The sequence below is a fragment of the Pinus tabuliformis genome, chromosome 2_1 (assembly GCF_031772625.1).
Source record: "Pinus tabuliformis cultivar Carrire ecotype Pingquan chromosome 2_1, CPIR1, whole genome shotgun sequence".
Classification (NCBI taxonomy): Eukaryota; Viridiplantae; Streptophyta; class Pinopsida; order Pinales; family Pinaceae; genus Pinus; species Pinus tabuliformis.
Genome location: NC_142299.1, coordinates 509579246 through 509867603, shown reverse-complemented (window position 1 = coordinate 509867603; position 288358 = coordinate 509579246).

The following is a 288358-nucleotide window of genomic DNA, read 5'->3' as shown; positions in this document are numbered from 1 at the left end:
TTTGAGCAAAAACTGAATGTTGTTCTATAATGGGAGTTCAGTTTATTGGAATATCATCAGAATGTAAAAAGGTGGTTTGTTTTTGAGACTTTTCCTTTGATGATAAGATGTCTCTTTCTCAAAGAGGTCATCTCTTTTAGACTCCTACATAACAACGAATGGTGACTTTTTTTCCAATACTCTACCATATATAAGTTGACATTGTTTAGATCTAATGCAGTTATCATGTAAGTTTGGAAATTATGTCTTTCCATGTTGTAAACAGGCTGTGAATTTTTATTATTTGGATCTGGAAGTGGCTAAGCAGGTAGTTGGTTTAGCTTTTCTGGAAATGGTAGTGAAAGTGAAGGGTTTGGATTTTGTGGTTGAGAGGGTTGAACAAGCTGAGGAAAATATTGCGGTGGACAAACACGGCAAGGTTGTGGATATTGAGGATATTGAGGGTATTTTCCATTACGATTTTTCCATTCTTATGCCCAAGGTTGAGGCCAAGGTTGCCAAGGCACGAGTGCAGTCCAATTACTTTGTGATGGTTGTCCATATGTTTGAGTGTTGAAACCTTGGTCATATTCAATTTTGGATTTTTCCATTGTCTCTTCAAAATGAAACAAAGAGTTTCTACTTGATTTGGCATTACTTCCTCTTAAGAGACAACTTTAAGACCCTATATTGAAGGACATTCCTTTTCATCTTTTTTTTTTTCTGCACATATGACATAGGTTTATACACCTTTTAAGTCAAGAGGGAATTCTCTCAAGGCATGCTTACTTCTACTTGGACAATAGATAGATAATGCAACATTTTCAACTTTTTTCTTGCTTTGTACTTTAAGGGTATATATTTGTTCACTAAGTCTCCCCAAAATATCAATCTTAAAGTTGTCAAGCAAATTGCCTATTTCATCTGTACTTACTATCCCAGCTATAGATTTATTAATCCTAGCCATAACAGGATCCGTTCGATTTTTCGAGTTCTTGCCTTTCCTCTTGAAAACTGTATGCATAACTCACAAATATCTTCGAATGATAACTAAGAAATATCTCCTTTGCCCATCAGATTGAGAAGGTATATCCACTCATCTCTGATACATTTTACTAAGATAGATTTCAATTCTTCATCTACATTATGCATTTTATCCATTTTTACAATATAAGCAAGTATTTCAATGAGATATTCAAGATTTTCTTCTTCATTTTGCATCATTTTAAATATTTCATATTTAAGATTATGAGGCATACAATAATCCTTGTATTTTTTTAAGAATGTAGTTTTCATTTCCTCCCATGTTCTTATAGAATGTACTCCTAAGCCCATAAACTATTTTAATGTTGTGTCCTTAAGAGTGGTTGGAAACAATTTCAACTTTTGAGTATCAAGCAAGTAGTCATGAGATCTACACTAAACTTCAAACTGAAAGAGAAATGTTTTAGGATGCTCATTTCATAATCCATGAAAATTAGGAAGGATAGAGGGTGAGATATTTTTCATTGTGGTTGTGGTATCTTCATTGAGGATGGGAAATCCAAATTGTTCTTGAGCTCCTCCACCACCTCCTCTTCCTCTTCCTCCACCTCTTCTACCTCCTCGTCCACCTCCAATCCTACGTTGTTCACCATTTACGTTATGTACTTCCCCTCCTCCTTCTCCTACCATTGTAGGTACTTCAGAACTAATGTAAGGTTCCAAAATTAGATTTTCTAGTTACTCTTCTAGCTCTTATAGTTCTTCAATCAATGGAATGTTAAAATAGGTTTCTTCATCTTCCTCTTCACTAGGGATTTCTAGTTCGTGTATTTGAAGTTTTTCTCGAGTCGAATATGGAAAAATTAGTCCTTCAGTTGGGGATCTAGGATCTTCTTCTTCTATTACTGTTAATTTTAGGTATGCTCTATGTTAGAGAAATTTATTTCAATTTCTTTTCCACATTAGCAATCACATCAGTATAAAGTAAACCACAGATAGAACATAAATATAAATCGTAGAATACAAGCCAAGACAAGAGGACACAAGATGTGGTACTAGCTAGGGACAAAACCCAATGTGGGGAAACCCTTGATCAATTCTTCTTTTATGTTCTTCAAATTTCAGCAAAGAAAGTGAGAGAGATAACACATTTACAATATAAGTCAATCATTTTGACTTTTGATATCGACATGCGATCAGTTGAAGACATATTTCTTCAACTAATTCTCTCAAGTGATTCGTTCACCTATCATAGCACTGCATCTCATCCATTTGTTGCACATTACCATGTGACACCTTACTGTACTATCACATGTGTTGAACCTTGATGACTGAGATGCTCTCATCTTCATGCTACTCATCATGCTGCATCTTCCATGGTCTTATTCATCATCAAGCTGCCCATGCTCATGATCTCATTCATCATTATGTTGCCCATGCTCATACCATCATGCATCATTATGCTGCCCATGCTCATATCATCATGCTACTTATTATGCTACCCATGATCTCATACATCATGTTGCCTTCCTTCGGAGACAGATGCTCTGGCTGTTTCGATAGTTCCCTGTAGTTTTGGCTTTTCTGGCAGTTCCGACATTTCCGACAGATCCGACAATTTCAACATTTCCAGCTTTTTCGGTTTTTCTGGCTTTCCTAGCGTTTCCAATATTTCCAGCTTTTCTAGTGTTTCTGGCTTTTCCGGTAGTTCCAATTTTTCCAGCAGTTCTGGAAGTTCTGAAAGTTCCAACTTTTCTGGCTTTTCTAGCTTTTCTTGTAGTTTCGGCTTTTCCGACTTTTCTAGGAGTTCCAAATTTTGCAGCTTTTCCGGCTATTCTGGCTATTACGGCAATTCTGGCTTTTCCAGTAGTTCCGGCTTTTCCAGTTTTTTTGGCTTTTCCTTAGGATCTCTCTTCCTACTAAAACCCAAAGACAAGTAGAGAGATGAAGAGATTCAAGTGTGTGTAGAGATGACTTGAAATCCTCTTCTATTGATACTAAAACATAGAGTTTGAATAGACATGACTGTTGGGATTGTGAGCCTACATAAATTGCTGGCCGACTTAACAATTTGTCCATAACATAAATAAATTCATAACTCCATAAATACCTATCGGAATCAGATGATCTTTACATCAATCCTACACCTCTCAATGACATCGATCCAATAAAAATATTAGCTACGATAAATAATATGACCCACATGGAGTTTGGCCCTAGTTTCCAATTTTAACACTCCCTCTCAACTAGGGATAACTCCATTGTCTGATCCATATGTCCAACTGTACTATCTCTATTATCAGTGCCCTGCACTACTCTGCTCATCTCTGCTCAGCTCTACTAGCTCTGCTCAGCTCTACTAGCTCTGCTTAGCCCTGCTGGCTCTGCTCAGCTCTGCTGGCTCTGTTTTGCTCTGCTCTACTCAGCTTTGCTGGCTCTGCTCTGCTCTGCCCAGCTCTACTGGCTCTGCTATGCTCTGCTTAGCCTTGCTCAACATAGCTCTCTTGAACCATGAAGAAGAAGAATTGATCGAGAATGTGTCATACCATTCTCCACTGACCTAAAGTCAGTCTCAGAGTGTGTACCACTAGTCCCAGACCAGTCCTCAACCGACTCAAAGTTAGTGTCATAGTAGATAAAACTCCTACAACTAGTCTGAGACTAGTACTCTACTAACTTGAAGTCAGTCTCAGAGTATGTACCACTAGTCCCAAACCAGCCCTCAACCGACACGAAGTCAGTGTCATAGTGGGTACAACTCCTACCACTGGTCCCACACCAGTATCATTTCTTGTAGATCAATGAAGGTCATCCTACCATAGGGAGTATGGTACATACAATGATGCTTACATCGGTACTACTATGGTCCCTATCCTCATTTCCCTGCTCATTGATCAGATGAGAGGTACTTCCCATGAGTCCCAGACTACATGGGTAGGATGCCTCGATAAGAGAACTTAATCAATCCTATCCTCATAGGAAAACTAATCATCCTGCTACACAATTGCCATGGAGAACACATCATCCAAGCCTCACAGGAGAACTAATCATCCTGCTACACAATCTTCATGGAGAACACATCATCTAGACCTCACAGGAGAACTAATCATCCTACTACACAATCGTCATGGAGAACACATAATCCATACCTCATAGGAGAATTAATCATCCTGCTACACAATCTTCATGGAGAACACATCATCTAGACCTCACGGGAGAATTAATCATCCTGCTACACAATCATCATGGAGAACACATCATCCAGGCCTCACAGGAGAATAAATCATCCTGCTACATAGGAGAGTGAATCATCATGTCCCACAAGAGATCAAATCATCTAGTCCCACAAGAGAGCGAATCATCTTGTTCACAGGAGAATGAAGCATCCTATCAACAAGAAAGCAAATCATCCTCTCCCAGTGCGCACCACCAAGGGAGGGTGAGTCACCCTGTGGTGATATGTTGCTCCAGTAACAGCCGTCATATATTACTCCAGTAAGAGCCACAAGCCCCTAGAGCTCCCAGAGCTCAATGTATACAACATGCAGGACCCTTACATAAGGGGCTCTTGATGACTCCAAGTCATTCAGGAAAATCACAGATTTGATCTTTCCCTTGGGACTTAGACAAAGTGCAGCGACCTGTAGATCATCTGATAGTGATGGAGCTTCCTTGCTCATAGACTTACCATATCTCAGATAAGGTAGTATATGATGTCTATCTGCTGGAGCAATCATCGAATACGAGATTCCTCAATAATCGAATACCACCTCTGGTTGTCACAGAGAATCATAGTGGTACAAATAGCTCACTTGAAGAGCTTCCCCAACTAGGTAGCTTCATACGAGATCATACTCATAGATATGTATCTAGTCTCAATGGCACTTATAACAACTAACTTCTGCTTCCTGCTCATCCATGATATGGAAGAAGAATCCAAAAAGAAACAGCACTAAGAAATTCTCTAGTGATCCTGCACACTTCTTTCCCAATCAACATTCGAATAATCATGCAATTTCATATTTCTAGTAGTGTATCTCAATCCATGAGAGATTGTATGCCAAAGACATCTTAGAAGATTCTTGGCACCAATCTAGTGAGGTTCAACCAAATATGAGCTCACCATGCTAACTGCAAAACATATGTGCGGACAAAAGTTCACCAAGAACATCAACGCGAATGATTTTATGAGATTCAGAGGCATTTCCCAAATTTGGTCCAACATCACTACCATATAGCCTCTGAAAGTTAAGATCCTCGATGTAGTGACAGGCTTGCAGTTCACCATTCCACATCTGGAATCCAACTTCCTCTTACTTCTGCAAATGAGAGGGTCTACACATGTTAGAAGTAGGTCATCCTCATAAGGTGCTGGTATGAGAGGTCTATCATCCACAACCTTCGGATGGTTTGGATCTGTTTCACTCCTAGTGAATCTCAACTTTATTAGACAACTATCGATCCTCTCATACTATGCCAGGGTTGTTTGCTTCAAGCCATAGAGGGATTTCTTCCACCTGCATATGCGAGATTCCTGATTATCAATTTGAGACCCCTTGGGCTGTTCCAGACCTGTGGACCTGCTACATGAGGGGAATGGTCACCTTGTAATATTATCCTTTGGTATATCTCAGACATGTACTTTCAGACATGTACTCACAGACTTAGGGTGCTACGTGACAATGGACATGGTCCCTAGTGGACTTCCGGCAATTTGATACAACCATGAACTCAAAAACATATTTGAAAATTCTATTTCCAAGCACGTATCTTTCCATCGATGAGTGCCACCTTGAAACCTTTCACTTCCATTTCTAAGATGGACACCAGGTTCTTCTTGCGATCAGGTACATAAAAGTGATTCAGGGTTGCTTGCTTTCTTTGAAGAGTCGACCATTTCCTTGATGACCTGCATTACCTTCGGACACTCCTTCGCATAATGGCTGAAAATATTGCAACCAAGGCATCCGCCTTTCCTTCCACACTTAGATCCGAACTTCCCAATGAAGTGATCTTTAGATGGGCCATCAGAAACTTCTCCTACGCCATTCTAATAATATGTTCTGCTTCGACTTCACCCTTTGTGAACTTAGAAGAGAGATGTGGAACCCATTGATCCTTTTGTCTTGTCCCTATTGTCTTTGGTGATTGCTCTTTCACTCTTTCTTGGTCATTGTCTTCACCTTAGCTCTGATTCCATCTTAATTTTAGGTATGTTCTATGCTAGAGCAATTTATTTCAATTTCTTTTCCACATTAGCAATCGCATCAGCATAAAGTAAACTACAGATAGAACATAAATATAAATTTCATAAGACAAGCGAAGACAACAGGACACAAGATGTGGCGCTAGCCAAGGACAAACCCCAATGTGGGGAAACCCTTGATCAATTCTTCTTTTATGTTCTTCAAATTTCAGCAAAGAAAGTGAGATAGATAGTACATTTATAATAGAAGTCAATCACTTTGACTTTTGATATCGACATGAGATGAATTGAAGACATATTGCTTCAACTGATTCTCTAAGGTGACTCGTTCACCTATCATAGCATTGTATCTCATCTATTTGTTGCACATTACCATGTGACACCTTGTCGTACTGTCACATGTGTTGAATCTTGATGATTGAGCTACTGTCGTCCTCATGCTACTCATCATGCTACATCTTCCATGGTCTTATTGATCATCAAGCTTCCCATGCTCATATCATCATGCATCATTATGCCACCCATCCTCATATCATCATGTTTCTTATTATGCTACCCATGATATCATATATCATGATGCTTTCCTCCAAAGAAAGATGCTTTGGCTGTTTCGGCAGTTCTCAGTAGTTCTCGCTTTTCCAGCAGTTACGGATTTTCTAGTAGTTCCAACAGTTATAGCATTTCTAGCATTTCCGGCTTTTCTGAATTTTCTAGATTTTCCTGTATTCTCAGCTTTTCAGGCGTTTCCAGCTTTTCTAGCAGTTCCGGCGTTTCCAACAGTTCTGACTTTTTCAGCAGTTCCGACAGTTCCAGCTTCTTTGTCTTTTCCGGCTTTTCTGGATTTTCCGACTTTTATGGATTTTCCAGTATTTTTCAATTTTTCAGCATTTCTGGATTTTCCAGCAATTCCGGCTTTTCTGGAAATTCTGGCTTTTCAGGCTTTTCTGGCATTTCCAGCTTTTCCAGCTTTTTTGGCTATTCTGGCTTTTCTGACAGTTCCAGCTTTTCTGGCTTTTCTAGTTTTTCCAGCAGTTCCAGCTTTTCCAGCTTTTCCAACTTTTCCTTAGGATACCTCCTCCTACTAAAACTTAAAGACAAGTAGAGAGGGGAAGAGATCCAAGTGTGTGTAGAAATGATTTGAAGTCCTCTTCTATTTATACTAAAATGTAGCGGTTGAATAGACATGACTGTTGGGCTTATGAGCCTACATAAGTTGCTGGCTGACTTAACAATTTGTCCATAACATAAATAAATTCATAACTTCATAAATGCTTATCGGAATTGGATGATCTTTAGATCAATCCTACACCACTTAATGAGAGGGATCCAACAAAAATATCAGCTACCATAAATAATATGACCAACATGGAGTTTGGCCCTAGTTTCCAATTTTCACACTCCCTCTCAACTAGGGAGAACTTCATCCGCTGATCCATATGTCCAACTGTACTATCTCTGCTATCAGTGCCCTACACTACTTTGCTCAGCTCTGCTCAGCTCTGCTAGCACTGCTCAGCTTTGCTGGCTCTACTCAGCTCTGTTGGCTTTGTCGAGCGCTACTGGCTTTGCTCTGCTCTGCTCAGCCCTACTAGCTCTGTTGGCTCTACTCTACTCTGCTTAGCTATCCTTCACTCCACTGGCCCTACTCTACTATGCTCAGCTCTACTCAGTTCTGTTGGCTCTGCTCTGCTCTGCTCAGCACTACTTAGCTCTGCTGGCTCTGCTCTGCTCAGCTCTGCTGGCTCTGCTCTACTCTTTTCAGCTCTGTTGGCTCTGCTCCGCTCTGCTCAGCACTGCTAGCTTTTCTCTGCTCTGCTCAGCTCTGTTGGCTCAGCTCTGCTCAACTTATCTCTGTTGAACCATGAAGAAGAATAATTAATCGAGAATGTGTCATACCATTCTCCACTGACCCACAGTCAGTCTCAGAGTGTGTACCATTGGCCCCAGACTAATCCTCAACCGACCTAAAGTTAGTGTCATAGTAGGTACAACTCCTACAACTAGTCCCAGACCAGTACTCTACTGACTTGAAGTCAGTCTCAATGTATGTACCACTGGTCCTAGACCAATCCTCAACCAAGTTGAAGTTAGTTTCATAGTGGGTACAACTCCTACCACTGGTCCCACACCAGTATCATTGATCCCAGATCAATGAAGGTCATCCTAGCATATGGAGGAAGATAGATACAATGATGCATCAATTGGTACTACTATGCTCCCTATCCTCATTTCCCTGCTCATTAATCAAATGAGAGGTACTTCCCATGAGTCCCAGACTCCATGGGTAGGATGCCATGACAGGAGAACTTAATCAATCCTGTCCTCATAGGAGAACTAATCATACTACTACACAATCACCATGGAGAACACATCATCTAGGCCTCACAGGAGAACTAATCATCCTACTACACAATCATCGTGGAGAGCACATCATCCAGACCTCACAGGAGAACTAATCATCATGCTACACAATCGTCATGGACAACACATCGTCCAGACCTCACAGGAGAATTAATCATCATGCTACACAATCATCATGGAGAACACATCATCCAAACCTCACAGGAGAATTGATCATCCTGCTACACAATCCTCATGGAGAACACGTCATCCAGACTCACCAGAGAATCAATCATTCTGCTACACTAGAGAACAAATCATCTTGTCCCACAAGAGAGCTAATCATCTTGTCTCACAAGAGAGCGAATCATGTTGTTCACAGGAGAGCAAATCATTCTATCCATAGGAAAGTGAATCATCCTGTCCCAGTGCGCACCACCAGGGGAGGGTGAGTCACCCTGTGGTCATATGTTACTCCAGTAAGAACCACAAGCCCCCATAGCTCTCAGAGCTCAATGTATACAACATGCAGGACCCTTGTAAAAGGGCCTCTTCATGACTACAAGTCGTTCGGGAAAATCACAGATTTGATATTTCCCCCAAGGCTTAGACAAAGTGTACCAACCTATACATCATCTCGTAGCGATGGAGATTCCTTGCTCATAGACATACTATATCCCACATAAGATAGTATCTTATGTCTATCTGCTGGAGCAATCATCGAATACGAGATTCCTCAATAATCAAATCCCACCTCTAGTTGTCACAGAGAATCACAGTGGTACAAACAGCTCACTTGAAGAGCTTCCCCAACTAGGCAGCTTCATAATATATCATACTCGTAGATATGTATATGGTCTCAGCAGTGCTTATAACCACCGAATTCTTCTTCCTACTCATCCATGATATCGAAGCAAAATCCAAGGAGAAACAACACTAAGAAGTGCTATAGTGATCCTCCACAGTGCCTACCCAATCAGCATTCGAATAATCATGCAGTTTCATATTTCTGGAAGTGTATCTCAATCCATGAGAGATTGTGCCCCGAAGACGTCTCAAAAGATTCTTGTCACCGATCCATGAGGTTCAAATAAATATGAGCTCACCATGCTAACTGCAAAACATATGTCTGGACAAAATTTCACCAAGAACATCAACACGAATGAGGTTATGAGATTCAGAGGCATTTCCCAAATCTGGTCTGACATGACTACCATATAACTTCTGAAAGTTAAGATCCTCAAGGTAGTAACAAGCTTGCAGTTAACCATTCCACATCTAGAATCCAACTCCATCTTGCTTCTACAAATGAGAGGGTCTACACCTATTAGAAGTAGGTTGTCCTCATAAGGTGATGGTATGAGAGGTATATCATCCACAACCTTTGGATGGTTTGGATCTGTTTCACTCCTAGTGAATCTCAGCTTTATTAGACAGCTATCGATCCTCTCATACTATGCCCGGGGTGTTTTTCTTCAAGCCGTAGAGGGCTTCCTTCCACCTGCATATGCGAGATTCCTGATTATCAATCTGAGACTCCTTCGGTTGTTCCAAACCTGTAGACCTGCTACATGAGGGGAATGGTCCCCTTGTAAGATTTTCCTTCGGTAAATCTCAGACATGTACTTTCATGCTCCTTTTGAATTCAAGCATGCCTGTCACCATCTGACTCACAGACCTTCTGTGCTACATGACAATGGACATGGTCCCTAGTGGACTTCTTGCAATTTGATACAACCCTAAACTCAAAAACATCTTTGAAAATTCTATTTCCAAACATGTACCTTTCCATCCATGAGTGCCACCCTAAAACCTTTAACTTCCATTTCCGAGATGGACACTAGGTTCGTCTTATGATCAGGTACATAAAAGTGATTCAGGGTTCCTTGTTTTCTTTGAAGAGTCGACCATTTCTTTGATGACCTGCAATAACTTCGGACACTCCTTCGCATAATGGCCAAACTTATTGCAACCAAGGCATCCACCTTTCCTTCCACCCTTAGATCTGAACTTCCCAATGAAGTGATATTTAGATGGGCCATCAGAAACTTTTGCTATGCCATTATCATAATATTTTCTACTTCTACTTCACCCTTTGTGAACTTAGAAGAGAGATGTGGAACCCATCGATCCTTTTGTCTTATCCCTATTGTCTCTGGTGATTACTCTTTCACTCTTGCTTTGGCATTGTCTTCACCTCAGCTCTGATTCCATGTTAATTTTAGGTTAGCTCTATGCTAGAGCAATTTATTTCAATTTCATTTCCACATTAGCAATCACATCAGCATAAAGTAAACTGCAGATAGAACATAAATATAAATAGCAGAAGACAAGCAAAGACAACAGGACACGAGATGTGGCGCTAGCCAGGGACAAACCCCAATGTGGGGAACCCTTAATCAATTCTTCTTTCATGTTCTTCAAAGCTTAAAAGAGAAAGTGAGAGAGATATTACATTTACAATAGAAGTCAATCACGTTGACTTTTGATATCGGCATGAGATCAATTGAAGACATATTGCTTCAACTGATTCTCTAAGGTGACTCGTTCACCTATCATAGCGTTGCATCCCATCTATTCGCTACACATTACCATATGACACCTTGTTGTACTGTCACATGTGTTGAACCTTGATGACTAAGCTACTCTCATCTTCATGCTACTCATCATGCTGCATCTTCCATGGTCTTATTCATCATCAAGCTGCCCATGCTCATGATCTCATTCATCATTATGCTGCCCATGCTCATATCATCATGCATCATTATGCTACCAATCCTCATATCATCATGCTGCTTATTATGCTGGCCATGATATCGTACATCATGCTACCTTCCTCCGGAGATGGATGCTCCGGCTGTTTCGGCAATTCCTGGTAGTTCTGGCTTTTCCGGTAGTTTTGGCTTTTCCGGCAGTTCCGGCTTTTCGTGCAGTTCCGGCATTTCTAGCTTTCTCGGATTTTGTGGCTTTTCTAGCTTTTCCAGCTTTCCCAGTATTTCTGGATTTTCTGGCATTTCTGGCTTTTCCAGCAGTTCCAACTTTTCCGGCAGTTCCAGTTTTTCTGGCAGTTCCAGCTTTTTCGACTTTTTTGGCTTTTCTAGATTTTCCAGTATTTCTCACTTTTCTGGCTTTTCTAACAGTTCTAGCTTTTCTGGCTATTATGGCTTTTCCGGCATGTCCATATTTTCCGGCTCTTCCAACTTTTCCGACTTTTCCTTAGGATCTCTCCTCCTACTAAAACACAAAGACATGTAGAGAGAGGAAGAGATCCATGTGTGTGTATAAATGGCTTGAAGTCCTCTTATATTTATACTAAAACGTAGAGGTTGAATAGACATGATTGTTGGGCTTCTGAGCCTACATAAGTTGATGGCCGACTTAATGATTTGTCCATAACATAAATAAATTCATAACTTCATAAATACTTATCGGAATCAGATGATATTTCGATCAATCCTTCACCTCTCAATGATAGGGATCCGATAAAAATATCAGATGTCGTAGATAATATGACCAACATGGAGTTTGTCCCTAGTTGCCAATTTCAACAATTACAACTTTAATTAGAAGTTGGTGAATATTTAGGCTATCTTCGAGGTTGTTCTCTAGTTGAAGATGGAAAAATTACTCCTTTAGTTGGGGATGTAGGATCTTCTTCTTCTATTACAACTTCAATTCAAGAAGTTGGTAAATATTTAGGCTGGATTTCAGATATAAGTACCTCAGGAAATCTATGTCTGCCTGCAATTGATGGAATATGAATTTGGGTGGATGGTGTGGCACTACGAGGTTGTGGTGCAGTGAATGATGATGCTGGAATCGAAGTCTTACCTCTACCTACAAATCTACCTCTAGAATCTCTTTCCCTATGCATATCATTTTTATTAATTTTTTTTTTAAGAAAAAGAAAAACACTTCTATATATACTTCCCTGGCAACATCCCCAAATTGTTTGGTAATTTAATTAATGTGAAATTACTTACATTAATTATCAACCAGGGCCAGTAAACTGATGAAATGTGTGTGCACTGTATGTGTTAGGAGTCTTTGTCACTCACACAAATCCTAAGTCAATTTGAGATATCAAAATGCACATGTTTCTCTAGAGTTATGTCAGTAAATAAATGACTCATGGAAATGGAATCAGTTCTATTTCATTTGCTTAAAAGAAATATCACACTCTTCTGGAAATAAAATTTAAACTTGCTTTACACTTAAAAATAAAATCACACTCACACTTTGCATGAAATAAAATCTCGCACACACTTTCTTTAAAATGAAATGACTCTTGCCTATAAATAAAATCACACTTTCTTGAATGGAAATCACACTTGCAATAAAATCACACTATAAATAAATCCACTTTAACAAAAATAAATATTAACTCTACAAAGAAATATCCTATTTATATCACTGCAATGTAAAGATATTCTTCTAATCTATGTTAACTTCTACTCTGTCCATGTGCACAAGATGTCTCGATTCAATCAACAATAAAATGTTTAGATGAACCTGCTGCAAAGAAATCTGAAATTTATGTACAAAAATGAAAACTTCAGTGATTAAATGAACTAACAAAAATCCTACAGGAAACACAGAATAAAATACTAATTGCAAATAAAAGAAAACATTACTGTCCTAAGGGGGGCCTCATATGAGAGGAAAACAACACTATAATGCCTTCGCTAGATGATTAATCACACATCGAGATTGCATAAGACAAGAAATGGAATGAAAACAAAGCTTGTATTAAAACATAGTGTTTATAACATAAAATTACAAGTATCTGTTTTCTATGCCGAGAGACATATTTATAAAACTCCTCACATTAAATGTTTCAGAGTATTATTTCGAATTATTTATTGACGTTAGCTATAATTAACTTTGAAATATAAGATATCATGATCTACTCATGATTTTCTATCAATGCAGCAAATCATGAGGCTGAAAATATGCATCTCGCTCACCTGGTTCGCCTTCTACGATGTTTGAATTTTGCTTTGAATGAGATGCTAGGGTGTTTTATTTGTTGATCCAAGCTATGAAATTAGGAACAAATTGTAGTACCAACTAATTTCCATCTTCCCTTATGCCCCATTCTTTGGTTGAAGCTTTGCAACCCATCAAACGTTGGGCCTAACTGGAGAAACATACATTAGCTGCAGAATCATTGTAATTCAATAGCTTAGGTAAATATTGTATTAAATAATAATAAAAGACGATATTTATGAAATATAATATGATTTTGTACCTGCTATGCTATCAACCTTGTAAACTGATATGAAAAATGGAGTTATGAAGGTAAAAAAGGGAGGAATGGAGTAAAAAGGAGTTGTAAAAAGGAAGCAATTTTGGGGTTCAACAGGCAGGTTATACAGTGAAAACTAGAGTGACATTCATATTGCAAAGAACTCGACATTTTGTACCAAGAATAAACATATATAACTCAAGTACCATTTCATACGGTCAGTGTTGGAAGATGGAAAGTTGAAATTGGAAAACATACACACTAGTGAGAATCCAATGGACATGTTAACAAAAGTTGTAATCAGGGAGAAATTGATATCATGCTTAGTTTCAATTCATCTTCAAGTATCATGATGAAGATTAGAGACAACCAGGTCTAAAGTAGAATCCTTGTCCAACAGATGAAGAAGTGGTGGAGTTTCTATAATTAGTCTCCAAGTGGGAGATTATTGGGTGTGGAGCCTAATAATCTTCTTTATCCAGAGGTCTTAGACATGTTTGGAGCCTAGTTCCTAACTGGGGTGGTAATGCTTCCCATATGATAGCTATCAGGGGGATCTAGGGGGTGGGTGAAAACTAGTTTTAAAGAGCCCCCGCTCGCGGGGATTAAGTTGTAGTGCCTTCGAAGCTAAAAATAGATGATAAATTGCCTTGTGAAAAATTGTAATTTTGTAGTCAGTCTAGGTCATTCATTAGGAAAATGATCTGAGGGTAGAATTACGTTAATTTAGGGTTTTTTTCCCTATAATTCAACCCTCTATTTATATGAGGAAATTATATACTAGTTGTGTACGATTATTCTGAGAGAGAGAGAGAGAGAGAGAGAGAGAGAGAGAGAGACTATGTGAGAGCGAAGAGGAAATTACAAAGGATCTGACGTAGGTTGTATATCTTCATGTTTTTGGATAATATAAAATGAAGGACTAGCTATTTCTCCATGGACGTAGCCCAAATTAGGTGAACCACGTATATTCATATCTCTCTTGTTTTATGTGTTTATATATTTGTGTTTCCAAATATTTTATGTGTTATGTTAGTGTCAGTATTTTCATACTGCCATCAGTGATCAAAACTCCTCTTTTCATATTCATATTAGGGTCTCACTCAGAAATTTTTGTCATTCCACCTAGGTTCTCATTCAAAAATTTACTCACTAATGGTAGCCCTAGTAAAAAAAACCTCACTCACCTACCACTCTAACCCCCTTCTGAAAACTACTTACCACATTCTAGCTTACCACTCTCCCTTCCCACCATATTTTCCACTCACTCCTGGTTATGTTACCCTTCACTCCCTGACTGCCATGTCACCTCCCTCATCCACGTCATTCATCTGTCGCATGATCAGTTGAAACTATGCTTTTTCCTACACTCCACATTGATTTAAAACATGGATTCTAAACCAATGAGGGTGAATTTTCAGAAACTAAAAAAGGTTCTTTCTTTCAACATCTTTGTGTACAAAAGCCTCTCTCAGTTTTCTAACAACTATTATGGTTTGGGATATACATTTTAAGCTTTGCAGACATATTTTCCCAAATTTTCCTATTTAGTCATACTTTTGCAGAACATATTGTTGCCAATAAGAGATGAATACTGAGAAAATGGAGGTTTCTGTTCTTAAGATACCAAAGTACAATAACCTACCTCATAGTTTACACAAATATTATAGAATGAGAGATACGTTTACGTCTTTATAGCCTAATTTTCGGACTCTGTAATGTCTTGTTTCAAGTACCTTTGTGAAGACAATATTGGGAACCACTGGAGCTGAATTTTGGGTAACTGAGAGAGGTTTATCTCGTGAACATATTTATCTACAATAGACCCTCTCAATTTTTACATATCTATCATGGATTGAGATATACAAAGGGATGATTGGACCCTATTTTGTAGGATTTCGGGAGGAAAATGTTCAAAGACAATTAGCCACCTATTCAACTAACAGTTGCAATCAAATTTGAATTTCTCTTCTTTGTCAACATAAATCAATAATGATAGTATGAAATAGATACATTAGTTTTGAATGTCCCACATTTCATTTCTATTTGTGTAAAATAGTTTAGGATATTTGTAAAAAGATCTTGAGATTTTTATCAAGATATTTTAGTTTAGAATTTGTATAAATACTTCATAATTTGAAGTAATAGATGTTGGGATTTGTAATGAGAAAGACTACCATTCATTGTAAAGTTGTTCACTGAGTTCAAGTGACCTTTTGCAGTAATACAAGACAAGTTGTTTCAGGATTCATGTGTCATATCTATTGGTGAAGTGCATCTACTGTTCTTTGTTTATTTTCTTTGTCTATCATGCTTATGTATTCTCTATTCTGAATTAATCAACAGAAGTTGTGATAAATAGGATTTGTTACCTAGAGCACCCTATTTTGGTTATTGTTAATTCTACATGTTTTCCTCTGATATCAAGTTAAATAATTCTTAATTTCTCTTTAGCTTCAATTGAATCTATTTCCCTCCTTCTACTTCCTTGCATTTAAATCTAAAAGATCCAATAGTATGCCTAGCTTGCCCTATTTCACTTAGGCTTGATACATATGCAAATTGAAAACCCTAAGCTCCTCTAAATCCATTGCCTAATGGCCTCCCCTTGCTATTCCAGCCAAACCAATTCAAAATCCAAACTCTGAGCCCAATAATTAGCCTACAATTCCCAGTAAACAAAGGTAAATCTCACAGAGAGATCCCTCTCTGAGTTTAGGAGGGCTAGATCCTAAACTCGAGAGCTGTTTTGATATTGTCTCCATGGTTTTTTCTTCAGCCTTGAAATTATAGAACGCTAACATGTTCAATTACTCTGTAATATATAATTTTCTAACAATAGCTGAGACTCATCTATTCTTGAAATACTGTGGAAGAACGACTATGAGATATTTCGACTTCTAAGAGTCAATGGAAACATCTTATCCTTGCTTTTTTCAACCTTTGATATCAGTCTTCTATTGGGTTGTTTTTCATAGATATTACATGTGTTGATTTGATATACTACATCATAACCATGTTCCATCAGCTGACCTACACAAATGAGGTTATGCTTCAAATGTGGAACATAATAAACTCCAAGTATGTATTTCTGCTAATTCTGTTTAGGAAGAACAAGGACAATACCTTTCGCTTCAGCTTTAATACGCGAATCATGAAAACAAGAAAGTATATTTTTGTTACTTCTCATATGATTGTTGCATCTACTATCCAACAACCAAACGTCCTCGCTGTGACTCTCTTCAAATAAACATTATTTTAGAGGATATTCCTTCATTGTTAGAGATATGGACATTGCCTCTTTATTAATCTGGTTGTTTATTTCTCCATTCATGTTCATAATGCCCAAATTTCTTGTAGCAATAACATTGGACATTAAATTTTCTCCATGTTATTCTTCTCTGTGTTTGGTTTTGTGAAGGTATCAACTGCTCTGCTACACGACGATGTTCTGATATGCCTTTGCATTAGTTGTTGCCTCCTCTATATCCACTGCCTTTGCCTTTACCAAGAGATAGTTGTGCTTTGGAAGCTTGTTCCATGGAATATTCTGCCTAGTTAAGTCTTGTTTTGTGCGCCAGAGGTGATCCAATCAACTGTTCTACTAAGAAAGTTATAAAATCTTTGGATTCTAGAATGGTTGTTACAACCATGTCATATTTCTTGGGAAAATTTCGAGGGACTTTTTTAGCAATCTTTTGATCTGTAATGGTTTCGCCATTATGTTTGATATCATTAATTGTTCACATGACTCTAGTCATGAATTGATCCACATTCTCTATGTCATTCATCTTCAATGTTTCAAACTTAACTCTCAATGTCGGAAATTTAACAGTATTAATTGTATCATTTCCTTGATACACAACTTTCAAAATATCCCAAGCTTCTTTTATTGTTGATGTGTTGGTTATCTTTTCGAACATAGAGCCATCGACTGAGTTTTATATCCAAAATTTGGTTATGTGTTCTTTCTTTCTTAGTTTTTTAGTGACATTCCTTAGATTATGGTTCATGTTTGTTAATTTTTCTTAAGTCGACTCTACATAACCATTTACAAGGTATCCCAACAATCACAGGCTTGCAAAATTATCTTCATTCCTAAAGAGAAAAGCTCATAATTTTTTCCAAACAAAATCATAGTTTATGGTAAAACACGTGAAAAACCCATTTTTTTTAATGCATATGCATACACCCTTTTACAATCATCTTTTGAAGACATAAAAAAGATATCCCTTCAAAAGAAATATATCGCCCACTTCTTTTAAAAACTTTAATAGAAGTCTTTTTTTTGCAATAACCAAATCTTCATTAAAATGTAATAGCGGCTCCTAATTTTTTTTTTATTGAAAACACTTTCTTAAACCCTTTTTTTTATAAATCAAGTGTCAAAAAATAAGCTGAGTAGAGAAAGCTCCTTTTAAAATTAGACCCTTTATAAAAAGGAGCATCCTCCTTTTGTATATAAAAAGCAACGTTTTATACCAAAGGAGAAGAGCTTTCTTTAAAAGATTAATCACCTTGTTTTTTTTTAAATTATTCTTTTTAAAAGATAATGCACGTGACCTTTTAAAGCCCCTTTGAAATTTGTAAGACTCTTTAAACTTGTAGAATTGAGGCTTTTGTGATCCATATCAAGTTTATGAGAGATTTTTCGACGTAAATCACATGATATTTCATTTGTCGACGCGTTTCGAACCAACCAGTGTGGTTCATCACCAGGACAAATTGAAGAATCAAATCAAGCTTTGCATATTAAATAGTCAGAGTAGAACCTCCGATGGCTATAATTCTAGACCAGGCAACAACTATATTGACTAACGACTAAATTTGACTAGGAAACAGTTAGTTGGACTAGACTAGGGGCATAAAAATAAGTTAATTTAATTGATTATTAAATTGATAGTTAGTTATATTATTATTAAATTAAAAGTCAAAGGGACATATGAATTTACCTAGAGGTTTTAACTATTACTATATATATATATATATATATATATATATATATTAAAATAAATTAATTTTAAATCTTTATTAAATTAATAGTTAGTTATAAAAATTATTTATAAATATATATAAAAATATAAATATAGAATAAGTGAAGTGTTAGAAAGAATAAAACTATAATATTTTAAATATTTAATAATTGCTTCTCTAATTGTTAAATTGACATATTATCATATAACGATTTCAATATTAAAGTAATTATAATTCCTTTTTCCTTTTATCAATTACAATTATTAGCATATAACTACCAACCAAAAAAAACCACATAAATCAATGAATAAAGAACAAAGGCCAAAGGATCCGGGATAACAAGAACAAGCAAAAAGGGAGGGAGGGGAGGAAGGGAAGAAAACTATTAGGAAGAGAGTGCTGGGACCCAACAACTACTGATCTTCCAGCCATCCTCTCTATTGAGATTGTTCAGACTTTTTCCAATCTCAAGGCTTCCCTAAATTTCCAATGATGGAACTGCGAAACTCTAGCAATAACGCTAGCCTCAATACAAACATGATGTTTGGTTTTCTCCGCATGTTCAGCTAAAGCGTCACGTTCTCACTAATCCTTTGATTAATGGAGCGACTAGTCTCACCAATATAAGGGGTCCCACAAGAACAAGGGATAATATATACCCCTTTCATATCCTTAGAGTCGATAGGATCCTTCACTAATCTCAAGGACTTATAAATGGCTTAATCATTTCATGACGAATAAAAGAAACTTTGTACAATCTTTGAATTTAATATTCATTCTTTGTGCTTCGAGCTTCGTGGAAAGTTGACGCTGGCGAAGTTTTACGACTACCTTTAAAAAAATTGACTTGGCCAAGTATGCAGCACAACAGATTTAACGTTGAAACGTAGATGAGACTTGTTGTGAGGACACTTCACGATGCCTATTGGTTGCGTTGTATCGCTATTTCCGCGAGTTTGTTAAGTATCCCGTGGTGAGCTCACTTATGCAAAGTGAGCAAGTCTGTTGGCCACTCATTATTTTTTTTATTTTATTTTTTAAATCTAGCTAGCTTGCAGTGGCTTCACTTTGAGTTATGTTTCCTTTTGAAGTGTCTTCCTCGACTCTTCATCCTCGAGCTCCTCTCGAAGTCTATATTCAAACAAAAAAAATTCAAATATTGTTTTTTTTGGGAGTCTTATGTAAACGAAGGCTATGATAGCATGACAAAGAATATAGAGATAGGAATATATGGAAAATGAACTCAAAGCTAGAATGGAATGGAGTTAACAACTCTTTTTAATATTTAAAATAAGTTAAATAGAATTATATTGGAGACATAAAAAATAAATGGCCTCAATGAGACTGAATTACAGCTCAACTAATCTCACAGATAGTCAGATTAATATCTTAACAGGATCAAAGTGGTATCAAAGCTTTAAGCTCTATAGAATTTTCCAACGGATAAAAAAAAATTGAAGGAGTGTTGTTGAAAGTATACCATTGAGAAGAGGAGGCCAATTAAAGACTAGAATAGACAAGGACCTGAGTTTTTAGGTAAGGCATATCCAGGAAAGACTAGAAGTCATGGAGACATCCAAGAGATGAAAAAATGATGTGGAATACATGAGTGAGAGTGAGGATACAAGTTGTGAAGAAGAGGTGGAAAAAACGCTTGGAGAAAAATGCAAAGAGTACAAGGAGACAATAATTAGAAAAATGTAGCTAACTATAAAGGACTGCATCAACAAAGAACATTAGTGCAAACAACAAAACAAAGAACGGTATCCTAGTAGGGAAAGGATAGCACAAGGACAATAACATGGATGGGAAAATAATCATCAACAACAACACAAAATCTGAGATAGTGGAGGATTAAACGGTCAAAGCGCATGACCATGAGATCATGCAAAATTTCAAACTTCGGTTGTGTAATGCAAAAGAATAATGTTTTTAGAACCCAAGAAGGCCATGGAATTCCCAAAGGAAAAGAATTCCCCACAATTGTAATTTGTATAATTTTGGAATAAGTAGATTTTAGCGTTAATAAAAGTTTCAGTTGATAGTTGTTTTGTCGAGCTGGCATTATTAGACAAAAGGGCCTTGGAAAAAAATGATAAGAGCCTAAGTGAGATGTGAGGTAGTTTTAGGCTAATCGACATATGTCTCATTTGGTCTTATTCTGTTAATATAGTATTTTAGTCAATAGTTTAAACTATTATATGTATTTATAGTGCTGAGACCAAAGGGTAGAGAGCTTGACAAATAAATAGTAGATTTAAGGGCAAAAACTCAAATGAGGTTGAGGGAAATAAGATGGTCATCCGATTGTAATCTATCTGTAGTATTGTATCTTGGATTATAATAAAATACGGTTTTCAACCATTTTTTGTATTTTTAATTCATTTTCCTAAATGTATATCGGAGTCGTATAAATGGGAGATAACTGCCATGTTAAGTTTAGTTATTTTTTGTGTGAGTTTTGATTTAACATTCAAGCCTATATGTAGCATAACGAGCAAAGGGGGGATTCCTACACTACTCGTTAATGGTTATGATCACATAGTAGGGTTCCCATGGTTCAATGGACAAGGGGTAAAACCTATGCAAACATAATGGAAATATTGATAGCCACGAGTCATCCATATAGGTGAACTAGATTAGTGCACGGTCATTTCTAGCTTGTTTTTGAAATCATAGAAATAATCCCCGTGGGACTTTGGTCGAAGGGGTTCAAGAAATATGAGTGATCATAGTTTTATCATGCTTGCATATTCTTCATTAAAATAATCACTGTAGACAAATAAATTTGAAATGAGGCGTGATCAGAATAAAGAACCTTCAAATCATGGTGGTTGGGTGGAGTGACACCACTCTATCGAAGTTATAAGCATTTGCATTAGGCATTGATGTTTAGGGTCGAGTCCTTTTTTATTAAAATAGAAAAATCGACGTTCATTCGAGCATTCGTTAGGAGGAATGAGAACAGAGTGAAGTCCCTATTGTTTGATATAACTGATCCCCTTCCACCATTAGTTCGCAATTGTGGATATTTAGTCGTAGATCCTCCAATAACATATCATGATCCTTGAGCCTCAACCATCACAGGCCATCGAGCGTGAGAGGAAGGGTTTCTCGAGACCTAGTTACGTACATGATAGTGCTCCAAGTTCCACATCCTTAAACCAATCACAGCCCATCGAGCCAGGAGATGGTTGGTCAAGCTTGAGTTTCGGTTTGAATGGGACAGAACCACAATTGTCGATCTTGTCATGTGATCATGATTGATGATCGCTAGGATCATGTGACATAGATTTTGGTTACAAGCGAGCATGGGACTGTCGTTTAATGAAGGTCGGTTAACCCCTGAACATGGATATGAGTATATCTAATAGGGAATGTACGTATGGCTCGAGATTTGGTGGGTTTTAATGCCATTGTAGAGCCACGAAAATAGATGTAAATGAGTGGCATGAGACCTTGGCTGAGAGTGTTCGTATATAGTGAGTGAGCCTGAGATTTGAAGTCATATCTAGAACTGTTGGGGAAAAGAATGAAATTAGTTGCATTGAAGGATGGATTTAAGAGGGCAGCTAGAAGCGCTACGTCAATTTGTAATTTACCTCACCTTTAGTATTGTTATTTACTATAATTTAGCACTATTAGTGACATTGCATTCAAATAATCTAATAAAAAACAACTCTTATTGAAACTTACTTAGGAATTAACAATCCATCACTCACAAGGATTGATTTTGGATAAAACTATTATTAATTTTCGATAGAAGTAGAGAAAATGTATGATGTTTACTAAATAGTTTGAATTAAATATTTGAATGGTTTACAATTTCAACCTCCCTTTTTGTATGATCCATATGAAAACAAGACAAAACTAATAAGTGTGACAATAAGAACAATAGGAGAAAATAGTTTGATATTGATCACAATGAAGGCTATTTGTAATTGCTTACATTCTTATTATGTACACTTTCTCTCATTCAATGTTGTTACATTGTCACTTTCCATCAAACTTTTTATTCCATCATTTTTCATTATTCAATTTATTAATGATCTCTATCATCTCAACAAACTAAGGAAACTAAGAAAATTTAAAATCCAAATGACCTTATTAATTTTAGATATATCTAACGTACTACTAAAACTGTCAGGGCTTCGAGTGATGGTGCGACGGACGCCAGGCACGGGCGCACGATGGGCGCGCGCGACAGCCAAGATTGCGATGAGCTGCGATGGAGCATGACACGATTACGACGAGCTGCGGTAGGACTTGCGACGAAACCTGCGACGTTAGTAAAACTCACGAAAATTGGCTAAGTGTTATCACACGTGAACGCATATATTATGAGAGCGTGCAAGGAGTTTATATGCATGGCACGTGGGCATAAGACTTTTAACCAACCCGACATGCTAAAACAAGCTTGAAGGCATTCATAATATGATTTAGGAGGTCGGCCTAAAAGGTTAGACGCAAGTTGAGATGCGTATAAATAGAGATGGCTGCTCCTCATTTGGGACAACCAACCTCGCACCATTCAAATGTACAAGGGGTAAAACGACCTGCGCAGAGGTAAGAGAAGAATACGCATGGGTTATGCGTAGTTCTTCCATTGTGCAGAGTTGCAGTTTTGATCCAGGTTGAAAGGTGAAGGTTCGATAACGTGTGCAGGGCTTGGCAAAGTAAGATAGGTGGCTCAGGTGAGCGTTCTTCTTTGTGCAAGAGTGCACATGAATTATAAAAGGTTGTTCTATGCCTTGTTGTAAAAATATTTTAAGTGTTGGCTTGAAGTCTGTCAAGCACACTTGTATTGTAAATTTGAAGAAGTTGATATAATATATCATTGGGCAGACTTTCTGGGAGTTGCCCCTCCCTTTGTACTTGATCGTTGTTGATGTTCTCGGTTTATGATATATGGTTAATGATTGAGAATGTTCTTTGTTAAAGCATCAAGGATAAGACTTTACTCGGTTATAAGAACACAAGTTAAGTATGTTCATGTTGGAATAGGCGTAGCCCATAAACGTTAGTATTGTTAAAAAGAAAGCGTTCGGTGATGCCGCACCTCACTACAAGCGGTTGGAAGATCACCGCAAGTGTAGGGGTGTGACAAAAACCATCCTAGATCCATCCTAACTATAGATCTACCAAGTGCCTAGAGGGATAAAATCTCTTAAGGTACAAACATTTCGTCAAATTTTACACTAAAAAAAATATTTGCAACTCAAAATATTCAATCCCTTTAACATTTGATAAATCCAAAATTATGCTAAATCTAAAATAGTATAAATACAATGATATATATCATTTTTTTTTTACTGTGCTTAATAAGTCATTACTAAATATATACCTATTATATTGTATGTTTGATATTATTATTGGGTAAATATTTTACCATATCACTATAGATATTCCTTACTACCAATGTCATGCACCTTTCTATAAAGCATTTAATGTCATATTTGGATATATATCATCATATATATTTTTATATCTAAATTGAATATAGCATAGAGTCAAACATAAATATATTTTACCAATATATAATTCATACCCATGTATTAAATGCTATATAAATTGGGAAAATATATTAGGTCTCAATATAAATATTGAGGCAAATATACGCAAGGACGTATATTCAAAGATCTAAATCTACCGAATATATTATAATATGTAATTCATGGCACAGTATTAAATGTTATATAAATTAAAATATATATATCAGACATAAATGTTGTATCGAAATACATCATGTATATATATTTAAACACCGTGCTTAATACATTACTATTTAGTGCGTTCATATTGTACAGTATATTCAATGATGTTTTTCTGTGTACAGCTTACAGTATTTAACACGACTGCTGAGCATATATTTTGTGCAGATTCATTAAGTCGAGCCTTATGCACTCTGCTAAATAACATGTAATGTTGCTGTTGATAATAGATAGGCGGCCATATTTGAAATGGCTTCAAACCTGAAAAAGGTGGTAAAGAAAGCAGTAAATTTGAAAGGTTCTGAAATTTGATAAAATATATACTACCATGCAAGGTGGACAATGACTGTAATAAGTAAACTTGTAAAAATAATGGTTCTACTTTGACCCGATGCCGATTACTGTTCTCGCTGCTTATTATTGCACTGCAAAAGAGAAAATAACATATGGCCCTGCAAACGAAAGGAGTATGAGTGAGACGTGATGAAGAATAAATTGGTGCCGTGGCTTTGGACTATGTTGCATTTATCGTAGCAGAACCATAGTTCCCGCTGAAGGCGGTTCACATGCCCGTAACGGCCCCTGCATTAATAATATTACACTAAAACATGCAAAATAAGTATCGATATTCACAATATCTTTATGCGCCCTGTTTCTTTTAAAGGTTTTTTTAGCTGGGGAGGTTTTGATGGAGTTAAACTATGGGGATCTGGCTGGGATGGAGACTTATAATTTTTTTTAGAAAATTGAAAGGTCCATTCTTGAGTGGAAGTTCAGTAGGTTGGATTATATTACAGGTCGCATCTATGACTGGAGAAGCAGTCCTTGAATCAAGTTATGTTCTCTCTCTTTTTCAAACAAATGCTTTCTTTGGGGATTTGATACTCGTCCTATTTAAAAACCATGCTGATTATAGTAAAAAATATTGAATATACATATCCATTAATTTTAGATAAAAACTAAACCATCAATAATAGAAAACGTAGTTTAAAAATATGTATAATTATCATTATTTTTATTATAATTAAAAAAAACTAATATACAGTTGAAATGAATTACTTGAATATTTATATTAATTAAGTTATTTTATTATCAATTTCATATTTATATACAAGGATAAAAAAAATAACTATATATACTTAAATATAAGTGTTTGTTTTTTTTTGGCGCATGGGGCTTTGGATCGATGGTGAATGGGTGCACTGTTAAGACACTCGTTGTGAGGTGGTGGGTACTTACCTACCAAAAAAAATATAAGTGTTTTTTTAGACTTTACAAATGAAATTAAACAAAATTAATTTCTTCAAATAAGAATTAAAGAAGAATGAGTGATTCGTTTATATCTTAATATAAAATTGATATGTATCACTTAGAAAATATTATTAATAATAAAAAATTCAATGTAGGTTATAAATAAAATATTTTAATATACAAAATTAGCTTAATATTGAAATCAAGTCCTTTTGACAATATATTAATAAAAAAAATACAAATTACTATGAACAATACAATCCATAAATAACATATTTCAACACGAACTATTTATATATTACAAATGTTTAGAAGTTCTAAGCATATAAATGTGTAACTCTAAGAATAAATTCTTATGTTGAAACATTTCAAGAACTCACCTTATTGTTCATTTTGGATACTTCATGTTATATTTTTTTTGGCTCATTTTTGCTTCAAATCCTTGAATCAATTTAGTATAAATTAATTTGTACATTCAAAAATGTGTAAATTAATTTATACATTTTTTTTGTAAATTAAGATATTTATATTGCTTCAAGAAATCAAAGTATATCTTAGATATCCTAGCAGCTAGAGCGAGGAAGAGTGTGTTTTAACCTCTACCGCGAAATATTAACTACCACTAAAAATTGTTCCCATACATATAATTGTCTATCCACCATAGACATGTATACAATTTCTACATTGACAAAATAAACAAAATATTTGAAGCCATGCTGATAGCCAAAGCTCCAGGCGTAACATAGCCGAGACAAAAGGAGCATAGATATTTAGTTCAAATGCTAAGCCAAAATGACAAACTTTCTATGCAAGGTAAGAATTATAAGCCAACAAAAAAAAATGTTCTTTCACCCAAAGCCTCCCACCAACAACTATACCTCATCAATTCACTGCTTTAAAGACAAAGATCATCCAAAACTTTGAGACCCACGACTGCGAACCTATTAAGTTGAAATAAGAAATGAATAGAAGAACTGTCACAAAACTCATTCATCTAGCAAGGAAATCCTAGAGACAACCCACCACCTTTCACCTGAGGTAGTCATTCCTTGAAGAAGAGATGTTGGTCGGATCCTAAATACGGGAACCACGGGGATACAATTGTTACCCTCCTTCAGAGTCACAAGGAATGCAAATTTCCACATGCATCAAACGGGTCACTATATTGTCCTCTCATAACCTCCTATTTCTTAACATTCCCTTCACATCTTCGATAAAGGAGAAAACATTATATTTTTTAACTTTCTTATCTCTTAATATCAACTCCAACAATTTTTTCATCTACCAGTGTAGCAACACTTAATTCAACTACTGTTTACTCCTTCCCCTGGTATTTCTAGGGTTTAGAACCCATCTTGACATATCATCCAATAATTCCAAATATGAGAAAGACAATCTCTCTTCACCAAATTTAATTTCCAGCTCATGGATCACTTGATGTGTCTTTGGATGAATGTAGGACAACACAAAGTCATGAGAAAACAATTTCGCACCACGTTGGCCCATTTGGGCTCTATCTCCTCCTCCACTCCTACTTCTCCCTCTATGTCTGGGTGACATTGTGGGCACACATGAGAGTTGTTCTGCTTCCTTGAAGAGGGTGCTTCCTCCTTATATACACTCGACTACTAGAAAATAATTCCGTCACAAAAATGCTTGCCACAAAAATTGACCTCTAAGAGAGACTCACTAAGCAAGGAGATGGACAACTCCTTGTCACCCAAAGACTTAGCCCCCTTTATCATTGAACATGCCAAAAGACACCTTAGGACCCTTATACTAAAGAATTCAAAACCCCGATGAGTAATAACTAGACCTCACCCACAACACAAGGCAATCTTTGTAAATGTAGGCAACCACACCACCTTAAGACTCAAAATCTCACCATGAACTTTTTCTAGAGGGCACAAACAAAACCACTAGAACTTGACCACAGGTAAATTTAAATTTATAATTCAGAAAAATAATTTAAACAATAAAAAATTATAAATAGTTTGTATATAAAAATAGTATAGATCCATCTTAATCACATATTTATCTATCACCAAAAACCTAAATCTCTTCAGATACAATATCTTTTTCAAGATTTACAATCTCAAAATAAATTTTATTTCATAAAATATAATCACTCTCTAACATTTCTAAATCTATAATTGAAATGAATCTAATACTAACACTTACCAAACTAAAACCTCCTTAATTATAATGATTAATTATATTAAAATATAATCACTCTCTAATATTTCTAAATCTATAATTGAAATGAATCTAATGCTAACACTTACCAAACTAAAACCTCCTTAATTATAATGATTAATTATAGTGCTTATGTATGGCTTATTTTATGATTGTCTATTGTTTATTTCATTTTTTAATTCGCTCCAGTGACACAGGCTGATAGCCTTTGGACAACTCTAGAAAGCGAAGCTTTCGGTCCTCGTAATAGTTGGAAATTTTTGCATGAATACTACCTTTTCAATTTCATAGCGTTTCTTTGTATGAAATATTTGAGTCCTTTCTATGTGATTTGAACTTTATGCTAAATTAATTTATATTTCTATTAGTATTATATATATATATATATAATTTTATTATATAGGAAAATAAAATTGGGAAATCAGATTATTATTCCATATTACTGATATGAATCCATCAACCTTATTTTTCTATTCCAGCTATTCCGCTAATATAAAGTAAAAAGCTTAATTTACTCTGACTAGTGGATACGGACAAACAAAAAAAAATGCTACTATTAATAATAGTGAAGGAAAAGGAAAATGCAAAAGCACCTGCCATTGATCCCAATTCAAGTCTCAAACGTTTAGTTGTTATCTATGATTTTAAAGAAATCGATAATTAAAAATTTTAACTTTATGCTGATATGACTGGGCTAAAAGAAAAATGTCTCGCATTATTATTATTATATAGATGGCATGTGAATATGTTAATATAGATTTCTCTTAAGTAAAAATTTACTTAATATAAATGGAGAGATTGATTTTTTTGGGATAAAAACTTATTTTAAAGTGGAAAAAATTAATGTGTAATTTTTAATTATTTAAATTGTATTATTGAATGTTAGATATTTTTAAAGATATATCAATATGAATTTATATTAAAATATTTTATTCATAATTTATATGGTATATTTTATTATATACAACATTAAAATATATTTTTCTAATATTTTTTATTTATAAATATAAATGAAGTTGATATTCACATAGATGGATCTAGAAAATATTTTATTTTTATGTTAATAGGAACAAGTGTCAACTCTAAGATGACGAAGGACATAGTTACACATCTCCTCCATATTGGGCTATACTGGACTATAGAATATCCTTCTCAACTCAATAACTAAAGTGAAAAGGATATTCAATTTAATTTTCACTTGTTGTAAAAATGGAAATATGTAAAAACAAAATAAAATTTTTAGATTGAGAGAGGAGATGTGTAGGTTCAATGTAAGAAAGTAAAGGGAAATGTATAGGTATAGTGGAAGAAAGTAAGTAAGCATTTTTGCATATTTGCTTAACATGTTGACTTTACATTAGTTTAATTTACATTACTCAACATATTTGTAAACATTTACATGTAGTCTCGATTAAATAATAATAAAAGGTTAAAAAGAATATAGAGTCTTGTCCTTAAAAAATAAAAGTAATAAGGAGAGCCCATGTTGAGTAGTAGAGATGCTGAGATGGCATCCCATCCACATGTGTTCAACTTCTAGGTGGCACGGCCCATATAGAAGTATAACCTGAGCAATCTGGGCTCCATGTAATTCTAATAAAATAAAATTTGTTATATTGTAATTTTCCTTTTTATTAATAAAATTAGAAATAATGTTTTATATAAAAGAAGATAAAAATATAAAATTCACATTAAATATTTAACATACTATAGTTATAAGTTAAGATCCATTTTAACTTATGTATTTAAATTTGATTAATGAGCTCATAAAAACTTTAATACTTACAATATAACAATATTTTTAACCATGGATATTCACTTGTAAAGAGGTTTTGATGCAATATGGTATGCCAATACCACGGCTCATGATAACACATGCCCAAAACCATCTCTCATTTTACAATCAAAATATTTATAAATATTTTATTTGAATTTAATTTTATAACGTTTTTTAACTAAATCTAAAAGGAAAAAGATTATAATTACTTTTTTGATATATAAAAGATAAATAATAGCTATAAATTAAGATTAATTTTACCATATAAATTAAAATAATAGTTTTAAACTATATTTTACTTTCATTAATGAGCACATCAAAATTTAGTATTTTCAGTGTAGCAATATTTTTAATCATGGATATTTACTCCCACTTTACCATAGATATTATTATTTTTCAAATAGACATTGTTACACTACCATGGCTCATTAATGCCACATGCCCATAAATCATCTCTCATTTCACAATAAAAATATTTTATAATTTTTTTTTTATAAAGTTTTTTCCACAGAGTATTAAAGAGATATTGTAATGTCATGTTATGATATGTTATCCAAAAAAATTTACTCCTTCAAATTACATATATATATATATATATATATATATATATATATATATATATATATATATATATATATATATATATATATATATATAGATAGATATATAATTATAATTATAATTATTAACCAAAAAATTACTGAGTGAAATTACATAAAATAAAAATTTCATTATTTTCTTATTAATTGTTAATAATTAAATAATCATAAATCCTTAAGTTTTACACTCAAAATAATGTAATGTGAGAAATTTGATTCTTCTAATAGATCAGAAATTAAAATAGAATATATGCTAATTTTTCTGACACAAATAGACGATGCAAAAACAAAGCTACTTGCCCATATCATAACATTAGGAGAAGGAGAGATGAAGGAAAAGTTACTATAAACTTTTCTAAGCACAATGCACAAAGATCAGGGGAGCAGTAGCAAGACTGCCTCTAAAACTGAACCAAAGGCATTATTCATTGATGCCTCATTTGAAAGAAATACAAGACCTTTCTAGAAAAGCCAACAACAATCTAAGACTAGGTCCCTCACATTAGGAGAAGTCAGCCAAGAGATTCATCATCTCAAAAAATAATTTGTCTCTCTAAAAGCACACGTCTCTGAGTTAGAAAAAGGGAAGAAAACTCAGGATGCATATGATGAATACTTCATCAACCCAAATATTGAAATATTTGAAGGAAAAAAGGATGATACTATAGATTTCACCGACATGAGAGTAATGGCTATCTAGTACTAGTAACATCATGTTATGCTAGAAATCTGTATAAATGGTGAAATATTTTCCCTCAAAACACTTACTAACTCTGCGATAGATGTCAATATTCTGAGTTCAAAATTGTACCTGCAAAGTACTGGGTAAAATCCTTTAGACAAGTGATTGGGTTAGGAAACAAAGATTTCTTGTATGAAGTCCCTCAGCCTTCTATTTTCTTTAAAGAGCACCGCATCAAATTAAAATTTGTTGTTGCAGACATTCATATTGATTGTATTTTGGGGAATGTATTTTTAGCAGCTGTAGAGCCACATGGGTCAGTGATATTGAAAGATGCTAAGGCTGGTTATTTTATGCACGTATGAAGCTTAGATGCAAAATTACAAAGAATCAAGTAATTGTTTGTCTCTACTCCCAGAGGGTCCACCATGGTACAAGAAATGTAGAAGATCAAAAAAGCAAAAAATTAAATTGAAGAGCTCAAAGTGTTGAAGACCACTATAAAGATAGGAGATTATCTTCAGACTCCTATAATTAAACAAAGGAACTCAAGATTGAGACCACAGATAGAGAAAGAATGTTGTTCTGAAGAACCAAATGTGTTTTGGCATATAAAATAACACTATGTAGAATTTCCCTACGAACATGAGTATGAGGGAAAACCCTGCAAGAGTAGAGAAATCCCTATGAACAATGAATATAGAGATCTTTGTCAAAAAGTGATAGAAAGCCTCCCGAAAAGGAGATTGATCAGAGAATCTAGCAGTCCTTGGAACTGCTATGGTTTTTATGTTAATAAAGATTCATAATAGTCAAGAAGGATCCCAAGATTGGTTATAAACTATAAACCTCTGAATAATGTCCTCTCAGATGATACTTACCCCATTCCTCACAAAGGAAATCTTCTAGCAAGAATAGCAGGGGCTAAAGTATTTTCTAAATTTGATATGAAGTCAGGGTTTTGGCAGGTGACAATCAATGAACATGATAAATTTCAGACAACTTTCAGTGTCCCAATAGGACACTATGAATGGAATGTTATACCTTTCAGACTAAAGCATGCCCCCTCCAAATTCTAGAAGGTTATGGATAATATTTTCAAGCCATATTTTGATTGGTTAGTAGTATACATTGATGATATATAGTTTATATTTTCTAAAAACATCCATGATCACTTCAAACATATCCATAAATTTGTACAACTTGTCAAAACTAATGGATTGGTTCTTAGTAAGAAAAAGATTGAATTATTTCAGAAAAGTATCAAGTTTCTTGGCCATACAATTAAATATGGTCATGTCACCCTGCAAAAACATGCTCTGGAATTTGCTAATAAATTTCGAGATATTATCACTAAAAAACTCAATTACAAAGATTCTCGAGATGCTTAAACTATGTAAGAAAATTTTACAAAGATTTCACCAAAGATAGATCATTAATCAATAGAAGACTATAAAAACATATATAACCTTGGTCTCAGGCCCACACTGAAGCTGTCAAGAGAATTAAAAGGAAGGTAAAAGCTCTTCCTATTCTTCATATTGTAGATGAAGATTATTTAAAAATTGTTGAAACATATGCTAGCAATGAAGGGTGGGGAGGAATTTTGAAGCAAAGGAAAGAAGGAGAAGAACAAATAGTTCAATTTGCCTCAGGGAATTGGAGCCCACCTCAGAAAAAATATTATACTATAGAAAAAGAGGTCAAAGCAACATGGAACTACATTGATGAATTTGATATCCACATTATTCACAAAAAAATTCTCTTAAGAACGGATGCCACTGCACTAAAGAAAGTCCTTAGTAATGCTATAAAGAAAGCGGGAGAAGCTAAGTTCGCAAGGTGCAAGTTTTATTTGCAAATTTTGACTTTGAAGTTGAGCACATCAGAGGCGAAAGGAATTGTCTGCCTGAATTCCTAAGAAGAGAATATTTAGATCAGAAAGCCACTGCCATGGTGATAGTAACATAATGGGACCCTTCCCAACATACAAAGACTCTGAGAAGTATATTTGAAATGCGGAACTGGGAAGGATACTGTTCCAAATGGAAGCCAACATGGCAACTAAGAAACACAAAAGTTCTCGATGCAAACTTGCAACCTCATTTAGATATTCAACACTTAGTACCTGAAAGGAAATTCTATCCCAAAGGTAGCAAATGGATACAAAACATGGTGTGTCAGAGGAGTATGATGGCCGCACATTTGGCTGAAGAATCCCTAAGCCAAAATTTTAGAGATATCAATATGATATGGACATAACGAAGCAACTAGAGGAGAATCTTGAACGAATATCTTGCCATAAATCAGACTAGATGATCGGGATGGTACGACATGCCAGAAATGTGCCCGTAGAGTAATCCAAGAATTATCTTCCTGGATACCATTTACAACTTTTAAGACTACAAAAAGTTGTGGTAGGGCATCATAAAAAATATCAAATCAAATTTATGAGACCAAATTTCTCCAAAAAAAAATAATTATATGTAATTTTTGTGGAAAATGTACATTAACAAATACATAGAGCACTTATGATTCACTTGAAAAATACAACATACATAGCGAATTTTACAAAATATTATACCATATAGCTCTTTATCACATGTCAATGCATAGTCATAAAGTATAATATTCCATCTATATTAGACCATGTAAATTTAAGAAAAAGTCAACTATGCACACATCTACATCAATACTCTTACCCTTAAAAACAATGCGAAGTTGTTTGGAGCTCTTCCTTATATAATTCTTCATACAAAATGTAATTCATTTTTAATATTTGAAAATAATGGAAAGAATAATGCTACCTTGACAATCTTGGGAATGTATACCCTTGCTATCCTTATGTATATAGACAAAAAAATATTTATACTGTTTTCTGCAAGGTATTTGGAAATATTTCTTTAGTGATTTCCATTTCTCTTTCCCAATTGGAATTTGCTTCCTAGGAAAATTGTTGTTTTCATCAACCATTTCTAACCACACAATGTTACTCTCCATTCTCCACCTCCCTTATTTTTTTAATTACCTTACTTATAACTTTTCATTCATTAAGTTTATGTGCTTATTGAAAATTAAATACACCTAAAATATTTTTCTCAAATATCTATTCTATTTCTACTTTAACTTTGCTTAAAAAATATTTCTTTTCAATAATGTTACTCTTCATTCTCCACCTTCCATATTTTTTTAATAATCTTACTTTCAAATTTTCATTTCATTAAGTTTATGAGCTTATTGAACATTAAATACACCTAAAATATTTTTATCACATATCTATTCCATTTCTACTTCAAACTTCTCTTGAAAATCTTTCTTTTCACTATGAGATTTTCTTATTAATGGGGCCATTTTTCCATTAAGTTCGAGGAGTCATCTAAATGAAAAAATTTTGAGGCTTTTTTTATACTAGATCAAATTGTATCTATTCAATTTAACCGTTTCCTTCGATTTTTCATCCTTGGCTAAGGTTGATTGAATTCAAAATAGATTCAAAATAAATAAGTATCATTTCCTTCTTTAAATCCAGCTATAAGGCTATGGAATTATGATAGAAAAACCCACCATTTCCATCATATATTTTTAAACTAAGATATTATAATAGGTGTTTAAAAATTTGAAAATGTTCATGTGTTTTCTTTATCATTTCCTTCTTTTATCTTTTTCTTCTCCAAATAGGCTTCAGAGGGAATTCTTCTACGTTCTCTATACCTACCATTTCTATTTTCATTTCTATTTTCTATATGAAATAGTTTGCAAGTCTATGGAGATTTGGGCCTTGATGTCACCATGAGGACAACATTTTTTTAGTATAAGAAAATAATTCCTTCCTCATATACACTAGATTGAACAAAACCTAGCCCTAAAACTTTAGGTATATTTTTTAAAAATTCTTGATGAGATGCTTCACCTCAAAAAAGTCAAATTCACTTTTTTATAGATTCCAAGATTAGAGAAACATTCCTTAGGTGGACAATTTTCTTTCATTTGTTAAGAGCCTTACTTCCTTTTTTACTTTTCTAGGTTCCTCATATGACGTTCTTTCTTAATTTGTAATGAATTTTTCTATATAATTATTTGTAGGGACTTGAAGTGGACTGTTCATTTAATAACACCTTAAATTATGTGCATTTGTGTCACTCCTAAATTAATGCTTGTATAAGTTTTAGAATAATAGTATATGTGATTTTCCAACAAAATATTTCAATAATATGACCTTTCGTGCCTCCTTAAATTCATTCTCATACTCTTACATCAAATCTTGACTAGATTATAGTTTGAAAGACGTCAATGTATTAGAGTTTGTTTCTTGAACCTTTTATTATGCCCCATCATTTCCCACATTTATTTTCCTTCTCCATGAATTTCTTATAAAAGGAGTGAGGTTATCTTGAATAACATGCCCTTAAAGGAGCCATATTGTCCATCCAAAGGTGAAATTGTGATATTTAAATATTTCTTAGGCATTGAGATCCTAATAAAATATCAAGGATATTAATAAAAACCTCACTAACATCTATATCCATGAACAATTCTATCAATAAATGGTAAGCATGATATTTTATAAAGTAGCAACTAAGATTATTATCTTGAATAGATTCTATATTTCACTAATTAAGTTTTCATGCCTATTGATGATGCTAGACCTACCAACATTCATGTGACCTCCCTGATATGAAGTCCTAACTAGACCTCACATTATTTAGTGTAGGAATCCATTCTAGTATAAATGCCTATTTGTCAAATCCTTAAAGATTTTACTTGGCTCTAATTGATGACAAGAGAGAGGGATGCAATGGTGTCCTCTGAAATCAAGAAGATGTGTCTAGTGAATGTTCAGTTGTAAATGTATCCAGGTTCTTCTACTACAGAGAGGGGAGAAAAGTGAGCCTCTAAGTGAGAGGTAGTATTACCACCCAAGAAGAGACACATGTGAACTGAAAGTATATGTCTAACATATAGTGGAATAGTCCACATAGGATGCGGTGGTCATTACAACCAACAAATAAAGAAATATATGTCTAATATCCTATAGAATAGTCCACAAGGATGGGACAACAATGACAACCATTACAGGACATTCTCAATAAGATCATTACTAAAAAAATTGTAATATTTCAACTATCTTACCACATTTGAAAGAAAACATGAAATACAACATCCGTATAATAGTATTATAAACATTCATAATCCATTCATGAAGAACATGTTGGCCTTTAAGGCTTCTGTTATTAAGTAAAATGTCTAAGAAACATGTTTATAATGTACATCGTTAGCCCCAATAGTGGAACAATGGAGCCACCCTTGCTCCTCAAAGAACTGATATTTCTCTCTAATGCCTTACGGGAGGATCTAAGGTGAAAAGTCCTTTGCTCATACAATGAGGGAGTATATATAACCAAGGGAAACTATTTGACTACTCTCATGACTATTTTACTTCCTATGAATTTATTCACATGAATCTTTACATTCCATGTGTATCTTTTTGACTTCAATGTTACAATACATTTTGAATACAATATACATGATCCACAATGGTGATGTGGGATATGACAACTTATGGAATGACATGAAATAACAGTATTGACATGGACTTATTGATGATGTGGAAATGTCAAGACTACTGCTGCTAAGTGATGGGTGTATTCTTGAAGATTCTTTCTCTTCACCTTTGCATGGCTTGGAGATAAGGAATCCTAAATGATCTCAAGCCTTGGATATTGGTTGCAAAATAGTGTCCCTTCACTTTCTCTTGATCAATCAACTTGTAAGTTCAACTACAAGAGACTCTTTGAGCATGATTCCCTCCTTCCTCTCCTCCTCCATCATCTTTCCACGACATGATAAGGCACCTATTCATACAATTCACTCATTATGAGATGACATCTATCCTAAAATCCCATAGTCTAAGATGTTGCATTCTGATCCATCTACTAAGTCTAGAACAAGTGATAGGATTGGAAGAGGGACTTAATGAATATGCAGTGTGCAGTTCTAACAACCAGTGGAAAATATTGATCTCTAAGACTGAAGAGTGCACATTGTAGGTAGTTCTAAGGGATGATACTACGCAATTTCCTAATCTAGTGGGAGAGGTTGTGGGAATGGGTGTTCGGAGAGCTAACTACATAGTTTTGGGAGCCAAGGAATGTGGGAAAATTATGTAGGTATGCAATTTGAGGGCTCAAGGGATGAGGTTGAGGCTTGAGGATGAAAATTGTTCAGTTTAAGGCAGGTTAGGGACATGGCTGCAAAATTCTGGAGGTCAAGGTCAAGGCTGGCATTGAAATTGTGCAATGCAGCATTTGTGGGAGGAAGGAACTGTGCATTCTACAGTTCCAAGAAGAAAGGTCACAAGTAGACAATTGATACTGCATAGTATGTAGCTCAAGAAAGGGTCAGTGAAGCTAAGTTGCTCCATCAGGAAGTGTTTCTGGAAATGGGTAAGTGTGGGATAGGTGAAATTAGAGTGAATGGTGATGAACTTTGACTATGATCACATAGTTAAAATATTACTGTGATGTGATAACATATATCATTTTAATACATGAACAAATAATTTCCCTCTATGCGACAACTTTACGATAAATTACAACAAATGCGACACTTAAGATAGACTTTGAGACGATCATGATGACACTTGTGCGACAGTGTTCAAAATTTTGTGAATGAGTGTGCTAGATGTTTTCATACTTATAAAACTTTATATACAAAAATATAAACCCTTGAAACCATCATAATAGGCTTGCACACATTGTGTGATAGACAAACATGCAAAAATATGATATTTTACTCCACATGCAAAAGGGAAAAAAATACTTTGAGAAAGTTCAAGAAATAAGCTTCGGTTTTTGTGACATAATTGTACAAGACTGAGGAAGGCTATGAAATTGAGTGTAAGAAAAAATTTTGGAGGGTGTTGTAGCATCTAGAACAATACCATAATCTGATCTTCAATCCTAGCATTTTTACCCTACCCAATATTTGGAAATCCCTTCTAACTTATGGGGGAAACATTTGTTACATTGTTTTAGATACATGAATGATATGCATTAGAACTAAGAATATCTTAGGTTAGTCACTACATAGCTTTAAGAGTCAAATTTCAAATTCGCATCTTGGAAAGAATTAGGAAATAAGGACAATAACTAATCACTAGCACCCATGCTCTCTACATCCTTGAATTTAATCTACACTCAGAAATGTATCCATTATAATTTTCCTCTTGCAATGTTAACGACATACTTAAGATCCTCTACATGGAGATTCTTGTTTATGACCATCCTATGGTATATCCTTTCCATTTTACCACCTAACTCTTATTCTTAATGTTATTCACCTTCAATTTACTTTTATATTAGATGGAGATTTCCATCCATGATAAAAGTAATAAAAGTTCAAACTAGGTTCCAATTAAAACTTCACGTGTATCTAAATTAGTGTGTTCCCACTTAATCTACTAGTAAGGTGAAAGAATGTGGAGCAATGTCAGATCTTACTAAAAAAGTGTTTCCAAAGATTTACGAACAATGATAATGATATGGAGATTAGTTTGAATCAAAAATCATATCAAAATGTTCACTGATTTCTCCTTGAATGTTGCTTCCTTTTGAGACATAATCCTTTTCGAAAAACTTTTGAAAACCATCTAGGTTTAATATCCACTGTATTTTGTTCATTTAAAAGAATGACATGATTTGTGACGACATAGTCCAATATCAAACAAAATTGTTTTTGACACTAAATTTTATTTTCCATGAAAATATATCTTTACATCATTGTGCCATTAAACAATAGGAAGACGTCAGTGTGTGATGCAATTAAGTGTTTGAAAAAATCTAAACTCTCTAGTGGATCATCTAACTAATAAACTTGTACCTTTTCCATTCTTAAAATTTTATCCAAGGGCATCTAACTATCCTTAAAAAAGTTATTAGATCACATCCATATTCATAGATAGTATTGGAGTAGAGATTTGATAAAAAAATCACACATGAGCAATCTTGGAGATTTTAGATGGTACAAATCGAGAGTTTTTTGGATCCTTATCTAGTAATAGCTTCATAATGGAAATAAACATAAGAAAATTACTCAAGCCATACAATGTTTAATGCTCCACCACAGCTAAAACATATGTGGCATGTTGCACTCAATATTTTTTCAACACTCATATACTTCTCCCACTGTCATCTATTATGTCCTTGATGTGCATCAAATAAACAACCAATGAAAAAGTATACTACAAAGTCGTCACTGAAGAAAAATTGAAGGTTTATGTCATGATATCGTCAAAGAGATGATTTAAATACCCAATTTTGATCACCACTCTCATTGCACCAATAATCTGTTTAAACTTTCATATGGCATTGTGTAATGTTCCAACCCAGATTAATTATGAATGCACTGAATCTAGTATTACTTATATCAACTATTATACTAATCCATATGACCAAAATAATATGTTACCATGAATACATAGTTGAATAGTGGCATACAATTTAATACTAGAAAGATAGAATCTTGGAATTATATTGAGCTATATGATACCCTACCAAGCAGTTAGTTATGTGAAACTAGTCACCAATGGACAAAAAATGACATATGTATCTCTATCCATAAAGCATATCATTTTCAATCATTACAAATATATAACTCATTTTTTAATGAATAACAATATATAATGGATGGAAAGTAAAATAGAGACTATTTATTCCATCGAAATAACTTGTAGATAAAGTCATCATAGTGTGTTAAGGGTTGTTCTATTAGAACATAGACACATGCATAAACATGTAAATGCATGCCCCACACACACAACAATGATACTATTATTATTCACCACACTCATAAATATTTATTTAATAGCCAAATAGATATTTCCTAAGACATGGATGGACAATCTTATTTTTCAAACTCTTAATAGCATCAACAAAAGAAAACACTCAAATTAAATGACTATTATTAAAAAAATCTTATAGATAAGTTTTTGCATTAACACTAGAGGGGAATATTAGGTTTTTGTTGAAAATTAAATATAAGAGGTATAATTAGTAGATTACATTTCAATTTATCTAGTTAACTTTAAGAAAATTAATTATCTTAATATTATAACTTAACAATGTTGAAATGACAATTTAATTCTTCTCTGGCATATTATGTACATAATATATTTTGACATTGTTCCTAACATCAAAGTGTGGAATATGATAAAATATTTTGAGTGAATTATTAGTTTGATGTTTATGCGAAAGAACCATTTTGGGTGTATTAGTGTGAAGAAGTTTTTACAATAATTCAAGTGCAATACCATATCAATCAAGGGTGTAATCTAACTCTAGCTATTTCTTCTATTTACCTTGGCATGTTAGATAAAATCATAATCAAGGGTGTAACCCAACTCCAAATAATTTTACTATTTAACATGACATGTTAGAGAAAAAATTAAATGAAGTAGATTTTCTACCAATGAATATAATATGATTTATCATCTTCATCCATTTATATTGTGTAACAATCCTTCCCACCTCCTACTACCTCAAGTTATGGAAGGTGTTATATGTTGAAATGGCCCAATCTCCAAGGTATGTTATGAAGCCAGGGCCACAAAATATTATTTTACCAAATTCTTCAAATCTCAAAAGTAAGACCTCCATTGTGTTCATCTCATTGAGAACTTTTCAGAAATGTAAAATCTATCTCAATCTCATTCTTAGATGAAATTGTATGGCCATTTGAAGTTCATTCAATCATATTAAAACACATTAGCATTAGGTTTCCACCTGGCATCTACGTGGAATCCTTGTATATCCTGCATGGTACTTCCATGCCAACTTGACATGGTTTCACCTAATCATAAGTTCCATGTCATCTTAGGTGCAAGTCACTAAGAGTCCAACCTTGATGTGTTTGCTAGGCTTTCCCCACTATATTTATTTTTTAGAAAGCCTTGTCTATATGGGGTCCATAGGCCCATGTCATGTTGCACTGGCCATATCATCATTGGTATCTCATTCCATTTTTTAACAAGCTCAATGGTCATGGAAATGGGAAGTAATATTGTTTCTATGTGAAACCACAACTAAATCGACCAAGCATCATTGATTTGTTCATGATGTTTTTCATCTTTGTAAAGGTTTGAATGACAAGTAGTGGGCGGTAGGTACTGACATGGCACTACCACCTCAACCTAGTGTATTACCTCATGGGCCCTTTCCCCTTTGTGAATTGCAATGTTTTCTTGTTATATATAACTCATGGGCCACTAGCTGCCACTGCAAAGGTAAACATTTTAATACTCTCAAACCCTCGAGTTCCTAAATATCACACCACAAATCAAATTAATCTAGCCCCATCAATTATCCAACCATCACAAGAGTGCATATGCTTGTTTCATCCCCAAATACTCAATTCCATAGATCCAACATTCTCTAAGGTAATCCAAATTCTAGCCATATTCAGCCTTGCCTTTATAACGTCAATCTACATCCATTTCTCGATTTTCATATATTGTGTAGGGCCTAGTATATGAAATTTGATTCATCATAAATATGGCTTGGCATAGGTGTATACACCCCTTTTCCATATAGATCCCAATTATATTGGATATAGTCGATAAGAAGGGGTATCCAGATCCATAACTTATCTAGGTTGTTACCAAAATGGCCTTGCTTTACCAATCCTTGAGACTAGATGCCCAAATATACACAAGTAAATAAAGTGTTGAAATGTGTAGCTTGGGAGGTACTCCCACAACCCCTAGGGTATTTTGTTTGTGAGGATTTGATCCGTGATTTTTTTTTTTTGTGGGAAATGTACACAAGCGGTGGTATTTAGAGCCAAAGGGGTGGCCTAAACAACAAAATAAAGTAATTCATATAATGTGAAGAAAACAACCTATAAAACCACATATCCTTAAGGATATAAGTACCAAGGAAAAATAAACATCGTATCATAGAACCTTTGAAGGAGCTAGTTGGGGTTGCTACATCTTCAGGTGAGATGGATGAAATCTCAAGAATGTTGGAGGAGGACTTTGCTATGGTTCTCATTTCTCTGAGGGTACCTTCAATGAGGTTTCATTGTATGCAGGTAGTGGAGCATTGATGCATATGATAGGTTCATGTGAATCTTTTGAGAATATTACAGAATGGGACTTAGAATCATGCCTGAAGGATGATGATAAGAGTCAGAAGAATGTGAAAGGGTCATGTGTTGTGCCATTTAGGATTTAGTTAGGTGGATTTTTATGAGTTCAAGATGTATTATGGGTACTGAAGATCAATTTCATTATGTTTTCTATCTTAGTTGTCAAGGTGAAGGATTTTGAGGTGATATTCTGAGATGTAAAAGTGAAACTTAGGTCCAGAGGACCTAACTTTGCTGCAACAATAATTGGAGTTAAGGAGAGTGGCCTATACAGGTTGACAGGAAAGCCTGAGAATTATAGTGAGTGACGTTTGAGTGGTAATTTGTAGCTTCATATGGACACTATTGAGGATAGTTTGGTTCATTGTACAAGGTATGCTATATTGTTAGATGCCAAGGATTGGGCTAGTGTCACTAATTAGTTTCTTCTAAGTAGTGGAAGTAACCCCCTAACTACAAGGGAGTGTTGAAATCTGTAGCTTTGGGTGTACTCCCACAACCCATGGGGTACTGGGTTTCTGAGGAGTTGAGCCATGAAAAATATTTTTTATGCGAAATGTACCCAAGTGGTGCATTTTAGACCCAAAGGATGGGCTAGACACCTAAATAAAGTAATTGTTTATTTCATTTGTTTTATGAGGGCATCTTTGATAGAATAAAAGAGGCCCCATGTTAATACATGAGAGGATGTAAATATTATAGGCCTATGGGAAGGTATAACACATCAACTTCAGTTCATCTAATGTGAATAAAAGATCCTAAGAATATCATAAATCCTTAAGGAGTTGAGTTGGAGTTGAAGGAAGAGGGTCGAATACACTCTTTCTTGTGTTCTAGTGCAACCCTAGTTTAGGAAGACTACTCAAGCTATTTTTTTATGGTTCTAGCCATATAGAACATGGCATGTGTCTATGAATAGGACACATTTAATTTTGTTGAATTAATGTAGGTTTATACCTCTGTTTCTATTGCATAGTTAAGTTTTGAGGCTAGTGGAGGTGTTGGAATGAGGTTTGACATCCCTTAAGTTATGCAGAATAGTTTTAGGGCCAAAAAATGTGACGCATATCTATTGTATAGAATTCTAAGGTGTCCACTATTACGGTTCATTTTGAGGTAGACAGAAGAGCCTTAAGAGGGCTAAGAAACCTTTCAAATTTGTGTGCACACGGTCGAATATTCTTAGATCTAGGCATAGGTTATTTGGGAAGGTATGTGGCATTTCTTTCATGTATATGATTTATGAAGTGTATGCATGAAGGTTTGTCTAGTAGAGGTGTCGGGAAAAAATTCTTTCGTAAGTACACTAATCTGAGTAGATTCATTCGGTTGAAGACCCTATTTTTTAGCCTACAATTATTCTCCTTTTTATGTATCCAAATAAAAAATAGTACACAAACATAAGAAAAGATAGATCAATGACTAGATAATAATCCACTTCGAGGGGGAAATCTCCCTTTACATCACATAAATAGATAATTCTTGCATGATTCAAATGAGAATACCTCCTTGGTATATATGGGAGTCTAAAGGGTCAAAATATAGTTAGGGCCTACATAAAAATAACATTATAAGGGAACAATAATAACAACAATTGTCTTCTATGGAGGCCTAGGAAGTAGATATACAAGGCATGTCTTTGATTTCATTTTATTATTCATTTGATTAGATATCCCTTGATCTTATTCATTGCAACCACTATTGGTTAGACAAAATTCAATAATAATGATTTGTGTTTATAGTGATTTCCATGTATAGATCTGAAATGATCCAAGCTACTAAATGTTTGCAGAGGTTTGATTCCTTTTTTTAATTTGCTTATGATGGAAAGAAGACATTATTTCTTGGATGATGACATTATCTATGGTTAATACCTTGAAGGAAGAAAAATATTCCTAGAAACAAAAGTCAAGTATACATACAAAGATCTATGATAGTGTGCAAAATATGTGTGTATGAAATGGATGGAATATTCACCTCTTTTTCTTAACTTAAATGGCATAGATTTGTGTATTGTTTGGGATTAGTATTTTGAAATGAAAAATGTGATTACAATTGATTAGTTTTGTATTATTTTCTACTAATTGTTAAGGATGTATTAATCATGATAGTTTGTGTTTGACAATGTTAATTGGTGATTAGTTATTGACTAGTGACTTGCCTTGGTATGGAATGACAATATTGACAATGTTATTGAGTGATTGGTCTACTTCAATGACTCAATTGATATTGAATTTTCTATGATTCAGTTCTCAGTGTCTCATAAAATTCAACATTTTTTGATTTGATATTTATATGCAGGTTTTCTTCTTAATAGTTTCATTAATATGTGAATATGATTCACAATAGTTGCATATATATTCTAAGATAATTTTCCCTTATATTTTTGTTTGATATGGGTTGCTTTTAATAGATGTTTGGACCCCGATTGATTTGATGAAGTCTATATTATTTGTTTTTATTTGTCAATGATGTCATGATCACTGTGGTTTGTATATGGAAGTGTTGATTGGATTGATTTGGTTATGGCCTAGTATATTAATCATTGAATGAGTTTTGAGTGATTCAGTATTGGTATATATGTGATTGGTTTTTGTAGTGATTTAGTACTTTTATTTAAAAATCTATGATTGATTAAGTGATTTGTGATTATTTTCAAGCTTAATGATTAAGTGGTTCAATGATTCATTATGCCAATATTTAGTACTTAGTGAATTGAGATCTTTACACATTTTTTATGTAGAATAAGAACATATATATGCATATATGCTTCAGATAAGTCACATATATATCTTGGAGTCAATTTGATCAGGGTTTTCAATGATTTCACATTCGTTATGTGATGATTGTATGGTATCTAAGAATATTATTAATTAGTGAATGGTTGAATATTATCTTGATTGGTTGGTTGGTCTTGATTTGATTAATTATTGTTTAATTGGTAACTTTGGCTGGTTCAGTTTTCAATGATTCGATTTCTTCCATGATTCAACTTATTAGTGATTGGTATTCAATGATGATTAAGTGATTCAGTATTTAGTTTGGTATATATTTTGGGCTTAACAATGGTGTTGTTCTAGTGTGAAAATATATATGAAAGTTGATCTACATGTTTCAATATGTATTTAAGGTAGGTGGATCCAGTATGAAATGTTATGAAACATGGTCCATAATGGGTGCTAAGGGTTGTAGCCTTTAATGAGGGATTCGAAACTTCCTTCCAATTGTAGTTGTTAAATGTGTTTAGGGGGTAGGTCCTCCCTTCCTATAGGAGCCAATAAATGATGTTAAGAGGTTGTAGCTCCCTTCTAGTGGGTGCTAGAGAATGAGTGGATGTTTTAGCCTCATGCAAGTAATATCCTGCATGCTCGTAAGAGTTTACACTAGTACAAGATGTAATGAGTATTTTCTTTATCATGAAAGAAGAAGACAAACATGAAAACAACGATGATCTTCTCCCACATTTGGTTTCAACCTAAAATTCATGTGTTCTTATGTGTTGATGTGTTCCTTATGTGTTATGATTTATTTTATATTTACTATATATGCAATTACTAATGAATTAATAATGAATTGGTAAAGATTAAAATATGATGGAAATTATAAAAAAAAGTATTAAGGATATATGTCATTTTAATTCACTTAGCGTCCACACGTGGTTTGTTTGAGTAACCATAGTGTACATAATTTAGAATTTAAAATTGAAGGATAAACTGAACTAAAACCCATATTCCCCCCTCCCTTCCGTATTATTTTTCCGAATAATTAGTTTCAGAACGATCTCTCCAGTAGATCCTGATTGCTTGAGTGTGGACCAAGGCCAATGGGAAGGAAGCATAAGAAGAAGGCAACATAAAGGAAGAAACCAAGTATTGAAAGAAATGACAATGATGTATTCCATGGTGTGGAAATATATGCATTCATAAATGAGGAACAATATACAACAAATCAATCTAAGTAATAAAATATCGACAAAAAAGGTATGATTGTACTTAATGATATTAATTATTAGGATTTGAAAGAAAAGGTGAGGATAATGTTACTTGAATATGATGTTTGGCATTTAGTCTCTAATGGATATACTAAAACTCCACCATTATGACAAGAAATATGAAAGAATGGTCAAGCATTAGATGCAATTTTTTGTAGCATATGTGACTCTATATTAAGGCAGATCGTGCACTATGAAATTGCAAAGTGAGTATGGGATAATTTGTACGACATGTACAAAGGAGAAGGAGAAATTGTAAAGAAGGAAGTTTTTTCATCATAAAAATCAATATGTAATCTTATTTCTGCAGCATTAAATGAATCTAAAGAAAATTATTTTCTATCAAAAGATGAGAGTGAGCGTGAAATATCATATGAAGTGACTTACTCGGAATACAATAAGTAAGAAGAAGCTCCTAATATTGGAAGAAAACTCACTTCTTGTTTGAAAAGGATTAGCAATCCCAAGAATAAGTTGCAAACACATGAGAACACAGATCGTAATAAATTAGTAAATACTACAACAAAATATAAACAATATTATGAAGGATATGAAGCTGAGATTGTCTCTCTAAGATTAGACGTTGAAAAGAAAAACAAGAAAAATAATGAGCTACTCTAAATTTTGGAAGAACAAGTGAATGGGCTTAAGGAAGATATTATCGAGTTAAAAAAGAAAATGGATGAAGGAAGAAATATTGAAAAAGGAATGAGGAATCATTATATGGAAAAAGAAAGTGTGTGTCAAAGACTAGAAGTTGAGTTAAGTATTCTAAAAGTTAAATTAACAGAAAAAGAGAAGGATTTGAAGTTTTAGGATAGTACCATGAAATTGGATAATCTTCTTAAATATTAAAGATCCCATTCACCAAATCAGACATTGGCTATCATTAAACTATTAAAGGAGAATCTAGTTAACGTGCTTGTGCAAGTAACTCTAAGAATAACAAAGAAAATGATGAAAAACATGGTAAAGAATTAAGAATTCAACCAAACTAGAAAGTGACGAAAGTGAAATTTCAAAAGAAATAAATTGCTCCTGATATTAGAAGTAACAATCCATTCTCTCCTTTGAACAATTATATTGAATGTTTTATCTATCATAACTATGGATGCAATACAAATATTTGTAGAAATAAGTTGTTTAGACCTCAAGCATACAATTTCTCCACAAGAATATTATCAATTTTAAGGTACTCAACTTTCTTTCAGGGTTATTGTTTTACATGCAATATATTTGGTCACAAAGCTATTGTTTGTAATAAGAGAAATTTGAAGCAAAAATATTATGTTTCCCCCTTCTCTAGTCATGTAAGATGTTACACATGCAATACTTTTAGACATACAACAAAAGAATGCATAAACAAGTCAATAAGACAACAATCATATTTCATACAAATAAAACAATGAGAGAAGAATATTGTCATCCAAATACGTAAGAAGTATGGATCCACCAAAACTCCTCATATTTAGCAGAAAGAAGGAGAACAAGTAATGTGTGGCCTTGCTCTGTTCTCATTTAGAGAAGAAGATGAATGGTACATAGATAATAGAGGCTCTTATCACATGCCTAGGTATAAGAATAAGTTAGTGTCTCCCAAGAAAAAAAAATGTTAAAGTTATATTTCGAAATAGCGTACCGAAAAAAGTTCTACGAAATGGTAGAGTGAAACTTGATATTCATACCAGAGTAGTTGATGAATTATTAGTTCAAGGAATAAATAAAATTATCTTATGTGTAGTCCTAATAGATGATAAAGGACACACAATTCTATTTACATAAACTAAATGAAAGGTTATAGATGAAGACACTAGAAAGGTGATAACAAAAGGATTCATAAATGCACATAAATTATATGTTCTAAAAAGGAATCCATGCAAAAGTAAGAGGTCTAGTTCTTCTTCTTTAGATTTAGAGTAAAGGAATATTTCTCCTAATAGTCTATTGGACTAATTTCATACTTGTGAGAGTCAGTGCAAAATTTAATGTGAGGTACATAGCCTCATGAGGAACAATTAATGATTATCATGTCCATAGGACAAATGGTCTACGATCTCGAGGGGGGATATGCATGTGTAACTTTATGATGATTTTGTATCTTTTATGATATTATTTTGGTGATATTTATCTTATTGATGTTTCATTTGATGAAGTGACTATGATCAGGAATAGACATGACTTGTTCAGGGGGAGTTGTTAATAGGAAACATTACCATTTCATATTCTATATGCATTTCTTAAGAAGAATAGTCACATATGGTTCTCCGTGGTGATTAAGAAGTGGCATAGATTAATGGGGAGATTCTTGTTAGCTTCCATCAATTCATTATTGGCATTCTAGATTTCATATTTGAATTATGGCTTTGTTAATGATGTCCATGATATGATGCTTAGGAATGGTGTTGGTTCATGATGAGTCTTTGATTTTTTGCAAAATCATAGATTGATTTTGCTATTGGTATGGCTCTTTGATGCATTTATTATTGCTAAGAAAGATATAATTTGATCGTAATTTATGATGAAACATCGGAATAGGTTCAAGGGGAGCATCTTCTATGTTCCTAATATTTCATTATTGGCATTATGGTCTCTTGAGCACTCCTTGTTGCATGATTTTGTTTATGATGAGTTCATCGTTATTGCTATTGTCAGCAATGTTATTTCATTTCTCACTACTAGAAAATATATGTACTACCGTGACTATGCCATGGGTTATCAATGATGCTTAGATTGCATGTGTTGAAGTTATGGATGGTTCTTTATTATTGATTATTTTGTATAAATAGTTTTTATGATGCACTTCATGAGGAAGATGTGTATGGTATGCTTATTGTTGATGTTGATTGGTAATTAATATGTTGTTGATCGTTTCTATTCTACTTAATGGCTTGTGATGTTAGAGGTACTCTTGGTTTTCACATATGTTGTTGGTGCATGGAGAGAATATGTATATGATTCCTATAGTGTTTTATAGATTGATATGATTCAAATGCATGAGGATTGTCAGTGTTCCTATATATGGAGGAATTTTCTTGATGTTGATGACATTAAATGAAGGGAATGAGTGGATAACAAGGCCTTATTGCAAAATATTATGTTACTGCTATAATTTCTTAGTATTACTTGGGTATATTTCAATTTGGCCACCTGATGATGCTACACTAATCTTCTTGATATCTTCTTGATGATGAGGATGTTTATGCTGATTTAATTATGTAATTTATGTTGCTGATGTTACATGATTACATTATAGATACCTATATGGTGAATGTTGGAAACATTAGTCATGTATGGGCTATTGGATCAAGAAATGTCATATATGTGACCCCATTATTTTTGTAGTTCTTGTAAACATGGGATCATAGATTCATTGATTTTAGGAGAGGTTATATTTGTTAATGGATAGACATGTGTCTAAGTCATAAGTCCTTGTACTTATATTGCATATCTCTAAAAGGTCCATCATATGCTCAGGCGAAGTGTGGTTAGTATAAAAGGTCATTATGGTGTAGATGAGTTATTTGTTTCATATCCACAAGGAAGATTTGCAATGTTGAGCTTTACAGGGGGAGTAATTCTATTGAAATGGTTCCACCATTTTCACATGATATCAAAGGGGTAAAGAAGACCTTGTCTTTACAGAAGGTTTCCATGAAGTCCAAAGGGGGAGATTTTTTCCATCATGGCTAATATGTTGTCCTTGATGGTAACCTACACATCAATTATGACCTTGATGTCAAACCAGATATTATATGATCCTAAATCTAATGTCAAATGTGTTTTCCTTGACGTCAAATTTTCATATGATGTCACAGTCTTGTTATTTACTGCTAATCTATGAATGAATGATCACTACAAAGGTTTTTTGATCCATTTAAAATTATATGAATGCTTGTATAGGTGTTGTAGAATATGAGGAAGAGATTTGGTAGCTTAGTGATTTGCTAAATTTGAAATAGATTGAATAATCTAAAGTTTTACAGATATACACCATTATCCTTTAGTAAAGTTTCATACATATGCAACTTTAATTCATAAAGTCATGTATACCTAATAAAAGTGAAATTCTCAATATGTGCATGTGGGTTGGTTTGATAGGGTCAACAATTGCCTTTTTGGTTTTTCCTTTAGTATTGGAAATTACTTGGTACTGACATGTGGTAATTAGGAGATGAAATTCTTTATATGGATGATAGATTAGAAGCCATTTGCCTATGCAATTGATGGAGTCTCTATGATGGCCTTTTGGAGGTGCGCATTAGTGGTGGATTAGAGCTCAGATATTAAGGAGGTTTGAATGAATTATATCAAGAGAAATGGAGTCGTAAAAATCATATCCACATGACATATTTCTATGAGTACTTTTTATTTTTCATTTTCTTAGATCTTTCTTGATGTTATTTATTACAGCTACTATTGGATAGACAAAGTTTAGTAACAACAATTAGTGTTTACAATGATTTAAATGCATAGATCTGAAATGATTGAAGCTACTAAATGTTTGTAGAGGTTAGATGTTTCTTTTAATTTGCATATGATGGAAATAAGTCCTTCTTTCTTGGTTGATGACATTATATATGGTTAATACATTTAAGGAAAAGACATATACCTAATAAGAACAAAGGTCTATGATACATGCATAGATCCATGACAATATGCAAAATATGTGTGTATGCAAGGGGTAACATATTGACCACTTTTCTTAAATTACATGGAAAAAATTTGTGCATTAGCTAGGATTAGTATTTGGTGTTCGAAACAATGTTAATACCGATAGGGTGGGTGAATCCATAGTAAGGTTAATCTAAAGTTTTATGCAAATTTATCTTTACTCAGTCAAACTTGGAATCCATTACATGAGACAAACCATTAACTAACCATAAAAACACTCATATCTATCAACAAAATCACACACATAATGAGAAACATGCATATGACACAAATATTTAACTCTGTTCTCTCTGCATCAACATACTATATTCAACCTTGTTCTCTCAACAACACACACTCAACTCTTGGCCCCTTATATTCCATTGCCTCTCTCTACCTCTCACAGTAGCCCTGTCATACTCTAGGGCTCTTTCCTTTGCATGGGCATTCTCAAAATATCTCTACAACATAGGCACACTTGGCCTAATCTCATCAGCACTCACACACATAGCTCTCTTTCAGCAATAGTTCTCTCCCCACATTTCTCAATTGCAATCCTAGGTGTTGTTTCACTGACACAAAATGATTGGTGTTTTCTTTGTTAGCCATCACTCTGTCATTCACATTATCAAAGTGTATCTCTACATGGCTTCTCCATCCTGTTCTTGAGTGTCATTTCTTAAATTTTTCTCCTGCAACATTAAATCAAAGAATGGGCTTCGTTCACTCACCAACTGTAGTTGTAGTACAATTAATGCAATGAATTTCCACCTGAGTGTATTTCAACATTCTAAGAAATAAATTGTTGTCACATTATAGACTCAATGATATCTTCCACTAAATTAAAGTTTTACTAACAGTATCACTCTTTAATGCTCAGGACATACTTCAGAATTTCCTCCCAGAGACTAACACGTACCTTAGGCACGGCTTACCTTCATGTAATCAGATATTTTGTTATGAGGCTTTTTCCTTCATTTAATACCTTGTAGCATGCACAATAGGTCATAGGTGGCTTATTTCTTCTCAGGTAGGCTTTTTAAATCATCCTATGCAATCGTGGTCCTTGCTTCCTTGACTCAATGATCTCTATAGTTGCCATTACTCCAGTGACACCAACCTTACTACGCACATTTACTTATCTTCTCCAACCTTGTTATTCCAACTAAAGACATGGAAAATTTGGCACAAAATGCACAAGAGTTCCAAACAATACATCCTTTGAGTGCATACCTAACTCTGTTATGGAAAATAGTGAATTTGGCATAACCGCTGAATATGAAGTATTTCTCTCCAAGGTTGACGACTCATCAATTACTTTAAACATACGCCCATGGTGACATTTTATTTCTCTTTCGCCCATTGGCCTATGGTCACCAAAATATGTAAAACTGTTACAAAATGGTGTCCTAGGCACACCTTCCTACGTTGCTCGGGAGGTAATGAGTCGGCCTAATCTTCCTGGTTGTGTGCCTATATTACCCTTGATCCCTGATTTTTCCATAGACCCAACTAGGGACCTTTCCTACTATTTTGGCTTATTTTGTTCAATCAATGTTGATGACTAAATACATGGGAAATACCTCACAAAAAAAATCCTTGACACAAACTTCAAGGTCCTACAACATCACCAATTTATGTCATGATGGCATCATCTAGGCAATGTGGATCTTTCTGTCAAGACACAACCATGAGCCAATCACATTTTGTGTAACACCCTCCTCCCACATCTACCTAGGAAATAGGCCATCTGGGGTAAGCATCCGATGGGAGGCCACTATAATATGATTCAACCTCCTAAGTCATGTTAAGGAAGTGGAACCGAGGAAAACACACCATACATACATTAATCATCAGCTATGGGATCCTGAAGAACCAATCTGATACTTTAGACAACTTGCCTTGGGGTCCTACTGAGATTTTAGACAATTTAAGGCTTATTCACTCCCATGTTAAAGGCATGAGTGTGAACAACAACCCAAAGTTACTCTCACAAGATTGCTTGCTAGTGACTAGAGACCAAAACTGTAAGTGCTATGCCAACGACCCTAGGATTTGAGCCACTTTTCAGGCCCACAGCCTAGGTCACTACCCATAATTGAAACATGTCTTAAGATGAGTATAATAACATGGAAATGACTTTACTAAATAAAATACTTTTTCAATGCCATGACTGGACCCCTACTAGCCATGAGAGGAATTTCCTCAAACATATTGCAAATGTGTAATCTACAAGTGTAATTAATACTTCTAAGCATAAGGGTCTCATACCTAGTTGAGAACCGCTAGGAACCATTGATGGCTCAACACATCAACTAGAATTCCATCCATTAGATCATCGATACATTGATCATTAAAATACAGGTAAAAATATGACGAAACTCATATATGGCAGTTGTCTAAAAACATATACAAAATCAACATAATAGGGACATAATACTCATGAAAGCATATCCATATAAATCACATAAAATCCATCAAAATGATCATAGAAATATAAGGATAAATAACCTTTCATTAATGATGCAAAAGCCAAACCCGAGATGGGACTTCCACATTCCACCCAACTGTAGAATGGCCAAGACAAATATCTCTTCAACCATTCACGCCCATGCCACATTCCAAGCATGAATGTGGGATCTCATAGATCACATCAATCAAACTCATTTAAGGCTTCCAGAGACTATCCACCTTAACCCATCAAACAGTGATTCCCCCTCATGGTCAGACATCACCAAAACCATCATCTGATTAGGCTCTATACCAGCCATCCAGGGCTCGAGATCATTTGTTCCAACCAAGACTCCAACACTAGTAACTCAACCGAGACTTTCCACCGGGCTCCACAATGTTTGTCCAACCAAGGCTCAAGGACTAATAACTCAACCACCCAAGTGCTCCATAGTGTTTGTCAAACCAAGGTTATGAGGCTAATAACTCAACCCAAGCTGTTACAAGGGTCCATAGTGTTTGTCAAACCAAGGCTCAAGGAACTAGTAACTCAACCCAAGCTAAGGAGACATGAGAGCCAACCAAAAAAAAGAATGAATGAAAACCCATAATTACCATGCCTATCTAATAAATGGCAAGTATAGGTAATTCACTATCAATCCAGGCAACCCTCCATGCGAAGGCAGATCACACCAACAAACCACATGCATATGCCATGCATGCCAAAACTAGTGAAGGAAACATTTATGCAACTCGGTACCTACAAGAAAATCTAATGCAGTTGTTGATCCCGATGTTCTCTCATGTTTTCTAGCTCTTCCTTTACCTTCTTGCTCTAAAAATCCAAGTATGCCACACCCTCCAAGAGTGCTCTGAGAAAACTCTAGTTATCCAAGAATATGAGAGAGAAAGAGAATAGAAGAGAGATCCAACGGTGAATTGACAAAAGGTTACAAACTGATCCTCAAAAGCCTTTTCATGAATGAGGCCTCTACTTTATTTATTTTCCATTATTTCCCTTCATTTTCCTCCTCACATGAAACATGTGGCCTTTCACCTCAGTTTTCTCCTAATTTTCGTTATTTTCGTAAATAAATGTGCCGAAAATGACATTTTTCCTTTCCAACACCTTAGCCATTGCCTTTTCCAATTCGTGAGACATAAACAATCAAGAGTGATCCACGTCACTAGGATTCAGCTAACATTCATCTTGGAACAAGTGTCATATCATCCGTGGTTATTATTTTACCTTTATTTACTTCTATTACATTCAATTTTCAACAGGGTTGTTACAGGACCCTCCCCCTTGGGGGAACACTGTCCTCAATGTTCAACAATGCCTATAACCACAAAACTACTGTAAGAAAAATATATATTTTTGATGGAGCTTTATAACTTATCTCCATTCAGTATTTTCAATGATCATCATGCTGAAAGAAAATCAACATAACAACATAATAACATGGCATCATAACAACATACCACATAGTGGAGCTTTATAACATAGCTCATGGGGGTATTTACATCTATATACACATGTAAATAAACCAACATCATAAAAACATATGCCAAAACATATACCAAAGCATATACCAAAATCACACCAAAACAAAAAGCCAAAACTGCCTTTCCACAACCAGAAAACAAGGAAGGATAAATAACCCACATCTGATCTGCCATCTCCCATGTAGCTTCATTGAGCTTCCATTACACTTTAAATTGCTCAATTTCTTGGCTTTGGAACATGAGCACATTTTTCTACAATATACATTAAGGCTCCGACTGGAATTCTTGATCTGGTTCCACCTACAATACAGACCAATCAATCACATGATCAACATCCTTAACATGCTTCTTAAGAAATGACACATGGAAAACATCACAAACTTTCACTGTCAGAGGCAGTGCAAGTTGATAGGCTACTCACCCAATCCTCTCAACAATAATGAAGGGTCCACAAAACCATGGTGCCAACTTGGAACAAGATCCAATACACAAGGATATCTTCTTCAATTTGATGTGCAAGAACACTTGTTCCCTACCCTGGAACTCCTTAAAGAACCAGTTCCTATCTGCATAACTATTCTACCTATCCTTTGCTACCTTAAGATTCTTCTTGATCCCCTGCATTTCCTATTCCATGTCTACCACCATATATGGTCCAATCAATACCTTGCTAACAAAATCACTCCAGCTGATGGGAGTGTTACAACTCCGCCCATACAAAGCCTCAAATGGACTCATCCTCAATGACTCTTGATAAACATTGTTTTATGCAAACTCTACCAACAGGAGATTCTCTTCCCATTTCTTCTGTTGATGCATCACATACATCCTCAACATGTCCTCCAATATCCTGTTGGCCCTCTCTATTTATCCATATGTCTACAGATGATAAGTTTTGCTGAAGGCCAACTTCGTGCCCAAACGTGCAAATAAATCCTTCCAAAATTTGGAAGTGAACTTCACATCCCTGTCTAGCACAATCTTGTTTACAACACCATAAAATCTAACCATCTCACTGATGAATACTTGCATTACATTGCTCACTAAGAATGTATATTTAATCGGAGTGAAGTGTGCAAACTTTGTAATATGTACACAATGACCATAATGGAATCATGTTATATCATTGCCTTTGGAAATCCTATAATGAATTCCATGGAAATGACCTCCCGTTTCCACTCTGGAATCGCGATCAGTTGTAGTAGTCCACCTAGATGCTTACATTCTTCTTTCACTCGCTGACAATCAAAACATCTAAACATGAACTCTGCTACATCTCTCTTCAGATTTGGCCAATAATAAAATTTCTTGGCTAAAGTAAATGTCTTCTAATAACCTGGGTGGCATGAATAAGGCTTCACATGAAACTCCCTCAATATCACCTTCTTGATCTCACTATTATCTGGTACATATATCCTGTCTTGAAACCCGACCAACCCATCTATTGTAAGACAATAATCCATACCTTGTGCACCTGCAGCTGTACTTGTACTTCCACCTATACCATTACCTATACCTGTACTTGCACCTTTGCCTATGCCAACACCCTACTACAACTTGTGCACAATCTCCATATACCTAACATCCAACTGATCTTCCTGTAAGATCCTATCCTGTAAGTTCGTCCCATAGGATCTCATAGCTTCCAAGTGACTTTCCTGTACCCATCTATTGAGAGCATCTTCCACCCCGTTCTCTTTACCTTTGATGTACCTGACCTTAAAATAAAACTTGTTGATCGTGGCCAACCATCTAGCCCACTTTACATTCAGCTTCAGCTAGTGAAACAAATACCTCAACCCAGTGTGATCACTCATAAGTACAAATCTCTTGCCAAGAAGATAGTGTCTCCATGTCTTTAATGCATGTATGATTGTTTCTAACTGCAAATCACGTGTTGGGTACTTCTTCTCATGCTCGTTCAGTTTTCGAGACTCATAGCATACCACTTGTACATCCTGCATAATGACTCCACCAAGCCCTCTCTTCCAAGCATCTGTGCATACAATAAACTCTTTGTCCGGATGTGTAATCTGTAGCACCGGTGCATGTGTTAACAACTACTTGACTTGCTCAAAGCTAGCCTCACACTTCACAGTCCATTCGAACTTGTTACCTTTCCTCTCCAATGATGTGATAGGATAAGTAATTTGTGATAATTTCCTGATGAACCTCCTATAATAGCCTTCCAAACCCATGAAATATCTCACCTCATCTACATTGTTAGGAGCTACCCACTCCATCATGGCTCTTATCTTTTCTGGATCTACTACAATTCCCTCCTCTAAGACAACATGTCCCAAGTACTGTACCTCAGTCTAAAATAAACTACACTTTTTGAGCCTAGCATACAAATGATGCTCTCTCAACAACCTCAACATTGCTGCTAAATGTTCCACATGCTCTTCCTCATTTTTAGAATATACCAGTATATCATCAATGAACACAATCACAAACTTATCCAAATATGGACACAACATACTATTCATCAAACATATAAATGTATTTGGAGCATTAGTTAAGCCAAACGGAACAAGAACAAACTGATAATGCCCATACCTGGCCTTGAACGCAATCTTGTAAATGTGCTCCTCTTTAATGTGTACTTGATGGTGTCAAGATCTCAGATTGATCTTCAAGAATAGCACTGCTCCATTTAGCTAATTGAACAAGTCATCAATCCTCAACAAAGTATACCTATTCTTGATAGTCACTTTGTTCATCTGTTTGTAGTCAATGCATAATTTGAGTGTTCCATCCTTGTTCTTTACGAACAATACCGATGCACCCCACAGTGACACACTTGGCCTAATGTATCTCTTGTCCAATATTTCCTTCAACTTCAACTTTAACTCAACCAACACAGGTGTGCTCATCCTGTAAGGTTATTTTTATGATGGAGTTTCACTTGGCACTAACTCAATAGAAAATTCTACCTCCTTATGAGGTGGAAACCCTGTAATGTCCTTAGGAAACACATTCTTGAACTTCTATAGAACTGGATGCATGTTCAACACATCCATATCCTTAACTTCCTCACCCTTATCACCAGAAATGTGCACAATGAATAACTTACACACTTTACTTGCATAGTTTTCACCATCCTAGATGATGTAGCTTTCTTCTTTCCTTGTAAGACTCTTGGTTCCCCATTTTCATCAACACACTCAATGTTTTTGTCATAACAGTCTAATTTCGTTATGTGAAGATACAACCAGTCCATGCATGACAACATATCATATGAACCCAATGGTAATACATTCAAATGTGATACGATAGGCATACCATTCAATTCAAATGCACAATATCTTACCAAATGATGAACTTGTTTCTTATTACCTCTAGCGAACTGCACTAACTAAGACTCTACATGCAATTCCTTACTCAAACCATACGTATCCACCAAGTTAAGACTAACATAACTATAATTATATCCAAGGTCAATCAAAATAGAAATAACTTGATCACAAAGCTTACCCTCAATTTCAATGATAGATGATTAATGCACGTATTGTTTGTTATCCAATGTTGCAGAGATACGTGGAATACTCTGACCAACATCTACAATAGTGTGTGCCTCATGCGCAATGTATATCTTATGCCTACCACTCTGGTGTTGTGAGCAGTCTCTCCTGTGATGATCTCCTCCATAAGTCCAGCACTGCATGGGCTCCTTATTATGTTCCTCATATCAACATCCTTGTCCTTTGCCTAATGCATTGAACCTCTTAGTTTGTGTGATATTCTCCTTGTCACCTATATCCTAAGGCCTTTCTCTCTTTCTATCCCATTTTCCTTTGTTCTTTGCATTACATCTCTACTTTGGCTTAGTCTCGGTTTTGTGCTTCGATTGTTGATGGAAATGCCTTAGCTTCAAAATGGAATCCTCCAATGATATAGGCTCATTGAACTCAATTCTATCTTTAAATGCAACTGGTAAGCCACTAATGAACCTTTGAATCTTGGTCTTTTCCTCTATGAGATAAGGGAAATACCTCAACAACTCCAAGAACCTACTAGTGTACTCATCATTTATCATAGATCGCATCTTTAGCTCATAAAATTCCTTCAGCCTGTCATCAAAGTATCTTTCTGACAAATACTTCTTCTTGAATAAGCGGTCGAAGTCACTCCATGTCAAACCTTCCTCATGAATAAATCTGATATTCTTAACATCTTCCCACTAAATGTCTACCTTACCTTTGAAATTTAATGTAGCCACTCTAGCTTTCATGTTCTCTAAATAGTCATGCAACCTGAAGAATTTCCTCATGCCAAGCAACCATGCCTCTGCATCCTGTGGTTTCTTAATCTCTCAATAAAATGTTGGTGGCTTTTCTTTCTTAAACTCATCTAGTAAATATCCCTTATCACTCCTCATGTAAGGATGATAACAATGACGATCTTGATGACTGTCTAAATCAGAACTAGAATCATACCTCTGTCTATGCCCTCTCCTATCCAGAGTATCCAACAATCTGTCATCTCTAATTATGTCATCTCTATCTGATTTGTCACTACCATATGACCAACTACCATATTCCCTATTAGTTCTACCCTCCTTCTTATAGCTAATCCAACATGGTCGGTGTCGCTACAAATCTAACAAACTCTGAACTATTACTGCATTTACCTCTGCTTGTTTCTCCTACGCTTATATGGTTCTTTAATTATCTTCCTTACAACTCCTTATTTCTTCCTTTAATCTTCTCAGTGTAACTACCAAATCAGATGGATTCCCAGCAACATACTACTGTTTGGATTCATAGGGAGAGTCTTTTTAGTAAACCATCTTGTTATCCATTTGACATTTCTTCTTGCAAGGTGTATCATGTCATCAAAACCAAATCACAATAAACCAACGTACCTTAGCATATCTCGGGGAGGATACCTTGTCTGCAATATCAAAAAATCAATGCGATACATGTATAACATAATCATGACAACATATAGAAACATAAAACATAAGCATATGACCATGGAAACACCATTCTAGCTAGGGTCCAGTCATCAATGCATGACCTCAATGACAACACACACCATGACCTCATGTGTGAAAACCACCATCATTACTTCACTATACAATTGACCAAATGAATGAAAATGAACATGCATAAGTGATGCATAACTATCCACACATATTCATAGACACATATGACCAAGCACGAATGAACAATACTTGAAACCAAACCTACAAGAATGATACATGCAACCAAGAACACAAGAATGTAACCAAACATATTGTAATGATACATGTAAGGGACATAAATCGACATGTAACTAGTTATACACTCACAATGATGTATTCCACAATCACACCTCAAATTTCACACGATGACATCACTACAACCATGAACAACATCATGAAAATGCAACAAGAACACAGAATGAAAGGGTGAGAGACACACATGCAACCTACATGCATTCATGACCAACACATTGCCCATCTAGTCCAAGGGGTGAACCATGCTCTGATACGACTATGTAAAACCCTCCTCCCGCATCTACCCAATCAAATAGCCAACTGGGGTAAACATGTGATGAGAGGCCACTATGATATGATTCAACCTCCTAAGTCACATTAAGGAAGTGGAACCGACAAAACCACACCATACATACATTAATCATTAGTGACAAGACTCTTAGGAGCCAATCCAATACTTTAGACAACTTGCCTTGGGGTCCCACTGAGCTTTTGGACAACTTAAAGCTTAGTCGCTCGCATGTTGTAGGCATGACTATGACCACCAACCCAAATTCACTCCCACATGCTTGCCTACCACTGACTTGAGACCTAAATGGTAAGTGTTATGCCAATGAACCCAAGTTTTGAGCCACCTTTTAAGGCCCACAGACCAGGTCCTTTTCCATAATTGAACCATCTCTTCAAATGAGTAGTATAACATGGAAATGACATTATTAGAGAAAATACTTATTCAAGACCTTAACTCGGCCCCTACTATCCATGACTGGCATTTCGTCAAACATATTGAAAATGTGTGATCTATAGGTGTAATTAACAGTTCTTAGCATAGGGGTCTCTTACTTAGCCGAGAATCACTAAGAGCCATTGATGCCTCAACACACCAATTGTCTTTCGATACATTGATCATTCAATTACGAGTAAAAACATGAGGAAATCCATATATGGTTTCTATGATAAAACACATACATAAACACATAAAAGATGAATTCAAAATTCATAATTTGTAGAATAATGAAGACAATACCACCATAACAGTAAACACAAAAAAATCACAAGTGATGAAGGAGCTCACCCCTCCTAGGATACGTCTCCTAGTCTAGCTTCCAGTGCTTGGGCCTATATCACTATGCTCATAAACATAGTGATTAGATAAAGTTTTAGAGCTAAAATGGCTTCAATAATAGCTCCAATGGCTTCATAGCCATCAAAAAACCCTGTCTATCCTCTTTCCTCTCCCAAAATCACCAAAATCTCAATAAGTTATGAGCTCCCCAAGTTTTGCTGCTAGTCGACCTAAAAATTTGCCAAGTCCAGCTAAGCATCCTAAAAATCCACCCCCTTTCTCACTAGCATGGCCACAAATTGGCAAACCATTGGCACAAATTGTGGGATCATTAATTTTCTTAATGAACCCTATGCACGTGCTGATGGTCAAATGACTCCCATGTGACTGGGGGATGGTGCCTAGTGTCTGGACCCATCCGACGCGCCCTTGCTTTCGGGCTCCGTGGTCCCATGGAGTGCTTTAAAGCTGGCTGGGGGGAGGAGCAGGACTAAGTCCTGACCTCTAGTACCTTGTTTGTGTGGGTGCAGTGACTGGGGTTGGGTCTATCCCTCGACCCTTTTAGCATACCTCTACCTCATTTAAGTTTAAATGCATATTTCGTGGCCCCTTTTAACAAGGACTACCCATGGCTTAAAAGGTAATGATGGTAATTGGTTGGAGATAAGTTCAAGGTTCGAACCCTACAGAGTGTTAATCATACCTGTCAAAATTTTTTAGTGGCCATTGAGGTTCCACGTGGCAGCCTCGAGTTGGTCGACATCACCAACTCAAAATTGACCAATAAGACACTTCCAACTTAGCACCAATACAAGCTTGACAATTAGCACAATGTCTTTGGCTATTTTTGAAGCCCAAACATTTTACAAATCAACAAGCCCATTTAGCGAGCCATGTTAGCAGTATGGACTCCTGACTGGGTAGCCCTGCACACAATTTTCCTTGTTTTTCAAATCGATCAGAACTCATTTTCAGGAGCATGCAATGTTCATTTTAAACAAATCAAATTGCATTGGATTCAAAATGACGAGATCTATCCAGTCATTCCATTTTATAGCCATTCCAACAACTTTCATTTTTGAGCATATTTTTGATCCAATGGATCACTCCTCCCCACTACAAGGATTTGGTCCCCAAAATCTCTTTATTACTAAAAAAATAGATGAGGGTAAAAGTCCTTCAGCCTTCTAGTCTCAACACACTAGAATTTTGTTGAATTCAAAAATTTATGTTTTTCATGAAATCTGATATTCTTCCTTGATTCTGGAAACCCTGTCTTGCTATTGTGGACACCATATTGCTATAAATTCCAAGAATTTGCAAAGCAAACTATCCTTGAAGGGAAAAAACATATTCCTTCCTCAATCATCAATTAAAGGAAACTTAATCAACTTGGAATTATTCTTACCTTGAACACTATCAACATGACGATGTTTAGCTTGTATTGCCTTGTACTTCACTCGGATCTTGACCAAGTGTTTTTTCCATTGTCATGCACCATTTTGAAACCCCCAAGAAGAAATTGTGGAACCTATGCCTTCTTTCTCAGATTTCTATTTGACCTTTCCACTCTTTAGCACCGACATCTTGTTCCCATCACTGTTCAACAATTATGTATGCTATTGCAATTTTTCCTCATCTTGTTTACCTCTTGTTTTTCCTCAAACTCATCGCTGCAATATTGGTATCATATCCTAAATATGAACCTAAGTCATGTTCTATAATTGTAGTTGTTTTCTCCTTCTCTTTTTTTTTTAAGTTTTTTCATTTTCAACTTTGGATGGAGTTTCCAACAATGGTCTTCATTATGGCCATTTTTGAAACAATGTTTTCATGTGAGTTTTGTTTTTCCATTTTAATAGAAGCATTCTTTTTCCCTTGTCCCTTAAACTTACCTTTTCATTTTTATCCAAACTCAAGGGAACTCTCACTTGCTTCTAGATGTCTGGCTTGAACATAAACGTCATCTAAATTTGCGGGATTGAACATGAGAATAGTATACCTAAGGTAACTATCTAAACATTCAATATACTTTAACAAAGTTTCTTGAGTTGTGAAATCTACAACCAATATTACTTCTCTTCTCCTAAAATCTTGAGTATAGTTTTGAACACTTTGTCCTTTTAATTGCCTAAAATTAATCCAATCCATAATATCTTTTTGCATATAAGCTAATGGATAGAATTGTCTTCTAAGTGCAGCAAGAAAAGAAATCCAAGAGGTTGACACCTTACCATCATTTTTCATATTCTCTTATGTTTCGACTTCCCACCAAATCAAGGCATCACTCTCCAACCTTAATGAAGCCACCTAAATCTATGTTTCATCATCCTTTATCTTTTGAATCCTACAATATACTTCAAGTTGAAGAACCCAATTATCTAGTCTTTCAATATTAACCTCACCATCATACATAGGAAATTCAAATTTAATATCAAGTTTCAATAAGGGAGTTTTACCATGTCCCTTTGGAAAATGTGGAGGTGTTTGTGAAGGGGTAGTTGTGGAAGAGGATGAATATGATTTTTAAGATGAAGATGAAGGTGGAGAAGGTGTTGGTTTACCTCCATTCCCTTTTGAATAACCTTCTCGCTTTGAAGTCTTGGAGCTCTCTCCTTGAAATATTGTGTTTCTCTCTTCATAGAGAATTTTCACCATATTGTCATGTCAAAGAATGTTTTTTTGAAATAATTCTCATCATCTGGAATGTTATCAACTCTTCCTTCATCGGACATGCTTATTGAAGCTTCAAGAACAACTTGAGGTGAAATTTGTGGTGGATATTGTTGCAAATGTGCTCTCCTTCTCCTTGTCCCAACTTGAGAACCTGCACCCACAAGCTTTCCTTCTCCTCTCTTGAGCTTCAACCTTGTAAGTGTCAGAACAATTGCAAACAATTAAATCCTCATAGAAACAAAGAACCTAATCTTTGATACCTAACTTGATCTATATATGAAACTCCTTGAGCTTTATGTAAATTGCAAGTGATTAAATTTGAGTTTTCAGGTTCTTCTGTTAAATTCATAAACACATAAAACGTGAATTTAAAATTCATAATTTGCAGAAAAATGTAGACAATACCACCATAACAATAAACACAAAACATCAAGTGATGAAGGAGTTCACCCGGCGTGGGCTACGTCTCCGAGTGGAGGTTCTAATGTTTGGGCCTATATAATTATGCTCATAAAAATAATTATTGTGTGAAGTTATAGTGCTAAAATCACTTCACTAACAACTACAATGGCTTCAAAGCTATCAAAAACCCCTGTCTAGCCTCTTTGTGCTCCCAAAAAGACCAAAAGCTCAGTAGGTTATGAGTTGCCCAAGTTTTGCTGCTAGCGACCTACAAATTCACCAAGTCTGGATAATCATCCTACAAATACGCCCCTTTTTCCAATAACTGGGAAACAAATTGGTGAACCGATGAAACAAATTATGGGATCATCAATTTTCCTAATGACCCCTCTACGCGCGCAGGTGGTTACATAACCGCCATGTGACTGGGAGCTACTGCCTAGAGTCTGGCCCCCTCCAATGCGCCCCTCGTTCCAGGCTCCCTAGTCGCATGGAGTGATTTAAAATTGGAGGGGTAGGGCTAAGTCATAGCCCCTAGTCTCGCCCCTCGTTCATGTGGGAGTGGTCACCAGGGCTGGGGCTAGCCCTCAGCCCTTTTACCATAACTCCACCTCATTTAAGTTTAAATTCATATTTCGTGGGCCCTTTTAACAATGTCTACCCATGGCTTAACGACAAAAATGATATTTGCTTAGAGATAGGTTCAGGGTTCAAACCTTGCAAAGTGTTAACGCAAACTACAAAAAAATTTTAGTGCCCACCGAGGTACCACATGGAAGCCTCTGGCTGGGCCACATGGCGGTCTCTGGTTGGTCCACATCACCAACTCCAAATTGACCAATATGAAATTGCCAACTCGAGACCACTACAAACTTGGCAAGTGGCATGATGTCATTAGATATCTTTATAGCCTAATCACTTTCCAAATTAGAAGACCCAGTTAGTGTGCCACATCACCAGTATGAACTACTAATTAGGAAACCCTGCATAAAAGTTTCAATGTTTGCCAAATCGATCATAACACATTTTTGGGAGCATATGGTGTCTGTTTTTCATGAAACAAATTCTGTCAGATTCAAAATGACGATATCTATCCATTCGTTCATTTTTTAACCATTCTGACAACTCTCATTTTTGAGCATATTTTTTATCCAACAGATCACTATCTTAGCCATCCAAGGCTCTAGAGTGTTTATTTCAACTAACACTCTAGGACTAGTAACTCAACCCACAATTGTCTCCAGGCTCTACAGTGTTTACCAAACAAGGCTTGAGGACTAGTAATTGAACCCACCAAGGTCTCCGGAGCGTTTGTCCAGCCAAGGCCACGGGACTAGTAACTCAACACAAGCTATTACAAGGCTCCAGAGAATTTGTCCAAACAAGGTTCCAAGAACTAGCAACTCAACCCAAGCTAAGGAAACATCAAAAACAACCAATAACAAACAATGAAAGTAAACCCACAAGCACCATGGCTATCCAAGAAATGAAAAGGCTAGGCAATCCACTGTCATTCCAGGCAACCCTCCATGCCAATGACAAATCACAACCAAGAAACCACATGCATGTTCCATGCATGTGCCATGCATGCCAAAAAATAGTGAAGGAAACATACATGCAACTTAGTACCTGCAAGCAAATCTGACGTAGCCGTTGATCTCATTGTCCTCTTGCACTTTCCTGCTCTCCCTTTACCTTCTTGCTACAAAAATACAATTATGCCACACCCTCCAAGAGTGGTCCAATAAACATCTAAGTCTCCAAGAGTATGAGAGAGAGAGAGAGAATAGATGGGAGCTCCAACACTTAACTAACAAAAGGTTATCAACTAATCTTCAGAAGCCTTTTTATGAATGAGACCTCTATTTTCTTCATTTTTGTCCTCACATGCAACCTGTGACCTTTCAGCTCCCTTTTCTCCTAGTTTTCATTATTTTCATAAATAAATGTGCCAAAAAAGCCATTTCACCTTTCCAAAGCCTTAGCCATTGCCTTTGCCAATTTCCTTAGCCATAAGAAATCATAAGTGATCCCTAATCACAAGGATTATGCATCACATTCAGCTTGGAATAAGTATCCCATCATCCATGGTTATTATCTTTCCTTTATTTACTTTTATTACATGGAATTTTCACTAGGGCTGCTACATTCTGCCATTTGTTTTTTTTTACAGGGTCCCACATAGGTCACGAGTAGGGAGTCAAGGATTTTTCTCTTCCTAGACTTTGCTACATCACCCAACCTCTGAATGGTCCCAACTCAACCTCTCTCATGACTTAACTAACTACAAACTAATCCACATGAATGACTAGGATTTGTTCCCACAAAGGTCAGGATTGAAGGTCCAGACTTTGTTCTCTTGCTAACTCTGCCATGCAGACTGACCTCCGACTAGGCCTAAATCACCTAAGTCCTACCTTAGTTAAAAAACGACCTATGTCCTTAATGAATGAGCTCTTCTATCTACAAACATAAACCAACTGAATCTACTGATCCATAATGCCCTTTCCTAACTTCAACATACCATTGGAAAGATCTTCTAGAACACTATATAACTATGCCATTTTAAGGAGAAACTAATTTTATCTCTTGATACATAATCTCCTCCAAAGACTTGTAATTCCAACCATCACAATCAACTTCTTATGATTTCTCCACCAAGCCTGTTACTATGATGATTGTCTACAAAAAACTGCAGCAACCATGGGACTCACCCTTAACAACATGCTCATTAATGCTAACATATGTTTCATCTGACCTCAATGCTATTGGAATTGATTCCAATACAAACACAATGGGACTCCCCTTGAGCTTGACACATCAAGCACATCAATTCTAGCCCAGTTACTATCATAGCTAGGCTAGTTGATATCACAACCAACATCCACTCCCAAAAACATCCATGCTAGTATGGTTGATATCAATGCCAACACTCTTTCCAACTATGAGATAATCTTGACTGCCTAACACAATTCCCAGCATGACTATTCACATTAATGCCAAAACACTTGTTGTTGCTATCCATCCAGACAATTCAAACTGTCCAATAATTTTCCCCTTTGGCATTGATGGCAACACCTCATCACATCTCCACTTTGATGTCTAATGCTTATGTTGCTTCCATAATTCACCTAGCATGAGCCACCAATGTATTTCTCTCCTCTGCATGGGCCATGATAGATTCTCCAATAATATTCTACATGGGGCATCATGGTTTCTCCATTAAGTTTCCCTCCTCCTTTCACATCAGTGACAAAGTGCTACAAGATGCTTTTCTGCCCCATGCAATCACCGATTGTCAATGACCAAGGGTCAAACTGCTAATTTGCATTCTGCTATGCAAAATTCTCTTTAAGTACTGATAGCTATTGCTGCTTGAACTGGACATATGTGATATGCTTCCCCTAAACACATACTACCTCTTATTTGAATGTCTCCAGTTTTAGATGCCTTATGGATTCCAACTGAATACTCTCTTTACCAAGGAATATTTTATACCAATTAAAAATAAATTGATACCAATTAACATTTCTCATGGTATTGTTGTTGAATGCAAATACCACCCATTACTGATGCATTGAGCTTTCTCTTCAGTGTTGTTGCTATTGCTGAGATTGTGCTCACCTATATTGCGAATCTTAAACACTTCTCCCATTGAGATCATACTTCAACAATAGGGATTGTTGGTTAAATAATAACAATTGCACCAAAAAAATTGAGACAAATTGGATGATATACAACACAACCTCTTATATATCTTTCTCGAATAGAAATTTCCACTTATAGAAAAAGGTTACCCCATACGAACCTAGATCACTAATTGACATAGCGATACCAATTGAAGTCTAATTGAAATTCAAAGCTTATGTCCATTTTTCTTTATGAACACAAGACTCCTAAGCAAAATCAAATTCACAACTTAAGTGAGATAATGGTATTTCACCCAAGATGTAAACCCTTTATTTACTTAGCAACCTTTCTTTCTGTGGTTGAAAATTGTTTCCTTCTACTACTATCAAAGCAGTTATGCCTACACCAGTTCTCTTTAATATCCTGCATCCCCATCCTTGCTTCTGTGTGGGGATTCGTCATATGGAACTGACTTAATTGTGGGCCTCTTCATTCCATACTTCTGTGACAAATCATCTTCTTCTCACAACATAAAATATTGTTGTGTACTCCTCCTACAACCATGTTGGCTACTCTTTCCCATTTCTTGCAATGTTGATATATTTCAAAATAAACTAATCTATTCATATATTCAACAAGGGGATAAAACCATACCTTAACCAATCAGATGCACCTATCTGTCTATTATGTCTAACTTCCTACATCTGACTTATTCATCCTCTTTTTGAGGCCATTCTCTTCTTTTAATGAAGATAAATAGAGGATCTTCTCCCATAGAGTAGATGGTCCTCTATCTTCTTCCAAACATTCAATGGTTGAGTCCTTATAGGAGCATTTCTTTTTAGCTTATCCTTTGCCCATGTTTGGCCATTTTCTTGGCCACACATGTCTGAAGCACACTTCTCCTTTACCTCCTCTCTCTTCACCTAAATCCTCATGTAGCCTTTTTTCTTTGTTTGCAAGAGAGAAGTAATTGGTTTGTTGCTCCATTTACTTACCTAAAGCTTGTGTTCATTGACACTTAGAGAGGATTTTAGAACAAAATTTTGAGAATAATATTTCTTAATTCTTCTATGATTTTGTTTGAGAGAGCAGTCATATCCTTGACGATTTATCCTTCCATTATTTAGTAGGCCCCATTTACGGGGAGTTCTTAAGATAAACTCAAATTCCTTTGGTGTCTTCAATGGTTTTGTTGGTACATCAACATGCATATTCTGAGAGGCATTCTTCACCCTACTATACTTGTAATTTGTTGACTTATGGCCAAAATTTCCACAATTGTAACATTCAACATGGATTAGGAAGGGGGAAAAAGTATTCCTATAATTAGCAACATTCCTATCATAGCCTCTACTACTGCCAACATACATTCTCTTGTTGTTACTCCACACACTCTATTTTCTTGCATGCCATCTACAATCCATGGCTTTATGTCCAAAATTATTGCAAGAAAAACAATAACCATGAAAAGGATTTTGATGACAAAAGTTACCTTTTCTATGAGGGCTTTGTCCTTAAGGGGGAAAGGACCTCTACTGATTATTCCTTTTCTGTGCATGGAAATTTTCATTATTGCCTTGAACTATTTATTACAACTGCTTAGCAATCTTTTGTTTTTTTCCTTGTTGTTGTTGCTTACCATTAAGTTTCTTCCCTTTCTTCTCTTGCTATTATCGCCTTCATTTCTATTGCTGAAGTTCAACAACTTCTTTTCGTTTATTATTTTTGGAACCTCGAACTACCTTTTTGGATCTTGGTTGTTCTTTGAAACCCAAACCAACCTTGAGGAGAGGGGATATATGCTTAACAAGCATCTCATCCAAGGCCTCTCTACTCTCGTCAATATTTTGATATCGAGACAACTCTTAATTTTTCATTTCTAAGTCTTGTCTCAATGAGTATACTTAACTTTGTAGTCTCTCATAGTAATATTATCTACCAATTAGCTGGTTTCTCAACATGCCACTCAACCTGCTAGCCTCTTATTGTTGATTATTAACATTGACTCTTTTTTTGGTCAACTTCTCTTTCTCAACCTCATACTCATGGAACTGTACATTTTTCTTGACATTTGCTTATGATATCTCTTTAATCTCTTTTAGAGTAGAGATAAACTTCTTTCTAAGAAATATCCTTTCATCAAGATCCTTCTATTCACTATCATAGGTGCTAGCTAAGACACCACAAAGATCTAAATTCTTCTCTGTGACCATAGTATCTACCATGGTTCTTAGGAGTATCCCTTCTTCCCTTCTTCGTCAATACCAAGGGCACTCTTATTTTCTCCTATGAATGACCACACCTACAATCTCTCTTCTTCCTCTGAGATACCCTCATCGATTATTGCTAGAAATGTAGGAATCTCTTCACAACCAGTAGATGTATGAATATCTTTGTCTTCATAAAAGGTATATGCACATCTAATGTATAAGTGACCTATCTCTTCACAATTATCACAGAATAATAGCTTACCTTCATAGCAGAATGGTCTCTCTTTAGAGTCTTCAGAAAGCTCTCAAGAATGATGAGCAATAGATTCCTTACTAGAATAGAGATCTTGTATATTTTGAGCATGTTTCCTTTGGGATGCCTTCTTATTCTTCTTCCTTCTCTTCTTCTCATTATCAGCAACCTTCATAGATTCAGGTTCACTGCTTGGGCCACAAGGTCCATCAACCTCCTTTCTTGTTACATGGATTTATCCTTCATATATACATTGTAATCTATTCAATGATTCCTTTACTGAATTACAATGGTTCACTTTATCAGTATGTAGCTTAGAAAACCATTTTAAGGATGATTTTCTTGGATTATGTATTAATCTCATTCCTCTCTCCATATATCACAAAGAACAAAATATCTTCTTTGATTATCATCATATAGGCTTCCATTCTAATCTTCCAAAGCTAATAGTTTGCTCCATTAAAAAATGGGGCTCCTTCTGATTTTAGCCAAGTTTGATTGGCCATTGTTTCCTTTTGATCTACTTTCAAGCGATTAAGCTATTCCTGAAGGAGCTTGGCCGTGACATCAATTGTTGGAAACAATGTTAATACTGAGAGGATGGTTGAATTAGTATTAAGGATAATTTAAAATTTTATGCCAATTTATCTTCACCCATTGAAACCTGGCATCCATTATATGAGAGAGACCATTAAAAAACCATAACAACGACCATATGCATAACTCAAGAACACACATCATGAGAAGCATGCATATGACATAAAGGTTGAACACAGAAACCCTTCTAAGAGAAAAACCACCAAAGATTTTGGTTTCTATTGATGTAAAAATAAGAGTGCCTACTCTATTACAACAATTTGTTTGTGATCCACCACTCACAGGAAGAGCCAACTCCCTTCGATTGTTTGCTAGCAACCACAGGTAGGAAGCACCAACTCCCTCCTTTTGTAGACACCTAACGACCTTACCAAAAGTACCATGTGAAGCACCAACTTCATGGATTTATTGCAAGAACTAAATTGCAACTCCTTGGACTTATGCAAGCACGAACATGGACGAGTCACCAACCCCAAATATTTCTTTAGATACCCACTGAGAATGGAACCACCAACCTCCTATATGTAGGCTAGAACCCACATTCTATAATGAAACATACTGCTAACTATAATTGGCAACATCTTTACCTGTTTTCAGCTATGTTATCCTCACCTACCTTTCTTCTACTCAGCTTATGCAACACTATGTCCTCTACTCACTCTACAACGCTGCATCGTACTCAACCCATTTCTATTTCTGCAACAACACACTGTACTTAACGATATGTTCTCAACAACATACACTTAGCTCTCGCCCCCTTCAATTCCATAGGCTCTGTTGTCCTCTCATAGAAACCCTGACACAGTCTGGGCCTCTTTCCTCTACATAGGGAGTCTCATCCTCTCCCTATAGCATAGGCACACTTGGCCTCATCTCGTCACTCATCACACGCAAAACTCTCTTTCAACAATACTACTCTTGCAAAATTTCTCAACTGCAATCCCAGGTTTTGTTTCACTGAAAAATAATGAAAATTTTTGTCTTTGCCAACCATCACTCTTCCATTCATATTATCAGAGTGTACCTTTTCACGACTTCTCCATTACATTGTTTTGTATCATTTCTTGAATTGTGCTACTGCAACATTAAATAAAATAATCAACTTTTTTCACTCATCAACTACAACTCAAGTACATTTAATGCAAGGAATATCCACTTGAGTTTCTTTCAACCTATTGAGAAATAAACCTCAGTCACACTCACATCAAACTATAGTCTTAAGGAGCTCTTCCATTAAATTCATCTTATATTGACATTATGGCTCTTTAACACTCAAGACCTACTTCTGAATTACCTCCTAGAGACTAAAATATACCTCATGGATGGCTCTACTTATTGTAATCAAATATTTGGTTCTAAGGATCTGTTTTTCATTTAATCCCTTGTATCATGCATGGGAGATCAGAGGTGGCTTACTTCTACTCAATATGGGCCCTTTAAATCATCCTACGCAAGCATGGTCCTTACTACCTTGACTCAATGATCTTTGTAATCACCATTATTCTAATGACACCAACCTTACTGTGCACATTTTCTTAGCTGCTTCAATATTTCTTATTACATATATAACCATGGTGGTCTATTTGGCACACAATGTCGAAGAGTTTCTGACCCATACATCTTTTGAGTGCATTCCTGAATCTATTATGGAAAATAGCCAATTTGGTAACCGAAAAATATGAAGGACTTCTCTTCAAGGTTTTCAACTCATCTATTCCTTTAAAATACACCCACAATGAAATTTTCTTTGTGTTAAGCCCAATGGCCTATGGCCACCAAAACACGAAATACTCTTGAAAAACCAAGTCTTTGGCATGCCTTCCTACGTTGGTCAGTTGGTCATGAGTAAGCCCGATCTACCTGCTTTTGCACTCGTGTTAGACTTGACCCAGGTCTTTCCTGTAGACATGACTAGGGACCTTTTCCACTAATTTGGCATGTTCTATTCATTCAACATCAATGACTAAGTACACTGGAAATACATCATAAAACAAATCCTTGGCGCAAATTTCGAGATTCTACGACACCATCGGTTTATGTCATGCTAACATTATCTGGGGCATGTGTCTCCTTTTGTTAACGGAAAACCATGAACCTATCACATTCTTCCATTTCTTTACTTGTACTAAGTAATCCATAGGTTGGGGGCTGGGAGTCAAGGCTTTTATTCCTGCTAGACTTTGTTGCACGGCCCCACCTCTGAATTTCCCCTACTAGACCTCTCTCTCGACTTGGCTGACTATCAACTAATCCACAATCCTAAGCAGTGTTGGTCCCACACAGGTCATGGGTTGAGGGTCGGGGTTGGTTTCTCTTGCTAACTCTACTACACAGCCTGACCTCTGACTAGGCCTAACTCACCTAAGTCTGACCTTAGTTAAAAAGCTACTTATGTACCGAGTGAATGAGATCTTATGTTTGGAAACTTGAACTAACTATAACTCCTGATCTAGAAGGCCTTTTCTAGACTTCAAGATATCATTGGAAATCACTTCCATAACACTATATAATTATTCCACTTTTAGGAGAAACTAAATTGATCTCTTGAGACATAATCCCCTCCAAACTCTGGGACTTCCAACCATCATAATGTTTTTTTATGGCTTCTCCAGTAAACCTGCTACTATGATGATTCTCTACAGAACACTACAATAACCATGTGATATCCCCTCAACAACATGATTATTAATGCTAACATATGTTGCCTTTGTCCTCAATGCTAATCCAGTTGATAACAAATCCAACGCAATGGGACTCCCCCTAAGTTTGATACATCAAACACATCAATTCTAGTCCTGTGACCATCACAACTAGGCTAGCGGAAATCACAGCCAACATCCATTGCCACAAACATCCATGCTAGTCTGGTTGACATCAATGTCAACACTCTTACCAACGATTAGATAATCGAAACTTCCAAACACATCTCCCAGCATGACTATTGACCTCAACATCAACACACTTGCTTCCACTATCCATCCATAAAATTCCAACTCTCCAACATTTTGCTATCACAAATGTGATGACATTTGTTAGTTCTCAATTATTTGTTGTTATTTGTTAAGGATGTATTAATCATGATATTTTATGTCTGACAATGTTATTTGTTGATTGGTTATTGAGTGGTGACTTGGCTTGGTATGGAATTATAGTATTGACAATGTTGTTGAACTTTTACTTGGAATCTTAGTATATTGATTTGATCTAGTTCAATGATTCAATTTATATTGAATATTCAATGATTGAGTTCTCAATGACTCAATTATTCAAAATTTTATGATTTGAGATCTATACACAAGTTTCCTTTTGGATAGATGCGTTCATATGCAGACATGCTTCATAATAATCACATACATAGTCTGAGATAATTTGCCTTTAGATTAATATCAGATATGGGTTGTTTACAAACGCGTGGATCCTAATTCATTTGATGAAGTCTATATTTTTTCTTGTTGTTTGTCAATGGTGTCTTATGAGGGTGGTTTGTATGTGGCAGTGTTGATTGGATTCATTTGGCTATGACTTGGTGTATTAATCAACAGCTAAGATATGAGTGATTTAGTATTAGTACATCTATGATTAGTTGTTGTAATGATCTATGATTAGATATGTACTTAGTGATTGAATGGTTCAGTGATTTTTTTTCTCATTATTGAGTATTCAGTGACTTGACATTTGTAGTCATATTTTATGTAGAAGAAGTATGTATATGCATGGATATGTTTCAAAATACTCACATATGTATCCTCTAGTCTATTTGACTAGGGTTTGCAATGATTTCACATTGGCTATGTGATGATTTTCTCGTATCTAAAAATATGATTAATTAGAGAATGGTTGTGTACTATCTTGATTGGTTGATTTGTCTTGATTTGATCAGTTATTGGTTGATTGGAAACTTGGGTTGGTTCAATATTCAATGATTTAGTTTCTTCAGTGATTTAGTTTATTGGTGATTGGTATCCAGTGCAGATTAAGTGATTGTATTCAGATTTTGTGATACATTATTTAGTTTGGCATAGTAGTTGGCCTTATGGCTTGTGTGGGTTTAATGTGAAAATATAATAAAAGGTGGGTTCCATGTTTTGATGTGTAGTTCAGACATGTGGATTGAGTATGAAATATTATGAAAATTGGTTCATGAGGTGTGATGAGGGTTGCAACCTTTAGTGAGGGAGTAGGGGTTTCCTTTCAATGGTAGATGGTAAACTTATGAAATTTGGTCCTGAGGATGGACCCGCTTTGGAGTTCGAAACGTCGACATAAGAAGCATAATACTGTGGAGAATCCAGATAATGCTACTTCAAATGGTAAACTTGTTTAAGGGGTAGGTGCTCCCTTTTGGTAAGAGCTGGTAAATGAGGTTGGGGAGCTGTAGCTACCTTCCTGTGTGTGTTGGAGAACAAGTGGAGGTTTTAGTCTCTTAAAATTAGTAGTCAACATGTTAGTAAGAATCTATGCTAGTACATGATGTAATGAATATTTTCTTTATAATAAAATACTAAGATATATATGCAAATAATGGTGGTTTTCTCCCACATTGACTTTCCACTTCAAATCCTGGTGTTGTTATGTGTTGTTGGGTTTCTCATGTGTTGTTATTTATTTTATATTTACTACATACATAATGGATAATGAACTAATAATTGAATAGTAAAGTTAAACATTATATGGAAACTATGAAAAATAAGTATTCTGGAAATAAGAGATTTTAATTCACTGAAGAGACGTACACACAAGACTTGTCTGAATAATAGTAGCGTATAGAATTATGAATTTGAAATTGGAGGCTAAAGTGACTTAAAAATATTAATCCCCCCCAAGTATTTTTAATAACATCATGAATTCTCCTTCACTTCGCATCAATTTCAGAGTCTCAATCTTTGCATAAAAATGATATTGTGAAAATTCCTCGATGACCCATTTTAAAATAACAAAACCCTAGCATCAAGAACTCTAATACCAAATGATATGTATGTAGGTAAAAAATAATTGAGGAACATAATAAAAGATAAATGAAAATCTAGATAATAAGCCACTTCTAGGGGGAAACCTTCCTTTATTTCACATAAATGGGCAATTCTTGGATGCTTCAAATGACAAGACCTTCTTGGTATATATAAGAGTTTAAAGGGTCAAAATATAATTAGGGCCTAAATAAAAATAGTAATGTAAGGGCACATTAATAAAAGAAGTGGGATTATATGGGGCACATAATAACAATATACGGGATACACTATTATTATAGGAACCTAACACAACTTTGAGCAACGAAAGGGACTGTGTCAAGTAATACATGTGAAGTCCTATTGTACAATGATTTTATTGAGGGTAATTTTTGTGTTGAAGACCATATTTTATGCCCTATGTACAATGATATTGGAGAAGTAAATTTAATGCTAGAGGGCCGATATTTGGAGGCTAAGAATAATGAACTTCGAGGGGAATTTTCATTTTCTAAAGGGATTTTTTTGAAGAGGAAGTGTGCAAGGGTTTTTGAGGAGTGAAACTTGTGTGAGTATTAGAAGGTAGAGTTACTAGAGGAGAAAAAATTCTCTATGTGAGTAGTTGGCACATGACTTACCAAGTGATTAACACAAGTGGACTGAAAGGATTGTTGTAAGTGCTTCTTCAACAAGTCAAGTTTGTTCTTGTTCTTGGCAAGATTGAGAGTCATAAGTTGTCTATCTCAATCCATAGTTTTTCTTGTATCATGTATAATTGTAAGGGTTTTCATCCCTCGTATGGGAGCACTATGTTTTCTGTATTAAATTTATAGTAAAAGTAAGCATTTGGTTTGTAAATATATTGTGTACTTCATTGATTCACTACTGTACATTTTCCATTGTGGAAAGTGCTTGAGGTTGTGGTATTTTAGTGTGATAGTGATTGTGTTTTAGACATAGAACTAATTTTGAAGTGCTAAGAAAAAATCAACACAAAGAAGGTATATGGCTCTACAGTGGTCCAACTCCTCAGATTTAGGTTGACTCAAGCAACCCCAAACTTTTATAATCACCATAGTTTCCTACAAAAGCACATTCCAAGAGAAATAAAGGGTCTCTAGCAAAGATCAAGATACACTAGGTATAGAACCATGGGAAATGACATGAATCTTTAGGTAAATTCACCCAAATTAATTACTTGTGCAGTATGAGATATGGAAGGAAATTCCATTCCAAAAGCTATTCTAAGCCAATTATCTTCTTTGTGCATAAGGAATTTCTTGGTTAATTAGTATAGAGGTATGCAAGTTTTGAGTGTCCATTCACAAGGGTTCCTGATCATTTTAAAATAATGAATTTCTTCAAGACACTAGAGCTAATTGCATTAATTAGCTACAACAATATATAAGTGTGTGAAAGCTCTTAGATTCATCACCTTAGTAATATACCACGTGACATTCAATTCTAACTAGCTACCGATTTACCACTTGACATAGGAATTAAACTCATAACATGTAAGATAATCTATAGTAATAGGTGTAGAAATGAGTAGACTAGATCATTAACATATAAGATAACCTATTTCTTGTAAACTAACAAGTTAAATTAATGGCTTCAGTTAGCCATTGTCACTCACGTATGTGATCATGTAATTCATGGATATGGAAACAAATTCCCTAGTGAAACATTCATCAATATCCTAGACAAGTATGATCACTAGTCAACCATTAATATATATTGATTCAAGCTTTCATTCATGAATCATATAGAACCATATGTCAGTTAATAAGATGACAGTCATAGTAAACAATCATAATTCAAATATCATAATTTATTATACATATGTATGTAACTTAAATTATCTAGAAACCAAATGATGGAGTTCCACACTCTACCCAATCCTAGGATAACTATATTCCAATCTCTCTTGTGGCTAACCACCTCCAAGCTATATCTAGATTCTAAGGGAATAATTGCACATTGGAATTTTATACGAGTGGCTTTGTCATTCACTAGGCTTCATGCAAACAACATAAACATAAATAGGGAGCACCATGGTATCAAACATTGTCACAAGGAATGACTCCCAAGGTCACAGAGTACCAAATCACAGTTACAAGTGTGATAATTGGCTAAAATGATGTCTAATTAGTTATTCCATGCCCCATAAATACACACTGCCCAAATTTTGTCTTAAATGCCTTCTGATAAAAAATAGGACAATTGTGAGCCATCGAGATAGAGAGCCAGAGTGAGTGAGATAGAGAACCAAATTAAGTCACAACTATACTGTTGCACTCCTCTCTTGTGTGTATAACTAGGTATTTTTCATCCCTTCATGCAACTAGGAGTGTCTAAGTTGGCTCTTCGATGCATATTCCCCAACAAATTTCTTGACTCATACTGGGATTTCCTAAAGGGGCATCCCTCTTTGCTATTTTCTCATACAATAAGAGAGAAAAAGGAATGGGCACTTCCCTCTACTTCTTCCACCCCATTCCAATTTCTTAATGATTTTTGGTAGCCTAGTTCTTCTATAACTATATCACACTAAAACTATTAGATAATGTCTTCTCTCAGCTACAAGAGACTGCAACATTTAACTCATCTGGGTATGGTTCATGGTTTTTTGAAACATGTGAGAAAGAAATGTTCCCTAAAAGAAAAAGTATCATTAAACCAATATAAATTTCAATTTTTTTAATTCATTATTTTCAATAATAATTTTCATATGTTTAAATGGGGTGCAAAAAATGTGTTTATCCAAGCTAATGCTATAGTCACAATTATTATTACAAGGAATAGGGGTAAAACAAAGGGATGTTACTAACCCAACCCCCTTAAAGTAAAAACATCCTTAATTTTCTATAAGTGTGTCTTATAGATACAAATTATTACATCAAAATTATTTGTCTATGTTTTGAATTGTCCTGTCCAACCATGTCGTCCATTTTCTTGTAGGATTTCATAGGGAAAACATTCAAGTCATTACTTCTTAGGAGACACCCAATGCATTATGATATTGAGAAGTATCCACAAGAATCTGTAAAAAATGGATTACGTGAGATCCCTCTTCAGTGAAAGTCACACACCTTCCAAATTGAGGCATCCCCTTTTCTTCCTTCCTAGTCCCTTGGTCAATCTATTGCCCCGCAAGACCTCCTCATATAACAAGGTTTTGGATGGAGTCTCATAGACAAGGAATAACTATGGCTTACTCTAACAATACAACTCGGGGTTTCAATGCAAGGATTGATTCCACTGTGAAGGTGGTTCATCAAGTAATTAGCAAGCACTTATTAGTTAGTAAGTGGTTCTTCAATTGAACTACAAACACCTAGTGGTTTTTAACCTAAAGATTGAATACAATGTCATGGTGGTTATTCAAAAAATTAGGAATGACTTAAAAATCACGAAGTGGCTCATCAATATAGCTACAACCCCTATTGGTTTAAATTCAATGTTTGAGCTTCCCATGGTCACACCATCATCTACTCACCCTTCAAAGACCAAGAAACCCACATTATGAGAAGCCTACTTCTCTAAGGTATTTCTTTAGTGGGATAATCATTACATTCTTATATGCAAGCTTCAGTATGGAAATATATAATGTAATATGTATGGATTCTTATGGCCAATTGTTTCTCTAATGTGCTCCACTAAGCAACTGATGGAGCTTTATAATCAAAGTACCATTTATGACTTGCTCCTATGAGGTAAAAAGGTGTCATAGGACTGTAATTCCCTAAAAACAATCTTCTTCTTGAGCTCCATGCCCTGTCATTTCACCTATGTCACAACATTTAATTTCGATGAGATACGCTCCAAAATTTTAAATTAATTTTTTTAATCTCCTAACTTTACTTCATTCAGAAGCCCAATCTCATAGGCATGATATTTTTAGCCATGCTTTTGGGATCACTTTTTGGTGGTGTTATTCTACGATGGCAGCTTCTATCTCACACCCCATTCCATCACTTTCATTGCAAAGATTCACAACATCATAGCGTGGTATCATAACCATTCCACATTTAACAATTTTGTCATTTTTCAACCAGTTAAAATGAAATTATCATAATATGGTATGGGTGCATCAAATTCATCTTAAGTGATTCATAATATAATTAATTTTTTTCAATAACCCATTGAATACAAAATATTAAATGGATTTAGCGACTTCACTTTCATTTTGTTTTGTATGCATTACTAAGTCATTTCCATATTTCGTCCAGAAGGATTCCCTGCTTAACCAAACCCCTTCCTAGGGATCCGTATATAACATGCACTAACTTTGAAATAACAGATATCAAATTCAGCTAAAAGGAATTCTTAGCCAATTCCTTTCTTTTACCTTTGCTCATTGATTTCATTATTTGGGCACCATTATAAGAGTCCAACTAGCTTGTAGGATATCTATTATTTCAAGATTTAGTAATTCCTGAAATTATCTCAGCCTCACATAATAGTCATGACACTATCAATTCAGATATTTCATAAAGGGATTTTCATTATGTATCTAATTAAATCATCTCTTTATCCATGCTCCAAAACCTGTGGATATTCATGTTGACAAGCATGTGTCATATATGCATACATTCTATGGTATCCATATGCTATTATTTTTAGAGACAACTTTCAACTGCTCTTGTTTTCATTCATTCACACAACAAATTCCATAAGAATAAGCATAATCATATTAATAATTGTATTTGATAACAAGAAAATCATTCTTGCACAATTTCTTAATGGGCATTCTAAGTGACATGAGATCCATTAGGTAATTTCACTTTATTACTCAAAATATGTCAAGTATTGTACATTCACACAATCATCATATTTTAGAAATTAAACTAATTATCATCAGACTGTGATGTTTCTCAAAAAATGGTATTTTCAATGAAATGGCATCATTATACCTTATCTCCTTTTATCACTTTTCACATATTCATAGAATATAAAATATATATGGGCTAATAACAATTTCAATTAAGGGAACTTCCTTCCTATGCCATTTTCACAACTATGGCTATATTTTCCGACTAGTTCATGTGGACATAGGACTTCTTCATTCATCCATTATCCCCTTCTGCACACTAATGAAACTTATGATATGCACCAAATTTCATCATGGTCTTGAAATTCTAGTTGAGTATATTGTAGTTTGTTGCCACGGGCTTCTTTCCTCTCCCAAATCCAATGAATCAAACCAAGAGAAAATGACAAAGTGAATGAATAAAATATTTAAAACCGAGGAAGAGCAACAACACCACATGATAGACAACACAAAGAATGATTGTACTTAAATTCAACAAAATAGAAACAACTAGCCAACAAAACGTGAAGAATCCCAAATCAATCAATTCATAATACATCAAAAATTCTATATTTACTTCAACAACAGAACTTAGTACATGCAAAAAAAAAAAATCAGAGTCTTCCCAAGTTCTACAATAACTTCAAGATCCCAAAAATATTTCTAAATAGTTCAAGAGGAATTTTCAATATTCTACAAACCTTATGGGTATGTTCCCTCATCTATTTTCCTTTTTGTGTTACTTCATTCAGTATTATTGGTTGTTGGTTCATGTCTCTTGATTTTATAGAGGATATCCTCCCTTCATTGTTTGTAAAGGCATGGATGGATCACGTGCTCTTCTCCGCAAATCCATCACGTGAATGTTCTTATTTTCTCCCAAACCATATGTTGTTTCTCTCTAGTTTTATTAGTATGTCACCGTCCAATATTTCTAACATTTAGTGCATGTTGAAACAATCCTTGTATGTGGGATATATTTTCTAACAGCGTTGTATTCAACTTCCCTATCCTTCTTGTTTTTTAATGAGTTTTTTATTCTCTACTTTGCAACTCTTCAACTCCGCTTTCAAGCTCCTAAGGGTATGTGTTATGTAATGGAATGTTTCCTCCCTTTCTCATGATTGATTTTTTCCATACCAAATTGTACCATACCATTGTCCTTTCCTATATTTATTCTTTTAAATTACATCTTCTCATGTGTTCTCACACATGCAAAACCATTAGTTATATTAAGCATAAACATATTAATTTGTTACATTATGATGCCTACTATAAGAATGTTGATTTAATGTTGTTAACACATCTAAAATCCATGTTAGTACATAAATATAAAGAAATCAAAGCATTATGTGAAGCTCATTAAACAGACTAGTTATAAATCCAAAATAAACTTACAACATGCGTTAATCACTCTATTGTATTATGTTTTATCTGCCATCCATTGTAGGTCTAGTGTTGAATCAAAGATTTGATAATAAGACTCTATGTAATAGCTTATAACTTTCTCTTTCAATGCCAATCCTATGCAAAGGTTGAATATTTTCTTCATATGATGTATTTTTGGCCCTCCATGACCAATGTTTTAACCAACACTCTGATACCCCTTTGTAACACTCCCTGCCACCCCCTTGTACTATCTCAAATTATGAAAGGTGATACTTGTTGAATTGACCCAACTTCGAAAGTCTATTATAAAGATGAGGTTGGAAAATCCTTTTTTTCTAACTTCTTCCAAATCTTAAAATTAAACTAATCATTTTGTTCGACTCATCAAGGGCTTTCCAGTGATATAAAATTTATCTCAATCTATCTCCTATATGAAAAGTTATGCACATTTTAAGTTTAATCAACCATATTAGGCCATATTAACATTCAACTTCCATGTAGCATCTATGTCACGTCCCAGTGTAGCCCACATGGATACTAGTAACTCAAGAAATAAGATATATGGCTCTTGGTTGGTCAATACTCTTCAAAGGTAGTTTGACTCCTATGACCCCTATAGTTTGGATCACCATATATTCTAGCAAAATGACATTCTAGAAAAATAAGAGGATCTGTAGGAGAAAAATTTACAACAAACCTACAACCACGGAAAAGGGAATGGCTCCTAAGGGTAGCTCAACCAACCTCAATACTAGTTACACATAAGTTATGCAAGAAAATTCCATTCTAAAATATTGCATACCAATTATCTTCTTCAATGCAATATGATTTTCTTGATTCATTTTTAAGGAGGTATGTGGGGTTTAAGTGACCATTTATAAGGGTTTCAAGTCATATTAAAACAATTAATTTATTCAAGATACTACAACTAATTGTATTACTCAATTACAACAATATATAAGTGTGTACAAGCTCCTAATCACATCAATCATAGACCAAGTAACCAACACCTCTAACTAGGTACTCATTTAACACTCAAGATAAAATTAAACTCATCACATGTAAGATAACCACCCTCTACAAGGATGATGGCTGCTGAACCTTGAATATATAATGATTTAGTCATTTACTCACAAATCATATAGAACCATATATCAGTCAATAACATGATAGGCATAGTCATCACTCATAATACATGCATGCATAATTTGTTATACTTATCTGTGTGACTTAAAGTTGAGGAAAACTAAATGAAGGACTTCCACTCCTGACTCAACCATAGGCCAACTACAATATAATCTCTCTTGTAACTAACGACTAGCACACTGGATCCAAGGTCTAAGGAATTTCCTCCATGTGGGAAGTCTACACTAGTGGTTTGGTTATCATTGAGCCTCATACAAACCACACAAGCCTAGACAAGGAGCTCAATGGTCTCAAACGCTGTCATAGGGATTGACTCTCAGGGTCACCGAGAAAAATATCAATGTCTTAGAGAACCAAGTCCATAGTATGATCTTGATAATCAATTCTAGTACTACCTAGTTATCTATGCCATGCCCCATAACTACATACCACCTAGAATGATTCTTTAACACTTTCTAATAAAAACTAGAACTAATGTGAGCAAATGAGATAGAGAAATAGAGCAAGCCCCAATTATGCCCTTCTGCTCATTCATTATGTGTATAAATAGGTAATTTGCATCCCTTCATGTAGCTAGAAGAGTCTAAGTTATCACGAAGGGACTGAGTTAGCTCTTCAATGTGTTTTCGAGTCGAGGCAATAGTTGGATAATACTCATATTTCCTAAATGGATGTCCCTCTCCACTCTCCCATTGATCTATAAGATGGGAAATCAATTGGCCGTCACCTCTCTTCTTCCATTGCCTCAGTCTAATCTCTTAATAACTAGCAGCAACCCAACTCTTCTCCAATCTTATCATGATAAAACTATCGAACAATATATTTTTTTTTTGCTGCAAGCAACTGCGACATTTAATTTGATTAAGTATGGATCATACTTTTCCAAAACCCGTGAGCATGCAAGCCTCCTTCAGACCAACGACCTATAGGGAAATTTGATCTTCCGTGATTCTTCAAAGAGATATCATAGTCACAATTATTGTTAGAATGAAGAAGGGTCGAATAGGGATATGTTACAAAATTGATGATATTTGCCTTTAGGAAACGAACCCTATGTCTTTGTCAAAGAACATATAATTCTCAAATATTTTTTCATTATGTGATATAATGAGATAATGATAAAATAAATGTAATTATCATTGAAACTAAAGAAAATGATTAACCCAGATTCGTTTACAATAAAGAATTGGGCCTTTATGAATAAATCCGATTTCATTTTACCACCAATAAAATTACAATTACAGATTTGCAGCAAGAGTACGTAGAGAATGGAAATCTTTGCCTATCTAGAAGAATTATAAAGTTACAATTTGCATTTTCTATACTTATTATCACTGGTATTATATCGTTTCGTCATCATGGAAAAAACATAGAGAAAATTTGAGTAAATATCAATTCATGTTATCTTATATTATATATATGAAAGTAATGCAAATACTCTCTCTCCAATCCTCCTTTTAAATTTTAATATTCCTCTTATTAAAATTAAAAATGTGATGATATTCTTAATCTATAAGCTAATTCAATTAAAGAATAATTCTGGTATTAATAAAAGTAAAAAAAAAACAGAATAAAAATAAAGTTTTATTAAAGAAATACTATCTTTAAATATTAAGACATCTAACAATATTGTCATAATTATTTTATTCTAAGAAAAATAATATTAATCACTAAAAATTATTAAAAGAATTATAACTTTAAATTAAAAATCAAAATTATTAGAATAATTAATTAAAAATAACCCTAAACATTAATAAAATTAACCATGAAACGAGCTATTATAAATTAGGTATATCACATTGGCACGGAATTTTCAAATATCCATTCAATAATTATCAATTATTCAAATATTAATAAAAATAAAAATCATTTAAAATCAACCAAAATAAAATAAAAATAAAGTTTCTTAACATATTAATAACATTTGAAAAAGAATAGTAATTAAAAAATATTTAAAAAAATGTTGCAACCTCAAATTAAAAATTTGAAAGTAAAAAATAAAAAGTTAACTGAGTCGAGAGGTTTATTGGAAAATTATGAAAAAAAAATAGATAATTATACAAAACATTTAAATAATATCATTCTATAAAAAAATTAGATCTTTCTCGATTCATATTAAATTTGTATATAAGATAAATTTCTATTGGTAATAACACAGCGTAACCATGAAACAAACTCTTCTAAATTAAGAATATTAACTTGCCATGAAATTGCCAATTCTCCTTTCGACGCATACTCATATCCTGCTCTTTGATGTTAGTTCTCCTCCCATGAAAAATAACAGTTGATTGTGTTCTTAATATATAATTTAACTAAAATGAAAATAGAAGGGTTGGTGTGATAGTTTAAATATCCAAAATTTATTATGGTTATTTTTAAATATTAATAATATAAAAATTATGATTATAATTATTTATCAGAATAGGTTTATTTTAATTATAATGTAATAAGTATTGATAAGAATGGATTCTCTTGAAATGAAAACTTGTTTTAGAGTGTAAAACAAGAAAACGACTTGCAATTGTACAAATTTGATTTTTTTGGAAGTTTTTTAGATTTGTGGTTAAGATGGATTTAACTCGTTGACCATTTGAATTGTGTAGAGTAAAAGTAAACTTGCAATTCCAATACCTTAAAAAGAGTTAATGATTTAGAATAGTAAGACTACTTGAAATGTTTTAACCACCTATTGAGATTCATCTTAAGCATGTCTCTGCCATGCATGAAGGATGATCAAATCTATTCATATACAAACCTTTCTTAAAGTGCAAAATTAAGCAAACAAATTTCATCCCTTTCTAAAGTCCAAAATTAAGGAAACAAATTACATGGTCACATCCCCCTATAGAACTTAATGAATTTATATCGATTCTCTCTATATAGATACAATGTGTAGTTCTTGATTGTTTAAATGATATTTTTGAATGCTATAATATACAATACATAACTTAAACTTGTAAGTCCAAAATATCTTTATTCCTAAAATTGATTATATATATATATATATATAGAAAACGACTAAAATGTAAGATAGCGAGATGACTTCAAACATTTTAACCATCCAAACATTCTTTCTCCCCTTTCTTTATGTGATATATAAATAATGTTTTTAAAATATATATATAACCATAAACTATTTTAAATCATGTTATTGGAATTAATATATTCTTAAGTATATGTAAATAATATTTAGTTATTGATGACCCACATTGATTTTTTTTGTTAATGTGTTTATTTTTAAATGTCACATACTAATAATATATTCCAAATTAAATGAATAGCACATCTCTCTTATATTATTGTTATTAGGAAGCACTTGAATTTTTTTATTTTATTTTTAATTTTATTCAATATTTTATTAAATATAAAATTAAACTATTTTCATTCTATATATATAGATACATGTGAAGTTGATATTGACACAAAATACTTAAAATATATATTAAAATAGTTTATTTAAATCCAATGTTGAATTATTTTTCAAAAGTGCAAGGTTTAGTCATCTTATTTGGATTATTTTTCTACTTCTATTTTTTTTTCATCTCTGTGTAAGGTTGATATGAAATTAGGGAAGCATAGATGCATATTACTTTTGATTTACTCGGAACTGAGAGTGATCAAATCTCTCAAAATGAAAGTCTCTATTTGAATGCAAAACTTGTGGACAAGTTTGCATCTCAAGAGATTTTGGTTCCTCTAAGAACTTGGTAGATCCAGGGTTAAGATAGATCTACACTAGTTCTTAATAATACTATTTATATTATATATAAATTTCACATCTCTATATATTAAAACATTTTAATTTTATTTTTTATTTTGTATCCTAGAGGAAACTAGCAACCTGCTTGACACGTAGCTACTAGTAGAGCTTTGGGGGTGTACAACTTATCCTCCTCTCTGTATTGTTTTTCTCAATTTCCACATATTTCACTTTACTTCGATCAGTAATTGAGTTTCCTAATAAGTCTTCTTATTTTAAATTTTATTAAACCAATCATAATACATATAACTACATATTAACATAGGTAGGGAGATATTTTATTTATAAAATACATTGCATATAATAAAATATTTTTATTATTATTAATATATCTTTAAATACATGTTAATATTACTTTTTTGTCAAGTGGTCTGAGTTCATTAGAGATTACATCAGGCTTTCACTGTTGCTTGAGAAACTACGACCTAGGCACATCTAAGCCATCAAAATCACCTGGGAATTGCACCTAGCCTGGGCTACACCTACCCTTAACATGACTATATTTTTTCCCACCAATTTTTGAATAAATGTCCTTCAAATCACAGAGTGACTTAATATTACACCCTATCATCATCTATACTATGCCTCGTGGCCCAACACATGTTAATATTATTTGAACATGCATATTAAAATGTTTCACTTATGACCCACATTTAATTTTTTTATTATTATTAATTTTTGAAATCCAAGATATTAATTTTATTTTTGGTGTTTAGTTACTTCAATTACTTCTCATTGTGGATTTAAGCATTTTATTATACACAAGACACACATTCTCTTTCTCCATATATATATATATAATGACATTGATATTCAAAATATTTAAAAAAAATATATAACAAGTATACACTTTTAATACTCAAAAGAGAAAGTATAAGATTTTTTTGTTTAATTCCTTTTTGTCTCTTTAAATTTGCTATAAAATTATGTTTCTTAATATCATACTGAGTTATATTATGTATGGCTCAAAGTGAGAGCTAAATATTTTTATATCTCCTTCATAATAAGTTGTAATATCAGCTAACCTAGTGAGCATATTTACATAATTAAAATTTACCAAACATGTTTATTGATTATTATAAATCAGATTTTTATTTAGAGAAAAATTATGTTTCTTTTAAAAGAGACACTTCTCAATTGACGGTTTAGCATGGACAAAATCAAGTGACCATAGTGAGGCATAGATTATTAATGTTTTGTAATGCTTTTAAATGAAACTCACTAAACATGCATATTCATTATGTTTTTCTATTATAGTTGATATTCCTTTCCTATTTAGGGAATATCTTAATTTTACTTTAAGAACATGTGTTAACTCCACTTTGAGACTGGATATAATAGCATACTACCGCCATACTGGGATATAGATTACACCTCTTAGTGCAATCAGAATTTATAATATGTGCACATTTTCTTAACCATGTATAATATATACATAATTAATATTGAACTCTTTTATCTAGCATGCCCATTGAAATATTTTATTTATCACTCATATTGATTCTAGAGTGAATTACACCTTTTTCATCTCACTTTTTCTAAAGAGTAATTGATTTTTTTTATTTTCAAATATTTTTCTCTCGATAATGAAATATTGTTATGATGATGTTCTCGGGGGCTCTTGGAACCTCAAAAATAAAAGCACTCAAAAGTTGATTGAATCAATGCCATAATGAAGAGTTCAATGAGGCCTTTCCAAGGACATGAACAACATCTCAAATAGAGTTCATCTACAAAATTTATGGTGAGTCAAACTTTTTGTCAAACTTGGAAAAAGTGAAATTCAAAGTCAAAGGATGATCTCACAATGGTTGAATTTGTAGTCCATATTGCTAATGTCAGTAGACTGACATGGAAACACCATGATGTACTATGTGTCAACCAATTTCAGTACATTTGGTTCCTAGATAGACAAGTAGGTAAGCGCCACATGGCACCACTAGGGTGCGACAAGTGGCACCGCCGTATATGACATTCAAGATCCCTAGTTAAACTTGGACCATGGAAAAGTTGGAGTTTCTTTTAAATTTGGTGTTTTTGTGACAGATAATGGCTAAGCTAGTGATAGTTTTAGTGGAGCTCCAAACCAAGTTAGCAACAATGCTAAGTTAGTAGTCAAGTCGAATTTGGAAAATTTGGCCAAACTAATGGCAAACCTGGAAATTTTTTTAACATAGAACCATATTGAGTTAGTGATAGTGATAAGTTGGTGGTGTGATCAAATTTGGTGGTTTTGGCCAAACTAATAGCTAAACATGGTAGCATTTTTAGTGAAACTCTAGACCAACTTAGCAAGTGTGTTAAGTGGGAGGTTTTTCTTAAATCTAGTCGTGGTTTTTCTAATGTCAGGAATGGTACTTGGTATGGATTCCAATGCAAAGCCTATATTTAATGTAGAGATAACATTGTTTTGGAACAAATTTTGAGGCAAGGAGCCCAGGAGGGACCCAAAAATCACTGTGACTGAATTGTATGAACTTTATACTCACTTTTCTCAAAATTGTGTAAGAAATCCATTGGTGTAGTGAGGATTGTCATATCAGTAGTAAATTTGAGGGATTATGGCTAAAACCAACATGGAATGACATGTTCTTACAGGAATGAGTTGCACTTATCAAAAGACAATCGTGTTCATAGCCATTCTTCTTATACTTTCAAGAGGAATCCATTGGTGCAGTCATAATTGGGACATAATAACAAATATGAGGGCTCATGGCTGAATCCGACATGTGTCATTAACGATTGACATGTTTTACGAGACAAAGTTTCACTTGTTAGAAGGAGGTAGATTTTATAATCATTATTCAGAAAATTTTGAGATGAATCCAATGGTAAAGTGAGAATTGTGATCTGAGCAATGAATATGACGGTTCATGGATGAAGACCAGACGTGGCATTAACGATTGGAATATTTTACAAGATGGATTTGTACTTATTAGTAGGTATTCAAGCTTACGCTCATTCTTCTATGAATATTGAGAGGAATCCAGAAGTGTAGTCCAAACTTGGATTTGACGCTCACATGTTTCATTAATGCTTTGGCACAATGTTCGAGGCAAACTTGCACTATTCAAAACAAGGTTGAGTTTACAATCTAGAGTTGTAGAATGATGAGGTGAGCCCATTGATGTTATTTTTGTTGAGTTTTGAGTGTATGGTTGAGCTCGTTGGAACAAACTCAATGTAAGTTTCAGTTTCAGTTTCAGTTTCATTTTCATTTTCATTTTTATTTTCATTTTTTTTTTTTTTTTTTTTTTGGGTAAATTGCAACAAGATGAATGTATATTGCCGATTTTAGTGATGTTTAGATGCTACAACAAGGAAATAAGTTTTGAATTATCGTAGGGAATTCATTTTTTATTTTTACTTTTGCATGCAAAACTAGATGATGCAGTGTTAAAGAGAAGGCCATTTTGACACTTCCTCAAAAAGTAGTTGTGTTTATAGTAAAAAGTCTCATAATTCTGAGATGAGTTTGATGATGATGATGTAACTTTAGTTTGAGTAAAAAATTGGGATTACTTTTACCCTTGGCTTTGAGATAATCTATTTTGTTCGACATGCTTGTTCGACATTGGCCCATTCAGATAAGATTTATTGTCTCTTTGTAGGAGAGACATGACCACTTTCTTGTTAGAATAAAGTCTTAACTTTGTGCATTAGAGCATATCCTTGATACTGCAACTTATTGTGGGAATTCTTTTGCCACTCATGATCTGGGAATTCAACACGTTCTAAAGGAGAGTATCTTGAAGAAGAGAATGAACTGATTCATGGATTAAGAAATCCCAGAGATATAACCCGCAGTGGGTGAATTCTGTTATCAATTCGGTGATCTGTTTTATGTGATTGATCTCTTCTATCATGTTTTATTATGCTTGCTTCATTTATGAAATCATGTTCATTAACATACATTAAGCAATGATCGAGAGACAAAAGGCACATTAAGGAATGTTTTGATTCAAATTGGATTTAAGCATGTTAATGCAATCAAGTTAGAAAATCACTCTTAAGAATTTAGGTCTTGTGGAAGGGGATTTAAACCAAATCAAACATGGGATTGGTTGCCCTCCCGATTAGATGATCAACTTATTACTGTTATATAGATATATAGTATAATTATAATTTATCTCTATGCATATATATGCATATTGAAACTTTTATTAAAATATATTAGTTAACATTATATATATATATATATATATATATATATATATCTTAACCATAGTTCAAACAAGCATCGAGAATGATCCAATATCTTAAGATAATAATTTCCTTAGAGTGAAAAACTTGAAAAAAGGTTTGCACCTTAAAAGATTTAATCTCTCTTTCTCTCTCACTGAAAACTTTAAGGATGGCAATTTATTTTAAAGTTTATAAATATTGGTGAATCTCACTAGTGTATAATATGAGAACTAAAAAAAAATTGTTGATATCTTTATAAAAATATAAAATTTTCTAATTATTTTATCAGTAGAGTTTATATAATTTTAGAAATTTTTAGGAAAAAATAATGTTATATTGTAAAATTTGGTTGAAACATTTTTAGAAGAAATGGAAGTTGGCAAATCATTTTTTTTGAAAAGTCATGGAAAATTACCCCACTTGTGAGTATAAGCCCCTAAAATTTTCAGATATATATATATATATATATATATATATATATATATATATATTTCTAAAATATAGAAAAAATTTGTTGGAATTACAAATTTACTTCGTCTACACAATACTAGTGTTGAAGGGGACTCTCAAGGAATTGTATCCATATATGCATTCAAAAGTGCACTTTAAACAATGAAGAATTGCAAATGCATAGTTTTTCGTTGTTTCAAATGCGTTTTTGAATGCACATATGGATATAATGTCTTGAAAGTCCCCTCTAGCACTCAGGTTGTATAGACTACATGAATGAAATTTGTAATTCGAGCAAATCTTCGCTAGAATTTAGACAAAATTGATAAAAAAATATACATGGATAAAAATGTAAAATAGTGAAACTATTGAAATGTATTAAAATTATTTATTAATAATTATTTAAAATTTGTAAATGTTTTATATACTATATACATATATGCATAGTCGAAATTGAAATATTTAACATAATAAAGTGTCATATTTCAATTATAAACCACATTGTCCATATTAAAATATTATTCTTGTATCAAGGTATTTTTATATACGTGCCAATATTATCTAATCTTGCATAGTGAAATATATTATTTATGACACATTGAATATTTTTATTGCTAATACTATTTTTTGAATCCTACATATCATTTTATATTAAAAATTGAATTGATTACATATTCCCTCTTATTAGGAAAGAGCTTGAATTATTTTACTTTTCATTATTTCTCCCCTGTGAGTATTGAAATATTTTTGAATGATTATATATATATATATATATATATATATATATATATATATATGTGTGTGTGTGTGTGTGTGTGCGTGTGTGTTCTCTAAATATACATATATATTAAGTTTATATTCAAATATATTAGTTAGCATTAATATTCAAACTTTTAAACAGGTCATATATCAAAATATTTATAAGGTAAACATAATCTATATATATTTTATTTATTTTTAACTTTTAATTATCTTATATCCTAGAGTTGAAATAAAATATGGACATCAAATTATCTAATTTATGGATTTGAGAGTGAAAGTGGAATATTTTTGCAATATCTCCATGGCTTGTAATATTAAAAATGAATCAATATGAGTGGAATTATTAGTCTTTTATGATGCTTTTCATTAAGTCTAAACAAATATGTATATTCAATTATGTTTTTATTATAGTTGACATTTTTTTCATTTAGATATTTTTTTTTAAGAATACAAGTTAGTTGAGGAAGGATGGAACCACACATCACCCTCATACTAGGCTATAGAGTGCACATCTTCGTGCAAAAATATTATTCTTTTATAAACATATTTTTAAATACATTTCAATATCATTTTTTTTTCTAGTTAAGACTAACCTACGTACCCACGAGGGCTTGAACTAGTGACCTATCGCAAGGAGTGCCTTAACATTTCTCCCATTCACCGTCAATCCAAAGCCTCACAGGCACATTTCAATAGCATTTAACCTTCCATAGTGAAATATTTTATTTATAAGCTATAAATTAATATTTGTTATTATCAATAACATTTTTTGAATCACAAAAATTAAATAAATTACACATCTCCTATTATTATGAAAGAAATTAAGTTATTTTATATTTAATTATTTCTTCCTTGAGTATTGGAATACTTTACCATAATCAACATATATGTGTGCATGTTTGTGTTTTCTCTTTCTCTCTATAACATATTTAACATAATAAAGTGTCATATTTCAATTGTAAACCACATTGTCCATATTAAAATATTATTCTTTTATAAAGATATTTGTATATACATGCTAATATTATCTAGTCTTGCATAGTGAAATATATTATTTATGACACATTGAATATTTTTATTGCTAATACTATTTTTTGAATCTTACATATCATTTTATATTAAAAAAATTTGAATCCTAAAGATATTTTTATATACTATATACATATATGCATAGTCGAAATTGAAATATTTAACATAATAAAGTGTCATATTTCAATTATAAACCACATTGTCCATATTAAAATATTATTCTTTTATCAAGATATTTTTATATACGTGCCAGTATTATCTAATCTTGCATAGTGAAATATATTATTTATGACACATTGAATATTTGTATTGCTAATACTATTTTTTGAATCCTACATATCATTTTATATTAAAAAATGAATCTATTACATATTCCCTCTTATTAGGAAAGAGCTTGAATTAGTTTAGTTTTCATTATTTCTCCCCTGTGAGTATTGAAATATTCTATAATGATTAATATATATATATATGTGCGTGTGTTTTCTCTAAATACACATATATATTAAGTTTATATTCAAATATATTAGTTAACATTAATTTTCAAACTTTTAAACAGGTCATGTATCAAAATATTTATAAGGTAAACATAGTCTATATATATTTTATTTATTTTTAACTTTTAATTATCTTATATCCTAGAGTTGAAATAAAATATGGACATCAAAATATATAATTTATGGATTTGAGAGTGAAAGTGGAATATTTTTGCAATATCTCCATGGCTTGTAATATTAGAAATGAATCAATATGAGTGGGATTGTTAGTCTTTTATGATGTTTTTAATTAAGTCTAAACAAATATGTATATTCACTTATGTTTTTATTATAGTTGACATTTTTTTTTCATTTAGAGATATTTTTTTAAGAATACAAGTTAGTTGAGGAAGGATGGAACCACACATCACCCTCATACTAGGCTATAGAGTGCACCTCTTCGTGCAAAAATATTATTCTTTTATAAATATATTTTTAAATACATTTCAATATCATTTTTTTTCTAGTTAAGACTAACCTATGTACCCACGGAGGGCTTGAACCGGTGACCTATCGCAAGGAGCGCCTTAACACTCGTCCCATTCACTATCAATCCAAAGCCTTGTGGGCACATTTCAATATCATTTAACCTTCCATAGTGAAATATTTTATTTATAAGCTATAAATTAATATTTGTTATTATCGATAACATCTTTTGAATCACAAAAATTAAATAAATTACACATCTCCTAATATTAGGAAAGAAATTAAGTTATTTTATATTTAATTATTTCTTCCTTGAGTATTGGAATACTTTACCATGATCAACATATATGTGTGCATGTTTGTGTTTTTTCTGTTGGTCTATAACATATAATAAGTTTTTATTCAAACATATAAGTTGAAATGAGTATTCAAACTTTTATTTAAGTCCTATATTGAAATATTTATAAGGTAGATATATAATATATATATTTTCAACTTTTAATTACCTTTTCTATTATAGTTGATTTAAAATATTGACATCGAAATATTTTATTGATGGCTCTGAGAGTGAAAGTGAAATATTTTTATCACATCTCCTATATACTACATTGTAATATTAAAAATGATTTAATCTGAGTGAGATTATTAATTATTTATAATTCTTTTAATTAAATCTAACCAAATATATATATTTGCTTATGTTTTTATTATAGCCTACATTTTTTCTTAGAGTATTTTGTTTTAAAGAACACGTGTCAACTCCACTTTGAGCATGTGCAAACTCACAAATGACCTTCATACTATGCTATAGAATGCACCTCTTGATGCAATTAATATTTCAATTTCCTCAAATTTTCATAAATACAAAATACCTCATTTGAATAGTCATAGCTTAACCATGGTTCTCTATAGTTCATTTTAAACCCCCTCAAGGGAAATCAAATATTTTTAACCACATAACAAGTAAATAAAATTTCCAAAAAATATCATATTTAGTAGAAAAAGCCTAACTAATACAATATTGTAATACAAAAAGTTTTGATTAAACATTGTAGTAAATCAAGAGTTTGAAGAAGTAACTGATGTTGGTATTTGGTGTTGGATCCTGGAGGAGTAGGAGGGTGCTAGCATTGCATATAGTGCATGCAAGCAAACATGTCGATTTCTTTGGGCATTTTTTATTCCTTCTAATGTAGAAAATATGTTCTACCTTTCCTATTATTTGTATTTTAACACCATGCTAGAAAAGTCTTCAGTTTCTAGTGAAGAGGTATGGAGTTGGGGTATTGCTTCCTTCTTCGCTTGGCATAGCTAAGATTAGGATACTAGTGAAAAGATGCATCCAAAATCATTGATTATAAAAAAATATTGATTTTCCATAGAAGCAAGGGACTCAAACGGATATATTTCATTATTGGTTTTAGGAGGGATAGCTGAATATAAAGTGTTTGTATCTTTCTTCTCTTACTGTTGGGTGCAATTTTGACCCTATGGGACATAACTACGCCCTCTATAGTAGTTACACATATGCCTTAATGTTATATTGCATAGAAGGGTCAGGCCCTAGGGGGGTGGAAGTGAAGACAAAATCAATCAAGTTGATAGAGGGAATTTAATAGGAAAACATCAAAACACCAACACAAGAATGGAGAATTGTCACAAAGAGGAATATAAAATTCCCTGTAAACCAAGGATAATGTTGAACTACTAAATTTAAAACACCCCAAAATATCTCACAACCACACTAGTATAGTAACACGTAGACAAAAGAGACCAACAAGTTATAACAATACAAATTGACAATACAGGTGAAGGAAAATAGAATTAGCCTTGACAAGGTATCTTCCACCAAAGGCTCAAATATTTAATGTTGAAGTGTTATTGGAGGCACCCACAACACAATAGTTAGAGAACCATTCCATTCCCAACAATGAGATTTTTCAACACCTCAGACTCTCCACGCGTGCAAAAAGTGCCCTTTTTTCCACTGCCTAAAAGCCAACGTTACACCCAAGTAGACTAAGAGTATCATATAATTAAAAGACAATTTATCCACACTCACACCATATTGAAATCAAGAATAAATAATAAAAGTGAAGTCCAAGCAATAAAGGTATGGATCTACATCATTTGAAATTTTCTTTGGCATTCCCTCCTATAGAAGGGAACAATATATCCCCCCCATTGTAGCCCTGATAACTAGTCATTATTTTCCATTTTAATTATATGCATAGGGTTTACATTTTTGTGTATGTAGTTGGGCTACCCATGCCATTTCCTTCATTAACTATCCACTCATCTACGGGGTGGTGAGATAGCCCCCCAAGCCTTCAACCTACCACATTATCCACCCCCATCAAGGAGTCCATGTTATCATATAGGATGGGTTGTAGAGGCTAGATACAACTTAATTGTTACTCCATAGGCTAGGTTTTGTTTAGATATAGGGATTTAAAATGATGTTCATGATTGGGAAGGAAGTTGACCACCTTGCTGCTTATTCTTCACAAGTGTGAAATTATAATGCAATTGATTAGGAGGATCATCACTCAGATGTGTAAGATGGGGAGCTTGAGTCAGTAGCTCTTAGCTAATTCAAATGTGGGGTACCATTAATTATTTACTAAGTCGTCAACATCACCAACTAGGAATCCCCATCATTATGCTGCTTGGAGTAGACTACATCAAGCTCTAGCTACAATCCCCTTTCTAGAGCTAGGAATTATTCCACATTATTTCTTGTTGTTCCATAGATATATGCATACATCCTCAAGGTGTTATTATTCCAGTATCTAAAAATTCCTCCATGTCCTACTTGTTTGTGCTTTCATTTAGATTCTCCATCCAAATTAAGCTTTATGAAGCCCATGAGAGGAGGAATGAAGAGAGTGGGTGAGGAGCGTCAAGGAGGAGATATCTTGGGTAGTGAGGGAGGTTTCACTACGTAATACATTTCCAATTTATTCAATATCTCATCCTCTTGACTATTTACCTTTAAGTCATATGAGGACCATGATTCCAAGAGAATTGTCCCTCTAATATTTTGTTGGATGACATACAATATAGTATATGTAGTCTTCTTCTGGTTCTTGAATATTCTCCTATTATATTCCTTCCACAGTCCCCACAGTTGAAAACCCCCAACCAAGGTGCATGATTTATTACCACTAGTCTTTCAAATAAATTATAAATCCACTACTCTATGGATTCCACTAGGTTATTAGGATTGTAACCAAGGTGGTAGAAAAAGGTAATATAATTCATATGAAATAGAGTTAGAAAATAGATATAATGTCAATAGCTGTTCCATGTCTTCTTCCTGGTTTCCATAGATGTGGAAAAATGAATGTCCCTGGTAACTACTTTTCTCTATCTGATCCCATGTTTTCCTCCATAGAGACTCTCAAGAATAATTTTTTTTCCATGCAGCAAATAATAACCTTATTTAAGTGTCAACATTCCTTTCATTTGATATCCCAAAGAAGTTTATCCTAATCACACACAATAGGAATTTTATGCTCCTGAAGCTCCTGATCTAGAGTAGGCCAAGAAAACATGGCTTGGTGATACAGCCAGTCTTCCTTAGTTTTCCATTTTCACCAAAGGCTGAATATTTGACTTTTTTTTCAAAAATATGCTATCTTGAAACACTGGTGATCCATTGTAACTATTCTAATATGTAAAATATATTCCCTCTCTCCTAGGGAGGGTAGTTGTTTCAAAACGTCTTTCTAGAAGAGGGTAGTATATCCATTCTTGATTTCCTAAAAGGGATGGTATTACACTAGACTTATTTTTTCTTATGAAAAATTCCATATTGAAGAACCCATACAGAATGCTATAAAACAAAACTTATGAGATTCAAAAGAAGAATGACTACACCTTTTGTCCGAAAAAAATTTCTCGAGTTCCTCCCAAAATTATGGCCAATACCACCATAATCGTTCCCCTAGCGCTTTTCTAAGTGTCTCCAAACCTCTGAGTCCTAACCCCCAATGAACTTATAAATGCATAATTTCTCCCATGCTACTAGTGCCCATTTATTTTCTTTATTTGTTCCATACAACAAAAATTCTCTGCATTGGGTTTTGATGGCTCTAAGGATGAATTTTGGGGCCACCAATACTAATAGTTAGTATACCATAAGGGATTGAGGCATGGATTTTAATAGTACCAATTTTCCTACCATGTTGAAGGATCCAAATACCCAACTACTTATCTTGTTGGTAATCCTATATATAATATATTTCCAAGATTATTCTTTCAAGGAGTCTATCACAAGCGGGATCCCTATGTATCTGGTAGGAAAAATACTAATCTAGAAATCCAGACTCAATGAGCCAGATGGTTTTTTACCTAGGAACTAATATTGATGAAATAAAGGTTATATTTTTCACCATTTATCATCGTGCCACAAGATGCCATAAATTCTAAGAAAATATTTTTTAGGGATCCTCATTCACAAAGAGAAGGCTAACAGAGGATCATTATGTCATCAAAAATTATTGATGGGTAATGGGAAAGTCATTCCAAAGGAGGTAGATTCCCTTAATGATTCCCTCGCCACTACAAGTTTTGAGATATTTGCCTAGACCTTTAGCAACCAAAATGAATAGAAAGGGAGAAAGGGAGTCACCATATCTTAAGCTGCGAGAAGGATTGAATTTAATGGTAAGGGAACTATTTAGGAGGACGGAGAAAATGGTTGAGATAATGGACAAAACCCAAGATTTCCAGTAAGGGGAGTAACCAAGAGCACAAAGGACCTAGAGAAGATAATCCTAGTTTAGTCTATCATATGCTTTAGAAATATCTTGTTTAATCAACATGCTAAGATTTTTGAATTTCTTAAGGGAATGAATGACTTCATGGGCTTCTAGTATGCCGTGTAGGATATTAAGGCCTTCCACAAAGTTATTTTCCTCAAAAGAAACGATATTATTAAGTAGGAGTTTGATCTAGTACACAATAACATACATGATAATTTTATAGATCATACTATGTAGATCTATAGTTTGGAACATGCTCGGATCTTCGTATTTACTAGGTTTATGGACTAGTATAATAAAAATATCAGTTAAGCTTTCTCATACCTATTCAAAACACTTAGATTCCTCTACCAAGGATTGAACCTTTTATTTGATGAAGGGCTAACAGGATTTGAAAGAGTGGGTAGTGAAGCCATCTGAACCTCAAGATTTTTTTCTAGGAATTTTCGTCAAAAATTCCTCAATAAATGCAACATAAATTTCCATCATTAGGGACTCGTTCTGAGTAGGACAAATGAGGTGTGGTATGCGGGAAGTGATGTGATTTATTTCTTCTCATCTATTGGACCCGGATTTTGTAAGCTTGTTGTGATACTATGCTATCGATTCATGTTCTATCTCTTCATGCTTTAATAACCTTTGACTATTCCTGGAATTTAGTTAGAAGATCATATGATCGTCGTGGTCTTTTTATCATTGTTTTATAATAAAAAAATTGTATTCAATTCTCCCTCTTTTAGTCATTGTATCTAATATTTTTATTTCCAAATAATTTCCTGTTATTTCTCTCTTCTCTAATATTTTAATGAGTGAGCCTTCCTCTTTGATCAAATCATATTAATTCCCTTCCAGAACATTTTTTTGTTCAATCCTCTAAATTCAGGCTTCTAGAACTTGTCTATTAATGAACATATGGCCAAAGTTTTTTTTTATTACAACCTTTGAATTTTTTAGTTCCTTCATTTTCAGCTGGAACATATGTATATGCATTTTTCCCTAGACATTTATTTATTCCTACCAAGTCTTCGATTTATTCAAGAAATTATGGCCTTGATGCCAAAAACTCTCAAACCTGAAGGGATGGTTCCATGGAGTATCTTTCAAGTCCAATACCAAAGGAATTGGCCAATGATCTAATCTTAAAAAAGGTAGTATAATTACTTCAACAAATATGTATTTGACCAATAAAGATGTTGATATCAGGAAACAATCTAATCAACTAGTCATTTGATGTTTTCCACCCTGCAATTATTCCATGAAAAGATGTCATTGTTTGTATCAACTTCATCCACCCTCATATCTTGAAGAATATCCCCAAACTGATTACCCTCTGTGTCAAGCCTCCTTATGTCTCCTTTCTTCTCCTCCAAGGTTTTAATGAGATTGGAGTCTCTCCTGGAAATCTATAATTCATTGTGGTGGAGATCTACTATCATGTGTGGGTTGGACAAAAATAATGTCTTCTCAGCTAGGAGATGTGGTCCATATACTACCATTAGGCACACTAACTCCTTGGTGTCCACATAGCCAAATATTCTTGATAATATGTAAGGGAAGGAAAGTGAGTCTTCAAAAGAAACACTGAGCGGATTCTAGATGATGACAATTCCCTCAACACTTCCTCTTGCATATAGAGCCATTTCCTTGCATCCCCTTGAACATCATTCCCCGATGTCTTGAACCCTCTCATTAGATTCTTTTTTCTCCTTAAAAATATATATATGCTTTCCTTGTTTATTGTTGGGCATGGAATCTCCCCACGGCATGTTTTGGGGCTCAAAGCCCAAGTTTTGAGTTGATATTGTTGTAAAGCTCCGTGAATTGCGGGCACGAAATGTATGTTAGAGTCATAGGGCTATCTGCTCTAGTTTTGAATGTAATGTTAGCCTACTCATGGTCCGTGGAACATGGGATTGTATAAATAGAGTGAGGCTCTAAGTTGTAAGGATATCTAATCTAAGGGAATGGAGAATGGGTATGAAAATTCTTAAAGATTAAGTTGAAGTTCAAGATGTCTCTTGTGTTGTAGAGTAGGAAAAGGATCTGCAACTAAGTGTTATCCACGGTTGAGTGTGCGGACCCTGCAGCTGAGTGTGCAGGGAGGAATAGAGTCTGTAACCGAAGGAAGAGAATAATAAAGAGAATTTTTATCTGAATTTCGTGTATCTGTTCTTGAGTTATTACATGATTGATATCAATTACTAATGTACTGTTTATTTACTGTATGCACTTGTATGAATGATTTATATTGCTAAGTATACTTTAGACATGCAAGTAAGTTAAGTTAATCAACTAATATCGAGTTACTAGTAAGGACTTGGGTAATAATATTGTTCGGTCCCCAAGTAGGGTTGCGCGAAAGTAGCACCTCAAGCTATGAGGAATGGATAATAACGCGTAGCGACGTGCATGTAGGGTCGAACCGCGAACCACTTAAAACCATTAGACATCTTGAGAGTGCAGAAACCTGGTTCTAGCACCATCCCATACTACTTCGAGTGAGACCTCAATCCGTGCTCCGCGGACTATTGCCAAAAGGGCCAATAGCACCGAGATTAGTTTGGCTAAATCAACTCTAAAATTGGGTCAATCCCCAACAAGCCAACAAATAGTTTAGTTGTCGGGACCAAGATCTACATAAGGGATGTCTGATGTCATCTCATTAGAATCCGACGAAGAAAGAAATTGAAGTGTGGTTGGATAGAAAGATTCTGGACTTCACAGCGTAGGAAAACAGGAATCCATGAGTATCAAAGGAATAGTGGTTAGAGCACTACTTATATACGGAAATCAAGGAAATTTTCTTTGCATCCTTCCCCTTTGAGTTGTATGAGCGGATCGCGAAGCTAGCAAACAGTCAGGGAAGGTGTAGGCTCAACAAATCGATTGTGTGGACTCCAGAATTGGTGCGCAGACTAAAAGCATCAGAAGATAAGATCACGCACGCTGTGGACCATCGCCTCGATGAAATTATAGGAGGCTTTATCACTAAATTCGCGGTAGATACTTCAGTCAGCTACAACGAGGTGGAACAACGCTTCCTCAAAGGACCACGAGGTAAGTACATTAGATCTTTGGACACTTGGATTAAAATTTTATTGTGTGAAAAGTGGGTTATGTGAATAAATTGATGTTTGGGGCAATGCGAATTGGGAGGATTTATAGAAATGAAGGTAGCACAAAGATAGAAAACAACCCCTTCATTTCACCTCGGTGGGAAAGCAAGAAAGAGATCGTGAAAGTCTCTTCGAGAAGCGTGATCAGTCTAATAAGGTAATGAATTCTGTGCATACCACCCCCACCTACAACGTGACCAGTTTCACCATTATCACCCCATTCTCTGCTCACACGACCTCCACCACCACCATAGTTCAATATGGCGAGCACGATAAAATTTCTAGTATTCAGTGTAGGGAACGAAGATCTGGACCAATTTCAGTTTGTGGTAAAATTTGTATGGGAAGCACAAGGAGTCGTGGATGACAATATAAAGAAGCCAACACTGGTAAGTGAATTGTAGGATCACGCACTAACATGGTACATTAAGCATTCTAATGACCATCCAAATGCAGGGATCACAGATATACAGGTTGCGTTGAACAGGGAATTTAGCAAGCCAAAGTCAGAGACACAATCGATTATCAGGTTTAAGGAAATTGTGATGCTTCTAGGTGAGACCCCATGGGATCTGGATCAGAGACTGAAGAGTATGATTTGTGAAGTAAGCATGACTTTTACAGATGGACAACATTGTGCATGGTTTGTAGCGTCACTATCACCGCATTTAAGGACAGCGTTGTCACAGCAGAAGTTATCCACCCAAGCTGAAGCTTTGAAGATTACAATGAGACTGCACGAGACCCCAATACAAGATCTTGACTTGGGAGTCTAACAAATCCATGCAAAAATAAAAGATTTGTGTCTGGAAATGCAAAGTTTGAAACAGGACTAGACAACTCACTTAGAAGCACACAAGGAGGTATCGTGCATAAAGTGCAAGGGGCAGGGACACGAAAAGGACCATTGTCCAGTCTTCGTGAACTACCTAGCAGCAGGACGACCAATGCCATTGAGACCCGAGGCATAAGCAAGGCCAAGCATGGTGCCTGTATTATGGTGCATGATTTTTCAGATAGGAGGAAAGCACGCTACAAATAACTATCACCTATTACATACGCATACGCAGATGTCCCAACAATTGTTCTGTAATTTCTCCAGGTCAGTAGGTCGTGATGATCGCACTTGTAGAAGTTATGAGCTGATGATGGATCAAACTCCTACCTATAGGATGCAGACCAAAACACGAGCCCTCGATCAAAATGCAGGGATGGCGCATGCAGGATTTCAGGGGCGCGGACGAGGTCGAGGTGGAGTGGGACCAGGAAGGGGTCGCAAACAACTAATTTGTTACAATTATGGAGGGCTAGGGCATTACACCCGCGATTGTACAAATTTGACTAGAGCATCATGTTTATATTGTACCCAATTTGATTATGAGATGAAGGACTACCCTACACTGATAGCGAGGTTGAACAATAAAGGAATACTCCAGCCTCCCCCGACTCAAAACCTACAAATGATGAGGTCTGAGCCATGTGAAGAGGACCATAATGTAAAAATCATGCTTCGAAGTGGTATCATGACAGGAGATGACAAAGGTAAGAAGCCTGAAGAAAGTGTGTGGGTTCGCAAGGATCCTACAAAGGAACATGAATTTGAATTTGAGTGTGTGAAGGAGACATTCATGGAAGCTAAAAAGAGCTTCACAGAGGCCCCCACTTTAGGTAGTAAGGATCAACTAGGACCGGAGATGGATCCTTCAATGCTCACTACATTTCTAGAGACATACATGAAGTTGTTGCATGATAGCAAGGCTGTGAAAGGACTATAGGAACATATCACAAGGTGCACTGGGTCAAGAGAACCATGCGTAGTCTAGAAGCTCAGTAAAAATACATCATGAGGAGGAAGGGAAATGAGATTGACTGCACAAATCAAAGAGTATGAAATGGATCAAGTGATTCTAGATCTAGGATCGGACGTGAATGTACTACCAAATCAGACATGGGAATGCATGGGCAGGTCCGTGTTACAATGGTCCCCTATCCAATTGCGAATGGCGATCTAGTAGAAGATCCTACCAATGGGGAGATCGCAAGGAGTAATGGTAGACTTCAAGGGTGCAAGTGCACTTGCAGATTTCAAAGTGATAGATATTGTCGATGACAATAATCCCTATCCTATGCTACTAGGAATTGATTTGGCCACTGATATGAACAGAGTGATAGATCTAGAGAAGCAAAAAATGATTTAGACCTTGTGGAAGGATTGCCCTACACAGGGCTAGTGCACGATGACGAGAGTAATGACGAGCTAGACTATATCTACAAGATAGCTGCTCGGGGACAGGATTTGGTAAATCCTATAGGTGATGGCAGGATTTTGTGAGAGAGTGAAAGATCCTTCACATCAGATTCAGATTGGGAAACAGAACGATGGCAGAACTAGTTACACAAGGTAACCACACTCAATTACAACATGATGGTAAGATCACTGCGCTGCGTGACAACAGAGGTAAGAGATCTACCTATGTATGATAGGTTGACAGTGGTGGATGAATTCCTGAACAAATTTGAAAGCGAAGTGCCAGAACAATAACGGTTCGATGCTCTGAAATGGTCATTGCGTGCTACACCCACAAGGTAGTGAGGTACACATCAAAGAAGCTTTGAGGACTGGCAGGGATGCAGAAGGATGATGCGCCTATGATTTCAGAAACTATAGATGTAGTTAGCAGACAAGTATGACAGACGAGATGATCCATGTACACACCTTGTGAAATGGACCAAGATCTATGGGGAAGAGCCACAACCTGAATGGGTGTATTTGTTCTGTCATACTCTGGATGTCATACCCATGAATTGGTATACTGAGACAGAGCTCCGCCATGGAACGAGCGAATGGGATATCTTGCGTGAAGGATTCCTACTAACCTTCACGTTTGAAGATCGTTGGTTGGGTATGGTTGATGACGTGCTTCAAGAGGTAAAAGCAGCTATCTTCAAAATACCCCAAGAGCCAATGGAAGTGCTTCAGCTAGAATGTGTGACACAGCTGAGCTGCACGCTAGAGTGTTACACTATGAATGTTGAGGAGGATGATGAGGACCCACGAAATATTAAAATTCTAGAAATGGAAGGATGTCATGAGGTTCAAGGACCATTGATTGAGTATCCAGACATTAGCGCGCCACTAAAAATGAAGCAGGTAAACATTGGAACAGAGGTGGAACCAAAGTATGTGATGCTTGGAGACTATTGTGATGATGCCATAGTGGATAAGGTCGCTGAGTTACTCCACGAATACTAAGGCTTATTCCCAACCAAAATACGGATTTAAAAGGGATCGTTGGCGACTTAGGGATGATGAAGATCACCCTAAAACTTGATGTGAAGCTGGGTAAGAAGAGGCCTTACTACTTGAATCCAAAATATAAGTAAAAGGTCCACGTAGAATTAGACAAAATGCTCGCAGCTAGAATTATTGAGCCAGTGGAAGAATCCGACTAGGTGAGTCCTATGGTAGTATAGGAGAAAAAGCAAAAGGGCGAAATAAGAATATGCGTGGACCTCAGGAAGCCGAACGATGCCTGCGTACACGACCCTTTCCTGACACCATTCACAGATGAAGTATTGGAAAATGTTGGCAGTCAAGAAGCATACTCGTTCATGGATGAGTTCTCGGGGTACCACCAAATCAAGATCGTGTCGGAAGACAGGAGCAAAACAACCTTTGCAACAAAATGGGGCTACTTTCAATACACCATTATGCCGTTTAGACTGAAAAACACACCAGCCATATTTTCGCACATCATTGTTTCCACGTTCAAAGAATACATCCACAAATTCTTGGAGGTCTATCTAGATGATTGGACTGTCTTCGGATTAGTTAAGCACCATGTAGCAAGCTCACGCTTGATGCTGGATACTTGCCGTCAACACCAGATTGCATTGAACCTTAAGAAGTGCACATTCCTCATCCCCTTTGGAAACCTATTGGGACATGTGGCCTGCAAAGAGGGACTAATGGTGGACCCTGCAAAGATTGCCATAATTCTAAATTTGGAAGCACCGCAAAGTGTTAAACAACTGCACACTACCTTGGGCCACATAGGATACTACAGGAAGTTCATTAACAGCTATGCCCAAATCATCGCGTCGATGGAGAAATTATTGAAAAAACATGTCACATTCTACTGGAATGATGATTGCATGAAGAGTTTGGATGTCCTAAAAGGGAAATTGGCCTCCGCTCCAATCCTGGTCTTCCAAAAATGGGATGTGGAGTTTCATGTCCATGTTGATGCGTTGTGTATCATGCTGGGAGCAGTGCTCACGCAGGAGGGCGGGAAAGGCTTGGATCACCCTTCCGTGTTTGCAAGCCGGAGGTTTTCCAAAGAAGAGAAGAATTATTCCACCACCAAGCACAAGGGGTTGGTGATGGTGTACGTGCTCCAAAAATACTGACACCATTTTCTCCGAGGACATTTCGAGATGTATACCAACCTTTCCGCACTGAAATACCTAGTCAATAAGCCTGTGTTGGGGGGGCGCATATGCAGGTGGTTCTTATTGTTCCAGGAATATGATTTTGATGTCGTAGTAAAGTCGAGACGCCTGAATGTAGGACCGGATCATTTGTTGCACATTGAGACAGGCGAGGAACCCACTAATTTGGAGGAGGGACTACCTGATGCTCAGCTTTTTGCTGTTGGCATCGCGGACGAACACTTCGAAGATATAATCCACTTTCTGACCATAGGAACCACACTGAAGGAATATTCTGTCCAACAAAAGAAGGAATTGGTGGTGCACGCGGTAGATTTTTCTTTCATCGCGGGCCACCTATATAAAATGGGCAATGATGAGATATTGCAAACATACGTACCTAAATTTGAACAAAGTCATATCCTCACAGAAGCACATGGGGGTGTTGTAGGAGGACACTATGCAGATGAGCAACTACACAAAAGATTCTCTGCATAGGGTTGTTGTGGCCAACCCTATACCAGGATTCGAAAGCGCACTGCAAGGCCTGTGATATATGTCAGAGGACTGGAAAACCATCGCAGAGGGATGAGATTCCATTAAATCCACAAATGACACTGCAGTCGTTCGAAAAATGGGTAATCGACTTTGTGGGACCAATCAAACCTCAGGGAAAGATGGGCGCACACTACATCATCACTGCAAAAGAGTATTTGACACGATGGGCAAAAGCGCAACTAGTCAAAGACTGCACAACCGCTATGGCTACGAATTTTTTGGTCAAAATTGTGTTAACCTGATTTCGCTGTCCAAAAATCTTAATGAGTGATCATGGAACACATTTCCTCAATGAAACTGTCAGTGTGCTCGTAGAAGAATTCCAGGTGTATCGTCTGAAAAGTACACCGTACCACCCAAAAGCCAATGGGACTATAGAAGCTTTTAATAAAATACTGGACACTGTGTTAACCAAAGTGTGCAACACACAGGGAAACAATTGGGACCTGCGCGTACCTTCTGTGCTATGGGCTTACGGGACAACATGCAAGAAACTGACACGACAGACAACTTTTCGCTTAGTTTATGGCATGGAAGCTGTCATGATGATGGAATATATCGTACCTAGTCTGCACATAGTAATGCTCACAAGGATGACAGACCGCGAAGCTATGGAGGAAAGGCTCGTGCAATTAGAAGAACTTGAGGAAGAATGGTTCTTGGTTGGGTTTCATCAACAAGTACAAAAGCACTGTGAAAAATCCTCACACAACCACCATATCAAGTTGTGCACCTTCAAGGTAAATGACTTAGTACTGTTGTATGACAGTAAGTTTAAAAAATTTCTGGGAAAATTCAAAATGCATTCGCTAGGACCATACATGGTTAATGACGTAATAGACAGAGGTGCGATCTAGCTAGTTAAACTAAATGGAGAACCCTTCCTAGGCAAAGAAAATGGCAGCCACTTGAAGCCCTACACGGGTGGGCTGACTATCTGACTAGCCAGTCGCAGCACAGTCTGCGTGCTCCAAGGAGCCAGACAAAGGCACAAGACTATAAACATATGTAGCAAATGTCGGTACAGATGCAGGGAAACAATTCAGACATAGAGGAGGATGCAACAGATTCAACAAGCAGCAGCGTAGTGCACTGCCGCCATCAGCACCATTCGAGAACAGATGGAGGGACATTGCACCAAGATTGCCACGCTGACAAAGTGAGTTGAGGGAAGTCATGATGTTAAATTGGGGGCCTGTTGGGAATGGAATCCCCCCATGGCATGTTTTAGGGCTCAAAGCCGAAGTTTTGAGTTGATATTGTTGTAAAGATCCGCAAATTGTGGGCGTGAAATGTATGTTAGAGTCATAGGGTTGTTCAGCCTATTTTTAAATGTAATGTCCACCTACCCATGGCCTATGGACCATGGGATTGTATCAATAGAGCGAGGCTCTAAGTTGTAAAGATATCTAATCTAAGGGAATGGAGAATGGGCATGAAAAGTCTTAGAGATTAAATCAAAGTGGAAAGTGTGTCTTGTGTCGTAGATTAGTAAAAGGTTCTACAACTGAGTGCGCAGAGGCCTAGTTGTCTGCAATTGAGTGCGTAGGGCAGAATAGATTCTGTAACCGAAGGAAGAGAATAATAAAGGGAAGTTTTATCCGATTTCGTGTATCTGTTCTTGAGTTATTACATGTTCGATATGAATTACTAATGTATTGTTTATTTACTGCACGCACTTGTATGAATGATTTATATTGCTAAGTATACTTTATGCATGCAAGTAAGCTAAGTTAATCAACTAATATCGGGTTACTAGTAAGGACTTGGGTAATAACACTGTTCAGCCCCCAAGTAGGGCTGCGCAAAGGTAGCACCTTAGGCTGTGAGGAATGGGTAAGTACCCGTAGCAACGTGCACGCAGAGTCGAACCATGGACCACTTAAAACAATCAGACATCTCGAGAGTGCAGAAAACTGGTTCTAACACCCTCCCATACTACATTGGGTGAGACTTCAGTTCGCACTTCGCGGACTGTTGCTAAAAGGGCCATTAGTACTAGGATTTGTTTGGCTAAATCAACTCTGAACCTAGGTTAGGCCCCAACAAGCCAACATTTATTCTCTCCCTAAGGTGCCTCTTACCTTAACTATTGAGATCATGCATATTCTAAGTGATCATATTCATTGACTATAATGATGAAGGGAGGAGAACATCTTGAGAAGCACAACAACCTAGCTTGATTTCACTAGATACTCACCCACGTTTTGAATTTCTTATTTGGTGTTTCTTACACACTTTCTGTTGCTTTGTATATTTATTTGTTCCTCACCCTTATCTTTAGGGGTTCAAACTCCCATCGAAATTCTTATTGTGCTATTCTCCCCATCAATTTTCCTTCCTTGATTCTAACACTAAATATACATATGATAATATAGCTTCTTTTGGTCTTTTGCAATTGATTTCATTTCTAGGTGCACACATTATTGGATTAACTCTATCATGGAATGCTCTTCGAAACTCAAGGTGTCTAAATTCTCTTTTCCACCACCATCTCAACCTCTTCAATTTTGAGTAGCTCGTTCCTCTCTCGGTTCTTAGTTAGAGTTTGAGGTTCTTTCCTCTTGTGGGTGGGTTTCACCTTAGGAGTCTCTCCAATTGTCGCTACGATCATAAGGTTGTCAAGTAGCTCAATATTCTCCTTCTAATTCACATGTCCAAAAGGTGTTTCGCATTGAAATATTGTTTGCCTCCATTGGGAGCATAGTTGTTTAAGGTTTGTCTTCTTGTGATTAACATGGGATAGTTTATTTAATTCTAGTTTGAAATATTTTTAAAAATCATTATGATAGATCTTCCTTATTAATGAAAAGTGAAATAAAATTATTATTATTATCTTTAATTTATTTATTTCTTTAAAGTTGATATAAAATTATGTTTCTTTATATGGACATGGAAATGAGTTACTTGGGTGAGAGTGAGAATGAAATATTTGTACGGGAGCTCCACATTGGGTTGTAATGTCAATTGAATTAGCATTAATGTCTTGGTACATTTAATTAAAACTAATCAAATATATATTTATTTTTCTATTATTTTTATGATTGATATTTATTTTATAATTTGAGAATAATTTTATTAGATTAAGCATCTAAAAGATTAGATATCTCTTCGATATTAATTTTAGAATATATATATATATATATATGAATGAGTATTTTATTAAAAAATGAGTCCGTAAAACATCACTTTTTTAATTTAAGAGAGAGAGAACTATTGCGAAGATATGAATAAATACGTATAAACCTAAGACATACCTAAATTACCTTGACAATGATAAAGTAGAGGCCTGATCTCGAGCTAATACAATTAATATATAAATTCGAGTCTCGTGAGGTAAAGGGTAATATTATTTCCCATTTATAGTTGTGTGATGATTGAATTTAATCCCAATAGATAGAAGTCATGATGGTTATCCACCCACTCCGACTCTAGTTCTTTTCATTTATTTTAATTGCAATAAAAGCTGATCTTGAGATTGACGGTGAAGTGATAGAACCTTCATCAGGAAAGAAGAAGATGGGTCCATGCAGTTGGATATTCCGCGATCGGGATACTCAGATAAAGTAGCGCTTGCCGACCCCGGTGCACACATGTTACTGTTTTCCAAATATTTTACAGAGCACATATTTGATCGAATCACAGTGAGTTACTAAGTCGGAAACGCATCCTCATGCATGACATTGTTTTCCAAATATTGTATAAAAGATCATATCATATTTGATCCATTGACAGAGAAGTAGAAAACGCAGCCTAACAACACGCTTCGTTGTTTGTCATGTTGCGCCGTGACGATGACACATATATTCCACTGTTCTCTTTTGGTGAGAGTGGATTAACGCTGTTCGGTGTTCGACTATGACGCCAATGGAAACATGTGATGTTCATATGTCTGTGGCGGAAGTCTCTTGCCGCCCCTTTCGTTTCCAAAAGTTGGCCCAACTAGTGGACGAAAGATACCCATCATGACGAAAAGACTGTCAAAGAAGCCTCACATGCACGTGGGGAGAAGCAATTTCTCCAAATGAAAATTTGAAATTTGTCTGGAACCCGGACCATATGAACGCAGCACGAATAGGAAAGTTGCCATAAGAAGTTCACGCTTTTGCACTTAAAGTAGAGGGAGAAACTCGCCGAATGCCCCTACATTTAAGTTGGATATCGCAGCTAGTGGAAAATAAATAACATGTTACGAATATGTAATTAATGGCAACGTATTAAGCTCTCAATGTAAGTTCTTAAATTATATATAAGCAGTGACTGTACCAAATATTTGTGACTGCTCGACTAATTGAGTTAATTTTTGGGTACTAATAATTGTTAGAGGATCAAAGTTTTTGACGTGCAGATATTTTTAGAATGTTAGATTTGAAAATAAATTTGTACAAAGAGACATTTGATTATTATCAATCTTTTGAAAATCTTTTTCAATACAAGGAACATAGAGACTATATAGGTTAAACTTGCAATTCCAACAAATTTTTGTTAAAGACAAAATCAATTGCCAAAATGTGGAATAGTAAGAGTACTTTAAATGTTATAGCCATAAAAATTGGCATTTTCTAAATTACTTTAAATAACATGTACATAGGGTTTTTTAACCACATATAACATGTATATAGTTGAAATTGAAATATTTTACTTATAAATTGCATTATCCATATAAAAATGTTATTTTGGTTATTGGCATATTTTAAATACATATTTAGTTTATGATTAAGATCGATTTTTTTACTTATTATTTTTATTTTTTAAATGCCGCATATTAATTTTATGTAAGAATTTAAGGCATCACACATCTCCCTCCTATTATTTTTTATGAAGAAGTAATTTCTTATGGGCAACATTAAAATATTTTTCTTTTTTGAAATAAATTAGTTAACATGGATATTCTAATAGTTTATTTAAGGAGTATATTGAAATATTATTGATGATGGTCATAATTATGATTCACTTCCACTAAGAGCAATATGATGTATGTAGCCAATGAAGATGATAGTGTGACAAATATTAAGATGGACAATACAAGAGAAAGTGATTTTCATCTTCAACCCTCTTAGTATGGCATACCTGAGAGACTCTGTCATCCCATGGCATTTTGGGTATTGACCAACGCCCAATTTCATTTTGAAGCTCATGAGAATTGATTCTTATCTTAGCAATTTTCACTTTCTTCTTCATAGTGGTCAACAAAGACAAATAATTCTAGGTTTCAAGATTGTGGTTCTATTTTCCCCTCTTATTAATTATAGTGCCACAACTTATCCTTAAATTTGGAAATAATATTTATTATTATTATTATCTTCATTATTCAAGATGATCTTCTCCTTTATCCCCTAATGGTCTAACTAGCTTGAGCCAAAGGTGGAGGTTTTGGCTCATTAGAAGCCATTTTAGAAAACCTCTTTGCTTCCATATTGAATAGTTTTTTTGTAGATGACATACAATGTCATGGTTATGCTTTCAATAATAATAACTTGACTCAGGAGGATAGAGTAGGGAGTATTTCCTTTAATCTTCAAATTAAAGGTTATAAAAAATTTCATGTATATTGAAATTTTTTTAATGCATAGAAGAATTATACATCTTCCTGTTACATAAAAGTGAAACATGATATATTCTTTAAGTTTTAATTATTTTATCTCTATTCACATGAACATTAAAATATTTTATTTATGTATTGGGTTGTTATATTAATAACAACAAACTAATCTAGAATAAGATTTACAATTATTTTAATAAACACTAATAAAATATACTTTGTTTTTTAATATAATTAATATTGTTTATTAATTTTTAAGTCTTGCTTATTATAAGGCTTAAGCAACCTATTACACAATATTTAATATGGTGTCAACGATGTATATTTCGAGGTCGAAATTGCATATGCGGTAAGTATAACCTAGATATTATGTTACCAGATGTAATTCATATCGATATACGTTTTGGGATATATATTGTCAAAAATAAATCTTATATATTTTAAAATCTAAGTTGGAAATGACAACAATAAATAATAAGTTAATTCATATCAATGTATTAAATGTTATATGACTTGGATATATATTATCATCTATAGATGTTGTAACTAAATACATATAATCATGTATTTCTCAATTATATCTGAATGCCTTATACATTGTTACTCTGGGCATACATATTGTCGTTGCTGGCTATATCTTTTACATTATTTAACCGACTTTGGGGATGCATATTCCTTGTTGCCAATATTATGCACCCTTCTATAAAACATCTAAATATTATGTTATATATAGGCACCTAACATAGTGTATATTTCTATATCTAAATGAATATGGCAGTATAACAGGTTAGAAATATGTAATTCATGGCAATTTATTAAATTCTATGTAAAGTCAGATTTATATTTCTAGATATAAATGTTGTATGCAAATATATACAACAATGTATATTCCAGAATATGCAATTTCTAACAATTTATTAAATGTTATATAAGTTTGAATATACATTGTCAGTTGTAAATGTTCTACGTAAGTACATACAATCATGTATATCATATCCCAATTTATACCGTGCTTAATACAGTGGTGTTCAGTCAATGCATATTGTACAGCATATTCAATACAGTTTTTCGGTATATAATTTACAGTATTTAACACAACTGCTAAGTGTATATTTTGTGCAGATTCGTTGCTGCTGACTCATATGCGCTCCGATATTTAATGTTACTCTTTATAATGTATAATTTGTCAGATTTAACGTTTATGGTATTTAACACATCTGCCGAGCATATATTTTGTGCATATTCATTACTGGTGAGCCTTACGCGCTCTAGTACATAGCTTGTAATTTACATAGCGTTTTATTTGTTTTTAGGGTTTCATTTTAATTGGAAGAGGTTCGGATTGAGGTAAGATATATATACATAGCCAAAAAAATAAAGAGATTATGATCCAATATAAAAAAAAAAAAAAGAACTAACTGAATTTATATATTATCTTTGACAATTCCAAAACGATTATAACAATTTATAGAACTAGTTGTGTCGCTATTCGCAAACATCAACAATTAATAAAAAATTAAGGTTGTTTTTCTCTTTTTACAGTACCGACTTTATCCTTATAATATATTGTTAACATATGTCTAATGGGTCTCTATCTATAATTAAGTTAACAAGGGAAAAAGGATTTGTAATTGGTCAATTGAAGATGAATTCTCTGCACGTTTATCTAGAACATGACATTCGGACCAATCTAGAAAGCAATGCTTTCGGTCCTATACTAGTTGGAAAAAATTTCATGAATACTACGTTCTTAAACTCACATGGTTTCTGTGTCCCAAAGGCTCGGGTTATTTGTAATTATTAAACATAAAAGTAATTTTTATCATGAATATATATAGTCATAATTTAATTATTCATATGAATATAGAATTGTGAAATTATTTTAACATTATTTCATCACTGATATGAATCCATATTAGCTCACCTTATTTTGATTTCCCACCGCATTCCACTAATATAAACTAAAATCTTAATTTATTCTGATTAATTGAACCAGGACAAGCAACAAAGCTAAACGTTTAATAGTAGTGGAGAAAAGGCAAATGCAGAACACCACTGAGTAATCCCACTTCGGGTACAAAGAATTTAGTTGTTATCTATGATTTTAAATAAATTGGTAATAAAAAATTATAACTTAATCCTTAGTCGACTTACCCTTCCATTGTTCAACAAAGTGATAAGGCCACGTTATGATATGGAAGACATCGATAAATGTAACGTTGAATTTACCAAAAAAAATGGAAAAAAAACATGGAAGACACGTGAATATATATAATTGAAACAAAAAGGTCTTTTAATTTTGATAATCCCAAGAGGAAAACGGCTCACGGGTGTTATTACATGGATATCATGTGAATATGTGACTAAAGCAAAAAGGATTTTTAATTTGGATAGACTAGTCCTGTCCAAGTGAAAATGTCAAGCTCGTTTGAATGTGGACATATACAGGAGGAAAATTTACATGAAAATAATAGAAAAAATTATATATTTATCTAAGGAGGGAATCTTTAGCAAATTATATATTTATGTTAAGTCTAAGAATGGGAATCGCTGAGCCCATATATTTATGTTAAGTCTAAGAATGGGAATTGCTGAGCCCTCACGTTTTACAATTCAACATAGATAAGGAATAACAAAATATCTAGATGCATGCACTATTTTTGATATGTTACGACATGAAGTGAATTAAAATGACATCATGAATTTACGTTATAATATTGTTCTTAATAACTCCCACTTCGAGGAATACTGTTCAAGTGGGTCACCATGTCCTCGTAGCTTATGGGATCCAATTCGTCCCCTCACGAATAGCTATATGTGCCTTTTGTGGAAATTGTAAGTTTATAAATACGTAGGGCATATGAGTCCTCCATTTGCATGAAATGGTTTATACAAGGTTAGATATTACAAACGCAATGGGAATTTTGATAAGTGATATGAAAAATATAGCTAAGGAGAATTAGAAGGAAATAAAGTGGATTATCAAGGTTTTGAGAGGCACTACTACTTGGAATTATTTTCTTGAGGTTTAAACATTTTTCTAAAGGGATATGTTGATTTCTATTTCCTAAGTGATGTAGATAGTAGGAGGAGCACCATGGGGTATGTTTTTAGAGTAGATGTAACAACAAAGAGCTTTATTTCTGAAGAACAAATCATTATTACAACTTCAATAATAGAAGAAGAGTATTTTTCTAATATAAAGGCAAGTAAGCAGATGATTTGGTTGTGAAGGTTCATGGAAAAACTGAGAAAGAAAAGGAGAATAGAAAGATCTAGAGTTATAGTAAGAGTGACATTGATATTTCAAAGAACTTATCCTTTAACTTGAATATTAAGCATTAAAAATTTAGAGACCATTTCATACGATCAAATTTTGGAAGAGGAATAAATTATTTTGAAAAATATTCACACAGGCAAAATTCCTACAGACATATTAGAAATGGAAGTAACCGAGGAAATGGTTTTTTTCTCCGTTTTAGTTGATCTTTCAAGCATGATGATGAAGACGGGAAACCAGTTAGTTCCAAATTTGAAGCATACTTAGCCAACTGCAATAGAAATGAAGTTGTTGTAATTAGTATGTTGTTGGGAGATTGTTGATTTGTGGAGTTTGATTATCTTCCTGATTTGATAGTATTTTTTTATCTCCAATTAGGTCGTAAACCCTTATGGGGGTGTAGGGGGGCTTGTCCCTACTACTTTTGACAAGGGGTCTAGTCGGGAGGTGATAGCTATCTGGAGCACTCATGGTAAAGATTTAGTGGAAGCACCCCCAAAGAGATTTCTTTTGAAAAACCGCCTTGCAAAATGTTGTAATTCCATAGTCAATTTGGACCATTCATCATTAGGTAACAAATTTCAATGACGATGGTTGTTATGTTAGGGATTTTACCCCTTCAATAAACCTATTTTTATGAGGAAATTATATTACAATTGTGTATTAGTGAGATAACACTCTAATTTTGGGTAGAGGAGACTGTGAGAGAGAAGAAGTTAGAGCAGTTGTGTTGTAGGTTTTCATCCATTTACCTTACTAGAATAAATGAGAGAAAATAATAACTATTTTTTTAATGGACATAGTCGAAATTAACGTTACTATATTTATTGGTGTCTCCCTAATATTATTTCATTTTATGTTTTATTTTCATTACTTTAATATATTTTTAACATAAAACACAATTATATACCAACCATTTTATTTTCCACTACTTTATATGCTCATCTTAATACATTTAGTAAATATTTATTTAAATTGTAAAGAGAAAATAAAATAAAATAATGAATTATGATAAAAAGAGTTAAATTTTATTTTAAGACATATAAATGAAACCATCTAAATTAAAATTTGAAACTTCCTTTTAATGTTTTCTCTAATTCGTATTTGTATTTCCCAAACGAAGGACTAATATGCCCTACGCATTTGTAAACTTGCATTTTCCACCAAAGGCACATATAGCTATTTGTGAGGGGACGAATTGGATCCCATAAGCTACGAGGACATGGTGACCCACTTGAAGAGTATTCCTCGAAGTGGGAGTTATTAAGAACAAAATTATAACGTAAATTCATGATGTCATTTTAATTCACTTCATGTCATAACATATCAAAAATAGTCCATGCATCTAGATATTTTGTTATTCCTTATCCAATTCCTTATCTACGTTGAATTGTAAAACGTGAGGGCTCAGCAATTCCCATTCTTAGACTTAACATAAATATATAATTTGCTAAAGATTCCTCTCCTTAGATAAATATATAATTTTGAATGTTATTTTCATATATTTTTAGATGTCCACATGCAAACGAGCTTGATATTTTCACTTGGACACAACTAGTCAATCCAAATTAAAATTCTCTTTTACTTTAGTCATATATTCACTTGCTATCCATATAATAACACCCGTGAGCCGTTTTCCTTTTGGATTATCAAAATTAAAAGACCTTTTTGCTTGAATTATATATATTCGCATGTCCATATTTTTTTCTTTTTTTGGTAAATTCATAGTTAGAGTTCTATCGAGGTCTTCCATAGCATCACGTGGCCTTATCACTTTGTTGAACAAAGGAAGGGTAAGTTGACAAAGGATAAAGTTATAATTTTTTATTACCAATTTATTTAAAATCATAGATAACAACTAAATTCTGACCTGAATTGGGATGACACAATGGTGCTCTGCGTTTGCCTTTTCCCCACTACTATTAACGGTTTAGATTTGTTGCTTGTCCTGGTTCAATTAATGAGAATAAATTAAGATTTTAGTTGATATTAGTGGAATTGGGTGGAAAATGAAATTACGGTGAACTAATATGGATTCCTATCGGTCATGTGAAATAATGTTAATATAATTTCACAATTTAATATTCATATCAATAATTAAATTACAACTATATATATTAATAATACAAATAACTTTCAAAATTACAAATAACTCGTGCCTTTAGACAAAGAAACCATATGAGATTAAGAATGTAGTATTCATGAAAAAAAATCCAACTGATATAGTGACCGAAAGCATTGCTTTCTAGATCTGTCCGAAGGTCATTTTCTAGATAAACGTGCAAAGAATTCATCTTCAATTGACCAATTACAAATACTTTTTTCGTAGTTAACTTAATTATAGATCGAGTCCCATTAGACATATCTTATAAATATATTATAAGGATAAACGGGCTACTGTAAAAAGAGAAGAACAAGCTTAACTTCTTATTAATTGTTGAAATTAGCCACACATCTAGTTTCATAAATTAATATTTGTTTTGGAATTTTCAAAGAGAAGATATAAATTCACTTAGTTATTTTATTGCATTACAAAAAATTTGATGTTTTTGATGCTTTTACAAAAAGGAAAGTTTTGGTTGAGAATGGCGTAGGAAATAACTTTGAGTTTCTCAAAATTTACAAGGGAGGTAGATATTGTACAAAAATTTTAACAATTCTAACTTATGTCATGAGGTTCACAAAGGAAAATATAGTTCTATAAATGTCACAAGAAAATATTGTGTTAGAATGGATCATGAAGCATGGAAGGATGCGTATGAAATTGCATGCAAGATTTCCCTTACAATTTTGGGTAGATACTTTGGATACTTCTATTTAGTTAATAAATAGAAATATTTCGGGTTCCTTAGATGGTGGCACTCCAAAGGAAACATGAAATGGTAAATCGCTCATTTCTAAATACTTTTGGTTGTGAAACATGTGTCCATATTGATACAGAAAATAGAATGAGACTTCATGCACAATCCAATAAGTGTACTTTTATTTGATATGCAGTTAATGATTTCGGCTATCGACTATGGGAATATGAATGTCAAAAAATAATTAGTACTAAATCTATGGTATTCAATGAGAAGGCCTTGTAAAATGATCAAGTTTAGAGAAAGAAATATGAAAACAAAACATAGAATACACATTGTTAATGAAGTCAAAGATAAAAAATTCCTAAAAGTGTTAGAAAATAAAAATATCTAGCAATAATAACAACATGTACGTCAATCTCCTACAAGTGTTATTATAAGATAAACTAGCTTAAGAAAACCTAGTGACCAATACTCTTCTTTATTTTTTTATCCATTGTTTATTGATTTCAGTGAAGAAAAAGATATGAAGAGGAAATGCAAGTAGAAACCAAAAATAAATTGGACCAACACCTAGAAGAGGAGATGGGCTCTTTGGTATGTAACCACACTTCAGACTTGGCACCATTTCCTATAGGTAATAGACAATTGCAAAATAAATGAGTTTGGAAGGTAAGGGAAGAAGGTGGAGGAAAAAAGAGATACCAGGATATAATTTTTGTGAAGGGATATAATTTTGTTCAATAACTCCCACTTCAAGGAATACTCTTCAAATGGGTCACCATGTCCTCGTAGCTTATGGGATCCAATTCGTCCCCTCCCAAATAGCTATATATGCCTTTTGTGGAAAATGCAAGTTTAGAAATGCGTAGGGCATATTAGTCCTCCATTTGGGAAATACAAATACGAATTAGAGAAAACATTAAAGGAAAGTTTCAAATTTTAATTTAGGTTGTTTCATTTATATGTCTTAAAATAAAATTTAACTTTTTTAATCATAATTTATTAATTTTTTTATTTTCTCTTTACAATTTAAATAAATATTTACTAAATGTATTGAGATGAGCATATAAAGTAGTGGAAAATAAAATGGTTGGTATATAATTGTGTTTTATGTTAAAAATATATTAAAGTAATGAAAATAAAAAATATAATGAAATAATATTAGGGAGACACCAATAAATATAGTGACGTTAATTTCGACTATGTCCATTAAAAAATAGCTATTATTTTCTCTCATTTAGTCTAGTAAGGTAAATGGATGAAAACCTACAACACATCTGCTCCAACTTCTTCTCTCTCACAGTCTCCTCTACCCAAAATTAGAGTGTTATCTCATTAATACACAATTGTAATATAATTTCCTCATAAAAATAGGTTTATTCAAGGGGTAAAATCCCTAACATAACAACCATCATCATTGAAATTTGTTACCTAATGATGAATGGTCCAAATTGACTATGGAATTACAACATTTTGCAAAGCGGTTTTTCAAAAGAAATCTCTTTGGGGGTGCTTCCACTAAATCTTTACCATGAGTGCTCCAGATAGCTATCACCTCCCGACTAGACCCCTTGTCAAAAGTAGTAGGCGACAAGCCCCCCTACGACCTAATTGGAGATAAAAAAAATACTATCCAATCATGAAGATAATCAAACTCCCCAAATCAACAATCTCCCAACAACATACTAATTACAACAACCTCATTTCTACTGCAGTTGGCTAAGTATGCTTCAACTTTGGAACTAACTGGTTTCCCGTCTTCATCATCATGCTTGAAAGATCAACTAAAGCGGCGAAAAAAACCATTTCCTCGGTTACTTCCATTTGTAGGAATTTGGTCTGTGTGAATATTTTTCAAAATAATTTATTCCTCTTCCAAAATTTGATCGTATAAAATGGTCTCTAAGCTTTATATGCTTGATATTCAAGTGAAAGGATAAGTTCTTTGAAATATCAACGTCACTCTTACTATAACTCTAGATCTTTCTATTCTCCTTCTTCTTTCTCAGTTTCTCCTTTAACCTTCACAACCAAATCATCTGCTTACTTGCCTTTATAGTAAAAAAATACTCTTCTATTATTACATCTACTCTAAAAACATACTCCAGGGTGCTCCTCCTACTATCTCCGTCACTTAGGAAATATAAGTCAACATATCTCTTTAGAAAACATATCCTTTTAGAAAAATATTTGAACCTCAAGAGAATAATTCCAGAATAATAGTGCCTCTCAAAACGTTAATAATCCACTTTATTTCCTTCTAATTCTCCTTAGCTATATTTTCCATATCACTTATCAAAATTCCCATTGCGTGTGTAATATCTAACCTCGTGTAAACCATTTCATGCAAAAGGCTACTCGTATTTTCCAAATGGAGGACTCATATGCCCTACGTATTTGTAAACTTACAATTTCCACAAAAGGCACATATATCTATTCGTGAGGGGACGAATTGTAAACTTACAATTTCCACAAAAGGCACATATATCTATTCGTGAGGGGACGAATTGTAAACTTACAATTTCCACAAAAGGCACATATATCTATTCGTGAGGGGACGAATTGGATCCCATAAGCTACGAGGACATGGTGACCCACTTGAAGAGTATTCCTCGAAGTGGGAGTTATTAAGAACAAAATTATAACGTGAACTCATGATGTCATTTTAATTCACTTCATGTCGTAACATATCAAAAATAGTGCATGCATCTAGATATTTTGTTATTCCTTATCCAATTCCTTATCTACGTTGAATTGTAAAACGTGAGGGCTCAGCAATTCCCATTCTTAGACTTGACATAAATATATAATTTGCTAAAGATTCCCTTCCTTAGATAAATATATAATTTTTTCTATTATTGTAAATTTTCCTGCTGTATATGTCCACATTCAAACGAGCTTGATATTTTCACTTGGACAGGACTAGTCTATCCAAATTAAAAATCCTTTTTGCTTTAGTCACATATTCACATGATATCCATGTAATAACACCCGTGAGCCGTTTTCCTCTTGGGATTATCAAAATTAAAAGACCTTTTTGTTTCGATTATATATATTCACGTGTCTTCCATGTTCTTTTTCCATTTTTTTGGTAAATTCTACGTTAGATTTCTATCGATGTCTTCCATATCATAACGTGGCCTTATCACTTTGTTGAACAATGGACGGGTAAGTCAACTAAGGATGAAGTTATAGTTTTTTATTACCAATTTATTTAAAATCATAGATAACAACTAAATTCTTTGGACCTGAAGTGGGATTACTCAGTGGTGTTCGCATTTGCCTTTTCTCCACTACTATTAAACGTTTATCTTTGTTGCTTGTCCTGGTTCAATTAATCAGAATAAATTAAGATTTTAGTTTATATTAGTGGAATGCGGTGGGAAATCAAAATAACGTGAGCTAATATGGATTCATATCAGTGATGAAATAATGTTAATATAATTTCACAATTTTATATTCATATGAATAATTAAATTATGACTATATATTCATAATAAAAATTACTTTTATGTTTAATCATTACAAATAACCCGAGCCTTTGGGACACGGAAACCATGTGAGTTGAAGAACGTAGTATTCATGAAAAAAATTCCAACTAGTATAGGGACCGAAAGCATTGCTTTCTAGATTGGTCCGAAGGTCATGTTCTAGATAAACGTGCAGAGATTCATCTTCAATTGACCAATTACAAATCCCTTTTCCCTAGTTAACTTAATTATAGATAGAGACCCATTAGACATATGTTAACAATATATTATAAGGATAAAGTCAGTACTGTAAAAAGAGAAAAACAACCTTAATTTTTTATTAATGGTTGATGTTTGCAAATAGCGACACAACTAGCTCTATAAATTGTTATAATCGTTTTGGAATTGTCAAAGATAATATATAAATTCAGTTAGTTCTTTTATTCTTTTTATTTTATATTGGATCATAATCTCCTTATTTTTAACCTCTTCCAATTAAAATGAAACCTTGAAAACAAATAAAACGCTATGTAAATTACAAGCTATGTACTGGAGCGCGTAAGGCTCACCAGTAATGAATATGCACAAAATATGTGCTCGGCAGATGTGTTAAATACCATAAACGTTAAATCTGATAAATTATACATTATAAAGAGCAACATTAAATATCGGAGCGCATATGAGTCAGCAGCAATGAATCTGCACAAAATATACGCTTAGCAGTTGTGTTAAATACTGTAAACTATATACCGAAAAACTGTATTTAATATGCTGTACAATATGCATTGACTGAACACCATTGTATTAAGCACGGTATAAATTGGGATATGATATACATGATTGTATGTACTTACATACAACATTTACATCTGACAATGTATATTCAAACTTATATAACATTTAATAAATTGTTAGGAAATTGCATATTCTGGAATATACATTGTTGTATATATTTGCATACAACATTTATATCTAGAAATATAAATCTGACTTTACATGGCATTTAATAAATTGCCATGAATTACATATTTCTAACCTGTTATACTGCCATATTCATTTAGATATAGAAATATACACTATGTTATGTGCCTATATTAAACATAATATTTAGATGTTTTATAGAAGGGTGGATAATATTGGCAGCAAGGAATATGCATCCCCAAATTCGGTTAAATATTGTAAAGGATATAGCCAGCAACGACAATATGTATGCCCTGACTAACAATGTATAGTGCATTCAGATATAATTGAGAAATACATGATTATATGTATTTAGTTACAACATTTATAGATGATAATATTTATCCAAGTCATATAACATTTAATACATTGATATGAATTAACTTATTATTTGTTGTTGTCATTTCCAACTTAGATTTTAAAATATATAAGATTTATTTTTGACAATATATATACCAAAACGTATATCGATATGAATTACATCTGGTAACATAATATCTAGGTTATACTTACCGCATATGCAATTTCGACCTTGAAGTATACATCGTTGCCACCATATTAAATATTGTGTAATAGGTTGCTTAAGCCTTATAATAAGGAAGACTTAAAAATAAATAAACAATATTAGTTATATTAAAAAACAAATATCAATATAAATATCAATATGTATATTTTATTAGTGTTTATTAAAATAATTATAAATCTTATTTTAGATTAGTTTGTTATTATTGATATAACAATTCAATATATAAATAAAATATTTTAATATCCATGTGAATTAATATTAAATAGAGATAAAACAATTAAAACTTAAAGAATATATGATGTTTCACTTTTATGTAACAGGAAGATATATAATTCTTCTATGCACTAAAAAATTTTAATATACATGAAATTTTTTATAACCTTTAATTTGAAGATTAAAGGAAATACTCCCTACTCTATCCTCTTGACTCAAGCTGCTATTATTGAAAGCATAACTATGACAATGTATGTCATTTATAAAAAAAATGTTCCATATGGAAGCAAAGAGGTTTCCTAAAATGGCTTCTAATGAGTCAAAACCTCCATCTTTGGCTCAAGCTAGTTAGACAATTAGGGGATAAAGGGGAAGATCATCTTGAATAATGAAGATAATAATAATAATAAATATTATTTCCAAATTTAAGGATAAGTTGTGGCACTATAAATAATAAGAGGGGAAAATAGAACCACAATCTTGAAACCTAGAATTATTTCTCTTTGTTGACCACTATGAAGAAGAAAGTGAAAATTGTTAAGATAAGAATTAATTCTCATGAGCTTCAAAATGAAATTGGGCATTGGTCAATACCCAAAATGCCATGGGATGACAGAGTCTCTCACATATGCCATACTAAGAGGGTTGAAGATGAAAATCACTTTCTCTTGTATTTTCCATCTTAATATTTGTCACACTATCAACCTTATTGACTTGTTAAGTCAACATAACTAGCTTGTCACACTATCATCTTTGTTCGCTACATAGAAAAAAATGTTAAAGAATCTCAATTAATGGCTTACTTTCTTAAGGTACTATACATCATATTGGTCTTAGTGGAAGTGAATCATAATTATGACCATCATCAATAATATTTCAATATACTCCTTAAATAAACTATTTGAATATCCATGTTAACTAATTTATTTCAAAAAAGAAAAATATTTTAATGTTGACCATAAGAAATTACTTCTTCATAAAAAAATAATAGGAGGGAGATGTGTGATGCCTTGAATTCTTACATAAAATTAATATGCGACATTTAAAAAATAAAAATAATAAGTAAAAAAATCGATCTTAGTCATAAACTAAATATGTATTTAAAATATGCCAATAACCAAAATAACATTTTTATATGGATAATGTAATTTATAAGTAAAATATTTCAATTTCAACTATATACATCTCATATGTGGTTAAAAAATCCTATGTACATGTTATTTAAGGTAATTTAGAAAATGCCAATTTTTATGGCTATAACATTTAAAGTACTCTTACTGTTCCACATTTTGGCGATTGATTTTGTCTTTAACAAAAATTTGTTGGAATCACAAGTTTAACCTGTGTAATCTCTATGGTCCAAGTATTGAAGAGGATTTTGAAAGCATTGATAATAATAGGCAAATGTCCTTATAAATAATTTAAGAACTTACATTGAGAGCTTAATATTAGTCCTCCATTTTGGAAATACAAATACGTAGGGTATATTAGTCCTCCATATGGGAAATACAAATACGAATTAGAGAAAACATTAAAGGAAAGTTTCAAATTTTAATTTAGGTTGTTTCATTTATATGTCTTAAAATAAAATTTAACTTTTTTAATCATAATTCATTATTTTATTTTATTTTCTCTTTACAATTTAAATAAATATTTACTAAATGTATTGAGATGAGCATATAAAGTAGTGGAAAATAAAATGGTTGGTATATAATTGTGTTTTATGTTAAAAATATATTAAAGTAATGAAAATAAAACATAAAATGAAATAATATTTGGGAGACACCAATAAATATAGTGACGTTAATTTCGACTATGTCCATTAAAAAATAGCTATTATTTTCTCTCATTTAGTCTAATAAGGTAAATGGATGAAACCTACAACACATCTGCTCCAACTTCTTCTCTCTCACAGTCTCCTCTACCCAAAATTAGAGTGTTATCTCATTAATACACAATTGTAATATAATTTCCTCATAAAAATAGGTTTATTCAAGGGGTAAAATCCCTAACATAACAACCATCGTCATTGAAATTTGTTACCTAATGATGAATGGTCCAAATTGACTATGGAATTACAATATTTTGCAAGGCGGTTTTTCAAAAGAAATCTCTTTGGGGGTGCTTCCACTAAAGCTTTACCATGAGTGCTCCAGAGAGCTATCACCTCCCGACAAGACCCCTTGTCAAAAGTAGTAGGGGACAAGCCCCCCTACACCCCCATAAGGGTTTACGACCTAATTGGAGATAAAAAAATACTATCAAATCAGGAAGATAATCAAACTCCACAAACCAACAATCTCCCAATAACATACTAATTATAACAACTTCATTTCTACTGCAGTTGGCTAAGTATGCTTCAACTTTGGAACTAACTAGTTTCCCGTCTTCATCATCATGCTTGAAAGATCAACTAAAGCGGAGAAAAAAACCATTTCCTCGGTTACTTCCATTTCTAAAATGTCTACAGGAATTTTGTCTGTGTGAATATTTTTCAAAATAATTTATTCCTCTTCCAAAATTTGATCGTATGAAATGGTCTCTAAGCTTTATATGCTTAGTATTCAAGTGAAAGGATAAGTTCTTTGAAATATCAACATCACTCTTACTATAACTCTAGATCTTTCTATTCTCCTTCTTCTTTCTCAGTTTCTCCATGAACCTTCACAACCAAATCATCTGCTTACCTACCTTTATAGTAGAAAAATACTCTTCTATTATTGAAGTTGTAATAATGATTTTTTCTTCAAAAGTAAAGCTCTTTGTTGTTACATCTACTCTAAAAACATACCCCATGCTGCTCCTCCTACTATCTACATCACTTAGGAAATATAAGTCAACATATCCCTTTAGAAAAATGTTTGAACCTCAAGAGAATAATTCCAGAGTAGTAGTGCCTCTCAAAACCTTGATAATCCACTTTATTTCCTTATAATTCTCCTTAGCTATATTTTTCATATCGCTTATCAAAATTCCCATTGCGTGTGTAATATATAATCTTGTGTAAACCATTTCATGCAAAAGGCTACCAACCAATCATGAATATGTATTCTTGGATATGTATTCTATGTCGTCTTTTTTCGTAGGACATATTTCCTTAGCCAATTTGAAATGGATAGGAAAAAGTGTAATAATTAGTTTCCTATCTTTCATTTTAGAGATTTTGAACACCTTTTTTATGTACTCACTTTCATACAATTTTAATTTATGTTTTTTCTTGTGTCCTACTATTCTCATACCAAAATTTTTCTTTGCAACACCTAAATGCTTCATAGAAGAGGAATTAGCTAATTCTCTTTTCAGTACATTTATATCCTACATCTCCCTACAATGAAAATGTGATCTAGATACAATAGAAAGGATGATATAGTTTTTATTATCTAGTTTCTTAAAATAAGTATTGTGTTAAGAATGGCATATGCAATAGCCTTGTTTGGTCATAAATATGTCAAACTTCAAATACCACTTCCTCGTTGCTTGATTTAAATGATACAATCTCTTATTCAATCGAAATACTAAGTTTTCCTTCCCTTTGACATCATACCAATGTAGCTATCACATATTAATATCTTCCTTGAAGTCTCTATGGAGAAAAGTTGACTTTACTTCTAATTGTTCAAGATCCAAATATTGTATTGTCTTTAAACTTAAATAGTTCTAATTGAAGTGATTTTCACAACATACCAAAATATTTCATGAAAATATATACCTTTCTTTTGTCCAAACCCCTTCACAAAAATTATAGCCTTGTATCTCTTTTTCGCTCCACCTTCTTCCTTTACCTTGCAAACTCATTTATTCCAAAATTTTATATTACCTATAGGAAATGGAGCCAAGTCTCAAGTGTGGTTACATACCAAGGAGCCCATCTCCTCTTTCAGGTCTTGGTCCCATTTCTTTTTTATTTCTACCTGCGTTTCCTCTTCATATATTTTTGCTTCATCGAAATCAACAAACAATCGATTAAACAATAAAGGGGAGTATTGCTCACGGGATTTGTTTAAACTAGTTTATCTTATAATAAAACTTGTAGGAGTTTGACGTACATGTTGTTATTATTGCTAGATATTTTTATTCTCTAACACCTTTGGAATTTTTTTATCTTTGACTTCATCAACAATGTGTATTCCATATTTTTATTTTCCTATTTCTTTCTGTAAACCTAATCCTTTTACATGGACTTCTCATTGAATACCATAGATTTAGTACTAATTATTTTTTGATACTGATGCTCCCATAAGCGATAAGCGAAATCATTAACTCCATATCAAATAAAATTACACTTATGGGATCGTGCCTCAAACCTCATTCTATTTTCTCTATCAATATGGACACATGTTTCACAATCAAAAGTCTTTACAAATGAGTGATTTACTATTTCATGCCTCCTTTGGAGTGCCACCATCTAAGGAACCTGAACGCCTTCTATTTATTAACTAAGCAAAAGTATCCAAAGTATCTAACCAAAACTGTAAGGGAAATGTTGCATGCAATCCCGTATTCATCCTTGCATGCTTCATGGTTATTATGTTCATCCCTTCTAACATAATGTTTTCTTGTGGAAATCATGGAACTATCTTCTCTTTGTGAATCCCATTACATGAATAATAATTATCAAAATTCTTGTTATGACATCTATCTCCGTTATAAATTTTGAGACACTTAAACTTATTTCCTATATCATTCTCAACCAAAAGTTTCCATTTTGTAAAAGCATCAAAGACATCAAATTTGTTTGTAATGCAATAAATTAAAGTTTTCCTAGCTACATCATGAATAAAAATAACATAAAATAAAAGCCACCAAGGGATGACACATGAGCTTGTGTCAATACATTTGTATGAATAGGCTCTAACTTTTCACTCTTCTTTTCCACCCCAACTTAACAAATGTAATTCTTTTTTGTTTTCCATAAATTCTCATAGAAATCTAAAGCATTCTTCTTCAAATATTTTAATAACTTCTTTGAGTAGAGAGTCTACAACATCTTGTCATGCATGTTCTCAAGCCCTTGATGTCGCAATGTTGTCTATTTTCTTGTATAATCTAAACCAATAAAAATATTAACATTACAAATACATAAATATAATGTACCTACCTTTTCTCCTTTGCTGTTATAATATATCCCTTAAATACATTCCATGAATTTCCTATAAATGTGACCATACAACCTTCACTTTGCAAATGCCTTGTTGAGATTATATTTCTTCTTAAATTAAGAAAATGACTTGCCTATTTCGACAATTATTAGTTTCCATTCTATAGGTTTATCCAAACCTTACACACACTTTTACATGGACCACTATTACCTAAATAAACCTATACCAAATCAACATATAAATAATCTTCAAAATATTTCCTAGGGAGTGAATGAAATCAAACACTCGAATATATCACCTATGAATCATCATCTACTGAAATCATTAAAGAATATTGTAGCATATCACCCACCATATTTTCTTCATTATTGTTCTCGTGTTGTACCTCATTTTTTTTCCTTCTACAAACAAGCCATCTTTCTTCTTTCATCCTTTCCTCCCACAAAGCAAACATTCAATCCTCCCTCTGGATTTGGATTTGTCTTTCTCATGCTTTCCATGATTCACGGGGATTTTTCCTCTATCCTTTTGTCATCTCCTATTCTCCACAATCGGTTCAACCGATTTCCTAATGTCTCACCTTTTCTTTTTCATTGTAGAAAATGAAGCTCATCTCCTGTTCTCCACATTCAACCGATTTCCTAATGTCCCACATTCTCTTTTTCATTGTAGAAAATGCAGCCCAACAACACGCTTCGTTGGGTGGGGGTCGATTGTCACATTCGGTTACGACGATGACACATATTTAATGAGTATTCCACTGTTATTTTTCGGTGTGTGTGGAGTGTCGCTGTTCGGTGTTGGACTATCACGCCAATGGAAACGTGTGATGTTCATATTTCTATGTCGCAAAGTGTCTTTCCGCCCCGTCTTGTTATCAAAAGTTGGCCCAACTGTTGGAATAGGAAATATCCATCGTGATGAAAAGACCGTCAAAGAAGCCTCACATGTAGGTGGGGAGAAGCAATTTCTCCAAATGAAAAATTGAAATTTTTCCAGAGTCTGGAACATATCATGGCAGCACGAAGAGGAAATTTGCCTTAATCAGTTCACGCTTGTGCACTTAAAGCAGAGTGAAAACTCACCGAATGCACCTAGATTTATGTTGAAGATCGCAACTAGTCGAAAATACATAATATGTCATGAATATGTAATGGCAACGTATTAAGATCTCATGTAAGTTGTTAAATTATAATTATAATTATAAATATAATATATATATATACTTACACAGGGATTGCATAAAATATACACATACATATATTTCGTATATACTGATTGAGCTAATTTTTTTGGGTTATTTAGACATACATATATTTTGTATAGATCTATCTCAAGTATGATTCAAGTAACTCGTAGAGGTACCATATCCGTTATTGTGCAGATTTCTTTTAGAATGAAAGACTTTGGAAAAAGTTTGCACCAACAGACATTTGATTCTTGTCAATGCTTTGAAAATATATTTGGACACTTCGAACATAGATACTACATAGGTTAAACTTGCAATTCCAATAAATCTTTGCTAAAGATGGAATTAATTGCCAAAATATGGAATAGTAAAAATAGTTGAAATGTTATAACCATGAGAATTGACATTTTATATAATAACTTTATATAACATATACATGGGTTTTTTAACCATATATAACATGTACATAGTTGAAATTGAGATATTTTATTTCTAAATCATATTATCCATATTAAAAAAAAAAAATTTAACATATTAACATATTTTAAATACATATTTAATTTATGACTCACATTAAATTTTTTAATTATTATTTCTATTTTTTAAATGTCATATATAATTTTTATATGAATAAGTAATTGTTTATGGTCAACATTAAAATAATTTTCTTTTTGAAATAAAGTAGTTAATATGCATATTCAAATAGTTTATTTAAGTAGTATATTGAAATATTATTGATGATGATGGCGATCATAATTGCAATTCACCTCAACTGGGAAATATGGTTTATAGTACCTTAAGAAGGTAAGAAATTAATTGAAATTATTTAACATTTTATTTCTATGTAGCTAAAGAAGTTGGTAGTGAGAAAAACTAGTTATGTTGACTTAACAAGTCAAGAAGGTTGGTAGCTTGAAAAATATTACTAAATTTATAATGGATGTGAGTAAGAGATGGAATTAATTGAAAATCTATAACATTTTATTTCGATGTAGCTAATGAAGTTGGTAGTGGGAAAAACTATTGATGGTGGCTTAACAAGTCAAGAAGGTTGTTAGCCTAAAAAATATTTCTAATTTTATAACGGATGTGAGTAAAAATATTTCTAATTATTATTTCAAGCCTCTTAATATCGCATAGGTGATAGAATTTGTAATCCCGTGCTATTTTCGGTATTTACCAATTCCCAATTTCACTTTGAAGCACATGAGAATTATTCCTTATCTTTGCAATTTTCATTTTCTTGTTCACACTAGTCAATGCACATAAATAAATATATCTTTCATGATTGTGGTTGATCACCTCCTAATACTATCTTAATTTAATTTTTTCCTCTATATCTTTATAGCCCCATAACTTATCTTTAAATTTGGAAATACTAAAGTCTAATATTTGTGCTGTTATCCTCATTATTAAAGACGATCTCCTCCTTTATCCCCAAATGGTCTAACAAGGACTGGGCATCCTTATGCCATCCTAGCTTGAGCCAAAAGTGTAGGTTTTGGCAGGAGTTATAAGCAATTTGAATAGTCTTCATTTCCTTTAATTTTTAGGTTGTAGGTTATAAATTGTTCTCATTTGTATTGAAATATTATTAAAGTATAGAAGAATTATACATCTTAGTATTACATAAAAGTGAAATATCATATTTTCTTTAAGTTTTAACTATTTTGCCTCTATTTACGTTGAAATAAAATAATGTTACTTCACATGAACATTGAAATATTTTATTTATGCATTGGGGCATTGGGTTTTAATATCAACATACTAATATAGAATAGGATTTATAATTATCTTAATAAACACTAATAAAATACACATATTCATTTTTTTAATACAATGGACATTGTTTTATTTATTTGTAGAAAATGAAATTTTTTATTTGAAAATGAATAGTTGTCAATGTATGTCTTATCCTCATAGTGGGTTAGTGGGTTGTAGAATAATTGCATTGAGAGGTGCTATACAACCCAGTATATGGTACATGTGTAGGTGTAATGTAAGTATGTAAATAATTTTAAATTGTGGCTCAATCAAAAAATAATGAAAAGTTAAAAGTGATTTTGGGGTGAATGTAAACACTGAAATCTTGGCTCGATTAACAATAAAAAGTTAAAAGTAATAAAAAAAAAGTTAAAAGTAATACAAACCCAAATATCAGGGATGAGTGTAAGAATTTAAATATTGGTTCAATTAATAATAAAAACTTAAAGTAATAAAAATTATAAAATTCAATTTGTTATATTTTGATTTTGCTATTAACTTGTGAGTAGACTTTGTTACAATCCCATGGAACAATACCATGACTTATCAATAGCGCATGCCCAAAAACCATAACTTATTTAACATTTAAAATATTTTATAAATATTTTACTTTAATATATTTTTATAACATTTTTTTAGTTAAATCTAAAATCAAACAAATGTTATAATTACCTTTTAGCTACATTGCTACCCTCAATCAACATGATTGCTAAACTTATTATCATAGAAATTAAATCAAGGTTTAATAAACCCAACCTAAATCCATCTTTACTCTAGATCCTAGACTGATCAAATTTCTTTTCACTTTAAAAGATATTTGCATCTCCAATGATTTAATCCCTTTATGAAAGATTGTAACATCTCTACATCAAATGTTTATAGAGGAGTTAAGTTCACTTATGAAACTCAAATATAGAGAAAATTTTTAATAGAAAGTAAATAGGGTGAGGGAAATCTTGGATAAAATATAATATTACAATATTATATGTTACCCAATATTTATTACCATCCCTACCCAATAAAAAGTGCAAAGAGTGGAGGGAAATACTAATTAAAATGTAATATTATTACATTTACTTAATATTTTTTTTTGTCACACTTCAACCTAAAATTTACAATTTAGGTAAAATGTAATAATATTATATTATATTTTACCCAATATAACCTAGTAAAAAATGGATGGATGTAGCAAAAAATATTGGATAAAATGTAATAATTACATTTTTCCTAATATTCCCCATCTCCGAAGAGAGTATTTTTTTTTTACCTTTAAAGGCTACATGGATTCAATGCCATCATTTTCTATATCTAATTATTTCTTTAAATATAACAGTAAACTAAGATGGATCTAGCCTATTTTAATTCCCCATGAAATAGCTTATATTTCATATGAATACCATGGGTTAATACCATGGATTCTTATAACCATGGGTCAATACTAGGGGTACTTTTTTTAATATTTAATTCTTATAAATTTATTTTTATTTTTATTTTCTTATTTCTATTTTATGTTCATTGAGTTAAAACACATTACATTATATATCTTTACCATATTTTGATTTGAATTTTATTTCTATTTTTACCGACTAAAAATGTTTATATTATATTACGTTACATTACACATTTCTTGCATATTGTAGGTATTAAATCACTATTCCAAATCCTCATTAACCATGACATAGAAGTTTCATTACATAGAGTAACTTTCAGTAAGTTCCATAACCATTAACAACTACTGTTTTAGTTTAAACATCAGGAAAAGAATCAACATCATCTTGCATAACCATTAACAACCATTGTTTTAGTATATTAACATAAACATGAGGAAATGAATCAACATCATCAAACTGAAACAATAATCAATCACATCATTGAAGACCGATATACCCTCGAAAACCCTAAGTTGAAAACCAACAAACATTTAATTTTATTATTAAACCCTTGTGACGATGTTCACCCGTCACCCGTCACTCAATGGGTTATAAGGTATTTTATTCCTTAATCATTATCATAAAATATTACAAAAAAATACCATTTAAATACAAAATATCTGGCTTAAAAATATTACAATCATCATGATATCATTTACCCACAAGTCTTCAATATTCATATCTTAGTGGCCTAATTATTCCTTCAGTGGACCATCCTACAGCTGGCACTCATTTGCATGGACAATTAATTCTTTACCAACCACCAGGTTAAACATAATCTATCATTTTCACAAGGAACCATGTTTTCTTGCTAATGTCATCGTTAGCAAACACAGATATCATGATTACATAGAGTTTTTATCAACCAACAATCAATCTTTAATAGTGATTCTTCAACATATATTGATGGCACACATGAAATGGAAATAAATTGTTGCAACATGCTTCCTTTTACAAAACTAAATACGCATTAGTTATAAGTGTATGACCATCAATTAACGTTTATAACAATACCATATTAACTAGTATTCTTACAAGACAAATCACTACAACTTTCCAGTCATTCCTTTAAAGGAACTAACACATCAGCTGTAATATTTTTACACGTGAATTTCATAAACATTATCAAAATAAATAACCCTTTAGTTGTTACTTTTGATGCATGAAAATACGTAGAGAAATGTAACACAACCTATTTTCACTTCCTGCAAGCGAATGTATATTCTTTCCAATGAAATGTAACATAAATATTGCATGCATATATATCTTATTCCACAAGAAGCTAAGAAGCTAGTTATAACATAAAAGTAATCACATATAATTTTTCTAAAGAAATAGAGCTCAATAGTTCTCCTATCCATACAAAGAACATATCTCTATAAAAAAACAACTATTCTTGTGCAAAGATCTTATAATAATATCCCTTCTTTAATGCATGCAACACATATATCCTTCTCTATAATTCTTCGATCATTAGGTATTATTTTCATGTAAACAATTCCTTACTTCTTTCTCAAAAGGAATTTGATGTAACCTCATTTATCTATCTTACTATATGTAACTTTATCATGATTCCCTTTCAAGAAATTGCCATAGATAACCATCTTTATGCACAAAACCAGACAACAATAACAAGGTTAATTTAACCTTTTATGCACTCAAATCAAGAAATTGACACAATTCATCTAGCAAGACAATCTTTTCAAGAGGTTATTCTTTTCAAGAAAGTTAACATAATAAATTTCTCTATCTGCATGCAAAAACATATGTTCTAGGTCACAATGGCACCCCTTTTGTACATGCAACATGTGTTTTTCCTAACACAATGACGTTTACTTCTATGCACATAATATTTTGAAGAAATAAGCGTGCATTCTTGTTCTTGGATAAACAATATTCATATGCATATTTTAAGAAAACAATCTATTTATGTTGTCAATATATCTATCATCACCCTTTTCATACATCTAAGTATGAACTCCTTTTATAAAAAGAAACTATCTTAATGACTATTGTTTTTGTCTATGTAAAACATACATTTCTTTGAAGACAATTAGTAATGATTATCTATGCGCTTAGAAGCACATTCTTCGTTCAAGAAACCAAAAGTGATCTTATCTTCTTAAAAGAGAATTTAGCTCATTAAGCTCATCAACTATTTGTATCATGCATTGCAGTGCATATTTATTTAACAAGAAACTTCATCACAATGCATTTAATCATGTACTCCCTTTCGAGAAACAATTATTCAAAAAATCACATATTCTATTCAAAGAAAACCTCACTACATTTCATACTATCTCCTCAAAAACTTTACATGTCTCATGGATATTTTCTCAAGAGGATATCTTGGCTACTTAGCAATAATTTCCTGTAATTTATTCCAAAAAACTGACAAAACTACTTAGATTTTAACACACTAGATTCACATGTCATTTTTGTAAGTGAAACTAGGAATTTACTTCACTTTTATGTGCAAGATTTAGTGTAATTTCTCTTATGAAAATGATGAAAATACTTAGCTTTTAACACACAAAGTTCACATGTAATATTTCTAAGAGAAGCTACAAATTTACTTAGCTTTTATGTATAAAAGTTTGTGTAATTTCTAAGAAAAAATGACAAAACTATTTAACTTTTAAGACAACATTTACATGTAATCTTTCCAATAAAATCTACACATTTACTTAGCTTTTATGGGCAAGAATTAGTTTAATTTCAAAGAAAATGAGAAAGCTACTTTGTTGTATTATAACATGGCTTTTGGATGGCGAGGATGAACATTTACATGTTCCTTCTCTGCGGAACATTTGTCTCGTCCTTTCCCAGGGGTCCTTTGAAAAATGCTCGTTCACATCGCTGCAAATTTCAAGAGGTTATACCCAATAGATGCATAAACTCACTTTTGATTCGCTGTTACGAGCGTTAACTAATTATTTTCCTCGCCCCAGAAGAACCATATAAACTAAGAAAGTTAGATAACTAACAAGGTAATTCCTATCGATGGTTACAGCCATGTACAACTTAACTAAATTTTAATTACATATTACATTAATACTATAATTATTTTGTGAATATATGAATTTGCGAGAGCTTTTCTTACAGGGATGTTATAATTTTATTTATGTTCGACCATTATTTTTAGATTAATATTATTATTAATTTTTTAAATAATGTTATATGTAATATTTTTTTGTTTATATATATATATATATTAGTGGACATATATATTGTTTTGTGTTTTTTATTTAACAATATTTTTCTTATGTATGAAGATGTAGAGTGTCTTTAGGGCATTTAAAATTAGAATATTTATATAATAATCAATATTATTAAGAATCATCATAGATCCGTCTTAACTAAGGATCCAAGCGATAAGAGCAAACAAAATGACTTACAATAATAAAGGAAAGATAGTGAACGATTCCTTTAATTTTTTATTATTGTATTTCTTTTTGACATGATTGAACCAAAATATAGGTACATAGTGTATGATTCTTTTAATTTTTTCATTATTATATTTTCTTAGACATAATTGAACAAAAATATAGGTTTAACATTTTACAACCATTTGAGTTTTTTTTTGTTTAGATACTTTGTTAAACACAATATAATGGGATCAAATTTAAGAGGGTGGGAGGAGAAGATAGTTGTAGAGAGAGAGAGTGATGGATAGACAGAGAGGGGAAGGGCGGTGGAAGAGGAAGGAAGATGGGAAAGAAGAGAGAGAGAATGGGAGAGGGCAAAAGAGAGATGGAGATGGAAGGGGACAGAGAGGGAAGAAAGAGAAAATACATAGAGAGAAAGAGTTGGAGAGAGAGAGGGAGTGTCAAGGGAGAGATGGAGAGAGAGTGAGAGTTGGAGAGAGAGAGAGGGAGTGATAAGGGAGAGATGAAGAGATAGTGAAGGAGAGAGGAGAGGGGGGGAGAGAGAAGAGGAGAGGAGAGTAGAGGAGAGAGAAGATGAGAGGATGGAGATAGGGAGAGAGGAAGACAAAGATGGAGGGGAGAGAGAGAATGATAAAGGGAGGGATATATTGACAGATTTGGAGGTAAGAGAGAGAGAGAGAGAGAGATGTAGGGTGGGAGAGAAAGGGAGGGAAAGGATGGAATAGAGAGAGAGGACTCAAAAGAGAGAAGGAGAGATAAAGAGGGAGAGAGAGAGTTGGAGTTGGATGGGTAGAGAGAGGGAGGAAAGAAGAAAGATATAGAGGGAGAAAGGTTGAGACATAGAGGGAGTGATATGGGGGAGATAGAGAGAGAGTGAGGAAGAGAGGAGAGTTGAAGGGAAAAGAGACATAAAGAGGTAGAGAGAGGGAGAGAGAGAGAGAGAGATAAGAGGAAGAGAGAGAGAGGGAGTGATGTGGAAGAGATGGACAGAGAGTGAGGGAGAGAGGAGAGCAGGAGGGAAGAGAGAGAGGAGTAGAGGTAGAGAGGGAGAGAAGGGGAAGCGAGGGAGAGGGGGAAGAGAGAGAGAGGAGGAGAAGAAGAGGGAGATATATATATATATATATATATATATAGATGGAAATGAAAAGGGAGTTTGTATGTTTGGGAGGTGAGACAAAGAGAGAATAAGAAAGAGACACATATATAAAAATATAGATATTATATCACTATCCTAAATCCATCTTAAACCGAAATCTATAAATCCCAAAAAAACACTGAATTAAATCAAATTTAAATATATATCTAAATTATGATATATATATATATATAATATTATTTAGCACATTCTAATTGTATATTTTGTGCATCTTATTTATTTTGAGCTTTAAGAAACCTATCACACTATATTCTAAGATTTAATTTGAAAATGACCGATTAAAATATAAATAATAAGTTAAGAGTATCCATTTCATATCAATGTATTAAATTATATAATTTGGGATATATATTTACACCGAAGGTTCTTTACGGGTTTTCGAGGGCTAGATTTCAACGGAAGTATATAACACACTTTGTTGTCGTGTTGCACTGTAGGAGAATCGGACGCGTTACCAGCGGCGTAGCTTGAAGCCGATTCAGGAAAGAAGTTCGTTAAGCGGCTGTTCCGAGGGGCATCCAAGTCGGGGACTAGCATCCGCGCAGAAAAGGGAACTCTGGCTTCTTGTATGCAGAAAACGGCACAGGGAGCTCATTGCAGGAAGCTACAAGCTCAACACGCCTGTTTTCTTGGAAGCGGTCGTAGCTTAGCGGTTGCTCACCTCCTTCGACTACAATGTATTCTTCTTTCGCTTGGAATAAACCACTTTCACTTACTTCGTAGACTACATTGTGGCGCTCAATGTACAAGTCCAGGGAATGCAGGCGCTAATGGGCTGGTACACAAGTTAAGGTACTTGTGCTGCTTGTGAGGTCTACGTATAATGTCGAAAGGGAGAATCTCTGTCAACATAAGCAAGGATGAAACTCATTTCGTACACAGACGCTGGTGGTATATACTATAATGGGTATATGTTGCAGAAAGAATAGAAGTTATTACACCGTGTCAAGGGTGGAGATTATCTAAAGATAAAGCCTACATGATCTTGAATACGCAGATCAGGGAATTCAGATTAAGAAATTAGGTTTTATTTCTTTAGCCAAGCAAGCAGCCCTTTGTTTGTCATCCACGTCTTTTATCGTATTCTTCCAATATTAATTCCATGATAGAAGTCTATGTATCCTCAGTCTTTTGGCTCACAGAGAAACTGTCATTATATTTTGCACTCCATCTAGAAGTGATAGTGTCATTATAATCTGGAATTCTGTTTAGAATTTTGTATGCAAGCATCTCTGAGGAATATGTAATTATACTTTTGAGCTTCTTTCTGGAAATTTGGCCATTCTTCTTTTCTAGAATTTGAATTGTACAACGCATAACGGACCTGACATCATGAACTATTGGCACAGTTTTCAGCTTTTTTTGGGTCTTCTAAATTAATAATTTCACATGCTCGAATCAATACTATCGTATAACATATGTAATAAATATTGCTTAAGCATATTATGTATTTAAATTTAAAATAGTGTCTATAATATTTCCTTATATTATAATAGTTTTTAAAAATTTTCATTATATATAAATTAATTATTAATTATTTTATTTAATAACTATTAATTATTATAAAAAATATTATTATATTATTTAATATCCCAGGAAATTTCTTTTTGTTTAAAATATTTTCAGTCTCCATTTGCAGTTTTTTTAGGTCTTCTAAATTAATAATTTCACATGCTCGAATCAATAGGTAGTCCTCAACAATCGGGGAATATGCCAATGATCTTGGTTGTAGTTACTAAGCATTATTAATTTAGATTCCTTTAACTTTAGTTATATAAGCAGTTGAGAAAGAGCGAGCTGCATTTAGATAAGTTTATATTTAAAATATATAAATATAATAATTAATTATAAATTTAGATTTCTTTTAATTTAATTCTGTAAGCATATGAGAAAGGTTGGAAGGTATCTCGTATTTTATTAGCAAATGGGAAAGAGTAAGAAGAATCTAACATAATTTAGACATTTTATAATTTAGACAGCGAAAGAAAGATGGATACGAATTTAATAATTATGAAAGGTTTGCACATTGTTGATGATATATTGACACTTTTGATGAGACCACCCTTGCCATTGTAAATCTATGCACTAATAAAAATTAGATTTACAATGATGTTAATTACTTACAAATTATTAGAATATACAATAAGCATTTATTATTTACTGAGAATAAGCAATTTATTATGTTCAATGATTATTTCGGAGTTTGTTATTAGAGATGTGTTGTTAAGATGAATATTTTGGGCTAGTAAAGATGAAATTAATAATTAGAATTTAATTTATTCAAGAATTAATTATGGGAAATATTTTTAAAATTTTATGGAAAATCTAACCACAAAATGTGTATGGATGTGGATAAAAATTATAACCAGTACTAAATGACGGTATGACCTCGCTACAAGATCATGGTCACCCAATTATGAGATGATTCTCTAACCCAATTAGGAGATAATAGCCAATAGATTATAACCCAAACAAATTAATTCCCTCCATAAAGGTGGCATGATGGAGCATCATTAATCATGTCAACTAGAGTATTTCTTCTTTTGTTTGTGGAAGCAATTGAGCTATAGGTTTGAATTGCACCCTATATAGGCACATATTGGTGGTGGGATTACGCAATTTACATCTCAACATCTTGCATTGGGTCAACATTGTGGCAACCCAAAACAACCCCCTAGAAAGCTAGGTAATAAATATAGTTAACATGTCATCTCAATACAAACTTTGCACACATTTTCCTCAAAATCTATAATATGACTTCCCTATTGTTAGGAGGTGACTTATCAACAACCATGAATCATTTATCCTTCCAATTATCATTAAATGGTTGATATATGTAGCAGTCAATGGGAATATGGGTTACCCCAATGCATGTGATTTCATTGATATGAGGGCCTATGAAAAATGAAAATATATTTCCTTACAAAACTTCACTTTTTTTAATTACATCATGGTCCAATTTCTCTAAATATTCACATTGCTTCCACTCTCTATTAAATGTTACCTTGTGCAATGGCATATTTATTTAGGTATTTTTATCAATAATTGCATCTACTCTTTAGGAAGGAAAGTATTGGAATGTGTCTATGATTATAACAATATCTCTCAAATTTCCAAGATTCACCATGTCTACTGGCACTTTAACGTTATGGTATATTAATGATGGGGCACGAGAGCCATGGACGTTTATATTAAGAATTTTATTATTTTTATTAGAGTTTATATCATGATATAATAGGTTTGGGATATGAGGTTTTCGATTATATCCCTCATTTCAAAACCAATGCAACGACATATTTAAATGAATATAAAAAATCGCATATAAGTAAAATCAAATGTAAAGAATAAAAAATTGGACAATGCCTCATTATTAGAATTGATTGCTACACAAATATTTCCTAAGCTCAAGCCCAATTGATCCAGTGAATTTGGAATCTATCACCTTCATGTAGTCTCCTCTCCAAAGTGTGATAACATTTTTGTCTTAACAAGAGGAATAAGGAAATTGATGCATGGCACTGAGGATAATGACATTTTATCTTGATATATAATGAAAACATTCACCTTCCTATTATATGAAATAATTGTGCTTAAATAAAATTTACATTTGCTTTATTGAATTATAATGCATTCATGTTCCTTTCACCTAGTATCTGTGCAAGTGTTTTCATGTTCTAGATTTTCATAACATGGGTGGTTTCCTTATATTTTGGATTGCATATAAAAGTTCAAATAACTTCATATACCTACACTAATCTATAAGGTTTATTCTATGATTATGCAAATATTGAGCTATTGAGCTATATGTTAATTTCTATGAATGATAAGTTTAGACATAATTTGTTATGTGACTTGGATGATGTGTTGTATATCTATATATATCAAAGAATAGATGTAGTTTTAAGCCACTGAAAGACAACTTTCTTTGAGATTATATAGTTGAGACAAGGAAAGTAAAGGATAGAAACCATTATTAATTACATCAAAGTTGTTCCTCTACGGGCTTTCCTTAGGAAAATATAGCCAATAATATTGCTCGATTTCTATCGGCCTCCCTCCAAATAAAAGTTTTCATGTGGAGCCTGCAGACATCGTGAAGTGTGCCTCATACTTGCCACTTTTGGTGCTTCATCTATGAGGATTCAAAAATATGGGTGGGGTTCATTTACTTGTTCATTTCTCCTATTAATTTTTTATTAACATGATGCAAATTTACAGAAATCCATTGTTGTCAAGGATGCACTATCTTCAACCCATTTTTGTAATGCAACTTGAAGGTTTAAGATTTCAAGTGATATAGATAGTGTCAATGAAGCTGTGACGATTCGAGCATCAAAGTGGTGGAGTATATGTTGGATATGGATTCACATATGTGCAACATGCACATTAGTAAGGAAAATTTCTTCCGCATAATGAATGTTGTGGTTTCTCTCATAGACGTAGGCAATGGTTTAATGAGATAAACCTCTAGAAAAATCTTGTAACCACCATCTTGGTGCACATTTTCTTCTTCAATAATATTCAGTACCCATAGCTCATTCTTCCTACGGTCTTCCTCTACATGTTTCTTATTTCCATATGACAATTTTCTTGCCATCCATGATACCCTCCCCATAGCACACACTTCTCTCCTAGGGTGAAATAGTTCATCCAGACAAACTGGATGAAGAATTTGACACATTCCCCACATGAAAAGCCTTTGACATTGTGAGAATGCAATATGATTGACTCAAGAGTGTTGCTGGGCTAAGATAGACTGTGGTAGGAGATATGACTACTAAGGGGAAAAGGCTCCAAAATCTTCTGGGTCGAAGAGATCCACCAACCACTACCATATTTGTCATATTTTTCTTGATAGATACCATAGTTCTGTATACCACACCCTTTCAATTAATTGGAATGATTTTTTTTATTTTTTTTTCTATATCCACTGTATCTTGTGCTTCAATTTGTTCTTTTAGTGGCTATGTTTGGTCGTTGTTTGAGCCTAATTACTATGCAATGTTTGTAGAAATATGCATAAATGAACTCTTGGAGGTAGCAAGTTTTGTAGGTTTTTTTCCTCCAACAATAGTTGGAAATATGTTGCACTAAGATATGCATACCATCTCACATCAAAATTTAGACTAGTCATCATGAACACCAATGACATGGTAACTCTTTCTCAATGTAACTGAATTTCTTATACATAATGGTTCAATCACGATCTTTGTAGAGTACTTGTATAATTGTCATGTACCTTTGTTGTTTTGTAATGCATGTGTCTTACATTACCTGTTACATAGTTTTCTTTGGCTCTTTTCCAACCTAGGGTTATAAGTTATAACTTATCTAGTGAAATTATTTGAGAGAATACAAACATATACCTCTCACATATTATTTGTGGTTTATCAAAAAGGGATAAGTCTTCAATATCCCAATTAAGAATGCATTTTATTTTGGTTAATAAAGGAGAAAGTTTCCATTAATAATACAAAATTAACAATATTATAATATGATATTTATTTATTTCTAATTAAAAATATCTTTTATTCTATTAGAAATAAGAGTTTTTATATTTAGTGATTTTGTTTTTCAAGATGATCTTCCCAAATTTCTATTCCTTAGATGTACTTTACACCTTTAACAACAATTACTAGTATACATATAATCATGTATTTATATTTATATCTATTTCTATCTATTTCTCAATTATATCTAAATGTCTAATACATTGTTACCCAATGCATACATATTATTCTTGCTGGATACATATTTTATAATATTTATCACACTTTTTTTAATATGTATTCCTGGCATACTCCTTATTGCCAATATTCTATAAAACATCTAAATATAACAATCTATTATATTTAGACACATACCATTTTGTATATCTCTATATCTAGATTGAATATGTCACTGAGTCAAAAATAAATAACAGGTTAGCAATATGTATAGCATAGAAATTTATTAAATGATATATAAATTGAGATTTATATTTCCAGATGTAAATGTTGTATGCAAATATATACAATAATGTATATTGCAGAATCTAAGTTAGATCCATTCGAAATATGCAATTTAAAACAATACATTAAGTGTTATATAAGTTGAATATAAGTTGAATATACACTATGACATGTAAATGTTGCATGTACGTACATACAATCATGTATATCATATCCCAAATTATACCGTGCTTAATACGCTGTTGTTCAGTGAATGAATATTCTAAACTATATTAAGTACTGTGTTTTGGTATATAGTTTACAGTATTTAACACAACTGCTGAGTGTATAGTTTAAGCATATTCGTTACTGCTGAGTCACATGCGCTCGGATACATAATATTTAATGTTGCTATTCATAATATATAGGTTGTCAGGTTCAACTTATAATACGTAGGTTGTAAGATTTAAATTCGAATCTGACAAAGATGGCATAAGAATCATTAAATTTGAAATGGTTTCAAATTTTATAGAATATATACTACCAGGCAATGTGGCTGCAAATTTTATAAAATATAAACTACCAGTCGAGGTGGATAATCACTGCAAGGACTTAGTGTCAGCAAACTTAAAAAAATCGTGTTCTACTTTCCGCCGATTACTGGTGTCGCTGCTTGTTCATGCATTCCAAAAGAGAAAATAACATACAGCCTTCCAAACGAAAGGAATATGAGCGGATCGTGATGAAGAATAAATTGGTGCCATCGCTTTGGACTCTCTTCCATTTGTCTTAACCGAACCATAGTTTCTGCTGAAGGCGGCTAACATGCCCTTACCATGCCCGCACCGGCACTGACGTAACGAATTTTACACTGAAACGTGCAAAATAGGGATCGCCATTCTCAATAATTTTAATGCGTTTTATTTGTTTTTAAGGTTTCGTTTTAATTAGAAAAGGTTCGGAGAGAGAGGGGGTCTAATATAAAATAGAATAAATTAGAAAAAATAAGTGGATTTATATCTTCTATTGGACAATTGCAAAACGATTATTACAATTTATGAAACTAGGTATGTCGGTATTTACAAACATCGACAATTAATAACAAAAATTATGTTTCTTTTTCTGTCTTTACGGTAACCAGTATATCCTTATAATATATTGATAACACATCTCTAATGGGTGTTGATCTGTAATTAGATTTACTGGTCCTTATAATATATTCATAACATATGTCTTAATTAAGATAATAACTACGGAAAAAGAATTTGTAATTGGTCAATTGAAAATGAAGTCTCTGCACGTTTATCTAGAAAATGACCTTCGGACAGATCTAGAAAGCAAAGCTTTCGGTTCCTACATTAGTTGGAAATTTTTTCATGAATACTACGTTCTTAAACTCACATTGTTTCTTTCTACGAAATGCTCCAGTTATTTGTAATTATGAATGTTATTTGTATTATGAATACATATAGTTATGATTTAATTATTTATGTGAATATAAAATTGTGAATTTATATTAACATTATTTCACATGACTGATATGAATCCATATTAGTACACCATATTTCAATTTTCACCCCCCATTCGCCTAATATAAAGTAAAATCTTAATTTATTCTGATTAACTGAGCAAGGACCAGCAACAAAGCTAACTATTAATAATAGTGGAGAAAAGGCAAATGCAGAAGAACGCTAAATGATCCCAATTAAGGTCCAAATCATTTCATTTAGTTATTGTCTATGATTTTAAATAAATTGGTAACAAAAAATCATAACTTCATCCTTACTCGACTTACCCCTCCTTTGTTCGACAAAGTGACAAGGCCAAAAGGGAAAAGTCTCACTCTATCACATGTGAATATATATAATTCAAGCGAAAAGGTCTTTTAATTTTGATAATACCAAAAGGAAAACGGCTCACGGGTGTTATTACATGGATACCATGTGAATATATGACAAGCAAAAATGATTTTTCATTTGGATTTGACTAGTGCTGTCCAAGTGAAAATACCAAGCTCGTTTGCATGTGGATATATAAAGCAGGAAAATTTACATGAAAAAATATATATTTATGCAAGTATAAAGAGAGGAATCTTTAGCAAACTATATATTTACGTAAGTCTGAGAAAAGAAATTGCTAAGCCGTCACCTTTTACAATTTAAGGTGGATAAGGAATAAGAAAACATCTGGATGCATGCACTAATTTTGATATGTTAAGGCATGAAGTCAATTAAAATGACATCATGAATTTACCTTGTAATTTTGTTCTTAATAACTCCCACGTATAGGAATACTCTTCAAGCAGGTCACGAGGCCCTCGTAGCTTATGAGATCCGATTCGTCCCCACCCAAATAGACGTACGTGACTTTTGCGTAAAATGTACGTCTACAAATACTTAGGGTATATTAGTTGTACGTGACTTTGTGTAAAATGTACGTCTACAAATACGTAGGTATATTAGTTCTCCATTTGGAAAATACGAATTAGAGAAACATTAAGGGAAAGCTTTAAAATTTAGGTTGAGTTTCATTTATATCTGTGAAGAATAAATTTTTTATTTTTGTTTATAATGGACTATTTAATTTAATTTTTTCTATTAAATGTTAATTTTAGATGAGAATATAAAGCAGTGAACAAAGTAAAATGGTTGGTTGGTATTTTTGTTTATGTTAGGAATATATTGAAGTAATAAAAGAAAAATAAATGTGAAAATAAAACATAAAATGAAATAATGTTAGGAAGACACCAATAAGCATAGTTATTGGGATGACAACTTGCAACCCATTTATTCCAATTTCTTTGCTCATTGTTTCCTCTCTCTAGATTACAATGTTATCTCATTAATACATAATTACAATACAATTTCCTCGCAAAAAGATTTGTATTCTAGGGGAAAATATCTAGCACAACCATTATCATTGAGATATGTGACCTAATGATGAATGGTGCAAATTAACTATGAAATTATAATATTTTACAAGGAAGTTAAAAAAAAAATCTCTTCGAGGTGCTACCACTATGATTGCTCTAAAGAGTTATCGCCTCCCCACTAGACCCCTTGGCAACACTAGTAGGGGGAAGACCCCTATGCACCCCCATAAGGAACTACGGTCCAGCGGAAGATAAAAAAACAAGACCCTCAAATCAGGAAGATAATCAAACTCCACAAACCAACAATCTCCCAATAGCATACTAATTACAACAACTTCGTTGCTACTACAGATGTTCAAGTATGCTTCAACTTTAGAACTAAGTAGCTTCTCATCTTCATCATCATCCTCGAAAGATCAACTAAAGCTAAGAAAAAAAAAATTTCATCTTTGGTTACCTCTGTGGTTAATATGTTAGCATTCTAGCTAGTGTATATCTTTGTTAGCTTCATTTATTCCTCTTCCAAAATTGATCATATAAAATGGTCCATGAGTTTTATATGCTTAACATACAAATGAAAGGATATGTTCTTTGAAATATCAACGTCACTCTCATTATAACTCTAAAACTTGCTATTATCATGCTTCTTTCCCAACTTATCCATGAATCTTTGTAACCAAATCATCTATTTACTTTCCTTTATAGTAGCAAAATACTCTACTTTTATTATTGAACTTGCAACAATGCTGCTATTATCAAGCTTATTTCCCAATTTATCCATGAACCTATGTAACCAAATCATCTATTTACTTTCCTTCATAGTAGCAAAATACTCTACTTTTATTATTGAAGTTGCAACAATGCTTTGCAGTTTAGAAATATAGCTTATAGTTGTTCCATCTACAACTAAAACATACCCCATGGTGGTCTTACTACTATACATGTCACCAATCTTACCTGAGTCAATATATCCTTATAGAAAAATGTTTGAACATCAAAAGTATAATTTTAGAGTAATAGTGTCTCAAAAACCCAATAATCCACTTTATTTCCTTTTAATTCTATTTACCTACATTATTCATATTCCTTCTAACAACTCCCATTGCATGTGTAATATCTAATATTGTGCAAAACATTTCATGCATCAAGCTACCAACCATTCATAAATATTGAACTTTGGTCATGAAATCTATCTCCTCTTATGTCTTAGGAAATGTCTCCATAGATTTCAAATTTATAGGAAAATGTGTAATAATTAGTTTTCTATCTTTCATTTGAAAACTTTCAAACACCTTTTTTATATACTCACTTTGAGACAATGATAATTCATGTTTTTTCATGTTCCTTGTTATTGTCATACCAAAGGTTTTCTTTGCAACACCTAAATACTTCATAGAAAACGAACTAGCTAACTATATTTAGAGAACATTCATATCCTTCATGACCCTACAATGTGCACATCATCTACATACAATGAAAAGATAATATAGCTTCCATTATCTAGTTTCTTAAAATAAACATCGTGTTAAGAATGACATCAACAATATCCTTGTTCTATCATAAACATGTTAAACTTGAATTATCACTACCTTGCATCTTTCTTTAAATGATACAAGCTCTTATTCAATCTAAATACTAAATTTTCCTTCCCTTTGACGACATATCACTATAAGTATTACATATAATTGTTTTCCATCAGTTGCCCATGGAGAAAATTTGTCTTTACTTCTAACTCCTCAAGATGCAAATATTCTACTATATTTAAAATTAAATAGTTCTAATTGAAGTCATTTTACCAAATATGAGAATATTTCATCAAAATACATACCTTTCTTTTGTGCAAACCCCTTCACAAAAATTCTAGCCTTGTCTCTCTTTTTTCCTCCACCTTCTTCCTTCAAATTCTAAACCCATTTATTCCACAATTATCTTTTACCTATAGGAAATGGGGCCAAGCCTCAAGTGTATTTACATACCAAATATCCCATCTCCTCTTTCATGTCTTACTCCCATTACATTTTGGTTTCTACTTGCATTTCCTCTTCATATATTTCTACTTCACTGTAATTAGTCAATAATTCATAATACAATAAAAGAGAGCATTGTTTAGGGGGTTTATTGAACCTAGTTTATTTTATAATAACACTTTTAGAGTTTGACATACATGTTGTTATTGTTGCTGGATATTTTTATTTTCTAGCACCTTTGGAAATTTTTATATGTGATTTCATAAACAAGGTGTATTCTATGTTTCTATTTTCCTATTACTTTATCTATAACTAATATGTTTACATGATCTTCTCATTCAATACCACAACTTTAATATTAATTATTCTTTGATACTCATAACTGCATAGACAAGCCAAAATAATTAACTCCATATCAAATAAAAGTACACTTATTGGATTTTGCTTTAACCCTGATTCTATTTTCTCTATAAATATCAACAAACGTTTCACAACCAAAAGTCTCTAGAAATGAGTGATTTACCATTTTACCTACCCATTCCTAATTTGGAATTCCACCATATAATAAACTCAAACACATTCTATTTATTAACTAAATAAAAGTATCCAAAGCATCTACACAAAGCTATAAATATCAACAAACATTTCAAAACCAAAGTCTCTAGAAATGAATGATTTACCATTTTACCTACCGATTCCTAATTTGGAATTCCACCATCTAATAAACTCAAAGGCATTGTATTTATTAACTAAATAAAAGTATCCAAAGCATCTACACAAAACTGTCAGGGAAATCTTGCCTGCAATTTCATACTCCTCCTTGCATGAATCATGATTGTCATGTTCATCCTTTGTGACACAATGTTTTCTTGTGGAATGCATGGAACTACCTTATTTCTATGAATCCCATGATATGAACAATAATTATCAAAATTCTTTCTACAAAATCCACCTTTGTTATCAATTTTGAGACACTTCAACTTATTTCCTATGTGATTTTTAACCAAAAATTTCCATTTCGTAAAATCATCAAAGACATCAAATTTATTTCTAATGCAGTAAACCCATGTTTTCCTAGCTACATCATTAATAAAATTGACATAAAATAAGAGTTTCCAAAAGATTATACATGTGTTAGTCCCCATACATTTGTATAACAAGCTCTAACGTTTCACTCTTCTTTTCCATCCCAATTGTAACAAATGCAATTATTTTTTATTTTTCGTAAATGCTCAAAGAATTCTAAATCATCTTCTCATAGTTTTCCTCAAGCCCATGATGTCACAATGTTGTATATGTTTATGTAGAAGCTAAACTAATATAAATATTAGAATTACTAACACATAAATACAATGTACCTACCTTTTATCCTTTGTTATTATCATATATCCCTTAAATAGATTCCATGAATTTCCTATAAATGTTACCATATAACCTTCACTTCCCAAATTCCTTGTTTAAATTATATTTCATACGTGCCTTTCCTATTTCAAAAATTATTTGTTTCCTTTATATAACTTTATCCAAGCGTTACACTTTCCAACAATTTTACATGGATCATCATTACCCAAATAAACCTATACAAAATCAACTTGAATAAAATCTTGAAAATATGTCTTATGGAGTGTGGATTGAAATGAAGCCCTTGAATCTATCACCCTTAAATCATCATTGTTATATACTAAAATTAATAAAGAATATTTTAGCACATCATCTACTATATTTTATTCCTTATTATGATCTTGTTGTCCTTCTCCTCTTTTTCTTTTACAGACAAACCATGTTTCTTGTTGCATCCTTTCCTTCGAAAATTCCAACATTCCTTCCTCCCTATAGATTTGGATTTGTCTTTCTCATACTTTTTGTGATTCACGGAGATTTCCCCCCTCTCACTTTGGCATCTCATATTCGCCACATTCAACCAATTTCCTAATGTCTCACCCTTTTATTTCGTTGCATTTCCTCACTAAACTTAACACGAACAATCTCATCAACATTTAAGGTGTTCGAACTATAGAAAAAAATAGTCACATTCATGATGGAACCCTTCCAATTTTCTATCATTTACCACAAAATCAAAAGAAACCTAACCTCATCATCAAAGTATACCCCTCAAAAAGTTAATTGACAGATAACCATGTTAACTTTAATTAAGAGAACAAAAATGGACCTACCTCGATATATCTTCATATTATATAAATTCTTTAGGGAAAATACCTCATTGGAAGACGAGGGTTTTTAATATAGTTTAGATAATATTGCTTCAAACCTTTTTTTCTCGTTTAAAATGTTGGAATCCATTAATTTTTACAGGAAAAACCATATTGTTCCTACTTCGTTTCTATCAAAAGCCATCCATTTTTAATCTTTAATAGTTGTTCTCTTATTTTTTTATTCCTCATAATGCTAGAAAAATATTTTTTTGATATATAAAAGAACCAACGTGTGGTAGATTTGGTCATTAAAACTTGCAATCCAAAAACATGCATGCACCATTGATCCCACTAGAAACTACAAAATCTCCTTCAAAATGCCATTATTAGCGAGGTAAACCTTTGTTTATAATAAGAGCTGTTAGGAATTAATCATAGAGTAACAAAGTCAAAATGAATATGGAAATAAAACATAGAATGAAATAATACAAATATGACACCAATATATGTGGTTTACTCAATTGGCATGTGTCCATGGAGAAATAATGAGTTCACCCTTTTATTATCTTCAACAAAATGAAAAGGTCACAACCTAAAAGACATCTACTACATCCTCTTTTTCTCTCGCGTGGTCTCCACTATCCCATTAAATTTTTTTATCTCACTAATACACATCTATAATATAATTATCTCTTAAAAACAAGGTTCTCTTCTAGGAAAAAATACCCTATCATAATATACACTATCGAATCTGTTACCCAATGAGGAGTGTTCTAACCAATGATGAGTGTTCTACATTAACTATTAAGTAAAAATATTTTACTAAATAATTTTTCCATAAAATTATCTTAAATGCACTGTTACTAAACCCGCATAGACAAATCCAAATATTTGTTGTTTCACCATTTCCCAAACAACATAATAATAATGATGGAAGAAAATCCTCTCTACAACCCTATTAGGAATGGTGTTCTAACACAACTAAAAAACAATACCTATAAATTAAGAAGATAACAAGACACCCCACCAAACCTCGAAAAGGGAATACCATGATTTACGAAAGATCTTGTATTATGGTTGATACATGATTATGCCTCATCCTATCAAACAAATGAAAAGAGGGTATCACAATTTAAGGAAAAATCTCATTTAAAAAAAATTACATGCATGCAGTGTGGCACCACTCCCAAATATAAAATTTAGTTTAAAAAAAAACGTTATGAGCGTTATATTGCTCGTCAAAATGTATTATTTATAGGGATCCTAAGGAATAATGTATTTAAGAAAGCATGATCAAGGCATCACATGGTGTGATGGGACAGTTATTTGGTTTACAGGTATAATTTCATCAAGGTTCAAGCATTAATTACATTTAAATATTTTGAGAATCAGAGACTTACATATTGGTTAGAAAGGTTTACATTGATGGTTGTAATGATTTGACGCCCACTTTCCGATTCCAAAGTTGCTTCAAATGAGAGACTGTCTATAAAAGACATACTAATTCCTACCCTTTTAGAATGTCCACTTATATTGTGTGTATAACCTTTAAAATGCGTTTTCATAAAATTTTAGACCAATCTCTACACCATGCCATTGGATATGGTTTTTTCCCTTTTAACCATTAAAAACTTAAATATTTTATTATTTACTTTCATTAAGTAGAAATCTGAGGCTCAATATTGTTTTATTATATATTAATTATCTAATAATATTATATAAAAATATTATTTAATATTAAGGGGGAGGGCCCCCAGAGAGGAACTTCAAGAACCACCAAGCTGCCATCACCTCTACTTTTTCATAGGGTTCACTCACTATTCATATGGTGAGGGATTCGATCCAGCCGCAGGTTCCTCTATGGCTACCTTGTTACAACTTCACCCGAGTCGAAGACCCCACAATGGTATGCACCAATAAGACCACCCCAACCATTGTGGGCCACACTAGTGGAACATATATAGATAGGGTGATCATTGGTCTGATGCTTCGGGCAAAATCAATTCCCAAGGTGTGACGGGTGGTGTGCACAAGGTCCGGGTACATATTCACCGCGGCATGCTGATCTGCGATTACTAGCGATTCCAACTTCATGTTCTCAAGTTGCAAAGAACAATCTGAAACTAGGCAATCTTTCCAGATTTGCTCTACCTTACGGCCTTGCTTCCCATTGTCATTGCCATTGTAGCACATGTGTGGCCTAGCCCATAAGGGCCATGTAAACTTGACGTCATCCCCACCTTCCTCCAGCATATCACTGGCAGTCTCTTGTGAGTGCAGCATGCACCTACCTTCATAGCAGTGTCATCAATCAAAAAGAGGCACTTGCCTCCGAGAGTTCGCTTACTCACCCTCGCCCTTGCGAAGGGGTGATGACATTGATCCGTTAGTGCATGTTTCAGCAACACAAAACGAGGGTTTCACTCATTATAGGACTTAACCAAACATCTCACGACACGAGCTGATGACAGCCATGTATCACTTGTATGAATTTTCGCACCATACCGTTAAGGACAAGCACACTTGTTCATATGTCAAGGGCTGGTAAGGTTCTGCGCATTGTATCAAATTAAACCACATGCTCCACCACTTTTGCAGGCCCCCGTCAATTCCTTTGAGTTTCAGTCTTGTGATCGTACTCCCCAAGCAAGTGTTTCACGCATTAGCTGGGCCCCTGATCCTAATCCTACCTAGTAGGCAGGAAAACCAAGGACGAACACTCATCACTTACGAAATAGACTACAAGGGTATTTGATCCTGTTTGCTCCCCATGCTTTCGCACCCCAGCATCAGTGGGGATCCAAAGAGCTGCCTTCGCGGTTGGCGTTCCTTTGTATATCTTAGGATTTGATCCCTCCACATGAAATTCCACTCTCCCCTCTCTCACTCAAGTGAAATGGTCAGGAAAGCACCCTGCCAGTGTTTTGGCGACTTTCACTTTCCACCCTTTTCACCGCCTATGTGCCCTTTACGCCCAGTCATTTCGAATAACACTTGCGCCCCTCGTATTACCACGACTGTTAGCACAGAGTTAGTCAGGGCTTCTTACTCGAGTCCTGTCATGATCGAAACTCGACGAAAGAGCTTGAAAAGTGACTATGCCCTTCTTCACCCACGCGATATTGTTGGATCGGGCGTGAGCCCATTGTCCAATATTCCCCACTGCTGCCCCCCGAGGGAGTCTGGGCCGTGTCTCAGTCCCAGTGTGGCTAATCATCTGAAAAGACCAGCTAAGCATCATTGGCTTAGTCATCTTTTACCTAACCAACTACCTGATACTACATGGGCTCATCGAACAACGCGAATTAGCTTGCTTTATGAATTATTCAGGATTTGGAGTGAACTATTCGGCAGATTCCCACGCGTTACGCACCCGTTCGCCACTTTGATTACTGTGCCCCACGCCTAGCGCACCACTCGCATATCATTTGAGTGAGTGAGCACACGCTAGGAGGGGGCCATTCATCTTGCCATTCTGCCCCCATGTGGATTGATGGGGAAGCAAGCCACGTTCAACTTGCATGTGTTAAGCATATAGCTAGCATTCGTTCTGAGCCAGGATCAAATTCTTTTTTTGAGTATGATCTATTTTGAGCATCAAATGCCATCACCATATGAATAGTGAGTGATTCCATCCCTTGTTCTTGGAAGAACAAGTGGCTTCACACCTTTCGAATGCCGAAAATGCAACCATTCATATGTCATTACGTTATCGATTTCTAAATGAGAGAGAAGGAGAGTAGATATGGGCATATGTCATTATGGTCGAGATATTTCCATTTCATTTCTGACAGTCATGACTCGAGATATGTGTCATACCAGATGATATGTGACCAGATTCGATGTGAGTCGTTAGTCATTCTTGATATATTGAATGACGCTTTCTCATATACGTAATTACGTCATTACGCTTTCTTATCAATGCATATATGGGCATATGTCATTATGGTTTCTCATTTCTTTCTATTGCACTCCCTTTCCTAGGGCCTACTTCTTCATAGGGGTCGCTCACTCATTCATATGGGTGAGGGTTCTTTTCACCTTTCCCTTAGGAAATTGATTTCCATGATGATGAGTGCTACTTTGACACTATGTCCTGGGTGCCATGAATATTATTTAAATAAATTAGGTTTTCAAAACAAGTTTATGGTTTTATTATAAAATAAAAAATAAGTATTATTCAATATTTACAATTATAACTTCAATTTATATATCTTTCTTTATTAAATATGAATTGCAGTTGATTATTTAGAAATGATTTTTTTCATAATTTAACATTTTATTAAAATAAAATATTTTGTTTATTAAATTAATATTTTATTTTGAATAAATGAATATAGATTTATGTTAATTTCGGATTTATTAAATATTGAGAACTATCCACTTTTTAAAGTTTACATTTTTTTAAAGTTTTGTACTTTAAGATAAGTTTGTTGTTGAAAAAATTTAATCTCTTTTAATATTCAATGAATTCCTAATTAATATGAATTTATATTGATTATTTTTTAATACTTATTAATACAAGTATTATGTTATTAATTTTAAATGAAGTGTTATAAGTTAATATCTTCAACTATAAAACACTTCAAAATGTAAGCATTTAACTAAATTGCTAAAGTTAGCTATAAAATATGATAAAAGTTTTACCACAGGAATATCTAATAATATAATCAAACTATAAAGCAGCCCATAAAAATAAAATATAATAAAAATATAACACTTTTATAACAACGTAAATAAAAATTAATTTTATATATAATTGTAGTTTTATATGTAATCTATCAAATAATTCTTAGTCAAAATTTTTTCTAAAAATGAGATTTTCCTTCATAATAGTACATATATGAATAGGATTCTGAACATTTTAATTCTGTAAAAAAATATTTATATTTATATTTTTAATAATTAAAATATATTAATAAATAAATTAAATATATATGATTTTATTATTAATATAAAAAAACATAACTTCATATTAAATTGTTTAAATTAAATTTTCATTATCACTTTTTAACCACCTGTAAGGAACGTGGAAATGGTTTCTGTATTTCTAGATCAAACTAGATATCACTAATGAGAAAACTAGCTAAAATGATATATATATTTATTTATTAAAGAAATCTAAACATTTCAAAAATATACAAACTTTTACATAAAAAAGTGAAGAAAACCTAAAGATTTCAAACAATTACAATACACGTTATTATTAAAAAAAAATAACGAGTGTCACCACATCGAAATCGTTCACCTTGATATTTAAATGAAATCTATTTTGATATAAATTTATTTGTGAAATAAATATTTAGATTAGCACAATTACATTAATAAATGTGGTTTATATATGTTAGATATATATTAATTATATATACAATATATTGATAGGCATATAGTAATCACATATACAATCACATTAGTACATGTGGTTGATAGTTAGGATTTTATATTAATATTAATATTGATAAATATTTATTAACAATATGAAACATATTTATTATAATAATAAATATTATTATTATTATTATTTTAAAATTATTATTAACTCTAATAATTGATCATTTATGGTAATTAATCACATACATAACCACATTAGTACAGTTGAAAAAGTTGATGGCATAGATTTAATATTAATATTAATATCGATAAATATATAATAACAATATGAAAAATAAATATTATAATAATAAATATTATTATTATATTTCAATTATTATGATTATATTAAAATTATTGTTAACTATAACAGTTGAGCATTTATTATTAACTATTGCTCATGGTTTTGTAGAAAAACCTGTAAATTCATAAGCTAATGCAATTTGCTAAAGCAAAAGACAAGAATCTACTTCTAATCTTTACAACGGAAGCCCATAAACATCGAGCAAACAATACTCAATAGAGGAAGAGGATCAAAGGCACATAACATAATAAATATTTGTGGAAAGCCACAACTCAAAACCCCAGTATTTGTTTTGTATTAATCCGGAAAATCAAGATGAAATTACAATTCTTGTTCTCTCTAGAACAATCTCAGCACTCAGCAAATTCAATCTCCAACTCATAAGAAAGCTCAAGGCCAAACCTTAGCGAAATCAAAAACCCACTATTTGCTTTGTATTAATCTGGAAACTCAAGATGAAATTAAAATGCTTGTTCTCTCTATAACAATCCCAACACTAAGCAAATTCAATCTCCAACTCATAAGAAAGCTCAACACCAAATCTTAGCCAATTCACAAGCTCTCGAAGTCTCTATTCCAATGTGTAATTCCTGTGGAGAATAGACTATATTTAAAGGGAAATAAAGGCTCCAAAAATAGTGCAATCCCTCAAAGGTCAATTCTTGAATGCATGCATTATCAGTGCAACTCAGGAAAATCCAAAACAAATAGTACATTGTCCCTGCACTCTAGTCTCAACTGGGTCTTTCTTAGAATTGACATGCACGGGTTTCTAATGGTGGAACCTTCAGTTAACTAGAGTATGACTAATTAGGTCACTAGTGTCCCAACTGACTTTTTACTCACTATTAGTTGCTGAAATCGATTCAAACTGATTTAACTTGACTTAATTGAATAAGCTAAGCTAACTAATTAAAAATAATTCATAACTCATCCTTAACTAATGTAAGTTAGGGAGAACATATACATGTCTTCTAGAAGACTTCCAATTCAAATTTCCTAAATCAATTAAGTTAATTAAACTTAATTAATTATTTTCAAATTGATATGAGAAAAGAATTCTATTTTAATCCACAATTTAATTCAAGGACAAATTAAACTAGAGTTTCTTGTTCTCATTTCTCAACACTCCCTCTCAATAAGAAATGGATTATCCACTTCCCTGATCCTGTCTCTGTGAAACTTGAATTTACATCTTGGTAATGCCTTTGTCAAGATGTCAACATCTTGCTCCTCTGTGGGAATGTAATTTAACAACATAATCCACCTCAGTACACAATCTCTCATATGATGATACCAGATATCTATATGCTTGGACTGATCATGAAAAACTGGATTTTCAGAGAGTTTGATACAACTCTGATTATCACAATAAATCATTGTCGAGTCAATCTGCTCACCAAACATACCAACAAGGACCTTCCTCATCCATATAGCCTCACATGTTGCTTGACTTGCAACCATGTACTTTGCCTCTACTGATCTAAGTTCAACTGATCTCTGTTTCATGTTGTAACAAGAAACTGTAGCTAACCCAATGCTAAAGATCCCTCCTAAAGTGCTCTTCCTATCAGATGGACTTCCTGCCCAATCTGCATTGGTGAAGCCTTGAAGCTTCAGTCCCTCTGTCTGTCTGTACCACAACCCAAACTTAGTAATGCCTCTAAGGTATCTCAATACATGCTTTTCCACCTTTGAATACAACTTAGTAGGCCTAACCATCGTTTGACTAAGTTGTTTAACTGCATAACACATATATGGTCATGTGTTCACCAAATACATGAGTGAACACATAGGCTTCCTATAAACAATAGCTTTCGCTACTTCTCCTAAAGTATTAGGAACTTCCCATCATTGAAGTACTAGACACTCCTCATCATTGAAGATACCATGCATGCAATGAGGGAAAAGTCCAACTCAAATTTGGAGCACAAAGCCTCACCTGCCGCTCCTCTTGAGGACTTCTCCTTGGACTTCTTCAATGGAAAATTTGTAGCAAAGTGACCCATCTTCTGACAATGAAAGCATTTAACTTTCGTCATGTCCTTATTCTTAACTCCATGATAAGAATCTGACCTGGAATGAGAAATTTTACCTATCCCCTTCCTTGCCTTCATTGCTAAGGCATAGTTCTCTTCATCATCAGTCTTTAATGAAGATCCATCCTTGATGTTCCTCCTGATCTCATCCTGCATCAAAACCGACCATAGTCGTTCCCAATGTGGAAACTTCTCCCGACCATTGACAAAGTCGTGATAACTATGCCAACTCCTTGGGAGTCCAAGAAGAGAAAGGCTCACCATATCCTCCTCGGCAACTGTGATGACAAAAGTTCCAAGTTCATCCCGAGATTCAATGAACTTGGTCAAGTACTTTGGAATCATCTCGCCTTTCTCCATCTTGATTTTATGAAGTTTATCCTTCATTGCCAACTTCCTTTGATCATTGCTATTTTGATACAAGTATGTCAATGTTTTCCACATAGCGTGCAGACTTTCCCTACCATGGAGACTCGAGACAATGTGGTCTCGAACTCCCTTAAGGATTATCTGCCTCACCTTCACTGCACACTTCTTCCATTCGTAGCTACTGGCTTAGGGACTTCTTGATCAATGAATACCTTCAAGCCATGATCTTATAGTACATCCTCCATCTCTCCCCTCTAGGCTAAAATATTTGAGCTACCTTCCAAGGCGTACTCAAGCCTCAACCCATGGAAAGCCATTTGCTAATCCTGAAGTATGTATGCAAATTCGACTCTCACTTGTAACCCAGAAACTCAAAACTTTGAAATGTCCTCTAGAGAGATGATTTTAAATTAGTGATATCTCCCTCATCCAAACTCCGATTCGGCCGATTTGTTTTTTGAATTTCGGTATATTTTCCCAAGGAATCTAGATTTGAAATTTGTTTCTAGAAATTTTGTACAGAAATTCTCAGATCTTCTCTGCAAACTCAAGGCCCAAAAGATAATCTTTCTTCGATACCATGTGGACAAACCTGTAGGTTCACAATCTAATGCAATTTTCTAAAGCGAAATATAAGAATCTACTTCTATTCTTTATAGTGGAATCTCATAAACATTGAGGAAAAAATAACCAATAGAGGAAGAGAATCAAAGGCACATAACACAATAAATATACGGGGAAAGGCACAACTCAAAACCCCACTATTTGTTTTGTATTAATCCGAAAAGTCAAGATGAAATTACAATGTTTTTTCTCTCTAGAACAATCCCAGCACACAACAAATTCAATCTTCAACTCATAAGCAAGCTCAAGGTTAAATATTAGCCAATTCACAAACTCTCCAAGTGTCCATTCCAATGTTTAATTCCTATGGAGAATAAATTTTATTTAAAGGGAAATAAAGACTCTAAAAATAGTGCAATCCCTCAAGGATCACTTCCCAAGTGCATGCAATATCAGTGCAACTCGGAAAAGTCTAAAACAAATAGTACATTGTCCTTGCCCTCCAGTCTCAATTGGTTCTTTCTTAGAATTGACATCCATGTGTTTCTAATGGTGGAATCTTTAGACACTAATTAGGTCACTAGTGTTCTAACTCACTGTTTACTCACTATTAGTTGTTGAAACTGATCGGAACTAATTTAACTAGACTTAACTCAATAATATGAGTTAACCAGCTACAACTCATTCATAATGCATCCTTAACTCCTATAAGTTAGGGAGAACATATACATGTTTTCTAAAATACTTCCAATTCGAATTTCCTAAATTAATTAAGTTAATGAAACTTAATTAATTATTTTCAAATTGCTATGAGAAAAGAATTCTATTTTAATTCACAATTTAATTCAAGGACAAATTAAACTCGAATTTCTTGTTGACATTTCTCAATAAGTTTACCATGGTTTCTCATGGTTGACCATGGTTCACCATGATTAACTAGTGTTGACCATTATGGTTCACCATAGTTGACAATGATTGACCACAGTAAACCATCCTTACCACATTTGACTATTCAACCTTGTTCATCTTGGTTGACATTCGTTAATGATGGTTGATCATGGTTGAGAATAGTTGATCATGGTTGAGCATGGTCGACCATGGGTGACCATGGTTGACGATTCTAACCATGTCAGTACTTGATTACTTTGGTTGACCATGGTCTTAATTGACCATTATGATTGGTTATGGTTTATTAATATTAAACCTCAAGATTAATATTATAACCTTACGATTAACATTATAAATCCAAGGGATTAAGCCAAAATGATATAAAATCTAACATTTATATCATGAACCATAAAATTAATATTATAAACCAAAGAGAATAGCATTAAACCCTAGGATTAATGTTAAATCCAAGGGCTAAAACCTATGAATATAAACTTTAAGATTAATATTATAAACCTTCGGTTTAACATTATAACGTTATAAACCCAAGGAATTAATATTATAAATCCAAAGATATAAACCCGAAGATTAATATTATAAACCTTAAAATTAATATTATAAACCAAATAGAGTAAAAATAAACCCTAAGATTAATATTAGACCCATTGGATTAATAAACCCTATAGATTAATATAATAAATACAAAGGATTAATAAACTCAAGAGATAAATATTATAAACCCAGTGAAATAATAAAAACCACAGATATTAACATTATAAAACTATGAAATTAAATATTAAAATAAAAAAAATTGAAAAAGTACCCATGTCGAAATAGTTCACCCTTTCGTGTTGTCTAAATGAAATCTACTTTGACCTTTTACCTAATTGATATTCATTTGAATTCATCTCAGCAATAAATATGTTTATAATATCTTAAATCACATCTCTCATTTATGTATGACATCTCAATCAATCAATTTTGTATTGGAGTGACCCATTAGAGTCTTGAGAATCCTAAATCCTATAATAAAAACTAAGTGAATTCCTTTGGACACCTTTAAAAGGGACATTTTTCAATGGATAAAAATATATCCTTATCTTAAGCATGTATGATTACTCTTGTGATACATCCGAAAAACAATAAAACATAATAAAAAAAATAAAAATAAAAATGTACGACAAACTACACATTATATAAAGAAGAAACTAAGACAAAAGTTTTGTGAGGTAGAAGAGATTCACTTTTTCCCTTCTCTATGCATGTCACAGCTAAGTTACATATATTGACCATCACATTGGTATATTTAACTTGTCTATTCCTATTAAACCGTCAATTTAGCTAGTCCTGGTGTCCTAATGCATTGTATATGCTTCGAGATGAATGTAATTTTCTATCTCATGATACTTCTTGAGACCCATTGTAATCTTGGAGACAAACTCTGGTTGTAGTAGGTTAGTGCCCATGACATTTGTAACTGGATAAATATTTTAACTATAAGGTCAGAGGGAAAGGATGGCCCAAGAGAGAGATTATGAGAGCAGTAATGATTGCTCTGACTCTAAAAATTGTCTTTCAAAATTAGAATGACCATGAACAATGAAAATTGTAGATATTAAATTCAAAGAGGTTGTTAGAAGAAAGATAAAGACAAATAACGTTTTATCTTGGAGACTTAAGAATCTGAACCTTAACTCTATAGAAAGGAATAGTCAACCTAGGAAGGAGTTTTGAGTGAATTTCAAGAATGTGGAGTGCCTATTTAGGTATTTTAAATCAAGGAATTGAATACCAATAAGAAAATTCAAAAACATTAACTTAAATAACCCAATTTCATCATAGGACCATAATATAAATGAAATGAAAAACATATAAAATAAAAATCATTTTGCAACTTTCCCAGAGATGAAATGAAGTTGATCTCTATTCCTCAGTTTCAAAGAGATATTTCATTACATTTTCTACAATTTCATACTCCCTCCACCTTCAGCGTCTGAATCTCCTTCGAATAACAATGTTTCAGACTTTTTTCTTTGTTTCTTCGTGAACCTACCTATCAAGAATCAGTTATGGAACTCATTTTCGTTACAATCCAAAATTGCTTATGTTAAAATATTTATGCAGAATACTTTTCACAAATTTTTTTTTCATGGAATTTATATATATATATATATATATATATATATATATATATATATCCACTTTCAATGATAAATACCCACCACCATTTCATAAAATTTTACAATGCATTTTAATCAGCCTTTTGAATATTACAAAGATAGGCTTTGTGAAATGAAACAAAGACAACAGCGCAAAGGGAACTTTACTCCACATACACAAAATTAATTTAACTAGTAACAAAAAGTTTAGTTTGTAATGTTTGGAAGATGAACATTGGATGTGCGATTTTAAAAACTAGAAAGAGCATTTTATAAACTAAAAATAACGAATTTTGGTATTTAAAAATTTAAAATACTATGTGCATTTTTATTTTTTATTTCACTTTTGTGGAGAAAATATTTATTATTATTATGAAATATTAAATTAAGTGTTTTTTTAATACGTGTGAACAAGTGTTATGTGGGAGAACATGTGACATGGAATGTGGACATGGAATATAGACTTTTTCCTACAATGTTTAGGTCGTCCTTTTACATGTGTCTCTCCCATATCATGGGTTGTCGAGAGAACTTTATTCCTCATGAGAAGGTAGTGTTTTGTAGGAGAATAGGTGTGTGGAGAAAGCAACAGAAACTTTAATTTATAGTGTAACTTAAATTTACATTCACAATGTTGTAGTTTTCTATATAAATTTCTTGTCGGGAAATTTTTTATTCATGCTCATTTTGGCTTCTTACATTTGTGAATTAAATATTAATTATCAGATACTCAATTAAGTTTCTTTTTAATGCGTGTGAGGAAGATGTGCTATGTAGTAGAACTGGTACGTGGAGTATCAAAAGAAATTTTGATACATTGTGCAAACCCCTAAGTCTGCACATCGGTACTGAGTATAATGTATCAAATTTACCAAGATCTTGTATTGTCTCATATATATATATATATATATATATATATATATATATATATATATATATATAGTAAATAAATAATAAATAATAAAGAAAAAATAAGCATTGTAAATAAACATTAAACAATAAAGAAAATATATAAAAGAATTAATAAATAATAAATAATAATAAATAATAAAGAAAAGATAACCATAGTAAATAAATAATAAATAATTAAGAGAAATAATAATAATAAATAAATAAATTATTAAATAATAAACTAGAGTTCTAAATAAATATATATAAAAGTAAACTCTAAAGATAATAAAAATAAGTAATCTCAACAAAAACTAAAAAATAAATAAAAAAGAAATGGTAAAATTGAGAGAAATATTAAATTAAGTAAAACTTAAAATAAAGAAATAAAGGTTGCATGTTGACACATGGAATGTGTGCATGCAGAACCCTTTCCATTTTTTGGTCTATTTAATGGATGATGATGAGGATAACATTCATCCATTCCTTCATCCATTCTCTTGGGAGAAATGTGTTTTGAGACGAAGGATTCCCTCGTAGTAGTACGTTGAGTGAGGGCTTAGGAGTGGCCAGTTATAAAAAGATTATGTGCAGCTGACCCTATAGTTAGGTGGAGAGACATCGACAAAATATTTGTTGCAGTTAGAAAAATTCCAAGAGAATGCTACTCCAAAAGAACAAGTAAGCAATATCTTTGATATAGGTAAGTTGTCTCTACTCTTGTTTTTTGAAAATTCTATGTTAAATACTTAAATAATTGGGTGTTGATTATTAATAATATAAATTGATGTAATTATTTGTATATTTTAAATCACAGTTGTTGCATATGGTATCTCTATGTGACCTCAAGGTAAAAACTTGAGAAAAATATTTAATTAAATTCATCAATAATTTTTGTTGCGATGGCTTTAAGAAATAAATTCAATTGTTTTCTTTTTCTACAATAGTTATTATATAAATTATTAGATAAATATTATTATTTGTACCATAATGGTTATGAAAATTATTACTAAATATCATTGCTTTTATGAAAGTTGCTAAACTCTTTTTTTTTAATGATCTTTGGACATATATATATATACTCTAGAATATAGTAAGATGGATATTCTAAATACAATATTATATTTTCTTAACTTTTAAAAGGAATAAAGAAGAAAAATTATTAATCTCAAATTATAATTTTTACATATTAAATATAAAAGTGAATTACTTGTTCTTTGAAGTAAAATTTTATTTTTAATTTTTATTTATTTAAATTAAACTTATTTTAAGTTAATTGTTTATACAATTTTTATTACAGACTTTGTGATTTACTTGTGAAATAAAAACTTATTTAAAAACATCAAAACAAAAAAAAACAAAAAATAGTTATATTTCAAATTCAAAACTAGTTATTGATAATTGAAAGTTATGTTTCAAACTAAAAACTCAATTAAAAGTATTTTAAATTTTATTATTATTATTATTTATTTTAATTAAAAGTTATCATAAGTCAGTTATATATAATGGGTTATAAATAACTAAAAGTTATTTGATTGTTATCTTAAATTTTATGGTTTAGTTTTAAATTAAAATTTGTTTTGGAAATAGCTAAAATAAAAGCTAATTATAAATAATTAAAATTGATATTTTAAATTGTAAATTAATTATAGATAACTAAAGTTATATCTCAAACTGGAACCAAAACACAAAACTTAAAGAGCAGTTCTAGTTACTTTTTTATGACATGCATAATTACTAATAATATAAAGGTTATGTATTTGTAAAATAAAATAATAATCATATAATAAATATTTTGGTGATATATATATAATCAGATAAATATATGTATTAAAATAAAAGGTGGAAATAGATGGCTTTTGTAAAAGTAATTGGAAGATGATTAAAAAAAATAAGTATTTGTACAACAAACTACACATTATATAAACAAGAAACTAAGACAAAAGTTTTGTGAGGTAGAAGAGATTCACCTTTTTTCCTTCTCTATGCATGTCACAGCTAAGGTACATATATTGACCATAACTTTGGTATATTTAACTTGTCTATTCCTATTAAACCATCAATTTAGCCAGTCCTGGTGTCCTAATGCATTGTATATGCTTCGAGATGAATGTAATTTTGTATCTCATGATACTTCTTGAGACCTACTGTAATCTTGGAGACAACCTCTGGTTGTAGCAGGTTGGTGCCGAGAACATCCGTAACTTGGATAAATATTTTAATTATAAGGTCGGAGGGAAAGGATGACCCAAGAGAGAGATTATGAGAGCAGTAATGATTGTTCTGATTCTAAAAATTGTCTTTCAAAATTAGAATGACCATGAACAATGAAAATTGCAGAAATTAAATTCAAAGAGGTTGTTAGAGGAAAGATAAAGACAAATAACATTTTAGCTTGGAGACTTAAGAATCTGAGCCTCAACTCTATAGAAAGGAATGGTCAACATAGGAAGGAGTTGTGAGTGAATTTCAGGAATGTGGAGTGCCTATTTACCTATTTTAAATCAAGGAATTGAGTACCAACAAGAAAATTCAAAATCATTAACTTAAAATAACCCAATTGCATCCTACACTATTCCAGTAGGACCATATTAGTAGGACCATAATATAAATGAAATGAAAAACATATAAAATAAAAATGATTTTGCAACTTTCCCACATATGGAATGAAGTTGGTCTCTATTCCTCAGTTTCAGAAAGATATTTCATTACATTTTCTACAATTTCATACTCCCCCACCTTTAGCATCTGAATCTCCTTCGAATGTAAATGTTTTAGACTTTTTTCTTTGTTTCTTCCCGAACCTACCTATCAAGAATCAGTTATAGAACTCATTTTCGTTACAATCCAAAATTGCTTAGGTTAAAAGCTTTATGCAGAATAGTTTTCAGAATTTTTATTTAATGGAATTTAAAAATATATATATATCCACTTTCGATGATAAATACCCGTCACCATTTCATAAAATTTTATGATGCATTTTAATAAGCCTTTTGAATATTACAAAGATAGGCTTTGTGAAATAAAACAAAGACAAGGGTGCAAAGGGAACTTTACTCCACATACACAAATTAATTTAACTAGTATCAAAAAGTTTAGTTTGTAATGCTTGGAAGATCGACGTTGGATGTGCGATTTTGAAAACTAGAAAGAGTGGTTTATAAACTAGAAATAACGAATTTTGGTATTTAAAATTTTAAAATACTATACGCATTTTTATTTTTTATTTCACTTTTTTTTTGGATTAAAATACTTATTATTATTATGAAATATGAAATTAAGTGTCTTTTGAATGCGTGTGAACAAGTGTTATTTGCGATAACATGTATGTGGACATGGATTGTAAACTTTTTCCTACAATGTTTAGGTCATCCTTTCACATGCATCTCTCACATGTGATGGGTTGTCGTGGGAACTTTATTCTTCATAAGAAAGTAGTGTTTTGTAGGAGAATAATTGTGTGGAGAAAGCAACAGAAAGTTTAATTTGTAGTGTAATTTAAACTTACATTCAGAATGTTGTAGTCTTCTACATAAACTTCATGTCGGGAAATTTTTTACGCACGTTCATTTTGGCTTCTTACATTTGTGAATTAAATACAATTATCAAATACTCAATTAAGTTTCCTTTTAATGCGTGTGAGGAAGATGTGCTATGTAGTAGAATGGGTACGTGGAGCATGGAAAAAAATGATACATTGTGTAAATCTCTTAGTCTGCACATCGGTACTGAGTATAATGTATCAAATTTACCAAGATCTTGCATTGTCATATATATATATAAGTTAATAAATAATAAACAATAACGAAATAGTATAAAAAATTAATAAATAATAAATAATAAAGAAAAGATAACAATAGTAAATAAATAATAAATAATAAATAATTAAGAGAATATAATAATAATAAATAAATAAATTATTAAATAATAATCTAGAGTTTTAAATAAATATATATAAGTAAACTCTACAAATACTAAAAATAAGTAAAGGTAACGAAAACTACAAAATAAATAAAAAGAAATGGTAAAATTGAGAGAAATATTAAATTAAGTAAAACTTAAAATAAGGAAATAAAGGTTGCATGTTGACAGATGGAATGTGTGCATGTAGAACTCTTTCCATTTTTGGTCTATTTAATGGATGATAAAGAGGATGACATTCATCCATTGCTTCATCCATTCTCTTGGGAGAAAAGTGATGTGAGATGAAGGATTCCCTCGTAGTAGTATGTTGATTGAGGGCTCAGGAGTGGCCAGTTGTAAAAAGATTATGTGCAGTTGAGGCTACGGTTGGGTGGAGAGACATCCCCAAAATATTTGTTACGGTTAGAAAAAATCCAAGAGAATCCTACTCCAAAAGAACAAGTAAGGAATATCGTTGATATAAGTAAGTTGTCTCTACTATTGTGTTTTGAAAATTCTATGTTAAATAGTTAAATAATTGGGTGTTGATTATTAATAATATAAATTGATGTAATTATTTTTATATTTTAAATCAGGATTGTTGCATATGGTATCAAATGGAGTTCAACTCTATGTGACCTCAAGGTAAAAACTTGAGAAAAATATTTAATTAAATTCATCAATAATTTTTGTTGCAATGGCTTTAAGAAATAAATTCAATTGTTTTCTTTTTCTACCATAATTATTATATAAATTATTAAATAAATATTATTATTTATACCATAATTATTAACGAAATTATAACTAAATATCATTGCTTTTATGAAAGTAGCTAAACTTTCTTTTTAAAATAATCTTTGGACATATATACATACTCTAGAATATAGTAAGACGGATACTCTAAATACTATTATATTTCTTTTAATTTTTAAAAGGAATAAAGAGGAAAAATTAGTAATATATATGCATATGTTATTAGTCTCAAATTATAATTTTTACATAATAAATATAAAAGTGAAATATTTCTTCCTTGAAGTAAAATTTTATTTTTTATTTTTATTTATTTAAATTAAAATTATTTTAAGTTAATTGTTTATATAATTTTTATTACAGACTTTGTGATTTACTTGTGAAGTAAAAAGTTATTTAAAAACAAAAAGAACACAAAAAATATTTATATTTCAAATTCAAAACTAGGTATTAATAATTGAAAGTTATGTTTCAAACTGAAAACTCAACTAAAAGTATTTTAGATTTTATTATTATTATTTATTTTAATTAAATGTTATCATAAGTCAATTATATAGTTATATATAATGGGTAATAGTTATCTGATTGTTATCTGATTGTTATCTTAAGTTTTATGGTTTAGTTTTTAATTAAAATTTGTTTTGGAAATAGCTAAAATAAAAACTAAATATAAATAATTAAAATTAATATTTTAAACTGTAAATTAATTATAGACAACTAAAGTTATATCTCAACCTGGAACCAAAACGCAAAACTTAAAGAGAGAAGTTCTAGTTACTTTTTTATGACATGCATAATTATTAATAATATAAAGGTTATGTATTTGTATAAATAGAATAATGAGCATATAATAAATATTTTGGTCATATATATATATATATATATATATATAATTAGATAAATATATGTATTAAAATAAAAGGTGGAAATAGATGGTTTTTGTAAAAGTAATTGGTAGAGGATTAAAAAAATAAGTATTTGTGATTTGAAATATATATATGTATAAATTTTTTTTGAGCTACACATCTCAAATTCAATTTGTTTAGAGGACTGTAAAAGGATAGTGATTTTTCTTTTTACTATAGATAGCTTTTCATGAAAATCATATCAATTATTTAATGTAAAACATCATAGATTCTTTTTAGTTATGTCAATCTTTTCTTAAATTTATTTGTTTCTAATTTTATCATTTACATTGTCTTTTAATGAACAAAATCAAGATTTTGAGTCCTTGAAAATTCAAATAAGTATTGGAAAGGGGGAAAAATAAAGATTAGTAATCTATGAAAATTGCTAACCTGCCTCCAAGGCTCTCTCCCTCTTCCCTCCATTTGAATTGATCACAATAATGGGATAAAGATAAACCATAGTAATTCAAAGTTAGGGTTTTAATAGTTTTTGAAGCAAATCCAAACCATGTGAGGAACAACATTTTCTTGCTATACCAAATAAATAAATAAAGAATTAGTTTAAATAAGTTTAAGGATAATAAATGTTTGTGCCTAAAATTTCATTTCAAGGAGTTTGTTCTTTAGAAAGGTAAATCTAGTTATATAATAAATATATAAAATTACTTTAAATATTAATAACGAGTGTTATGTTGAGTATATATTAATATATAGTATAAAAATGAATAGAAATTCTAAATATTGGGAAGAAATTTATAAGATGTGGCTTGATGAATTTAATAAACTTGATGAAAGAGCTTGAATTTGTTTTATTCATATGAAATTACTAGGTTGAAATGGGTAATGAAGGTTGAATTTCTTTAGTTAATATTAAAATATTTTCTTACGATGGATAAGTTATTATCCTACTTATTATTTATTAGAATTACGTTGTATTATTTCATTTTATGAAGGTTTATAAAATTGTTATTTATAATATTTATGAGTGTGGTATTCGATTTAATAAGAAATTTGAGTGTAAATTAATAAAATGATAAATCATTTACTTGAATATTAAATAAAAATAAAATAAGATAAGGTGAAATAAAAGAAGAAAAGATGTAATATTTGATTACTTAGATTGGAGGAGAGGTGGATAAACAAAAACTAATAATAATGAAGTGGATTAGCTGGTTAAGTAAGATGGAGTGATTTAAATTTTGGATTCATTGTGAATACTGGTGGTTTGTTGGTTGAATTTTCTCTAAGGATGTATCCTCTTCAAGAAGGAAAGAATGGTAAGGAGATCCTAACTATGATATTTAGGAAGAGGTCATCCAATATGATGTAACGTTCGAGACTAATAATAGGATAAATTTTCCAAGTTACATGTGAAACTAGGTGTGGAAAATCATATTTGGGTGAATTAAGGCAGATTATGCAAAAATTGGTTGTTTTGAAATTAATGTAATTCATGTGTATCTTAAAGAGGTTGCATTAGAAAATAAATATAGTAATTGCATTGTCACTAAGATATTTATGTTTTCACTTCTTAAGAGGCACAACTTGTAGAGTGGTGCATTGTGGAAATTTAACGAAATATTGGAAGGTTGAAGTGTTTTAAGTGTGGAAATTTAATGAAATATTGGAAGGTTGAAGTGTTTTAAGCTTTTTTATATCCCAATGAGATGAATACCAATCAACAACAAAATTTTCAAAGTTATTCATGATGATATTATGGGGTAATGACTACTATGACAACCTACTAAGAATGATGTAATTTAGAAGTGAGAATTTAGTGATATAAATGAAAGGAGGTAATGTTTATCAATTATCATGTTTTCTTATCATAAGGAAAATATTAGTAAGATATGAAATCCATAAATAATTGGGAATTTGATGTGGAAAATATTTAAAGTGGATGCGGAATATATTTAAGGTGCCTATATAATAGAATTTAAAATGTTATGACTTTGTTTCAAGGATATCTCTTCTTAAAAATGGGAAATAAAATGATGCAACATTGAAATAATGGTGCTAACCACTAGCATTGTGGAAAAATAAGTATAAGGAGATAAGGGTATTGAAAATTATGAAAAGAAAAAAGAAAGGAGGGGTTCTATGGTTTCACCTTAATCTAAATAATATATGTTTAATGAAGTTAAATAAGAAGGAATGACAATGGAGCAACTTACAAATTTATTATTAATGATAATGAGTGACAGTCGTGGTGACCATGACAAAATTGGAATAATGAGATAAGTAGAGAACAGTAATGGATATACACTTAAGGGAATGAGTGAAGTTTCACAAAAGGCGTAAGAAATTTGTAAGAAGTAACAAATTGTGCTACAATATGATGGAAGATTTTCCAATAGGCATTGATAATAATTAATGATGTGTAATGATCATGATAATTATGAAGTTCATTAGAGTTGTACAAATTATGCTAACCTATGATTACATAATCCATGAATGTCTGTAGGATGGGAATAAAGAAGCTAAAAATAAAAATTGGGAAGATTTTGCAAGAAGAAACTATGAAAATGCTTTAGCATTGAGGTATTGTTTTCATGTTAAGACCAACATTAGTGATAGTTTAGCATGGTACTAATGTGAATAAAAACAATATGAAACTTTAAGATTGTAGTAGCTAATTAAATTTCATATAGTCCTTAAGGGGCATAACATTAAATTATGAAGGGAACTGTGAAAATGTAATAAGTCCAGCGCTAAATTATGGGGTCTAGCTCAAGTGGAAAGTTCTCTTAAGGATATTCATGAGTAGATTGAACAACATTATCTGTAAGGGTCATAGTGATGAGTTACAAAATTTAAAAATGTCAAGATTGGAATTTGCGAATACTTGTAATTGATGAGAAATGACAAGAGATAAACTAGGACAATGTTTCAAGGATAATGATTGTTTAACTTATTGAAAAGGAAGTAAACTGGGTGGATTAATGAGAAAAAATTGCACATGAAGTGTAAGAACATATGTTATTGGAAATTATATAATGATACTTCAAGAAGAATATGCACAAATTGACAAAATAAGTGAGGTCAAGTGGTATTGAGATGAGAACTTGATGAGATAAGTAGGTCTTTTGATTTTGTATAACAATAATTACATAATGATGGATAAATTACTAGGGATCAACAAACCCTCATGCAAGTTGATTAAGCAAGATAATAAACTTAAACCAAGATGAGATAGTGTATGTGTGTCATTAAGTAGAATGGTACTAGAATGGATAAGGAAAATATGTATAGTGATCATGGAATGTTAATTTGATATTGATGATTTAAATGATTGTGCAAATGGTAATATATTAACAATGAATTTCACTAAAATTTCCTTGCAGGAGGAAGAATATATGACGAGTGATTAAGGCTCAAGATGACGAGGCTCACTTGAAATTTAACGATGTTCTTACATGAGTATACGTAGAGAGTAAGTGTTAAAATTCCTAATAGAAATTACAAGAAATGATTATGACACAACACTAATAGTTCTGATGAGATAACATATATCCTAGAGGGATGTTGAATAATCTTAATTCATAGTTAGTATTCATTGTTTATATAAGTAAATGAAATTAATTCAAGATAAGAATGTTTAAAGCATATTTTTGTTCTACATTTGACAAGTATTGAGATAATTCTCGTATTAATGAGGTTACATGACGTGATAGTATATGGTAAATGGATATAGTTATGATAAGAGGTTAATGATGTTATGATATGATATATATTAACATATGGTTCATTTATTATGTGATGTCATGATATATCCTTGAAGTAAATATGTTGATGTTATAACTTACGAGGGTATTTTATGATGTGAAGCATGTGGTAATCACATGCATATTTTACAACATGAAAGAGCATGTGATTCTTTACTATCTAAAATGTTATGATAACAATGATGTTATTTTATTAGGATAACATGCATGACTACGCATATGGATTATTTTATTTTATACTATGATTATAACTAATGTGTTTGTTGCATGTTTAGGTGTGGTGATTGATAGGAACTCCACAAATGGACCGAGAGGGTTGGTTTATTTGATGATCTCGTGGGATCCCATACTTGTGATGGAGAACTTGTAACACCATATGGGTTGGGAACTATCTCAATAAACACTAAATATGCCAGTGATTCCTTTGTCTTGTATAGATGTTGATGGATAACTCTTAAGGGGCTATGGGACCATATTGAGGAGGAAAAGTGCCTGATATTGTAGGTCATGTTCTTGATATTGGATTGGGATTTCAAAGTCTGGTGGGGATGTAAGGAATTTGATGCCTGGGGTTGTGCACCTTAGTGAGTGTGGAGAGTGTCGGCCAGCCTTGTGAGATACCTAAAGTCATTGAGTACTCAGACTGGATGCCTGCCTTTAGGTAGATGAGGTCTAAGTCGGGCATGAGCCTTAGGGTTGGCCTTGGGCTATGGTACATTCCTATGAGGTAGGACAAAGGTAAATATTCCTTGATAGTTCTTGGGTGTTGTGGAAACTTCTGATGCTTGTTCGTTATACTAGCTCAGCAGAGGGTGTAGGGAAAACGTGAAGTAATAAATAAATAAATAAAATAAAATGTTAAATGAGTCAACTTAACTTCGAGATGAAGTTCCTTAAAGAGGGGGAGTATGTAATGTCCCCTAATAATAATAAAAATAATAGATAATAAGTACATAAAATAATATAATATCAAAATATAAGTAAATAAATAATAAACAATAAAGAAAAGATAATAATGGTAAATAAATAATAAACTAGAGTCCTAAATTAATTATATAAAAGTAAACTTTAAAATACTAAAAATAAGTAAATTTAACAAAAAGTAAAAAGGAATAAAAAAGAGAGAGAATATTAAATTAAGTAAACCTTAAAATAAAGAAATAAAAATTGCATGTTGACATATGGAATGTGTGTATATAGACACCTTTCCTTTTTTTGGTCCATATAATAGACAATGAGGAGGATCAGATTCGTCTGTTAGTTCATCCATTCTCTTGGGAGAAAAGTGTTGTGAGAGAAAGGATTCCCTCACAGTAGTATGTTGATTGAGGGCTCAGGGGTGGACATTTGTGAAAGGATTACATGCAACTGAGCCAACAATTGGGTGGAGATTCATCCCCAAAATCTTTGTTGTGGTTAGTAAAATTCAAATCTCATCCAACTCCAAAAGTACAAGTAAGAAATATCGTTGACATAGGTAAGTCATCTCTACTCATATTTTTTGAAAAATATGTGTTGAATAGTTGAATAATTGGGTGTTATAGATCCAAATTAATTGTATCTTGCTCCCTTCCCCCCTTTGTTTACATAAGTCACCTGCAATTGCGAGAGTCATGACATCATTGGGAAAAGTAATATATACTACTAAATTTTGAATGATATGCAAGGAGATGACCTATGCATGCACATATTCAGTGAACTAAAAGTTAAAACAAATAATAGTTTCCTAAAACATTATATTCTATTAATCAAAGGACAAACATTAGGACGATAAAAGTTTTGGATGCCAACTTTACCTCTGATAAAAAAAATTATAAGATATTTTAGATGAAAAATAGTAGCAAGTGGTGATTATATATGGAAATGAGATATCAAGAACTTTAAATGGCTAGTAGAGTGAGGAAAGTAGTTATTTGCAGTGATACAAATAACTCGTTTTTTCATATCAATAATAACTTCCATTGATCGACTACGTATTTGAAATAAAGGAGTATGTTAAGTTCTCTCTTTGTAGAATAATTTCAAATGTTGGGAGTATTTTTGGAGCTTCTATTGCCTTACATAAACTATTATCCCTTAAGCTAAGGTCATATAAAATCACATCCTCGACTTTTGATAGTGCTTGAATGGTGTGTACAATTATCATATGAAGAGTATGAAGTTATAAGCATAAGGCCATTGATATACAACACTAATTCATTATTGATGACAAATGAGGGTTCAAGAGGTGGCACATCATAATAAAGGGTTAAGTCTATCTTAGAGAAATGTAGTGTTAGGCTCCTTGTTATTGATAGTTGCTACATGTTGGAGATTTCATTCAAGCTCAATTAGAAATTGAGATGTGATTTTACGTGACATCAATTTTGGCATAAAATATTAATTGATGCTCGGTAACATTAGTCAAGGAATACTTTAGTGTATGGTGATAACTTTTTGTCGAGTATTTCGTGTTATTTTGTATTATGTTCAAAGATTTGGGTTTTGGATACAATGTATAAGATGAAAAACTAATTCAGGTAATGTATGTGGAGGTATAAAATATTCTGAAACAAAATTTATGTTCCTTGATTTGTGTAGCTCGTTTGAATGCATTGGTTTTTTTATTTCAAATGAATTGTAATGTTTATTTCTCTTTGCATTGAAATTTTTGAATTTTTTATTGTGTGAAATATTAATTTTTTTTTTTGCTAGAAATCAACTGACCTAAATACATTGAACATAAATATACTAGAATAAACTATTAGTTCATGGTTGGTGGCATTTTTCTGAAAATATTTTAATGTATTGTGATATATTTTTTTCATAGTATTAATAGTTTCACAAAACAGCCATCATTTGGCTTAAATGGTTGTGAAAAACAAGGAATGAAAACTTTCTTCAAATGTTCCAAACATCTAGAAAAAAAATTTGTTCGAAAAATTTGCCTACACATCTCTTCAATTTGTGCTTTGACAATGAAATTAAGACATTTAATTCTTGCGCATTTATCTTTTATTATTTAATTTTAAACTTACTTCATTTAAAACATTATAGATTTAGTTGTGCGGGAGAAAACTTGCATTAAGATATGAATCTATGCACAATGAAAGATGTGTGCATAATGGGGTATGTGTGAGGCAACGAGGGTTGAAAGGGAACTTTATTCAGTAGAGATGAAATTATTTTAACTAGGAATAGGAACTTTAACTTGTAATGTTTGTTTTACCTCTATGGGATGTGTAGTTTTTAAGACTAGAAATAATTGTTTACAACTTAGAAATAACAAATCATAATATTCAAGGTTTCAAAATACTATGTGCCTTTGTTTATGCATGTGAACTAGTAGTGTTGTGCAAGATAATGAGTTTGCAGAGTAAGGAAAAATGACTTTCGTTTGCAAGTTTTGGTCCTCCTTCTACACACATCTCTCCCCCTTGAAGATACATGTTATTAATAAATTAATATTGTGGGATATAGTTGTGCAAAAAAAATTATTATGTAGACATGAAATTATTTAAACTTTAAGGAAAAACTTAGTATCCAATATAAGGTTACACTGAGTGCGTAGAAAAAAGGAAAAATTATTTAATGGGTTTGTAGAGTAAGGAACAATGAATTTCTTCCGCAATTTTTCTTCCTCCTTCTACACATATATCTCCCAGATGATAATACATGTTATTAATCAATTAATATTATGGGATAGAATTGTAGAGAGAACTTTACTATGCATACATTAAATTATTTAAACAATAAGCAAAATCATTGTATCGAATATAACATAAACTTAGTATCCATTATAACTTTAAGCTCAGAATGCAGAGAAAGGAAAAAAATAATTAATTCGTAATGTAAGATAAATTTCCATCTCCAATGTTTTTGTCCTCCACATAAATTTCTCGTTGACAAATTTATTCTACACACTCATTTTTCTAGATGCTTTCAAATGCTATGTGCATTTGTGATATTATATTTGTTGATTAAGCACTTTTATTGAATATTCAATTAATTGTATTTTTAATGCACGTGAGGAAGAAGTATTTTACAGAGAGAACATGTGTGTGAAGAGAATGGGTACATGGAGATAACATGTGTGCATTCAATATTATTGAATTCCATTGCAACAAAAACTAGGAACATTAGTTTTTTTTAAATTAAAATGTAGAAAATGATTTTGGAGCTTGTTCATCTTGTGGAATAGGGGTGTTTGTAGTGACAAGACTTATTAATAGTTTCACAAAACAATCATTAGTTGGATTGAAGAGGGTCATGGAGCAAGGAACATACACTTTCTTCCACAATGTTCCAGTCAGTTGGATAAATTTTTCATCCACAAAGTTCTTCTCCACATATCGCTCTTGTTAATATTGAATATGTAAACATTTAATATGAGGAATTTAACATTGAAAGTCATGGGAAATTTAGAGGAATGTTGATTCAATGAAATTGTTTATGCCAATAGGAAACATTACTTCCTTGTTTATCTATTCTCATACACTCATTTGCGTAAGCGACCCACAATTGTGTTATCTATGACATCATTGGATAAAGAAATATCATAGTACTTATAGAATCCAAATGATGTGCAAGGAGATGATCTTCACAGATGCATATTCAATGAACTAAGGGCTGAAAATATTGATATTTACCTTTATCAGCACTTTCTATTAATCATATATACTAGATAACTTTAACCATGACTTATTGGAAATGCTTTTGTGACAATGAACAACAAAATTTGTGATATCAAGCTATCAACTTAAAATGTACAAGTGATTAGGACACAAATATATCCATGCTAACACAATATTGGTCAATGAGGATAGACACTAGGACAATAAAAAATCTAGATGCCACCTTGATCTCTGATATAGATATTTCGTAGCATGTTACACATAGAAAAGAGTAGAAGGTGGTGACTATATAGGGAAACAAGTAAGCAAGCATTTGAAATGGCTACTAGAATGAGGAAAAAATAAATTTTCAATGATACAAATAACTCATGTGCTCATATTAATTTCACATTTGGAATAACATATTATGTAACATTTCTCCTTACAAGATGTGTTTAAAAGTTGTGAGTATTATTCAAGCTTTTGTTTCTTTACATAAATTACTATCTCCAAAGTGAGCTTCACATAAAATGACATCCTCGAATTTCAATTATATATGAATGGTGTGTCTAAATATAGTACGAAAATAATTAAATTTTGAAAAGGACATTGGGATAAAATATTAATTCACTTTTGATGAGAAAGGAGGGTTCAGGAAGTGTCACGTCATGACAACGTGAAACGTCTATCTCATAGCAATGTAGTGTGATATTCCTTGTTATGAATAGATAATATAGGTTGGAAATGTTATTCAAGCTTAATTTGAAACTAGGATATCATATTATGTGATGCCAACTCTAGAATAAACTATTAATTCATTATTAGTGACATTTTTTCATTAGTTTGCGAATATTTTAGTGTAGATCGCTACATATTTTTTTTCCAGTATTTCATGTTATGGTTAGTCAATTGTGTTTTATGTTCGAATATTGCGGGTTTTGGATACATTGTATATGATGGATAATTAATTTATTAATATGTAATGTTGTGGGGGAGGGAGGTGTGCAGAAGAAATGTGGAGGTAATGTATGTGAAGGTACAAAATATTCCATAAGAGATTTTATGTTCCTTGTTTCATGTTGCTAGCTTGAACATGCTGGATTTTTATTTTTATTGGTTTCTTATTTTTATCTTTGCATTGGAATTTTTGTGTTTTCCACTGTGTGTAATGATAGAACTTCTGTTACCAAAATCAACCTATTTGAATGCATTGAACATAAATCTAATAGCATAAACTATTGATTCATGGTTGGTGGCATTAGTCGGGGAATATTTTAGTGTATCATGATAGTTTATGTCCATTATTTTGTATTATGATTAGAGTGAATCCTTGTATATGTTCAAATATTTAGGTTTGGTGTTCTTCTTGATGTAGGTTTGTGGAAGAAATGTGCAGTGGAATTCATACAAAAGAAAAAAATATTTAGAAAGAGAGTTTATTTTGTTTTCTCTATGCAACTTCCTTGAATGTGTTATGACCGTTACCTTTACACTGTAGTCTTGAAAATTGTGTGTCATGTAATTCATAAGTAATTATTATTTATTTATTTTAGTCAAATATCAAATAAAATGAACCAACATCAACAAAGTGGTGAGGACCAACCCAAATATTAATTTGATTCATGGTAGAAATTAGGTGAACACATCTCTGCATAATATTCATTTGTGATTGTCCTCGCATAATTTTCTCTTTAGAGTTATTATTGATAGGCTCTGTGTAAGACCCTCCTCCCACATTTACCCAAGTTCACCAGTTTATTAGGGTAAACATGTGACGAAGAGTTTTTATGACACGACCCTAACTCCTAGATACAATTAGGAAAGTGAGGTCACCAACTAGAAACTTACTAACCTTCCTTAAGAGCAACGAGACCCTCATGAGCTAAACAACCACTCTAGGTGCCTAATCCCTAAGCTAGACTTCATTTTAGTGATGTTGACTCCTAATTGCATGCAAAATCATACATCCATGCAATTGTAGGCCCCAAATCACATGCATAAGCCTGCAAGGTAGCCACTGCAGTCCCAGTTTCCCAATTTTGAGCCTGAAATTGCATGATCTATGCCACCTTTTTAGGGCTAGTCTCTAGATCACTACCGAGAACTTAATGAAACTTTCCAAAGAAATAAATGGCAGAAAAACAAATCCTCTAATAAAAAACCTGGTTGAGGAATTGATGTAACCAAGCCTAACCATGACATACATTTGGTCAAACATATCATAAACATGTATTCTACAGGTCATGAACACATATCTAAACAATGGGCTCAGAAACTAATATGATATTCATCAAGAAGGTATAACGCCTGTTAATTAATACATTCAGTAATCAATCAATAGATAAATAACACATGACAAGAGCCATAGAAGATACTCATCATACAAACAACATATAATCAGAAATTTACCAGCATGTAAACCATGGAAACTCAACCATTATATCACCAACATATACACATGAATCACAATAGAATAATAGATCTTATTAGCATATGAAATTACTAACCATGTAATAGAATTCCATGTACCACCCAACCATAGATTAGGCTGAACCAAATATCTCTTTCATCTAATCATCCCCATCCCCTATTGTAAGCACGAATGTGGGATGTCATCAAATATGCCAACCAAAACCAAACAAGGATTCCAGAGGCCAAACCACCTCAACCCTTAGCCAGTGATTCCACCTCACGGTTGGACATCACTGACACCAACCATATCATTCTACACCCAATTTTTCAAGTTCTCTAGAGAATATGTTCCAACTCGGTTCCAAGACTAGTAACTCAACCAACAACTGCAACAGGGCTTGAGGGAGTTTGTCCAACCAAGGCTCTAGGACTAGTAACTCAATGCACCAAGGGCTCCATGCTATTTTTCCAACAAAGGTTTCTAGGACTAATGGTGCAGGGTAACACCTGTACATACCCACAATATGCATTAATATGAATAAATACCTTTGTCCTAGGTAATTGACTCTACAATGGAGTCAAATCTTCAAATAATAATTGGTTAAGGCCCAACAGAATAGTTCCTTGCTATCGGAACCTTAATCAGCCCGCCAATACCTCCTATAGGGACTTTATACTCTTTATAATCCTTCCACCTTTCTCTCAGGATTCATTAATTCTTTAGAACCTTTATATAAACCATAGTTCATATATATATATATAAACATTCATCTCTTAAACATTGGTTACATATGGTTTAATACAAAATACACTATCGACGCTATTTCACTTTATAACCCTTTTTCAAAGGAAGATATGCATAAACCATACCTTTCCGCTCTTTGCACGGTTGCTGCACAAATTTCGATGTTGCACCTTATCGCAATCGCTATCGGCTCCTTTCATAGGTCTTTAACACGCATATGCCTCATCAACCCTGTGACTTGGATCTCTCTGACTATTGGAATTGTTAACACAACATTTCTAATTAAATGACTTGACCTCAGTATTTTGGAATAAAAAGGAAAACCCACTAAAATCCCGCTCTGAACCATATAAGGTCAGACTTCAAATGTTTATAAATCGCATTAAAAACTATCATCGGGTCTGCCTACTACCTCCACACTCTTCAAGTTCCACTTGCCTGATCATCGACTAGCGCTTAATCGCTATCGGCAGATCGGCATTACCATTGAATGCCAGCCCTAACACCTCCGATTGTGATTTATCGATCCAATCATGACCATCGATCTGATTCATGATCCGACAGTTGAGATTTATTCATGTGATCACATTTCGCTAAACCACCAGGCCATATCCTTCCACTTCAAAGCGCCAATCTTACGGAGCCGATATAGATTAGACCACTCTTTATAATACTTCAAGTCTGGAACTCAATTTTGACTATGTTTTGTGTCATTCCTTAGTGTAAACTAGATTTTACACTTACGGGAAATAATCTGCTGATACGATATGATCTGGACCATTGATCTTACGAGATCTAATGGTACATGTGCCTCACTCTTCGTTCCTCTTCTTGCTACCTTTACTTAGAACTTTTCCACACTTTCTTCAATTCTTTTGTCATTTGGGGTTTTCTTCAAGTTTCAATCTTCCGTTCTTCTACTACATAATTCGTTCCCGCTTGCACTTAACTTCATAACTCCATTAAGCAACGCCCTTCTAGAGCATTACTCAACCCTTTGAAGGGTTCAACAATCCATTACAATTTCTTTGAATCATTTTGCACCTTTGCACAGTCTCACTTCACTATTTCTTTAGAGCTTTGCTATGTCCATCAATTGGATTCAATGACCCATTTTGATTCCTCTGAATCACTCTGTTCCTCTGCATCCTTCAAAATTAAGCCTGCACTTATTGCAGAACCTACGAATTCACTGTAAATCATTTATGAAATTATCTTCAATATTGTGATATAGTCAGGAAATAACATCTCCATATATTAATATAAATAGCAAATTACATATCTGAGACCCCAAGTCTCACATAGGCTAGTTCTTCAATGTTGCGGCCTCTTATCGACTACATTACACCTATCTTTGATTACATAGTTTCTATCTGTTTCTCTACCTCTCCTATTTAATGTGCAGGTCCATCACAAATATATTTATATGGAAGCATTGGATCGGATCACTGTGAAGGATCCGATCACATCCTTTCCTTGAATCACTCAAGTAAAGCCCTAAATCTCGCTACAGAATACATATGTGGCAATATTACATTTAATAATTCTCCTCGAGACTTTTATCCATTCCATCTTTTTCTCCATTTAATGCCTAAAAACTCTCTCTCGCTCCTAGAATCATGAACTGTTCTAAGAGTCGTAATTGACTTTATGCTCTTTTGTTATTATTGCCACTCATGTCCTCATTTATTCAAGTTTACTTACAATTTCCTCTCACATATCTAATTAAATCACTTGAAGTTCAAGATATTACATTAATTTGAGACTTAGGAAAACTATTTCCTAAAAATACATGACCCCTCTATGTTTACTTAAGTAAAATTATTTTCATTGGGCTAAATGCTCTTGCATTAGACACCTAAAGTAGAAAATATTCATGATCTCCAGATCATGTGTCTTCTAATATTTATCTTCCTGGATCCCACATTTTGTTCTGTAACTGGCCACATGTTTTATTCCCTTGTTGTTGCTGCATTTTTGTTGTCTTTTGCTCCATCTTCTTCTTCTTATCAATCGGGTTTAAGTTCTGATTGATCTTGCTTGATGTTGCTACCATTTTCCTCCATTTGGACTGCTTCATCATTAGCTCCCACATTTATTCAATCTGTCTCCAGTACATCTTTGGACTGGTCCATATTTTGCTTCATATTTATGCCTCCTTCTCTTTGTTTCAGGTTGTTGTCATTGTCTTCTATGCTGACTTTTTCTTTGCTTGCTCCAACTTTTGTTGTGACTCCTATGCTGACTTCTCTTGTACTTGTTGCCTCCCTATCATCCTTACCCTCTTTCATGATTGAATCATGACTGTTGAGCAATCTCTCCAACAATTTAACATCTTTGTTCCATGGATTGAGTTCTTCCATAGAATCTTCTTCATTCATCTTGAAGTGGCTTAGCTATGCCAAATTTTATCCAAAATTTGCATCAAAACATGCATTCATAAATCACTTGTTAAAATTAGAAACACAAATTTGTTGTTCCTTATCTTCCTCTGGCAACAATTCAGTTTGCTGCACTATTTCTTTCTCCTTTATTAGCACATCAGTATGGTGATTTGAATTCTCAAAAGAATTCCTGAGACTGTCCATTAGTCTCTCTTTCATACCATCTTCTTTAATGATATCTTTCTGCTTTTTCCCACTATAGTGAACTCCTACTTTTGCAGTTTCAATCTGCCGAATTCTCATTATCACCTCCTTTCTCTTGTGATTTTCATTCATGAAAATTCTTTTGTCTTCCTTCTTCAACAATCTCTCTTGAACATCTATCCTCTATCTTTCGAACTCTCTTCTTTGAAAATCTAATTTCCTATATAACTCAACAATTTTAATCGAAGTAGATTTTGGAAATTTCACACATTCCTCCATACCTTCCTTTATTATGGATAGATCATCAAATGCCCTTTCTCCCTTTGCTACGTCTTTTCCATAGACTTTTTCTTTCTTAACATATTTCAGTAGATGTTCTTCTTCTTCACTGACTGTCTCAACAACTTTCATGGTTATTTCCACTGTGCCTATCATCATAGTGAATTGATGATCCTTTATTATGTTTTCAGCTAACATAGTTTCTTCTTCTTCAATACACTTTGCCTTGTTGTCCCTTTGTAACTCTTCTCCCAGAGTTAACCTTGTCTCATCATCTTCATTAACATTCTCCTGCATTTTATTTTCATCAATAACATTAATCAAACACATTTGATTACCTAACATAGTTTCTTCTTCTTCAGTACACTTTGCCTTGCTGTCCCTCTGTAACTCTTCTCCCAGAGTTAACCTTGTCTCATCATCTTCATTAACATTCTCTTGCATTTTATTTTCATCAATAACATTAATCAAACCCATTTGATTACCTTTCTGAGACAATATTTCTTCATTCCTCATCAGAATAAGATCCTGATTCCTCATCTCCATGATAGATTCTTTAGACTCATCCATAGATCTTTTCTTTTGTATGCAGTCAAATTCTTATTCTTCTGAGAAGTTTTCTTTGTCACCTTTTTCTTCCAGATATTCATCTCCTCTGGAGATATCTTCAAAAGGCTACTTTTCTCCTGCAATATCTGTCATCATACACAAACTATCAGTTATAAAAATATAAGACCCTATGGTCTTACTTGATGGTTCAGTCGTCATATATCCTTGTTGTTCTAAATCATTCATATGATTCAAAAATTCTTTGATAGTCCCTTCTTCAATATCCTCAAGCCCTTCACTTAGTTTCTTGATATCTTTCTCCTGCTGTATGTGAGATCTATCTATCTCATCTTTTTACAAAATAGAATTTAGATTCTACTTGTCTTCTTCATCCTTTATGATAATATCAGCCAATTTTCCTTCTTTACATGTTTCACGTACATACATACACAAATTTTTAGTTTTAATCCCATGTGACCATTTAACCTCACTTGAAGTTTCAATCTTCAAGTCTTCATCTTCAGTCTCTCCCAGAATTTCTCCTTGTTCTGGTCGACAAATGTACTCTTCCATTTCCATTTCCAACTCAGCATCCTTGAGTTTTTCCATCAGCCACCTTACTTGCATTTGATGTAGCCTTCTCTATATTTCTTGCCATTTCACTGGCTTCTTCCTCAAGACCAAACCTAGTCTTTGGCTTTCCTCAAGCATTCTCCTCAATGCATCGAGTTGCTATTCTAACTCTACAACCTCTTTGTCAATTTCTTCTTGACTCATCCTATTTCCATTTGCTTTGGCATCCTCTTTCTTCGTGTTTCTTCTACTATGGCTTCTCTCTGAACCTCTGTTATGACTATCAATAGTCATATTCTTCTCTTCTTTCTCATGAGCCCCTTTGCAACAAGCCTCTGCAACAACTAGTGCTCCTCGCTGTAATCTTACCTCACTAAGCTCTCCTCAATCAGTCTTTTGGTAAGCATGGTCCTCTATCTAGAACCCCCTCTTGAGCAACACCTTTGCTCCTTCTAGGCTTTTTCAATCTCTCACTCTCTCTTGAGAACACTTTAGCTGTCCTCTCCGTCCAATTTCTTGTTGGATTCTTTATGTTCACTTCCACTTCTCTATCAAAATATTCTCGTTACTTTGTCTTTAAGAACTCAACTGGTTCTCCTCTCATAGCTTCTCTTGGTGTCACCTGTGCGTTAGTATAAAAAGACACATTGTTAATTTAAAACATAACATAACATATTACCTCTCCTTCAAGATCCCAGCATGATTTGTTTCACCCATTCTTCTACACTTTGAATGGATTTTCCTTTGTTTTGTCCCTCAAGTCCTCTTATCTTCAAAACTTGCATTAAATAATCTTACTTTCTCTTTCCTTGAAGGAATCCTTTATTCCTTCTTATTCCAAGCCTTTGTTGGAACTGCTATAATCTCCCAGAACTTCAAAATTTCCCCTTACAGTCTTCTATTATAGCCTTATGCAGATTACCTTCTTCAGTGTGCAACCTCCTTTTCATAGGAAATCTTCCCTTGCTCTGATTTCAATTCTGCCCTGGTTATAGATTGCTCTGATACCACTAATGGTGCAGGGTAACACCCACACATACCCGCAGTATGCATTAATATGCATAAATACCTCCGTCCTAGGTAATTGACTCTACAATGGAGTCAAATATTCAAACCATAATTGGTTAAGGCCCTATAGAATAGTTCCTTGTTATGAGAACCTTAATCACCCTGCTAATACCTCCTATTAGGACTTTAGACTCCTTATAATCCTTCCTCCTTTCTCTGGGGATTCATTAATTATTCAGAACGTTTATATAAACCATAGTTCATATATATATAACCATTCCCCTTTTAAACATTGGTTACATATGGTTTAATACATAATACACTATCGGTGCTATTTCCCTTTATAACTTTTTTTCAAAGGAAAATATGCATAAACCATACCTTTCCACTCTTTGCATGGTTCCAGCACAAATTTCGATGTTGCACCTTATCACAACCACTATTGGCTCCTTTCATAGGTCTTTAACATGCATATGCCTTGTCAACCCTACAACTCCGATCGTTGCGACAATCGAAATCATTAACACCACATTTTCAACTAGATGACTTGGCCTCGCCATTTTGGAATACAAATGAAAACCCATTGAAATCCCACTCTAAACCATATAAGGTCAGACTTCAAATGTTTATAAATCACATTAACAACCCTCGTTGGGTCTGCCTACTACCTTCTCGCTCTCTAAACTCCACTTGCCCAATCGTCGACTAGTGCTTAATCACTATCGGTGCATCGACATTCCCATTGACTACCAGACCTAACTCTTCCGATTGCGATTTAGCGATCTAAACATGACCATCGATCTGATTAATGATCCAATGGTTGAGATTTATTCACGTGATCACATTTTGTTAAACCTCCAGGCCAGATCCTTCCACTTCAAAGCATCGATCTTATGGACCCGATATAGATTAGACCACTCTCTATAATACTTTAAGTCTGGAACTCAATTCCAACTATGTTTTGTGCCATTCCTTAGTGTAAACTGGATTTTACACTTGCGGGACTCAATCTGCTGATGTGATAGGATTTGGACCATTGATCTTATGAGATCTAACGATACCTGTGCCTCCTCTTTGACCCTCTTCTCGCTTCCTTTACTTAGAACTTTTCCGCGCTTTCTTCAATTCTTCTATGATTTGGGGTTTTCTTCAGGTTTCAATCTTTCATTCTTCTGCTGCTCAATTCGTTACCACTTGCACTTAACTTCATAACTCCACTAACCAACATCCTTCCAAAGCATTACTCAACCCTTTGAATGGTTCAACAATCCATTACGATTTCTTCAAATCGTTATGCACCTCTGCACAGTCTCACTTCACTATCTCTTCAGAGCTACACTCTGTCCATCAATTGGATTCAATGAACCATTGTGATTCGTCTGAAACACTCCATTCCTCTGTGTCCTTCAGAATTTTGCTTGCACTTATTACAGAACCTACGAATTCGCTGTAAATCATTTATGAAATAATATTCAATATTCTGACACATTCAGGAAATAACATCTCCATATCTTAATATAAACAACAAATTACATATATGAGACCCTGAGTCTTGCACAAGCTAGTTCTTCAATGTTGCGGCTTCTTACCAACTACATTGCATCTATCTCTAATTACACAGTCTATGTTTATTTCTCTACCTCTCCTATTGAATGAGCAGGTCCATCACATAAATATTTATATGGAAACATTGGATCGGATCACTGTGAAGGATCTGATCACATCCTTTCCTTGAATCACTCAACTAAAGCCCTAAAGCTTGCTACAGAATACATATGTGGCAATATTACATTTAATAATTCTCCTCGATACTTTTATCCATTCCATACTTTTCTCCATTTAATTCCTAAAAACTCTCTCTCGCTCCTAGAATCATGAATTGTTCTAATATTCCTAATTAACTTTAGGCTCTTTTGTTATTATTGCCACTCATGTCCTCATTTATTTAAGGTTACTTACAATTTCCTCTCACATATATAATTAAATCACTTAAAGGCCTAGATATTACATTAATTTGAGACTTAGGAAAACTATTTCCTAAAAATACATGGCCTCTCTATGTCTACTTAATTACAATGATTTTCCTTGGGCTAAATGCTCCTGCATCAACTAATAACTGAACCCAAATTGTTCTATGGCTTCCTATGCATTTTTCCAACCAATGCCCAGAACTAATAACTCAGCCCATAACCCTAAGGAACATGGGCAACAATCATAAAATAAATGGAAATATGCACAACACCATGGCTATCTAAGAAATGGGAAGGCTAGGGAAAACCACTGTCAATCTAGGAAATCCTCCATGCCAATGACAAATCATAACCAAATAAACACATGAATATACCATGCATGCTAAGGCTAACAGGAAAATCATATATGCAACTCAATACCTACAAGGAAATATTGTTGTAGCTACCGATCCCACTATTCCCTTGCATTTTCACACTTTCCTTTGTCCCATTTTTCCAAATCCAAAGTATGCCAAAATCGTCCATGAGTGCTCCAAGAAAAATCTAAGTGTGCAAGAGTATGAGAGAGAGAATAGAAGATAGCTCCAAGATAAATATGACAAAAGGTTGTGAAGTAATCCTTAGAAGCATTTTTATCATTGAGACCTCTATTTTTTTCATTTTCCTTAAATTTACTCGTCATGAAAATTGGTCACCTTTCATCTCCCTTTTCTCCTATTTTCCTTTATTTTCAGATTCAAATGTGAATTAATGCTTCTTTCCCTTTACCAACGTCCTTTCCAATTTCAATAGTCATTACTTAATCAAAATGAACACCCATGAGGATGTTTTTCCCAAAACTCAGCTAAGAGTACATGTCCCATGACCTTATATTTTTCTTACATGGAAATTAACCAAGGGTTGTTATAAAATCCTAACCCTTGGGGGAACACCCTCTTTGGCATTCTATGACACCTATGACGAGAAATCTACTAAAAACAAAAGATACTTCCCATGGAGCTTTATAACATAGGTCATTGTAGAATTTACAATGGAATCATGCTGAAAACATGACAAACATACCACATACTAGAGCTTTATAACACAGCTCATTATCATATTTATAATAACAACCACATATAGACTCATGCACATTTGCTTCAACCAGCAAATAATCATACGTTCTATGGACATTTATAAACACTAATCGATAAAATATTTACAATAATATACACATATACATGTATGAACATTTCTCTAACTAGAAAATAAAAGGGTACATTGCCCATATCAACAATAAGGAAATCTAGAGGCTCAATCCTCTGACCTCAAAACTAGTACCAAGATTCACCTACCTAGAAATTTTAGAATCCAATCTCAAATTCAAACTTGCATCTAATGTGTAGTGCTACAATCTTGTGCCACTTGTCCTTTGAGTGAATAGTTATTCATTCTTTGTTCCAAGGCACACTCCTAATGTGCTTATGGTTGCATATGGAAATTCTAATTACTAAAATAAATGTATTCCCTGACCTTTGCTTCTCTTCTACACAGTCCCTCGAGCAATCTAGCCAACCCCTTTTGTGCAGTCATGCACCTTTCAAGTTTCATGAGCATCCCCTACTTTGTTACACTATCATGCAGGAAACCCATCCCTTAGCAAGGTTTCCTCGCATTGAAAGGTCCAAAAGCCAAGGCATATCCCTACATCAAAACCATCATACCATCATAGCATTCTCATGGAAATCAATGGACACTATTGGCTATGATTCTCCCATAATGGCCCTACTCTTGAAGTGCGTTACCAACATACTAATTCTTGTCCCAATTCCTTTTGTTGCTATTTCTAATGTTTGCAGTTAGTTTCAACAACCGAACCTAAGAATTTTCCATGCTTTCCTATACCAAACACATAATTTCCATTCAATTCAAAATGAATTGAAATAAATTCAAATCATAATTCATTGGTGGCCCATTAATAAGGTACACTTGGAATTTTATTTACTTCCTATCACAACAAGTCAAACTAGCTATTTGGTCAAATCATCATGTATAAATGTATCACATCGAGTTAGCTCAAAACATAACCATCATAATCAAAATTATAGATCACATGCAACCATCATAAACCAGAATCATAGATGACATGTAATAATCATGGATCAGAATCATAGATCACATGCATAATAAAAATTGAAAGAAATGCTTTTACTTATCCTTCAATCAGTGCTTTTATTCTACCTTTATCCTTTGTCCTTTTTGTACACACATTAGATCAGGTTCCACACCTGGAAAGAACTCAATACTTCTCTTCTTCTCAACCATGTACACATACACTTAGTGTACATCACACCCATACACCCACACATGATGTACAACACCACACAATACATATATGTACACTCAGTGTATAACAAAACACAATACATACTCCTATATTTGATGTACAAGAAAACACATATGCATAAATAGAGTAAAACACAACAAATACACATGACATGTTGTAATGAATACACAATAGCACATATATACAACACAACATATACTACATGTACACAATACCACATGTACAATTGTAGCACGTGTACCACATGTACACGACACCACCTACACACAACATCGCATGTACACAACATCATCTACACAATGTGTACACAACACCACTTGCACAATGCATACACCACACCACATGTACATAACACCATCTGCACAATGTGTACACAACACCACATGTACCTATCACAATCTACAAATTGTGTACACAACACCACCTGTACACTGCACCACCTACACAACATGTACACAACACCGCATGTACCACAAGTGCATAGCACCACATGCACACAACACCACATATACAACATGCACACCACACCTTATGTACACAAAAAAACATATAAAACATTCACATATCACCATATGTATACAACATCATACATACAACATGCACACAACACTATATGTACACAGTACCGCACATAAAACATGCAGAAAACACTATATGTACACAGTACCGTGCATACGACATGCACACAACACTATATGTACACAATACCACATATAATACACCCACATAACACCATATGTACATAGTACCACATATGCAAAAGACACACAACACGGCATATGAGACATGCACATAACACCATATATACAACATGTACCACATATACAACATTTACAACATATGTACAACAATAGTACTACACATCTGAAGACCACACTGAATCTATCAAGAAACCTTCCCTCTATTGTATTTCCATAGTCCATGCTTGACCCAACATGCCATAGAGCACACTTCTTTCATTCAGTTGATGTGTCCCTCAGCATTACCTCTCATAGTATAGACATAGGCATAGTATAAACACATAATATCAATTCATATCCACATGATACTAACCTCATAAATCTGTCGGGCTACTCTTCCCACTTTATACCTCATATCTAGTTACCTCTTCATGCCATTCACTTGCATAAGAAAACCTTCCTCCACAAGAATGATCCCTAACAACCTTGTCAAGTAATGAAATACAAACATACATATATACAACCATTAGAAAAATACAATCATGATCCTATGAGACAATGACATACATACATACATATATACATATATAGAACTTATCATTACAACGCCCTCCTCCCATATCTACCCAAGTAACCAACCAATCGGGGTAAATATCTGACGAGAAGTTACTATGATATGATTCGACCTCCTAATTCATGTTAAGGAAGTGGAACTGGTGGAAACACACCATATAGACCTTCAACATTAAGAATAGGACCCCTAAGAATGATCCCAAACTTTCCGCTAACCACCCCATATGTATCATTGATATTTTAGACTACTTAACCCTAGATGCTCCCATGATATGGGCATGACAACATCTAGGAGGCTTTGGATGCTCTCATGAAATTTCATGTGAGAGTCCAAGGACTATTTTCCTCAGTGTTGTGCCAATGTCCCTGGGATTTGAGCCACCTTTTCAAGCCCATATCCCAGGCCACTGCAAATAATTGAATGATACCTTCAGAATAGAAATATAATAGGGTAATGGTGATATAAATGAAATTACTTAAACAATCCCTTTACTAGACCCCTACTAGCCATGATAGGCATTTCCTGAAAATATAGCACAAATATGTAATCTACATGTGTAAACAATGGATCTGAATAGAGAGGTCTCATTCTCATCTAAGAATCTTTAAGAAGAATTGATCCATTATATCAGTAGCTACATTATAATCTATTAGGCCATTGATACATTGTTCATTCATTTACAAGAAACCATGTGATGAGGGAAATACATATCCATTTTCACAATACACGCTTATAACCAACATAATAGAAACATAAATATCAAGGATACATTAGCCATAGAATACACATATAAACTAGTATAATACTCATGAAACATAAAGGATAAATAACCTCATATTAATGATGAAAAATCCATCCTCATAAGGGACTACCACGTTCAACCCGACCATAGACATGACTGAGCCAAACCTCTCTTCATCCAGTCACTGCCATGACACATTCAAAGCATGAATGTGGGATCTCATAAAACACATCAATCCAAAACCATCTAGGGCTTCCAGAGGCAAACCACCTCAACCCATAAAATAATGATTCTGCCTCATAGTCATACATCACAAAACCATAATCATATTGCTCTCTACCCAAGCCTTGCAGGTCTCCAGAGCGTTTGTTTCAACCAAGGCTTTCAAGACTAGTAACTCAACCCACCACTTATCTGCACTTTAAGAACATTTATCCAAATAGGTCTTCCAAGACTAGTAGCTCAACCAACCAAGGGCCTCCATAACGTTTTTCCAACATATACTCATAGAACTAGTAACTCATCCCAAGTTGTTACAGGGATTCCAGAGCATTTGACCACCCAGAGCTTCCAGGAACTAGTAATTCAACCCAAGCTTAAGGAAACATGAGACCCAACCAAAAAAAAAAAGAAACAAACCCACAAACTCCATGACTATCCAGGAAATGGAAAGGCTAGGAAAATCCACTCTCAATCTAGTGAATCATCCATGGTAGTAATAGATCATGACCAATAAAATACATGCATATTCCCTACATGCCAAAACTAGTAGGAAAACATACATGCAACTCAATACTTGCAAGCCAAATCCTATGTATTTTTTCATTATGATGTTCTCTTGTGTTTTCCTTCTCTTCCTTTTCCTTCCTACTCTAAAAGTCCAAGAATGCCACGCTCTCCAAGAGTGCTCCAAAAAAATCTAAGTGTCAAAGAGTATGAGAGAGAATAGAGGGAGAGCTCAAAAAACTCAACTAACAAAAGTCTTCGCTGAGCAAGCTTGCCCACTGATCCTCAGAAGCCTTTTTGTTAATGAGGCCTCTATTTTCTTCAGTTCCTATTATTTTCTTTCAATTTCCTCCTCACATGAAGCTTGTGGCTTTTCACCTCCCTCTTCTTCTAATTTCATGATTTTCATAAATAAATGTGCGAAAAATGACATTTTTCCTTTCCAAATCCTTATCCATTTCCTTTTCTACCGTAATAAACCAAATGAACACAAACTAGGATGCTTATCACTCCATTCAGCTTCGAATATGTGTCCCATGACCGTGGTCTTATATATTTTTACATGGATTTTTAACCAGGGTTATTACAGTATCCTCCCCCTTAAGAGAACATCGTCCTCGGCGTTCAATGAAACCTATACCAACAAGGCCTTTGAAAAAACATAATTCCCATGGAGCTTTATAACATAGCTCGATGTAGTATTTACAATGATCCTCTGCTAAAACATGACAACCATACTATTTATTGGAGCTTTATAACACAAATCATTATGGTATTTACAATAATAACCACATATACACATATACACATTTGCTTCACCCAACAAATAATCACACTATCTACGGAGCTTTATAAATCAAGCTTGATACAATATTTACAATGATATACACATCTACACATATGCACATTTTCTCAACCAACAAATAAAACGATATGATGCCTGCATCCACAACAAGGTTATCTAGAGTCTCACACCTCCACCATCAATGGAATACCATGATTCACCTCCTTCCGAAGAAGTCTAGAATCCACTACAAGGCCAAATTTGCATCCAATGTCCAATGCTACAATCATGTGCCACTTGTCCTCTCAGTGAACAATTACCGACTCATTTTTCTAGGCCACACTCCCAATGCGCATTTGATTCCGTTTGGAAATGCTAATGACCAAAACAAATATACCACTGACCATCCCTTCTTTACTTTACAATCCCTCAGGAATTTGGTCACCCCCTTCTGTGTAGTCAGACACATTCCAAGCTTCACTGTCATCCCCATCCCAGGCAGTCCATCTCTTAGCAAGGCTTCCTTGCATCAGAGGGTACAAAAATGAAGGAATATCCCTGCCTAAAACCATCATATTGGTCATAACATGCTCATGGAAATCATTGGACTCTATTGGGTACTAGTGTGCCACAATGGCCTTGCTCTTCAATGATTTACCAGCATACTATTGCATGTTCCAATTCCTTTTGTTGCTTCAAATTCTTGTAGTCAATTTCAACAACCCAACTGGACATGTTCATGCATTCCTATACCGAGCACAATTTTCATTACATTTAAAATAAATAGAAATAAATTCACATCATACTTAATTTGTTGTTGGTTAATAAGGTATAGTTCCAATTTTGTTTGGTTCCTATCACAACAAGTCAATCTAGCATCTTTGACCAAATCATCATGTATAAAAATATCACATCAACTTAGCTCAAAACACAACTATCATAGATCAAAATCATAAATCACATGTAACCATTATAAAGTAGAATCATAGATCACATGTAATCATCATAGACCATAATCATAAATGACATTCATTATAAAACTTGAATAAAATATTGATACTTATCCTTTAATCAATCCTTAGCTTCTACCTTTGTCCTTAATACATACGCACACAGGATTGGTTGCCACACCTGAAAAACATGTAGTTCCTTCTAGTTGATCATGTACACATACAAATAGTGTACGTCCCACACATACAACCACACATGAAATACAACACCAAATAATGCATAGACCTACACTTGATATTCAACACAACACATACATCATTACTCAATGTACAATACCACATGATACATGTACCTACACCTGGCATACAATAGAACACAATACATACTCCTACACCTGGTGTACACTACAACACAATACGTATATGTACACAAAATATAATACAACAAATACACGTTTCATGATACGACAACTACACAATGCACATACATAGTACAACATGCACACAATACCACTTGTACAAAATGTACATAGTACCACCTGTACATAGCACCACCTGCAAAACATGTGCACATAATCACATGTACACGACACCACCTGCACAACACGTATACAACACAACATGTACACCACATAACCTATAAAATTTGTACACAATACCATATGTACACAATGCCACATGCACGTCATGTACATAATAGCACATGTACATAGTGTCACATGCATGACATGTACATGGTACCATATGCTCACAACACCACTTGTAAAATCATGCACATAAGACCATATGTACATAAAACCATATGTACAACATGCACACAATGTGATATGTACATAGCACTGCATATACAACATGTATCTAACACCCTATGTATACAACACTGCATATCCAACATGTACGTAACACCATCTATACCCAACATTTCATATGCAACATTCACAAAACACTATCTGTAGCACCATGTACATAGCATTGCATACACAACATCTACACACACTATATATGCACAACACTACATGCAAAGAACATCACACATGAAAAACATACAACATATACAACATATGCACAACGATAGTATCACACATCCAAAACCACATTATTTCTACCATGAAACCTTGCTTCTAGTGTCTCTCTCCCATCCATTCTTATCCCAACATCCCGCAAACCACACTGCTTCCATTTTGCTGATGTATCCCTAGTTATATCTTGTCCATAACATAAACATAATATAATCACACAATACCAACTCTTCCACTTGATTCCTCATACACCAAGAACCTCTTCATGTCATTCACATGCATAATAAATCATTCCTCCACAAGAATGATTCCTAACGACCCTGCGAGACAACAAAATGAAAACATACATATATATACATATATATATTAGCACTAATAATCATGATCCATGATGACCCAGTCAGACATTACATACATACATACATACATACATACATGTATACACATATCGACATCATCATAATCATGATCACAACATAATTACTACATATCATAAGGTCAAGGTTAAGAGAACTCCCTTTATGCATGCAACACATGCACAACATTTGAGAACAAAGGTTACCAACATAGCCAAGGCATATGATGCCTCAAATCCATGCACCTTACCTTTCTTAATTACCTTTCCCACATTGTCTTGTCATCATCCATTTACACCAATGGAGCCAATCAATCCAACTGGTTGCCATACTCTTGCCTTAAACTACCCTTATACATGCACCGAGATTTATCTAGGCCCACATCACCTATTAGGTACCACACATCTCTTGTATAGCTCCATTAAATTTCCTCTTTCCCAATCAATTCCCAAGAGTCCCACAATAATAAAGGAAAGGTTGAGGAGAACACAAGAAGAAAACCATGGAAAACAAACAACAATATGACACCACAAACAAAGTGGCATGATCATGCACAAGAAATGAAGAAAAGAAAAATCAAGCACAACAAATTGAAAAAGACCAAAAGCACAAGATTGACAACGGACACCATGACTTAATCCCCATGTTTCCGAGTGCTTCAGGAGAAAAAATCAACCTAGGCCTTCTCCAATATTTCATGGCAGTATCTTGGCCATGCAATCCCCCGCATCATATTACCATAAACACATAACTATCAATGCGTAAATAAATATAAAAATACACTACTTGCATTATCTTTTTGTGCAAAGTAGACTTCCTTGTTGCCGAACAAATCCATGCCATCTTTCAAGGGACTCCAATTCCTTGACAAATCCAACTATAATTAGAAACTAGCTGTCATACCTATCGAATACATGTTCATAAATATAACAAATAACCACATAATTTCAAACAAAATCAAGGTTAAGAAGACTTCTTGTATGCAAATCACTCATTAATTTGGAATTGGGGTTTCCAAACATAGCGTAAGGAATTCTTCCCCAATTCCTTTCTTTTACCTTTTTACCTTGTTGCAATTGAGGCTTACTATGTATTATCTCATCACCCAACTATTAGTTATATAAACACATCAATTGTTACCTTGTCACGATAATACCAAGCATGTTTCCTGCAATTGTTTACACATGTCAACCACATCTTCCAAATATCAAGACAATCATATCTACCAATTTGAAATCAACCTTTACCAAGACTATTAATCATTTCATTATTCATATTCAACTCAAAGTCATCAATCATAATACATAATGCTACACCTATCACCTACTTACACTCATGTACATATCAGTTATCTCAACACATTTGTATTAGTACAATCATCTTAAAAAATCATCATTTGAACACATACTCATATTATGCAATGCATCAAACATTCAACCAACTTGAAAACATACCATGTTAAATAAATTAGCTAGACGACATAATAAACACCAAACATTCAAACAATAGATAGATGACATAATCAAACATTCAAGCACCAAATATACGACATAAGAAAACTCATACCTTAATGTATCTCAGGGGAATCTATCTTGTCTTCACAACCAATCTATATATTAGCATGATATAACCTCACAATGTATCAACTCAAACACAAGTAAGGTCATGATATCCATAACATTAACTAGCTAGCATGTTCACATCATAATCTCATAAACAATAGCCATTCATTACTGACAATCACATATGCATAGTAATTCTAGATTATTACAACACAATATCACAAATATATCATCTCATACATAAATGTCATAACCATAACCATTTGCATAGACCAATCTAAATCAACACAATACATATAACATCAAGATCTTAGTGTAATAACCCATATCATCATCTCAGTGCTATATAAAAACAATAAGTTAGATATCATGCTCCCCAATAACATATAACCTAATTATCATATAAAAACAACAAGTTAACCTATAACATACTCATCAACAAAATATAACATAATCATCATGTTATCTAACCCAAAACAACAATAACAATGCATATGAGCACATGTTACTAACATTCATGACTATCTGACACATGTCCATATGACTACACTAATCAACTTGTGTCTATCATGTCTTTAACCATAACATCAATAGAATGAAAGACATACACATAACCATAATCCATATAACAATCCTTAACCTACATACCTGCATGCCAAACATAAACCTGTATGATGACATGCTCTTGTCGTGAGGTCCAATGCCATAACTTCACGTTGATGATTTGCATCTCTTACTCTATCTCATCCAACACACTAGCATCATAAGATACCAATATTATCATGATGACCTAATTTCGTATGATGATCCCACAATGCATTTCTAACCTACCATAGATCTATAACCATAACCATGACAATGCATGCATATAGACATTGACATGCATAACAATGCATACACACCCATAAACCTATATGATGACATGCTGTTGCCTTGAGGTCCAATGTCACAACTTCACTTTGATGATCTGCATCTCCCTCTCTACCTCACCCAACACATTAGCATCATAACATACCAATATTATCATGATGACCTAATTTCGTATGATGACTTCATAACGCATGTCTAACCTACCATAGATGCCTAACTATAACCATGACAATGCATGCATATAGACACTTACATGCATAAGAATGAAAATAGACCCATACCCTCATGATGACACATCTCACAACAACAACATCAACCTTCACATGGTGAAATCACTACAACTATGATCGACACCATGGAAATGCAAAACACACATGGACTACAAGCATAAGTAACACATATGCAACTGACAGGAATGTATTACCAACACACTGCCCATCCAGTCCGAGGAGTGAACCTGGCTCTGATACCACTTTGTAACACCTCCCTTCCACACCTACCCAAGTAACCATCCAACTGAGGTAAACATTTGATGAGAAGTTATTATGATATGATTTGACATCCTAAGTCACGTTAAGGAGTGAAACCAGTGAAAAAACACTATATGAACCTTCAACATCAGCAATAGGAGCGCAAGGAACCATACCATCATTTCTGCTAACATGCCCTTGGGTCCCATTGAGATTTTAGACCACTTAACCCACACATGCCCCCATGATATGGGAATGACAACATCTAGGAGGCTCTAGATGCTCTCATGACATGGCATGCTAGTGTCCAGGGACTATTTTTCTTAGTGTTGTGCCAGCATCCCAAGGATTTGAGTGACTTTTTCAGGCCCAGAGCCTAGGCCACTGCCTAGAATTGAATAACACCTTCATAACATAAATATAGTAGGGGAATGATGATATAAATTCAATTACTTAAACAAGGCCTTGACTGGACCCCTATTAGACATGACGGACATTTCATCAAATAGATCACAAATATTTAATGTACAAGTGTAAACAACAAATCTGAGTAGAGGGATCTCATACTCATCTGAGAATCACTAAGAAACATTGTTATCTTATACATTAGTTGCATTATCGTCTATTAGGCCATTGATACATTGTTCATTCATTTACAAGAAAAAACATGATGAGGGTCATACACAACCATTATCATAATACATGCATATAACCAGTAAAATAGCAATTGAACTATCAAGGATAGTCGTAGAATCGACATATAAACCAATATAACACTCATGAAATAACAAGGACAAATAAACTCATATTAATGATGCAAAAGAAAACCTAGTATGGGACTACCATGTTCCACCCTACCATAGACATGGCTGAGTCAAATCTCTATTTAGTCGGTCACCACCATGCCATATTCCAAGCATGAATGTGGGATCTCATAAAACACATCAATCCAAAAAGATCTCGGGCTTCCAGAGGGGAACCACCTCAACCCATCAAATAGTGATTCCACCTAATGGTTGGTCATCACAAAAACATCATCAAATTTCTCTCCACCTAAGCCTTCGAGGGTTCAAGAGTGTTTGTTCCAACAAAGGCTTCTAGGACTAGTAGCTCATCCCATAGCTTATCCAGGCTTCCAAAGCATTTTTCCAAACCAGTGATTCCAGGACTAGGAAATGAACCCATCAAGGGATTTCAAAGCATTTTTCCAACCAAGGCTTCCAAGACTAGTAACTCAATCGAAGTTGTTATAGGGTTTCCAAAGAATTTTTCCAACTAGGGCTTCCAGGAACTAGTAACTCAACCCAAGCTAAAGGAAACTTGAGAACCAACCAAAGCAAAACAAAGAAATAAACCCATAATCTCCATGGCTATCTAGGAAATTGAAAGGCTAGGAAAATCCACTGTCAATCTTGTTGGCATTATGACATAGGTGTTGTCCTCGATGGCAACTCACTCAGATGAAAAATCAGAGTTCAGGATCTTAGAATGAAAGAAAAAGAGATATACGCAGTTTCCTCTTAACCAAGCCATGCATACACGCGGGATCACCGATCAAAAGGCACGTATGCGTATGAATGCACTTTCATGTAGGGAAAAGTGTGTACATGTGGAAAACTTATTTTTTAGTCCATGGTATTTAGTCCCTGCTATTTGGACTTATGGCTTTGGACCATGGTATTGCGTCCAAAGTGTTGAACGCAGATATTGGGTCCCAAGTATTGGTTCTAAGTGGTTTTGGACCATGGTATTGAGTAAGGCCTAAGACTATAAAAATGGAAGGAGATCATTAGGAAAAGTCATTCACTCAAGGGATTGAATGTCTTATGAAGACTAAGATCTAGAATAATGGTCATTGGGTTATGGTGCATAGCTGGATCTGAACCAAGGAGGAACCTAAGCGCTAGAAGAAGGATAAGTTCTATGCATGGGTCAAGATCTTAAGGCTTGAATAGTAATATCTTTGTGTGATTTTGATCTATTATATTTGGCGCATGACTTGATCTATAAATCTGATAATCAAGGTATAACTAATGTCTGAATATTTGAAAAGGGTGAATTATCTTTTATAGATTTGTACACAGGTTCGACATAGAAAAGGCGCGTATACACACTGGTTCAGTAATTCAAAGAAGCGTATATGCTGGTTTGCCTTAACACAAAAGTGTATGCACGCAGGTTCCTCATCTTGAAGTAGCGTATGTCTAATAAAATATGTTTTAGCTACTTCTGTTTATTGATACAGTATTCTAGATTCAGGATTGGTGTCTAGTTACTGTTACTCTATTCTAGTTACAGCATTCAGAGAAGTGATTGATTGATTCAATTTTGGTTGATACTAAGGGGATTGGTTGGTGTAGTTACATTTGATGTTTGATTGATGTTATTTATGGATCCAGTCTGAAAATTTATGAAACGTGGTCCTTGATAGAAAAGAAGGTTGTAGCCTTCTGTAGGTTAGAACCTATGTACTACTACATCAGCCAGTACAAGAGCTAGGGGGTTGTAGCTCCCTTCCAGGAAAAGCTGGAGAATGAGAGAAGGTTGTAGCCTTCTGCAGGTAGAATCCTACGTACTGGTATAAGACTGCACCAGTATAGAAATATTGTAAAAAGAAGATTCTTATTAAAAGAAGATGGAGACGAATTGCAGCAAGTGGTTTTGACCGACATTGGGTTTCCACCTTATATCTTGTTTTCATATGTGTGATGATCTGTTCTATTTTACTGCACTTGTTTACTGTTCTTATGGTTAATGAAGTTCCGATGCACTGATTAAAGATCAACATTTAATGGATTAACTGAATCATAAGTTTACTGATATACGCTGGTTGCTTTAGACACAGTTGCGTATATATGTGGGTTACCATAACTGAAGTTGCGTGTATGTATATATATATATATATATATATATATATATATATATATGAGTATGAAAATTAAAAGGTGTTTGAGTTGATAATACTGATTCACCCCCCCTCTCAGTATTATTTCCAATAGTTGGAATCAGAGCAGGTCCTTCAGAAGAAGCCTGATTGCTTGAAGGAATATCTATCATCATGAGCAACTATGAAAAAGAGGCATCCATCATGCCACCAATCTTTGATGGGGGCAACTTCGTCTATTGGAAGGTGAGAACCATAGCCTATCTTCAATATCTTGGTGCAGAATTTTGGGATATCATGGAAGGTGGATACACATTTCCATCAGCAACTCCTACAGATACGACTGGTAAAAAGCAGTATGAAACAAATGCAAAGGTTGTCAATACTCTCTTGGGGAGTCTATCTCAATCAGAATTCATGAAGGTTATGTAGCTCAAAACCACCAAGGAAATATGGGACAAGATCATCCTAAGATATGAAGGAGACGATCAGATAAAATGTGCAAAAATGCAATCTCTCAGAATTCAATATGAAACTCTCAGAATGCATAATGATGAAAGTGTCCAACTAATTATTTCTTACAAATAGATGAGATTTTTAATTGCATGAAAAATTTGGGTGAAGAGATAAAAGAAGTTACTTTAGTTGAAAAGGTTCTACGATCCTTGTCTTCTAAGTTTGAATCAAAAGTTTGTGCCATAGAAGAAAATAAGAATCTTCAGAGTATTACGATGTCATAGCTACATGGAATCCTAATTGCTTTTGAAATGAGAAAAGGGGGGGCATCAGACATGAGAGAAGCCGCATTCAAAGGAGAATACAATGAATCAGGGCGTACATCAGAAGGAGAGGAAGAATCAAACTTTGTGAAGAACCTTCAACAGGGTTCTGGAAGATTCAGAGGTAAGCTGCCTTTCAAATGCTTTGCTTGTGGAAGAGTTGGTCACTATGCAACCAAATGCCCTCATAAAGATAAGGTTGATAAAGGTAAGGAACCGGTTAGATGGAACAGAAAACAGAACGTAAGTAAGAAGAGTTATTGTACACATGAAGATAGTGATGGACTTTCAAATAGTGATGAATATGAACATGGTAATGATTATAGACTTTTGATGGATTTTGAAGATGATGATTTCTTGGATGCTATAGATGAATATGATCTCTATGAAGAAATTTCTAAACTTAAAATCTGTTTAGAAGAAAAGAATATGATCATAGATACTCTGACATTCCAACTTAATGAAAGGGAAAAACACAATGAAAAGTTAGAATGTGAAATTGTGGGACTTAGAAAAGATATTGAGAAAACAAAAGCTCTTAATCTTAGATTTGCTAAAGGATCTGAAACTTTAGATGAGATTAAAAAAGTGCAGCGTTCTCCTCTAATCAAGACAGGTCTTGGATATACTGAAGAAGCATCTCAAGCACATAAGCCATCCACCTCCAAAAGGTATCTTAATGCAGCAAGGAGAAGTGAACATGTTGACAACCGTTAGCAAAGGCATAAAGCAGATCACTAGGTAAATCAGGGTCAATCTACTTCAAGGATGAACAGAAGCTACAACCAACCACAGGTAAATCATTCTCAATTTGCCTCAAGGATGAATGTCAATGGAAACTACAATCACCTGGACGGTAGATTTGATAATCGCAGGAATGTCTTTAATGGCCAATGCTTTTCTTGTCATAACTTTGGACACAAAGCTGCTCAATGTGTTGCCTACAAGACCATCATGACTCGAGAAGCACGAAATCAAAGTAGCATGACTGGGATCATGAAGAGGACCTACAATAACTTTTATGCTCTTGAAAATGAAATAGAATGCTCTATTTGTAACAACTTCGTTCATGAAGATTTTAAATGCAAGAGTAAGTTTTGGAAAACATCTCAGAAGGAGCAACCTTCATTGGGTTCCAAAACTTGGAGAAAGAAAGAACCACAACCAAAAAGATGTGGTATAGCCTTATATGTGGAAGGACAGCAAAATTAGTGGTACATTGACAGTGGATGTTCGAAACATATGACAGGTGATAAAGAAAAAATTCAGACATATAGTGCCTTAGAAAAGGAAAGGAAGGTCTCATTTAGAAATGACACCCCTGCAGTCATAAAAGGTAAAGGTTCTGATATTTTGAAAGAAAAAATGAAAGCTAGAAATGTTATGTATGTTGATGGCTTAAAGCATAATCTACTAAGTGTTAGCCAAATGTTTGATCAAGGAAATAAGGTAATGTTTCAATCAAATGGATGTATTGTTCGTGAGCTTGATACATGAGAAATAGTGATCAAAGGCATAAGAACTCAAAATAATTTATACATACTCAAGGGAGGACAACAAAAATGCTATCTAAGCAAGAATTATGAACACTGGCTATGGCATAGAAGATTGGGGCATCTAAGCTTCTCTCAGATAAGGAAAGCATGCAAATATCAGGTGGTTTGTGATCTCCCGAACATCAGAATTCCAAACAATACAATATGCAAATCATGTTAGTTTGGTAAGAAAACCAAAACCAATTTCCCTAAGAAGGAAGGATCAGCTAGTAAGCCACTTGAGCTTGTCCATACTGATTTATGTGGTCCATCAAGGAAAAAGTCACCTCGAGGAGAAGAATACTTTATAATGTTCATTGATGACTTTTCCAGGATGTGTTGGATAGGACTTCTGAAGCATAAAGACGAAGCTTTCAAAAAATTCAAAGCTTTCAAAGCCTTGTTTGAAAATGAATTAGATTGGAGAATCAAATGCCTCAGGTCTGATCGAAGAGGGGAATTTACCTTGGATGAATTTTTTGACTCTTGTGAAGAACATGGAATAAGAAGGGAATTCTCTACTGCAAGGACTCCTCACCAAAATGGATTAGTGGAAAGGATGAACAGAATAGTTCAACAAATGGCTTGTGCTATGCTTGATGAATCTGGAACTCCTGCAACCTTCTGGGGTGAAGCTGCATTTGCTATTATTACTATTCTCAACAAAACAAACATTTGGGTAAATAGCACTCAAACTCCTCATGAACTTTGGTATGGTAAGACTCCTACAGTAAAATACTTCAAGGTTTTTGGAAGAAAATGTTACATCAAAAGGACTATGACAACCTTGGCAAGTTTGAACCTAGAGCAGATGAAGGCATTCTACTTGGTTACTCCTCCTGAAGTAAAGGATATAAGTGTTACAATAAAAGAATTTGAAAAATTGGTGAAAGTATTGATGTGGTGGTTGATGAAGTAGAAGACAATCCAAAGCAGATAGAAACCGAAGGTTTTGAAGATGAAGAGGACTATCCTTCAACGTCAAATCAGACTAATGATGAAGAAGAAACCTATGAGGCACCAGAAGAATAGATAAGAATAGAAGAAAAGACTCCATCTAGGTATGTTCAGAAGAACCATCCACAGACTCAAATTTTGGGGCAGAAAGAGGTAGGTGTTCAAACAGGAAGAACTATAATAGAAGCTTCAAGCTATCTAGCATTGCTCTCTTCCACCAAACCACAACAAGTAAGTGAAGCATGCAAAGATGAATGTTGGGTCAAGGCGATGAATGAAGAACTTGAGCAGATTGAAAATAATAACACTTGGGAATTGGTTCCGAGAACTAATGATAAGAATGTCATAGGAACCAAATGGGTATTCAAAAATAAGCTGAACGAAAATGGAGATGTTATTAAGAACAATGCCAGACTTGTTTGTAAAGGGTATGCTCAACAAGAAGGTATAGACTTTGATAAAACTTTTGCACCGGTTGCTAGACTTGAAGCCATAAGAATGTTCCTTGCTCTTTCTAGCTTCCAGAAGTTCAAAGTATTTCAAATGGATGTGAAATTTGCCATTTTAAATGAAGACTTAGGAGAAGAAATGTATATTGAGCAACTAGATGGATTCATCCTTGGAAGATGATCCAAAACTTGTATGGAGACTTAAAATGGCACTCTATGGTCTTAAACAGGCTCCAAGGGCTTGGTATTATCGTTTGGACAAATACCTCCATCAACAAGGTTTTTCAAAAGGATCAGCAGATAGCAATCTATATATAAAAATTGATAATGATAAATTGCTAATACTTGTTGTGTATGTTGATGATATCATCTTTGGTAGCAACGAATAAGCCATGATTCAAAACTTTGCTTTGGTGATGCAGAAAGAATTTGAGATGTCCTTGCTTGGTGAGCCGACATATTTTCTTGGTTTACAAGTCCAACAAAATAAAGATGGTATCTTTCTATCATAAACCAAGTACCTCAAGTAGATCTTGAAGAAATATGGAATGGAAGATTCGAAACCAGTATGTACCCCTATGGTAACAGGATGCAGCGTTAGCGCAAATGATGATTCAGCAGCAATACATCAACTGACCTATAGATCCACGATTGATAGTCTCCTCTATCTAACAGGTACCCGACCAGACATCATGCATGCAGTGGGAATAGTTGGAAGATTCCAGGAAAATCCAAAAGAAGCACACCTTCAGGATGTTAAGAGGATTTCCAAATATCTTCAAGGAACACAAAACTATGGCCTATGGTATCCTAGAGATACAGATCTCACACTTCATGCATATACAGATGCAGATAGGGCAGGAAGCATGGATGACAGAAAAAGCACTAGTGGTGGTGCATTCTTTATGGGTTCCATATTAGTATCTTGGTTCAACAAGAAACAAAGTTCAATTGCTTTATCTACAGCTGAAGCAGAATATGTGGCTGATGCATCTTGCTGCACACAACTCCTTTGGATGATACAAACTTTGCAAGATTTTCAAATCACTTATACTCCACCTATTTCCATTTTATGTGATAATACAAGTGCAATCAGTATTTCAAAGAATCTAGTCATGCATTCAAAGACCAAGCACATATCTATCAAATATCATTTTCTCTGGGAACAAGTGCTTGAACAAAAGGTCAAATTGGAGTATGTTCCCTCCAAGGAATAGGTTGCTGATATACTCACCAAACCACTGCCCAGGGAGACATTTGAATACCTCAGATAGAAGTTAGGAGTAGTTGATGCATCATCTTGCTATTGAAACTTATCTATTTCAAAGAAAAGTGGTTGTATGCGAGTTTAATGAGGAGCATCCGCATACATACAGAGGTTTCTATGGATACAGTCACGTGTATGATTATTTGAAGAAAATAGTGGGCTGGACTTAGGATGAAAAGAGTCTGACATGGGTCTATCAGAGACCATCTGGCATAGGTTCAGGGGGAGCATATACTTCTAAAAATGCATTGTTGGCATTATCTTAGAAGATCTTGGTTCATTTTCACAGTTGTTTTTGGTTTCAGGTAGAACATGGTTGTTGGTTTGAACAATGATTGACAGATGCTACTGATGATAGTTGTTGATGACTATCATAGTCTTGTTTCATCTTTATGTCATGTATTTCTTTTATTATCAAAGTCATGTAACGGCCTATTTTGGTTTCCCACTATGCCTGATTGGATGATGTAATGTTCTTTTTTTGTCATGTGTAAACTTTTGGTGTATCCCCACTTGGTTGGGTGGATGAGTCAATATTGGTATATCCCCACTTGGTTGGGAGATGGATGCATGTATGAGTCCTTGGTGATAGGAAGGTCATTTATAATGTATAGAGTCATGTTCTTTCTTGTAGAACATCTTTCTGCAAGAACTTGCCTATAGACAGGGGGAGCATGGACAGCACAGGAGAGCAGAGATTTCAACATGTATTCAAGGAGAGCATAACCATTTTCCCTTGATGTCAAAGGGGGAGAATGACTTTGAATGACTTGGGGTTGCCATCAAGTCCAAAGTGGGAGATTGTTGGCATTATGACACAGGTTTGGCACTATGACACAGGTGTTGTCCTTGATGGAAACTCACTCAGATGACAAATCACAGTTCAGGATCTCAGAATGAAAGAAAAAGAAATATACGTAGTTTCCTATTAACCAAGCTACATATACATGCAAGATCACCGATCAAAAGGCGCATATGCGTATGCACACACTTTCATGAAGGGAAAAGTGCGTACATGTGGGAAAACTTGTTTTTTAATCCATGGTATTTAGTCCCTACTATTTGGACCTATGGCTTTGGACCATGGTATTGTGTCCAAAGTGTTGAACCCAGGTATTTGGTCCCAAGTATTGGTTCTAAATGGTTTTGGACAATGGTATTGAGTAAGGCCTGAGACTATAAAAAGGGAAGGAGATCATTAGGGAAAGTCATTCACTCAACGGATTGAATATATTATGAAGAACAAGATCCAGAATACTGGTCATTGGGTTATGGTGCATAACTGAATCTGAACCAAGAAGGAACCTGAGCACTAGAAGAAGGATAAGTTCTATGGATGGGTCAATATCTTAAGGCTTCAATAGTAGTATATTTGTGTGATTTTGATCTGTTATATTTGGCGCATGACTTGATCTATAAATCTGATAATCTGGGTATAACTGATGTCTGAATATTTGAAAAGGGTGAATTATCTTTTAGAGATCTATACACAGGTTCGGCACAGAAAAGGCACATACACACACTGGTTCAGTAATTCAAAGAAGCGTATACGATGGTTCCTCATCTTGAAGTAGCGTACGTCTAATCAAATATGTTTTAGCTACTTCTATTTGTTGTTGTAGTATTCTAGATTCAGGATTGGTGTCTGGTTACTGTTACTGTATTCTGGTTATAGCATTCATAGAAGTGATTGATTGATTTAGTTTGGGTTGATGCTAAGCGGATTGGTTGATGTAGTTACATTTGATTTTTTATTGATGTTATTAATGGATCCAGTCTGAAATTTATGAAACATGGTCCTTGATAGAAAACAAGGTTGTAGCCTTCTATAGGTTAGCACCTATGTACTAGTACTTCAACTAGTACAAGAGCTAAGGGGGTTGTAGCTCCCTTCCAGGAAAATCTGGAGAACGAGAGAAGGTTGTAGCCTTCTGCAGGTAGAAGCCTGCGTATTGGTATAAGACTGCACCAGTATAGAAATATTGTAAAAAGAAGTTTCTTATTAAAATAATATAGAGACGAATTGCAATAAGTGGTTTTCACCCACATTGGGTTTCCACCTTATATCTTGTGTTCATATGTGTGGTGATCTGTTCTATTTTACTACACCTATTTACTATTCTTATGGTTAATGAAGTTCTAATGCACTGATTAAAGATCAACATTTAATGGATTAACTAAATCATAAGTTTACTGGTATACGCTAGTTGCTTTAGACACAATTGTGTATATATGTGGTTTACCATAACTGAAGTAGCATATATATATATATATATATATATATATATATATATATATATCAGTATGAAAATGAAAAGGTGTTTGAGTTTATAATACTGATTGACCCCCCCTATCATTATTATTTCCAACAAATCAAGGAAATTCTCATGCCATTGATAGATCATGACCAATAAACCACACACGTATGCCATGCATGCAAAAACTAGTGAGGAAATCATACATGCAACTCAGTACCTGCAAGCCAAATCTATTGTAGTTGCTGATTTTGATGTCCTTTTTTCCTTTATTTCTCTTCCTTTGCCTTCTTGCTTAAAAACTCCAAGCATGCCACAGTCCCCAAGAGTGCTCCAAGGAAACTCTAAGTGTCGAAGAGTATGAGGTAGAGAGAATAGAGAGAGACCTCCAACACCAAACTGACAGAATTCTTCAATGACCAAGCTTTCCCACTGATCCTCAAAAGCCTTTTTATCAATGAAGTTTCTATTTTCTTCAATTTCCATTATTTTCCTTCAATTTCCTCCTCACATGTGACTTGTGACCTTTCACCTTCCTTTTCTCTTAATTTCCATTATCTTCATAAATAAATGTGCCAAAATTTTTATTTTAGCTTTCTAAAGCCTTAGTCATTGAATTTACCAATTTCCTTATGCATATTAAACCAAATGAACACCCAATAGGACGTTTAGCCCACCATTTAGCTTGGAATATGTGTCCCATGACTGTGGTATTATATATGTTTAGATGGATTTTTAACCAGGGTTGTTACAATCATAATAATGATCACAACATAATTAAAAGATATCATAAGGTCAAGGTTAAGAGAATTTCCTTTATCCGAGCACAACATGCACAACATTGAGCACAACAGTTCCTAACATAGCTAGGAGATTTTATGCCTCAAATCCATTTACTTTACCTTTCTGGTTACCTTTCTCATGATTGTTCTTCCACTGTCCATTTACCCCAATGGACCCAAGCAATCCAATCGCCTGTCATATTATTGTCTTTAGCTACCCTGTCTTCATGCAATGACTTCATTTGAGTCTTACATTACCTATTGGGTTTCATTCAATTCTCCCCAAGCTCCATTAAATTTCCACTTCTTCAACCAATTTTGAGGACCCTTAAAATAGAAATGCAATAAAAAGAAACAAATAAGATGAAATCCGTTGAAAACCAACAATAATACAATACCAAAAACAAAGTTCCATGGGCATGCACTAGACACAAACAAAACTACAAGTCAAGTGCAATACAATCACAAAATATAGAAAGCACAAAACTAGCAACAAACACAAAGACTTAACCCCATGGGTTCCCAATGCTTCCAAGGGAAAGATCAACCCAAGCCTTCTTCAATATTTCATGGAAATATCTTTTCTCATGCAACCCCCTGCATTGTACTACCATAAGCACACAATTTTCAAAGCATAAATAAACATAACAATATACCATTTAACTTACCCTGTTGTGCCAAGCACGATTCTTTGTAACAAAACACTAAAATATATCATGTCTCTAGGGAATCCAATTGATTGAAAAATTTAGCTATAACTATAAGCCAGTTGTGATACATTTCAAATCCATGTTCACGAATATAGAATATAAACACATAATTCCACACAAAATCAAAGTTAAGAAGACTTCCTATATTCATGCAAAATACTTATTCCTTTGGAATTATGGTTCCCAAACAATTCCTAATTCCTCAACTTTACCCTTTTTCCTTGTTGCAATTGAGTCTTACTAACTACTGTCACATCACCTAAATGTTAGTCAAATAAACAAATAAATTGTTACATCCATGCTGATACCAAGCATGTTTCGGTGCAACTCCTCACACATGTTAGCCACATTTTCCAAAGTTCAAGACATCATATGTATTAATTTTAAATCAAATTTTATCGATACAAACAACCATGTCATAATCAAATCACAATAATAAATCATAGTACTACAACTAGCACTCACTTAGACTCAAGTACATATCAACTATCTGAAGACATACTGTGTTAGTACAAATGACTTAAAACGAGATCATTCCTTTGCGCAATCTTATAGTCACATACTCATATCATGAAACTAATCAAACATTAAAACAACATGTAAACATACCATGTTAGATAAACCAAATAGATGACATAACCAAATACATACCTCAATGTATCTCAAGGCAGGATATCATATCTGCACAAGTCAATCTAGATTAGTGCGACTTAATATCACAAATATATCAACTCATACTTGAATACCGTGACCATAACCATCTGCACATCCAAATCGAGGCTATCACGATACATTAAATATCGAGAACTTATCTACAATGACCATACTCACCATGCATATGATGCAGTTCATATAGCAACAAGTTACTACCATGCATGACTATCTAGTGCACAGACATATGATTGCACTAAACAACTAGCATCAATCATGCATGTAAACACAAAAAAATAGAATCATAGGAATGTACATAACCGTAATGCGTACAACCAACATTAACGAACATACCTGCACGCCCAACATACCAACCTATATGATGATCCTCCCTCATCTTGAGGTCCAGTCTTTCAACCTCGCTTTGATGATCTGCATCTCCTTCTCTATCTTAGCCAACAAATTAGCTTCATTATGATATACACTGCAACAATGACTATCACAATTCATGCATAGCAATATCATAGACAACCAAAATGCATGCATGAAAAACACATTCTTCCCATCTAGTCTAATAGTTGAGTCTGGGAGCTCTGATACCATTCTTTAATACTCTCCTTCAACATTTACCCATGCTCACTAGTATAATGGGGTAAACATTTGATGAAGAGTTATTATTATATGACCAGACCTCATAGATACAATTATGAAAGTGGAGCCAACAACTAGAAACTTACAAACCTTCCTCAAGAGCTACAGGAGCCCCAGGAACTAACAACCACTCCAGGTACCCAATCCCTAAGATAAACTTCTTTTTACTGACGTGGACTCCTCGTCACATGCACAATCCTACATCCATGAAATTGTAGGCCTCCATTTGAATGCATAAGCTTGCAAGGTAACAACTGCAAGCACAATTTTCTAACTCTGAGCCTACAACTGTGACATTTGTGCCACATTTTCAAGGCTATTCTCCATATCATTTCCCCTACCCAACACATAATGAGATTTTCCAAACCAATAAATGACACAAATAAAAAGCCTCTAATACAAAAATTGATCAAGGACTTGACCTAACTAGCCCTAACCATGACATACATTTCGTTAAACATATGGAAAACATGTATTCTACAAGTCATGATTGCATATCTGAACAATGGGTTGTGAAACTTATATGATATTCATCAATAAGGTCTCATGCCCTCTCATCTTAGCTGAAATATCACTTTTTAGATCATACAAACATTCACCAATCAATAGATAAAGAACTCATGACAAGAGAAATCTGAGATACACATCCTACGACCAACATATAATCATACATTGACCAACATGTAAATCATGGCAGCTCGGCCATAATAACACCGAAATAATGCCAACATATATACATGAATCATAATAGAATAATAGCTCTTACTAGCATATGAAATTACCAACCAATTCAGGGACTTCCACGTACCACCCAGCCATAAATTCGGTTGAACCAAATATCTCTTTCATCTAATCACCCCAGTGCCATATTCCAATCATGAATGTGGAATCTCCTAGAATAAACAAACAAAAACCAAACCAGGGGTTATAGAGGCGAAACCACCTCAACCTCAACCAATGATTCCACCTCACAGTGGGAAATCACTAACACCAACCAAATCAGTCTCTACCCAAGTTATCGAGGGCACTAAACACTTTTTTCTAGCTCAGCTCCATGACTAGTAACTCAATCGACAACCATCATCAGGCTTCAAATAATTTTTCCAACAAAGGATCTAGAACTAGTAACTCAATGCACCAAGGGCTCCAAAGCATTTCTCTAACCAATGCATCCAAGACTAGTAACTCAACCCAAGCTATTACAGGGCTTCTAGAGTATTTGTTGAACCAAGGCTCCAGGAATTAGTAACTCAACCCACATTTGTAAGGAACATGAGCACACATTAGAAAAAAATGAGGAAACCCACAACACCATGACTCTAGGAAATGGAAAGGTTAGGAAAATCCACTATCAATCTAGGCAATCATCCATGCCAATGAAAGATCATAACCAAATAGCCACATGCATATATCATGTATGCCAAGGCTAGAAAGGAAACCATACATGCAATGTAAAACCGTCGTCCCACATTTAGCAAAGTTAACCAGTCCACTTGGGTAAACAACTGATGAGAATCTACTACGATTTGATTCAACTCCCCATGTATAGTTAAGGAAGTGGAACTGACAAAACATAATCAATCCAACCTCTCACATAGGTTACAAAACCTCTAGGAGCAAACCAACCTTTTCAAGTGACCAACCCTTAAGTAAACTTAACATTTTACTGACCTAGAGTCTCAGTCGCTCCCATGACATGGGAATGCATGCAACTAGGACCCTCTAGTCACTCCCACAATAAGGGAATGCCATCAACTGGGGACTTTTTCAACTAGTTGTGAGCCCATAACCCTAGATTTTGTGCCACCTTTTGAGGACAAGGAATCAGGCCACTGCCTAGAACTTCATGAAACTTTCATAAATGAAAAATTACATCAGGACAATGATACTAATGAAAATACTTGAATAAAGGCTTGATTGGGCACTTTTTTTCTATTCAGCAACCCCCCCATTTATTGGTTTAATAGTTAACATTCTATTGAAAAATGGGGACCCTTTATTGAAAAACCCTCCAAGAAAAATTTAGCACTTAGGTGCGCTCTTTTAAATTTTTAGAAATAAATCAAAATATCAAGTCAAAAACCTTTAAAACTAACATTTTTTCCTTTTTTTGCATATCACTAGACTAGGTGTGTGAATGTTTAATTAACAACCAAAATCTGTGAATTGTGAAAGAAGGGACCATCGTATTTAACTTAGGATATCATTAGACTTTTCGTTCAAAGCTAAAACTTAAAGTATTCATTGTAAAATGTATTGCTTACTACAATCACATATTAGATTTCACAAAAAGACACAATTCACAAAGCCTATCGTAATATGCGAAATGCGATATTGCGGTAGAGCGAGCCAATACTTATCGCACCGTAGGCATTTTACTTAAAAGCCAATTTTATGAACTGCAAGGGTTTTCGAAGTGCGATAGAACCTAGACCCGATAAAAACAAATATTATAAACTATACGTTAAGTTTGGCACTTAGTAAAAAGTACTTTATGAAGTATTTTTTCATTTAGGAAAAGTACGCTCTAAACGATAAAGAATATGTCACTCATGTCGCATCCCGAAGAATTCTAAACGACTCTAGAAAAACACACAACCAAAATAAGATAGTGCGATTTGTGATATTGTGATAATCTGATAGCAATTGAAAAATTGGCATTTTCACAGTTTAAACTCGCCACCTTAAAGTTTTTCCCTTCCCGTTTGTGATGCATTAGTTTAATGAGTAACAAAGGTAATGATAAGAGACCTTCGTGGTTATTTAATAATTTTAATGGAAGTTATGTTAAATAGTAGCCTGACGTGATACAATATCTTTTCATCTGTGTTTTGAATAAAATATCCTTTCTTGTAACCTTTTGAGGTTAACTATATAATTTAATTCTCACTCTATTTATCGAATAACTTTCGTTTGCTCCATTTTAGGAACCCTACATAGAAAACATTGTTAGAAAGAATGGAAAAGAAGGGAAAGACGACTTCTTATGAGAAATCAAACATGGTATCACTTTTCTCTGATACCACATGCAGTAAGGACGAAGGAACTGTGACATGGCAGGCCATGTATAACTTCATATAAGAAGAGCAGCCTAGGCCACTGGTAACAAAGGCCATGGTTGATGCTCAGCAGTCATCTGACACCTCCTATCTCATAACAGCATGTTCATTCTTGCATTGAATAGTTGTGAGACCAAAGATAATACCATACATGGATATGGTCAAATGGGTAATTGATGAGGTAGACATCTCAGACAAAACCTTCAAGAATAAAGGGAAACATGTCATGGGGTCATTCTCAATAGAAAACTTACGACTAATGTACCAGTTACGAGAACCTCAAAATCTCTACAACAAACAATTCCTTGAGCAATTCACCATAGAAAACAAGGACCCTTTAGAGCTTACGTAGGCCTAGAGATCAAGTGGAGTCAAACTCAAATAGGATAGAACTGGTATGTACTCAATGGCGTCCATTTCTCCTCCTAATAGTTTCACAGTAGCAATGATATGTATGTTATTCGGTAAACCCGATAGCACCAAATTTTCCATAGAATGGCTCCCATTAATACATGCAGCAGTTAATGCAACAATTATGAACACTGTGAATATAGAAGGAAAATAATTCATTCTTTAAGGGTTTTTTTGCCTTTCTTTATGAGCGATTTTGTTATGGATACAATTAATTTTAGTTCTCAGTTTCTGAATATGTGATGGAAATGGATTGTACATAACCTACTTCCCATCTACATATACCATAAAATTTTGTGGGAATCCCAATTGCACCCCCACTTTTATGAAATCTATCAAGGTATTATGTTACCTATTCATAAAGCAGTTTTTGATAAAACAACCCCTAAGTTTTCTCAAGAGGCCGAAGTAGATATATTGACAGTAAACAGATGGTTTGAGGAAGAGACATTCACCTGCATTAGATTTTTTGGGAGCATTGCTTCTCCACATGTCCTCCCATATTATGTCCCCTACAAACTTTACACCAGAGAAATAACCTACTAGACTATAGTAGAAGGTGGCTTAACTAGAGGACTCAAGGAGCATAAGAAAGCCATTTTGCTGACCTTCCCATTACAATGTCGTGCCTTTGCACTACAAGATTATGGACATGAATTAAAGGAAGAAGAGATTATTATGTCTCTGAAATTGGCTACAGTTCCCAGAAGACAATACGACCCAAATGGCATTGTTAAGGATTTGCTACTATGGTAAAATTCAAAAAATTCACCCATGAAGAGGATGCCTTCAATGACCTCTTCCTACAAGAAGAAACATTTTCACAAGTTCTACATATGGAATCACTAATTTTGACCCCGGAAGATATCAATTCTTTCCATCTGTACAAAAATAAGAGACTATTAAAGGTCCCATTGGACCTACTACAGATTGAACCAATAAGAGAGCCAACTCCTAGCGTAATCTTGTAGGGAATTTCCAAAGAAAATTCTGAAGAAGAAACCCAAGAAAATTCAATTGATGAGATAGAGCCCTCAGAGTGACAATCTCAAAATGGAGGAGGAAACACAAATAACATCTTTGAGAGAGATAGAGTTGAAAGTATAGAGGAGATGACCGAGCAGGCCTTGGCAAAGAAAGAGGAAAAGTTTGCTTCTACTTCAAATCAGTCAGGAAAATCTCTAATCATTGACTTGGAACACGAATGGGAGTAATTCAATAAAAAGCTCCATACATATACAAATCTTGAGCAAACATCGAAACTACTAACTCTCAAGCAAACCTAGCATAAAGCAAATCCAGAAACTACAGGGGAAGGAGCTATAGGCACCCAAGACATTGAGGTTATTCCTCCTATTCCTACTTCTAAAATTTTTCTTAAGAATTGAGGAAATACCTCCATTACATAGATTCTACAGTCCTACCCACAAGGTTGTAGTGAAAAGACAAAGGAAGAAAAGGAAACTAGACACCACTATTGTTGTGACTTCCGAAAATGAACCAGTGGATATTATGTGGAAGAACACGTGTATCAACCCATCAGAGAATATCACAAAGTTGTTGCAGTTCACAGGATCTTATGCTACAACCACCCTCAACAAGGCGACTAAAGTCAAAATGTTGTTGAAGCAAAAGGAACAGAAAATTCTATTGCTAGAACAACAATTAGCCCAAGAAAAAACTAATCGGCAAGCAGAATTATAGGTAGCCCAACTTCAAAGAGAATTTGAGCAGATGAGGATGCAGGACTAGGCCACCTTAGTGGAAAAAGATTCACAAATGAAAGCCATGATAGATAAATTCAAAGACAACCCACAAATTGATGAATTCATTAAAGAAGAAACTAACCTCAATTCCCTATTAATCAAACAAGAGGAAGTATTCTTCCAAAATATTTCACAAATAAATCCTTATTGTAAAACCAATGATAAATTTGATGAACCAAATAATTGATATGCGACTTTAGTATGAAGAAATCCACAAAAGGGTTTTTGAATTTATCACTTGAAAAGAATCATAGGATGGAACAAAGGCCGACCTCCCAAAGCTGGAGGAGCCTAACAAAGATATTTTTTTACACATTGGGATTCTCGATTGAAACAGGAAGAAAGGGAAACAATGATAGCAACAGGAGTAGCAAGAAGCATAATAGAGGCCCTAAATGAAAACCTTCATGGTGAAAATATTGTAAAAGAGTGTGTACCAGGGTTTCTACCAAACTTTAAGAAACTAGAGCAACAATGGAAACGGACAACACAGGAAAAGGAAGAGGCTATTAAACAACTAACTAGCATGAATTGGGAGCCATACTAGTAGTTTCTAGTAAAAACACATGGACAGTGGATGCCTCTAAGGTGTTGAACAACCTCTACACAAAATATGGTGCCATCATTGAGAGATGCCATATTTGCTAGGCATTTAAAATCTACAATCAGCTAGTTGTCTCAGCTCAAGCCAATGACTGATATTGGTGACCATAGAGATCAAGTTCAAAGGAGCTAGTCATCAATTTATTTTTAGTTTTAGTTTTATTTTTGCTCATTCTGAGGAAGGTTGTTTGAAACCTCCTTAGTTATATTTGTATATAATCTATTTTGGGACATATATTTTAGTATTTAAACCCCTCTCATGCATTTAGAGAAGGGTCCAAATTTTTATCAAAAACACTTTTCAAGACATTACACGTCTATACTTTTGAGGAGGTTTTCATGAAATGAATGGAATGGGATCAATTTTTCTTTAAATATCTAGCATGCTCTACTAAAATGCACTTTTGTACTCTTAGAATGTGTTGGATTTGATGAAATTGGGTCAATATTGTTGAAGCACATGAGGAGGAGTTATCACATATGGTAATTTTATCATATGATTATGTTTTATTTATGTATTAGGCAATACTTCATTCAATTGTTTTATGTATAAAATTTAGAATTATGGTTTTTCATTATTGCACTTCTGTATGATGTTCGCTCTGATTTCATTTTGAATACATAAATGAATTTAATATGTGATATATTTCTCCCAAATGTTTTGTCTAACTATTTATCCAAAATAATTATTGTTAAACGATTTCGTTTCTTTTGGCAGTTGAATCATCTGGATTACCAATTGTTGTAAGACATCATTGTTGATTGCATATCGTATTTTATTCTTGGGTATATTTATAATTAGATAAAGTTATATTAAGACGTATGCATGTGTTTGGTAGTTAGATTAGATTACATTTAGCTAAAACATTTCCCGTTACATCCTATATCATCCCATCATCATTATCAGCTCAACCCTTTCTGGGAAACTGGTCCCATTATCCCTAGTCGGAACCACTATACCAAATGGAAAAGGAGTTGCTTGCAAGGTCTAGACCTGGTGGTTTTCCCCCATGTTGTCACAGAGATTTTAGAGGCTTCAACAATTTTGCACTAGAAGGAGGGCCTAACTATGAATGGCAAGAAAATCTAAATCAGAAAGCCATTCTGAGAGTAAAACTCCCTCACCATCACCTCCAACTCCTCGGTCACATTCCAAATCGCCAAATCCTAGGCATGATGTTATAAAGAAATCCTTATGTTGGGTGTGGAGCCTGATTATCTTCTATATTCAAAGGTATCGCCACATAGGACCCCAGTTCGAAATGGGGGCGGCAACGCTGCCTGTAAAATATTCGCTACAGGGGGGTTCAGGGGGGGCGGTTGCGACCTTTGGGAGCCCCCCACCTAGCGGGGGGTTTTGAGGGCAGTGCCCCAGAAGCTAAAAACAGCTGTAAAATTGCCTTGTAAAAGTATAGTAATTTCTAGTCAATCTGGGCCGTTCATTAGGCGGATGATCTGACGGTAGAACTTATGTTTAGTTTAGGGTTTTTTGCCGTAGAAGGCAACCCCTCTCTTTGTATGAGGGTATTGTATTTGAGGCTGTGTGATAGATGTGTATTCTGTGTGAGCGAGAAATAGAGAGGTGAGACTGTGAGAGAAAACAGAGGATATTACAACAGATTTGCTGTAGGTTGTGTCTCTTCATTTTGCTGGATAATAGAAAGGAAGGACTGGCTGTTCGGGGTGGACGTAGCCCAAACTGGGTGAACCACGTATATTTGTGTCTCTCTTGTTTTGTGCATTTTTTTTGTTTATATTTCTGCAATATTTTATGTGTTCCATTGCTCCGTAATATATAATTTTCTAACAACTGGTATCAGAGTTGAAGGTCTATTTGGCTGATAAACTCGCAGGAAAGAAGGGTTCCTGGTTCGAGTGGGAGCAATGGCGGAATATGGTAAGTTTAGGGTCGAGAAATTTAACGGCCAAAACTTCTCGCTGTGGAAGATGCAGATGGAAGATTATCTGTATCAGAAAGATCTATACCTACCATTGGGCGGAAGAACAAAGATGCCGACAGGTATGAAAGACGAAGAATGGAACCTTCTCGATAGAAAGGCACTCGGAACAATATGGTTGTGCCTTGCTCCATCAGTCGCCTTCAACATTTCGAAGGAAACCATGACAGAGGGTTTGATGCAGACGTTGTCGAAACTATATGAAAAACCCTCGGCCTCAAACAAGGTATTTCTTATGAAACGATTATTTAATATGAATATGTCGGAAGGTGGATCTATTGCAAACCATTTAAATGATTTTAATACAGTTACAAGTCAGTTAAGTTCTGTAGGGGTAAACTTTGATGATGAAGTTAGAGCTCTGCTATTCTTGTGCTCATTACCAGAAAGTTGGAATGGTTTGGTAATGGCCATTAGTAACTCCGTTTATGGATCTAGTACTTTAAAGTTTGATGATGTTGTCGTTGCTATCCTTAGCGAGGAAATGCGACGGAAAAGCTCCGGTGAGACATCGGGAAATGCTTTGAGTGTAGAGTCTAGAGGAAGAAAAATGGAAAGAGGAAAGAGCTCAGGATATCGCAGTAAATCAAGGAAAGGCAGATCCAAGTCCAGATCGGGGATAGTGTGCTGGAAATGTGGAAAGAAAGGACACCTAAAGAAAGACTGTAGATCTCGGAAGGGAAAAGAAGGAGATGCACAACAAGAAAACAATCATGAAGCAAATGTGACAGGTGAGGTGTTACAAGATGATTTGATTCTTTCTTTCGAAAATATTACTGATTCCTGGGTGGTAGATTCAGGGGCTTCATTCCATGCCACACCTGATAAGAAATACTTTCATGACTATGTTCAAGGAGATTTTGGACAAGTTCGTCTGGGTGATGATAAACCCTGTAAAATCGTTGGAATGGGTAAGGTTCTTGTAAAATAGCAGAATGGAAACCAATGGCTATTAAAGGAGGTAAGGCATGTTCCAGATCTAAAGAAAAATCTGATTTCAACAGGGCAGTTAGGTGGTGAAGGTTGTGTGACAACTTTCACAAATAAAGCTTGGAAAGTCACCAAAGGAGCCCTGGTAATAGCAAAAGGTGAAAAGGTTGGTACATTGTATTTATGCAATGGTATTTCTAACTCTGTTAATGCTTTAACTTCCAAAGGAGCAGATGTAGCATTATGGCATCATAGGCTCAGACACATGAGTGAAAAGGGGATGAAGATTCTTCACTCAAGGAATTTGTTGCCGGGTTTGAAGAATGTTGATTTGGACTTCTGTGAGAATTGCATTTATGGAAAACAGAAGAGAGTCAGATTTCTCAGAGTTGGGAAAGAAAAGAAGAATGAAAAATTAGAGCTTGTGCATAAAGATTTATGGGGACCTGCTCAGGTATCATCTCTTGGTGGCTCTCGTTATTATGTTACTTTTATTGATGATGCAACTAGAAAAACTTGGATTTATTGTATTAAAAATAAATCTGATGTATTTGATACTTTCAAGAAATGGAACGCTTTGGTTGAGATTGAGACAGGAAAGAAATTGAAGTGTCTTAGATCAGACAATGGAGGTGAATATTGCAGCAAAGAGTTTGATAGGTACTGTTCAGAGCATGGAATTCGCAGAGAGAAGATAGTTCCAAGAACACCACAAGAAAATGGTGTGTCAGAAAGGATGAACAGAAAAATCATGGAGCGTGCAAGGTGCATGAGATTGCATGCAGGATTTCCTCTAGAGTTTTGGGCAGATGCTGTAGATACTGCTGTTTATCTAATAAACAGAGGGCCTTCAAGTTCCTTGGATGGTGGTGTTCCAGAGGAAGCATGGACAGGTAAAAAGGTAAACTACTCTATTTTAAAGCCTTTTGGTTGTGAGGCCTTTGTCCATATTGATAAAGAAAATAGAACAAAGCTTGAGGCAAAGTCAAAGAAATGTACCTTTATTGGATATGGTGTTAATGATTTTGTTTATCGCTTATATGATTATGAAAATCACAAAACCATTAGGAGCAGAGATGTAATATTCAATGAAAATGTCTTGTATAAGAATCAGTTGCAGGAATAGAAACAGGAAAAGGAAAACAAGGAATACACAGTTCTTGATGAAATCACTGAAAAAGGAAAGGTGCCTGAAAATAATAATAATCAACAACCACAACAACAGCAACCACCACAACAACAACAGGCACCCCAAACACCTGAAAGTGGTGTTAGAAGATCTACTAGGATAAGTAGACCCCCTGAACGATACTCTCCTTCATTATATTATTTATTGTTGACTGATTCCGGTGAACCCGAATGTTATGAAGAAGCAATGCAGGTTGAAAGCAGGAAGAAGTGGGAGGTAGCCATGGAAGAAGAGATGGACTCCTTAATGCATAACCAGACTTGGGATTTAGTTAGGTTGCCTGTAGGAAAAACTACATTGAAGAATAAATGGGTTTACAGGTTGTAGGAAGAAGATGGAGGAAAATAGAGGTATAAAGCTGAATTGTGGTGAAGGGGTTTGCACAGAAGAAAGGTATTGATTTTGATGAAATATTTTCTCCTGTTGTTAAAATGACTTCAATCAGAACCATTTTAAGTCTTGTAGCAGCTGAAGATTTGCATCTTGAGCAGTTAGATGTAAAGACAGCCTTTCTCCATGGGGATTTGGAGGAAGAGATATATATGCAGCAGCCACAAGGATATGAGGTGAAAGGGAAGGAGAAACTAGTGTGTAGGTTGAAGAAGAGCTTGTATGGCTTAAAACAGGCTCCAAGGCAGTGGTATCTAAAATTTGACAAGTTTATGTCTGAACAAGGTTATACTAGATGTCACTCTGATCATTGTGTTTATTTGAAAAAGAAAAATGATGGCAGGTATATTATATTGTTATTGTATGTAGATGATATGCTTGTTGTAGGATCTAACATGCAGGAAATAAATGTGCTCAAAAGAAAATTGGCAAATTCATTTGCAATGAAGGATTTGGGAGCTGCAAAACAAATCCTTGGTATGAGAATAAATAGAGATAGGAAAAATTGTAAATTAACATTGTCTCAGAATGAGTACATACAAAAGGTGTTGAAAAGATTTAACATGCACAATGCAAAACCAGTTAGTACACCTTTTTCTAGCCATTTCAAACTTAGCAAGGAAATGTGCCCAAAGACCCAAGAAGACATGGATTATATGTCTAAAGTTCCATATGCATCAGCAGTTGGAAGCTTAATGTATGTAATGGTCTGCACAAGGCCTGATATTGCACATGCAGTGGGAGTTGTAAGCAGGTACATGAACAATCCAGGAAAGGAACATTGGATGGCAGTGAAATGGATTCTCAGATATTTGAAAGGTACCACAAATCAAGCATTATGCTTTGGTGGTGCAAACATTTCTCTACAGGGATACGTTGATGCAGATATGGCAGGTGACAGAGATAACAGGAGGAGCACTGCAGGATATGTATTTACTGTTGGAGGAACAGCTGTCAGTTGGGTTTCAAAAATCCAAAGTGTTGTTGCACTTTCAACAACAGAAGCAGAGTATGTTGTTGCTACAAAGGCTAGTAAAGAAATGATTTGGTTACAAAGGTTTATGGGTGAATTGGGTAAGGAGCATGATATGGGCACGTTATACAGTGATAGCCAAAGTGCCATTCATCTTGCAAAGAACTCAGCATTTCATTCTAGGACTAAACACATACAGCTCAAGTACCATTTCATATGATCAGTGTTGGAAGATGGAGAGTTGAAGCTGGAAAAGATACACACTAGCCAGAATCCTGCAGATATGCTAACAAAAGTTGTAACCAGAGAGAAACCGAGAATATGCTCAGTTTCTGTTGGTCTTCAAGGATGACGATGAAGATGGGAAACAACCAGGTCCGAAGAGGAGTCATTGTCCAGCAAATGGAGTAGCGGTGGAGTTGCTACAATCAGTATCCAAGTGGGAGATTGTTGGGTGTGGAGCCTGATTATCTTCTATATTCAAAGGTATCGCCACATAGGACCCCAGTTCGAAATGGGGGCGGCAACGCCGCCCATAAAATATTCTCTGCAGGGGCGTCCACGGGGGGCGGCTGCGACCTTTGGGAGCCCCCTGGTGGGGGTTTCGGGGGCAGTGCCCCCGAAGCTAAAAACAATTGTAAAATTGCCTTGTAAAAGTATAGTAATTTCTAGTCAATCTGGGCCGTTCATTAGGCGGATGATCTGACAGTAGAACTTATGTTTAGTTTAGGGTTTTTTGCCCTATAAGGCAACCCCTCTCTTTGTATGAGGGTATTGTATTTGAGGTTGTGTGGTAGATGTGTATTCTACGTGAGCGAGAAACAGAGAGGTGAGACTGTGAGAGAAAACAGACGATATTACAGCGGATTTTCTGTAGGTTGTGTCTCTTCATTTTGCTAGATAATAGAAAGGAAGGACTGGCTGTTCGGGGTGGACGTAGCCCAAACTGGGTGAACCATGTATATCTGTGTCTCTCTTGTTTTGTGCATTTTCTGTGTTTATATTTCTGCAATATTTTATGTGTTCTATTGCTCCGTAATAAATAATTTTCTAACACCTTAGAATCCTCTATTGTTTTCCCAAGGAAATCAAATTAATCTTCTTCTACATAGACTCCTGAAGTTATGTCTTTAATCCATAAACTACAAGGGATTTCTCTATCCCAAGAAGAATTTGAATTATCCCAAGCTAGTGTTTCTTCTCAGCTTCCTTCCTCTCAAAGGTTAACCAAGTCGTAGAGTGAAAAATTTGGGATTCCCCCATTTGAATTTCCTCTACTCACCCTAGAAGAAAAACTAAGAAAAAAAAATCTGAAGCTCATAGTGAGATTCCCTCATCATCACCTGAAACACCCTCATCCACTCCATCCACCTCATCACAAAATCAATCATCCACCTCACAACTCCAGATCATGATTTACAGTCCTACTAAAGCACAAGCCTCCTCTACCCAATCACCTTCAACTACTGAAACGTCTTCCTCTACAAAGATACCCACGATTTCTCAAAGACCATGGACAAATCCAGGATTTGTTTGAATGGCAGCGCTATTACATCCACTACCTGTGCATCCAATGAAATGGTTGCCAAAATTCAACCCTGATGATGGTCTACCTGCTGAAGAACACATAATTAACTTCATGTTGTCCAGAAATTTGAATGGAGTGGTAGAAGAAGATGTAGTTGTAACATTATTCCCTTATACCTTACAAGGATCAGTAGGATCATGGTATTTTTCATTACCATCTAGTTCCATTAATAGTTTTGATGTCTTTCAAGAGCAGTTCCTAACCAAGTTTGGAGATGACCGATCGATAGCTACTCTTCTCAATGATCTCTCCAACTTGAAAGCCAAACCTAGATAACTGATTAAGGACTTCAATTCACGTTCTAATAAGTTACTGAATAAGATACCAATGGCATCCAAACCCATCGATGAAGTTGAAAATGAATGGTACGTTCTTGCTCTTCCCTTAAGCATAGCTATATTTTTTGATAGAGCTGCCAAACTAACTTTGGTAGAAAACATGAAGGAAACCATAGTTGTATAAAAACAAATTATAGCTTTAGATAAGAATAATGCACTAGAAGAATGAAAATCCAAAAAGGTAACTTTTAGGGATGAATCCAAGAAAAAAACATCTAAAGATTCTTTTGATCTTGAAGGTCTACAAAAGGTCCTTAAAACCACGTCCAATGAAATGGTAGACATTAAAAAATAGCTAGCTGAGACTTCTTCAAGGAAACGTCATAGAGCTTACAAAATATATCCTTTCTCTGATCCTATACCTCCAAATACAATATCAAATGCTGAATCATATGTGGAGGAAGAAGAAATCTCAACAACTGAAGATCAAACTGATCTTGAAGATGTGTTTGACTTACAAGGAATGTGGACTTTCATTCTTCCTAATGAATAATCACAAGAAGCATTACCTATCCCAACCAGGAGTAGGAGCACTATTTATTTTCCACAAACAAATAAAAATAGAAAACATGAACTCCAGGTCCCAAAGATAAAGTAATAGGTAAGAAATGTTCCCGCAAATCCACTAAAACCACGCCCCAATAAAATTTTTCACCTTCAGCCAAAACTTTGTTAGTATCTGATGAAATGGAATAAAACATCGTAGAAGATATGAAAATGACTAGTGCTAATATTACATTCCACGAGCTTAACAAGTTAAAACATCAAGAAAAGCTATTTGTCAAAGAGCTAAAAGCAGTCCCTACTTCTCCTCTTCCTGATGTTGTAATCTCACATGCTGATCAACAAATGGGAAGGCCTCCTACTACATCATTAGTTAAAACCAGTTCATCTCATATCGCTCTAATAGGAGGAAGATCGAATCCCATACACCTCTATTTATTTTGACTTTTGAATTTTAAATAAGAATTTTTACAATTGTTTGGTTGATTTTGTAGCTTCATCCAACATTCTACCAAAAACAATTTGTGCAAAATTGAATGTGGAACCCCAAAAATCTATTGGTTGCATCATACAGTTAGATAGATCTCAAGTCGAAGTTATAGGAGAACTCAATCAGGTCACTATTAAACTTTCAGCAAACTCAAAAGTATGTCAAGTGATTGATATTCTTGTGGTTGATATCCCATAATTCTATGACTTGATCCATAGTAGAGACTGGTTAGAAAAGCTTCATGACTATTTCGCAACCAACTGGTCGCATATGTGGCTTCGATATAATGGTAAGCCGAATCAAATAAGGGTTGACTGTGAGAAACATGAAAATTATATCGTTGCAAAACTAGAGGGAGAAAATAAGCCCTTCATAGACAACAACAAAATCATTGGAAATTATTCAGTTGAATCATTTCTAGGCAATTTCAATGCAAATACTTCACCCTTTTTCGAAAATTTTGTTATATTGCAAGTTGAAAATTATTCTCAAACTAATTATTTTAAGTGTATAAATTTTGTAGATAAACCTGTAGTTGAATCTTTATTTTGAAAATTATTTTTTGATTGATCTAAATCTAAAGATGGAGCTAGAGTAGGTTTCATATTGGTTAGCCCCAAAGGGGAAAAAACTATGTTAGCATGCAGAATTGAATTCGAATGCACAAATAACACTATCGAATATGAAGCATTAGTTGAAGGGTTGTACAAAACCATCGACCTTGATATCAAATATCTTCAGGTGTTTGGAGATTCATAAATTGTAATTAAATAGGTGAGAAACACTATCCACTATCTCTTTGTATATTTGAAACATTATCAATCACTAGTCCAGGACCTCACCTCCCATTTCACAACATTTAACATTTTCCGTATCCCAAGACTTCAAAATTCAAGTGCTAATATTTTGACTAATGTTACATCCAAGTAGATTCCAACAAGAGATTATAGCCCCGATTGCTCTTCTATTGAATTAATTTTTAGGCCTTCTATTCCCGACAATATCACCAATTGGAGCATTTTTAATAATGATCCAGATATCATAATTTTTCTAACATCTAAAGGCTCTTATGATGATTAGATAATAGATGAAGATCAACATGAAACCCAACTTAAGCAATAAATAATTGAAAATTCCAGACCTAAATTTGTGGTTAAGATTGAAGACATATATGATATTAAGACAGATTCAAGAAACCCACTAACTCAAAACTTTAGAGCTCAACTTTGAGGTTTGAATTAGTTAATCTTGGAAGTAACCTTAAACTTCAAAATATTAATCGGGGACTTGGTCTTACACTTGATGAAAGACTAGCCTTTATTCATTTGTTAAGGAAATACAAAAATGTTTTTTCTTGGAACTAGGAAGATATTAATACATATGATACTTCCATCATTCAGTATACCATTCCCATGATATCTGATGAAAAGCTTGTACAACAGAAGTTGAGAAAGATTTATCTGAATTTAGAAAATCAGATCAAATTTGAATTGAATAAGCTTCTCAAAGCGAAAATAATTTTTCCTGTCAGGCATTCAAAGTGGGTTTATAACCTTGTTCTAGTCAGGAGAAAGGATGGTGATATTCGAATATGTATATATTTTTGCAATCTCAACAAAGCTTGTCAGAAGGACAACTTTCCATTACCTCCTATGGAGCAGATACTACAATCAGTTGGAGGCTTAGAACTAATGTCTTTTCTAGATGGATTTGTAGGTTATAATAAGATTCTTGTACATCCAGATGATCGGATAAAGACCACATTTCGAGCCAAATGGGGAACATATGTCTACAAAAAAATGTCATTTGGGTTAATCAATGTTGGTTCAACATTTCAGAGAGCCATGGATATAGATTTCAATGGTTTGGTGAATAAATCAGTGGTAATTTATTTAGATAACATAATTGTGTATTCAAAGAAGCACAATAATCATTTAAATTATTTGAAAAAAATATTTGAGCGTTGTTAGAGATATGGACTTTATTTAAATCCCAAGAAATATTTCTTTTCTTTGAGTGAAGGAAAACTCCTTGGATTTATCGTATCCAAAGAAGGAATTCACATTGATCCTGATAGGATAAGAGAAATTTAAGAAATCTCTTTGACTCATAATAAAAAATCCATGCAATCTTTCCTAGGTCATATAAATTTTTTCAAAAGATTTGTCCCTGACTTTTCATGAATTGTTTTACCCTTCCAATTTATGATTAAATTTTTTAGCACCAATTTCTTTTTTTAGCTCCAATTTGCAGGGCGCTGAATTAAATTTTTCAGAGGTTGAAAAACATGCTTTCACTGTTTTCAAATCAATAAAACATTTCAAACCCTTTCTTCTCAAACCTCACACTAAGATAGTAGTCCCATTATTAGTAGTGAGAAATTTACTAATGCAAATAGAAGTAGGTGAGAATAGAGAAAATTGGGTAACAACACTACAAGAATATTACATTGAGAACAAACCAGCAAAAATTGTTAAAGGTCAAGGTTTATGTAGAATGCTAGTAGGAGCATCCAACTTACCAAAACTACAAGACTCAGGTGACGATATACAAATATGTGAGGTAAGCCTCAATGATACTAAATCTAAATATGTTCATATCATCTTTCACTTGAAAAATGGATATTCCACCTTGCAACTTAGTTACAAAAGAAAAAGGGCTTTGAGGATAAAATTTAAGAAATATGAAATCATCAAAGATATTTTGTTTAGGAAGAATTATGATTATGTTTTACTTAGATGCCTTGGAAAATCTAAGGTAGAAAAGGATTTATAGGAACTCCATGATGGACTAGCTGGTCGAGATTTTGGAGGAGACAAAACAACACATAAAATCCTTCATGCAGGCTATTATTGGCCAATCTTATTCAAATATGCACACGAATATGTAAGGAAATGTAAAATTTGTTAGACAACTGTTGGAAGGCAGATGAAGCCCACATTACCATTGTAGCTGGTCAAGATTTAACAACCATTTGAACAATGGGGACTGGAAATAATAGGTGAGATCATCCCTCACCCTTCAAAGCATCATAGATATACCCTTACAAAAACTGATTACTTCACAAAATGGGTGGAGGAAATTCCACTTAAGGTATCCAATTCTGAAAACATGATTTAATTCATTGACCGGTTTATTATCACTAGATTTGGTTAACCAACTTCACTCATGTTTGACAATGCATCTTATTTCACAAGAAATGCTATGACAAAATTTTCTCTTAAAAGAGGTTTTAAACTTAAATGTTCTGATAACTATTATGCACAAGGAAATGGTTCGGCTGAATCTACAAACAAAAATATCATAAGAATCATCAAACGAACCGTTGATGAAAGTAATAAAAACTGGCACAAATATTTAACATTTGCTCTATGGGAAAATCGAATAACATAGAAGGACTCAATAGGAACTTCTCCTTTTAATTTGGTCTATGGGAAAGAGGCTGTTCTCCCTAAAACTGTAGGAATTCCCTCTCTAGCCTTGATTGATTTTATTGAAGAAACACCTTATTCTTCTATGCAATTAAGACAATCGCAAATTCTCAAGCTTGAAGAAGAAAGGGACAAAGCCAAAATCATACATGCACATCATCAATAGTTAGTTAAGTATTCACTTGATGCAAATTCTTTAAGTATTAAATCCTTTTAGCTCAGAGACCTTGTACTGAAGTGGGATAAAGCACATGAGGAAAAAGGTAAGCATAACAAATTCCATAGAATGTGGCTTGGCCCACTTCAGATTACAGAACAAATTGGTCCATCAACCTTTTTATTGCAAGATTTATCAGGCAAGAGAGATTCTCTACCTGCTAATGGGTAGATTTTGAATAAATATTTTTCATAGAAGATAACCTCTTATATCCCTATACACTATTTCCTTTACTTTTTCTAGGAAAATAAAAGTTAAATAGCATTTAATTTTGGTCTTTCAATAATAATCTCTTTTATATTTTGACTTTTCGTTTGTATAAGTAGAGTTTGTTGAGAATATAATTTTCACATTGAAGCATAAGCTAAGTTCTATTTCTCTAAAACCTGCTTGTTTTCCACCAAAATGATTTTTCCTTTGCAAAACCTCAACTTTATAAAAATACCTTTGTTCTACCATCAGTCAAGAAAAGTATCTTTGACAAAGAAAATACTCTCTACAAATAAGAATCTTCAACTCTATAATTGTCATCCAGAAACTCTTAACGAGTCAATGATTTTCCCCATCTAGTAAATTCTTCTCTTTTTAGAGTGTAATTCTAAAATATACTTAAACTTAAAGGATAAGAGGTCTCATCAAGAGCCAACTTACCATGTTCATAGGGAAGTAATAAACTGGAATTACCAATACTGCATATCAAAAGAGGGTAATGGATTGAGATTATTTTAATAAAAAAGACAAGGGGTCTCATCACGAGGCAGCTTGTTTAGTTGACTTACAACCGGTGAATGCCATTGTCAATTTTGGCCACCAAACCAAGGAAATGACCTTTAAGTAGAAAATATGAAAATTTTTAAAAGAAAAAATAAATTGTTTAGAAAAGAAAGAAAAAAAATGTAAGTTTATGAATCTGAATTTATCTCTAAAAATTGCACTCTTATCTAGATGGGATACTGAATCACTGTTGATTAATAGGTAATCTGCAAGAGCACCCTTCTCTATCTACATGTGAAAAGTGAGTATATCTAAAAGCTAATCTGCAAGAGCACCTTGTTCTATCTTTAAAACAAAGTAAAGAATGAAGTATGTTATGAAACTAGCTCACAAAAAGATAGAAAAGATAGATCAATGCCTTAGAATTCAGCCTCTTCGAGGGGGAAACCTCCTTTATATTACACAAATGAATGATTCCTTGATGATTCAAATGACAAAACCTCCTTTCTATATATAATAATCTAAAGAGACGCAATATAACCCAGCTGAGCTAGCAATAATAATATAAAGCCACAAAAATAACAATAGAGGGATTCTATGGGGCACAGTAATAACAATATGGGGACAATAGGGGCACAACAATATTAATAAGGGATACAACTACAATAGTAATGGTGTAATCACTAGTATTGTAGGGACCTAACATGCCCCTCTCCTTCAAAAAGGTGTTGTCCTCAACGCTTGAGTAGTTCTAGATGCTTCTGTATAAAATTCTCATCCTCCCATGTGGAATTTTCAGTGGACAAGTTCTTCCACTTGATGAGATACTCCGAAATTGATCGATTTCGTAGCTATCGAGTTCTTGTTTCTATGACTGCTTCTAGTTCCAATATAATTTTTCCTTCCTCGTCAAGTTCTGGCAATATTGTTTGAGCTGGGAGCTTGTCACTGATAACCTTCTTTAAACATGATACATGGAAAACTAGGTGCACTTGAGAAGCTGCAGGAAGCTCCAATTTGTATGCCATAGTACCAATATTTTGCAACACCTTGTACGAACCATAATACTTCGGTGGTAATTTATTTTCCTTCTTAGCTTGCTTGAGGGACATTTGTTTATATGGTTGTAGTCGTAGGAATACCCAATCACCTACATAAAAAATTCTTTCGTTGTGATGCTGATCTGCTTGTTGTCTCATTCTATTCTATGCCAACACGAGGTTGTCCTTTAAGAGTTGGATGACTTGTTTTTGATGCTCGATGTGATATTCCACTGCTTGAACCTTAGTATTTTCCCTCAAATATGGTGTGATGGATGGTGGCTGATATCCATAAAGTGCCATAAATGGGGTCATTTTTGTTGCTGTATGGAAGTGTTATATCACCATTCAACCAGAAGCAACCATTTGGCCCATTATGTTTTTTTATCAGATACAAAGAAACAAAGATATCCTTCAAAACATTTGTTTACTATCTCAGTTTGCCCATCAGATTGAGGATGATAAGATGAGCTATGAGCTAACTGAGTGCCGAGACAAGAAAATAATTCTGTCCAAAAATTTCGAGTGAAAATGGGGTCTCTGTCACTTACAATAATCTTTGTATTTCCATGTAGCTTTTGAATTGTTTCCATAAATGCAGTAGAAACTATACTGGCTTAAAATGGATGTGATAATGCACAAAAGTGTGCATACTTGGTAAGTCCGTCAACTACCACCATGATGACACTCTTACCCTCAGACTTGGGTAAGCCTGTGATAAAATCCATTGAAAACTCCTCCCAACTTTGGCTTGGAATGGATAAAGGTTGTAATAGACCTAGGGTCTTAATTGTTTCAACTTTATTTTGTTGGAAAACCAAACATTTTGCCACAAACCTTTGAATATCTGATTTAAGGCCATCCCAAAAAAATTCCTTCTTAACCCTGTGATAAGTTTTTAAAAATCTTGAGTGCCCTCCTAAGGGAGAAGTGTGCAATTCCATAAGAATATTTTGTTTGAGTTGGGAATTCTTATAGAGGTATAAGCGATCTTTGTACCATAATGAATCATTTTGCCAGCTAAATATATCAGATGTATTATAATCTTGTTATAGCTTTCGAATAAGTGCCCACACTTCTTCTTCATTCTTCCATTCCTCCCTTGCTTTTTTTATCCAATCTAGTTGGATAATAGAAATGGCACACAACAATGCTTCCACATCCTCATGTTTTCTTGAGAGTGCATCTGCCACCACATTTTGCTTCCCTTTTTTGTAGATGATTTCAAAGACATAACCCAACATCTTTGTGACCCACTTTTGTTGCTCTTCAGAGGATAATCTTTGTTCTAAAAAGTATTTAAGGCTATCATGATCCCTTTTTACCTTGAAGTGTCTTCCCATTAGGTAGGGTCACCATTTCTTAAGTGCATGTAGTATTTCCAACATTTCATTCTTGTAAATAGCTTTGTGTAAAAACTTTCCCTTGATTGGATGACTTTCAAAAGCAATGGGTCTTTCATCTTACATTAAAACAACACCAATTCCATTTCCTAAAGCATCACATTCCACAATAAAGGTTTTTGTGAAGTTCGGTGTAGCTAAGACCGGTGCTTGGCACATTGCCTCTTTAAGATGTTTGAAGGCCTTTGTTGCTTCTGGAGTCCATGAAAATGCATCTTTCTTCAATAATGTTGTTAGAGGTGCTACTATTCTACCATAATTCTTAAAAAACATGCGATAATACCCTGTCAACCCGAGAAATCCTCGCAGATGCTTTATGGATGTGGGGATTTTTCATTCCTTAATGGCTTTAATCTTGCTAGGGTCTACCTTAACTCCTTCATGAGATACAATATGACCCAGATATTCCACCTCTTGTACTCCAAAGAAACATTTGGATCTTTCTGTGTATAATTATTTCTCCTTCAATAGTTTTAGCACCCTATCAACATGTTCAACATGATCCTTCCAAGACTTGTTGTAGATTAGTATATCATCAAAAAATACTAACACAAATTTTCTAAGGAAAGGTTTGAAAATGGAATTCATCAAACCTTGAAATGTAGAAGGTGTATTGGTAAGGCCAAAAGGCATGACCAAAAATTCATAATGACCCTCATGAGTTCTAAATGTTGTTTCCAGAATGTCTTTAGTCTTCATTCTGATTTGATGATATCCTGAATGAAGATCCAACTTGGTGAAGTAAATTGATCCATGCAACTCACCGAGTAATTCATCAATGACAGGAATGGGAAACTTATCTTTAATAGTGAGCTTGTTGAGCTCCCTATAATCTGGACACATGCACCATGATCCATCCTTATTGTGCACCAATACTACTGGAGCAGAGAAAGAACTTTGACTAGGTTGAATTATACCAACCTCTAGCATTTCTGCAACCATACGTTCAATTTCACTCTTTTGGGCATAGGGATATCTATACGACCTGATGTTTGGAGGAACACTTCCTGGAATCAGATAAATAAAATGATCGTGATCATGAATAGGTGGGAGAGCTTTGAGAGTCTAAAATACCTTGGAATGATTGTCCAAGACTTTTTGGAGATCTGGAGAAATAGATGATTTCAATGTGGAAACATCTAGTGAACATAATTTTGCAATTAGACCTGTTTGTTCCTTTTTTAGAAGCTTTGTCATTCTGTTAGAGCTGATTATATTTCCCGATTTCCCTGTAATACCCCTTAATTCAACTTCCTTTCCTTCCACAGAAAATTTCATGAAAGGTTCTTGAAATTTAAAAGCTATTGTACCCAAGGATTGTAGCCATTGGACTCCTAGTACAACATCAGCACCTCCCATTGGAATGGAAGGCATTTGGCTAGTCAATACATATTCTCCCATGGATAGCTTGATATTATGGCACTTTCCAGAGCAATTTATTGTTCCTCCATTTGTAACCATCACTTGACACTCTGGTGCTAGATATAGGAACCAATTCAATTCTTTTGCTACTTACAATGAATAAAATTGTGGGTACTTCCTGAATCAATCAACACTATTACCTTTTTATTCTTTATTTTTCCTTCTATCTTGATGGTTTGAGGAGTGGTAATTCCTGCCAATGAATTATAGGATATGGTCAGAATCATTTCTTCTTTATCAAGGCTTTGTTCCTGGAGTATATCCTCTTCTTTTGACCTTTCTTGCTCCTTTTCTTCTTCCTCTTCACAATCTATGTAGAATAATTTTTCTCAGCACACTTATGACCTTTAGTGTATTTGCTATCACAACTATAACAAAGCCCTTTTTATCTTTTTTCTTCCAATTTTTGTGGTGTCAAGCTTATAGGTTTTGGAAGACTACAGGAAACAACACTTCTGTCTTTATAGTTGTGAGTGGTATGCTTCCTAGTTGCCAAAATTTTGCTTTCCATTTTTCTTGCTAACCTTAATGCCTTCTCTAATGAATCAAGTTCCAAATGGTGAAAATCATCTTCGATATTATCCTTTAATGTCCCTATGAACACATCAATCCTATGCTTCTCTGGAATATTTTTTACCCTTATGTTCAATTTTTGGAACTCCTCAATGTGCTCCATTTTGAACCCTTTTGTTTGAGACTTATCAATTGGCTAAAAAAAGTGTTGCTTTTTGTATCCTCATAATGTGCTGTCAATTCTTCCGTAAAAATTGCCCAACTGATAATTTGTTTACGAGAGTAAATCCATTGATACCATACAAACTGATTTGGTTCCAAATATAAAGTTGCAATACGTACCTTTTGTGTGTTTTGCGCATTATTGAGATCGAAAAATTGCTTCATCTGTAATATCCATGTTACGGGATCCTTGCCATCAAACTTCCTCATATCGGTTTTTGGAATATGGTGGTTCTTCAATCCAACATTAGATTCTATGAAATGATGATTAACATTTATTTTGTTCACATCATGAGTTTTCTTTACTACCCTTTCACCATTAGTAAGTATTTCTTGTAGAAAAATTGTCAAATATGTCTTCAAATCATCCATGTCTGTCTTCAAATATTTCTTCAAATCTATCTTCAAATCTATCTTCAAATCATCCATCTTAGCTTCCACACCATTCCTCTCAGCTTCTACACCCTTTATCTTAGATTCCACACCATTTATCTTAGCTTCCGTTAGCTTTTGTGAGAGTGACATTTGTTGAACTTGGTCTTGTAATTTTGATATATCATGTAGTATTTCTTCCTCTTCTTCATGAGTCATGCTAGAGCATTCAGGTTTCTTACTAGGTGTTTGCATTTTCTCTCCTCAGGGCATCAGTTACCAATAATAATTCTCTACTATGCCCTTTGAATTCCTTCAAAATAATTTTTCAAACCAAGCTTAAGCAAAAATTTAAAAAAATCTACGCACCTTTTTTCACTTTGTAGGAGCTTGATATTGCCTTTGATGTATCTCTGTAATTTTGGATCATCCAATTCTAAAATTGTGACCTGAAATAGCCCACTATGTCCTCTTTCCAATTCCACCAGTGTGATCCAAATTGGACTCTCCAAAGAAGAGTTACACCAAATCTCTCACAGTGACCTGATTATAGACTAGTTCAGTAGAGTGAACTTGAACGACATGCCACGTATCCCTCTTTCAACCTATGGCTTTGAAAAATATCTACAAGAAACTAAAGTCCGTCATCTTTCTATAACTTCTTACTAAATTTCAATCCGATGCTCAGATAGAAATTTATGATGATTTTCCCCAGGTCACCTGTTTGGAATGTAATTCAGGAGTTTGCAAAAAGACCAACTTTCTCAGATCATATCTTTGCAAATGTAGCGCGAAAAGCTCTAAAATTTGGACCCAAGGTTTAGTGCTATTTCATGTCAAATGCATTATTTTTTTGCTTCTGAAACATCGCAGAAAAAAGTTATAGAGAAAATGCCATGATGACATATTTGGAGCAGCAAAACCCTAGAATCCAAAGCTTTGATACCAAATGTTATGAAACCAACTCACAAAAATATAAAAAAGATAAATCAACGCCTTAGAATTCAGCCTCTTTGAGGGGGAAACCTCCTTTACATTACACAAATGAATGATTCCCTGATGATTCAAATGAAAAAACCTCCTTTCTATATATAGGAGTCTAAGGAGTCACAATATAACCCAGCTGACCTAACAATAATAATATAAAGCCACAAAAATAACAATAGAGGGATTCTATGGGGCACAGCAATAACAATATGGGGACAATAGGGGCACAACAATACTAATAAGGGATCAACTACACTAGTAATGGGGTAATCACTAGTATTGTAGGGACCTAACAATGTAGACAAATGAATTTTCATTTTGAATAGGATAATCAAATGGATGATAATTATGTGGATTTTTTTTTCTTATTCAGAGAAATGTTACTTATCTTATATTTCATGTATTTCCTATTTTATGAACTACCTTTATTTTTGAAGTTTTAGAAGGTTCATAAAACTATCAGAGATAATTGGTTCTTCTAGTGAATCATCAATTGTTGTGCTATTCAACAACCCCCCCATTTATTGATTTAATAGTTAATATTCTATTAAAAGATGGGGACCCTTTATAAAAAAATCTCCAAGAAAAATTTAGCACTTAGCCACTTTCTTTTAAATTTTTGGAAATAAATCAAAACATCAAGTCAAAGCCCTTTAAAACTAACAATTTTCACTTTTTTTGCATATCATTGGACCAAGTGTGTCAAAGGTTAATTAACAACAAAAATCTGTGAATTACGATAGAAGCGATCACTGTATTTAACTTAGGATATCATTAGACTTTTCATTCAAATCTAAGACTTAAAGTATTCATTATAAAATGAAGTTCTTATCACAATCGCATATCGGCTTTCAAAAAACACACAATTCACAAATCTTGTCATAATATGTGAAATGCGATATTGCAGTAGAGTGAGTCAATAGTTATCACATCACAAGAATTTTACTTAAAAGCCAATCTTATGAACTGCAAGAGTTTTGCGAAGTGCGATAGAACCCGAACCTAATAAAAGTAAATCTTATAAACTATAAGTTAAGTCTGGAACTTAGTAAAAACCACTTTTTGAAGTGATTTTTCATATTGGGTGCGGGATCCCCAAGGAAAGTTTTGGGGCGTAAAGCCCATATTTTGACCAAATCTAATGTAAATACTTTGCGTTTTGTGGTTGCATAGCGTGAAAATTGTAAATGATTCATTGGGTTGTTTGTCCTCATTTTTGTAATGTAATGTCGGCTTTAGAAATCTACCCATGGTCCGCGGACCATGGGATTGTACAAATAGAGTGAGGCTATAAGTTGTAAATAAGGAATGATAGACATGAATGAATGATGAATAATTAAGTCTTATCTAAGTGTTGATTCGAGTCTTTGGGTCGTATAGTAGGAGAAGGCTCTGCAGCTAGGTGCACAGAGGCCTAGTAGTCCGCAGCTGAGTGTGCAGACCACTGCAGCAGAGTGCGTAGGGCGAGTCAAGTTTGTAACCTTTGGAGAAGTAATAAAGACAAGTTGTACATCATTTCTATGTATATTTTTCCTATTTTGTGCATTGAATGCATCAGATATAAATTGTATTTCTATTGTTTATATGATGCATTAACTTACATGAATGTGTTGATAAAGCGAATATAAGATAAACTATTTGTTTACACGAAGATAACTAACTATTATTAGAAGATAAGTAAGATATATAGTGTAACTTGGGAAAATAGCGTAGATCACCGCTAGGGAAGCGTGAAATCACCTGAGCCCCTGGTTAGGGTTGCGCGAAGGCAATTATAATAGATCACGAAGGTCCCGTAGGTCGAGATAGCGTGGGAAGTAACTTGTGCAAAGGTATTCACAGTTGGACTAAACTAACCCCTTAGACATCTCAAGGGTGCAGAAAACTTGGTTCCAGCATCCCCCCATACTGCTTTGGGTGAGACCTCAGTTTGCACTCCACGGATTATTGTCGAAAGGGCCAGTAGTACAAGGATTTATTTTGCTAATTAACTCTGAACCTAGGTCAGGCCCCCTCAAACCAACAAATGGTTCCATTGCTAGGACCAAAATATGCATAGAGATGTCTGATGTCGTATCATTGGAATCGAACTAAGAATGAAATTGAAGGTTTCTTGGACAGGAGAATTCATGAGTTTGTGGCACAGGAGAGCAGGAATCCATGACTACCAAAGGAAGAATGTTAGATTTCTACCTGTACATAGAGATCCATGAAATCTTCTTCGCATCTTTCCCTACTGAGATGTACGAGTGAATCACGAAGCTAGAAAATAGCCAAGCGAGGTGGAAATTCAACAATCTTATTCTGTGGACCCCAAAGTTAGTGTGCATATTGGAAGCATCAAAAGATAAGATCATGGATGCTCTTGATCACTGGCTCAATTTGATTATAGGAGGATTCATTACTGAGGTCGTGGTATATACTTCATTTAGCTATAGCAAGGCAGAGTGATGCTTCCTCAAAGGACTGCTAGGTAAGCACGTAAAGTCTCTGAATACTTGGATTAAAATGCTATTATGTGAAAAGATGGTTATGCAATTACCTTAATGTCTGGAGCTACCCAAAGTGGAAAAACCTACAGAAACGAAAGAAGTAAGGGACCAGAGAATAGCCCATTGATTTCACCTTCGTGAGGGGATGAGGAAGAGCTCGTGAAGGCCTCGTTGTGAAGTGCAATCCATTTGACAAGGCAAAGGATTCTGTGCATACCACCCCCACCCACACCACCAGCAGCTTCACTACCTTCACCTCCATATTCACTCATACCACCTCCGCCACCACCGGGAGTCTACATGGCAAGCGTGATAAAACTCTCTGTGTTCAAGGGAGTAGGAAATGATGATCTAGACCAGTTTTGGTTCGTGATAAGATCTGTATGGGATGCGTAGGGAGTTACAGATGACATTATAAAGAAAAAACCATAGGTTAGATCCCTGCAGGACCACATGTTGACCGGGTATATTAAGAATTTTAATGATAATCCAAATGTGGGGATCGCAGATATCCAAACTACGTTAAATAATGAATTTAGCAGGCCGAAGTCAGAAGCACAGTCGATCGTTGGGTTCAAAGAGATCACAATTCTACTGGGTAAGACTCCTTGGGAGTTGTATCAGAGCCTGAAGTGCACAATTCACAAAGCTAATATGACTTTGACGGATGGAGAACATCGCGAATGGTTTGTAGCATCGCTAATGCCGCATTTGAGGAATGCGTTGTCGCAGCAGAGGTTAACGAATCAAGCAAAGGCCTTGGAGATCACAATGAGGCTGCATGAGACCCAATTATAGGATCCTAATTTGGGAGTTCAATAGATCCACGTGCAGTTGAAAAACTTATGCCTCGAAATGCAGAATCTGAAACAGGACAGGACAACTTGACCAGAAATGCACAGAGAGATATGGTACATTAAATGTAAGGGTTAGGGTCATGATAAGCACCATTGCCTAGTGTTCACGAATTATCTTGTGGGAGGAGGACTAATGCCATTAATGATGGAAGCACAAGTAAGACCTAGCACAACACATGCTTTGTGGTGCGTGATTTGTCAAATAAGAGGAAAGCATGCGATGGACAACTGCCATTTATTATAGAAGTACATGCAGAATTTGCAATAGTTGTTCTGTAATTTTTGTAGATTGGTTGGACATGATGGGTGCACTTATAGAAGCTATGAGTTGAGGATGGATAAAACTCACACCTATAGAGTTCAGGCCGAAACACGACCCGTAGACCGGAAGGCATTAGTGGCGTGAACCGAACTTTAGCAGTGCAGATGAGGCTGAGGTGGAGGAGGACCTAGAAGAGGTCACAGACACCTGATATTCTATAATTTTTGAAGGCCAGGACATTATTCCCATGATTGTAGGAACCCAACATGTCCATCATGCCTGTATTGTACCTTGTTTGATCATGAGACTGAATATTGTCCTACGCTGATAGCTAGGAGATGTGACAAGGGAGCACTACCACCTCCCATGACTCAGAACCTCCAGATGATGAGGTCTGAGCCATGCGAGGAAGATATGAATGTCAATATTGTGCTCCAAAGTGGAATTACAACACGAGATGATAAAGGGAAATAGCTCGAAGATAACACTTGGGTTTGCAAGAGTTTGATTTGGAGCGGGCTAAGGAAATCTTCATGGAAGATAAGAAGATCTTTGCTGGTGCCTCCACTTCAAGAAGCAAAGATAGACCGGAGCCGGAAATGGACCCATATATGCTTACAACATTCTTGGAAACATGCATGAAGCTACTGTGCGATGGTAAGGCTGTAAAGGGACTACAGCAACTCATTAACAAATGCGTTGGGATCGTGCTAGGAGAACCATGCATAGTCCAAAATATTGGAAAACATAAGACAAGGATGGGGAGAGAAATGAGGCTCACCATGCAGATTGGAGATTGTGAGATGGACCAAGTAATTCTAGATTTAGGATCGGACGTGAACGTTCTGTGAAAGAAGACATGGGATCACATGGGGAGGCCTACGGTGCAGTGGTCTCATATTCAACTGTGAATGGTGAACCAACAAAAGATAATACCTATGGGAGGATTGCAAGGAATCACCATGGATATTGAGAGAGTGAGCACGCTAGCAGACTTTCAGGTGATAGATATTGTTGATGACAGCAATCCCTACCCCGCACTCTTAGGAATTGATTGGGCCACTTACATGAATGGAGTGATTAATTTGAAGAAGTGCAAGATGATTTTTTTGAAGAAGTCTCTGCGCGTAGTTATACCCTTAGACCCTACTGAGGGATCACGCTACACCAAGCCAGTGCATGACTATGAAAGCGACGATGATTTGGACGCATCTACAAGATAACCGTGTGAGAGCAAGACTGGGTAAATGCCACCGCAGATGGAGGAATATCATGGGAGCACGAAAGCTCCTACACACCTCCGATTCAAATGAGGAGATAGAATGATGGCAGAACCAATTACACGAGGTAACCACACTTAATTTTAAGATGATGACAAGGTCACTATGGGGAGTATTAACAAAAGTGAGAGATCTCCCTACTTATGATGGATTAGGTGAGTAGATGCTTTATTGGATAGATTTGAAAGGGAGGTGCTGGAAAAGAAACATTTCCAGGCCTTGAATTGGGTACTGCGTGCTACGCCTGCAAGGTGGTGGGGTACGCACAAAGGAAGCTTTGAAGACTGGCATGCATGTAGAAAAATGTTGTGCTCAGGTTTTGGGAAACCTATAGTGCTATTGGTGGATAATACAATGGACGAGATGGTCTGCATGCACATTTGTCCAGGTGGGTATAGGCATATGGTAAAAAACCTACACGGATACACATGAACTGCGTGTTTGGAAATACGGACAATAAGCATGTGTTTGGGGGAGAATGTGTAAATGGTTCCTCAAGTTGGAATGACAGAGTGAGGAGAGAACAAATGCGCAAAAGGTTATCCACACAGAAGAATTTAACGAGGTGTGCGGAGCGTTCAACAAGGTATATAATGTGAAATGAAGTGATTGGGACTTGTGCGTAACAATAGTTTTATGGGCTTATAGGACAACGTGCAAGAAATTGATGGAATAGACACCTTCTAGGCTGACCTATGGAGCGAACAATGTAATACCGATATGGTATATCATGCCTAGTCTGCGCATAGCAGTGCGCCCAGATATGGTGGTTCACTGAGTGTTGGAAGAAGGGATCACGCAGTTAGAAGAGCTCGAAGAAGAATTATGTGGACCTGATGAAGAGATCCAGCAGGGCATCTTAGGCTCGAAGAACTCATGAATGAAAGAGTTTGGTTGCGGGAGAAAAGTGCCATGGCGGAAGAAGAATTCAAGAAGCTTAAGGAAGGAATAAACAAGGATTTTCTTGATAAGAAAATTGTTGTGATAAAACAATATGCGCATGATTACGTTGACGAATTTGGGGACTACCGTCGAGTGTTGATCAATTTAATGCCTTGGATTGAACCATATGTTACTAAGGGGATCATAGGTGGTGGCACTATGTAGATGGTAAAGTGCACGATGTAGATAGTAAAGTTAAAAGGAGGACTTTTGCCACGAGAAGTAAGCGATAGTCAGTTGAATCCATATACGGGTGGCCCAGCTATCTTACTATCCCACCGAAGAACAGTCTTAGCATTGCAGGTAGCAGAAAGGAGGCGTGGTACTATAAATAGATGTAAGGAAGTAGTTTAGATACAACAATCTCTAAACAACGCCTGCAGGAGGTACAACGGGCAACTGCTCAGTGCATTATTGACCTTGCAGTGGTCCGAGCAGAGTTGCGAGGTCTTCATGTGAAGATCTCTACACTGACAAAGTGACTCGAGGGTGAGTCATGATATTTGTGTTGGAGGCCTGTTGGGCGCAGGATCCCACAAGGCATGTTTTGGGGCATAAAGCCCAAATTTTGACCAAATCCGATGTAAAGACTATGTGTTTTATGGGCACTGAGTGTGAAGATTGTAAATGAGTCATAGGGTTGTACGCCCTCATTTTTTAATGTAATGTCGGCTTTAGCAATCTACCCATGGTCTGCGGACCATGGGATTGTATTAATAGAGTGAGGATCTAAGTTGTAAATAAGGAATGATAGACATGAATGAATGTTGAAGAATTGAGTCTTATCTAAGCTTCGAGTTGTGTCTTTGGGTCCTAGAGTAGGAGAAGGCTCCGCAGTTGAGTGCGCAGAGGCCTAGTACTCCACAGCTGAGTGTGCAGACCCCTATAGCTGAGTGCGTAGGGCAAGTCGAGTCTATTAGCTTTGGAGAAGTAATAAAGAGAAGTTTTACATCATTTCTATATATCTTTTTCCTATTTTGTGCATTGAATGTAACGGATATAAATTGCATTTCTATTGTTTATATGATGTGCGAACTTACATGAATGTGTTGATAAAGTGAATATAAGATAAACTATCTATTTACATGAAGATAACTAACTGTTATATGAACATAATTAAGATACACGGAGTAACTTGCAGAAGTAGCGCAGATCACTGATAGGGTAATGCAAAATCACCTCAGCCCTTGGTTAGGGCTGCGGGAAGGTGATTATAATATATCTTGAAGGTCTTGTAGATCAGGACAGTGCACGAAGTAGCCTCTATGAAGGTATTCACAGTTGGAATAAACCAACCCCTCTGACATCTCAATGGTGTAGAAACTTGGTTCCACCATACCCCCATACTACTTTGGGTGAGACCTCAGTCCCCACTCCGCGGGCTATTGCTGAAATGGCCAGTAGTACAGGGATTTGTTTGGATAGTTAACTCCGAACTTGGGTCAGGCCCCCTCAAGCCAAAATTTCATTTAGGCAAAGTATGCTCTAAGTGATAAAGAATATGCCACTCATCTCGTATCCCGCAGAATTCTAAACAATTATGGAAAAACACACAACAAAAATATGATAGTGCGATTTGCGATATTGTGATAATCTTATCACAATCACAAAATCAACATTTTTGCAGTTTAAACTCGCCACCTTAAAGTTTGTCCCTTCCTGTTTTCAATGCTACAGTTTAATGAGCAATAAAGGAAATGATAAGATACCTCACTGGATATTTAATAAGTTTAATGGAATTTATGTTAAATAGAAACTCAACGTGATACAATATATTTTCATCTACATTTTGAATAAAATCTCCTTTCTTGTCACATTTTGAGGTTAATTGTATCATTTAATTCTCACTGTCATTCTCACTTGTGTTTATCCAATAACTTCCATTTTCTCCATTTTAGGAACCCTCCACAGAAAACATTGTCAGAAAGAATGGCAAAGAAGGGAAAGGCGAGTGCATCTGAGAAGTTAGACATGGTGCCGCTTTTCTTTGATACCACATATAGCAGGGATGGAGGAACCATGACATGGGAGGTCATGTATAACTTATTAGAAGAAGATAAACTAGGCCACTGGTAAAAAAGGCCACGACTGATGCTCAGGAGTCATCTAACGCCTCCTATTTCTAAACAGCATGTTCATTCTTACACGAACAACTACGAGACCAAAGATAATACCATACACAGATATGGTCAAATGGGTAATTGATGAGGTATACATCTTAGACAGAACCTTCAAGAATAAAAGGCAATAGGTCATCAGGTCTTTCTCACCAGATAGCCTACAACTAATGTACCATTTACCAGAGCCTCAAAAGGTCTACAGCAAATAGTTCCTTCAGAAATTTCCATAATAAAACAAGGACCCGTCAGACTTTATGCAGACTTAGAGATCAAGCGGAGGCAAACTGAAACGAGATAAAACTGGTATGTACTCAATGGCATCCATTTCTCCCCCTCATAATTTTGTAGAAAAAATGATATGCAGGTTATTCGATGGACCCGATAGCACCAAATTTTCCATAGAATGGCTCTCATTAATAGATGCAGAAGTTAATGAAATGATTATGAACTGGGCTCAATTTTTATCAAACAATTTGGCAAAGACCATTGTGGAATATAGAAGGAAAACATGTCATTCTTTAAGTATTTTTCCCCCTTTCTTTATGAGTTCTTTTGTTATCGATGGAATTTGTTTTAGTTCTCAGTTTTTGAATATGGGATGGAAATGGACTATACAAAACCCGCTTCCCATCCACATACACCATAAATTTTTTTGGGAATATTAATTCCACCCCCATTTTTATAAAATATTTCAAGGTGTTATGTTGCCTATTCATAAAGAAGTTTTTGATAAAACAACCCCTAGGTTTTCTCAAGAGTCCAAAGTAGATATCTTGCCAGTAGACAGATGCCTTGAGGAAGAGACATTCACCTAAATTAGAGTTTTTTGGAGCATTGCTTCTTTACATGTCCTCCCATATCATGTCCCTGACAAACTTTTGGCCAGAGAAATAGCCTACCAAACTACATGAGAAGGTGGCTTAACCAGAGGACTAAAAGAGGAGAAGAAAGCCATTTGGTCGACCTTCCCATTACAATGTGGTGCCTTTGTACTACATGATTATGGATATGCATTAAAGGAAGCAGAGATTATTATGTCTCTGAAATTAGCTATATTTCCAGAAAGACAATATGACCCAAATGACACTATTAAGGATTTACTACTATGGTAAAAGTCAAACAATTCACCCATGAAGAGGATGCCTTTGATGACCTCTTTCTACAAGTAGAAACACATTCAAAAGCTCTACATATGGCATCACTACTTTTGACCCGGGAAGATATTAATTATTTCCATGTCTACAGAAATAAGAGACTCTCAAAGGTCCCATTGGACCTATTGTAGATTGAACCAATAAGAGATCCAACTCCTAGCATAAGCTTGGAGGGATGTTCCAAAGAAAATTCTGAAGAAGAAATCCTAGAAAAGTCGACTCATGAGTCAGAGTACTCAAAGTGAAAATCTCAAAATGGTGGAGGAAACACAAATAAAGAGTCTAAGAAAGATACAACTGAAAGTATAGAGGAGATGGTCGAGTATGCCTTGGCAAAGAAAAAGGCAGAAGTTGGTTCTACTTCAACTCAGTCAAGAAAAAGCTCGAATCAATGACCTAGAACAAGAATGGTAGAAGCTCAATAAAAAGCTACATACATACACAAATCTTGAGCAAACATATGAACTACTAACTCCCAAGAAAACCCAGCATAAAGAAAATCCAGAAACTATAGGGTAAGGAGCTACAGGTACCCAAGATATTGAGGTTATTCTTGATATTCCTACTTTCGAAATTGTCTTCAGAATTGAGGAAATACCTCCATTAGATATATTCTACAATTGTACCCACAAGTTTGTTGATGAGCTTCAGTATTGCAACAAGAAGGCTGCAACTCCCAAGGCTACCGAATTTAATTATCAACCCAGGGTTCGTACAAAATTAGAAGGTATTGGTACAATATGTGCAACATACAATGTTTCCTTCCTTTGTTGTCATGATATAATGGAGTGCATGTATTCAAGTCAAATCCTAAACTAATTCCAAAAAATGAAATGTTCGAAATGGAACCTTAACCTATTGCAAGAAAGAAAGTACAAGGAAAGAAACCTATTATAATTGTATAATGATCATGAACTAAATGTAAAAGAAACCTATATTAACACTATTTATCACATGTGATGATTTAAACTAACTGAGCATGAAATATTATCTAGAGAGTACTAAGTTTTGTGTGCATGTGTAAATATGAAAGAACTCATTTTTAAAATCTTTTTTCTTTATAAATGCAAATGTTAATCTTTCCTTGATCTTTGGCAGGGGAGACAAGTGCAGAGCAAGAGGGTTAGAATGGTATTGATGTCATGGAGGTCAAGTAGAGGCCTAATCCTAGCTTTAATGATGATTTTTCTCAATTCAAGCTCAAAACAGGCTTTCCTATAGGATGCTACAGTGATTTCCTACAGGATCCCCTGATTTACTACAGGATGTTACAGATTTACTATACGAAATTATAATTCATTGAATTACCAAGAAAATAAAATCCAAATTGTGTGGGAAATTTTTTTTTATTAACTAGGATGTATTAGGTCCCCATTCCAAGTGGAATCACTCAAAAATATCTTTGTTAACCGATGCTAAAAAATAGAAAAACATTACTAGTTGAAAATCTAGAAATTCGAGAACCAGTGAACTAGTAAATCTAACAAATTCCTAACCTAATCAAGTTCAAATGGAATGGGGTGATTTTTGTTATGAACTATAATTCTTTTTTGATCTAATGCAAGTGTAGCCAACTCTATTGAAGCTTGTTAGCATTCTCTAAAAAATAGCATAAATTTATTGTTCTTTGCCACAAAGGAGTTCCAGAAATCTAGATTTGGGAACAAGAAAGCTAATCCATGTAGCTCAATGGTAACTATGACCTTCCAAATATTTCCCAAGGATGAAATGATGTTTTTGATCCTACAAAATAACTTACATTAACCATTTAACTCAATCCTACAACAAGATATCATTAATACTAAATGCAGAAGTAGAAAGAAATAAAAGCAAGAGATGAATTTGAATAAGCAGTGAAAAGAAGGAAAGAAAACAATGAAAAAGGCTCTGAGGCTCCTGGGATGGCCAATCACAAGGAAAATCAGATACCTATAGAGGAAAATAAGATTTAGAATGTGAACATGACACCAATCTTGATTATTTCATCAATACAATTACATCCTTGCAAGAAACTGCAGTGGAGCTGCAAAAATATGAGTTCTCTCTGAAAGAACACTAATGAAAATCTGTCTCTAGAGGAAAATTCGACTTCGTGCTTATAAAAAATTATTAGGAATCATTCCCCATGAATGGAGGGAGGTTTCCCAACAAAATCCCTTGATTGGTGAATCTAGTCCCCAATACTAGGAATTTGCATTAAATGGCAAAGAACACATTAGTAGATTTTCTCAATCATTGGAGTTCCACAATCTGTGCCACAAATCCATAATATCTTATTGATTTATTATTTATTAGTGATCCTCTTGTAGTAGGGAGAAATTCCCTAAATTATCTCCTCCTCCAAATCTTCATAATCTTCCCAATATTCTCATAATATTCCACAAAAATAAATAATATTAGGCACAAATATCCAATTATTTATAAACCTTCCTAATGAATATATTAAAGTAAAAAATAAATTATCTAATGCAGAAAGAGAGGTTTAATGTGTTGAAGGATGGTCATAGGCCTTAAATTGTTGTTTAATTTAGAGGTATCAGCCCTAATTTATGTCTAATTTAGAGGCTCATCATAACACCTGTTGAAAGTGTTTCTCATCCTCTAAGGAAAATAGTGACCTCATTGTGCCTCATTCATGGCCCTGGTGGTCTCTCTCTTATGCATTAAGAATCTTGGTTGTAAGTTCTGCAAGGACAAGCCCAAAAACATATCTGTGAAAAGAAAAACCTATGGAGGAGAACAAGACTTAGAAGCTGAACATGATGTTGGGTAAAATTAATTGCTTAATAAATGAATAAAACAACTAATCTCCTAGACATTACTTATCAACTTGAGGAGCATCTTTTTATTTCAAGGCAATCGACAAAATATATGCATAACAATACCAACAACTAACACTGGTTCTATATGATTGTATTTTATACTATCAAGCTGATTCGATAAGAAATAAAATGTAAGACTTGAATAATAAAACAAAAATTAAAAAGAATAAAGTAAATGACAAGAAAAAAAATTATGCTAGTCACACAACTTGAATCATTGCTAGATTAAACCACACATTATTGAATTGAAAATTTATTCTATTGCACTCAATAGAATTTAAATGCTAATCTAGAGCAACAAATAAAATGAAATCTAGAAACTGGATGAAATAACAAATCTGGAAAATGTAGCAAACAACAAATTTGTTCAAAGAAATGAAATCTACTTTAATGAATGACAATTGGAATTCAAATAAACAATCACATAAGTAAACTAATTTACATGTTCAAGGCAGCACCTCGTCCAAGGTAGTGGGCCCAACTGCCCAAGACTCAGTTCTGCCTTAAGAAGTAACTCAGATCAGATTACAAATAATAGATGTAGAAATCAATGGATAAATTCCTTCATTAAAAGATCTCTGATAAACTATTACAACAAAATGAAGTTCTTATCTTTGCCTGAAATTCCACAATTGTTCATCTCCCATCTCTCATCTCTTATCTATTTTCGTACATCCTATCTAATAATTTTCCATCTCCTATCTCCTAATTATCCTTCCACTATCCCCCCAATTATCCTCTAATTCTCCTCTCTATTCTCCTTATCCTTCCTATTCTCCTCATATTATCCTTCCATTATCCCCCCAATTATCCTCTAATTCTCCTCTCTATTCTCCTTATGCTTCCTATTCTCCTCATATTATCCTCTTCTCTTTGATCTCTGTTTTCATTTAAATACATAGAGAGTAAAGGGAAGTTACAACAAAGATGATTACAAAATGATATCCATTATAAATTTGGATTGTAAAAAATGAAATGATTAGAAAGATCATATCTAAAATATATTTCCATCAACATTTAGCAGGAACAAGTCGAATTTGGTATTGCAATTGGAAGAATTTGGAAAATGGCCGCAACAACAAATCTAAGAAAATCATCTTCGAAGAACCTCCCTTTTCTCTTAATACAGACCAAGTTTTAGAAGACTGTTGATGTCAAAACTAATTCGGTCCGTTCGAGACAAAACCCATGTTTCAAATTTTCTAGATTCTCCTTCATTTGTTCGAAATTTCCAATGCAAAAATATCACTTCTTATTCCAATGAATTTCTGAGTTGGAATATTTAATTGTGAGTTGGAGATCAAATTTGCAATCTAGAAAAGGTCTTGGATGTTAAAATCATGAGTGATGTTACAAAAATTCCATTAGTAAACCATGATTGGTAAAATCATGCATAATAATCATAAATTTATTAAAAATAAAGGAGAAAAATAGTATTTATCCATAAGAGCATAAATTATTATAAAATGGAATTATATGATAAATTATGATAAATGAATTGATAAATAATGGTAGAAGTGGATGAAATAGGTGTCAAAAAGTAATAATAATAAGGACAAATTAGTGGCCCAACACATGACACCAATCTTCATTATTTCATCAATACAATTACATCCCTGCAAGAAAATACAATGGAGCTGCAAAAACATGACTTCTCTACACAAGAACACTAATGAAAATATGTCTCTAGAGGTAAATTCGACTTTTAGGAATCATTCCCCATGAATGGAGGAATCTTTCCCACCAAAATCCCTAGATTAGTGGTTCTGGTCCCTAATACTAGGAATCTGCATTAAATGGCAGGGAACACATTCCTAGATTTTCTCAATCATTGGAGTTCCACAATATGTGCCATAATTCCATAATATCTTGTTGATTTTTTATTTATTATTGATCCTCCTGTATAGTAAGGAGAAAGTCCCTAAATTATCCCCTCGTCCAAATCTTCATAATCTGCCCAATATTCTCATAATATTCCACAAAACTAAATCATATTAGGCACAAATATCCAATTATTCATAAACCTTCCTAATCAATATGTTAAAGTTAAAAATAAATTATCTAATGTAGAAAGAAAGGTTTAATGTGATGAAGGATGATCATAGGCCTTAAATTATTGTTTAATTTAGAGGTATGAGCCTTAATTTATGTCTAATTTAGAGGCCCATCAGTTGTAGCAAAAATACAAAGGAAGAAAAGGAAATTGGACACCACTACTGTTACGAATTCGGAAAATGAACCAATGGATATTGTGTGGAAGGACACACTTATCGACCCATTAGAGAATCTCACAAAGCTATCCTAGTTCATAGGATCTTATGCCACAACCACCATCTACAAGGCGACTGAAGTCTAAATGTTGTTGAAGGAAAAGGAATAGAAAATTATGTTCCTAGAATAACAATTAGCCCAAGAGAAAACCTAGTCAGCAAGAAGAATTACAGGTAGCCCAACTTCAAAGAGAATTTGAGTAAATGAGGATGCAGCACCAGGCGAGCTTAGTAGAAAAGGATTCACAAATACAAGTCATGATATATAAATTGAAAGACAACCCAAAAATTGATGAATTCATTAAATAAGCAGTGAGCCTCAATTTCATGTTAATGGAACAAGAGGATGTATTCTGCCAAAATATTTCACAAATAAATCCTTACTGCGAAACTAGTGACAAATTGACAAACCAAATAATTGATATGAGGCTTGGATATGAAGAAACCCATAAAATGGTTTATGAATTTACCACGTGGAAAGAATTAGAGGATGGAAGAAAAGTTGACCTCCCAAAGCTGGAGGAGTCTCACAAAGATATTATGTTTACGGATTGGGATTCTGAGTTGAAATAGGCAGAAAGGGAAATAGTGATAGTAAGAGGAGAAGAAAGCAACATAATAGAGTCCGTAAATGAAAACCTTCATGGTTCCAATATTCTCAAAGAGTGTGTATCATGGTTTGTACCAAATATTAAGCAAGTAGAGGAACAATGGAAACAGATAATGTAGGAAAAGGAAGAGGATATTAAGCAGCTAACCAACCTGAATCGGGAGATATATTAGTAGTTTCTAGTAAAACCACACATCGAGTGGATGACTCTGAGGTGTTTAACAACCTCTACACAAAAGATGGTGCCAACATTGATAGATGCAATATTTGCTAGGTAGTTAAAATATACAATTAGCCAGTCACCTAAGCTCAAGCCAATGACTAATATTTGTGAACTTAGAGATCAAGTTCAAAGGAGCTACTCATCAATTTATTTTTACTCTTAGTTTTATTTTTTCGCATTCTAAGGAAGGTTGTTTGAAACCTCCTCAACTATTTTTGTAATAATATACATTGATACATATATTTTAGTATTTAAAACCCTCTCATGCATTTAGACAAGGGTCCAAAATTTTTACAAAAACACTTTTCAAGACATTACACTTCTGTAATTTTGAGAAGGTTTTGATGAAATGAATGGAACAAGATCTATTTTTTAAAAATATCTATCGTGATATATTGAAATTCACCTTTTTACTATTAGAATCTGTTGGATTGAATGAAATCGGGTCGGTATTGCTGAAGCACATGAGTAGGACTTATCATATATGGTACTTTTATCGTATGATTTTTTTTTATTTATGTATTAAGCAATACTTCTTCCTTCAATTGTTTTATGTATGAAACTCAGAATTATATGGTTTTGCATTACCACACCTATATATGATTCTACCTCTAATTTCGTTTTCAATACATGAATGATTTTTGTATGCGATATATTTCTCTCAATTGTTTGTCTAACTATTTATCCAAAACAATTATCGTTAAACGATTTCATTTCTTTTTGTATTTGAATAATCTTTATTACCAATTGCTGTAGGACATCATTGTAGATCACATATGGCATTTTATTCATGGGTATATTTATAATTAGATAATGTTAGATTAAAATATATGCATGTGTTTAGTAGTTAGATTAGATTACACGTAGTTGAATCATTTCCCGTTACATCCTATATCATCCCATCAACATTATCAAATCAACCCTTTTTGGGAAACTAGTCCCATTATACCAATTTGGAGCCACTATACCAAATCGAAAAGCAGTTTCTTTCAAGGTCCAGACCAGGTGGTTGTTGATGCAGGTGGCTCCAGACACATGCAGAAGTCCAAGAGGACTCAGGAAGGGTCAAAAATTAAAGTGTTTAGATTGTACTCAAACCAAGTTTATGTTGAATATCTCATCGTCATGATGATGGTGGTGTGAATGGTTCGTCAAACCAAGTCTGTATACGAAAGTTAGGAGTAGTCAAAGTTTAGGGTTGACTTGGGTGACTGGGCAGACTTAAGGAGGCAACAATTTGAACAAAATCTGGCCACTGAATTCTGTTAGGTCCCTATAACACTAGTGATGCCCCATTACTATCATAGTGGTATCCCTTATTAATATTTTTGTGCCTCTATTGTCCCCATATTGTTATTACTATGCCCCATAGAATCCCTCTATTATTATTTTGTGCCTTTATATTATTATTGTTAGGTCTGCTTGGTCATATTGTGACCCCTTAGACTCCTATATATACAAAGGAGGTTTTGTCATTTGTATAATCCAAGAATTATTCATTTGTGTAATTTAAAGGAGGTTTCCCCCTTGAAGAGGCTGAATTCTAAGGCATTCAACTATCTTTTCTATCTTTTTGTGAGCTGGTTTCATAACATTTGGTATCAGAGCTTTGGATTCTAGGGTTTCGATGCTCCAAAAAGGTCATCGTGGCATTTTTGCTATAATTTGTTTCTGCGATGTTTCAGAAGAGAAAAAAAAACCCATTTGAGGTGAAATCACGTTGAACCTCAGGTCCAAATTTCAGAGCTTTTCACACAATATTTGCAGAGGTATGATCTGAGGAAGTTGGTCTTTTTGCAAATTCCTGAATTTCATTCCAAACAGGTGACCTAGGCAAACTCATCATAACTTTTGTTTTGAGCATCACATTGACATTTCATAAAAGATCATAGAAAGAGGATAGACTGTAGTTTCCTGTGTATATTTTTTAGCTACTAAGATCAAAACAGTGATACGTGGCACTTCATACAAGTTCACTCTTCTGGAAAGGTCTATAATCAGGTCATCTTGGGAGATTGTGCATAAATCTGCCTTGGAGAATATAAATTTGATCGGATTGGTGGCATTGGAAAGAGGACACAGAGGGCTACTGCAGGTCACAATTTTAGAATTAGATGATCTGAAATTACAGAGATACATCAGATTCAATATTGAGCTCCTACAAAGTGAAAAAATGTGTGTAGTTTTTTTTTAATTTTGCATAAGCTTGGTTTGAAAAATTAGTTTGAAGGAATTCAAAGGGCATAGTAAAGCATTATTATCGGTAATTGATGTCTTGAGGAAAGAAAATTCAAACACCTGGTAAGCCACCTGAAAGCTCTAGCATGACTCATGAAGAAGAGGAAGAAATGCAACATGATATATCAAAATTACAAGACCAAGTGCAACAAATGTCCCTCACACAACAAGTAATAGAACCTAAGATGGATGGTTTAAAGAAAGATGTAGGAGCTAAGATATATGGCATGGAAGATAAGATGGATGGTTTAAATAAAGGGATAGAAGATAAGATGGATGGCATAGAAGCTAAGATGAATCGCATGGATGCCAAGATGGATGGCATGGATGACAACATCGAAGAAATGAAGATAAATTTGAATAAGCTGCTACAAGAAATGGTCACTAATGGTGAAAGGGTAGTAAAGGAGACTCATGATGAGAAAAAAATAAATGTTAGTCATTATTTCATAGACTCTAATGTTGGATCGAAGACCCACCATATTCCAAAAATCGATATGAGGAAGTTTGATGGCAAGGATCCCGCAACGTGGATACTACAGATGGAGCAATTTTTCGATCTCAATAATGTGCAAAACATGCAAAAGGTACGCATTTAAACTTTATATTTGGAACCAAATTAGTTTGTATGGTATCAATGGCTTTGCTCTCGTAAACAAATTGTCACTTGGGTAATTTTTACGGAAGAAATGACAGCACACTATGAGGATACAAAAAGAAACACCTTTCTTGGCCAATTGATAAGTCTCAAACAAAGGGGTTCAATGATGGAGCACATTTAGGAGTTCCGAAAATTGAACATAAAGGTAAAAAATATTCCAGAGGAGCATAGGATTGATGTGTTCACAGGGACTTTAAAGGATAATATCCAACATGATTTTTGCCTTTGGGAACTTGATTCATTATAGTAGGCATTCAGGTTAGCAAGAAAAATGGAAAGAAAAATTATGGCAACTAGGAAGCCTACCACTCACAACTATAAAGATGGGAGTTTTGTTGCCCCTAGCCTTCCACAACCTATAAGGTTGACACCACAACAATTGGAAGAAAAAAGAGCAAAAGGTCTTTGTTACAGTTGTGATAGTAAATACACTAAAGGTCATAAGTGTGCTGAGAAGAAATTATTCTACATAGATTATGAAGAGGAAGAAGAAAAGGAACAAGAAAGGTAAAAGGAAGAGGATATACTCCAAGAACAAATCCTAGATAAGGAAGAAATGAATCTGACCATATCTTGGAATGCATTGGCTAGAATTACCACTCCTCAAACCATCAAGATAGAAGGACATATCAAGAAGAAAAAGGTAATAGTGTTGATTGATTCAGGAAGAACCCACAATTTTATTCATTGTAAGATAGCAAAAGAATTGAATTGCTTCCTATATCCAGTAGCAGAGTGTCAAGTGATGGTTGCAAATGGAGGAACGATGAATTTCTCTGGAAAGTGCCATAATATCAAGCTATCCATGGGAGAATATGTATTGAATGGCCCAATGCTTTCCATTCCAATGGGAGGTGCTGATGTTGTACTAGGAGTCCAATGGCTACAATCCTTGGGTACAATAGCTTTTAAATTTCAAGAACTTTTCATGAAATTTTATGTAGAAGGAAAGGAATCTGAATTAAGGGGTATTTCAAGGAAACCAGGAAAGATAATCAGCTCTAACGATATGACAAATCTTCTAAAAAATGAACAATGAGGTGTAAATACACAATTATGTTCGCTATATGTTTCCACATTGAAATCATCTATTTCTCCAGATCTAAAAAAACTCTTGGACAATCATTCTAAGGTATTTAAGACTCCCAAAGGTCTCCCAGCTATTCGTGATCAAGATCATGCTATTCAATTGATTCCAAGAAGTGTTCCTCCAAACATCAGGCCGTATAGATATCCCTATGCCCAAAAGAGTGAAATCGAACGTATGGTTGCAGAAATGCTTGAGGCTGGTATAATTCAACCTAGCCAAAGTTCTTTCTCTGCTCTAGTAGTATTGGTGCACAAGAAGGATGGATCATGGTGCATGTGTCTAGATTATAGGGAGCTCAACTAGCTCACTATTAAATATAAGTTTCACATTCCTGTCATTGATGAATTATTGGATGAATTGCATGGATCAATTTAGTTCACCAAGTTAGATCTTCGTTCAGGATATCATCAAATTAGAATGAAGACTCAAGACATTATGAAAACAACATTTAGAACTCATGAGGGTGACTATGAATTTTTGGTCATGGATTTTAGCCTTACCAATGCACCTTCTACATTTCAAGGATTGATGAATTCCATTTTCAAAACCTTCCTTACAAAATTTGTGTTAGTATTTTTTGATGATATATTAATCTACAGCAAGTCTTGGAAGGATCATGTTGAACATGTTGATAGGGTGCCACAACCATTGCAGAAGAAATAATTATATGCAGAAAGATCCAAATGTTCCTTTGGAGTACAAGAGGTGGAATATCTGGGTCATATTGTATCTCATGAAGGAGTTAAGGTAGACCCTAGCAAAGTTAAAGCCATTAAGGAATGGAAAATCCCCACATCCATAAAGCATTTGCAAGGATTTCTCGGGTTGATAGGGTATTATTGCAAGTTTGTTAAGAATTATGGGAAAATAGAAGCACCTCTAACAAAATTGTTGAAGAAAGATGCATTTTCATGGACTCCAAAAACAACAAAGGCCTTCAAACATCTTAAAGAGGCAATGTGCCAAGCATTGGTCTTAGCTACACCAGACTTCACAAAAACCTTTAATGTGGAATGTGTTCCTTTAGGAAATGGAATTGGTGCTATTTTAATGCAAGATGAAAGACCCATTGCTTTCGAAAGCCATTCAGTCAAGGGAAAGTATTTACACAAAGCTATTTATGAGAAGGAAATGTTGGGAATACTACATTCACTTAACAAATGGCAACCCTACCTAATGGGAAGACACTTCATGGTAAAAACGGATCATGATAACCTTAAATACTTTTTAGAACAAAGATTATCCTCTGAAGAATAACAAAAATAGGTCACAAAGATGTTGGGTTATGACTTTGAAATCATCTACAAAAGAGGGAAGCAAAACGTTGTGGCAGATGCACTCTCAAGAAAGGATGACGATGTGGAAGCATTGTTGTGCGCCATTTCTATTATCCAACTAGATTGGATAAATGAAGCAAGGGAGGAATGGAAGAATGACGAGGAAGTGGGGGAACTTATTCGAAAGTTACAACAAGATTCCAGTACATCTAATACATTTAGCAAGAAAAATGATTTGTTATGGTACAAAGATCGCTTATACGTCTATAAGAATTCCCAACTCAAACAAAATATTCTTCTAGAATTGCACGCTTCACCCTTAGGAAGGCACTCAGGATTTTTAAAAACTTACCATAGGGTTAAGAAGGAATTTTTTTGGGATGGACTTAAATCAGATATTCAAAAGTTTATGGCAGAATGTTTGGTTTGCCTTCAAAATAAAACTGAAACAATTAAGACATCACGTCCATTACAACCTTTATCCATTCCAAGCCAACGTTGGGAGGAGGTTTCAATGGATTTTATCACAAGTTTACCCAAGTCTGAGGGAAATAGTGTCATCATGGTGGTAGTTGAAAGACCTACCAAGTATGCACACTTTTGTGCATTATCACATCCATTTAAAGCAAGTACAATTTCTATGGCATTTACGGAAACAATTCAAAAGCTACATGGAAACCCGAAGATTATTGTAAGTGATAGAGATCCCATTTTTACTAGAAATTTTTGGACTGAATTATTTTCTTTTCTTGGTACTCAATTAGCTCATAGCTCATCTTATCATCCTCAATCTGATGGGTAAACTAAGATAGTAAACAAATGTTTGGAAGGATATCGTCGTTGCTTTGTATCTGATAAACAGACACAATGGGCGAAATGGTTGCCTCTAGCTGAATGGTGGTATAACACTTCCCTCCATACTACAACAAAAATGACCCCATTTATGGCACTTTATGGATATCAGCCACCAACCATCACATCATATTTGAGACAAAATTCTAAGGTTCAAGCAGTGGAACATCACATCGAGCATCAACAAAAAGTTCTCCAACTCTTAAACGATAACCTCGTGTTGGTGCAGAATAGAATGAAACAATAGACAGATCAACATCGCAGTGAAAGAAGTTTTGATGTAGGTGACTGGGTATTCCTACGGCTAGAACCATATAAACAAATTTCCCTCAAGCAAGCTAATAAGGATAATAAATTGTCACCAAGGTATTATGGTCCATACAAGGTGTTGCAAAAGATTGGTACTATGGCATACAAATTAGAGCTTCCTGCAGCTTCTCGAGTGCACCCAGATTTCCATGTTTCATGTTTAAAGAATGTTATAGGCGACAAGCTCCCTGTTCAAACAATATTGCCAAAACTTGACGAGGAAGGAAAAATTATATTGGAATCAGAAGCAGTCATAGAAAAAAGAACTCGACAACTACAAAATTGATCCATTTCAAAGTATCTCATCAAGTGGAAGAACTTATCCGCTGAAGATTCCACATGGGAGGATGATAATTTTATACAGAAGCATCCAAAACTACTCAAGCATTGAGGGCAACACTTTTTTGAAGGAGAAGGTCATGTTAGGTCCCTATAACACTAGTGATGCCCCATTACTATTGTAGTGGTATCCCTTATTAATATTGTTGTGCCCCTATTGTCCCCATATTGTTATTATTGTGCCCCATAGAATCCCTCTATTGTTATTTTTGTGCCTTTATATTATTATTGTTAGGTTGGCTTGGTCATATTGTGACCCCTTAGACTCTTATATCTAGAAAGAAGGTTTTGTCATTTGTATAATCCAAGAATTATTCATTTGTATAATGTAAAGGAGGTTACCCCCTCGAAGAGGCTAAATTCTAAGGCGTTCAACTATCTTTTCTATATTTTTATGAGCTGGTTTCATAACAGATTCTGGCCAACATGGGCTAGATTCTGGGGGAATTTGTTGCCTCCTTAAATTGACTCCTTTGGTCAATTTGAGAATTTTCAAAAATGCCTAATTATTTTTATATCATAATATCTATATCTATATATATATATATATATATATATATATATATATATATATAGATATATAGATATATATGTTTGGTGGCGGGCAATGATCCCCAGCAACCCTACTGCACCCGAAAGCATAACATAACAAAATTAATAATTAATATAGGTCCACGGGCTATGACCCCCACTGACCATCCAACCTCCAAACATTATAACTGTGATATATTATATGGTGGGGCGGGCCACCTCTGGTGGACCCGACCCATGCCTCATCATTGCCAAGCATTGATCCGAGGGTGGCGGGACTTGAACTCGCTTGGTCGGTGTGGCCGGCCTGCCTCTTGTGCACCCTCACAGACCAACCACATTTCATTTAATGCCCCAACCACTGGCCTTAAAAATTATAAAAAATGGTACATGCGTGTTAATTCAGGGAGGGGCAGGATTTGATCCCCTAACCCCTCCTCAACAACTTGATGTGTTTAGCCAGTGCACCAACCAGATTTCTTGTTTTATCGACCCGAAGAACACTATATGAAGCTTTTTCTACAGTGCGCTAGAGGTGGAGGAGTAGGCACAGACTTTGATGCAAGTGGAAACCTGAGCAGTGCAGAGAGAGGGGTTGGAACCATGATCTACGCAATTTCTCCATGGGGCCAGATTTTCTCTTTGTCAGTTTTCGACAAATTTTATATGGTTTCAGCATTTCTCGATGCCATGAAGTCAACGGTGATGTTTGTTTCTCCATCGGATATCTACAATTTTCGAGCTTCTTCAATTTTGGAGGTATAAGGTCATCATTCTGAATCTTGATGTACTTTCATTATTTTTCCATCCAATGAAGACAGGGCCACCCCACTAATTCGAGTAGGGCCCGAAGATGTAGTCCCTCCTAGATGAACTCTAATATCAATCCTGTTTCTTCTATGCGTGATTTGCTATTCTTCTCTTCCTCTTCTTTATGCACTTGAAATTTCATGGTTAAATGCAAGCTTAATATGTAATTCTTTAATGCATCACAAGGGAAAGATTCCTTGGGATCAAGTGGTATTAGAGCAATAATTTGTGGATGAAAATTTCATGTTTGCATGTTAGCCAAAAACAGGTTGCGAAGAGGTGAAGGTCAATTAAAATCTTTTGATCCCAAAGTGGGACGTGCACGTCGAAGGAGAATCATGGGTGAGGAGAATGATGTTCGATATGAATAGGAGGTAAAATTTTGCAATAGTTTCTACACAATGTGAGATCATGTTGAGAATATGTTCTCAAGAATTGAAATACTTGAGAGTGTAGGGGAAAAAGTTCCAGAAGAACAAGGGTCAGTGCACAGAGATGATGGAGGAGATCCATCTCCTTCTCCTTCCATGAGTGAATGTTCTTCTTCCTCTCATCACCATCATCATAGAAATTCAAGGGGTGCATCTAAGAAACCTTTCTTTAAATTAGATGTCAAATTTGATCTTCCCATGTATAATGGTGAAAGTAATGAAGAAAATTTTAATAACTAGATTAGGCAGATTGAGATCTACTCCAGGATTAAGTAGATCGCATAGGAAAAGGCAAAGATTCAATTGGCCTCTCTTAAGTTGAGTGGCACTACTCGCGTCTGGCGGGAGAGAAAATTGGGATGTAGTAAGAGTGTGGGTAATCTTCTTGCCTCATGGCCTAGTTTCATTTCTACATTAAAAGAACAATTTTATCCCTTGGGTTATAAAAGAAGAGCCTTAATGGAATGGCAATACTTAAGGCAAGGCAAAGGACAAGATGTTCAAAGCTTTACTGAGGAGTTTAGAAAACAAGCACTTAATTTTGGCATTGCACTTGACTCACCTAAAGTAGTAACTAGGTATATTGGATCATTACATAGTTACATTAGACATTCATTATTATTGTTTGAACCTACTACCATTGACTCGGCTAGTGTAAAGGCCACTCATTTGGAAAATAGGGGAACACATGAACGAGATGACCACCCAAAGAGAACCGCACCACTGAAGAGAATACGAGCAAATCCCTCTTGTACACATTTTGAGAAAGAGGGGCATGATGAAGAAAATTTTTGGAATTTGTACCCTGTGCTGAGACCTAAAAGGAATGACAGAAAGGGGAAGCATAAGGTCGTCACTCGCATGCAGCAAAACCAAGATTCCAATTCAGAGGAAGATGAGAAGGTCACAGCTATGGGATTTGCACGAGGTAGGCCCATTGACTTGGGGTCTGATTCTAGCGATGAAATTAAGTTTGTAGCCCTTGGGATCATGAAACGAGGACCCATAGATTTGGGGTTTGATTCTATCCATGAATCAAGGATTTCAGCAGACATAATGAAAAGGCCACTCCTCGCAGCAGGACTCCAAGAACTTGAGGAGATCAACGACCGCATCCAAGAAGAAAATGTTGAGCTAAGGAGGCTTCTATAGGAGGAATGGTGAAGAAAAACAAAGGGTACTATGCCAGTTGTAAGCCAAGGATGAGGCCTTGGAAAATCTGTAGCATCGCTATCCAGAGGTAAAAAGTGATTCCCCGATTTCATATGATTTTCATGATGATGAATTCGCTACTTTTGAAAAATATACTACAGGGATTGGATCCAAACTATTGAAGAAGATGGGGTATTAGGGAAAGGTCCTTGGCATCAAAGTCCAAGGCATCATAAACGCCATTGAAGTCGAGGAATTGTCGCATCGTGTAGGACTCAGATACACCAGAAAGGAAATGGGAGAATGCTCCAATACAGCTAGTAACTAGCCAATGGCAGACAATGAAATTCCCTCCTCACAGTCCATCGATTGTGAGGGCCCCTTGAACACTTATCGAAGGAACACCAGGGGAAAGTGCCCCAAGGTAGCCCCGAAATTTTGGAGGAAAAAGAATCATTGTAGTCATTGCAACAAAGAGGGACACCAACAAACCACATGTCCGATGCTCCATGCTTTGGAAACATCACTGGAAGAACCGAAAGGTGAACATGTTCAACAAACAAATCCACCCCATTAACGGTGGTCTACTTTATTAAGTTGGTTTTTTAAGGTAGTAGCTTGTTATGGCCACCATTTTAAATCATACATTGCAAGTAAATGTAAAAGTGATGGTGTGTTTCCTATCACTTCAAAATGCAATGATGATATTTTGGCCTTTCTTTATTAGTACTTGCAGTCTTGATTACATTTTATGTAATCAATGGCCAAGGAGTTTGTGATATAAACTCTTGGCAAGGAAGGGTTGTGTGGTGTGCATGATTGCAAAAAATGTACCAGTTTCGCATGCAGGTGATTGAAAGTGTGGATTGAAAAGGACACAAATAGTGTGCTAAGTGTAAATGCTTTTCGGGTCCAAAAGCTCTTCAATGGGGAGGATTGATCCAGGTGGCTCCAGACACATGCAGAAGTCCAAGATGACTCAGGAAGGGTCAAAATTCAAAGTGTTTGGATTGTAATAGAACTAGGTTCATTTTGAAGATCTTGTCGTCGTGATCGTGGTGGTGTGAATGGTTCGTCAAACCCAGTCCGTATGTGAAAGTTAGGAGCAGTCAAAGTTCAGGGTTGACTTGGGTGACTGGGATAACTTAAGGAGGCAGTAGTTTGGACAAAACCTAGCCATTAGAGTTTGGCCAACCTGGGCCAGATTCCAAGGGAATTTGTGGCCTGCTTAAATTGACTCCTTTGGTAAATTTTAAAATTTGGAAAAATACCTAATGATTTTTATATCATAAATATATATATATATATATATATATATATATATATATATATATATATATATATATATATATATATATATTTGGTGGCGGGCGATGACCCCTACCACCCCCACCACACCTAGAAGCGTAACACGAAAAAATTAATAATTAACATAGGTTGGGGGGCCATGACCCCCACCGACCCTCCAACCTATAAACCTTACAACTGTGATATATTATATGGCTGGGTGGGCCACCACCGGTTGACCCGACCCACACCTCATCATTGCCAAGTGTTGATCTGAGGGTAGCCGAGCTTGAACCCACTCAGCCTGTGTGGCTGGCCCACCCTTAGGCACCCTCACACACCAACCACATTTCGTTTAATGCCCCAACAAATAGCCTTAAAAAGTATAAAAAACGTTATATGCGTGTTAATTCGAGGAGAGGCAGGATTTGGTCCCTCGACCCCTCCTTGTTATAGACATATTTGGGCACTTCAACCCCAATCAGATATGTCAATAAACCAAGGTCTCTTTAGCCCCTAAAAATGTTGTTTCATACCATAAAGTATCATGGTCAACTGATTACATCATTTCCCAGAAGTTCCACCTGAAAAACCACTCAGTACTGGCCAAAACTGGACCATACTGACTGCTCCTTGGTCAAGGTGCGATGGATATTGGATGCTACACTAGCCAGGTGTAATGCATACTGAGAGAGCCTTTTGTGGGGTGTGATGAGTGAGAATAGACAAATGACAGAGACAATTTTCTAAGTGGATGCCCAGGGAATCTTCTAGAAACTTCTCATATGACACTTGCCTCTCTGAATTCGCCCAGGGATGAGTAAGAGATCAAAGAAATCTCCAAGTGGAACCAACAACTATAAGTGGAATGACACTAATTAGAAACCTAGAGTTGACTCACACCCTTGCAAGACATCTATAAATGGATCCCTCATATGAGAGATATAGAGGCTGGAATTTTGTAATTTGTAAGGAAGTGCTATTGGTTTCTCTTTGAGAAGAGACATTGTATTGTTGGGTGATATTGCTTTTCATGAGGTGAAGAGGGATTTGATGCTAGGAGGATGATGCTGGATTAGACAGTTGGGTTGTAATTCTCCCTTCTACTATTAATAAAGTTCTTTGAGTTTTCCCCCATATAATCGTGCATTTGTGAATCGATTTGTGAATGCAATTGCATGGTCAATGTATTTCTGATTCCACATTGTTTATGATATTATAGATCGAGATGCTTTGATGGTGTTTTGTTATTTTGTCTCTACAGGTATTCTCTAAAGCGAGACAAGTAGGAGAGGAGTGGCAAGCTCCATCAAAGGAGAGATTAAACAAGCAAAGAATCAAGCAAAAGATCCAGGTTATTCCTGTTATAGCTCCAAACCTCACTCTTGATGTTTTTGATGCTGCACTCATGGCCTAGGACAACCCCTCCTTCTAGACCTGGTCAAAAAATAAAAAAACAGTTTTTTAATCCCTATACACGACATTTCCCTAAGATAAATGCGTGTGTACATGGGTCTGTGTATACCCAACCCACGTATATGTCTTAAAACACTTAAAAAAATTAAATGTCCTCAATTTCGGGCGGAGATCACAGGTTTCACCTGTTGATTGACTATTAGTGTCTCTGGCCCAACTGTTCCCAACGAATTACCAACTAAAAAACTACTTTGGGAGAAGTATAAAAAGGCTTCAATGGGAAGGCCTAAGGGAGGAGAGAAGAGAGAGAAATATCACTCTTCTGAGATTTTCCCTGACCAGGTCTGAAGATCCTAGTGCTTCCAACACTTCCCCCATTTAGAGGAAACCCTTTTTCCTTATGTGATGATGCCTTTCTACTACTTGAGATATCATGGAGTAAGTCATGGAAGGAGTTTGTTGAAGGCTTGAGACTGGATGAATCCGGAGGACGGTTCCGCTTGGAGCCTGTGAAAGGATGACTCATGTGAAATTATTCCTATCTATACTTTAGTTTTATATAATAAAAAAAACACTTGTCTTTGTTCCTGATATAAATCTTCTTCATGTTTATGATATCAATGTTATGTTTCTCATATGAACGGTTGTTTTAATTGTGTAACTAACTACCTTTCAATATTTTATGAAAATGATTTCTTTATGATGTTTAGTCCATATACTGTTGTACTTTCTTGAATTGATTGTTTTGCAGGTCGAAGGAGCAAAAGGAACTCCAAGAGGGTTTGGACCCTGGCTGGATCTTCTCAAATGAAGGACCCCCAGGTACACCTCTCATCGTAGAGTTTGATTATATTAGCATCATGGCTATGTGGAATGTGTGTTTCTCTATACACCTCTCATCCATTCAATCCTGAATAGTTACTTTTCTGTGTCAGTCTTTAGTTTTAGAGTAAGTATCTGATTTCAAATTCTCTCTAATTGTGGAAAGTGTTGGTCTTATTTGTTTTATTGCAAGCATCATCATTTTTGTTAAGCACATAAGATTTCTTGTTAGAAGTCTTGGCTGCTCTGTTTTGTCAGGGAAGAAAGGTTGATCTCAATCTTTGTGTCAAATCTTGTTTTGGTGACTTTTTTGTTTGCATGTCAAAACTACATCTTTATGACCATCTGCTTTTCTTGCTTTCCGAAAGTTGTTGGTTCACACTTTCTTGAAAGTTCTCTTTTCAATATTTTGGTCTTTATTGCCAAGCTCTGGTTGCTGCTTTTTGATTGTTAAGAGCATCTTGAAACACATTTTTTTATTGAGTTCTCACTTGTTTTTTGTTGCAACTAGCAAAGTGTTTTGTTGCCTATTCTTCGATCATAAAGTTTCAGTCTTGTTTACATCACTTTTGAAAAGTCATTTTTGTTTTGCCTTTGAAGGAAACTTCTTGAAAACTTGGTTTTGCTTTCTTGAACTTTGTTTTGATTTAGTTTCCTTTTTTTGAGTGAAAGTGCATTTTTTTTTGTCTTGAAACTTGCTTTTAGTGTTTGGATGAAAATGAGCATCAGCAACTTATATTCTATCTAAACATTTTAAGTGGCAAATTAAAATTGAAAAACAAGTTACTTTCATTTCTTGATTTAAGAGTAGTTTTGAGTTTTTGCATCAGCATGTACTTATTGCATTAGGGTAAAATTGTGCATATTTGTGTTAATTTTTGTGAGTGTGAAACTTGAGTAAAAGAAAAGAAAAGAAAATTTTGTTACTTTCTTTGAAGTTCCTCTGAACCTAGTAGAAATTTCTTTCATCGAAAAACAAAACAAGTGCATTTACATATAGTTTGGTTTTTATTAATTTCTTTTGTGTCAAAACACCACTAGTTTCGCTTCCGCTTACCCCTTGACTTAAAGAACAACCCATGTAAAAACAAGCGCTAATTAAAATATACTAGAACTTTTTATAATTTTCAAGTTAGACTCACCAACAAGTTTTAGCATATTTTAGGGCCTTGGATTAGGCAAGTGGAGAGAAAAATCTCCAAGGCCATTTAAACTGTCAAACATAGGAGTCCGAATAGTGAGTGAAAATCCAATAGTGTTAGGTAGACTAGGAAAGCTCTAGATCTGGGAGTTAAGCATGAGGGTTTTTGAAGACAGGTGTTATCACTCAGGTTGTCCCGGAAGGTTAAGAAAGGGATACGGCCGAGATAACCACAAACCAACTTTGGACTGCAGGTTCTAGCCAACCTGCAATCAGAGAGGGCTCTCTCTTTTAGATTTAACTTTGTTTGAAAGGATTTTAGGCTAGGTCTTGGGTTCAGGTAGAGAGGCAGTGCATAGTCTAAGGTTCTCGAACCATTGGGCGTGGAGTCGAGGAGAGAAATGTTGTTAAGTTTCCTTAATAACAGTGAGGGAAAATGGAGCAAGATAGCTGCTTTTGAAACAATTTCACAGGTTTTATGGATGGAAAGAGATGCTAAGTAATGAGAGGCAGTTAAGAATCTCTCAGTCGACTTAACAGAGGAGGTAACAGAGCGCTACCTAGGGGCAGTTAAGAATCCCTAGATAATTGGCAATCACAGGTAAATTGGGGTAAACATGAGCCAGGAGGAATTGATATCCATAACCAATTTATTGAGATGAAAACACAGAGAAACAACAGAAATTGAGCATAGAGAGTATTTAAACTAATTCTAGGCTATTCTTTCTTTCTGCTATTTAGATGGCGATAAACAACAAACAGAGGTAAGATGCACTTATTGTTTCAGGCTGCAGCATAGGAATTCCATCTTCATATCTTCAAAACATTGATTAGCAACAGACAATTTTCTCTCCAAGCTTTCAGCAACCTTTGATTATGGAAAAACTCAGGTATACAATGCGAGTCTCTAATGAAATTCTCAATTGACCAACCCTTAAAACTATATAGAGGGTGGTATATATAGGGAAAAACTTTCTATCTACTGCTTTTATTACATCTTGACCTAATCAGGTCATAAAACACAATTTATTGATGTAACTATATCTGGAATTAAATGCAAAAAATCTCTTGAGCAGCGCTGAGGGTCGCCGTATCAGAAATAAGTGAATGATGTGGTCCTTGGTGGCTTGCTGTAGTGTCTTCTGAAATAAATATGCATGGGTTCCTGCTCCTCGATGTCTGCCTGCATTTAAAGTTAAAGCTGTGATTTGAGTGCAGGAATGGGCTTTAGTTGTTTGATTTGACTTTCTGGGGGGCTCATTAATTCTTAGCTGCTTCGAGCCACTAAAATATCTTCGGCTGATACTCTTTGGCGTTTTTTCCTTTTCTGATACTCTTTGACAAAATCTGGACTGCTGATCCCATGTGTTGCGGGTCTAATCACTAATAAATGGCCACTGTTCGGCCTCTGTATCTTGTGAAATGGTCTTCTGTTGCTTTTGGTATGCTCTGTGAAGAAAACGGATCATTTTTGCGCCTTTTCGGGCTTCCTGGGGCCGCATGGTGAGAAGATTCCTTAAAGATTCCCTGAAGATTCTCCATTTCGGCCTAAAAAATCCTACGAGTGCAAATCGCTCATCAAAAACTGCCTCAGAATTGGATTCCGGGGCTCCAAAGTGTGACTTTTGCACCTCTGCGTCCAAAAAGTGTTGATGACGTCAGCATGACATCAACATTGTACGGTAGGTGACGTCAGCATGACGTCAGTAGGGCGACATGGAGGGATGACATCAGCATGATGTCATCACGTACGGATGATGACGTGGCAGGTACGGTGGCGGGGACATGTGGCAGTGACGTGGCAGGAGGCCACGCAGGCAGGTGACTCGGTAGGGGGGTGACTTAGCAGGTGACGTAGGGTGTGACGTGGGCATGTGACGTCACTGGGCAGGGCGGTAAGCGGTATGTGGCGCACCGCTTTTCGGGGATGGCGGTTTTGGAGGGAGGGGCTCCGCCACAGCCCAGCGCCTGACGCGTGGCGGGAGTACGGCGGTAATACTGCCCATCTCCCGGACGCTAAAGTTCGGGCGGTTCGGGGATGGGGCGGCCCGCCCACCGTCGATCTGCGGGGCTGTGGATCGGACGGCTGGCGGTTAATGCGATATGACGGAGGGATAAGGGGCTGGTATATTCACGGTATATGCCTTTTTTAATAATGCGCGCGGGGTTTAAACTTCGGGAAATGGGGTTATGGGGTTTCAAGAATGCGCGGGTTAATATTTATGTACAAAACTTTGGTTTAGGGGGGGAATATGGGTTTTTTGGGGGTTTTTGGGCTAAGGAAGAGGTTACTAGCTGACCAGATGTCAAACTAGCTCCTTAATGACTCGGATGGGTTAAAAACAGTCCCAGATGGACTGAGATTTCCCGGACTTATAGAGAATATGGCTATATTGCCAGGGAGGGGTATTTACATAGGGGAGTTTATATACATGATTTTAATAGGGGAAGGGAAAAACTGATAGGGAGTTATATAATAAAGTTAAACGTTAATATGCAGATGAAAAGAGGGCGCTAAGGTGTGAGACCTTATGCCATTTTGGGGAAAAGAAGACTCACAAACGCTGAGTGAGCAATCCTTGAGTGAAGCAGATGTTCACCAAGGCACCTATCATGGAGATGATGAAACTGAGAGGCTCAAGAAGATCTTGACCTCTTGGGGGATGTTAGTAAGTGACTTGGGGGAAATGAGAAGAAGGGGATGTTAGTGAACCTCCAGCTTGAGTACCTTCATGAAACTGCAAAACTGCCTGATAATTGTGATCTGAAAAGATAAGATATTGTGAGGTACAAAATTGATCACTAGTCATCACTCTGCCACTGAACAGCTACCTACCCAGCCTACTATCCTAACATTTTTTCTTCTTTTTGTTTTGGGTGCACTTAGACTTGCAGACCTAGATTCACAATTTTTCTTTTGAATTTTCCTATCTAGATCTGCACTTATTTCTGCCAGGGCCCAGATTAAACAATTGGGTCCCTTTGATTCTCTACCTATCTACAAATCTGCCAAGATTAAACTGTTTGGACAGATGTCATTCTCTATATTCTAAAACAGGAAATTGAAACCTAGGGAGGCCAGGATTAGACTGTCTAGACCTCCCGTTAAGAAATTCTTCAAAACTAGAACAACTCATCAAAATTGGAAACAACAGTGGCATTTGAATTGGCACACTTTATTACTCCTTCTCTGGTTTTCTTCTCTGGAAATATGGAACCTTGCTGCAAGGAAGATGACATATTTGGCATGTAAAAATGTCAATCATGAAAATGAAACCTGTTGCAACAGGAGGCTAACAGTGGCTCCACTTGGGGATGGCTTTTCCTTGTGAAAAGTCAAGAACAGCAGGTCCGACTGCCTTGATCTCTGTTGTCACCATAAATTGAAAAACTTCTTTGCTCTGGCTGTTAGAAATATGAAACTCTGTGACAAAACAACCTTCTCCTCAAGTGAATCTTTGTGAACTGCTCAGCAATGCCTGCTTTCTTCTGTGTGCTGGATTATTATGTACAATGCTGCCTGAGAATATATCTTTGAAAACATGGATTGCAAATTGATGTACTTCCTTCAGCTTTGGTCTGAAACAATTTGCTAAAATTTTTCCTCTTCTGCTAGCCTTTTCTTGCCTGAAAATTGTAAGTGCAAAACAGCTTCTCTTTAACCCGAATTGTTGTTATGACATTGTTACTCTTGCTACTTTACTGAGTTTGATACAGAGATAGGTCTTGAAAAACTGGACAATCAGCACCGGCTGTGCTTCCATGAATTTACTAATGTTCCTTCAATAATCGACCTGCTTATCAAAAGGAATTAAAAACAGTGCTCATATATACACAATATAACTTGTACAAATATATTTACAGAACTTGCATTGTTTCAACAACAAGGATCGTGATAATGTTTCAACATCCTGCCATTCACAGGACCTTCTTCAACAGTGCTGTCTTCCATAGATATGAGAAAATAGGTGTTGTTTCCTTGAACAACAGAAATAATAAATGGGCCTTTCCATAGGAAATCAAACTTTGCATGCTTGCCCTTGTCTTCTCTTCTTGAGTCCCACTTCAAAACTTTGTCACCAATACTGAAATTTTCAGCCTTAGCCCTCTTATCAAACATCTTTTTGAGCTTTTCTTGTAAGATTTGTGCTCTGTCGTAGACTTGTTCTCTGGTTTGCTGAAGATGAATTGTCTGATTAATTCTTCTTTGAATGTCATTTGGTTCAGCCTGAATCTCTTGTAACAGCTTGATGGTGGGAATGCCCAAGAATGAAGGAAATCTAGCCTCCATGCCATATACCAGCTCATAAGGGCTCATTCCAAATGATCTTTTGCTTGAAAGCCTGTCTGCCCATAGGGAATTCACCAGCTTTTTGTGCCAGTTTTTCTTGTTTTCTTCTAGCATTTTCTTTATGATGTTGATGAGGATCTTGTTAGATGATTCAGCCAATCCATTGCCTTGAGGGTAATATGTTATAGAGTGGCCCAGGGTGATATGAAACTTATGGAAGAAATTGATTATCTTCTTGGACTTAAAGGCAACAACATTGTCAGTGATGATTTTCTCAGGGCAGCCAAATCTGGAAAGGATGCTGCATTCAAGGAATTGGATAATGATGGTATCATTGGCTTGTCTACAGGGAATGGCTTCAACCCACTTGGTGAAATAATCGGTGGCTGTTAGGATCCATTTGTGTTGGCCTGAGGAAGAGGGATGGATTTCTCCAATGAAGTCAAGACCCCATTGTTGAAAAGGTTTTTCGGTGGAGATGGGTTTAAGGGGCATGGGCAACAATTTTCTCTTGCCTTCAAAAATTTGGCATTTGTGTCACGTCATGGAAAACCTTTTAACATCTGCAAAAAGAGTGGGCCAGTAGAAACCAGCCCTCAAGATTTTGTCTGCTGTGGACTTCCAGTAGAGATGTCCTCCACAATCACCTGCATGGAATTCTTTCATGACATTGTTAGTTTCATGCATGGTTAAACAATTTAACAATATACCTTCATGATTTCTCCAAAATAATGCACCATCAATCACACAAAATCTCAAAGCCTTCATTTTCAGAAATCTTTTCTTTGTCCTGGACAATCCTGGGGGAGCACACAGGTTTAACAATACATAGCAAATATCAGTGTACCAGGGGCATTGCAGAAATATTTCACTGATCTGTGGAGTCGCCATCTCCGGTTCATTGTCCAGTTGGTTAATATCTAAGGCTTGAAAATTTGTTTCAGACATTAGTTTAGCTAAACGTTGTCCCTTTATCAGCTTGGTTGGTTTTATTTCAATGTCGTATTCGAGGATACTTGCGATCCACTTTCTTCTTTTGCCTTCTAATCCGTCTTGAGTCAGTATGTCTTTTACAGCCGCTTGTGGGACATAGGCAATCACGTGTGAATACAGTATGTACACTCTAAAATCCTTGATGGCCTTGACAAGTGCATAGGCTTGTTTTTCCATTATCAGGTATTTTAATGGGGCGTCTCTTAAGGCTCGGCTGAAAAAAGTGATTGGCTTCTCAGCTCCCTGCTCATCTTTCTGCAGCAGGACAGCAACTATTGTATGCTCGGATGCAAACGAAAATATGATAAAATCTTTATCAAACTGTGGACTAGTTAGGATAGGGGTTTGAGTTAAGGCAGATTTGATACTCTCAAATGCTTGCTTAGCTTCCAGGGACCATCTTACCTTGGCATCTTTCTTTAACATGTTGCTTAACAGTCTTATTAATTCAGCCAGATTTGGGATGAATCTCCTCAAGAAGTTGATTTTCCCAAGGAATGCTTGTAGCTCTTTTATGTTTCTGGGGTATGGAATTTGGAGGATGGCCTGTATTCTCTCAGGGTCAATTCTGATCCCATATTTTGATATGATGTGGCCAAGTAATTTTCCTTCTTCAAGGCCAAATAGGGACTTCTTAGGATTCAAGGAAATACCATATTTTCTGCATGTCATGAAAATTTGCCTGAGGTGCTTGAGATGTTCTTCATCAGATTTGGAAAATGGGGTTAAATCATCAAGGTACACAACCAGGAAGTCATCTATTTCTTTTGCGAAAGCAATATGCATTGCTCGTTGAAAAGTAGCACCAACGTTTTTGAGTCCAAACGGCATCTTTACATACTTAAATGTTCCCCAGGGTGTGGTAAAAGCTGTTTTGTCTTGGTCATCTGGGTGAACAAGTATCTGGTTAAAACCTGAAAATCCATCTAGTAAAGAGATTCTAGATGATCCCACTACTCTCTGCAATATGTGGTCCATCTTGGGCAAAGGATAGTGGTCTTTTAAGGAGACTTGGTTTAAGTTTCTGAGGTCTACACAAAGTCTGATTTCACCTGTATTTTTTCTTGTGGGAACAAGATTAGACACCCACTCAGAGAATCCGATAGGGGCTATTATGCCTACTTCACACATCCTTTTTACTTCTTTTTCAATCGGGGGAAGCAGCACAGGGTTGATTCTTCTCAATTTCTATTTGAAGGGCTTCTGATTGGGCTTCAATGGGATTGTGTGCTGAATCATTGAAATATCATAGGACTTCAAATCATGATAGCTCCAAGCAAATACATCTTGAAATTCTTTGAATAAGTCAATGTACTTGGGCTTTTGATCGGGTGGAAAAGTTTTGGACAGTTTGATCATTTTTGGATTCTCTGGTGTCCCAATGTTGTGTTCCTCAATCTCCGTGTTTATTGGTTGCAGTTTTGGTTTTCTGGGAATGTCATTAGAATCAAACATGTCTTCTAGCGGAGTTAGTCCAGCAGGCAAAAAATTATCCTTTAGGTCAATGATTTCTACCTCTGTTCTGTCTGCTTCTTCTGCCTGTGTTTGTTTCAGCTGTTCAATGTTTTCATTGTCAAAAATGGTTGGCTTCAGAATCAGTTTGGCTGTTGCAGTATCTAGAGCTTGCTGACTTTCATTTTTCTGCTGTTCAGAATCTGTCATGGCATCCGTGTCAATGTGAATATTTGAAAATTCGTGCGCAAGGGTAAGGAAATTATTGATCTGGGCATCATTCTCGAATACTTTCCAATCTCTGACATTATTTGGGATGGTGGGCCTATGTTTTATTTCGGCTGTGAAATGATGGTGTGGGTCAAAAGGGAGTTTACATGTACTTGCAAATGTGGCCAGGCTGTGAGCGTGAATGTTGTGATTTCTGGAAATCTTGTCAAGCTTAAATTCGGTGAATGACTGGAGTATGTTAGTAGCAGCAGTTCTGTAGGCTCTCATTGTGTTGTCATTGGTAACAAAATTACCTTTCATATGTTGTATGACTAGATCATAGTCCCCTAAGATAGACACTTTTACAGCACCTAGAGTTTTCAGCAGTTTAAGGCCTAACAGCAGAGCCTCATACTCTGCCATGTTATTTGTGCATTTAAAGTTCAGTCTGTAGGCATGTCCTTCTGCATGGTTATTGTCTGTGTTATGAATCCAGGCACCTGACCCTACTCCTAACTTGTTAACAGAGCCATCAAACTCTAAGAACCATGTGATTTCTTGCTTGTTAACAATGCTAGGAGTGTTATCCGAATCAGGGTTGGGCAGATTTAAAATTTCTATTTGGGCAGGTTCTTGTAACATGCTGGTTGCATTTACTGTTTTGACAATCTCTTTATCATGGGTAACCGTTTCTTCACTGATGTGCACTTGTTGTTCTAGGGCTAGCAGTTTACCCTCAGTGGGTAAATTTATTTCATCATTGAATAAAATGAAAGAATCCATATCGGAGTGAATTGAATAAATGGGAAAATTTTCAGGCTTGCTTTCACTACTTACTACGTATTTCATCAGCATTTCTCTGTACAGTCTCTTTGGTTGCCCAAAGACTGAAATGGTAGCATAGGAAAGGTCTAGTTGAAGGGATCCTTGAAGCTTCGCTCCCCATGATCTCGACAGGAGCATACCATATTTTGGTGGAATGTCAGCGACTACTACATCCATGAGGATGGTCTTGTTAGGATATTGGACTAAGGAGACACAGAGGTCTTTGATGAGGCCTAAACATTTCACTTGACTTGAGTCAAATGAGTACAGATCTTTGTATGGTCTTGTAACATCAAGGTTCAGTTTTTCCATCACTGCTTTGGGCATAAGATTGTGTGATGCCCCTGAGTCAAACATAGCGTTGTGTAAAACTTTGTCATGTATATGCAGACTGATATAAAAGGGTGGGACAGGTCCATAGGTGGATTTTCCATTAACTTCTGGTCCAAACAACAGCTCAGGGGAATCATCCAAAACATTTACATCATCTTTGTTTTCTGTTATTTGAAGTGACCTTTGAATTTGTTGCCTATACACATCGTGTTTAGCGAGTTCTGAGAGAGGAATAGCTATCTTGAGTTTTCCTATTTCTGTCTCCAAATTAAATGGCTTATCCTGTGGAGTCTTGGTGTTGATAACAGCAGTTTTTTCCTTTTCACCTGAAATATCAGTGGCTTTTTCTTGTTTATCAATGCTATGGGAAGTATTCGCTTGCGGTTTTGCAACTTCAGGAGTATTTTTTGGGACGCTGTTTGAGTTTTGTTTTGAGAAAGGAGGTGGCAAAGGCTGATCCTTGGAAGGCTGCCTATTTGTTATGTCTTCTACAGTCACTTGACTTGAGTTTGAGGCAGTTATATCAGCCAGTTCTGTTATGACATCTTTGTTTTTAATCTTGTTGGGTTGTTTACTTTCCTTGGTCTTGCTGGGCTCAGAGATGTCAATGGTCCTAGTTCTGAGCTTATACTATTTGTGTACTTCATACACAGCAGTATCATAACCCTACTTGAAATCGAAAGATTCACCAGTTTTAGTCTGAAATTGATTGCAATCATGTTCGTTTTGGTCTTCTTGTGTCAGGAAAGTTTGATGCTCACCCTTTAGGTCCATTACATTTATGTGATCGTCTTCTATGGGTTGACTAGAAGTAGATCATTCTACATAGTTATCTTGAAAAGGGGGTCTGATGTCTTGGTCTTGGTTAGACCTACCAGCATTTATGATCTGTGTTTTCTTGAAATTTGGATTTCTTATGGTGTTGGGCTGCTATCCTTCCCACGATGCCTTTCTCTCAACATGTTCTACTCTTTCCCCTAGTCTTTGCAGGCCATTAATGATAGTGTCAAGCTTCTGGTCAAAGGCTGAGGGTTCTTCCTTAAAGGTGGTTCTCTTTTCCATTCTCGCTCTGTTTCTTTTGGCAATTAAGTTAGCTTCTACGGTAACAGCAACCTTTTGCGCGTCTTCAAGGGTTGCAGGGGCTCTTTCTTTTAACTGATATGCCATATCCGGGTCAAAACCGTCAGGAAATTTGTACAAGGCCAGATCGGGTGGAGGCCTTAAATTCTTTGGTATCACGTTATATACATTATTGAATCTTGCATAGTATTCTAAAACGGTCTCTTGAGGACCTCGTTTGATTGTATCATATTCAGCTAAAATGTGCAAGGGATCTTTCTTTTTCTCCCATCTGTCAGTAAAGGATAGGTAAAGCTCATCAGGAGTGGTTATGGAATTTGCAGCAAGTAATCTGAACCAAGTTCTTACATCATTTGTCAGGCTCTGGAAAAAAATTCTCATTCTCACGCTGTCATCATCTATTTCATAGTTTTCAAAATAGTCTTGCATCTTTTTGGCATGCTGAATGGCTGTGAAGGGACCAGTGGAATCAAAATATGTGATTTTGGATTGGTAATCTTGGGGTAAAGCCGAAGCGTTAGTAGGTAATTGCAGGGGTGCATATCTATTAGCCATATTGGTGGGGATAACAGGAACAACGGGGATTACAGGGACAACAGGGGTGATTGGAACAGTAGAACCAACAGTAGTAGTAATGGGAATATGTGCAGTGAATGAAGGTGTGAAGGGAGGGCTTTGAGATGTAGATGATGAACTAGGGGAAGTAGGGGTAGACCAGAATAAAACCTTGACAGGAGTTGGAACAGAGCTAGGGTAAGCTGTTTCAGGACTCAAATCAGCAAAATTTTCCTGTCTTTGTTGCTTCCTAAGGATTTTAGGGATTATGTTAGGGTTTTCAACAACAGCTGGAGGATCTGGGTCTGGGTTTGACCTTGTATATCGCGGATTTTTCTTGGGAGCCAGCTTCCGAACTTGTTTTTGGGTATATTTTTTCGGAATATTTTTGTATTCACAAGGGCCAGATAAGATTTTGGAATGGCTGTGTATATCTTAAAACTAGCATGAAGATTGACTGAAGCAGCTTTTATCTAAACCTGTTAATGTAAGACAAAAAAGTCTCAAAGGCTTCCTGGCTGACATTCAGGCTTCACCTATAGTTTTAGGAAATATACAGCAATTAGAAAATCAATTTCTATAAGGGATTTTTAACCTTCTTCGTGAAACTTTGAAAAATTAACTGAGGATGTTCCCCAGTGGAGTCGCCATTATGTTATCACTCAGGTTGTCCCTGAAGGTTAAGAAAGGGATACGGCCGAGGTAACCACAAACCAACTTTGGATTGCAGGTTCTAGCCAACCTGCAATCAGAGAGGGCTCTCTCTTTTAGATTTAACTTTGTTTGAAAGGATTTTAGGCTAGGTCTTGGGTTCAGGGGGTTCTTTGTTTTGTTTTGGTGGGCAAATTGATTTTCAGGTAGATAGGCAGTGCATAGTCTAAGGGTCTCGAACCATTGGGCGTGGTGTGGAGGAGAGAAATGCTGTTAAGTTTCCTTAATAACAGTGAGAGAAAATGGAGCAAGATAGCTGCTTTTGAAACAATTTCTCAGGTTTTATGGACGGAAAGAGATGCTAAGTAATGAGAGGCAGTTAAGAATCTCTCAGTCGACTTAACGGAGGAGGTAACAGAGCGCTACGTAGGGGCAGTTAAGAATCCCTAGATAATTGGCAAACATAGGTAAATTGGGGTAAACATGAGCCAGGAGGAATTCATATCCATAACCAATTTATTGAGATGAAAACACAGAGAAACAACAGAAATTGAGCATAGAGAGTATTTAAACTAATTCTAGGCTATTCTTTCTTTCTGCTATTTAGATGGCGATAAACAACAAATAGAGGTAAGATGCACTTATTGTTTCAGGCTGCAGCATAGGAATTCCATCTTCATATCTTCAAAACATTGATTAGCAACAGACAGTTTGCTCTCCAAGCTTTCAACAATCTTTGATTATGGAAAAACTCAGGTATACAATGCGAGTCTCTAATGAAATTCTCAATTGACCAACCCTTAAAACTATATAGAGGGTGGTATATATAGGGCAAAACATTCTATCTACTGATTTTATTACATCTTGACCTAATCAGGTCATAAAACACAATTTATTGACCTAACTCTATCTGGAATTAAATGCAAAAAATCTCTTGAGCGGCTCTGAGGGTCGCCGTATCAGAAATAAGTGAATGATGTGGTCCTTGGTGGCTTGTTGTAGTGTCTTCTGAAATAAATATGCATGGGTTCCTGCTCCTCGATGTTTGCCTACATTTAAAGTTTAAGTTGTGATTTGAGTGCAGGAATGGGCTTTAGCTGCTTGATTTAACTTTCTGGGGGGCTCATTAATTCTTAGCTGCTTCGAGCCACTAAAATATCTTCAGCTGATACTCTTTGGCGTTTTTTCCTTTTCTGATACTCTTTGACAAAATCTGGACTGCTGATCCGATGTGCTGCGGGTCTAATCACTAATAAATGGCCACTGTTCGGCCTCTGTATCTTCTGAAATGGTCTTCTGCTGCTTTTGGTATGCTCTATGAAGAAAACGGATCATTTTTGCGCCTTTTCGGGCTTCCTGGGCCGCATGGTGAGAAGATTCCTTAAAGATTCCCTGAAGATTCTCCATTTCGGCCTAAAAAATCCTGCGATGAGCGGTTTGCGCCAGGTGCAAATCGCTAATCAAAAACTACCTTAGAATTGGATTCCGGGGCTCCGAAGTGCGACTTTTGCGCCTCTGCGTCCAAAAAGTGTTGATGACGTCAGCATTGTACGGCGGGTGACGTCAGCATGACGTCAGCAAGGTGACGTGGTGGGATGACGTCAGCATGACGTCATCACGTACGGATGATGACGTGGCAGGTAGGGTGGCGGGGACACGTGGCAGTGACATGGCAGGAGGCCATGCAGGCAGGTGACTGGGCAGGGCGGTGACTCAGCAGGTGACGTAGGGTGTGACGTGGGCATGTGACGTCACTGGGCAGGGCAGTAAGCGGTACGTGGCGCACCACTTTTCGGGGATGGCGGTTTTGGAGGTAGGGGCTCCGCCACAACCCAGCGCTTGACGCGTGGTGGGAGTACGGCGGTAATACTGCCCATCTCCCGGACGCTAAAGTTCGGGCGGTTCGGGGATGGGGCGGCCCACCCACCATTGATTTGCGGGGCTGTGGATCGGACGGCTGGCAGTTAATGCGATATGACGGAGGGATAAGGGGCTGGTATATTCACGGGATATGCCTTTTTTAATAATGCGCGCGGGGTTTAAACTTCGGTAAATGGGGTTATGGTGTTTCAAGAATGCGCGGGTTAATATTTATGCACAAAACTTTGGTTTAGGGGCGGAATATGGGTTTTTTTTTGGGGGGGGTTTTGGGCTAAGGAAGAGGTTACTAGCTGACCAGATGTCAAACTAGCTCCTTAATGACTCGGATGGGTTAAAAACAGTCCCAGATGGACTGAGATTCCCGGGACTTATAGAGAATATGGCTATATTTCCAGGGAGGGGTATTTACATAGGGGAGTTTATATACATGATTTTAATAGGGGAAGGGAAAAATTGATAGGGAGTTATACAATAAAGTTAAACGTTAATATGGAGATGAAAAGAGGGCGCTAAGGTTTGAGACCTTATGCCATTTTGGGGAAAAGAAGACTCACAAACGCTAAGTGAGCAATCCTTGAGTGAAGCAGATGTTCACCAAGGCACCTGTCATGGTGATGATGAAACTGAGAGGCTCAAGCAGATCTTGACCTCTTGGGGGATGTTAGTAAGTGACTTGGGGGAAATGAGAAGAAGGGGATGTTAGCGAACCTCCAGCTTGAGTACCTTCATGAAACTGCAAAATTGCCTAATAACTGTGATCTGAAAAGATAAGATATTGTGAGGTACAAAATTGATCACTAGTCATCACTCTGCCACTGAACAGCTACCTACCCAGCCTACTATCCTAACATTTTTTCTTCTTTTTGTTTTGGGTGCACTTAGACATGCAGACCCAGATTCACAATTTTTCTTTTGAATTTTCCTATCTAGATCTGCACTTATTTTTGCCAGGGCCCAGATTAAACAGTTGGGTCCCTTTGATTCTCTACTTATCTACAAATCTACCAAGATTAAACTGTTTGGACAGATGTCATTCTCTATATTCTAAAACAGGAAATTGAAACCTAGGGAGGCTAGGATTAGACTTTCTGGACCTCCCGTTAAGAAATTCTTCAAAACTGGAACAACTCATCAAAATTGGAAACAGCAGTGGCATTTGAATTGGCACACTTTATTACTCCTTCTCTGGTTTTCTTCTCTGGAAATATGGAACCTTGCTGCAAGGAAGATGACATATTTGGCATGTAAAAATGTCAATCATGAAAAATGAAACCTGTTGCAACAGGAGGCTAACAACAGGGAAGAGAGATACCCCCTCTCCTACTTGTCAAATCTTACCTCAAGACTATTCCACCTAGCTTTTGACACGAGTTGGTAACCTTGCTTGCTACTCCTAGGGATCTACATAGGTGGCTACAGAGGGGAATCCCGTGGCAATTGAGGTCGACATTGTATCACTCTCAATGGTACTACTGGAGGGCACCCTTGATAAGCTTGGGGGCTTGCACCAGCGTAGGCTGTTGTTAGGAGGTTAGCGTAACTTCCTCTGTTACGTTCGCTGGTAGCACTTGGCCGTCATTATCCCAGACTATCTTTGGAAGGCCCATTACTCCACTTTCTTGCATTTTGGTGTTCGGTCCTAATCACCCGAAGTAGAAATACTTGAAAGTTGTTTGACTAGCTGACATCTTTTAGGGACTTTTTAGTGAGTGCTCTTTGCTCCTTGTATATAGTTGGCTTTAGGTATTTTTGTCTAGTCATGTTTGGACTTTGTCTTTTGAGTGACTGGCTTACCACTCTGCCGATCTTGAAAGGCTTTTGGTCATTCTTTCAGAAGTTGTGGAGTTGCCTCCTGAAGGGCAAGGGTTTTGATTGCCTATCCATATTCCTTGAAATGTTATTTCTACATTCCCGTAAGGGAAGGCTCTGCGGATCAGTTACATATGGCCAATATTCCAGTAGAAACCAACCAAGGTACCCTTCCAAAAGGGGACCCTTGTGCTTTTCCTTTCTTTGGAAACGTTGGTACTCCATTGATGGCCACTTTGAATATTCTTGGCTTGAATGTTGGACTACCCATTTGGCTATGGTCCACTCCAAATATTCCAAATGCTCTTGAAGCTTCTCAGTTGAATGCTTTATTTCAAGGGCATCACATGGGTGCTAATTGTTCATCTTCTTTCAAAGAGAAATCTGGGATTCCTTTTTCTCCTCCTTCTTGTAATAAGAAATCTAAAAAGAGGAGAAAGAGGAAGTCAAAGAAGAGGAATAATTCTATCCCTTCTTCATCAACCTCTGTAAGTCATGTTGAAGATGAGCCTTCAGTCGCTGCAGGTCATGCTTGGGGCACGAGTCTAGTCATTGCAAGTCATACTAGCACTTCATCATCAACCTCTACTAGTCATGTTGGAGATGAGCCTTTAGTCGCTGCTAGTCATGCTGGGGGCACAAGTCTAGTCACTAAAAGTCATACTAGCAAAGAGTCAGGATCATATGCAAGTCTTGTTCAGGACTCTCTGCAAACCACTACTATTCATGTTCGCGGAATGGAGGTTGATAAGAAACCTAGACGTAGAAGTTTTAAACCTAAGTTCCCTTGTAAGATATGCAAGGGAGACCATATTACTCATTTATGCCCTGGTATTCCAGAGGTTCAAAGGATATGGTCCGAGTCTGAAAGTACTTCTACTCCTAGATCTGATACGGTTTCTCATCAATCCCATCAACCATTAGTTGATAATGTGGTTGAGCTAGTGCAATCACTGGCTGATTACACTCCTCTTTTGCGGGGTGAAGCACCTAACAAAAGAGTTTGTTTGATTTCTAGTACAGAATCTTCTGGTATAGGGGGCATTCCAGTTTCTTTGAATGTTCCCCCTTGAAGTCCCAGGATTGTTTCCTTTGATTGGGATAGTCTTGTCGAGCCTCGTCTTCCTTCCGCTGCACCTTTTCAAATAAAGGTCAGGGTTAATTCCACAAATTTCTATTGATGTATGGTGGATGAAGGATCCTCTACAAGTATTATATCCTCTTTGACTTGGAAAGATTTGGATTCCCCAAAGTTGTTGGCAACTCAGAGTCAATTGTTAGCCTATTATAAAAGACCTAGTGAATCTATGGGTGTTCTTCCTCAATTGCCTATCACTTTAGGTGGGAATATTGTCTTAATCGATATGATGGTGGTCAATAGCCCTTTAGACATTAATATGCTACTGGGGCGTGATTATGTCTATGCTATGAATGTTGTGGTGTCTTCACTCTTTTGAGTAATGTGCTTTCCTCATAACAAGAATACTGTCACTATTTATCATCTTGCATCTGATAATTACCACCCTAATTTGACTTTACTGCAGAATTCCCCTTGGTTTGTTCCAAGTGTTCAAGTAGACTCTACCCCGCCACGGGTGAATTATGTGGCATTGAATCCTCAATGTTAAATCTCTTCTGAGAAGGATCCTTTGACCTATCATTCTCCTTCTTGGGACTTGGTCCTGACAGTTGACCAAGAGATTCTTCCTATGGGGACATGGGACCATTTAATTCCCTCTTTTGATCCTTGTAGTTCTCATGATTTCTCAGAACTTGTTTTTCCTTCACAGGATGAGCTCTTTGAAGGCATGAGTTTTGACTACCAAAGGAATCCTTGGCCTGAGCCCTGTAAGGTGTTTGTTAAGAAGAACCATTATGTGTAATCCACAAGGTTGCATGGTTCCCTGTACCATATTGTATATATGAGGTACGCATTTTCAAGTTTTGTATTCTATAAACACAAGATTTTATATGAAGTTTATATGTGGGATTTATTAACTTCTTGTCTAGTGTTCCCCTTTATGTATACAGAACTTGGAAAATTTCTCCTTTGGAAATTTTTATGGTTGTTCTGTTCTGACAGGTATTGGTTCGCGAAACTGGGATATAGGTTAGGTTTTTCTGCCTGCATTGTGCACTTATTAGTTCCTTTCCCATTTTGGCCTTACGATTGACCCCACCAAGTTATGCTGCGGAACCTTCTCATCGCTTAGAAGTATCACGACTTGTGTGGTAGAGCCTACCTTATCATGGGCGCCCTAGTTAGTACCTTGTTGTCACTTGCCACTCATGCTGATTTTTTGTCCTTAGGCTCGGGAGTCCTCTGTAGTCCCACCATGACTTGTGTGATGAAGACTCATTCCTCTTTGCTTCTTTGCTTCGTTTTGGCCTTATACCCTAGAGGCTCCTTTGTGTTGAGTTGTACTACTGCATTGCATTTTGACCATTTGCACCTTTTGGCCTTGAGCCGACTTCACTTGGACTTGTGTTTAAGCCAACCTCTGACCATGATGGCTGCAAAATCAAACTTGCATACCTTTGGCTTCTGCAACTTGACACACCTTGACCCATGGAAGGAACACACCTTTGAGTGTCTTTAACTAGTTTTCACCTCCCTTCATTGAGCATAGGATTGTTTCAATCCCAGGAACTAGATCATCTACTTCACCAACGCTCATTCTTTCCACTATACTATAGCATTCTTTTATTATTTTTCTAGCTTAAAAGAAAAAGACAAAAAAAAATTATATATTCCGAAAAGAGTGGGAATGGGACAATATTTCTATTTATTGTTGCCAGCTAGAGTCAGTTGTGTCACCCTTGAAAAAAGCACTCAAAACAATGTCTCCTCCATTTGGGCGGCATTTAGTTTGACTTAGGTACGCCTTAACCTTGTTATTGAGTCAGTTCTCCCCCGATTGGTTATCTCTTCCAATCATATGGAGGCTTCATTCATGCCTCCTGCACAATGAGCTTATACAAAGTCATCATATGCTGCCACATAGTCATATTGAGTCGTGCTTTTGTTCAAGGGAAGTTAGCCTAAGTCGGCCTCTCTGTGGTGTCCCTTGACTCATTTTTGAGTCGCCCATCCCTGGTTGTCAGTATCATGTCCATCATCACATCAGCTATATTTTTCCTTTACTCGTGCTGGTTTGAGAAGGTCCCCATTGACTTCTTGCTGGCGGGTCTTGTCCTTATCGATGACGACATCTTGCTCTGAGGACAGGCCTAAAGCTACACCTTGGCCCTATTTTCATTATTGATAGGTCATCTTGTGCTCAGCATCGATCAGTATCATGGGTCTTTAACTAAGTGGTTTCCCTTGTGTTTGACATCAGCTTACATTATCACACATTGGGATTCGTGCAGTACCTTGGTTTCCATTTGACCTTATTGGTGGATACCTCACCTCTGTTTCAACTTTCATTATTGGTTGGTTCAGAGGGTTTCTGTCATGTGCTAGCCACATCTTGTGTATGCCAGAAACGTGCTTCGGTCGGGTTACTACATCTTTTTTGTTCGATTCCTTCCACATTATTGGCCTACGGGTTACACTCGCGCTAGATTGATGAAGGATGCCTTAATTCCTTCCTTCTAGTGGATCTTTCCCTATCGACTACGACTTATTGCTCTGGGGCAAAGATCTAGAGTCCATTTGGCCGTACCTTGGGGTTTGTAGTCATTAGTGGCAGATCCTTCACTATCGATAGTGGGAAACCATCATTGTCTCCTTATTGATAGATTCGTACAGGTGGTCCACTTCAGCTCATCTATTCACACTTGTTAGATTGTACTGGGTACCTTGACACTCATTATCATTATCAGTGAGTAGTCTCACGTTTGTTAATGGTATACATCAATGACCGGTAATCAAACAATTTCTCACATGGTCGAATTCAAATCATTTATTCCCATGCTGTATAAATGTACCACGTTGATCAGTGAAGACCTCAGGTTGTATCATCATTCATTGTTTCACTTGACAGTTGCTCCTGTTGCTGCTAGTTGATACCACTCCACCTTATATGTTGCAGTCATTCATTGCGACATTCTATATGCTGGCACCTGAGTTTGTAGTGTAGTACCATCTTATTTCATCATGTTCATTTGGTACTTTTTGAGATCATTCTTTGATATCAATGATCCACTTCATCCTTCAGCATCATTGACATTCTTGTATGTGATATTCAGACATGTACTTGTTCGATCGTGATCAAATGATCCATTATGTATTTTCCAATCTTTTATACTTGTATACTTAGTCGATCTACTTGTACATGATATGAGGACATGCTATACTTTCTCTGAGCATGGGTATGCCTGCCTCAGACAATGTTTCTTTTTTGTCTGATTTTGTGGCTTGGCAGGCTGAACTCTAGTGAAGTCACTCTCAGTTTTTGACAGATTTCCTTTCCATGAACTTGCTTAATACATTTCAGCCATCATCTACCCCTTTTGACCTCATATATTAGGGGGCATCTGTTATAACTCCAAAGCTCACTCTTGATGTTTGTGATGCTGCACTCATGGCCTAGGGCAACCCCTCCTTCCAGACTTGGTCCAAAAATTAAAAAAACAGTGTTTTACTCCCTATACGCGACATTGCCCTGATATAAACGCGTGTGTACGCGGGTCTGTGTATACCCAACCCACGTATGTCTCTTAAAACACTTAAAAAAAAATTAAATCTCCCTAATTTCAAGTAGAGATCACGGGTTTCACCTGTTGATTACCTATTAGTGCCCGTGGCCCAACTGTTCCCAACGAATTCCCAACTAAAAAGCTACTTTAGGAGAAGTATAAAAAGGCTTCAATGGGAAGGCATAAGGGAGGAGAGAAGAGAGAGAAAGATCACTCTGCTGAGATTTTCCTTGATCAGGTTTGAAGATCCTAGTTCTTCCACCACTTCCCCCATTTACAGGAAACCCTTGTTTCCTTGTGTGATGATGTCTTTCTACTACCAGAGATATCATGGAGTAAGTCATGGAAGGAGTTTGTTGAAGGCTTGAGGCTGGACAAATCCGAAGGACGGTTCCGCTTAGAGCCTGTGAAAGGACAACTGAAGTGAAATAATTCCTTTCTGTACTTTAGTTATTTATAATAAAAGAAACACTTGTCTTTGTTCCTGATATAAATCTTCTTCATGTTTATGATATCAATGTTATGTTTTTCATACGAACGGTTGTTTTAATTGTGTAACTAACTACCTCTCAATATGCTATGAAGATGATTTCTTTATGATGTTTAGTCCATATACTGTTGTACTTTCTTGAATTGATTTTTTTGCAGGTCGAAGGAGGAAAAGGAACTCCAAGAGGGTTTGGACCCTGGCTGGATCTTCTCAAACGAAGGACCCCCAGGTACACCTCTCATCGTAGAGCTCGTTTATATTACCATCATGGCTGTGTGGAATGTGTGTTTCTGTGTATAAATAACCTCCGATCTACTAAGGTATCAACCCAAGACCCTAGGGGAATTTATCCCTTAATAGGTCCGCTTTTCTTCTCTCTTATCTATCATACATAAAGGAAATCACAAAGTACTTTGATTATTTGTTTCTAAGATAGCCACCTATCTTAGTGGGACTAGTAGATCGAAAAGACACTAGCTTTCCCAGAAACAAAATGGTGAATCCACTAGGGAATTAATAGTTTGTTTGTTTTGTTATTGTTGTTTGATTTATAAGCTACAGACAGAGCCAGAAGTTAGCCAGATAGCCTTCGAACTGCTCTTGCTATGCAATTGCAAAGTAGATGAATGTTGCTTCAGTCAATCTCCAGGTTGGTTTATGAACTGATCATATAACTTAAAAGAATCCTCAATGCCCTTGTGGTAGCTCAATAAGCTCCTAAGATCATACCCCTATACCTTCTTTTTACTGTGCATCATAGCTCAGCTGAAATAACTAAACTTATCTAGCAATTTTGAGAAAAAACCCAACTCATTTTTTCTCCCTGGCCCATTGCACTATCTATAACTAGCAGCCTGTATGCATCACACTTCCTGTGTGTTGCAGATGAGATGCATCCCTGTTTCCCTGAAGCACAAGTTCGATGACTCAGTGATATTGTTTCTCTCTTCGGAATTTGTTTTTTCCTCCTTGTTTTTAGCTCTATTCAGTAGTTTTGCTACTTATGATCAGTATCTCATTACTGGAGCCTCCTTCCTTTACATTGTTCAGCCTCCATTAATTAGGATATGTAAATGTTTTTATGTATTTTTCCATCATTTACAGGCCTTCTCTGTCGAAAGTACCTTAATCGAATTGTCGTTTTTGATGCAAAAAAGTGTTGTAACTATCATTTTGAGCCAAAAAGAAGAGTGTCATAAAGTCTTCCTCCTTTAGATAGTAGATTGTACTTTTGTCATTGTATTTTATTTGAATTGTTAATATTTGAAGTGTCAAAAGCAGTTTTCTATTCGAAATCGAAAAGTGTCGTTTTAGTCTTCCTTTCGTTTTGAAAAGAAATTGTGGGAATGTCGCTTTGAAGAAAATAGTTCAGATATGTACTTAGTTTTCCTTTTTGGCATTCTCACATTAAGGAAATGAAAAAAAATACAAGCATTTGCATTTGCATTTAGACTGTGTGTGAAAGATGATTTAGGAAAAGTGCATTTAGTGTGTGCTCTTTTCTCTCTATTGAAAGAATCGTACTCTTCTTTCCTTAGTAGCTAGGATTTTCATTACTAAAAAGAAATAAATGATTGTTTATCATTTTAGATGGCATATTTAGGAATTTTACATCTACATCACGCGGTGAAATTTGAAAGAAAACTTCCAAAAAAGATCAACTCTAAAATAAATCTCAATGAACATAAAAATGCTTTGGAAATTAACGCAACACATCTAGAAGTCTAGGTTAGAGATGTGTTCCAGCATCGAAGGGGACTAGAGTCATCTCTAGCTTTTTCTCAACTCTTAAAAATTGAAAAAGCAAAGTTGTGTCAAAGTGAAAATAAAATTTATTTTATTCGGAATAACATTTCTCCCCTTAATTTTGAGTTGGTCAAGTAATTTGAAATCGTGGAAGAAAGTTAATCGAAACCCCATTGTTCATGGAGACTAGTGATTCAACCGTCCTTGACTCTAGAAATGAAACCATTCCAGGTAAAACGGTCTCGTTTAATTGAGCCCAATTCTCCTGGTTTATTTGAAACTTGTGTTTCAACATCATTAGAGACTCTAGTTACTCCGGTCATTTTTGGTACATTTTCCTTTATAGAAAAAAATCCAGAGTTACCAGAGGAAATTAGAACTAATCCTAGTGTAATGGTAGACACTTCTATTCCTGAAATAGCTCTATCTAGGGCTGATCCAAAAATTGAAGTTCACTTACCTGAACATCTGGAATTTGAGTTCTAGAATTCAGAAGGTGTCACTGTTAATTTTTGGTATGTTCTATGCTAGAGCAATTTATTTAAATTTTCACAGTTAGCAATCACATCAGCATTACGATAAACTGCAGATAGAACATAAATATAATATGCAGAAGACAAGCCAAGACAAGAGGACACAAGATATGGCGCAAGCCAGGGACAAACCCCACAATGTGTGGGGAAACCCTTTGATCAAATCTTCTTTTATCTTCAAAGTTCAGCAGAGAAAGAGAGAGAGAGAGAGAGAGTACACTTACAACAGAAGTCAACACTTTGACTTGTCTAGATCTAAGCATAAATCATCTTCTATAACAATGAGATCAGTTGAAGACATTCTGCTTCAACTGATTCTCCAACGTGACGGCTTCACTTATCCATTTCGTCCATTTGCTACATCTTACCATGGAGCACCATCTCATCTGTTTTCATCATCATGCAGTCTCATCCATCATCATGCTGCCTCATACATCAGAATGCTGCCTCATACATCAGCATGCAATCTCATTACCGATCATGCTATCCTTTACATTATCATGATCATGTTATTCTTCATAGTCCCATTACTAATCATACTCATATACATATATATTTATTGATCACCAATTATAAGTCATACCCTTATAGATCTGACTGGGAGAATGCCAAGGTATATTATGAAATCATAGTGATCTTCTATACTATAATAGTTCTGTAGACAATGTAGCCCTTCTGATTCAAAACCTAACCATTGCTGACCATTATGCTGAGGCTGCTACAAGAATACCACCTGGATCTACTTCATCAATGGTAAGGTGTTACAACGTATAAGGTTTCCATGAACAATGTTGAGAAGTCTCCATGACTGTGTATGGTCTTCCAGAATTATATAGACAACTCTTCATTCAACCGATATCCTTACAAGTGTGCCATGACTGTACCATACCTTGCGTATGAGTCTGCGTATAAATGTCTTCAATGAACATCGTATAGTGTATAGGATTTACAGCATATCAGCATACCATGAACTGCGTATAGGTTTCCTTTCCATATATTACGGTTCTTCTATCCCAGTGGCTTCATACATCTCCATGACAGCATTGGATTATTTCCTGCGTATATATATATATATATATTGTCATGCGTATATCTGACTGTCCTGCGTGTATATATATATATATATATATATATGATTGTCCTGTGTATATCTGACTATCTTGCATATATATATATATATCTGACTATCCTTCGAATATATGGCTATGCGTTCATGATCAATGTTCTGACTGCGGATTTTTATTTACAGTGGATACATTTATGTTGGACAGTGTATAAGTGCTCCACGCTGTGCGTATATATATACGTTGTGTGTAGACTGCGTTTAGGTTGCTACAGGTAGCGTATGAAGGCTTTTAGGACAGCATATCACTGTCACCCTTGACCGCGTTTAGGGATGCTCCATTACTGAGGCTAGATCTCCTCTAACTGTGGCTCCTTGCCCTGACTGTGTTTCCTTTTGATGACAGTGTATAACTCTCCATCATGTTCTGCATATACATGGTCTCCATTAATTAAGGTTCAGCGTATAAGATCTCGGCGTGCATCCTCATAAGCCTGCAACTTATTGCGGCTAGGGTATTACAGCAGTTAGGGCATCATAGTGGT